At 42.1% G+C, this 280,793-nt stretch overlaps 1 protein-coding gene, 136 non-coding genes and 1 pseudogene across 141 annotated transcripts; 108 read left to right on the forward strand and 30 right to left on the reverse strand.

Moving 5' to 3' along the window:
- Positions 1–45,595: 45,595 nt before the first annotated feature.
- On the forward strand, positions 45,596–201,671 carry LOC129190320 (uncharacterized; annotated as a pseudogene).
- trnal-cag (transfer RNA leucine (anticodon CAG)) lies at positions 61,729–61,810 on the reverse strand. Its single transcript has one exon. It is a non-coding gene; the product is annotated as a tRNA-Leu (tRNA).
- trnat-ugu (transfer RNA threonine (anticodon UGU)) lies at positions 62,720–62,793 on the forward strand. Its single transcript has one exon. It is a non-coding gene; the product is annotated as a tRNA-Thr (tRNA).
- trnag-gcc (transfer RNA glycine (anticodon GCC)) lies at positions 63,709–63,779 on the forward strand. Its single transcript has one exon. It is a non-coding gene; the product is annotated as a tRNA-Gly (tRNA).
- trnal-cag (transfer RNA leucine (anticodon CAG)) lies at positions 64,593–64,674 on the reverse strand. Its single transcript has one exon. It is a non-coding gene; the product is annotated as a tRNA-Leu (tRNA).
- Positions 65,584–65,657, forward strand: trnat-ugu (transfer RNA threonine (anticodon UGU)). The gene has a single exon. It is a non-coding gene; the product is annotated as a tRNA-Thr (tRNA).
- Positions 66,573–66,643, forward strand: trnag-gcc (transfer RNA glycine (anticodon GCC)). The gene has a single exon. It is a non-coding gene; the product is annotated as a tRNA-Gly (tRNA).
- trnal-cag (transfer RNA leucine (anticodon CAG)) lies at positions 67,457–67,538 on the reverse strand. Its single transcript has one exon. It is a non-coding gene; the product is annotated as a tRNA-Leu (tRNA).
- trnat-ugu (transfer RNA threonine (anticodon UGU)) lies at positions 68,448–68,521 on the forward strand. The gene has a single exon. It is a non-coding gene; the product is annotated as a tRNA-Thr (tRNA).
- On the forward strand, positions 69,437–69,507 carry trnag-gcc (transfer RNA glycine (anticodon GCC)). Its single transcript has one exon. It is a non-coding gene; the product is annotated as a tRNA-Gly (tRNA).
- Positions 70,321–70,402, reverse strand: trnal-cag (transfer RNA leucine (anticodon CAG)). The gene has a single exon. It is a non-coding gene; the product is annotated as a tRNA-Leu (tRNA).
- On the forward strand, positions 71,312–71,385 carry trnat-ugu (transfer RNA threonine (anticodon UGU)). The gene has a single exon. It is a non-coding gene; the product is annotated as a tRNA-Thr (tRNA).
- trnag-gcc (transfer RNA glycine (anticodon GCC)) lies at positions 72,301–72,371 on the forward strand. The gene has a single exon. It is a non-coding gene; the product is annotated as a tRNA-Gly (tRNA).
- Positions 73,185–73,266, reverse strand: trnal-cag (transfer RNA leucine (anticodon CAG)). The gene has a single exon. It is a non-coding gene; the product is annotated as a tRNA-Leu (tRNA).
- Positions 74,176–74,249, forward strand: trnat-ugu (transfer RNA threonine (anticodon UGU)). Its single transcript has one exon. It is a non-coding gene; the product is annotated as a tRNA-Thr (tRNA).
- trnal-cag (transfer RNA leucine (anticodon CAG)) lies at positions 76,049–76,130 on the reverse strand. Its single transcript has one exon. It is a non-coding gene; the product is annotated as a tRNA-Leu (tRNA).
- On the forward strand, positions 77,040–77,113 carry trnat-ugu (transfer RNA threonine (anticodon UGU)). Its single transcript has one exon. It is a non-coding gene; the product is annotated as a tRNA-Thr (tRNA).
- trnag-gcc (transfer RNA glycine (anticodon GCC)) lies at positions 78,029–78,099 on the forward strand. The gene has a single exon. It is a non-coding gene; the product is annotated as a tRNA-Gly (tRNA).
- On the reverse strand, positions 78,913–78,994 carry trnal-cag (transfer RNA leucine (anticodon CAG)). The gene has a single exon. It is a non-coding gene; the product is annotated as a tRNA-Leu (tRNA).
- Positions 79,904–79,977, forward strand: trnat-ugu (transfer RNA threonine (anticodon UGU)). The gene has a single exon. It is a non-coding gene; the product is annotated as a tRNA-Thr (tRNA).
- Positions 80,893–80,963, forward strand: trnag-gcc (transfer RNA glycine (anticodon GCC)). Its single transcript has one exon. It is a non-coding gene; the product is annotated as a tRNA-Gly (tRNA).
- Positions 81,777–81,858, reverse strand: trnal-cag (transfer RNA leucine (anticodon CAG)). Its single transcript has one exon. It is a non-coding gene; the product is annotated as a tRNA-Leu (tRNA).
- Positions 82,768–82,841, forward strand: trnat-ugu (transfer RNA threonine (anticodon UGU)). Its single transcript has one exon. It is a non-coding gene; the product is annotated as a tRNA-Thr (tRNA).
- trnag-gcc (transfer RNA glycine (anticodon GCC)) lies at positions 83,757–83,827 on the forward strand. Its single transcript has one exon. It is a non-coding gene; the product is annotated as a tRNA-Gly (tRNA).
- trnal-cag (transfer RNA leucine (anticodon CAG)) lies at positions 84,641–84,722 on the reverse strand. Its single transcript has one exon. It is a non-coding gene; the product is annotated as a tRNA-Leu (tRNA).
- Positions 85,632–85,705, forward strand: trnat-ugu (transfer RNA threonine (anticodon UGU)). The gene has a single exon. It is a non-coding gene; the product is annotated as a tRNA-Thr (tRNA).
- trnag-gcc (transfer RNA glycine (anticodon GCC)) lies at positions 86,621–86,691 on the forward strand. Its single transcript has one exon. It is a non-coding gene; the product is annotated as a tRNA-Gly (tRNA).
- On the reverse strand, positions 87,505–87,586 carry trnal-cag (transfer RNA leucine (anticodon CAG)). The gene has a single exon. It is a non-coding gene; the product is annotated as a tRNA-Leu (tRNA).
- On the forward strand, positions 88,496–88,569 carry trnat-ugu (transfer RNA threonine (anticodon UGU)). The gene has a single exon. It is a non-coding gene; the product is annotated as a tRNA-Thr (tRNA).
- Positions 89,485–89,555, forward strand: trnag-gcc (transfer RNA glycine (anticodon GCC)). The gene has a single exon. It is a non-coding gene; the product is annotated as a tRNA-Gly (tRNA).
- trnal-cag (transfer RNA leucine (anticodon CAG)) lies at positions 90,369–90,450 on the reverse strand. Its single transcript has one exon. It is a non-coding gene; the product is annotated as a tRNA-Leu (tRNA).
- Positions 91,360–91,433, forward strand: trnat-ugu (transfer RNA threonine (anticodon UGU)). Its single transcript has one exon. It is a non-coding gene; the product is annotated as a tRNA-Thr (tRNA).
- Positions 92,349–92,419, forward strand: trnag-gcc (transfer RNA glycine (anticodon GCC)). The gene has a single exon. It is a non-coding gene; the product is annotated as a tRNA-Gly (tRNA).
- Positions 93,233–93,314, reverse strand: trnal-cag (transfer RNA leucine (anticodon CAG)). The gene has a single exon. It is a non-coding gene; the product is annotated as a tRNA-Leu (tRNA).
- trnat-ugu (transfer RNA threonine (anticodon UGU)) lies at positions 94,224–94,297 on the forward strand. Its single transcript has one exon. It is a non-coding gene; the product is annotated as a tRNA-Thr (tRNA).
- Positions 95,213–95,283, forward strand: trnag-gcc (transfer RNA glycine (anticodon GCC)). Its single transcript has one exon. It is a non-coding gene; the product is annotated as a tRNA-Gly (tRNA).
- On the reverse strand, positions 96,097–96,178 carry trnal-cag (transfer RNA leucine (anticodon CAG)). The gene has a single exon. It is a non-coding gene; the product is annotated as a tRNA-Leu (tRNA).
- trnat-ugu (transfer RNA threonine (anticodon UGU)) lies at positions 97,088–97,161 on the forward strand. The gene has a single exon. It is a non-coding gene; the product is annotated as a tRNA-Thr (tRNA).
- trnag-gcc (transfer RNA glycine (anticodon GCC)) lies at positions 98,077–98,147 on the forward strand. The gene has a single exon. It is a non-coding gene; the product is annotated as a tRNA-Gly (tRNA).
- trnal-cag (transfer RNA leucine (anticodon CAG)) lies at positions 98,961–99,042 on the reverse strand. Its single transcript has one exon. It is a non-coding gene; the product is annotated as a tRNA-Leu (tRNA).
- Positions 99,952–100,025, forward strand: trnat-ugu (transfer RNA threonine (anticodon UGU)). The gene has a single exon. It is a non-coding gene; the product is annotated as a tRNA-Thr (tRNA).
- Positions 100,941–101,011, forward strand: trnag-gcc (transfer RNA glycine (anticodon GCC)). Its single transcript has one exon. It is a non-coding gene; the product is annotated as a tRNA-Gly (tRNA).
- trnal-cag (transfer RNA leucine (anticodon CAG)) lies at positions 101,825–101,906 on the reverse strand. The gene has a single exon. It is a non-coding gene; the product is annotated as a tRNA-Leu (tRNA).
- On the forward strand, positions 102,816–102,889 carry trnat-ugu (transfer RNA threonine (anticodon UGU)). The gene has a single exon. It is a non-coding gene; the product is annotated as a tRNA-Thr (tRNA).
- Positions 103,805–103,875, forward strand: trnag-gcc (transfer RNA glycine (anticodon GCC)). Its single transcript has one exon. It is a non-coding gene; the product is annotated as a tRNA-Gly (tRNA).
- Positions 104,689–104,770, reverse strand: trnal-cag (transfer RNA leucine (anticodon CAG)). Its single transcript has one exon. It is a non-coding gene; the product is annotated as a tRNA-Leu (tRNA).
- trnat-ugu (transfer RNA threonine (anticodon UGU)) lies at positions 105,680–105,753 on the forward strand. Its single transcript has one exon. It is a non-coding gene; the product is annotated as a tRNA-Thr (tRNA).
- Positions 106,669–106,739, forward strand: trnag-gcc (transfer RNA glycine (anticodon GCC)). The gene has a single exon. It is a non-coding gene; the product is annotated as a tRNA-Gly (tRNA).
- trnal-cag (transfer RNA leucine (anticodon CAG)) lies at positions 107,553–107,634 on the reverse strand. The gene has a single exon. It is a non-coding gene; the product is annotated as a tRNA-Leu (tRNA).
- trnat-ugu (transfer RNA threonine (anticodon UGU)) lies at positions 108,544–108,617 on the forward strand. The gene has a single exon. It is a non-coding gene; the product is annotated as a tRNA-Thr (tRNA).
- trnag-gcc (transfer RNA glycine (anticodon GCC)) lies at positions 109,533–109,603 on the forward strand. The gene has a single exon. It is a non-coding gene; the product is annotated as a tRNA-Gly (tRNA).
- Positions 110,417–110,498, reverse strand: trnal-cag (transfer RNA leucine (anticodon CAG)). The gene has a single exon. It is a non-coding gene; the product is annotated as a tRNA-Leu (tRNA).
- Positions 111,408–111,481, forward strand: trnat-ugu (transfer RNA threonine (anticodon UGU)). Its single transcript has one exon. It is a non-coding gene; the product is annotated as a tRNA-Thr (tRNA).
- trnag-gcc (transfer RNA glycine (anticodon GCC)) lies at positions 112,397–112,467 on the forward strand. The gene has a single exon. It is a non-coding gene; the product is annotated as a tRNA-Gly (tRNA).
- trnal-cag (transfer RNA leucine (anticodon CAG)) lies at positions 113,281–113,362 on the reverse strand. Its single transcript has one exon. It is a non-coding gene; the product is annotated as a tRNA-Leu (tRNA).
- trnat-ugu (transfer RNA threonine (anticodon UGU)) lies at positions 114,272–114,345 on the forward strand. Its single transcript has one exon. It is a non-coding gene; the product is annotated as a tRNA-Thr (tRNA).
- On the forward strand, positions 115,261–115,331 carry trnag-gcc (transfer RNA glycine (anticodon GCC)). Its single transcript has one exon. It is a non-coding gene; the product is annotated as a tRNA-Gly (tRNA).
- Positions 116,145–116,226, reverse strand: trnal-cag (transfer RNA leucine (anticodon CAG)). Its single transcript has one exon. It is a non-coding gene; the product is annotated as a tRNA-Leu (tRNA).
- On the forward strand, positions 117,136–117,209 carry trnat-ugu (transfer RNA threonine (anticodon UGU)). The gene has a single exon. It is a non-coding gene; the product is annotated as a tRNA-Thr (tRNA).
- trnag-gcc (transfer RNA glycine (anticodon GCC)) lies at positions 118,125–118,195 on the forward strand. The gene has a single exon. It is a non-coding gene; the product is annotated as a tRNA-Gly (tRNA).
- On the reverse strand, positions 119,009–119,090 carry trnal-cag (transfer RNA leucine (anticodon CAG)). The gene has a single exon. It is a non-coding gene; the product is annotated as a tRNA-Leu (tRNA).
- trnat-ugu (transfer RNA threonine (anticodon UGU)) lies at positions 120,000–120,073 on the forward strand. The gene has a single exon. It is a non-coding gene; the product is annotated as a tRNA-Thr (tRNA).
- trnag-gcc (transfer RNA glycine (anticodon GCC)) lies at positions 120,989–121,059 on the forward strand. Its single transcript has one exon. It is a non-coding gene; the product is annotated as a tRNA-Gly (tRNA).
- trnal-cag (transfer RNA leucine (anticodon CAG)) lies at positions 121,873–121,954 on the reverse strand. The gene has a single exon. It is a non-coding gene; the product is annotated as a tRNA-Leu (tRNA).
- trnat-ugu (transfer RNA threonine (anticodon UGU)) lies at positions 122,864–122,937 on the forward strand. Its single transcript has one exon. It is a non-coding gene; the product is annotated as a tRNA-Thr (tRNA).
- trnag-gcc (transfer RNA glycine (anticodon GCC)) lies at positions 123,853–123,923 on the forward strand. The gene has a single exon. It is a non-coding gene; the product is annotated as a tRNA-Gly (tRNA).
- trnal-cag (transfer RNA leucine (anticodon CAG)) lies at positions 124,737–124,818 on the reverse strand. The gene has a single exon. It is a non-coding gene; the product is annotated as a tRNA-Leu (tRNA).
- On the forward strand, positions 125,728–125,801 carry trnat-ugu (transfer RNA threonine (anticodon UGU)). Its single transcript has one exon. It is a non-coding gene; the product is annotated as a tRNA-Thr (tRNA).
- On the forward strand, positions 126,717–126,787 carry trnag-gcc (transfer RNA glycine (anticodon GCC)). Its single transcript has one exon. It is a non-coding gene; the product is annotated as a tRNA-Gly (tRNA).
- Positions 127,601–127,682, reverse strand: trnal-cag (transfer RNA leucine (anticodon CAG)). The gene has a single exon. It is a non-coding gene; the product is annotated as a tRNA-Leu (tRNA).
- Positions 128,592–128,665, forward strand: trnat-ugu (transfer RNA threonine (anticodon UGU)). The gene has a single exon. It is a non-coding gene; the product is annotated as a tRNA-Thr (tRNA).
- trnag-gcc (transfer RNA glycine (anticodon GCC)) lies at positions 129,581–129,651 on the forward strand. The gene has a single exon. It is a non-coding gene; the product is annotated as a tRNA-Gly (tRNA).
- On the reverse strand, positions 130,465–130,546 carry trnal-cag (transfer RNA leucine (anticodon CAG)). The gene has a single exon. It is a non-coding gene; the product is annotated as a tRNA-Leu (tRNA).
- On the forward strand, positions 131,456–131,529 carry trnat-ugu (transfer RNA threonine (anticodon UGU)). Its single transcript has one exon. It is a non-coding gene; the product is annotated as a tRNA-Thr (tRNA).
- trnag-gcc (transfer RNA glycine (anticodon GCC)) lies at positions 132,445–132,515 on the forward strand. Its single transcript has one exon. It is a non-coding gene; the product is annotated as a tRNA-Gly (tRNA).
- trnal-cag (transfer RNA leucine (anticodon CAG)) lies at positions 133,329–133,410 on the reverse strand. Its single transcript has one exon. It is a non-coding gene; the product is annotated as a tRNA-Leu (tRNA).
- trnat-ugu (transfer RNA threonine (anticodon UGU)) lies at positions 134,320–134,393 on the forward strand. Its single transcript has one exon. It is a non-coding gene; the product is annotated as a tRNA-Thr (tRNA).
- trnag-gcc (transfer RNA glycine (anticodon GCC)) lies at positions 135,309–135,379 on the forward strand. The gene has a single exon. It is a non-coding gene; the product is annotated as a tRNA-Gly (tRNA).
- Positions 136,193–136,274, reverse strand: trnal-cag (transfer RNA leucine (anticodon CAG)). The gene has a single exon. It is a non-coding gene; the product is annotated as a tRNA-Leu (tRNA).
- Positions 137,184–137,257, forward strand: trnat-ugu (transfer RNA threonine (anticodon UGU)). Its single transcript has one exon. It is a non-coding gene; the product is annotated as a tRNA-Thr (tRNA).
- Positions 138,173–138,243, forward strand: trnag-gcc (transfer RNA glycine (anticodon GCC)). Its single transcript has one exon. It is a non-coding gene; the product is annotated as a tRNA-Gly (tRNA).
- Positions 139,057–139,138, reverse strand: trnal-cag (transfer RNA leucine (anticodon CAG)). Its single transcript has one exon. It is a non-coding gene; the product is annotated as a tRNA-Leu (tRNA).
- Positions 140,048–140,121, forward strand: trnat-ugu (transfer RNA threonine (anticodon UGU)). Its single transcript has one exon. It is a non-coding gene; the product is annotated as a tRNA-Thr (tRNA).
- trnag-gcc (transfer RNA glycine (anticodon GCC)) lies at positions 141,037–141,107 on the forward strand. The gene has a single exon. It is a non-coding gene; the product is annotated as a tRNA-Gly (tRNA).
- On the reverse strand, positions 141,918–141,999 carry trnal-cag (transfer RNA leucine (anticodon CAG)). Its single transcript has one exon. It is a non-coding gene; the product is annotated as a tRNA-Leu (tRNA).
- LOC129190449 (U5 spliceosomal RNA) lies at positions 157,304–157,417 on the forward strand. The gene has a single exon (XR_008573023.1). It is a non-coding gene; the product is annotated as a U5 spliceosomal RNA (small nuclear RNA).
- LOC129190434 (U5 spliceosomal RNA) lies at positions 158,346–158,459 on the forward strand. Its single transcript, XR_008573009.1, has one exon. It is a non-coding gene; the product is annotated as a U5 spliceosomal RNA (small nuclear RNA).
- On the forward strand, positions 159,140–159,253 carry LOC129190425 (U5 spliceosomal RNA). The gene has a single exon (XR_008573000.1). It is a non-coding gene; the product is annotated as a U5 spliceosomal RNA (small nuclear RNA).
- On the forward strand, positions 160,430–160,543 carry LOC129190436 (U5 spliceosomal RNA). The gene has a single exon (XR_008573011.1). It is a non-coding gene; the product is annotated as a U5 spliceosomal RNA (small nuclear RNA).
- On the forward strand, positions 160,885–160,972 carry trnal-uag (transfer RNA leucine (anticodon UAG)). Its single transcript has one exon. It is a non-coding gene; the product is annotated as a tRNA-Leu (tRNA).
- LOC129190461 (U5 spliceosomal RNA) lies at positions 161,109–161,222 on the forward strand. Its single transcript, XR_008573034.1, has one exon. It is a non-coding gene; the product is annotated as a U5 spliceosomal RNA (small nuclear RNA).
- LOC129190435 (U5 spliceosomal RNA) lies at positions 162,150–162,263 on the forward strand. The gene has a single exon (XR_008573010.1). It is a non-coding gene; the product is annotated as a U5 spliceosomal RNA (small nuclear RNA).
- Positions 162,937–163,050, forward strand: LOC129190448 (U5 spliceosomal RNA). The gene has a single exon (XR_008573022.1). It is a non-coding gene; the product is annotated as a U5 spliceosomal RNA (small nuclear RNA).
- Positions 163,400–163,481, forward strand: trnal-uag (transfer RNA leucine (anticodon UAG)). Its single transcript has one exon. It is a non-coding gene; the product is annotated as a tRNA-Leu (tRNA).
- Positions 163,624–163,737, forward strand: LOC129190450 (U5 spliceosomal RNA). The gene has a single exon (XR_008573024.1). It is a non-coding gene; the product is annotated as a U5 spliceosomal RNA (small nuclear RNA).
- Positions 164,666–164,779, forward strand: LOC129190437 (U5 spliceosomal RNA). Its single transcript, XR_008573012.1, has one exon. It is a non-coding gene; the product is annotated as a U5 spliceosomal RNA (small nuclear RNA).
- Positions 165,460–165,573, forward strand: LOC129190460 (U5 spliceosomal RNA). The gene has a single exon (XR_008573033.1). It is a non-coding gene; the product is annotated as a U5 spliceosomal RNA (small nuclear RNA).
- Positions 166,477–166,590, forward strand: LOC129190451 (U5 spliceosomal RNA). Its single transcript, XR_008573025.1, has one exon. It is a non-coding gene; the product is annotated as a U5 spliceosomal RNA (small nuclear RNA).
- trnal-uag (transfer RNA leucine (anticodon UAG)) lies at positions 166,940–167,021 on the forward strand. The gene has a single exon. It is a non-coding gene; the product is annotated as a tRNA-Leu (tRNA).
- Positions 167,164–167,277, forward strand: LOC129190462 (U5 spliceosomal RNA). The gene has a single exon (XR_008573035.1). It is a non-coding gene; the product is annotated as a U5 spliceosomal RNA (small nuclear RNA).
- LOC129190438 (U5 spliceosomal RNA) lies at positions 168,205–168,318 on the forward strand. Its single transcript, XR_008573013.1, has one exon. It is a non-coding gene; the product is annotated as a U5 spliceosomal RNA (small nuclear RNA).
- On the forward strand, positions 168,999–169,112 carry LOC129190452 (U5 spliceosomal RNA). The gene has a single exon (XR_008573026.1). It is a non-coding gene; the product is annotated as a U5 spliceosomal RNA (small nuclear RNA).
- Positions 169,462–169,543, forward strand: trnal-uag (transfer RNA leucine (anticodon UAG)). The gene has a single exon. It is a non-coding gene; the product is annotated as a tRNA-Leu (tRNA).
- LOC129190473 (U5 spliceosomal RNA) lies at positions 169,686–169,799 on the forward strand. The gene has a single exon (XR_008573044.1). It is a non-coding gene; the product is annotated as a U5 spliceosomal RNA (small nuclear RNA).
- LOC129190440 (U5 spliceosomal RNA) lies at positions 170,727–170,840 on the forward strand. The gene has a single exon (XR_008573014.1). It is a non-coding gene; the product is annotated as a U5 spliceosomal RNA (small nuclear RNA).
- LOC129190426 (U5 spliceosomal RNA) lies at positions 171,514–171,627 on the forward strand. Its single transcript, XR_008573001.1, has one exon. It is a non-coding gene; the product is annotated as a U5 spliceosomal RNA (small nuclear RNA).
- trnal-uag (transfer RNA leucine (anticodon UAG)) lies at positions 171,977–172,058 on the forward strand. Its single transcript has one exon. It is a non-coding gene; the product is annotated as a tRNA-Leu (tRNA).
- LOC129190463 (U5 spliceosomal RNA) lies at positions 172,201–172,314 on the forward strand. The gene has a single exon (XR_008573036.1). It is a non-coding gene; the product is annotated as a U5 spliceosomal RNA (small nuclear RNA).
- Positions 173,243–173,356, forward strand: LOC129190441 (U5 spliceosomal RNA). The gene has a single exon (XR_008573015.1). It is a non-coding gene; the product is annotated as a U5 spliceosomal RNA (small nuclear RNA).
- On the forward strand, positions 174,012–174,125 carry LOC129190453 (U5 spliceosomal RNA). Its single transcript, XR_008573027.1, has one exon. It is a non-coding gene; the product is annotated as a U5 spliceosomal RNA (small nuclear RNA).
- Positions 174,475–174,556, forward strand: trnal-uag (transfer RNA leucine (anticodon UAG)). Its single transcript has one exon. It is a non-coding gene; the product is annotated as a tRNA-Leu (tRNA).
- On the forward strand, positions 174,699–174,812 carry LOC129190427 (U5 spliceosomal RNA). Its single transcript, XR_008573002.1, has one exon. It is a non-coding gene; the product is annotated as a U5 spliceosomal RNA (small nuclear RNA).
- LOC129190442 (U5 spliceosomal RNA) lies at positions 175,740–175,853 on the forward strand. Its single transcript, XR_008573016.1, has one exon. It is a non-coding gene; the product is annotated as a U5 spliceosomal RNA (small nuclear RNA).
- LOC129190454 (U5 spliceosomal RNA) lies at positions 176,534–176,647 on the forward strand. Its single transcript, XR_008573028.1, has one exon. It is a non-coding gene; the product is annotated as a U5 spliceosomal RNA (small nuclear RNA).
- Positions 176,997–177,078, forward strand: trnal-uag (transfer RNA leucine (anticodon UAG)). The gene has a single exon. It is a non-coding gene; the product is annotated as a tRNA-Leu (tRNA).
- Positions 177,221–177,334, forward strand: LOC129190428 (U5 spliceosomal RNA). The gene has a single exon (XR_008573003.1). It is a non-coding gene; the product is annotated as a U5 spliceosomal RNA (small nuclear RNA).
- On the forward strand, positions 178,262–178,375 carry LOC129190443 (U5 spliceosomal RNA). The gene has a single exon (XR_008573017.1). It is a non-coding gene; the product is annotated as a U5 spliceosomal RNA (small nuclear RNA).
- Positions 179,049–179,162, forward strand: LOC129190456 (U5 spliceosomal RNA). The gene has a single exon (XR_008573029.1). It is a non-coding gene; the product is annotated as a U5 spliceosomal RNA (small nuclear RNA).
- Positions 179,512–179,593, forward strand: trnal-uag (transfer RNA leucine (anticodon UAG)). Its single transcript has one exon. It is a non-coding gene; the product is annotated as a tRNA-Leu (tRNA).
- Positions 179,736–179,849, forward strand: LOC129190464 (U5 spliceosomal RNA). Its single transcript, XR_008573037.1, has one exon. It is a non-coding gene; the product is annotated as a U5 spliceosomal RNA (small nuclear RNA).
- Positions 180,778–180,891, forward strand: LOC129190444 (U5 spliceosomal RNA). Its single transcript, XR_008573018.1, has one exon. It is a non-coding gene; the product is annotated as a U5 spliceosomal RNA (small nuclear RNA).
- Positions 181,547–181,660, forward strand: LOC129190457 (U5 spliceosomal RNA). The gene has a single exon (XR_008573030.1). It is a non-coding gene; the product is annotated as a U5 spliceosomal RNA (small nuclear RNA).
- On the forward strand, positions 182,010–182,091 carry trnal-uag (transfer RNA leucine (anticodon UAG)). Its single transcript has one exon. It is a non-coding gene; the product is annotated as a tRNA-Leu (tRNA).
- On the forward strand, positions 182,234–182,347 carry LOC129190465 (U5 spliceosomal RNA). Its single transcript, XR_008573038.1, has one exon. It is a non-coding gene; the product is annotated as a U5 spliceosomal RNA (small nuclear RNA).
- Positions 183,275–183,388, forward strand: LOC129190445 (U5 spliceosomal RNA). Its single transcript, XR_008573019.1, has one exon. It is a non-coding gene; the product is annotated as a U5 spliceosomal RNA (small nuclear RNA).
- Positions 184,069–184,182, forward strand: LOC129190458 (U5 spliceosomal RNA). Its single transcript, XR_008573031.1, has one exon. It is a non-coding gene; the product is annotated as a U5 spliceosomal RNA (small nuclear RNA).
- trnal-uag (transfer RNA leucine (anticodon UAG)) lies at positions 184,532–184,613 on the forward strand. Its single transcript has one exon. It is a non-coding gene; the product is annotated as a tRNA-Leu (tRNA).
- On the forward strand, positions 184,756–184,869 carry LOC129190429 (U5 spliceosomal RNA). Its single transcript, XR_008573004.1, has one exon. It is a non-coding gene; the product is annotated as a U5 spliceosomal RNA (small nuclear RNA).
- On the forward strand, positions 185,797–185,910 carry LOC129190446 (U5 spliceosomal RNA). The gene has a single exon (XR_008573020.1). It is a non-coding gene; the product is annotated as a U5 spliceosomal RNA (small nuclear RNA).
- On the forward strand, positions 186,584–186,697 carry LOC129190430 (U5 spliceosomal RNA). Its single transcript, XR_008573005.1, has one exon. It is a non-coding gene; the product is annotated as a U5 spliceosomal RNA (small nuclear RNA).
- On the forward strand, positions 187,047–187,128 carry trnal-uag (transfer RNA leucine (anticodon UAG)). The gene has a single exon. It is a non-coding gene; the product is annotated as a tRNA-Leu (tRNA).
- Positions 187,271–187,384, forward strand: LOC129190431 (U5 spliceosomal RNA). The gene has a single exon (XR_008573006.1). It is a non-coding gene; the product is annotated as a U5 spliceosomal RNA (small nuclear RNA).
- Positions 188,312–188,425, forward strand: LOC129190447 (U5 spliceosomal RNA). Its single transcript, XR_008573021.1, has one exon. It is a non-coding gene; the product is annotated as a U5 spliceosomal RNA (small nuclear RNA).
- LOC129190432 (U5 spliceosomal RNA) lies at positions 189,106–189,219 on the forward strand. The gene has a single exon (XR_008573007.1). It is a non-coding gene; the product is annotated as a U5 spliceosomal RNA (small nuclear RNA).
- Positions 189,569–189,650, forward strand: trnal-uag (transfer RNA leucine (anticodon UAG)). Its single transcript has one exon. It is a non-coding gene; the product is annotated as a tRNA-Leu (tRNA).
- Positions 189,793–189,906, forward strand: LOC129190433 (U5 spliceosomal RNA). Its single transcript, XR_008573008.1, has one exon. It is a non-coding gene; the product is annotated as a U5 spliceosomal RNA (small nuclear RNA).
- Positions 190,835–190,948, forward strand: LOC129190459 (U5 spliceosomal RNA). Its single transcript, XR_008573032.1, has one exon. It is a non-coding gene; the product is annotated as a U5 spliceosomal RNA (small nuclear RNA).
- Positions 201,672–253,943: 52,272 nt separating the features above from the next.
- irf2b (interferon regulatory factor 2b) lies at positions 253,944–276,510 on the reverse strand. 5 transcript variants are annotated; one of them, XR_008572813.1, is made up of 10 exons: positions 276,301–276,510; positions 270,204–270,298; positions 267,380–267,479; positions 265,374–265,550; positions 265,084–265,130; positions 264,218–264,326; positions 263,123–263,275; positions 261,902–261,939; positions 260,613–260,698; positions 259,536–259,683 (listed from the first exon to the last, which is right to left on the reverse strand). XR_008572813.1 is itself a non-coding variant. In XM_054791241.1 (9 exons), exons 2-9 carry the CDS (start codon positions 270,288–270,290, stop codon positions 259,414–259,416), a joined length of 969 nt encoding a protein of 322 aa, XP_054647216.1. In that variant the 5' UTR covers positions 270,291–270,298; positions 276,301–276,510; the 3' UTR covers positions 253,944–259,413. The 5 variants fall into 5 exon arrangements, 3 of the variants coding, with proteins under 3 accessions (XP_054647216.1, XP_054647215.1, XP_054647214.1); XR_008572812.1 differs by having other exon boundaries at positions 260,613–260,725; XM_054791241.1 differs by lacking the exon at positions 260,613–260,698 and having other exon boundaries at positions 253,944–259,683; positions 265,386–265,550.
- Positions 276,511–280,793: the final 4,283 nt, after the last annotated feature.

Here is a 280,793-nt window from a genome sequence, read left to right on the forward strand (position 1 = left end):
GACTGGACCAGCTATACACCCTTGCCCGGGTACTGGAGGGTGCATGGGAGTTTGCCTAAAAGGTCTACATGTGCTTTGTGGACTTGGAAAAGGCATTCGACCGAGTCCCTTGCGGTGACCTGTGAGGGGGGGTGCTCCGGGAGTATGGGATTGATGGCATGCTACTACGTACCATTCGGTCCTTGTACAACCGGAGCAGGAGCCTGGCTAGCATTGCCAGCAGTAAGTCGAGCCTCTTTCCGGTGAACGTTGGCCTCCGCAAAAGCAGCCTTTTTCTGTTCATAATGGACAAAATTTCTCGGCGCAGCCAAGGCGTCCAGTTCAGATGGAATCCAGTTCGAGGAACTCACACAAAACCCATCACATTTTAGTCATCAAAGAGTTTAGTTTTCGTCATGAACAAAAGGTTCACCAACAAAATAATTTTGTCATTGTCATCATTGACGAAAACAACCCTGCTTTTGTGTCTGTCTGCCTTGGGGTCCAAACATACTGCTGCACCACCTTCTGGCAGATTTTATGCCAGGAATGAACTCTTTCAAATCAGCCATACTTCCATTTGCTACTGCTCATCCTGCTCAGGCTTGCAGGAAACTGGAGCCTATTCCACTTTATTTAGCGAGAGTAGGTGTACAGTATATGCTGGACAGACTGCCAGACAGTCACGGGGCACGTATAAACAACCATGATTACTCACCTTCACTCCTCCACTCCTGGCAGCCTTGCCACTGGATGGATTGTGTTTGATTTTGGAGATTCCATTACAATGCAAATAAACGTTAGTATGTAGATGCTTCCCTAAAATGATAAATAGGCGATCATTTGTCAACTGTAGCGTGAGTGTACATGCAGTAATAGCAAAAGTGAAATGTGCGCTATTGTAGAAAAACCCGATAACAGTCACACATGAGGTCGGTGACATTTTGCTGCAGACAAGATGCCGAAGCACCATCTGTAGCAGTTATTGACATTTTCGTGATGTATGAACTATCCTTTTTTTCTTGCTAACTCCCAAGCAAAGTCACTGACATGGCAAAGAAAGGATAGCACCAGGAGCACACAGGGCACGACAGAGTAAATCAATCTAAGGCCATGTCGACACGAAGAAAACGCACATTTGCCCCCTCTCCATCCACGTTTGAAAACTATTTCAGTCCACGCAAATACGCATTCATAGGTTGTCATGTGAATGCCAAAGTAATTGTGGAGCTGCAGCCTGGACTCTGAAGCCAATTTCAGCCAATCTGCAGTGTCGATGACGTCATTTCTGTGCACGCACAACAATAAACAAGGCGATTCACAGGAGAAGATGCTGTACACGTGGACTCCTAGCGTAATAGCGCTACTTTTCAGTAGTTTATTTCACATTTGTCAGCAAAATGTGTTGAATATAAAATTGCAAATGTAAGAAACTGTTTTTTTCAAATGTGGCAGGTGTTGATGATCACTACCGTGCTGTGAAGTGTAGTTCATTTTGTCAGTCAAGACAGGCTATATAACAGTGAAGCTTTCAATGTGCGGGTGAAGAAGCAATCACAATGTAATTGCCATGCCAACATTCTCAAGCCGTTCTTCCAAAATAACATGCTTGACAAAGTTTTCCCACCAGCTAGAGGCCCAATCGGGTTTGTCCCAAGTTGCCGTCGTTGCGTCGGGATGTTTTAGTCTTTTTAGTTGTTTTAGCAAAACAGCAACAGCAGCGTCCTCCATAATGGCGCCATTGTTTGTCAATGTAAAGCGAAAGTAGGTGTATGTTTACTCTTAAACACACAAGTAATTTCAGTATGCCTAAATCCAGCTATGTAATATATGCCATTGCACACATGAAATTAAACTTGTCTAATGCGGAAATGACGGCACATAATTGTTATGTCGTCTTTCGACAACAAGCCAAAAGCTGCTGCTGATATTGGAGGACAAAAAGTACGTTGTTGGAATTGGTAACTGTGTCTCAGACTAAATAGCTATGACCTGTGGGGTTCCCCAGGGGTCAATTCTGGGACTCCTATTGTTCGATCTGTAAAATGCTTCCTTTCGGCCTGCTAATACACAGCTGCAGTGTGTCCTACCACAACTATGCGGACGACACTCAGATCTACGTGTCACTGACAGCAGGTGAACATGGTCCTGCAGATTTACTTTGTCACTACATCAAATAGGTCAGTGTGTGGATGCAAAACAACTTTCTCCAGTTAAACTCAGACAAAACTGAAATCATTGTCTGTGGCCCACAGAAACAAATAGAAAGTGTTATTTGTCACTTTGTGACTCTTTCTCTAAAACCTAATCATCGGGTTAGAAACGTAGCTGTAATAATGGACTCAGATCTGAACTTTAACTGCCACATTAAATCAATAACATCAGCAGCTTTTAACCACCTAAAAAACATTGTCGAAGTTAAGGAAATAGTGTCTAAGACGGGTTTAGACTATTTGCTTTGTCTACAGCAGGCTAGACTACTGTAACTTCTCACCGGGCTCTCTCAACAAGCTGTAAAACAGCTGCAATACAGTACATCCACAATGCTGCTGCTCGAGTCCTGACTAGAACCAGAAAATATGATCATATTAGTCCAGTACTCAGATCTCTGCACTGGCTTCCTGTCTCTCAGAGAATAGACTTTAAAACAGCTCTGCTTGTGTACTCCCAGTCTTTCCATGGTCTTGTGCCAAAGTACATCTCAAACATGCTAGAGCCACATGAACCATCTCGGGCTCTGAGAGTGGTCAAGGAGTGGGCTCTTGTGGGTGCCCAGAGTCAGGACTAAACACGGTGAGGTTGCATTTCAGTTTTATGCTGCCAAATCTGGAACAGTCTCCCAGAAAATGTGCGACAAACCTCAAATTTAGCAATGTTCAAATCCAGGCTTATAACCATTCTATTCAACTGCGCATATCACAACTGAAAGTATTTTATCTGCACTCTTTAATTTGAATTCATTTTTACATTTTTCGTTTTACGGAATGACTTTATGAACTGATTTTACCCTTCTTTTCTGTAAAGCACTTTAAATGAGCTTGTAAATACTATTGCTATTACTGTTACTACTGTGATTACTTGTAATTATCTGCTAACGACACTGCTAATGACGCTGCTGCTAACAATCAGCAAAACACTAGCTAGCTAGCTAGCTGATGACACACAAACCCATCTCAACTATTTACAAACATTAGACAACTAAATATAAATGAAAATGCGCAAAACTAAAAGCGAAAAGTCGCATCCAGGTAAGAGTTTTTGTTAGTCTTTAGGAAGATTGGTATTCACAGTCAGCTTTTGTTTCCTGATGCTCATCATCCTCACCTTTCCAGCTTGCTTGTGTGTGTAACCCCCCCCACCCTTTCTGCCTATTGACAACAGATATGGCCCCACACATTCTGACCAATCCCGTGAGGCCTTAACAGAACAAAATGACAACTCATTTTGTTCTCAGAAATCCCATTACTAGCAATTCGTAGACTTCTTAAGCAGAGCGTGTGGATTTTGCTGGTTCACTGGGTTCCATTGTGTTTGATTCTAGTTGTATTATTGCGTCACCTCTCACTACTCCTGTGTCCTCATTGCAGTGCTTTTTGTTACTTTTTATGCACCGTTGCTTTTGTTTGCCTTTTTGCCTTCACTCCAATGGCTGCAAGTATCTTCACCTGCTTCTGCAGCATTAAAAGACTCTTTTAATTTGAACAAAGCTTCACCTCCTTGCATCATGGGGTCACGCAATATGCCACACTGTAACAATAATGCTATTTTCATTTAAGTACTGTAAGACAATAGGTAATATCGTACAAAAGGAGCTGCAATTTCATCGTCAGTGTTGTGCGTAATGAAAAATGTGGCACTGAATCCATTTAGTCGGAAGAAAAAAGGTGCTATCTGCCTTGGTGTCTGAAACAAATAAACCATATCACAATCCTCACAAACATATGAATTAGATCTGACACCATGGAAGCACAGGGGCTAATGATTAACATTAAAATACAATGAAAAAAGTGAAACGGGATAAGAGTGCAGGGAAGAAAAGAGCGACGCAAAGAGATCAATCCATGTGCCAGTGGTGATGGGGCATCAAAAAGGAAGAGTGTATAATAATCCAAGGGGATACAGGAATAAGTGAAAGGCGTGAAAGAGATAAGAGGACAGCACTGCAGGCAGGACAGAAGATTCTTGAAGCACAGCAGGACTCATCTCCCCTCATTCCAGTTCACTGACTCTGCGAGAAAGCGTGAACAAGACAAGTGAATACGAACTCATGAGGCATTTCCTAATATACTTCATAGATTCTCTTAAAAAGTACTAAAAATTGATACAATTAAAACGCTACCATTCAGTTAAGGCGCAATGGTAAGTCAAATGGAATGTAGTTAATATGATAATAGCACTGTGGAACCTTGGTTATCATCATTAATCCGTTATTGAAGGTCCAACTCTAACCGAAACCTACTCTAACCAAATCTATTTTTTGCCTAAGAAATAGTGTCAATCCAGTTCATCCTCTATAGAAAGCCAACATATTAACACAAAATACTTTAGTTTTACATGTAGAAAACAATTCAAAATCCATATAAATGATGAATGAAAAGGATAAAAGAACACGTAACATCGTCACTTGGTTACATTTGCGCTATTCAACATGACTGAAAAGGAGCAGGAAGAAGCGCAGATAATATATAAGCTGACACCCATGTCTATTACTGATAATTCATTCACACCGTGGCATTTACTTGTTGACAATATTTAATTGCCTTACATTTTGCCATTTCAATTTTGCTCACTTCCTGTGTAAAGACAAAAAGGAAGGTTTTGAAAAGATACGATATCAATAAGCAAATATTGTAGTTAAAAAAAAATAACAGACATGTGCAGTGTTAGGGAAAAGGAATAAATAAAAATGTTAAAAATAAAACATAATATGTAATTAGAGTAGTAAGATATTAATCATTTGCTAATAATAAATAAGTTAAAAGACAATAGAAAATAAATACGTTAGTAAAAGTGGAGATATTAAATTAAAAAGAGGTGAATAAAAAAAAATTGAGGAGAAAATGTGTAAATACTGACGTAAAAATTTTGACTGAATCACACAAACAATTTCAATTTAAACAAGTCATTTCTGAATTTAAAGGGATGCAACTTTCATTTTCATGCAACTGAAAGGTGAAAGTAATTGTTTTAAATCATTCTTGGCCAGGTATCCTCGGTGTTATGACCAGAACAGAATTGGACAGAGTAGGCATGTGTAAGTTCGGCGGTGGTAACATTCAGGTTTCACAGCGACAAAGACGACAGCAGCAGCCCACCAGATTAGTGACAAATCATTGAAGATGTATTCTCAAGGCACTGAATCAATCACAACTGGACTGCTCGGGTTGTCTTAGAAGATGCTCATCCAAGCAGGCTTCATCAGTCTGACAAGTTAGGACAGTCCTAGTGTGAGAGGAGGATCCAAAGTATTTATAATCTAAAGGTAGAGGCACGCCCAAATAAGAATGGTTTCACTCTTTGGTGGTGCAAAACGCCAGTCGTTATGATACAGAAAAGTGAGAAGAGTGAGAAGAGTGCCTGCCGACGACAGTTGTTCGGGTGGAATCACCCTAGTTAGTATTCCACAATGTGGAACCAATGTGGCTGTGCCTTGTTTATTTGATAGAGGCTAAAAGAATGAATCTTTTAGGAAGGGATGAAAGGACAGCAATGACAGACTTCCCCTTCCGTTCAAAGATGATGTCTCAACTTTAACATACGTAGCCTCCCTCACTCCCCTTTAAAACCCATCCATCCATTTTCTATTCCGCTTATCCTCATTATGGCCGCGAGGCCCTTTAAAAGCATCTGTCTTAAATCATTGCATTCCTCACTACACTAGACAGCATACATATAATCACTCTTTTCTTTCTCATCCACCTTGCTTTTGTTCTTTCTGGAAAAACATGCACTTTTTAAAAGCTGGAGTAATCACAGGTGGTGACATCCCTGATGTCCACAATGTGACATCGCTGATGCTCTTCCTCTTTGGCCTGTGGGCTGGTGGAAACACTATTAGCTCTATTTTGTAGGGTTCTGATAAAAACTCAGTTTGTGTTTCAGTAGGTGGGGTGAGTCAAAAATTAGGTATTGCTCAGAGTGTGTGTGTGTTTTCTGTAAATCTCAACATGGAGGCCCCTGTTGCCTCTAAAAAGCCAACTTATTGTCTTTGACATCCTCACGTGCAATGTTCCCTTGAAGCAACTACTTAAAACACAATGACAAAAATTGTTCAGCCAATCGTAAGATCTTGTTGGTACGCATTTACATATGCAGCCAATCAATTCATGAACAGCTACAACGCAAATTATTGAGGTCGCGGGAGAACCAGATATCAGCAGGGAGAAAAGAACAACCACGAAAACACTCAATTGCCTCCAATACGGCTGTTTAATTACCCCCAATTAATCCCGCATATTATACTCCCTCCCCCCCGAACTAAACATATTAAAACACTCCACACTGCCGCAAATTCCCACCCGCCAACAAAAGCAATCATCCCCAAAAAAACTCAATAGCGTACAACCCCTCCAAAACTCACTTTATTCCACCCCAAATGTCCCCAAAGTCACAAAAATAAGGCAAGGCAATGTACACTTCAAGCATATGAAGTGAGAGCTGCAGTTCCAAGCATCCACTCGATTAATCCACCTGGCGTCGATCCATTACTCAACGGGCGAAAGGTAATCCAGTCGGAAAGGTAGAAACATGAGTGCATTAATTAGTTGTTTAAAAGTTTGACTCTGTGGCATAAATGCCGGCTCGCAGGATCCCAGGTGACTCTTTTCTTCTCCGATGCGAAGCGCCTGCCTATCTTAAATACAGAATACTGACAGAATGTTTTCTTCCACCTGAGTCATAGTAGGACACGCTTAAGGACGTCTCTAAACTCCGCTATGGACTTTTGTGGCCATGACAACATTATGTAGCACATGCCGCAGTTTTGCAGGTTAGCGTATAGCGAAATAAATGCTGCTTGCTAACCTGTATTATGACGTAACGAGTGGGCAGCGCCACATCCACTCACCAAGCCACAGCAAAAAAAGGGTTCTGTCAGGTGGACTGGCTGTCGGAGCTGCTCTGAAAAACATGCTGCAAAGCCAAAGTAGCAAGCGAGTTTTCAGAATAAAAAGTGTGGATTGAATGTGTGGTGTTAACTGTGCATCTAGTACCGGTGTGCTTTTATTTTGATGGTCGGAATTACCGGATACAGGATGTGTTATGCCGAATTTGCCCATGTGTTGTCGAAGGGACCGGAAGATGGTTGTTTTTTTTCCATCCGTCCGTCCGTCCGTCCGTCCGTCCGTCCGTCTGTCCGTCCATCCATCCATCCATCCATCCATCCATCCATCCATCCATCCATCCATCCATCTTCTACCGCTTATCCGAGATCGGGTTGCGGTCATTTAGACAGAAGTAGAACATATAAAGCAAATATAGCATAAATTTTAAGTACATTTCCTGGATGAAATAGTATCACAACTGCAAAACAGACAGGAAATAAGGGAATTAAATTAAAGTATTCAATAGTATAACAAAAGTATAACAAAATAAATGGTAAACAGGAAAAGAAATAGAAAAATAAATTATAAACTTGGAGTTTCCTACAAGATTCAGATCATTAATTGTCTTGCCTGAGGTTGACAATAAAGAAAGCGACATTATGAAATACACCTTGCCATCCGTTGGACCCACACATATACAAAATACGACAGAAAGTCCTCAGGTTTTGGCACTCACAGGGGTCCAAGGAATGCTCATATTGTTTGTGTGTATGCTCCGAGACTTGAAAAAGTAGGGAAGGCATTGCTCACTCGTGAATTTGATGTTTTTGTGTACTGAGTTCATGTGCTTGGTGAAGGCTAACACTTCTTGGTTTCTGTTTTTTCCCCATGTGTCACCCACATATCTATAAAGTGACTTATGCCTTCCTTTCCATGTCCTCCAAATAAAAGATGGCCACAATGATGGCCACAATGTTGAAGATCTTCAACAAACTCCCTTTTTGACTCATCATCTGATGACAGAAACACCATCGAGGTGTCAGTAGACTCATGAACAGCCAGGGAACTGCATTCTTCATTTTTTCTTCTATAACACAGCTGCTTAACTAGATCACCAGCCACTACTTCAGTATGTCTGGTTGCTGTGGAATCTGAGGGGAGGATTTGCTTAATTTTACCTCTCATTTCCTTTTTTTGTTTGCCTTCAAACGTTGTGTCCATCACTTATGTATTAAAAAATGTGTTCATCGGGACCCCCGATGAATGTTTAGGGGGTTTTGTCAACCTCCCGGACGAGAAAAGTGTAGTTTTAGCAACTTGAAATAATGCAATTTCGCGACATCCTAAAAAAACAGCACTAAAAAACAGCACTAAAAAACACTAAAACAAAAGCACTAAAACGCGACAGCACTAAAAAAACGGGCGAAAATTGAGCCATCTGAAAAGTGACGTTTTTTCACTTATGGAATTGTTATTGATGCTTGTGTTTCACACGGACGTCTTGAAGTGACAAAACGAAGTTGAGAGTTGACTTCTACCGATGCGAATGTCTGTGTACCTTGATAAATAAAAAGGCTCAGTGAGCAAGGGTAATGCTTTATCCGTCCAGTCAGGAGACAAAACGAACTGAAACAACTTCAGTCATGCATTCGTTCATTCTTTCTGCATCTGAGAATGGCCGCCTATTGATGGATCCTAGTGTATAATTACTCCACTTTGGAAGAAGAATGATTCAAATAACTCATTAAGAGCCCAGAATTATTATTATTGGGTGCAGAATTTGCTGTAAAGTCTGACAGCTGCAGGAAGGAACGACCTCTCCTTCAGTCATTTGTGGTAAAGAGATATGTTAGGTTAATTGGTGACTCTAAATTGTCCATAGGTATGAATGTGAGTGTGAATGGTTGTTTGTCTATATGTGCCCTGTGATTGGCTGACGACCAGTCCAGGGTGTACCCCGCCTGTCGCCCGAAGTCAGCTGGGATAGGCTCCAGCATACCCCCGCGACCCTAATGAGGATGAAGCGGCATAGAAAATGGATGGATGGATGGAGATATGTTAATAAAGGAACTGTTGAGCTACTGTACATCATGGTGTACTGTAGTGGGTAGGATTCGTTATCCCTCAGATTTGCCACCATCCTCTTCTCCCCCACCACCTTTACTGAGACCACAATCTCTCCACAATGGCAGAGCTTTCCAGAGTCCAACAGGGAGTACATGCAAATTCCAGACACAGAGCTCTGAGCTGAGATTAAAAATTAGAACCACCTGCCCGTATCATATTATGCTGAACAAATGGCAACATAAAGTACAGGATGTACCCATCTGACAGAAATGTGTGAGACACAATGTTTCCTCTGAGGACGTGCTTGAAATATGTCAGCTTTTCTGAAGGACGACTATTCTACTATTGATTATGAAAATTGAAATCTGATTTAATATACTGCACGTCATGTCATAAGATCATAAGAGATGTCGACTAACCTCAGTTGTGACGTAATATATTAGTGTATTATCAGCTTGTGTGCGGATATGCATGTGAGTGCGCGCGCACACACACAAAGGCTGCACTAAGAGGGTTAATAGAATGTTTTGTTGACAGACAAGGGTGCTGTTTATTCTGATAGAAAGGGCAGTCAGGTGAATCTGATAGACAGACAACTTAATGGGGAAGTTGTGAAAAAGTCAACTGAAGTGCATTCATACAAAGTTCCCTGCATGAGAGATAGAAGTCGAAACAAAAATTAACACAGGCAATTTTCAAGCAAATGCAATGTCTGCCTCAGCAGACGATGTGGTATCGAAGAAGTGCATTCATAAGTACAAAGCATGTTACTGTCACTGAACTATGACTAAACACTTTTGAGCAACCCTTTTGTTTCCGTTGGTTGTATCATACAGTGGGGAAAATACTGATTTGGTCCCTTTTTGATTTTGTAAATTGACCTCGTTACAAAAACACGAACAGGCCATCATTTTATAGTGAGTTAATTTTAACGGTGATGGACAGAATATCAACCAAAAAAATCGCCGCAATAAATAAATAAATAAAGAAAAGGTTATAAATTCATTTGTATTTGGATGAATAAAAATGTGTGCCATCAAGACATTATTTAGGATCTGTAATTAATGTATGTAATTAATCTCTCTTTTTGAATCATGCCTGAAAATTGCTGAGATAACCCCTTCACCTTGAGGCATTTTCATTTAAATTCATTATATTATTGTGGCAGACCAAAAGATTGATATATAACCAAAAAAGTGGCTTTATAAAGTCAGTTTTGTCGTCCTTGCCATTTATATCCCGCTGTGTTTGGGACTAGCGCCAAGTGCTGCCTGCAAATTTCAGGTTCGACCACTAGAGGGAAATATTGCTAAGTTATTTGTCAATCGGCAAGTAAATAGTAAATAAAAATACAATTAAATATCAGGTCCATATAAAGCGCTGAAGTTAACACATCAGAAAACAGCAACAACAATTTTCTGAGCAATACAGTTACTGAACACTGAACTTGTTTTTGTTGTTTCAGATAATCCAAAATAAATAAAACAGACCCATCAATCATCAGCGCCCTAAATTAGCGCATCAAAAATAACATTTTTCATCATCACAAAATAAATTGCTGAAACATGACATCTTTTACACGATTTGGCCAGAGAGGCTAAATAGTCTCATAAGGTATGGAGGTTGCCGAGGAGGCCAAGTACTTGCATGCAAGGGCTGACAGCTTTTTATGTGCTCCCGGGTGAGCATATCACCAATGCAGAAGACAGTCATCAAAACTGAAGCTGGGCTCTGTTCTGTAGTGCTGCAGCTCTCCAGGCTCCATTCCATCTTCTTCTCAAGAAAAATGTTATTTTTTTGAAGCACTTTGTGCGTCATTTCTTATGTGTGAAAAGTGATATCTACATAAAGTTTGATTTGATCAATTGTGAAGTCATTAGTCCCAGCTTATCCTTGTAGAATTGCGTGTTCCCTCTTTTCTCTTGGAAAACATTTCAAATCCTTGAAACACGGATCCAATGCCGTGGCTGCCTTGAACCATGTCTCGTTCAAGATTCAAGGTTCAAGATTCAAGATTCAAGATTCAAGATTCAAGAGAGTTTTATTGTCATGTGCATGGTAAAACAGCAGTTATACCATGCAATGAAAATCTTATTCTGTTCATTCTCCCAAGAAAAGAAAGAAAACACAAGAAAGAATAAGAACATAAGAAACATAAACAAAAAAGCAGCAACAAAAAGAAGAGACATTCATACAAATAAATATACAAATAAATTAGTAATAAATAAATAAAGTGCTATGAGTGTGTGTTGCGTGCGGCGTGTGTGAGTGCTTCGTTGAGAAGCCTGATGGCCTGTGGGTAAAAGCTGTTTGCCAGCCTTGTGGTCCTGGACTTCAAACTCCTGTAGCGTCTGCCTGACGGTAGGAGTGTGAATAATGAGTGTTGTGGATGTGTGCTGTCCTTGATGAGGTTGTGTGTTCTTCGTAGGACTCTAGTTTTATAAATGTCTTGCAGTGAGGGGAGGGCTGCCCTAACAATGTTCTGTGAGGTCTTGATCACCCGCTGGAGTGCCTTCCTATCACGTGTTGTACAGTTACCGTACCAAACAGTGATGGAGGCGGTAAGGACACTTTCGATAGTGCATCTGTAGAAGCAACTCAGGATTGTGGTGGACATGCCAAATTTCCTCAGTCTTCTCAGGAAGTACAGTCTCCTTTGGGACTTCTTCATAATTTGTTGGGTGTTGTGAGACCAGGTGAGGTCCTCACTGATGTGTGTGCCAAGGAACTTGAAGGTTTTCACCCTCTCCACCTCAGTCTCATCAATAAACAGGGGTCTATGCGGCTCCTTTTCCCTTGTTCTTGGGTCGATGATCATCTCTTTAGTCTTATCTGTATTGAGAAGGAAATTGTTATCACGACACCAAGCTATGAGGTCCGCCACCTCTCTTCTGTATGACGTTTCAACACCACCAGTGATCAGTCCGATGACTGTAGTGTCATCCGCAAATTTAATGATGCTGGTGTTGTTCTGGGAGGCCACGCAATCGTAGGTGAAGAGCGTGTAGAGGAGCGGACTCAGCACACACCCCTGTGGGGTCCCAGTGCTCACAATTGTTGAGCTGGATGTGCGATTGTGGACTCTGACTGACTGGGGCCTGCCTGTTAGAAAGTTAAACACCCAGTTACAGAGGGAGGGAGACAGGCCAAGTGTGAGGAGCTTATCTGTGAGTTTGTGGGGGCTGACTGTATTAAAAGCAGAGCTATAGTCTATAAATAGCATTCTAACATATGTGTCCTGGCCCTGTAGGTGAGAAAGGGCTGTGTGGATGGCAGTGTTGACTGCATCATCCGTTGGCATCAGCTCGCCCTGCTGCCAGGTCCCTCAGGAAGGCATTTTTTTTACTTCACCACGTAGGCTGCATCATCAACAGTGATGTTCATGACATGGTCCAGATGGGGGAAAAGCAGGCAGAGCAGTGCTACTTGTTGCTGGTCAAGTACTGTGATAATCGCAGGGCTTTGTTTGAAATGGCCAACAATCTTGCGGCACTTGGCTACTACACAAACCCACTGCTATGGAAGCAGACCATGATGGTCTTCTGGAGATAGGATGCACTCATATGGAAGAGCTCTCATAGCAGCCAAAATGTTTGCTGCACTGTCTGTACAGATGGTGGACTACTTGTTTTCAATTCCCCAGTTATTTGCCACCTTGAGGAACAGTTTTTTGCATTTATCAGATAAGTGGGTGGTTTCTGTGTTCATGAAGAGCAGTACAAATGAGTTCTACTCGCCATCAATTAAGTGCCCACCCCCAAATACATGTGGTTGTCAGGTGAGGTCCAGTGATCTGTGGTTATAGCAGCGCTTCTCAAATAGTGTGGCGGGCACCCCTGGGGGGGGCGTGGTGAACTGTCGGGGGGGGCTTAAGAGGCAGGGAGGACTTTCAATATTACTGCAGACCTGCCAACATGTATGAATTTGCCGTACTCAGCATGCAATTTGACTCTTGAATATTTTTGTATGCGTCACTGCTCTCCATTTTGTTGCATTTCGCTGGTTTCAGTCTGTACAGTATAGATAAATACAGTAAATAGATATTATCAGTTTTCCAATAGTATTCCAAATCGGGGGGGGGGGGGTTGCAAAAACATTTCTGTCCCCCATTGGGGGCATGACAGAAAATAATTGAGAACCACTGGGTTATATAGCAGCACAGTTGGGTGAACCCGCCACCAAAATCTTAAGTTGGTTTTCTTTTTTGCTGATTTTGGTTGTCACTGTTGTCCTGCATGTTGGCTTGTATGATGAGTCATTGGGAGCCGTTCGCAACACCTCTGGTAACCTCTCATTTTCTACTGTTTATCATCCTGCAGTTCATCGCTATCCACTTGGCAAGAACAGCCTGTCGGTTGCAGACTGGCAGTGTTTGCGTGAAAATACAAATTAAGATTAAATAAAAAGCATTTGGTGTTTGACGATAATTGTTGACACTATGCATGTGTTTCCTCGTTTCAGCTCCATAATGGAAACATTTGCATACGCTGCCTCTCCCCCACACAAGCACCAACTGCTTGTCCTCCCTCTCTTATCTCCATCTAAATAAATGCACACTTTGCTGGAGAGGTATTATCAAGCTCATCTTGAGCAGCACACACACAACAGCACTTTTATCTGCTTTATCTCCATATTTTTGTTTCAGTGTTTAGACGATGACAACAATGACAGCCCTTTCTTATTTATTTATTTTGCTTTCCAAAAAAGTTATGTAAATGCCATGTGTAGGCATAAAAATAGTGAAAAATAGGACATACTTGGCAGCTAACAAGGGCTCTGGGGACACAGAGTGTGGGGATTGTTAATAAAATGCCTCTTGATTTTTTTCACTCCTTGGACCAAATGAGACTGTCTCTTCATTGGACCACACAACAAGCCAAGTTTGACATAAAGTGAACTGCAGATGAAGGGGAAATTGTAAGCTGATGGCTTTCTATGTCTGGGTCAGCAAATTGTTTTGCCGTAGGGAGCGGAACGGTAAGAAGGGCAAATTCTGCTTAGAATGAAGTTTTTACTGATGCTGACCATTTATTTCAAAGTTTTGTTGTTGTTCTTCTTGGAAAAGGGCAAAGGGCTAGGAGAGAGCTCGTGTAAAGTGCAAAAAGAGCTAGTGTGTGTGTGTATTTGTGTGTGTAAGTGGCAGTGGCAGGCGGTGCATTTGGGACATGAGCCGTGGGGACTTAACAGGCCATAGTTTGTTTTTTTTTCGCCAGTCACTGTGAGGGCCAGTATTGTTTTAAAAAGATAACAAAAATAATATACAATATATTGCCATACACTGCCATTCACAGTGACTGGGATTTGACTGGGCACCAGTGTCGTTACCCAGTGGGCCATCCAGTGACCATTGACTACAATACCATGATTTATAAAGCACGAAACCCACTTTTTATCTTCTGAACGATACGTCTGACTTTCATTTCTGCTAGTAATTTCAAGCATTAGTAACTTCCACTGGTTATCACCAAGGCTTGTAAAGTTGGCGCTCAGCCAGATGTAATGAGCGTATATAGAATGGCATGGTGATACGGGGTTCAGACAAATCCAAACTTCTACGCTGCAATAGCATCTGGAGCAATTCAGAATTAGGGCTTGAAATGATTATACATTTGAAATTAATCACAGTTTTCAAATTAAACAATCATGATTAATCACCATTTGCAACTATGTGTGAAATATGGCCAATTGTTACTGTATTTTATGAACAGAAAGTTAAACAAGACACAATTACAGTATATATATATTTATACTAGGGCTGCAAAAGTTAACACATTAATAACGACTTAACAGAAATTCCCTTTATCCCTTTAACGGCAGTTGTTTTTTTTTTCCATGCGCGATTTACGTGCACATGTCCTGTTTGACGCTCGGCCCACACCATAGTTTGAGGAAACGCAGTGGTGTGGCAGTTGATGTGCAGCCACAAGCAGGAACAAATATTGAACAGAAATGGACAAAGAAAAGGGTATTTTGAATGGTAAGTTTAGCTTCAAAGTGTTATGTTCTGTGTGCTGCGATGCTGCCCTCTCTCTGGGATCCTCGTTCCAGGGCAAGCCGAAGCCTAACACTCAGCCCAGGAAGATGGTTCTTTTGACAGGAATCAGTCTAAAAGATACCACACATATCTGAATGTACAACATGTAGAATTTGGAAAACTGTCCATCACTCACATGTCATTCTCTTCAAGCAAATAATCTCATAAAACATCAATTTTGAGTAACATTACAAATAAAGGTTTGTAAAAACACCCAACAAGTGAAATGAAAACAGGGTATTAGAAAAATAAATATTGACAACTTACAAAAAAATAGAGTGCTCAAGAACAACCAGTAGTTTACAAAACCAGGACTGCGCCTATACACTGTAGGGTACTTCACTACTTCACTACCAAACACTCCTTTACAGTAGGGATGAGCGAGTACACCACAATCTGTATCTGTATCTGTATCTGTATCTGTTCACCCATCTAAATGATCTGTATCCATATCTGTACTCGGAATGGGCGGGGCTTAAATTTGTACATTATTTTAAGTCTGAAATTGACATGGGTTGATCAAAAGTTGCTATATTTATTGTTCATAGTTCAACTATATGTGTACTGTGTATGTGTGTAAGTGATCTGTAAAACGTATTAGCTTTTAGTATCAACTCTTCTACAACTTCCCTTTTTTTTCTTAGTTACTTTATGCTTTGTTGTTTTATTTTTCCAATTTTATATTAGATTTTGTTTCTACAATGTGCCGTTCACAGGCCCATAAAACAATGTGGTCCACAAATGGCCCACGGGCTGCACTTTGGACATCCCTGGTTTACATATTTCACAGGGAGCGGAGAGTGTTAACAAATGAGTGTGTCCATGCTGTGTTTTCATAGCACTATCACTAATTAACCCCCGTTATATGCAAAGCCCGGATTCAGGCTTCCACAGCGGTGCACACACACCGGTTTGAGGCGGTGCGCTCCAGCAGCAAGCCTCTCGTGAGGATTACACAGTAAATGCATGACGAAAGAAACACTTAATCGCTTCCTCTGTTAATGCACGCCGCATGGGAATTCAGAGCGAAGTTACGATGCATACAAACGTCACATACATACACATGTGCATACATACTTGCGTCACAGAGAGCAGGCATCTTTCCTGCAACGCAGTATCCATCTGATAACATAGCTAGTTAGCTGCAAGTGTATCTTCTGTGGCTGAGATGACATTGCACATCACCACGAGAACAAAGAAAAAGTTGTAGGAGACTTGTAGATTTATTTACAGATGAAAATTCAACTCTAGTTTGATTCAATCGGTATGGACTTATTTCAGGAGCAAAATTGAAAAACGTACTCGCACGAGTGCTCCCTTATGCGAGCGGAATGCTCCACTGTACAGCCCTGACAGAGCGTGAAGAGTGAATACATAATGAGGATTTTCCATCATCACGATTACAGATAGTGACGAGCTGTATTCATTTCATGCTCGTACTCGGGGAAAAATTCATTATCCGTAACAGTGACCGCCTCATCCCTACTTTACACACACACACAAACACTCCTTTACACACACTTTACCACAATTTTCTTAGTCTGGCAACTTCAACGATGTGCATCTATTTGTGTAGTTGTCTGTAATGGGTCAGTGGTTTGGTTTTCGGTAGGGAAGTTTGTTGTTTTTCATTTATTATTGTTATTGTTGATTTTCATTTATTGTGTGATAAATTAATTTATGTATTGTTGCGAGACAACACATAGGACCTGAAATCTGATTGGACACTACTGGAAGCAGTGCAATCAAGAGATACACTAATAAATGAACATGATGGGAACTAAATGAACTGTTGGGAATCAATTAATATAATTTCATGAAAAAAATACGAGAATTTAAGTTGTGAATGTAGATCAGCACTTCTGATAGTGGTTAAGCCAGCAGAGAAGGCTTTGCTGGCCCTGACTACACACCGATGGTAAGCAGTTAGAACCCAAAAGCAGATGCAGATCATGTTGCTCTTCTAATACAAGTGTTTAAACAATTTAAAAACATACAATAAAGATGCACTAAAAAGGCTGTCCAAAAGGTAAAAAAAAATAACCCTGAGCACGACTACGTATTACTCCGCATACGTATTCTTCCGCCGCACGCATGTAACTAGTTATCTTTTTTTCTTTTTTCATAGTATTAATTATTTGCTCAACATATTGGATAATTTGGTGTGTGAGGAACACACCAGGGTAATGAGCCAGCCTGTATTGCTTTTGAGTTTCCCTTTTCATTTTCATTAGATTTATTGGAAATGTTTTACTACTACAAACATTTTTTAAGAGATGCAGGAACTAGACATGCAATTTTGTGTTGTTGTTTTTTTAATACCCTTTACGTTGTTTGAGTCCCGATAGAGTCCTTGTGGCTCCAACAGTTAAACCGTGTTGGAGCCCCTTAGTGCTAATGTAGTTACTATTATTAGTACTGAGAAGAGGAATGTTGAAAACTGAAGACAAAACTGGCCTGCATGTTGCTATGTGCAGTGTTATTGTTTCACACAGCACAATAACTTGTTTCCTGAGGCAGACTGACCTGTCAAATCTCTAGCTTACAGACAGACCATGTGACAAATGAACTGAAATACCTAATTGGAGGTGAGTTAGAAGGTGGGAAAATGTGACTATCAAGGAGAGAGACGAGAGAGACAGAGGACTAATGGGAATGTAATATCCGGCTGATAAATCTTAGTGACTGTCAGGTGCTCAAGTCATCTGATAACATGACAGTTAAGACAGCTTCCTCCCTGTCCCAATGCTAATTATAGACACATATAATCAACTCACAGTCATTGTGAACACGTGTTATAGTTCATCTCCAGTGGTAAAAGGTTTGTTGTATTTTAATGTTTTTGAACTGTAATAATTTAAAAATGTTTTTGCAAGGATGCGTGACTTTTGAATCTTCGGTTCTGCACTGAACACCATCACCCTTGAATTGCTCTCCCCTAACCTCCGTCAGCACAATGTTTTCAGAGAGCACAAGTAAGAGCGAAACACATCGAAGACTGTGGAGATGATTGTGGACTTCAGGAGACATGCTACACTACTGCTACCTCTCACACCATCTGACCATAACAACACATTTTTGTATTATCACTGGTGCAGTAGATACAAACAATTATGGTTGAAAGTAAAATGGCTGCTGTAGCACCCACAAGGCAATTCTGCAATTGCTTTATCTGAAAATGATCATGACTCTACTGTAAACCACGGGTCGGAAACCTTTTTGGCTAAGAGAGCCACAAAAGCCACATATTATAAAATGTATTTCCGTGAGAGCCATGTAGTATTTTTTTAACACTGAGTACAAATAATTGCGTGCATTTTTAAGCAAGACCAACAATTTTATAATAAGTATTCTTTTTAATAATACTTGTTATACTGCAGCTAACCAATAATAAATAAAATACTTCTTACCGTTAATGCGACTTGTTGTGCTGCATGGTTTTGCAGCCTCTGCATCCCACCTTGACTGGGTAAATGTCTTCCAGCCAGCCTCCCGGCACTCGGCAGCCAGCTTTGTGTACTTGGCCTTTGTGCGCTCCAAAACAGCCTTAATCCCTTCCTCCTGTGGAATTGGCAGTTCGATAAGGTGCACTGCTCTTGCATTTGTGGACCAAACAACAATATCAGGACATAGGGATGTGGTGGTGATCTCTGTGTAGAATCAAAGTTGCCTGACGAGGTCTACCCTCATATCCCACTCCTGGTCAGGCCAAAACAGTCTTTGTATCTCTCTTGACTTGGTGTATCTTCGTTCCCACCTTCCATGACAAAGTTGCTGTGGTTCCCTACTCGTGGTGACTTTTTGTTGTCCTGTCGAAACCTCTCCAGCACCTCGGCTAGCTTTCTCAGGACCTGGTCGTGGCGCCATCTATAGCTCCCTTGAGAGAGCGCGGTATTACTGCTTGACAGGAAGTGCTGGAGGCTTGCATTGTGGGCGTTGCAGAGGTAACAGCCTTCCTTGTTTTGTTTGTAGGTGGCAGGGATGAGGAAGCTTAACCGTGCCTGTGAAATCTTCCACAGTTCTGACCAACTAAATTTTCGGTTGACAATTCCCTCCCAATTTGCCAAGCTTCCTTGTTGACTCTGTGACACAACATTGACTTCATAGCGCTCTTCCTCCATCCTCGTCGCCTCCATCTCCTTCCTCTTGCGGTTGGCTTTGGACCAGAAGTGAAGCACTTCTGCCCATCCTAGTCCTGCTCTTCCTGTCTGGACTCTTCCAATGATCTCCTGGTGTTGCAGCCTACTGACAGCTGGGTCAACTTTGTTTTGAGTGTTCCACTTTCGGCCCAAAGGAACCTTGGCGTTGCTTACCAACTGGTCAGTGGACTCTACTTGTTCGAGAACCAGCCTTGTCTTCTCCTGCATGAAGCCCTGCCTGATGGACTGCAGTGGTAGTAGTGGTAGTCGATAGTATGTGCTTTCTGAAGAGGCCTGTTTCGGAGAATCACCGTGGCAGCCCCAACCACTTTTGGATGAACTGGCTTTTCTGTGCATCTTACTTGCGGTGGATGAGAAGAGCTCACTCATTTTCAGCAGCCACATCAACCTTCTGTAGAGAGTGAACTGGTAGCAGCTGCTGGGTGTATTAAGGTAGGAATAAAATTATAAAACATTGTCAGACTCTGTGCTTCCGTTAATGCATTATTTTTGACAATCCTAAAATACTGTATACACTGATACAAATTATGTTGCAGGAATGTAAATATGCTGAACAAGCAAGCTCATATACTGTATACGTAAGGGTTACATACGGTGCACATGAACACTCACCATGCAAGGTCTGCGAGAAAGTGTTCAATACTTTCATTTGCCTAAACTGTGTGTGTGTTGGGTATTCGATTACTCTGAAAGCTCCCCTCTATTTGATTCATTGGAGTTGTATATTTTACTGGCAGGCCATTTTGAAAAATATTGTAGTTGTTAAAAAAGTCATTATGGGCCCGTCTGTTGTCACGCCAACACACATTTTCATTGACACTTCTTACAGAATACAGACATACAGACATGCAAATGCATATACTCCGGGCTCTGATCTTGTTTACCACATACCCTGAAAGCTTTTAACATTAATGTAAACTTCCATCCATTAAGGAGCGATGGAGTTTATTGCTACCTCAATGGTGTTTATCTCCTTTAACTTGGCAGCCAAACGTAAGCCAACACATGTTTTCCTATCTGTCTTCAATTGAACTTGTTTTTTTTCCCTGCTCTTTTATTTTTATTTTAAGTACTCTTATGCACTGTGTAGCCTCGGAAAATACATATTTATTAAAGTATACTTATACATATGTACTTGTGGTATTTTGTTTTTGTTTTTTGTTTGAAGAAAGATTTCTTGAGGAACATTATCAGCTCTGTGTTGTAGGGTTCTAACGCCCAGTATGTGTTGCGGTGGGTGGTGTGAATCAAAAAGTAGGTATCGGTCAGTGTGTGTGAGTTTTCTCGTTTTTTTCGTTTGTAACGAGTATCTGCATTTTTGCCGAATACGAGCATGAAACGAGTACATGTTGTCATTATCCTGAATGGTGGTGAAAGAAAATCCTCATTATGTATTCACTCTTCGAGCTCTGTGATTGGCCAGTCACACACAGCGACCGGCCCGTCCCGAGACACACTGTGCAGGTTGGAGCCACAGAGGAGTTGATCGGTGCCTCATTCACGTACACGGTGCAATTGGCAAGTTGAAAACGGCTCGTGTGGCGTTGCCGACTGCCTACACTTTATTAGGTTTTCCTCAGCTCGCCTCTATTTCCGTTTGTCTCTAAAGTTACTTGGTAAAATAGTTTCGTAAAGTACGCGGTGCATTTGACAAGAGCGCGGTGCAGGCTTGTGTTGCGTCAGTCACTTATGCAACTCAGTTGGGGTAGCATGACCGCTTTTTTCCTTTAAATGTATTTTTGTCTTATTCCATGAAGTCATCATAAAACAGGCGTGCTACCTACAATATAAGAATTTTCAGTTGGTAGTACAGACAGTGTTAACACCAACTTCACACAGATCATTAAAAAAATAATGACATAATAAAGTCTTACAGATGACTTACACACATACACAGTACACATATAGTGGAATAATAAACAATATATGCAGCAACTTCTGATCAATCCATGTCAATTTCAGATGATACCAATTTCATTTGATACCCCGGCCACTCCAAGTACAGATACGGATACAAATAATTTAGATGAGTGAACAGGTGAACAGATACAGATACAGATAGTGGTGTACTGGCTCATACTTAGTAAACATCAACATGGAGGCACCTGTTGTCGGCAATGTGGATGTTACAGTCCGAAAAAGCCAATTCATTGTCTTTGACATCCTCATGAGTGAACTTGATGTTTTTGTCCACTGGGTTAATGTGCTCAGTGAAGGCTAGCACTTATTGGCTTCTAATTTTGACCCATGTGTCATCCACATATCTGTACCAGTTCCCTTAAAGAAGTTCAGAGCGTTCCCTTCCATGTCCTCCATGTAGAGGTTGGCCATTATAGGAGATGCTGGTGACCCCATAGCACAACGTGCTTTTGTCTGTAAAAAGTTCCCATGATTTGATAATATGTGATATTGAGGCAAAGTTCCAGCAAATGACAGATTTGTTCTGGGGCGAATCTGTATAAATCTGTCTTGGAGGGCGTGGTGACGTCGAAGAGGGATGTGATGTCGAATGAAACCATAGTTTTATTTTTGCCCAGTTTTAAGGGTCTGATTTTCTTGTCCATTGAGTTTTGGACGTGATGTGATCTTTTGCCCACCAGGGATGCTAAGATGTTGGCCACATATTTGGGTTATACTTGGGCAATATTGTAAGTTACAGAAGTAATGCTGCTGACAGTGGGTCTGAGGGGAACCCCTTCTTTGTCTATTTTTGGAAGACCATAAATGTCAGGGATGGTCTCTGACATTGGGTATAATCGGTAATAAAGTGCACGGCTAATGGTTTCTGACTTCTGCAATGTGTGCAGGTGCTCTATGATTTTCTTCTTATACCCACTGGTTAGGTCTCCTTTTAATCCTTCATATGTGTTGGAATCATTGAGAATTGTAAGTAGCTTGTCATGGTAGTCTGCTGTCTCCTGGCAGGATTGTGATGTTTTACTTTGCTCAGCGGTGTCACAGCTTTTCTTTCCTCAAGGGTGAAGTTAGAAGGGGGAGAATTGGCATTAGTGAGAGCTGCAAACACTTTTAACCTAATTAGTTCCCCTTCGGTTTCATTTAGGTTATTTTTCCTAATAGCTGATTCTGTCACAGTGATCAAATCAACTTTGGAACTTGCTGTGGTATCATCGTAAAATTCAATTCTTTAACCAAAACTTCCTTGTCGGTTGGGTAAGATTTCTACCAGACAAGTTCCTTACCAATCCACTGTGTAGTTTCTAACTGGTTGAGTTCCCAGTTTTTCGCTGCCAGGTGAGCAATTGTGATGCAGAACTGCTGTGTTTGCAGTTGTAATTTCTGAATCTTTCTTGTTTGTCTTGCTTTGGCTTTGCTGTGTTGAACAAGTTGGGCTTTGTTGTTGAAATTAATTGCCTTTTCACAAACTTCCTCTGGCAAAAATGTTAATAATTTGAGGAGTATTTTGTCTAATTTTTACCTAGACAACTTTTCTCCCACATACAATGATGTCCTTTCATCCCTTATACAAATAACAAGGCATAGCCAGCTTGGTTCAGGTAGGTCCATGACCACCATTACATCTGAATAGGATGCTCATGGAGGTGATTCCACCCAAACAACCACCGTTGGTGGACAGAGGCCACACTCCATTGGATGTTAACGATCGTCATTTCACACCACTGAAGAGCCAAAAATTCATGTCTGGACTGGTCTCCTCCTTTAGAGGATAAATAGATTGGATCTTGCACCAAGCGCTTAGATTAGAGCTGTCCTATCTAGTCTGACTAGTGTGTGTCCCACCTAGTATTTGAGCATGAACTAATGAAGACTGCTTGGTTCAGAGGTGAAACGTCTTCTAAGACAACCTGAACAGTCCAAATGAATGCCCTGAGAATACAATGACCTGGATGAATGAGAATATTCACAGGCATATTTCTTGCGAACCATTGCACTTAAGAGGATAGTTTGAGCTTTTTTACATGAACTTGTATGACATCCCCATCGGCAGTGTAGTGCATCAATGGTGACTTACAGCCCGCTTGGTCCCGTGAGTCCAGCTCTGGTCGGATTTTGGTGTGATGAGGAATGTAGTTCCGATAAGTTGCTGGGACCACTTAAGTAAAGAGTTTGGCTTCTCAAAACAATATGCGTTCAAATGAGTAATATATTTGCATCTCAAAATGAGTCCTCGCAAAAACTCTGACTTCACAAATCGCTCTCTGTTACTTACTCTCAGTTTGTATCAATGTGCGCTATTGCCTGTCCATTGTTGTGTGTGTGATGAAGATGGCTGTGGTAAAGATCTTGTTTACGCATATGTTCCACAGCAGATGAAGATGCTAGCACATTATTTACAATAACATTAGTACAGTAGTATCCATTGCTTCATTCTTATATACAATATATTAGAGATGTTAGATATTGGCTTTCCTACCGTTATCCGATGTGCCGATATGTCAACACCCGCAACACACACACACACACACACACACACATGCACACATTTAAACCATGAGATTGTTATCGGCCAATTTCACTCGTGGATGACCGCTATCAGAATTGGCAGTATAAAAGCCTGATTTATTTTTACAAATCTAACTAATTGTTTAAAGAGGAAGAATGCAATTTAACAACAACAGAAATGGAGTCCATAGGCTCTTCTATCCTGTTGATGTGAAATGTCTGGTGTGGGAGTGTGGATCCATAACAGAGCAGCTATGATGAAGCCACTGAGGAAGATCTATTGGAAAAGAGAAAACAGGCAATTAGAAAAGAAAATGGGGAAAAATGTCTGGTGGGGAGAAAAAGAGTGTTATTGATAACCAAACCATAAGGTGTACTATTTATTGTATATTGCTTTTGAAAAGCAACGTCCAGTTTTAAAATATGAGGGATGGGAAATTGAAATTGTATGGTTGAAGTGAAGAGATGCTTGTGGCTTGCTGGGTGAAACTTTACTGGCAAGAAGCTGATATGATTGAGTTGTTCAACCAAAGGCTGGCATGTGTTTTGTGCAGATTTGTTGACAAAAAGGGAGATTTAATGGAACCCTAATTACATTTGGGAAGGGTAAATCACAAACAGAAGGTTATTGTACAAACTTTTGTTTATTTATGCGAGAGAATAACTACCACTGGGATCCAGCCGGTGAGAAGTCCCTGTTGTTGTATTGCTGGACTGCTGAGTTGATTGATGGCATGTGAGTTGTATAGTGGCTGTTCACTCACACAGAGGAGATAACAGAGAAAACAAGGTCAACCAAGGCAAAGTTAAGTGTTCATAGTTGAGGGCTTGACAATAACAGTGTTTCCTATAAGACATGACATAATCGTACAGTAAAGGGCATTTTTGGAACAATCAAATGCTCTGGAATGAACATAAAAAGTGTGCATGAACTAACAAGCTATTTGTGCACATGTGGTATAATATCATTCATAGCCATGTCTTGCTCATACTGTTAACATTCCTCAAAAGGCATACATAGACATCAGCATACAGCTCACATCCTTGAGCATAAAGGTTGGGTCAGCCCTGAGGGCAGCATGGGAATGGAATGGAATGCCTATGAAATGTACCCAGTCGAAAATACCTGCTTTTGCATGTGCATTTTTGTTGTTTTCAATTTTAAGTTAATCTGGCGATGCTAATACATACAAATATATATATATAATCCTGCCCTGTCATTTATCTTTCTTTTAATAAAATACAGTAAAAATGGGCATATTTCAGACAGGATAATGGTAATGATTTAATTTATTTTGAACATGCATACAAGTTACATTGGACTACATCCCATAGTACAATTCACTGTCCAAAAAGGAGTAGGAAAAAGCAAAGCTTATTTAATCCTACCCCCCCGACCCCCCCACATCTGTTTCAAATCAATTGCAATACATTTGTTCACTTCCTGTACTCCAAATGCACTCTTTGCTAGTTTAAAATTCATAATAAAATGATAAAGTAATATGATAACATGATGATGTAATATAAGGTAGCATATTGTGACATGGTGATTAATCATGATTAATTCATTTGAAAACCATTTGACAGCCCTAATACTATATAAACTCCTGATCAAAATCTTGAGAACAGTTTAAAAATTCCTAGAATTTGCATTTTGCACATTTGGATCTTAATGAGGTTTTAAGTAGAGCTACAATATGCAAAAGCAGGAAGGGGGAGTGAGACAAAAAACATTTTGAAAAAGTAATTTATTGAAAACAACAATTAAACTGAAATAGGCTGTTTATCAGCTGATCAAAAGTTTAAGATCAAAAAAACCCAAAAAACTCTCCAAACCAGAACAAAAAATGTTCTCAGTAGGACTCAGTAATGAGTAGCTCCACCGTTCTTGTTAATCACTTCAAAAATTGGTTTGGACATGCTTGATGCGAGTGTTTCCAGGAGGCTAGTGGGAACATTGCTCCAAGTGGTGAAGATGGCTTCACAAAGGGCATCAACTGTCTGGAACTGATGGTCATTTTATAAACTTCCCTTGCCATCCATCCCCAAATGATCTCTATGGGATTTAAATCAGAGGAACATGCAGGATGATCCAAAAGAGTGATGTTATTCTCCTTAGTCAAGTGAGCATTGTGAACTGCAGCGTTGTCCTGAAAAACCCAGCTGTTACCACACAGACGAGGGCCATCAGTCATGAGGGATGCCCAGCGCAACATCTGCACGTAAGCATCCACCGTTTGACGACCCTGCACCACCTGAAGCTCCAGTGTTCCACTGAATGAAAAAGCACCCCAGATCATGATGGTCCCCCCTCCACTGTGCCAGGTAGAAAACATCTCAGGTGGGATTTCCTTGTCATGCCAATAACGTTGGAAGCCATCTGGACCGTCATGGTTACATTTTTTCTCATCAGAGAATAAAACTTTTTTCCACCTTTCAATGTCCCATGTTTGATGCTCCCTGGCAAAGTCTAAACGGGCAGTTTTGTGGTGTTGAAGGAGATGCGGTCTTTGAATTTGTTTTTTGTTTTTTAAACCCCTTTCCCGCAGATGCTGTCTGATGGTTATTGCGCTGCAGTCGGCAGCATTAAGGGCCTTAATTTGGGTCGAAGACCGCCCTGTGTCTTGATGGACAGCCAATCGGATCCTCTGGCTCAGCGCAGGTGTGCTTTTTTTGGGTCTACAACTTGAATTTTTGTTCCATAATGCTCAAGATCTCTCAAAAACATTTTGAATGACTGTCTTACTGCACCCAACCTCAGCAACAATGGCACGCTGCCAGAGGCCTTGCTTATGCAGGTCGACAATCCGACCACGTTCAAATAGAGAAAGCTTCTTAGCTTTAGCCATCAGGAGGGCATGGCAGTGTGAATGCCTGACAGAAAATGAAAATTTGGAGCAGATTTTGGCTTTTATAGCCTGTGGTCTTAAACCTTTTTATTAGGTGATAAACAGCCTATTTCAGTTTTTTTGTTTTTGTTTAAATTACAAGTTCCAAGTGCTTTTTGTCTCACTCCCCGTTCTTGCTTTTGCATATTGTAGCTCTACTTAAAACCTCATTAAGATCCAAATGTGCAAAATGCAAATTGTAGCAAATTTTCCCCTGCTCCTAAGAATTTGATCAGGAGAGTATATAAACTGGTGAGGAAGGCACTGAGCTGGACAGCCTGACATATGTGGCAGAGCAAAGGACACTGAGCAGGCTCCTTTCCATCATGGACAACCAGCATCATCTAATGCACAGCATCATCTCCCAACAGAAGAGCAGTTTCAGATTACTGAAACAGACTACTATCACTGTCCTGCTCAACAGAAAGACTAAGCAGACCAATCCTCCCTCATGCCAAGCAACTTTTCAAAACAACAGAGGGGGAGCGATAAAAACACACACAGGACTGGATTTATTAAGTTGTTATATATTATTATTATCATTATTATTATTATTATTAGGGATGCTCCGATCAGGTTTTTATGCTGCCAATACTGATACCGATCATCCATGAATGAAATCGGAATTTTTATCTTTGGTTGTAGATATAGTATCTCATTGCCGGGCCAAGTGTCCTGGTTTTCAGTAATCAAAATATGGTCACCCTAACCTAAATTATACTTACATTAACTCCTAAGTCACTCACACTGTACACAGACCACATTAAGGACAAATGAAATACAGTAATACAAATATGAACTATAATACTTAAATGTAATTAGTACAAAAGAAACAAAGTTTTTATGTTCCTTTTCACTTCCATGGTGATGGCTTTTCTTTTCCACCGTAAGAGTCTTACGCTTGGGAGACATAATGAAGTGCAGAAAGTTAATAAGTGCTGCTATTGTAGTATCTGGTACTTTAATGAGACTGCATTGTCTGACATGTATAATTCCGTGTGTTCCAGGAATGTGTGAGGCACTAATGGCGAGAGTTCCTCCAGCAGCCTGAGCAGTAAACAAAAGTACTGTATATCAGTTTGGACTGTTACACATGCCAGTAAATCAGGCGCAATAAAACCTCACATGCACACATATAGGGTGACTCCCGCAGAGAGGGTTTCACCATATGATCTTGGTGAGACCCCTGTGCATCCTTTACACTTTCCCGATGTGGGCAATGTTTGGGAAAAGACCCAGAGCCTCAAAGATGCTAGACTGATTGGCGCCATGATTCCATAGACGTGTCATTGGTCAACGTCAAAGCAACATGTGTTTTGACCATGTAAGGAAAGAGCCCAACCTCGAGACAAAAGTTGACGTAATGGTTCGCAAAACCTATAAGTCTGACCGCTGGCCTAGCCTTCTCACAGGGCGGCCGGCCTGTTATGATGTTTGCTGGTTGTCATAGAGTTTTCTTTGGTCAACCGGTTAGGCTCATCAGATCTGCTTCTTCAGTACAACATCACTATCCTCGAGTTTGGAAAGATGGAAGGCGTGAATACACGTCACTATTCGCTCTGTGTAGCTTCAAATGAGGCACACACTGTGTGCATCCGAGACGAGTTTACACTGCATCCTTGCAGCACATATTCATCCGCTGCTCATGCTGAAACTAGTTCTCGAGGAAGTCTAGTTTATGCACAAAAACTAAGTAGGGTTTTAATTAATTTATCGGAGTGCGTACTCAACCGCGAAGCCCTGAAGCTTGGAATGCTGTAAGCCGAGGACCACTTTCAAGTATTTGGAAGGGAAAGAACCCTAAATATCTGATCCAGAAAGTTGCGAAAATTGACAGCAAAGGTCATGAGGGTGTATGTTTTCAATTTGTTGTTTTTGCTTCACCTTGCTACACATTGTTCTGTTTGACTCTTTAATTTGAATAGTTTGTCATTTTAGTGCAGCTTTCTGTGATTACCTAATTAATTAGAGCGCCCCCTCTTGGTATTCTGAACATTTTTCTCTTTGAAGTATTTGCACAGAATTTCCCACTACAGGCCTAAGTTTGCAGCTCTGTAGATTTATATCAAGTCTTTTAAGCGTGCATAGCGGTTGACAACTTAACAGCAGCACCTGACAAGACATCAGTCAGTCCCTGATGCTCTCTTTTTGTTTACTCCTCTCCCCGAGCCTGCCTTTGTTTCCCCTCCTGTCTTTCTGCCTCTTCAGTTGCCTCTTGAGTGATTTCCGCCATATATTTGTAGAATGCACACTTGCACACAAGCCAGTGTGCACACACATACTTCTTGGCAAGATTTTTCTGAGTGACAGAATATTAGGAAAGTGTATGATGGAAAAATGGAGCAGAAGTGGAGAGCGAAAGAGAGTGACCTTGGATGAGTTTAAACAGTTCTTGAAAAAGTCATTTGAAAATTTAATGATTGCAAAAAGGATAAAGGATGCAGAAATGCCAACTTGGGTGAATTTCCCATTGCAGTTCTGCAGTTTAAATCAAGGTATGTTGGTACAATTTGTCCCTCAAAAAAAAAAAAAAAAAGGTTCGAGGGCTGGTAGTTGTAATTGTTGCACGGGGGAAAAAAATACAGTTGGGTTGAATAAATATGTGACTTGACAAATCGAGGAAAAAATGTTAAATTAATTATATTGCCACAACATTACATAATTAGTAATATAGTAAATTGTCTTTGTACTCACAAAGCCAGAAAAATAATATAAAAATGAATTATGCGTGTGTCTCAGATTTGTAAACAGGATTTTTCATGCTTGACACTCAAGGACATGCATGAACTTGGACGAGGACTTACTTATTTATCACTTGTTTGACATATTTAGTTCATTATGAAATACACCATTTTTATATTTATTACATTTTAACTATTACTTTCTTTATTTTTTTATTATATATACTTTTTTCAATTTTATTAATTTAATTATTTAAAATTACATGCAAACATATTTATTTGTTCATATAACGCACACAAAACAATGAACAACTTCATGTCTCCTTCGTACTCACTGACATGATGAGGCGTTCAAGCGCACTGCGTAACTCTGAGTTTTAGGCTTTCAGACGCCACTGTAGTCATGCTGTTTTTAATTTTTATTGACATACCCCATGACACTATGCGTACCCCGGGAGGTAACGTATACCGCACTTTGGGAACCTAGGGACTAGGACATAGGATAAGAAACTGCAGGAATACTACCATGTGAGCAACTAAGGCGAGAGGGGCTGCAGTATGTGCAGGGAATGTTATATATATATACAGTATATATATATAAGAAACAACTACTAGCTCGGTGTTCCAATTTGTGCAAGTGAAACCTACGATTGCAACTGCATAGAAATTGTTAATTCGGCCCCAATAAAATAACTTGCATTCATGGCTGTCACTCACAGCTGTTGGTATTCATGTGTTTGTCCGTGGCACGTATATATACACAAAAGCAGCTTCAGAGAGGCGATCAACGATTTACATTCATGTCACACATTCAATGATAGCCAACGTTATAGCTAAACTTTGCCAAATTGTTGTCAACAACAAACACGAGTAGTTTCGGTTTGCATGTGCTTTGTGGACTTGCAAAAAGGCATTCGACCATGTCCCTCTTGGTGGCCTGTGGGGGGTGCTCTGGGACTAAAAGCAGAGTAGGAGCCAGGTTCGTGTTGCCAGCAGGAAGTTGGGCCTGTTCCCGATGAACATTGGCCTCCGCCAATGGCTGCCCTTGGCTGTCACCAATTCTGCTCATAACTTTTACGGACAGAATTTGTAGGAACAGCCAAGGCGTCCAGTTTGGGGGCCTTAGGATCTCATCTCTGCTGTTTGCAGAGGATGTGGCCTTGATGGCCATCATCAGGCTGTGACCTCCAGCGTTTACTGGGGCAGTTTGCAGGTGAGTGTGAAACGTTTGGCATGAGACTCAGCACCTCCAAATCTGATGCTATGGTTCACAGTAGGAAAAGGGAGGATTGCGCCCTTCTGGCTAACAAAACGTTAGCTCAGCTAGAGTCATGTCATTCTCCGATTGAGCCTCAAAGAAGCTTGCATATAGGGTCCTTTTTACATTTATTTTACCACCATAGAGTGTGTGCTTTCTGTGTCAGTGAATAAAAGAGATGGACCAGAAACAGAAACAGATGGAGCTTTGCTAACTTGTCTAACAGGATGTCAGCCTCTGCAAAAACGGCTACAAACTCCTCAAAAAACTGTAATGCCCGTGCGTATGGTAAAGGAAGACATAGTCGCAAATCCAATCGCTTTATTAACAATTGGCAAACACGGGGATGCTCTGATCGGCATATGTCAATGAATGCCCTTCTATGTCGATCACGAAAAACGATCACCTGTGGCTCATAGTATTGCAGCCTGTAGAGATCCCTTTGTGCAGTGTAGTGTCCTGCTCAGATGTCTTGGGTCGTGTCCCCCTCCACCTTTCCGTCAGGCAAACCCAACATGTCTGCCGTGTGGAACTTCCATGCCATTTGAGGGAGTGATGTAAAGTCTGCATTCTGCAACAAATGCCACAAAAAATATCTTGCGGGTGTAGCACGATAAATCTATTGTTCAAAAAATGGAGGGAACACTAAAATAACCTAGAGCTGAATGAATGAAATATTCTTATTAAATACTATTATTATTGTGACACATATAATATTCTGCACCACGCTTTGATCTATTTACTATTGTGTGAATGCTGGCAAGTATAATATTCTGCACCACTTTTCATCTATATATTGTGTGAATGCTGATATAAATGTTGCACCATTTTTTTTCTACACTCAATAAAAATATAAACGCAACACTTTTGTTTTTGCTCCCATTTTTTATGAGATGAACTCAAAGATCTAAAACTTTTTCCACATACACAATATCACCATTTCTCTCAAATATTGTTCACAAATCTGTCTAAATCTGTGATAGTGAACACTTCTCCTTTCCTGAGATAATCCATCCCACCTCACAGGTGTGCCATAATAAGATGCTGATTAGATACCATGATTAGTGCACAGGTGTGCCTTAGACTGCCCGCAGTAAAAGGCCAAATAATGCCAAATAAACATCTGGCACGTTGGAGAGGTGTTCTCTTCACGGATGAATCCCGGTTTACACTGTTCAGTGCAGATGGCAGACAGCGTGTGCCCTCTCCCCCCCCAATAAAACAAAACTGCAAATTTCAGAGTGGCCTTTTATTGTGGGCAGTCTAAGGCATTACTGCTACAAGTGAACGTTATGGATATACGTAGGCATCTTACCAACGAGTTTATCCGCAATCAGAATAATAAAGATGAAAGTTGCATTCCGTGTGTCACTGAAGACATCTGTTCACCACTTACATTGCCGCACAAGCACAACAGCGAATCCGGGGGAAGCTTAATGTCTGCTGGCTGATGTCATATGACATCTACAAAGACATGTGGGACACATGCAATCGACCGGCAGCTCGCAATCGATGTAATGGGCACCCCTGGTCTTGACTTTGCTTTCCCACCTTGTTTCAGTCCACATCTTCCAAGTGATATTCATATATTTTTTCAAGACAGTCCATTTTTTTGTGTGGGCTGAAAACAAGATGTCCAGCTTTTGCTAAACGCCAAAGTAACTTCGGCAACTATATTTAAGGGCATGAGCCACACAAAGCACAAACAGTGCTCTAGTACTGAATTTTAGGAACGTAGTCTGAACTCCCTTGTTTCTTCATGTATGTTGGTCCTATTGATGTATGCCTGATCTCTGCAGTCTGAAAAAGAAACTTGGGATCCGAAATACTGGCCTATGGACTCTTCTGCTTCTAAAAACCCTCTGAAGTGTTCTTTTATTTGTGACTTGTGACCAATCGAATCATGACAGACATCTTGTTCGATATGGCTGATGTCTGGACTGCAATCTAAAGTGATGGGAAAAAAACATTGACTGTTTGATGTCATTCACCATCACCAAATGATCTTGATGCTCATTAAATCTATAAGTTCACTTTGTGTTTGTGGTGACCATGGCAGCTGGTGTGGATGGAGATTCTTTTTTGTGATGGGATCAAACTGTGCCATCAGTTCTACTTCTTTCAGAAAATTCCCATTTGAAGGTGCGAACAGTATGTCTCCTAAGTGCAAAAAGGTACATCCCCTGCTTGTCAATTGTGGTCCCTTTTTTGATCCTCACTGCCAGTTCTTTCCAGTTATTCAGGCAATGAATATGTCTGGACGGCTCTCATGTGTGATGAGCAAAAAAAATGACATGTTTCCAGTCATTCAGTCCAGAGCTTGATAAATTAATTTTCCTTGTGGAAAATAACTTGCAACAAAAGCAAAACAGACTCTCTGAGTAAACCAAACAACTATATATAGTGGGGATAGTTTCCCCACTAAGAGTTGTCTTTTTGAAGTATTAGGGGTGGCAACTTCTTCCATCACCTCATTCCTCGGAAAAGCAAATTTAGGCACTACCTTTCTTTGTCTTTTGTCAATCAGAAACATTCTAATTCTGTCCGTCAGACCTGAAGGCCAGGTTGGCGGGTCGGTGGATAGTGGTTCATTCTCAGGATGTCAGGTGGTCCTACTCCAGGCATTTCTGCTAGAGCAGTGGTGTCCAAAGTGCGCCCTGCGGGCCATTTGCGGCCCACAGCTGTTTTTTTTTATTGGCCAGCAGCGCATTCTAAAACTATCTTTTAACAAGAAAACTGAAAAAAAACAGTAAAAAAATTGAAAAATCAGCAGTAATTTCACAAAAATAAAGTCAATATATTAAAAGAAGAAAGTTGTAATTTCATGAAATTATTATTATTTTACAATAATAATTTTGTATTATTATAGGAGGAAAAATAAAATCATTTTAGTAACATAAAGTTTAAATATTAAAGAAAGATATTATTTTTAAAGTCGTAATATTATGAAAAATAAAGTCAAAATATTTGATTAAAAAGTTGTATTCTAACGAGAAAAAAGTCTAAATTGTACATGAATAAACTCATTGAGAAAAAAATATCATTTTAGTGGCATAGAATTGAAATATTGAAGAAAAAAAATAAGATTTTTTTTTAAGTCTTCACATTATGAGAAATAAACAAAACAAAAATAACATTTTTGGAAAATTAGGTTGGGGAAAAAGTTTATTATTATTTAGTATCATGGGAATAAAGTCAAAATATTATGGGATTAAAGTCATAATATTATGAGAAGTACAAAGGAGAACAAAATTATTCAAGAAGAAAGCAAAAAAAAAAAAAACAAACAGAAAACATGTGGAAAAAGGAGCAAAGTTCCAAATTTCCAACTAATAATAAGCTTTTTCACCTACATTACAAGCGGAGATGCAGTTTTTTCTTGAGCCTTTCATTTTTCAGCATGTGGCCCTCAGTGGAAAAAGTTTGGACACCCCTACGCGAGAGAGACAAAGCACATGTGTATTTGTCACAGCATCACACACAAATAACACACATACAGTTTTTATCCTTAATGATAGTCGCAACAGTTGAGCGGTCGAGACCAAAAAGCGGACAATATTGGTAGGTGTGTCTCCTTTCTCTGACATTTTTATGATGTTCATTTTCACTTCCATGGTGATGGCTTTCCTTTTCTTTTGCGCACTGCCGCTTGGGAGACATAATAAAGTGCAAAAAATTAACTAAGTAACATTATTCTTCCTTAATGTAGCTGCACAGGCACACACTGCATTCTTGTGCTGCAATAACTAGTTCTCAAGTGTGTCTCGTGCTTACTGATAACAGAAAAGATGACCAGCCATGCTTAATTGAACACCTCAAACCTCACCATATTATGCCTAGCTACCACTTCATTGTGGATAAAACTATACCCCACATGCTTAAAGAAGTAAATGGCTCATTTTTTTCAATACCTACTGTTGTTGATTATTGTTCTCTGTGTGAGTAATATTACTCGATCAAGCCTTTTCTAACATTCCACACTACAAAATAAGTAATAAAAGTATGTATGATTTATGCTGATATCGGATTGATATTGGTATCAGCAGATGTTCAAGGCTGCAATATCAGTAATGGATTGGAAATGAAGAAGTTGCATCAGGATACCCCCATATTTGGTATTGTAATTAAAGGCTTGCTATGGCCACAGAGGATTTTTCCTATTTTAAAGTGGGCCACAGCGTACTGAAGTATGGAAATGACGGCGCTGGATTCAAATTAGACGGTGCCCTCTTATAGCCTGAGTTACTTTAATTATTCTCTAATACCATTCAAAGCCCGGTTTTACTGCTCTGCTGAAAAGTATTTCAGAGATATTCTAAGCAATATCTTTTGATAAAAGCAAGAAATCTCCATTCATGTCGTTTTGGTGATCTTGGCACAACATTTAAGCCAGCTGTTCACATTTTTTGTAAGGAGTGATGAGTCGACTGTCTCACATAACACAAGACCTGGTGTGCTTACCACGACACAAATAGACAGCATTAGAAGCATTATTTTCATCTGCTACTTTTATTATGTTTGATGCAAGGTAAGCTTTCACTGCTGTTTGATCGAATTGTTTTCAACAATTTCATGTCTTAATGCAACACACTGTGCAAACGCACAAAATTGGAGAAAATTCACCATTATTCACATTGATCTGCGTAACATTGTGCACACGTACTGAGTGGGTATGTGGTCATATTCATTGCTTGACCCCCACCGGCTCACTAGAAGTGACGCGGACTGCCTCTAGGTTTAGGTCAATACTGTAAGGCACATCATTTGCCTAACTCAAATATTTACAGTTCCATCCTGGCGAAGAAATAAGAAATCAAGGAAGCTAATGTTGTGAAAAGAGTAAATGCTTGTCAGATATTATTGTTACAGCTAAAGATTCAGTCTAATAGCTTCTCATAGAAGGCCTTCTTGACACACATACGCACATAGCAGAATCAGTACATATGGCTAGGGATGCCCGATATTGGATTTTTCCCAATAATGAAAACCGATATTTTAAAAATACTGTGTAGATGAACATTTTAATGTTCACATGGCCAGGATGACACCACAGTTTGTTCACATACAGTGCAAGCCCACCTCCTTTGCACATTCACAGGCTCTTTGGTTCCTGGCCGCTTTGACTGTACTGAATCGGCTAGCTCCTCATATTAGCCTCTGGGAGGCTACCTCTTAGCCATTAAATTTGAAGGTCTCGAGGTTCTTGCCAGCTCGTCGATCTTCCTCAGTATTGAATTCACGTTTCCCATGATAATAGAAGGTACCGAAGGCTTGAATCGCTGCTTCCTCGCAAGCCGCTTGACTTTCATCTTAGCTCCGGTGTGACCGCCTCGATACCAATGGGTAGTCAGGGAATCACACCGATGCCGGACGTTGCTCTCATGGCAAGTAAAAATGTGCTTGAATAAACAAACAGAGCTACTTGAAAGACAGCCACTCGTGGCGGCAGTGTTAATTCCACGACATACATACACTATATAGATGAATAGGCGCTTTATTGCTCTCCAAGAGAAATTCACATTTCCAGCAGCTCTGCAAAAACGGTCTCCCGTATTTGCCGGCGTGCAAAAGATGACTCCATCAAACCGCCTCTCAATTGTGTAAACAAACGTGGGTGGTTAGTAACAAACTAGCTTGCTCCTTCCATCGTGGTGGGCAAGTGTGGCCGTGGCCCACCCCACTGGCCATCTAGACATTTAAGCTATCAACTTATTGCCACTCCATGTCAGTAATGGTCCCACCTTGGCCACCCCAATGAAACGTTTCTGGCTCCATAACTGCTGCTGCACTAAAAGTGCTAGGCCTACGTGAAAATTATGACACTTGATTTTCTTCCCTGGACTTTTTGATGATCAATGTAAATGTAAACAGCAACTCTGTTGACTTTTAAAACAAATGTCACAGCCTAAGCCTAACGGCAAGTATTTCTCCGATATTTTACAATTTTTTACAATGTTGTTTACAGAAGCTGTGTCCACAACCACAGGACATATGTCATGTTGGTATGAACTGATATCGGTATGGAAAATTGAGAGTTGGACAATATCGGCATATCAGTTATCGGCAAAAAAGCCAATATCGGACATCCCAATATATGAAAAATACTGGGAGACACACAATAGTGGCACTGTTCGCACCCACACAAGCTTAACTCTCACTTCTACACAAACTTAACCTTCACTTTCTATAGGGGCGCAGCAACTGCTATATAGACTCTGTGTACGTTCATTCTGGGCTCTTCATCTACCTTCCTTGTCGATGCAGAGTCCAGTGCTGTAACCAAATATCCATCCATGTTCTTACGCCTATCCGAGGTCGGGTCGCGGGGGAAGCAGCCTAATCAGGGAAGCGCAGACTTTCCGCTCCCTGGCTACTTCGTCCAGCTCCTCCTGGCGGATCCCAAGTCGTTCCCAGGCTAGTTGAGAGACATAGTCTCTCCAACGTGTCCTGGGTCTTCCCCGAGGCCTCCTACTGGTCAGAAGTGCCCTGAACACCTCCCCAGGGAGCCGTCTGTGAAACATCCTAACCAGATGCCTGAGCAACCTCATCTGGCTCCTCTCAATGTGGAAGAACAGCGGTTCAACTCCAAGTTTCTGCCAGATGACAGTGCTTCTCACCTTATCTCTAAGGGCCCAGCCACCTACCACCCAGAAAACCCATTTCGGCCGCTTGTACCCGCAATCTTGTCCTTTCGGTCACTACCCGAAGTTCATGACCATAGATGAGGGTAGGAACATAGATCAACCAGTAAATTGACAGCTTTGCCTTATGGCTCAGCTCCCTCTTCACCAGAACGGACCGATGGAGTGTCCGCATCACTGCAGACGCCACACCAATCCGCCTTTCCATCTCGCGTTCCATCCTTCCCTTACTTGTGAACAAGACGTCGAGGTACTTAAACTCCTCCACTTGGGGCAGGATCTAATCCTCGACCCAGAGATGTGCCACTCCACCGTTTTCTGGGTGAGAACCATGGACTCGGACTTCGAGGTGCTGATTCTCATCCCAGTCGCTTTAAACTCGGCTGCGAACCAGTGAGAGTTGAAGCTCACTGCTCGATGAAGCCAGCATCTGCAAAAAGCAGAGACCCAATCCCGCGGCCACCAAACTGGAAACCTGCAAAGTCAGAATCAGAAGTCAGAATCGGTGACAAAGGGCAGACCTGGTGGAGTCCAACCCTTATTGCAAGCAATGCGAACCAAACTCACAGGGAACAGCCTGAATTACGTGGTCCGGTGCCCCATATTGCCAGAGTATTTCCATACTATGTACCAGTACTATGGTCAAATGCCTTCTCCAACTCCACAAAACACGTATAGACTTGTTGGGAAAACTCCCATGCACCCTCAAGGACCCTGCAGAGAGTGTACAGTTGGTCCACAGTTCCACGACCAGAACGAAAAACACAATGCTCTTCCTGAATCTGAGATTCAACTATCCGGCAGATCCTCCTCTCCTGAACCCCTGAATAGACCTTACCAGGAAGGCTGAGAAGTGTGATCTCATAATGGTCGGAACACACCCTTCGGTCCCCCTTCTTTAAAAGGGGGACCGAAGGGTGTGTTCCACCCCGTGTGTTCCACCCCGTCAGCCAATCCAGTGGCAATGCCACCGATGTCCATGCGATGTTGCAGAGTCGGGTCAAGCACCTTTGCATCCACTCCTTTTTGACAACCTGGACAACCTCAGCCCCAGAGATAACAAAGCACACCATGGAAGACGTTTCGGTGGGATCGAAGAGGTCTTTCAAGTACTCCTTCCACCGTTTCACAACACCTAGAATTGAGGTCAGCAGCACACCATCTCCACCATACACGATTGGTACCGCACGGCCAGTGGCCTCTGGAGTCCAATAGGCTAAAAAGGCCCAATAAAACGCCTTCTTCAGCTTGACGGCATCCCTCACTACTGGTGTCCATCAACGGGTTTCTGGGATTACTGCCAAGAGAGGCACCGACCATTTTACGGTCACAGCTGCGATCATCCACCTCGACAATGGCGGTATGGAACATGGCCCATTTTGACGCAATGTCCGCTGCCTCCCTCAGAACATGGTTGAAGCTCTCCCGGAGGTAATAGTTGAAAATCCTTCTGACAGGGGCCAGAACACCACTCGGTTCAAATCGGGGGGCTGTTCCTCCCAATCACGCCTTTCTAGGTCTCACTGTTGCTGCCATTGTGAGCATTGAAGTCCCCCAGCAGAACAAGGAAATCACTTTCCAGTACTCCCTCTCAGGACTCCAGAAAGGGCAGGTATTCTGAAGTGCTGTTTGGTGCAAAAGCGCAAACCATCCGAAGGCGGAAGTAAACTAACCTGTCTTTCACCGGGTTCAACTCCAACATACAGACCCTGAGCCAGGGAACAACAAGAATTGCCACCCCTGACCGTCACTTCTCAGGTTCCTTGCCCACCAGAGAGGTGACATTCCACATAGCAAGAGATAGCTTCTGCAGCCAAGGATCGGACCGCCAATGCTCCCGCCTTTGCCCGCCTCCCAGCTCCCTCTGCACCCGACCCCTCTGGCTACCTTTGGCCCGCTTTTGGGTCACCACTCATGGGAGGGGAGACCCATGTTACGTCTTTGGGCTATGCTTGGCTGGACCCAATGGGTGCAGCCCGGCCACCAGATGCTTGCCATTGTGTCCCACCTCCAGGCCTGGCTCCAAAGACGGACCCCGGTCACCGCCGTCCGGGCGAAGGAAAATTAAGTGCATTATTTTTACTCTTCATTGGGGTCTGTTGAGCCACTCTTTGTCTGGTCTCTCCCCTAGGACCTGTTTGTCATGGGTGACCCTACCAGGGGCATGAAAGCCCTCCGAAAACTTAACTTCTAGGATCATTGATACACGCAAACTCCTCCACTATGATAAGGTGCTCTGCTCAGGAAGGAGCCAACATAACCAAATTTTATTGCTCTTATTTTTTAATACAATGTACAAAAAACTTCTAAAATGTGTGATCATTGACTACTTCTCCAATAGCAGCGCCATCCCAAGAACCGGGAAGAAAAGCTTAAGAAAAAAAGTAGCTTTTACAAGGTTTAACACAACAAAGATAACAAACGATGGAAGATGTTGAGGAGCTGTTGTTGGTGTGGATCCTCTCCCCTCTCTCCCCTCGCTTACCCTCCCCCCTCTCCATTCCTCGCCATCTGCCAATAAAGGTAAAAGTGATGTTAAATGTTCATTTCTTCATTTCATTCCTCATTTATAATTATTTGGCATTGTTTTCTGCATGTAAAACAATAATTATTCTCTACAAAATGTTTTTTGTTCATATTATTGTATGTTTGTTAATTGGATTTACATTATTTCTTATGCAAAAAATTGCTTCGGCTTTCGTACGTTTCAGTTTTTGTCTGACCTTTGTGAACAGATTTGAGTTTTGAGCGAGCCATCCAACCATCTCTTTAACATTTTGAAAACAAATATATGGAGTGCCTCAAAAAGAAAACCAAGATGGTTTGAAAATGAAATATAGATAAGGGTGTATAGGTGGAAAATGAATGTGGAGGAAAGATTGTCTATAAATTCGACTTTTCCAAAGAGCGTGATTTTAAAATACATACAATCTCTTAGTCTCCTCCTGTATAGACCATGTGTTGGTGGTGCTGGAAACTGTGGATCCATTGTCCTGTCACTTTAATACAAACACTTTGTGCCTGTTTGAGTGCATTTGAACTACACAAGAACAAATGAGCTTGCCACTGGAAGAAAGCCATAACTAGCACACAAGGGACACGCAGATAAAACACACACTCCAATTCTATTTATGCCTCTCTCGTGTGTATTAGGGTGTAATCATGGGACTTTACGGCATAATCACTTGGCCCTAATAAAGCAAAACGTCTCGTGGGAGATTCACACTGAAACACTTCCCTTTCACACACACCTGCACGATCTGTTTAGCGTTCATCATTATCACCAATTTATATGTCAGCATTTTTTTCTCTAAATAAAATAACAGGGCGAGTAAAGCTGGAGATGTTTTCCTCCAATGTGAAATAAATTAATAATTCAGGTGAAATTAATTTTTGCTCAGCACTGTAACCAGAATGTGGTCTTTCTTGCATGACAGTACATACTCATCCAGATCAGTCCTTTTATAAGTTTCAAGCAAATAAATTAAACGTAATTTAAATCTGCAGCTTGAAGGAGGAATAAATGTGAGCTTGTCTGCGTGTGCGCGTGTCTCAGCACGACACTGACGTTTTGAAGTTTCTCGACTGTGATATCCAAACTTCCACGGCTTTTCCCAAGATATTAGGATTTTAAAAAGAAGCTCTTTGAAACCTATTTTAGATGGAACCAAAGTCTTCAGAAATGTCTTCAGGGGACTGTGAACTCTGTGTTTGTGTACGACACAGAGAGAAGGAGATAAATTGGGAGAGTTCCCTCAGTATCCAACGTTTCTGTCACTGGCGTAGTTCACAGCAATTTCATTATTTTCAGATCTGATAGATGTGAGTATTTGCTGAAAACAGACTTAGAACTACTTTATTCACTCATTTTTGTTGTTGCATGCATGTGTAAAAATAGGGTGAGGTACTGCTGTCATGGCTATTTCTTCACATGAGCCTTGTTCCTGGCTCTATGCACTGCATTGCTATGGGAGAAGTAGTCAATGATCATACAAATCAAAAGGTTTTCAAATTGTATTGAAAACATGAATACATTTGGTTACAGCACTGGACTCTTATCATCAATGAGCAAGATCAAAGAAAAGCCCAGAATGAAAATACATGGAGTCTACATAGCTATATATATAGCAGTTGCCGCGCCCCTCTAGAAAGTGATGGTTAGATTTGTGTAAAAAGAGTTAAGCTACTTTCGGGCTTGTTCATTCCAGATCATTCCTCTGTTCTGCACCATGAGAGTTCACCTGTTGATGAACAATATGTTTTCTAGTACAGTGTTTCCCGACCTTTATGAGCCAAGGTACATATTTTACACAAGACAAATCTCACAGCACGCCACCAAACAAAAATGTTGTATGGATAGCATAACAGGTGCATGCACAAGTTAATCACGTTCCTTCTGCCATCTAGTTCAAGAGCGTTTAATTGTTTAGTTTTAGTACGTCTCGCTAGTCTTTTTGCAACCCATTCCTTTGCCCATTCCTACCTTTATTTTTGATATTATGCTGACCATTTAATGCATGGTTCGTATTCCCAAACACCATCATATACTCCATGACTGACACTGCACCATTCATCCACCCAGTAAGGCAATGACAGCTCAGATTGCTTGGTCATATCCTCCGACTGCCTGATTATGAACCTGCTAGAAGACATAGTCTGTACATTCCAAGAAGAGCCCTTGGCGACCGTGCACTTCATATTTTACCTACATCCAACATCTAATCTGGTATTATGAAAATGTGTTGCGTGAAAATCAGATTGCCGTCCCAGCTTCAGAGTGTGGTGTGACCATGTGCTGCGGCCCATTAAAAAACGAGCAGCAGGCTGCCAATGGCCCGCAGACCGCATTTTGGTCATCCTTGGTCGAAAGGAAGAGTGATGAAACTTGTTCTACTAAAAACTGTAACTGCTAAGCATTGATGCACTGACTGCATATTAAATTATGACTTATTGAATGATTTGAATTTTACATAAAAAAGTGCTTTTGTGCTTTAGTTCCTCAAAGCATGCAGCTTGTCAGTGTTATGCGCTACCAGTGTCACTGCTGCTACTACAGCAACCGCTACTGCAGGGTAGAGAAGTGACACGCATGCTCATAAAACACGACATCACATGTTACCATGTGTTTACAGAAGTAAACAAACCATGATTTGTGGTCTCCTTAGTGTGTTTGTGTCAATTTCAACATTTTTGTGCAACCGGAGCCAGCATTTCAATTGAATTATGAAGATTTAGGCCATGTCCACACAAACGTAGATATTTTCAAAAATTCTCAATTCCCCCACATCGGTGTCAAAAAAATCTCCATCCACACCGTGGCATTTTTAAACTATTTCTGTCCACACAAATACCCATTCACAGTCTGTCATGCGCGTGCCAAAGTAATGCCGGCGCTGCAGCCATGGACTGTTAAGGCAATTTTAGCAGACCAGAAGTGTCAGTGATCGGTGATCATCATATCATGACACCCGTAATAAACACTGAAAAAACAGAATTCAGTAGTGTTGAATTTCCCCTTGTGGGACTGATAAAGGCATATCTTATCTTATCTTAACCCAGGGGTGTCCCACTTTTGCAGCCTGAGAGCTACTTTTAAAATGACCAAGTCCCAAAGAACTCATACGATAAACATAGAGACTATATATATTTAGTATATATAGAAGTAAGTATTAATGTACATTGTACATATATATCAGGGGTGTACGCACTTTTTCAGCATGCAAGTTACAAATATAAATGATCTACCGCTTAAGGCCCTGTCACATCTTGACAATTTAGCCAGCTTACACCAACGTATGAAAAATTTGGCCAATACGCTGGCATACATCGAATAAGTTATGGGTAAGTTTTGTATAAATTAAGAGCACACTGAAGCACGCCAGCATACGTCGCAGTACATCCAAGTTGCCCAAAAATTTTGTGCATGCACAAAACTTTGACGTATGTCAACGTATGATTCATACGTCCCGCATACGCGGGCAATAAGTTATGCAATCGTTGACGCACAAGTTACGCACAAGTTGTAATACGTCAGCATACTTTGAGACAAAACTGTATCCTCTTGGCTCTCTTCTTGGCAAGGATTGGCTGAGAGGAGATAGAGACCGCTGGGGAAGCAGCTTCCGATACCATTGACGATGCCTGAGAGGTGTTAGAACCTGCGTCATCGCCATCAGAGTGAGAGTGGGTGGGGGAGGCTGTGGGTGGTGATGGATCCCTCCGTCACTGCCCTGATACTTCTTGGCAGCGGTCTTCAAAATGTTCTTCGGTGTGATGGTTGACACTGCAACGTCAAGTGAGGTTATGATTTGAGTCATCAAGTGGCAGCCTTTTTATTGGCTACGGCACGTGATCATCGGCCATAGGCTGCCGCGCGGTTTGCATGAGTTAGACTGGCGTTGGGCATAAGTTTTGAACGCTGGCAACACGCTACGCATTCGTTGGTATAAATTGTCTATAAGTTATAGAAACGTTCTATATAAGTTACTAATACGTCATGTATACGTCGAACTCGTTATGAATACGCTATGTATATGCCCAAAATTGAAAAAAACGTCCACAGTTCAACATATGCCATCAAAATAATCACGTTGGGCATGCGCTGGCTAAATCGTCAAGGTGTGACAGGGCCTTAATATAAAAAAGGAAAACATATAATATATCTATAAAATGTAACCAGCAAACTTTGAAACTCACTATACTAAATATTAGCAATTAGTTTTTCACATCCACAATTCAAAAGTTTACAGGCCATCAGGTAGTTGATATAATTCAATAATTCACAGTTCAATTCAATGTGGCAGTACATATAATTTCACATACGGTGGTGTGAAAACGTGTTTGCCCTCTTCCTGATTTCTTATTTTTTTGTTTAAAAATGTTTCAGGTTATCAAATAATGTTATAATATTAGTCGATAACAACACAACTGAACACAAAATGCAGTTTTTAAATGAAACTTTTTATTATTTAGGGAGAAAAAAATACAAACCTACATGGCCCTGTATGAAAAAGTGATTTCTCACTTGCCTCAGTTAGGGTCAGTGTTCATGACTCCACCATACGAAAGACACTGGACAAAAACGGCTGGCCTGGCAGAGTTCCAAGACGAAAAACACAAAATTACATAACTCGCCGCTAACTTTTGTTACAGACATAGCAATCTTACCGCTGAGTTAATTTATTTATTATTTAATTTTATTTTTAAACTGAATAATAAAGGGCATGCGTGGGTTTTCTCCTGGTATTCTCGTTTCCTCCCAAATTCCAAAAACATGCATGTTAGGTTAATTGGCGACTCTAAAATGTCCATAGGTTTGAATGTGAGCATGAATGGTTGTTTGTCTATATGTATCCAGCCTCTCGCCCGAAGTCAGTTGGGATAGGCTCCAGCATAGCCGTGACGCTAATGAGGAAGGCCAAACAATTTTCCTGCTCTCTAATAGTTATACCTGGCATGTTTTGATGTGTCCTGATAGCTATCGCCAGTGGCTATATCGCCATAGTTAAGAATAGTGAAGACAAGGGGTGACCTTGTTTATGTCCTCTTTAAATACAAATGACCTAGAAATATTAGACTTTTGTCTTAACTTCAGCATATGTTAATTACATTTTTTTTCCAGCAGCTCTGCAAAAGTGTCATAATAATCACTTTAAAATAAAACAAGGCAAGATAGGAGAGATAAGACAAATAAGAAAATTGAATAAGAATAAAAACATAAATACAGAACAGATCACTTCAAATTCAATAATACATAATAAGTTAATAAGTCCAGTCCTGTGTGTGTTTTTATTGCTCCCCCTCTGTTGTGTTGAAACATTGCATGATGATCTGCTTAGTCTATCAGTGGAGAAGGACAGTGATAGTAATCTGCCACTGAAACTGCTCTTCTGTTTGGAGATGATGCTGTGCTTTGGATGATGCTGGTCGTCCATGATGGAAAGTAGCCTCCTCAATGTCCTTTACTCTGCCACAGAGGTCAGGCTGTACAGATCAGTGCCAATGACAGAGCCTGCCTTCCTCACCAATTTGTCCAGGCATGTGGCGTCCCCAGCACACTACTGCATACACTACCACAGTCTGGTAGAAGACCTGTAGCAGATTCTTGCATACGTTGAAGGATGCCAGCCATCTAAGGTAGTACAGACGGCCCTGCCCTTTCCTGCACAGAGCATCAATGTTGGCAGTCCAGTCCAGTTTATCATCCAGATGCACTCCCAGGTATTTATGGGTGTGAACCACCTCCACATGGTTACCTTTAATGCGAACAGGTTCTGGTTGTGCCCTGTTTCCCCTAAAGTCCACCACCATTTCCCTGGTCTTGGTGGTATTGAGGTGCAGATGGTTTGCGTCGCACCAGTTGACAAAGTCCCGGATCAGTTTTCTCTACTCATCTTCCAGTCCATTCCTTATACATCCCTCGATGGCCGTGTCGTCCGCGTACTTCTGTACCTGGCAGCGCTCAGAGTTGTACTGCAAGTCGGACGTGCACAGGGTAAACAGAACAGGAGCGAGCAGAATCCCCTGCTGTGTTTTAAGTCCACATTTATAAGACTAATTGGACAAACATTTATTGTTTGTTTTTCTGGTTTTGGTTGAATGACTAAACTTCCTGTTTGTTCAGGACATTTCCTGTTTGCACATCCTGTCCTAGTTGTTATTTTTGTTGTTGTTTTTTTTTTAGAAAGTTTATGAAAATATCTTGGTTTTCATTGAGCCATTAAATTGACCGGCATTGGGGCTTGCCGTGTTGAAGTGCCCACAGTTCAAATTTTTAAAGTACTTGCGGCTTTAGAGGCCACATTTTTCCCCAAAATATTTTTTACATTCCAAAACTTTGTGCTTTGTGCATTTGTGCTCAGGTTCTTATGTTCTGTTTTTGGAACGATTTTCATGCTGGTTTTTAAACGTTTTTGAACGTTCTTCCTTGTGTCTTTGGTTATCGATAGTATTTTGTAATATAACAATTTTGTATCCATACAGAGGAGGCATCCTTTAATTGTATTGATCATCATCAAACTCTGAGTATATCAAATTATCTCAATCCAACGATGGTCACCCTAGGTTTTGGTAGCAAAGTACAGAAGTTTTACATGCAGAAGACAAATTTAAATACATATGCATAATGATGAAACAGATCAATGAACAATTCAGGTTATTTTTTCCTTTATTGAAGACATGATTGCTGACAAAATTTAATAGCGTTTCTCACCTGAAATATCTGCTTATTTTTTCTTTTAATCACAGCTGAAAAATAACCAATGGAGCCAAATAAAGTTGCAAGTGCCAGCATCTGTATTTGATAAAAAAAAAGATGAGAAACACTATTAAATGAAACTTGTAAGAAACATGCAAGAAACATTGTGCAACTTTTCGTAAAGGTAAAAATGATGGTCAGTGAAGAAAATCCTAAAGTCACCTTTCAGTTCAGACACAAAGGTGTACAGCATGTTGAAAATGTCCTCTACAGTTGTCCTTGTTTCCAGAGCTTTACAGAACAGCATGTTCTCCATAACTGCCTCTTCATAAATCTGGACATGCGCCAGGCCAGCTACATCTATTGACTCATCCAGCTGTACTGCATAAAATTCACTGGCTCGTATGCTCATACAAAACAATTCACCATGTACGATGCTTGCAGCCCGCTCTTATTCAAGCTATTTAGCACTTACTGGTGGTCAGACCCCTTAATTGTCACTCCAAAATGTTACTTACTTGCTTAAGACTCATGCCAGCATGGCGTTGAGTCCACTAGGGTGACCAGACAGTGCCCCATAAAAGAGCACTGACAAGACGGCAGCATTGTAGACAGGAGATGTCATGCCATCTCTATAGTGGTCTCCAGAGTCTTTTCATGACACCAGCAGCCAGTCGTTACCGTCTGTTCACCTCGGGCAGTATAGCTCCGGTGTGACTTCTGAGCACAGGTAAACAAACAGTCCATGTCAGTTAGTTTGTCGTCACCAATCCTGACTCCAGGGGAGCTTGGGCACACTGTCGTCATCAGAACGTGTTTAACACAGTTAACAGGTTGGGTGCAGCCACGCAATGCTGGCAGACCCTGGCGCAATGGGGTTGTTGACACAACCATAGCTCTCTGTACCATAAGACAGCATCCTAAAGAGTCTGATTGTCTTTGGTGGAAGGGCGAGGGTGTGGAAGATGTTTGATAGTGTGGCTCGGCCCGTTTCAAAGGAGATCGATGAAGGTGATGAGCATGTGTCAGTCCTTGTGGTATTCACTTGCCTGATAGCTGAGGTGTGGTCGGTGGTTTATGTGGTGGGCATGAATCCTGCCTGCTGGGGGCAGCGTCTTGACCTGACTGTGGGCAGAGACTGACTCAGGAGAATCCTGGTGAAGAGCTTTCCCGGGATGGACAGCGATTCCCCAGTGGTTATTACACACAAGATAATCTCCCTTTGTCTTCCAGAACGAGATGATAATGATGTCGAAGGGCAGTCAGGTTTCAATCTATATCACTAGTGGGTGTCATGACAAAGGGGGACTTCACTGTGCAGGGATGCCTTATGCTGGCTAGCCAGACGATGGGGCTGCCATCTTTTTACTGAAGTCTGTGTGGGTTCTCGGGCTCACCCCAACGACATGAGGATACTCTCTTGATGCTCCTCTGCTTGAGACCGTTGGCATCAAGTGTTGCAGTTCCTCCGCCCCGTCAAAGACTGATCATTGGCCACTGTGCACAATGGTAATGAGGAAGCATCCTTGTCACCGGCCCATACTTTGGCCAGTGGGTCAACACAGTTTCCCTGGGTGTGTCTGGTGCTGTAACCTATGTGCCATATGTGAGAGCTAAGCATTGCGCGTGGACCAGAGTAGCTAAGCAACCTGAGCAAGGCCTAGTTCGACCGCCTCACTACCAGGGTCCTACCACTGCACAAAAGTCCCCATACACAGTCCAAAAAGCTTCATTTTTATTATTTTTGAAATGATGATTGTTGTGTTAATGTCTGCGCAGCAGGGAGGGTTTCCTGGAGTCCTGCAACAGAACTTTTGCACAAAAAACAAACACACTTTAGCTGAGTAACTCCACCAGTACAAATAGAACCCCAAAGCAATGTAGCTCCCGCCATATTTGCGCTTTTTCAATGAGATTGTTTCGCTGTCTGAGACTACTTGAGGAGGTGCTGCATCTGACTCACCTTTGCTGTACATGGCCATGCTTGCAACTCGGCTAGCGCATGAGTAGCATGTGACTAACATCCTGGTCCACTGTACACTTTGAATATAGCGTGTTTCTTTCGCTGGCAGGTAACTCTTCAACTGTGGTTGCACTGGTGGTAGCAGTCGATGTGGAAGGACATTTTATCTTTTTAAACCACTGATTAATTTCCACAGATGTCACTCAATTAACGAGCTTCACTAAGTCTATGCAAGAGTAGGGCAACTTCCTGTGCAATGAATTAGCTTAACACTAGAGGGTAGCATTTACATGGGTGTAAGTTGTGGCATGCAAGAACAGTTCTATTGTGGCCATTAGGGATGAGCGAGTACAACACTCTCTGTATCTGTTCACCCATAAAATTATACGCATATGTACTCGGAGTGGGTGGGGCATAACCCAGGAGTGGGTATGGTGTAAGCGGAAATGGGTGGGTCTTTATTATTTATTATTTTAAGTCTGAAATTGACATGGATTGATCAGAAGTTGCTATATTTATTGTTGATTATTCAGCTATGTGTGTACTGTGTATGTGTGTAAGACTTTATTATTTCATTATTTTTTTAATAATCTGTGTGAAGTTGGCGATTTATGCAAACATCCAGTGATGGCAGAGAGGGAAATAATCTGTCAGCCTTGTTCACTGTATTTTTCTCAAAAGCACCGCGTTCAGTACTACAAGCAAAGTTTTCCAACTTTATATCACCAAGCCAAATTATCCGCAAGCAGACGAAAAAAAAACCTGACAGTGACTGATGCACAAGCCGCATACAGCTGTCTTGTGAAATGCACCGCGGACGTTACGAAACAAGTTTAAGAATGCAACGTGCATACTGCAATGTATTGAGAGAGGTGTAATATTTTGCCACGCTTATGTATATCATGTACAGCACGGGTCACCAATGTTTTTCCTTGTGAGAGCTACTTTTACAAAATGAAAATGGCCAAGAGCTACTCATTTTTGTAACATTTCTTTATTTTAAACCCAAACAAAGCGAATATGCTTGTTTTACCAGAACATGAACAAAATGCTGGTGTCCACAACTCACATTTTGTATTTCAGAATGCATTTCTTTCTACTGTTCTTTCATTATTAACTGAAAACCTGAATGAAAAGCAGGCTTCGGGCACCTCATGTGGTCGTGGGGGACTACCTGGTGCCCGCGGGCACCACGTTGGTGACCCCTGATGTACAGTATTATGATAGCCATCTAGGCAGAATGTTTGATGCAACTGTGCAGGTGTACCTAATGGTGTGGCCAGTCAATGCATGTTACTGTTATCACTGTCTGTTACTGAAAATTAACAAAATTCTTATGTTGTAGGTAGTTTTAGGTAGCCTGTTTTATGATGACTTCATGGAATAAGACAAAAATACATTTCAAGGAAAAAAAGCGGTCATGCTGCCCCAATTGAGTTGCATCACTGACTGACGCAACACAAGCCTGCACAGCTCTGTCTTGTCAAATGCACCGCGTACTTTACGAAACAAGTTCACCAAGTAACTATAAAGACCCTGACGGAAAGGACAAAATAATATCTACTACTGCAATGATAATACTGCATTGAAACAGTAGTAGTAATGAAATTATTAACTATGATAGTACTACCATCACTGTAATAAAACCAACAACACAGTAACACCCTGGTTAAGTCAGTGAGTAATGTGGGGAAGTACGTATGTACTGTGAGTGTGCATATGTACGTGTGTACAGGTATCTCTGTATGTGTGCAAGTGCTCATATATATAAAGGTGCAAGAATGTGTGAGCGTGTAGTTGAGGCCAGAGGTGATACCCCAAGCACCCCCAACACCGGAGCCCCACCGGAGGCAGCGTCCACAGCTCCACCCTCAAACCGCCAAACACCACGGACTGGCCACACGCCCCATGGCAGACCGGACCGCCACCAGAACAAGGGGACCGTGCCCACACGGCACACACACACACAACCACGGCTGGCAATGGAGCCACACCACAGCAACTACAAAAGAACCGGACCCCACACAGAGCGGAGCACGGCCACACCCACGAAGCAAGCAAGCCAGAAGCGCCAAGGAGGGACAGAGAAGCAAACACCGCACGACAGGACCCACAAGAGGAGCAGCCCATCACCAGCAAAAATGTAAAAACCTGTAGAAATTTTGAAAATATAAAGTCCAAAAACATGTTTGCCCAGAATTTCCCAAGGCTCTGGATGACGGGTGCCCAAAGTGTGGCTAGGGGGCCATTTTTATCCATGGCACATTCTGAATATATAAAAAGTAAACTTTTTTAAAAAAAGCAAAAATGTGTCACGCTCTGCTGTGACATCTTGGACTCATCTCATGTTGCGGTATTTGTAGTACACCCCTTTTGTATGTATGGTTACTGCTTCGTTGTTTTATGTTTCCCTCAGATGCTGGTTCTCCTGAGATGGGCGGAGCTGTCGGATGAACACAGCTGCATTCCATCTGCTCCTCTATTTAATCCCCGCACCTGCTTCTGGAAGGTGTGGGATTATTCCTTGGTTTGGATTCTACCGACTACGCTCCTTGTCTCCTTGTCTCCTTGTCTCCTTGTCTCCTTGTCTCCTTGTCTCCCTCGATGTTTCTGTACCTTTTTAGTTCCTTTTGCCTTCCTGCCTGCTCATCCTGCAGCCCGCCTGTATCTCAGGTAGTTTTTGTTTCATTTTTGGACTTTGTTCTGTCCCTTTTACAGCGGTGCATTCGGACTCTAGTTTGCACCGTCGTTTTTTGTTCCTCTTATTTTTGCTGCATTGTTCCAAAATAAAGACCCTTTCTTGCCTGGAGTTGTCTCGCCGCTGCATCAGGGATCCTACACCAGACTTCCACACACCAGACGTGACAAAATTGGAAAATAAGCAGTAATTTTACAAAAAGAATGTCAAAGTATTAAGAGAAAAAGTTGTTCTCTAACAAGAAAACGTCAGAATTTTACAAGAATAGCAGAAATAGAAGACTACTGTAGAGGAAAAAAATAACATCACTTTAGTAGCATAAAGTTGAAATATTTTTCAAAAGATTTTTTTTTTAAGTCGTAATATGAGAAACAATCAAAACAAAATAGCTGTAATGTTTGGAAAATTTCATTGGGGGGAAAAGTTAAAATATTATTGGAATAAAGTTAAAAGAACGAAATTCATATTAATAATTTGTTTTTTTCACAAAGCCGAGATGCTGTTTTTCCTTTGTATATACTACTTAGCATAGCTACATGTGGTGGTTTACAAAATATCCAAGTGGCCCTTGCTGGAAAAAGTCTGGACACCCCTGGTCTAGCCAAATAGTATAAGCCGCATCCACTAAACTTAGAGGAAAAAACAGAATTGCTCTTACACACTGTAAGCCACACTGGTGTATAAGCCGCAAATTTCCACGTTATAAAATTGCATATTGTGGCACGCACAAGCCGGTGAGTCAGGTACAAGTTGAAAACGGCTCGTGTGGCGTTGCCCAGTGCCTCCACTTTATTAGGTTTATTAGGCGTCCCACCCACGAGTCTGGAAGTCAGTTGGAAAACTTTGCTTGTAGTACTGAACGAGATGCTTTTGAGAAAAATGCCGTGACCAAAGCTCACAGATTTTTTCCCTGTTTGACATCATTGGATGTTTGCATGAATCACCAACTTATATTATAACTTTTCCACCAACCAAATTTTCCAAAATTGACAGCTATTTTGTTTTGATTGTTTCTCATAATATTATGAGTTTAAAAAAAAAATCAACTTTATGCTACTAAAATGATGTTTTTTTTTCCTCTATTCTTCAATTTCTGCTATTCTTCAAGCTTGTTGTGAGTGCACTAATAGCTCCTGATTGGCTCCTGCCAAAGAAAAACTATCATTTCCTCAATGACTCGTGAGTGGCACACTCTTAAACAATTTGTAGTACTGTAGTTCTGAAGTAAAGGAGCTGTCACAAGATGTACAAACCACAGGGTTCAAAGTTTAAGAAAAAAGTAGCGGCATGTATACCGGAATTTACAGTACATATTTTCTGCAGACTTTTATCATGTGCAGAGTCTCAGAAGAGTTTTCAGGGGTTGTGACTATTGATTAATCTTGTGTGTGTGTGTGTGTGTGTATGTGTGTGTTCAAATGCTTTGTTAGTTAAATGGTGCTATCTATCTTCATTGAGTGCTATCAGGGCCACAGTAGAACGACCCTTTATCAGCCATGTACATGTCCATCTGTCCCTGTCAGTGGGAGCGCTCAGAAGAGAGACATACAGAGGATGAGCGTCAGCTTAATTTGCCTTGTCCAGGTGGGCTATTTGTCATGTGTCTGTCTTTGTCTGCACTTCTAGTCTTGCACTAAGAGAGAACCGACAAAATCAAAAGAGTGTATGTATGTTGGTGCGCTCCAGTGAAAACTGTGTTGGTGGGTTTTTTTTTTCAGGAGAAATTTTAAAAATCAGCTTTGTTGGAGATGAAAATTCTCCGCAACCTAATAAGGTCACAAGGACCACTTTATCAGGTAAATTTCACCTCCTCTTACATGTTGGTTAATCTCAAATTATGAGAAGAGAAATAAGACTCACAAACTAGTAGAATGTTAACAAAATGTATTATAAATATGCCAGACAGAATAGAATCGCAAACACAGGATCCTGGGCAAAATGTCTCTTCTAATGTCCTCCTGTGGCCTCACGACGAGAAACAGAGAGGTTTTCAGGAACTATTTTTGACTGCAATGCTTTTTGTAGATTGCCTCAGACAGGGAGGGCTTGGGTGTGTGTGTGTGTGTGTGTGAGCTGGACCAAGAGCATTCCAATGACTGAGCGACTGCAGAGCCTGAGACCTTTGTCAAGTGACCTAGGTACAACACCCTAGTAGACCGCTAGAGGTCGCCAAAGTATGTTACAGTAGTAATACCAGTAATGTCCACCAGAGGAAGACATAGCAAAGATTCAACCTTTGTAACAGTCATGTAGCATGACCAGTCTAGTATGCTCAGTATATCTATCACTTGAAGTACACTGTAAGTGACCATACACCACACAAGTTAGTTAGTAACTCAATGTTCTAGGAACATGTGCATTTCTAGGGAAACGCACGCACATACATAATTGCACTACACCACATTAGGGACTCTTGCAATGAACTATTGCTAAGCTTACGCACTTATATGTGCACTTATAATCAGCACTATTCAGAAACATGATTGGTTAGAAGCATATTGTCCAATGGTCTTAAGAATGTCAATGTATAACAACTGTTTGATGTCTAAAGGCTGTATGTATAATAAGTGAAAATGTTGGTATAAAAATAAGTACTTATTATGTGAAAGGTCTAAGATGAAAATGAGCTCCTAGCAGAAGTATGGCCAGTAAAGGGTTAAGAAGTTCAGCAGTGTTTGCCAGAGAGGTCACACAGTGATGGCACAACAGCGACTAAGGCTGGAATCTAATCTCGTCCTCATCTAAGGACATCCGAGGAGAGGTTCATCGAAGGACAACCAAGGAGAAGTTCATCTTGGGTCATCCGAGGAGAGTTCATCTAAGGACAGGATGATGCCATATATGGAAGTCCAAGAAGAAGTTCATTTTAGGACATCCAGAGAGAGTTCACCTGAGGACAAGATGGCGCTCAGAGCCATTGAAGGACACGAGAAGTTCAACTGAGGTGACGAGTCACAGGGAGGGATAATTCCAAATGGCTAGGGGAAGTATGGGACTTTCAGGACGGAAGGCCCCTAAGAGGGGCGAGAATGGTCAGGAAGACACTCCTCTGTGAGTCCGCAGCATAAAAGGAGTACTGCATTCAACAATCAAGGCTGGCTGCTGAGCTGGTGTAGTTGCGACCAGTTCACCGAAGCTCCAAGGCTCTCTACCACGCTCTGGGACTGCTTTAAAGATTGGACACCACGACTTCATCTGCCCATCAGAAGGTAGACTCCATCTGTCAGATGAACCTGACCCACCGGATTAAGAGGCGCTGCCGAGAGGAGAAGAACTGAGCTTGGAGGAGCACGGAGCCAGCCACAGCAGCAGTTCTTTACCCAGCCACTTTCGGGAGCTACAAAGAGCCATCAGACCTTCCAGGGGAGGCCGTTGACCTGATCACTCGCCGTCCGTTCCACCTGGATTAGGATCATCCCCAAGCAGAGAACTATTCCTTACTGGACTTTTTACCCTAACATCGGTCGTCGTTATCCGGGTAGGACTGAGGTATTGGCTTTCGGCCTTACGCTTATCACTGTCTAGAGATACGTGAGTGGAGCTTATCTAGGCTAGGCGAGTCCTTTAAGTATTTTATTCCTAATCAATGTGTTTATCTGCTTATGCCCTTGCAAATCTATCCTAATAAACCTTTTACTCTTGTAACCATCTAAGAGTTGTCACCCCGTATCTTCTGTGAAATAAAAGTGTATGCAGTGTGACCAAGACTAATTCCTTTGAGGTTGTTCCGGTAGTACCGTACATTGAGACAGGTCCCTCTGATCGCTAACAGATGAGTAAACCATCCTTTCCAATAGCAACTAACCATTTAGAGGGGGAGCAGTCGTAAAAACAGAGGGTCTGGTGTTGCAGGCAACCAAAAGCGGTTACTCTGGTTGTGCGTGGTCCGGATTAAGCGGGACTGCCTCTGCACCTCAAAGGCTGTGAATACCTGGGTTAGTTCCCCTCGCCCTTGATTTAGAGGTCTCTCAACAGAGAAGATTTAACCCTTTAAACGGAGTAGTCAGGTAGTTTGGCCTGTTTCTTGCACGAGGGAGCGAGGGTCTTGTACCCCCCTAGGTAACTAGGGTTTAAACACCTTCCTGGTCCCTGGTTCCTCAACAATGCTCTCTGCACAGATAACACAAGCAAACATTTCAGCACATTCCTGACCTTCTACCAACTAAGATTTTCCCAAGAGCCTATCAGTTGACTAACTAGGTGAATGCACCTTAACTTAGGGGCTCATATAATCTACTTGAAATAAAAAAATCAGCCAACAAGTTAATAAAACAGTAATATTAATCTACAGCTTCCAGAGAAGTATCTCGCAAAAACACACCACTAATGACTGTTCAGATTTACCACCAGAAACATAGATCTGCATTTTCACAGCCATGGTTTGTTGTATGTGTACATTTTAGTGTAATCGATATGCAAAGTGGACTTGAGAGTGTTTCTTTATGATAGACCATTGTTATGTCGAAGTTCAACAAAACTGGATTGGATCCAGATATAGAGATATAGAGATATAGAGATATAGATATAGAGATATATATAAGCAGTATAGAGACTTGTCCGTAGCTGTCCACAAAAAAATCTTCAATGTACTTCAATGTCTTCAATTTACATTCTTGGTAAGAACAATGACTAAAACCTAAGGAGGCACTGTGGGAAAGAGTAGCTCGATTAGCAGATGCAAAAAGGGTTGCTATAGCACCAGAAATGGCCAGATGAGCTACTTAACAAGCAGGAAGGCAACTGAATGGAAAACTACTACAGGGTCAGTGACGGAGGGAAGGAAGTCCACATGGAGGAGGTCCAAGAACTTGTGGCACCTTCCTGCCACAGCTGCAGTGATTATAAGGTGGAGCTGATGGAAATGCTGAAGCGCCCACCGTAAGGAGCACAGAAGTCTAAGTCAAAACAAAAACAAATGGTGGAAAGCAAAAATAATTAGGGATGCATGATTTTTTTTCAAGCCGATACCAATACCAGAGATCAAAGATGGCGCCCTTCGTGGCAGATGTATCTGTGACACTCTCCCTTTTTTTTCTATTTTTTGCTATTTTATTGTTCATTTGGGACATTCAACACACTCACGCAGTACATTACAACAGAGAGACACTTTTGAACATCGGCAGGGTTTACCATGAACTTTCATTTAGCCTCTCAGACTTTGCCTTTCTTCTGCGCCGGAAGAACGCAGCAGCCTGCGGGCCTGGTGAGCTGAATACCCGGCGAGCAAAGCATCCAAGGCGTAAACGAGGCAAGCGGGCCGGCCTGCATGCTAGGCTAAAAGCTAGAGCAACTAGGCCACGGCTACCAAGCCTGCTGCTAGCCAACGTCCGCTCCCTCGAAAACAAGATGGACGAACTAAGAGCAAGGATTACAGCTCATCGTGAGATCAGGGAATGCTGTGTCCTCACCTTCACAGAAACCTGGCTGACGGAGGATATACCGGACTCGGCGATCCAGTTGGAAACATTTGCTGCTTACCGGGGAGATTAGACTTTAGCGTCTGGTAAACACAGAGGTGGCGGCGTCTGTGTTTACGTAAACAAACGGTGGTGCACAGACGTACAGACAATGGACAAGCACTGCTCGCAGAACATTGAGCTGCTGATGGTGAAATGCAGACCTTTTTATTTGCCTCGTGAGTTTAGTACTGTGTATTTAACTGCTGTTTACATTCCACCACGAGCTAACGCCGCTAACGCACTAGGCCTCCTGCATGACATCATTGATAAACACAAGACCAAACACCCAGACGCTGTATTCATTATATCTGGCGATTTCAACCACTGTAACCTCAGGACTGTCCTCCCCAAATATTACCAGCATGTGAGCTTTTCCACAAGGGAAAATAACATCCTGGACCAAGTCTACAGCAACATGAAAGGTGCTTTGAAGGCTGTTCCAAGACCCCACTTTGAAAAGGCCGACCACATCTCTATAGTCCTTTATCCAACATACAGACAACTTCTTAAACAAGCTCCCCCAGTAAGTATAGCAGTTAAAGTGTGGAATGAAGAAACTGATCAAGTACTTCAGGACTGCTTTGGCTGCACAAACTGGGATGTGTTTAAAACTGCAGCAGGGAGGGAAGATTGTACTGTTGATTTGGATGAATACACGTCTGCTGTTACTGGCTACATTAGCACATGTATAGAGACTGTTAGCACCACCAAGTATTACAGAAAATACCCTAATCAAAAACAGTGGATGAACTGTGATGTAAGGGCTAAACTACGTGCTCGTTCGACTGCATTTGTCATGGGCACCGCTGAGGACTACAAAAAGGCCAGATATGATCTGAGAAGGTCCATACAAGAGGCCAAAAAACAGTACAGACAGAAGCTGGAGGGCTACTATTCCACCTCAGACCCTCGGCGCATGTGGGCGGGGCTCCAGCACATCACAGACTATCGACAGCGGAGTAGTGTAGCCACGTCCAGCCAAACCACACTTCCAGATGAGCTGAATGAGTTCTATGCCCGCTTTGACACCCAAACTCCTGATGAGCAGAGAGGGTGGCTGAACTTGGGGAGCACACAGGACTCACCTCTCATGGTGACATCAGCTGATGTGCGCAGGGTTCTGAACAAAACAAACCCACGAAAAGCAGCAGGCACAGACAACATCTCAGGACGTGCACTTCGGGTTTGCTCATCAGAGCTAGCTGATGTGATTGCTGACATATTTAACCTGTCGCTTGCACAAGCATCTGTACCGACCTGCTTTAAGTCCACCACCATAGTGCCCGTACCCAAGAAGAGCAACGTGACCTGCTTGAATGACTATCGCCCTTAGCACTCACTCCTATTGTAATGAAGTGCTTTGAAAGAATAGTCATGACCCACATCAAAAAGAGCATCCCGGCAGCAACTGTGGACCCTCTACAGTTTGCATATCGCCAGAACCAGTTCACGGATGATGCAGTCAACACTGCCATCCACACAGCCCTTTCTCACCTACAGGGCCAGGACACATATGTCAGAATGCTATTTATAGACTATAGCTCTGCTTTTAATACAGTCAACCCCCACAAACTCACAGATAAGCTCCTCACACTTGGCCTGTCTCCCTCCCTCTGTAACTGGGTGTTTAACTTTTTCACAGGCAGGCCCCAGTCAGTCAGAGTCCACAATCGCACATCCAGCTCAAGAATTGTGAGCACTGGGACCCCACAGGGGTGTGTGCTGAGTCCGCTCCTCTACACGCTCTTCACCTACGATTGCGTGGCCTCCCAGAACAACACCAGCATCATTAAATTTGCGGATGACACTACAGTCATCGGACTGATCACTGTTGGTGTTGAAACATCATACAGAAGAGAGGCGGCGGACCTCATAGCTTGGTGTCGTGATAACAATCTCCTTCTCAATACAGATAAGACTAAAGAGATGATCATTGACCCAAGAACAAGGGAAAAGGAGCCGCATAGACCCCTGTTTATTGATGAGACTGAGGTGGAGAGGGTGAAAACCTTCAAGTTCCTTGGCACACACATCAGCGAGGACCTCACCTGGTCTCACAACACCCAACAAATTCTGAAGAAGTCCCAAAGGAGACTGTACTTCCTGAGAAGACTGAGGAAATTTGGCATGTCCACCACAATCCTGAGTTGCTTCTACAGATGCACTATCGAAAGTGTCCTTACCGCCTCCATCACTGTTTGGTACGGTAACTGTACAACACGTGATAGGAAGGCACTCCAGCAGGTGATCAAGACCTCACAGAACATTGTTGGGGCAGCTCTCCCCTCACTGCAAGACATTTATAAAACTGGAGTCCTACGCAGAACACACAACCTCATCAAGGACAGCACACATCCACAACACTCATTATTCACACTCCTACCGTCAGGCAGACGCTACAGGAGTTTGAAGTCCAGGACCACAAGGCTGGCAAACAGCTTTTACCCACAGGCCATCAGGCTTCTCAACAAAGCACTCACACACGCCGCACGCAACACACACTCATAGCACTTTATTTATTTATTTATTTATTTGTTTATTTATTTACTTATTTATTTGGATATTTATTTGTATTAATGTCTCTTCTTTCTGTTGTTGCTTAATTTATTGGTATATATGTTTATGTTTCTTATGTACTTATTCTTATTCTTTCTTGTGTTTTCTTTCTTTTCTCTGGCATTCATCTCTTTCATCTCTGGCAAACTTTGTTGTACTTTTCAAACGCCACGGTGACAGAAACAAACCCCCGGCCCTGGGCTTCGTTGCAATGCTGGCATTTCAAGTGGTGGATAAGATTTGATGTGTTGAAGCTCAATGTTTCTCATTGCGGAATGTTTGAAGAGGATTTGGCGTTGCAGATGGTTATCAATGTGACAGTTTAATTTTTTCCTAAAGAGTGGCTTGTGTGGGCATTGGTGGTTCAGTGATAGAATTCTCGCTTAGTTCGCTTAGAATTCTCGATAGTGGGGGACCCGGGTCCGATTCCAGACCAATGCAACACTTATAGCCCAAGAATCATCAAGGACTGTGCTGACCAGCTCTGTGGAGTGTTAAGGCACTTGTTCAATCTCAGCCTGAGCCTGGAGAAAGTCCCGGCCTTGTGGGAAGACCTCCTGTGTGGTCCCGATACCAAAGACACCACGTCCCAAGGAGCCTAACCACTTCAGGCCTGTTGCCTTGACCTCTCACCTGATGAAGACCATGGAGAGGATTATCCTGCAGCACCTGCGACCCCTGGTGGGCACTCAGCTGGACCCCCTGCAGTTTGCTTACCGGCCTAGGATCGGAGTAGACGACGCAGTGATCTACCTGCTGCACAGATCACTGCTACACCTGGAGGACAGCGGGAGCGCTGTGAGGGTCATGTTTTTTTACTTCTCCAGTGCCTTTAACACTATCCAGCCGTCACTGCTCAGAGTGAAGATGGAGAGTGTGGGAGTAGACCAACAACTGACTGCATGGATTATAGACTACCTCACCAACAGACCACAGTATGTGAGGTTCTGTCACTGTGTGTCTGACATGGTACTCTGCAGCACAGGTGCCCCTCAGGGTACGGTGCTCTCCCCTTTCCTCTTCACCCTCTACACCTCGGACTTCACACACAACTCCCCACAGTGTCACATCCAGAAGTTCTCCAATGACACAGCCATCGTTGGTTGTGTTTCGGAGGGGAATGATCTGGAATACAGGACGGTCATCAGGGACTTTGTCAGCTGGAGTGAGCTTAACCAGCTGCAACTCAACACCAGCAAGACAAAGGAGATGATCATTAACTTCCAGAGGAAAACATCCCACTTCACACCGGTGAACATCCAGGGAGCGGACATAGAGTTGGTAGACAGCTACAAATTCCTGGGTGTTCACCTTACCAACAAACTGGACTGGTCCGTCAACACCCATGCCCTCTACAAGAAGGGCCAGAGTCGCCTCCACCTGCTGAGGAGACTGAGGTCCTTTGGTGTGTGCAGGACTCTCTTACGGACCTTCTATGACTCTGTGGTGGCCTCAGCCATCTTCTACGCTGTGGGCTGCTGGAGAGGGGGCAGCACGGACAGGGACAGGAGCAGGATAAATAGACTGATCAGGAGAGCGAACTCTGTCCTGGACGGTCCTTTGGACTCCGTGGAGGAAGTGGGGGAGAGAAGGATGTTGGCTAAGCTGACATCCATCATGGACAACTCCTCTCACCCGCTACATGACACTGTTGTTTCCCTGGGCAGCTCCTTCAGCAGCAGACTGTTAGGTTCCGCAGGTCCTTCATATCGACCGCTATCAGGCTCTACAACACCTGAACCATTTTGTATTTCACTATGTCTATGCATTGCATGCATTGTCTATGACTATGCATTCTTTACTTGTGAACATACTTGTGTATCTGGCTTGCTGCTGTAACAGATGAATTTCCCTGCTCTGGGATTAATAAAGTACTACTACTACCTTTCATCAGCTCATGTTGGAAAAACTCTGAATTACACCTGAAAAGCAACAGACGGGACCTCCTTGGAGTTCAGGTGGACAGAACTTGAGTAAGACCACCAACTTGCGAAAGTCTTCAACATTGGTCAAAAGCTGCCAGTAATTGTTTGGTGAGCCCAACACCGAAGCACATGACTTGAACAACCGGCTTTTACTGCAGGTTTAAATTATCTCACAGCAGGCACAATAATAATAATATAATAATAATAACTCGGGTGACCTTTGCAGCCATAACCCAAAACAAGCTGAAACTCAAATCTGATCCCCAACATCACGTTCTGTCCGCCATCCATTCTGCTCCCCTACAAGGTAAACTGTCTTAAATGGCTTATTTTCTTTGATTATATTTACTACATTGGGTAATATGAATATGACTATGAAGGTGACTATGTGGGTGTTATTTCATGTCTAGATGTCTCCAATAATGAAAAAAAACCTTTTTAGAAGATCGGAAACAGATTTTTCTGTGCCATAACTACTAAAATATTTCTTTTATTGATATTGAATGCGACTTTGCAGTTGAGTGTGGACCCAATTAATTGCAATAAACGAGGGATCACTGTATATGGTTTTCATACCACGTTGTTTTGAGACTGTTTTCGTTTTTCGTGAGAGAAGCAAGACCCCTGGATGCAATATGTCTGGTTTGTTCACTTTTCATCAGCGGTCATGTTGAAAAATACCGCGGGATTGCACCCCAAGAGTAGCTTCCTTGGCCACTTTAGTTTTCAGGTAGACACCACTTCAAGATGCAATAAGCTGTCAGAAGTGGGATTCGAACCCACGCCTCGTTAGAGACTGCAACCTGAATGCAGCGCCTTCGACCGTTCGGCCATCCTGACCCGTCAGCTGACATTATTTTTAAAGGGTATTCCAACACGCTGCTTTTTGTTTCCATTCACTCATGATGTAATTGTGAAATTTTCCAATCTGACTCAAAGGGAAACCCATTTGGTTATTATGTTATGTTAGTCACGATGAACAGCCTAGTTGGTTGACCGATAGCACCAGAGACTCTGATGTCACACTGTTTTCCTGTGTCCAAAAGAAGAAGCTGGAGCAGAAGAAGATGGATGGATGGACAACTGGACTTGTTCAGGTTGTCTGAGAAAACCTTCCGCCTCTCGTCCAAACAGGCTCCATCACTTCATGCTGAATGACTAGGTGGGACAAACACTCGTGTGACTACCTAAACTACCACTAGTCTGACGATTTGGTGCAGGATCCAAAGTATTTACAGTATCCAAAGGTAGAGGCATGTAAAGACAAGAATGGTTTCGCTCTTTTGTGGGTTCAAATGAGCGTGGTTAAGATACAATGGAGTGGGGGCACGGCCAGTCAACGACAGTCGTTTGGGTCTCGTCGTTTGGCTCTTTGAGGTGCAGGTAGACAGCTGAATCTTGACCGGACCAATTAGCCCGTCTGTCTTGTGACGTGCGCCAACAACTTGTAAAACAACAACTGCGCTTGGCAGCTGATTGTCACTGAGAGTTTCTACCAAATTAGCATACCTTGATTGACAACGAGGCAACTTGGATTGATAAACATGGTGTTCTTGTGAAATATAGGGGTCCCAGTTGAAAGCATATGCATTTGTAACAGCACCAGACAAAAATATATGCATCAATAAAAGACCAATGCTGTGTTGTTGCTGCAATTCACCTGTGGTTTGAATGGTGAACTCTATCCATACAGTTGTCCGAATTTTAGTTGTGCTTCCTTTTTAGCATTATGTTTTATCCTTCTTGGCCGGCGCTGTGGCTTAGTTGGTCAAAGTGCCTGTCTTGTAAACAGGAGATCCTGGGTTCAAACCCAGGCAGTGCCTGACTGGTTTGTTGGTGACTCTTTCAGAGCCCTTTTTCAAGCCGCCTGTTTGTGAATCCAAAACCTTGTCTTAGACTTTGATATGGTTTACAATCCTAGCGAAAAAGCAAATATCTAAACAGACCGCTTCAAACGGCTTCCAAATCAGGTTCAGAAGAAATTAGCCAGAAAAGTAAAGCTTTGTCCACTCAGTCACACAATCCTAATCATTCCTACTGCTTTTCCTCATTTGACTTTCAAAAACGAGTCATGGTGCCTTGGATTTATAGATAGCTGAAGTTATTGCCATGGATCCCGTTACGCCAGAAGGTGCTTCAATCCAAAGAATATGACATGCAAGCAGTGTCAAAAAGAGCTTTTAATGCATTTGCCGGACATAAGTATTTAAGTCTGAACCTGTGTCTCTGTAGCGCAATCGGTCAGCGAGCTCTTCAGTTAAGTTGGTCGGTGGAGCCATCCCGGGACACTCTGCGCGCCAATTTGGAATGTAGTTTTGGACTCTCGCGGACAGCCCTGGTATTCTTTCCTTGCAGTTCTTCACTGACAATTTGACCTGTTTACATCACAGACAGCAGTTTATTTCTCGGCCAGTCCCTGCAAATCATGATGTACTTGTGAATAATAGAAGTCCTGGTTGATAGCAAAGGCATTTGTAAACAAAACAGACAGGATCAACGATCAAGAAATGAAGCAATGCTTTTTTGCTGCAGTTCACTTACAGTTACCGTTCTAAGAATGAAATAGGTACAAAGATGCTGCCGTACTTCATGTATGGTTTGAACTGTGAATGTTATGCAGAGTGCCCAGACTGTAGTTTCTTCTTCCACTTTGTTGTATGTTTTGTCATTCAGAGCCCACGTTGCAGATGCTTATCCACGTGACACTTTCATTTTTTCCTAAAGGAGGCCGTGTGTAGGCATTGGTGGTTCAGTGGCAGAATTCTCGCTTGCCAAGTGGGGGACCCGGGTCCGATTCCCGGCCAATGCAAGACTTATACCTTTCATCAGCTCATGCTGGAAAACCTCTGAATTACACCTGAAAAGTAACAGACGGGACCTCCTTGGAGTTCAGGTGGACAGCACTTGAGTAAGACCACCAACTTGTGAAAGTCTTCAACATTGGTCAATAGCTGCCAGTAATTGTTTGGTGAGCCCAACACCGAAGCACCAGACTTGAACAACCGGCTTTTATTGCAGGTTTAAATTATCTCACAGCAGGCACAATAATAATAATAATATAATAATAATAACTCGGGTTACCTTTGCAGCCATAGCCCAAAACAAGCTGAAACTCAAATCTGATCCCCAACATCACTTTCTGTCCGCCATCCATTCTGCTCCCCTACAAGGTAAACTGTCTTAAATGGCTTATTTTCTTTGATTAGATCTACTACATTGGGTAATATGAATATGACTATGAAGGTGACTATGTGGGTGTTATTTCATGTCTAGATGTCTCCAATAATGAAAACAAAAACTTTTTAGAAGATCGGAAACAGATTTTTCTGTGCCATAACTACTAACATATTTCTTTTATTGATATTGAATGCGACTTTGCAGTTGAGTGTGGACCCAATTAATTGCAATAAACGAGGGATTACTGGATATGGTTTTCATACCACGTTGTTTTGAGACTGTTTTCGTTTTTCGTGAGAGAAGCAAGACCCCTGGATGCAATATGTCTGGTTTGTTCACTTTTCATCAGCGGTCATGTTGAAAAGTACCGCGGGATTGCACCCCAAGAGTAGCTTCCTTGGCCACTTTAGTTTTCAGGTAGACACCACTTCAAGATGCAATAAGCTGTCAGAAGTGGGATTCGAACCCACGCCTCGTTAGAGACTGCAACCTGAATGCAGCGCCTTCGACCGCTCGGCCATCCTGACCCGTCAGCTGACATTATTTTTAAAGGGTATTCCAACACGCTGCTTTTTGTTTCCAGTCACTCATGATGTAATTGTGTAATTTTCCAATCTGACTCAAAGGGAAACCCATTTGGTTATTATGTTATGTTAGTCACGATGAACAGCCTAGTTGGTTGACCGATAGCACCAGAGACTCTGATGTCACACTGTTTTCCTGTGTCCAAAAGAAGAAGCTGGAGCAGAAGAAGATGGATGGATGGACAACTGGACTTGTTCAGGTTGTCTGAGAAAACCTTCCGCCTCTCGTCCAAACAGGCTCCATCACTTCATGCTGAATGACTAGGTGGGACAAACACTCGTGTGACTACCTAAACTACCACTAGTCTGACGATTTGGTGCAGGATCCAAAGTATTTACAGTATCCAAAGGAAGAGGCATGTCCAGACAAGAATGGTTTCGCTCTTTTGTGGGTTCAAATGAGCGTGGTTAAGACACAATGGAGTGGGGGCACGGCCAGTCAACGACAGTCGTTTGGGTCTCGTCGTTTGGCTCTTTGAGGTGCAGGTAGACAGCTGAATCTTGACCGGACCAATTAGCCCGTCTGTCTTGTGACGTGCGCCAACAACTTGTAAAACAACAACTGCGCTTGGCAGCTGATTGTCACTGAGAGTTTCTACCAAATTAGCATACCTTGATTGACAACGAGGCAACTTGGATTGATAAACATGGTGTTCTTGTGAAATATAGGGGTCCCAGTTGAAAGCATATGCATTTGTAACAGCACCAGACAAAAATATATGCATCAATAAAAGACCAATGCTGTGTTGTTGCTGCAATTCACCTGTGGTTTGAATGGTGAACTCTATCCATACAGTTGTCCGAATTTTAGTTGTGCTTCCTTTTTAGCATTATGTTTTATCCTTCTTGGCCGGCGCTGTGGCTTAGTTGGTCAAAGTGCCTGTCTTGTAAACAGGAGATCCTGGGTTCAAACCCCAGCAGTGCCTGACTGGTTTGTTCGTGACTCTTTCAGAGCCCTTTTTCAAGCCGCCTGTTTGTGAATCCAAAACCTTGTCTTAGACTTTGATATGGTTTACAATCCTAGCGAAAAAGCAAATATCTAAACAGACCGCTTCAAGCGGCTTCCAAATCAGGTTCAGGAGAAATTAGCCAGAAAAGTAAAGCTTTGTTCACTCAGTCACACAATCCTAATCATTCCTACTGCTTTTCCTCATTTGACTTTCAAAAACGAGTCATGGTGCCTTGGATTTATAGATAGCTGAAGTTATTGCCATGGATCCCGTTACGCCAGAAGGTGCTTCAATCCAAAGAATATGACATGCAAGCAGTGTCAAAAAGAGCTTTTAATGCATTTGCCGGACATAAGTATTTAAGTCTGAACCTGTGTCTCTGTAGCGCAATCGGTCAGCGAGCTCTTCAGTTAAGTTGGTCGGTGGAGCCATCCCGGGACACTCTGCGCGCCAATTTGGAATGTAGTTTTGGACTCTCGCGGACAGCCCTGGTATTCTTTCCTTGCAGTTCTTCACTGACAATTTGACCTGTTTACATCACAGACAGCAGTTTATTTCTCGGCCAGTCCCTGCAAATCATGATGTACTTGTGAATAATAGAAGTCCTGGTTGATAGCAAAGGCATTTGTAAACAAAACAGACAGGATCAACGATCAAGAAATGAAGCAATGCTTTTTTGCTGCAGTTCACTTACAGTTACCGTTCTAAGAATGAAATAGGTACAAAGATGCTGCCGTACTTCATGTATGGTTTGAACTGTGAATGTTATGCAGAGTGCCCAGACTGTAGTTTCTTCTTCCACTTTGTTGTATGTTTTGTCATTCAGAGCCCACGTTGCAGATGCTTATCCACGTGACACTTTCATTTTTTCCTAAAGGAGGCCGTGTGTAGGCATTGGTGGTTCAGTGGCAGAATTCTCGCTTGCCAAGTGGGGGACCCGGGTCCGATTCCCGGCCAATGCAAGACTTATACCTTTCATCAGCTCATGCTGGAAAACCTCTGAATTACACCTGAAAAGTAACAGACGGGACCTCCTTGGAGTTCAGGTGGACAGCACTTGAGTAAGACCACCAACTTGTGAAAGTCTTCAACATTGGTCAATAGCTGCCAGTAATTGTTTGGTGAGCCCAACACCGAAGCACCAGACTTGAACAACCGGCTTTTATTGCAGGTTTAAATTATCTCACAGCAGGCACAATAATAATAATAATATAATAATAATAACTCGGGTTACCTTTGCAGCCATAGCCCAAAACAAGCTGAAACTCAAATCTGATCCCCAACATCACTTTCTGTCCGCCATCCATTCTGCTCCCCTACAAGGTAAACTGTCTTAAATGGCTTATTTTCTTTGATTAGATCTACTACATTGGGTAATATGAATATGACTATGAAGGTGACTATGTGGGTGTTATTTCATGTCTAGATGTCTCCAATAATGAAAACAAAAACTTTTTAGAAGATCGGAAACAGATTTTTCTGTGCCATAACTACTAACATATTTCTTTTATTGATATTGAATGCGACTTTGCAGTTGAGTGTGGACCCAATTAATTGCAATAAACGAGGGATTACTGGATATGGTTTTCATACCACGTTGTTTTGAGACTGTTTTCGTTTTTCGTGAGAGAAGCAAGACCCCTGGATGCAATATGTCTGGTTTGTTCACTTTTCATCAGCGGTCATGTTGAAAAGTACCGCGGGATTGCACCCCAAGAGTAGCTTCCTTGGCCACTTTAGTTTTCAGGTAGACACCACTTCAAGATGCAATAAGCTGTCAGAAGTGGGATTCGAACCCACGCCTCGTTAGAGACTGCAACCTGAATGCAGCGCCTTCGACCGCTCGGCCATCCTGACCCGTCAGCTGACATTATTTTTAAAGGGTATTCCAACACGCTGCTTTTTGTTTCCAGTCACTCATGATGTAATTGTGTAATTTTCCAATCTGACTCAAAGGGAAACCCATTTGGTTATTATGTTATGTTAGTCACGATGAACAGCCTAGTTGGTTGACCGATAGCACCAGAGACTCTGATGTCACACTGTTTTCCTGTGTCCAAAAGAAGAAGCTGGAGCAGAAGAAGATGGATGGATGGACAACTGGACTTGTTCAGGTTGTCTGAGAAAACCTTCCGCCTCTCGTCCAAACAGGCTCCATCACTTCATGCTGAATGACTAGGTGGGACAAACACTCGTGTGACTACCTAAACTACCACTAGTCTGACGATTTGGTGCAGGATCCAAAGTATTTACAGTATCCAAAGGAAGAGGCATGTCCAGACAAGAATGGTTTCGCTCTTTTGTGGGTTCAAATGAGCGTGGTTAAGACACAATGGAGTGGGGGCACGGCCAGTCAACGACAGTCGTTTGGGTCTCGTCGTTTGGCTCTTTGAGGTGCAGGTAGACAGCTGAATCTTGACCGGACCAATTAGCCCGTCTGTCTTGTGACGTGCGCCAACAACTTGTAAAACAACAACTGCGCTTGGCAGCTGATTGTCACTGAGAGTTTCTACCAAATTAGCATACCTTGATTGACAACGAGGCAACTTGGATTGATAAACATGGTGTTCTTGTGAAATATAGGGGTCCCAGTTGAAAGCATATGCATTTGTAACAGCACCAGACAAAAATATATGCATCAATAAAAGACCAATGCTGTGTTGTTGCTGCAATTCACCTGTGGTTTGAATGGTGAACTCTATCCATACAGTTGTCCGAATTTTAGTTGTGCTTCCTTTTTAGCATTATGTTTTATCCTTCTTGGCCGGCGCTGTGGCTTAGTTGGTCAAAGTGCCTGTCTTGTAAACAGGAGATCCTGGGTTCAAACCCCAGCAGTGCCTGACTGGTTTGTTCGTGACTCTTTCAGAGCCCTTTTTCAAGCCGCCTGTTTGTGAATCCAAAACCTTGTCTTAGACTTTGATATGGTTTACAATCCTAGCGAAAAAGCAAATATCTAAACAGACCGCTTCAAGCGGCTTCCAAATCAGGTTCAGGAGAAATTAGCCAGAAAAGTAAAGCTTTGTTCACTCAGTCACACAATCCTAATCATTCCTACTGCTTTTCCTCATTTGACTTTCAAAAACGAGTCATGGTGCCTTGGATTTATAGATAGCTGAAGTTATTGCCATGGATCCCGTTACGCCAGAAGGTGCTTCAATCCAAAGAATATGACATGCAAGCAGTGTCAAAAAGAGCTTTTAATGCATTTGCCGGACATAAGTATTTAAGTCTGAACCTGTGTCTCTGTAGCGCAATCGGTCAGCGAGCTCTTCAGTTAAGTTGGTCGGTGGAGCCATCCCGGGACACTCTGCGCGCCAATTTGGAATGTAGTTTTGGACTCTCGCGGACAGCCCTGGTATTCTTTCCTTGCAGTTCTTCACTGACAATTTGACCTGTTTACATCACAGACAGCAGTTTATTTCTCGGCCAGTCCCTGCAAATCATGATGTACTTGTGAATAATAGAAGTCCTGGTTGATAGCAAAGGCATTTGTAAACAAAACAGACAGGATCAACGATCAAGAAATGAAGCAATGCTTTTTTGCTGCAGTTCACTTACAGTTACCGTTCTAAGAATGAAATAGGTACAAAGATGCTGCCGTACTTCATGTATGGTTTGAACTGTGAATGTTATGCAGAGTGCCCAGACTGTAGTTTCTTCTTCCACTTTGTTGTATGTTTTGTCATTCAGAGCCCACGTTGCAGATGCTTATCCACGTGACACTTTCATTTTTTCCTAAAGGAGGCCGTGTGTAGGCATTGGTGGTTCAGTGGCAGAATTCTCGCTTGCCAAGTGGGGGACCCGGGTCCGATTCCCGGCCAATGCAAGACTTATACCTTTCATCAGCTCATGCTGGAAAACCTCTGAATTACACCTGAAAAGTAACAGACGGGACCTCCTTGGAGTTCAGGTGGACAGCACTTGAGTAAGACCACCAACTTGTGAAAGTCTTCAACATTGGTCAATAGCTGCCAGTAATTGTTTGGTGAGCCCAACACCGAAGCACCAGACTTGAACAACCGGCTTTTATTGCAGGTTTAAATTATCTCACAGCAGGCACAATAATAATAATAATATAATAATAATAACTCGGGTTACCTTTGCAGCCATAGCCCAAAACAAGCTGAAACTCAAATCTGATCCCCAACATCACTTTCTGTCCGCCATCCATTCTGCTCCCCTACAAGGTAAACTGTCTTAAATGGCTTATTTTCTTTGATTAGATCTACTACATTGGGTAATATGAATATGACTATGAAGGTGACTATGTGGGTGTTATTTCATGTCTAGATGTCTCCAATAATGAAAACAAAAACTTTTTAGAAGATCGGAAACAGATTTTTCTGTGCCATAACTACTAACATATTTCTTTTATTGATATTGAATGCGACTTTGCAGTTGAGTGTGGACCCAATTAATTGCAATAAACGAGGGATTACTGGATATGGTTTTCATACCACGTTGTTTTGAGACTGTTTTCGTTTTTCGTGAGAGAAGCAAGACCCCTGGATGCAATATGTCTGGTTTGTTCACTTTTCATCAGCGGTCATGTTGAAAAGTACCGCGGGATTGCACCCCAAGAGTAGCTTCCTTGGCCACTTTAGTTTTCAGGTAGACACCACTTCAAGATGCAATAAGCTGTCAGAAGTGGGATTCGAACCCACGCCTCGTTAGAGACTGCAACCTGAATGCAGCGCCTTCGACCGCTCGGCCATCCTGACCCGTCAGCTGACATTATTTTTAAAGGGTATTCCAACACGCTGCTTTTTGTTTCCAGTCACTCATGATGTAATTGTGTAATTTTCCAATCTGACTCAAAGGGAAACCCATTTGGTTATTATGTTATGTTAGTCACGATGAACAGCCTAGTTGGTTGACCGATAGCACCAGAGACTCTGATGTCACACTGTTTTCCTGTGTCCAAAAGAAGAAGCTGGAGCAGAAGAAGATGGATGGATGGACAACTGGACTTGTTCAGGTTGTCTGAGAAAACCTTCCGCCTCTCGTCCAAACAGGCTCCATCACTTCATGCTGAATGACTAGGTGGGACAAACACTCGTGTGACTACCTAAACTACCACTAGTCTGACGATTTGGTGCAGGATCCAAAGTATTTACAGTATCCAAAGGAAGAGGCATGTCCAGACAAGAATGGTTTCGCTCTTTTGTGGGTTCAAATGAGCGTGGTTAAGACACAATGGAGTGGGGGCACGGCCAGTCAACGACAGTCGTTTGGGTCTCGTCGTTTGGCTCTTTGAGGTGCAGGTAGACAGCTGAATCTTGACCGGACCAATTAGCCCGTCTGTCTTGTGACGTGCGCCAACAACTTGTAAAACAACAACTGCGCTTGGCAGCTGATTGTCACTGAGAGTTTCTACCAAATTAGCATACCTTGATTGACAACGAGGCAACTTGGATTGATAAACATGGTGTTCTTGTGAAATATAGGGGTCCCAGTTGAAAGCATATGCATTTGTAACAGCACCAGACAAAAATATATGCATCAATAAAAGACCAATGCTGTGTTGTTGCTGCAATTCACCTGTGGTTTGAATGGTGAACTCTATCCATACAGTTGTCCGAATTTTAGTTGTGCTTCCTTTTTAGCATTATGTTTTATCCTTCTTGGCCGGCGCTGTGGCTTAGTTGGTCAAAGTGCCTGTCTTGTAAACAGGAGATCCTGGGTTCAAACCCCAGCAGTGCCTGACTGGTTTGTTCGTGACTCTTTCAGAGCCCTTTTTCAAGCCGCCTGTTTGTGAATCCAAAACCTTGTCTTAGACTTTGATATGGTTTACAATCCTAGCGAAAAAGCAAATATCTAAACAGACCGCTTCAAGCGGCTTCCAAATCAGGTTCAGGAGAAATTAGCCAGAAAAGTAAAGCTTTGTTCACTCAGTCACACAATCCTAATCATTCCTACTGCTTTTCCTCATTTGACTTTCAAAAACGAGTCATGGTGCCTTGGATTTATAGATAGCTGAAGTTATTGCCATGGATCCCGTTACGCCAGAAGGTGCTTCAATCCAAAGAATATGACATGCAAGCAGTGTCAAAAAGAGCTTTTAATGCATTTGCCGGACATAAGTATTTAAGTCTGAACCTGTGTCTCTGTAGCGCAATCGGTCAGCGAGCTCTTCAGTTAAGTTGGTCGGTGGAGCCATCCCGGGACACTCTGCGCGCCAATTTGGAATGTAGTTTTGGACTCTCGCGGACAGCCCTGGTATTCTTTCCTTGCAGTTCTTCACTGACAATTTGACCTGTTTACATCACAGACAGCAGTTTATTTCTCGGCCAGTCCCTGCAAATCATGATGTACTTGTGAATAATAGAAGTCCTGGTTGATAGCAAAGGCATTTGTAAACAAAACAGACAGGATCAACGATCAAGAAATGAAGCAATGCTTTTTTGCTGCAGTTCACTTACAGTTACCGTTCTAAGAATGAAATAGGTACAAAGATGCTGCCGTACTTCATGTATGGTTTGAACTGTGAATGTTATGCAGAGTGCCCAGACTGTAGTTTCTTCTTCCACTTTGTTGTATGTTTTGTCATTCAGAGCCCACGTTGCAGATGCTTATCCACGTGACACTTTCATTTTTTCCTAAAGGAGGCCGTGTGTAGGCATTGGTGGTTCAGTGGCAGAATTCTCGCTTGCCAAGTGGGGGACCCGGGTCCGATTCCCGGCCAATGCAAGACTTATACCTTTCATCAGCTCATGCTGGAAAACCTCTGAATTACACCTGAAAAGTAACAGACGGGACCTCCTTGGAGTTCAGGTGGACAGCACTTGAGTAAGACCACCAACTTGTGAAAGTCTTCAACATTGGTCAATAGCTGCCAGTAATTGTTTGGTGAGCCCAACACCGAAGCACCAGACTTGAACAACCGGCTTTTATTGCAGGTTTAAATTATCTCACAGCAGGCACAATAATAATAATAATATAATAATAATAACTCGGGTTACCTTTGCAGCCATAGCCCAAAACAAGCTGAAACTCAAATCTGATCCCCAACATCACTTTCTGTCCGCCATCCATTCTGCTCCCCTACAAGGTAAACTGTCTTAAATGGCTTATTTTCTTTGATTAGATCTACTACATTGGGTAATATGAATATGACTATGAAGGTGACTATGTGGGTGTTATTTCATGTCTAGATGTCTCCAATAATGAAAACAAAAACTTTTTAGAAGATCGGAAACAGATTTTTCTGTGCCATAACTACTAACATATTTCTTTTATTGATATTGAATGCGACTTTGCAGTTGAGTGTGGACCCAATTAATTGCAATAAACGAGGGATTACTGGATATGGTTTTCATACCACGTTGTTTTGAGACTGTTTTCGTTTTTCGTGAGAGAAGCAAGACCCCTGGATGCAATATGTCTGGTTTGTTCACTTTTCATCAGCGGTCATGTTGAAAAGTACCGCGGGATTGCACCCCAAGAGTAGCTTCCTTGGCCACTTTAGTTTTCAGGTAGACACCACTTCAAGATGCAATAAGCTGTCAGAAGTGGGATTCGAACCCACGCCTCGTTAGAGACTGCAACCTGAATGCAGCGCCTTCGACCGCTCGGCCATCCTGACCCGTCAGCTGACATTATTTTTAAAGGGTATTCCAACACGCTGCTTTTTGTTTCCAGTCACTCATGATGTAATTGTGTAATTTTCCAATCTGACTCAAAGGGAAACCCATTTGGTTATTATGTTATGTTAGTCACGATGAACAGCCTAGTTGGTTGACCGATAGCACCAGAGACTCTGATGTCACACTGTTTTCCTGTGTCCAAAAGAAGAAGCTGGAGCAGAAGAAGATGGATGGATGGACAACTGGACTTGTTCAGGTTGTCTGAGAAAACCTTCCGCCTCTCGTCCAAACAGGCTCCATCACTTCATGCTGAATGACTAGGTGGGACAAACACTCGTGTGACTACCTAAACTACCACTAGTCTGACGATTTGGTGCAGGATCCAAAGTATTTACAGTATCCAAAGGTAGAGGCATGTCCAGACAAGAATGGTTTCGCTCTTTTGTGGGTTCAAATGAGCGTGGTTAAGACACAATGGAGTGGGGGCACGGCCAGTCAACGACAGTCGTTTGGGTCTCGTCGTTTGGCTCTTTGAGGTGCAGGTAGACAGCTGAATCTTGACCGGACCAATTAGCCCGTCTGTCTTGTGACGTGCGCCAACAACTTGTAAAACAACAACTGCGCTTGGCAGCTGATTGTCACTGAGAGTTTCTACCAAATTAGCATACCTTGATTGACAACGAGGCAACTTGGATTGATAAACATGGTGTTCTTGTGAAATATAGGGGTCCCAGTTGAAAGCATATGCATTTGTAACAGCACCAGACAAAAATATATGCATCAATAAAAGACCAATGCTGTGTTGTTGCTGCAATTCACCTGTGGTTTGAATGGTGAACTCTATCCATACAGTTGTCCGAATTTTAGTTGTGCTTCCTTTTTAGCATTATGTTTTATCCTTCTTGGCCGGCGCTGTGGCTTAGTTGGTCAAAGTGCCTGTCTTGTAAACAGGAGATCCTGGGTTCAAACCCCAGCAGTGCCTGACTGGTTTGTTCGTGACTCTTTCAGAGCCCCTTTTCAAGCCGCCTGTTTGTGAATCCAAAACCTTGTCTTAGACTTTGATATGGTTTACAATCCTAGCGAAAAAGCAAATATCTAAACAGACCGCTTCAAGCGGCTTCCAAATCAGGTTCAGGAGAAATTAGCCAGAAAAGTAAAGCTTTGTCCACTCAGTCACACAATCCTAATCATTCCTACTGCTTTTCCTCATTTGACTTTCAAAAACGAGTCATGGTGCCTTGGATTTATAGATAGCTGAAGTTATTGCCATGGATCCCGTTACGCCAGAAGGTGCTTCAATCCAAAGAATATGACATGCAAGCAGTGTCAAAAAGAGCTTTTTATGCATTTGCCGGACATAAGTATTTAAGTCTGAACCTGTGTCTCTGTAGCGCAATCGGTCAGCGAGCTCTTCAGTTAAGTTGGTCGGTGGAGCCATCCCGGGACACTCTGCGCGCCAATTTGGAATGTAGTTTTGGACTCTCGCGGACAGCCCTGGTATTCTTTCCTTGCAGTTCTTCACTGACAATTTGACCTGTTTACATCACAGACAGCAGTTTATTTCTCGGCCAGTCCCTGCAAATCATGATGTACTTGTGAATAATAGAAGTCCTGGTTGATAGCAAAGGCATTTGTAAACAAAACAGACAGGATCAACGATCAAGAAATGAAGCAATGCTTTTTTGCTGCAGTTCACTTACAGTTACCGTTCTAAGAATGAAATAGGTACAAAGATGCTGCCGTACTTCATGTATGGTTTGAACTGTGAATGTTATGCAGAGTGCCCAGACTGTAGTTTCTTCTTCCACTTTGTTGTATGTTTTGTCATTCAGAGCCCACGTTGCAGATGCTTATCCACGTGACACTTTCATTTTTTCCTAAAGGAGGCCGTGTGTAGGCATTGGTGGTTCAGTGGCAGAATTCTCGCTTGCCAAGTGGGGGACCCGGGTCCCATTCCCGGCCAATGCAAGACTTATACCTTTCATCAGCTCATGCTGGAAAACCTCTGAATTACACCTGAAAAGTAACAGACGGGACCTCCTTGGAGTTCAGGTGGACAGCACTTGAGTAAGACCACCAACTTGTGAAAGTCTTCAACATTGGTCAATAGCTGCCAGTAATTGTTTGGTGAGCCCAACACCGAAGCACCAGACTTGAACAACCGGCTTTTATTGCAGGTTTAAATTATCTCACAGCAGGCACAATAATAATAATAATATAATAATAATAACTCGGGTTACCTTTGCAGCCATAGCCCAAAACAAGCTGAAACTCAAATCTGATCCCCAACATCACTTTCTGTCCGCCATCCATTCTGCTCCCCTACAAGGTAAACTGTCTTAAATGGCTTATTTTCTTTGATTAGATCTACTACATTGGGTAATATGAATATGACTATGAAGGTGACTATGTGGGTGTTATTTCATGTCTAGATGTCTCCAATAATGAAAACAAAAACTTTTTAGAAGATCGGAAACAGATTTTTCTGTGCCATAACTACTAACATATTTCTTTTATTGATATTGAATGCGACTTTGCAGTTGAGTGTGGACCCAATTAATTGCAATAAACGAGGGATTACTGGATATGGTTTTCATACCACATTGTTTTGAGAGTGTTTTCGTTTTTCGTGAGAGAAGCAAGACCCCTGGATGCAATATGTCTGGTTTGTTCACTTTTCATCAGCGGTCATGTTGAAAAGTACCGCGGGATTGCACCCCAAGAGTAGCTTCCTTGGCCACTTTAGTTTTCAGGTAGACACCACTTCAAGATGCAATAAGCTGTCAGAAGTGGGATTCGAACCCACGCCTCGTTAGAGACTGCAACCTGAATGCAGCGCCTTCGACCGCTCGGCCATCCTGACCCGTCAGCTGACATTATTTTTAAAGGGTATTCCAACACGCTGCTTTTTGTTTCCAGTCACTCATGATGTAATTGTGTAATTTTCCAATCTGACTCAAAGGGAAACCCATTTGGTTATTATGTTATGTTAGTCACGATGAACAGCCTAGTTGGTTGACCGATAGCACCAGAGACTCTGATGTCACACTGTTTTCCTGTGTCCAAAAGAAGAAGCTGGAGCAGAAGAAGATGGATGGATGGACAACTGGACTTGTTCAGGTTGTCTGAGAAAACCTTCCGCCTCTCGTCCAAACAGGCTCCATCACTTCATGCTGAATGACTAGGTGGGACAAACACTCGTGTGACTACCTAAACTACCACTAGTCTGACGATTTGGTGCAGGATCCAAAGTATTTACAGTATCCAAAGGTAGAGGCATGTCCAGACAAGAATGGTTTCGCTCTTTTGTGGGTTCAAATGAGCGTGGTTAAGACACAATGGAGTGGGGGCACGGCCAGTCAACGACAGTCGTTTGGGTCTCGTCGTTTGGCTCTTTGAGGTGCAGGTAGACAGCTGAATCTTGACCGGACCAATTAGCCCGTCTGTCTTGTGACGTGCGCCAACAACTTGTAAAACAACAACTGCGCTTGGCAGCTGATTGTCACTGAGAGTTTCTACCAAATTAGCATACCTTGATTGACAACGAGGCAACTTGGATTGATAAACATGGTGTTCTTGTGAAATATAGGGGTCCCAGTTGAAAGCATATGCATTTGTAACAGCACCAGACAAAAATATATGCATCAATAAAAGACCAATGCTGTGTTGTTGCTGCAATTCACCTGTGGTTTGAATGGTGAACTCTATCCATACAGTTGTCCGAATTTTAGTTGTGCTTCCTTTTTAGCATTATGTTTTATCCTTCTTGGCCGGCGCTGTGGCTTAGTTGGTCAAAGTGCCTGTCTTGTAAACAGGAGATCCTGGGTTCAAACCCCAGCAGTGCCTGACTGGTTTGTTCGTGACTCTTTCAGAGCCCCTTTTCAAGCCGCCTGTTTGTGAATCCAAAACCTTGTCTTAGACTTTGATATGGTTTACAATCCTAGCGAAAAAGCAAATATCTAAACAGACCGCTTCAAGCGGCTTCCAAATCAGGTTCAGGAGAAATTAGCCAGAAAAGTAAAGCTTTGTCCACTCAGTCACACAATCCTAATCATTCCTACTGCTTTTCCTCATTTGACTTTCAAAAACGAGTCATGGTGCCTTGGATTTATAGATAGCTGAAGTTATTGCCATGGATCCCGTTACGCCAGAAGGTGCTTCAATCCAAAGAATATGACATGCAAGCAGTGTCAAAAAGAGCTTTTTATGCATTTGCCGGACATAATTATTTAAGTCTGAACCTGTGTCTCTGTAGCGCAATCGGTCAGCGAGCTCTTCAGTTAAGTTGGTCGGTGGAGCCATCCCGGGACACTCTGCGCGCCAATTTGGAATGTAGTTTTGGACTCTCGCGGACAGCCCTGGTATTCTTTCCTTGCAGTTCTTCACTGACAATTTGACCTGTTTACATCACAGACAGCAGTTTATTTCTCGGCCAGTCCCTGCAAATCATGATGTACTTGTGAATAATAGAAGTCCTGGTTGATAGCAAAGGCATTTGTAAACAAAACAGACAGGATCAACGATCAAGAAATGAAGCAATGCTTTTTTGCTGCAGTTCACTTACAGTTACCGTTCTAAGAATGAAATAGGTACAAAGATGCTGCCGTACTTCATGTATGGTTTGAACTGTGAATGTTATGCAGAGTGCCCAGACTGTAGTTTCTTCTTCCACTTTGTTGTATGTTTTGTCATTCAGAGCCCACGTTGCAGATGCTTATCCACGTGACACTTTCATTTTTTCCTAAAGGAGGCCGTGTGTAGGCATTGGTGGTTCAGTGGCAGAATTCTCGCTTGCCAAGTGGGGGACCCGGGTCCGATTCCCGGCCAATGCAAGACTTATACCTTTCATCAGCTCATGCTGGAAAACCTCTGAATTACACCTGAAAAGTAACAGACGGGACCTCCTTGGAGTTCAGGTGGACAGCACTTGAGTAAGACCACCAACTTGTGAAAGTCTTCAACATTGGTCAATAGCTGCCAGTAATTGTTTGGTGAGCCCAACACCGAAGCACCAGACTTGAACAACCGGCTTTTATTGCAGGTTTAAATTATCTCACAGCAGGCACAATAATAATAATAATATAATAATAATAACTCGGGTTACCTTTGCAGCCATAGCCCAAAACAAGCTGAAACTCAAATCTGATCCCCAACATCACTTTCTGTCCGCCATCCATTCTGCTCCCCTACAAGGTAAACTGTCTTAAATGGCTTATTTTCTTTGATTAGATCTACTACATTGGGTAATATGAATATGACTATGAAGGTGACTATGTGGGTGTTATTTCATGTCTAGATGTCTCCAATAATGAAAACAAAAACTTTTTAGAAGATCGGAAACAGATTTTTCTGTGCCATAACTACTAACATATTTCTTTTATTGATATTGAATGCGACTTTGCAGTTGAGTGTGGACCCAATTAATTGCAATAAACGAGGGATTACTGGATATGGTTTTCATACCACATTGTTTTGAGAGTGTTTTCGTTTTTCGTGAGAGAAGCAAGACCCCTGGATGCAATATGTCTGGTTTGTTCACTTTTCATCAGCGGTCATGTTGAAAAGTACCGCGGGATTGCACCCCAAGAGTAGCTTCCTTGGCCACTTTAGTTTTCAGGTAGACACCACTTCAAGATGCAATAAGCTGTCAGAAGTGGGATTCGAACCCACGCCTCGTTAGAGACTGCAACCTGAATGCAGCGCCTTCGACCGCTCGGCCATCCTGACCCGTCAGCTGACATTATTTTTAAAGGGTATTCCAACACGCTGCTTTTTGTTTCCAGTCACTCATGATGTAATTGTGTAATTTTCCAATCTGACTCAAAGGGAAACCCATTTGGTTATTATGTTATGTTAGTCACGATGAACAGCCTAGTTGGTTGACCGATAGCACCAGAGACTCTGATGTCACACTGTTTTCCTGTGTCCAAAAGAAGAAGCTGGAGCAGAAGAAGATGGATGGATGGACAACTGGACTTGTTCAGGTTGTCTGAGAAAACCTTCCGCCTCTCGTCCAAACAGGCTCCATCACTTCATGCTGAATGACTAGGTGGGACAAACACTCGTGTGACTACCTAAACTACCACTAGTCTGACGATTTGGTGCAGGATCCAAAGTATTTACAGTATCCAAAGGTAGAGGCATGTCCAGACAAGAATGGTTTCGCTCTTTTGTGGGTTCAAATGAGCGTGGTTAAGACACAATGGAGTGGGGGCACGGCCAGTCAACGACAGTCGTTTGGGTCTCGTCGTTTGGCTCTTTGAGGTGCAGGTAGACAGCTGAATCTTGACCGGACCAATTAGCCCGTCTGTCTTGTGACGTGCGCCAACAACTTGTAAAACAACAACTGCGCTTGGCAGCTGATTGTCACTGAGAGTTTCTACCAAATTAGCATACCTTGATTGACAACGAGGCAACTTGGATTGATAAACATGGTGTTCTTGTGAAATATAGGGGTCCCAGTTGAAAGCATATGCATTTGTAACAGCACCAGACAAAAATATATGCATCAATAAAAGACCAATGCTGTGTTGTTGCTGCAATTCACCTGTGGTTTGAATGGTGAACTCTATCCATACAGTTGTCCGAATTTTAGTTGTGCTTCCTTTTTAGCATTATGTTTTATCCTTCTTGGCCGGCGCTGTGGCTTAGTTGGTCAAAGTGCCTGTCTTGTAAACAGGAGATCCTGGGTTCAAACCCCAGCAGTGCCTGACTGGTTTGTTCGTGACTCTTTCAGAGCCCCTTTTCAAGCCGCCTGTTTGTGAATCCAAAACCTTGTCTTAGACTTTGATATGGTTTACAATCCTAGCGAAAAAGCAAATATCTAAACAGACCGCTTCAAGCGGCTTCCAAATCAGGTTCAGGAGAAATTAGCCAGAAAAGTAAAGCTTTGTCCACTCAGTCACACAATCCTAATCATTCCTACTGCTTTTCCTCATTTGACTTTCAAAAACGAGTCATGGTGCCTTGGATTTATAGATAGCTGAAGTTATTGCCATGGATCCCGTTACGCCAGAAGGTGCTTCAATCCAAAGAATATGACATGCAAGCAGTGTCAAAAAGAGCTTTTTATGCATTTGCCGGACATAATTATTTAAGTCTGAACCTGTGTCTCTGTAGCGCAATCGGTCAGCGAGCTCTTCAGTTAAGTTGGTCGGTGGAGCCATCCCGGGACACTCTGCGCGCCAATTTGGAATGTAGTTTTGGACTCTCGCGGACAGCCCTGGTATTCTTTCCTTGCAGTTCTTCACTGACAATTTGACCTGTTTACATCACAGACAGCAGTTTATTTCTCGGCCAGTCCCTGCAAATCATGATGTACTTGTGAATAATAGAAGTCCTGGTTGATAGCAAAGGCATTTGTAAACAAAACAGACAGGATCAACGATCAAGAAATGAAGCAATGCTTTTTTGCTGCAGTTCACTTACAGTTACCGTTCTAAGAATGAAATAGGTACAAAGATGCTGCCGTACTTCATGTATGGTTTGAACTGTGAATGTTATGCAGAGTGCCCAGACTGTAGTTTCTTCTTCCACTTTGTTGTATGTTTTGTCATTCAGAGCCCACGTTGCAGATGCTTATCCACGTGACACTTTCATTTTTTCCTAAAGGAGGCCGTGTGTAGGCATTGGTGGTTCAGTGGCAGAATTCTCGCTTGCCAAGTGGGGGACCCGGGTCCGATTCCCGGCCAATGCAAGACTTATACCTTTCATCAGCTCATGCTGGAAAACCTCTGAATTACACCTGAAAAGTAACAGACGGGACCTCCTTGGAGTTCAGGTGGACAGCACTTGAGTAAGACCACCAACTTGTGAAAGTCTTCAACATTGGTCAATAGCTGCCAGTAATTGTTTGGTGAGCCCAACACCGAAGCACCAGACTTGAACAACCGGCTTTTATTGCAGGTTTAAATTATCTCACAGCAGGCACAATAATAATAATAATATAATAATAATAACTCGGGTTACCTTTGCAGCCATAGCCCAAAACAAGCTGAAACTCAAATCTGATCCCCAACATCACTTTCTGTCCGCCATCCATTCTGCTCCCCTACAAGGTAAACTGTCTTAAATGGCTTATTTTCTTTGATTAGATCTACTACATTGGGTAATATGAATATGACTATGAAGGTGACTATGTGGGTGTTATTTCATGTCTAGATGTCTCCAATAATGAAAACAAAAACTTTTTAGAAGATCGGAAACAGATTTTTCTGTGCCATAACTACTAACATATTTCTTTTATTGATATTGAATGCGACTTTGCAGTTGAGTGTGGACCCAATTAATTGCAATAAACGAGGGATTACTGGATATGGTTTTCATACCACATTGTTTTGAGAGTGTTTTCGTTTTTCGTGAGAGAAGCAAGACCCCTGGATGCAATATGTCTGGTTTGTTCACTTTTCATCAGCGGTCATGTTGAAAAGTACCGCGGGATTGCACCCCAAGAGTAGCTTCCTTGGCCACTTTAGTTTTCAGGTAGACACCACTTCAAGATGCAATAAGCTGTCAGAAGTGGGATTCGAACCCACGCCTCGTTAGAGACTGCAACCTGAATGCAGCGCCTTCGACCGCTCGGCCATCCTGACCCGTCAGCTGACATTATTTTTAAAGGGTATTCCAACACGCTGCTTTTTGTTTCCAGTCACTCATGATGTAATTGTGTAATTTTCCAATCTGACTCAAAGGGAAACCCATTTGGTTATTATGTTATGTTAGTCACGATGAACAGCCTAGTTGGTTGACCGATAGCACCAGAGACTCTGATGTCACACTGTTTTCCTGTGTCCAAAAGAAGAAGCTGGAGCAGAAGAAGATGGATGGATGGACAACTGGACTTGTTCAGGTTGTCTGAGAAAACCTTCCGCCTCTCGTCCAAACAGGCTCCATCACTTCATGCTGAATGACTAGGTGGGACAAACACTCGTGTGACTACCTAAACTACCACTAGTCTGACGATTTGGTGCAGGATCCAAAGTATTTACAGTATCCAAAGGTAGAGGCATGTCCAGACAAGAATGGTTTCGCTCTTTTGTGGGTTCAAATGAGCGTGGTTAAGACACAATGGAGTGGGGGCACGGCCAGTCAACGACAGTCGTTTGGGTCTCGTCGTTTGGCTCTTTGAGGTGCAGGTAGACAGCTGAATCTTGACCGGACCAATTAGCCCGTCTGTCTTGTGACGTGCGCCAACAACTTGTAAAACAACAACTGCGCTTGGCAGCTGATTGTCACTGAGAGTTTCTACCAAATTAGCATACCTTGATTGACAACGAGGCAACTTGGATTGATAAACATGGTGTTCTTGTGAAATATAGGGGTCCCAGTTGAAAGCATATGCATTTGTAACAGCACCAGACAAAAATATATGCATCAATAAAAGACCAATGCTGTGTTGTTGCTGCAATTCACCTGTGGTTTGAATGGTGAACTCTATCCATACAGTTGTCCGAATTTTAGTTGTGCTTCCTTTTTAGCATTATGTTTTATCCTTCTTGGCCGGCGCTGTGGCTTAGTTGGTCAAAGTGCCTGTCTTGTAAACAGGAGATCCTGGGTTCAAACCCCAGCAGTGCCTGACTGGTTTGTTCGTGACTCTTTCAGAGCCCCTTTTCAAGCCGCCTGTTTGTGAATCCAAAACCTTGTCTTAGACTTTGATATGGTTTACAATCCTAGCGAAAAAGCAAATATCTAAACAGACCGCTTCAAGCGGCTTCCAAATCAGGTTCAGGAGAAATTAGCCAGAAAAGTAAAGCTTTGTCCACTCAGTCACACAATCCTAATCATTCCTACTGCTTTTCCTCATTTGACTTTCAAAAACGAGTCATGGTGCCTTGGATTTATAGATAGCTGAAGTTATTGCCATGGATCCCGTTACGCCAGAAGGTGCTTCAATCCAAAGAATATGACATGCAAGCAGTGTCAAAAAGAGCTTTTTATGCATTTGCCGGACATAATTATTTAAGTCTGAACCTGTGTCTCTGTAGCGCAATCGGTCAGCGAGCTCTTCAGTTAAGTTGGTCGGTGGAGCCATCCCGGGACACTCTGCGCGCCAATTTGGAATGTAGTTTTGGACTCTCGCGGACAGCCCTGGTATTCTTTCCTTGCAGTTCTTCACTGACAATTTGACCTGTTTACATCACAGACAGCAGTTTATTTCTCGGCCAGTCCCTGCAAATCATGATGTACTTGTGAATAATAGAAGTCCTGGTTGATAGCAAAGGCATTTGTAAACAAAACAGACAGGATCAACGATCAAGAAATGAAGCAATGCTTTTTTGCTGCAGTTCACTTACAGTTACCGTTCTAAGAATGAAATAGGTACAAAGATGCTGCCGTACTTCATGTATGGTTTGAACTGTGAATGTTATGCAGAGTGCCCAGACTGTAGTTTCTTCTTCCACTTTGTTGTATGTTTTGTCATTCAGAGCCCACGTTGCAGATGCTTATCCACGTGACACTTTCATTTTTTCCTAAAGGAGGCCGTGTGTAGGCATTGGTGGTTCAGTGGCAGAATTCTCGCTTGCCAAGTGGGGGACCCGGGTCCGATTCCCGGCCAATGCAAGACTTATACCTTTCATCAGCTCATGCTGGAAAACCTCTGAATTACACCTGAAAAGTAACAGACGGGACCTCCTTGGAGTTCAGGTGGACAGCACTTGAGTAAGACCACCAACTTGTGAAAGTCTTCAACATTGGTCAATAGCTGCCAGTAATTGTTTGGTGAGCCCAACACCGAAGCACCAGACTTGAACAACCGGCTTTTATTGCAGGTTTAAATTATCTCACAGCAGGCACAATAATAATAATAATATAATAATAATAACTCGGGTTACCTTTGCAGCCATAGCCCAAAACAAGCTGAAACTCAAATCTGATCCCCAACATCACTTTCTGTCCGCCATCCATTCTGCTCCCCTACAAGGTAAACTGTCTTAAATGGCTTATTTTCTTTGATTAGATCTACTACATTGGGTAATATGAATATGACTATGAAGGTGACTATGTGGGTGTTATTTCATGTCTAGATGTCTCCAATAATGAAAACAAAAACTTTTTAGAAGATCGGAAACAGATTTTTCTGTGCCATAACTACTAACATATTTCTTTTATTGATATTGAATGCGACTTTGCAGTTGAGTGTGGACCCAATTAATTGCAATAAACGAGGGATTACTGGATATGGTTTTCATACCACGTTGTTTTGAGACTGTTTTCGTTTTTCGTGAGAGAAGCAAGACCCCTGGATGCAATATGTCTGGTTTGTTCACTTTTCATCAGCGGTCATGTTGAAAAGTACCGCGGGATTGCACCCCAAGAGTAGCTTCCTTGGCCACTTTAGTTTTCAGGTAGACACCACTTCAAGATGCAATAAGCTGTCAGAAGTGGGATTCGAACCCACGCCTCGTTAGAGACTGCAACCTGAATGCAGCGCCTTCGACCGCTCGGCCATCCTGACCCGTCAGCTGACATTATTTTTAAAGGGTATTCCAACACGCTGCTTTTTGTTTCCAGTCACTCATGATGTAATTGTGTAATTTTCCAATCTGACTCAAAGGGAAACCCATTTGGTTATTATGTTATGTTAGTCACGATGAACAGCCTAGTTGGTTGACCGATAGCACCAGAGACTCTGATGTCACACTGTTTTCCTGTGTCCAAAAGAAGAAGCTGGAGCAGAAGAAGATGGATGGATGGACAACTGGACTTGTTCAGGTTGTCTGAGAAAGCCTTCCGCCTCTCGTCCAAACAGGCTCCATCACTTCATGCTGAATAACTAGGTGGGACAAACACTCGTGTGACTACCTAAACTACCACTAGTCTGACGATTTGGTGCAGGATCCAAAGTATTTACAGTATCCAAAGGTAGAGGCATGTCCAGACAAGAATGGTTTCGCTCTTTTGTGGGTTCAAATGAGCGTGGTTAAGACACAATGGAGTGGGGGCACGGCCAGTCAACGACAGTCGTTTGGGTCTCGTCGTTTGGCTCTTTGAGGTGCAGGTAGACAGCTGAATCTTGACCGGACCAATTAGCCCGTCTGTCTTGTGACGTGCGCCAACAACTTGTAAAACAACAACTGCGCTTGGCAGCTGATTGTCACTGAGAGTTTCTACCAAATTAGCATACCTTGATTGACAACGAGGCAACTTGGATTGATAAACATGGTGTTCTTGTGAAATATAGGGGTCCCAGTTGAAAGCATATGCATTTGTAACAGCACCAGACAAAAATATATGCATCAATAAAAGACCAATGCTGTGTTGTTGCTGCAATTCACCTGTGGTTTGAATGGTGAACTCTATCCATACAGTTGTCCGAATTTTAGTTGTGCTTCCTTTTTAGCATTATGTTTTATCCTTCTTGGCCGGCGCTGTGGCTTAGTTGGTCAAAGTGCCTGTCTTGTAAACAGGAGATCCTGGGTTCAAACCCCAGCAGTGCCTGACTGGTTTGTTCGTGACTCTTTCAGAGCCCCTTTTCAAGCCGCCTGTTTGTGAATCCAAAACCTTGTCTTAGACTTTGATATGGTTTACAATCCTAGCGAAAAAGCAAATATCTAAACAGACCGCTTCAAGCGGCTTCCAAATCAGGTTCAGGAGAAATTAGCCAGAAAAGTAAAGCTTTGTCCACTCAGTCACACAATCCTAATCATTCCTACTGCTTTTCCTCATTTGACTTTCAAAAACGAGTCATGGTGCCTTGGATTTATAGATAGCTGAAGTTATTGCCATGGATCCCGTTACGCCAGAAGGTGCTTCAATCCAAAGAATATGACATGCAAGCAGTGTCAAAAAGAGCTTTTTATGCATTTGCCGGACATAAGTATTTAAGTCTGAACCTGTGTCTCTGTAGCGCAATCGGTCAGCGAGCTCTTCAGTTAAGTTGGTCGGTGGAGCCATCCCGGGACACTCTGCGCGCCAATTTGGAATGTAGTTTTGGACTCTCGCGGACAGCCCTGGTATTCTTTCCTTGCAGTTCTTCACTGACAATTTGACCTGTTTACATCACAGACAGCAGTTTATTTCTCGGCCAGTCCCTGCAAATCATGATGTACTTGTGAATAATAGAAGTCCTGGTTGATAGCAAAGGCATTTGTAAACAAAACAGACAGGATCAACGATCAAGAAATGAAGCAATGCTTTTTTGCTGCAGTTCACTTACAGTTACCGTTCTAAGAATGAAATAGGTACAAAGATGCTGCCGTACTTCATGTATGGTTTGAACTGTGAATGTTATGCAGAGTGCCCAGACTGTAGTTTCTTCTTCCACTTTGTTGTATGTTTTGTCATTCAGAGCCCACGTTGCAGATGCTTATCCACGTGACACTTTCATTTTTTCCTAAAGGAGGCCGTGTGTAGGCATTGGTGGTTCAGTGGCAGAATTCTCGCTTGCCAAGTGGGGGACCCGGGTCCGATTCCCGGCCAATGCAAGACTTATACCTTTCATCAGCTCATGCTGGAAAACCTCTGAATTACACCTGAAAAGTAACAGACGGGACCTCCTTGGAGTTCAGGTGGACAGCACTTGAGTAAGACCACCAACTTGTGAAAGTCTTCAACATTGGTCAATAGCTGCCAGTAATTGTTTGGTGAGCCCAACACCGAAGCACCAGACTTGAACAACCGGCTTTTATTGCAGGTTTAAATTATCTCACAGCAGGCACAATAATAATAATAATATAATAATAATAACTCGGGTTACCTTTGCAGCCATAGCCCAAAACAAGCTGAAACTCAAATCTGATCCCCAACATCACTTTCTGTCCGCCATCCATTCTGCTCCCCTACAAGGTAAACTGTCTTAAATGGCTTATTTTCTTTGATTAGATCTACTACATTGGGTAATATGAATATGACTATGAAGGTGACTATGTGGGTGTTATTTCATGTCTAGATGTCTCCAATAATGAAAACAAAAACTTTTTAGAAGATCGGAAACAGATTTTTCTGTGCCATAACTACTAACATATTTCTTTTATTGATATTGAATGCGACTTTGCAGTTGAGTGTGGACCCAATTAATTGCAATAAACGAGGGATTACTGGATATGGTTTTCATACCACGTTGTTTTGAGACTGTTTTCGTTTTTCGTGAGAGAAGCAAGACCCCTGGATGCAATATGTCTGGTTTGTTCACTTTTCATCAGCGGTCATGTTGAAAAGTACCGCGGGATTGCACCCCAAGAGTAGCTTCCTTGGCCACTTTAGTTTTCAGGTAGACACCACTTCAAGATGCAATAAGCTGTCAGAAGTGGGATTCGAACCCACGCCTCGTTAGAGACTGCAACCTGAATGCAGCGCCTTCGACCGCTCGGCCATCCTGACCCGTCAGCTGACATTATTTTTAAAGGGTATTCCAACACGCTGCTTTTTGTTTCCAGTCACTCATGATGTAATTGTGTAATTTTCCAATCTGACTCAAAGGGAAACCCATTTGGTTATTATGTTATGTTAGTCACGATGAACAGCCTAGTTGGTTGACCGATAGCACCAGAGACTCTGATGTCACACTGTTTTCCTGTGTCCAAAAGAAGAAGCTGGAGCAGAAGAAGATGGATGGATGGACAACTGGACTTGTTCAGGTTGTCTGAGAAAGCCTTCCGCCTCTCGTCCAAACAGGCTCCATCACTTCATGCTGAATGACTAGGTGGGACAAACACTCGTGTGACTACCTAAACTACCACTAGTCTGACGATTTGGTGCAGGATCCAAAGTATTTACAGTATCCAAAGGTAGAGGCATGTCCAGACAAGAATGGTTTCGCTCTTTTGTGGGTTCAAATGAGCGTGGTTAAGACACAATGGAGTGGGGGCACGGCCAGTCAACGACAGTCGTTTGGGTCTCGTCGTTTGGCTCTTTGAGGTGCAGGTAGACAGCTGAATCTTGACCGGACCAATTAGCCCGTCTGTCTTGTGACGTGCGCCAACAACTTGTAAAACAACAACTGCGCTTGGCAGCTGATTGTCACTGAGAGTTTCTACCAAATTAGCATACCTTGATTGACAACGAGGCAACTTGGATTGATAAACATGGTGTTCTTGTGAAATATAGGGGTCCCAGTTGAAAGCATATGCATTTGTAACAGCACCAGACAAAAATATATGCATCAATAAAAGACCAATGCTGTGTTGTTGCTGCAATTCACCTGTGGTTTGAATGGTGAACTCTATCCATACAGTTGTCCGAATTTTAGTTGTGCTTCCTTTTTAGCATTATGTTTTATCCTTCTTGGCCGGCGCTGTGGCTTAGTTGGTCAAAGTGCCTGTCTTGTAAACAGGAGATCCTGGGTTCAAACCCCAGCAGTGCCTGACTGGTTTGTTCGTGACTCTTTCAGAGCCCCTTTTCAAGCCGCCTGTTTGTGAATCCAAAACCTTGTCTTAGACTTTGATATGGTTTACAATCCTAGCGAAAAAGCAAATATCTAAACAGACCGCTTCAAGCGGCTTCCAAATCAGGTTCAGGAGAAATTAGCCAGAAAAGTAAAGCTTTGTCCACTCAGTCACACAATCCTAATCATTCCTACTGCTTTTCCTCATTTGACTTTCAAAAACGAGTCATGGTGCCTTGGATTTATAGATAGCTGAAGTTATTGCCATGGATCCCGTTACGCCAGAAGGTGCTTCAATCCAAAGAATATGACATGCAAGCAGTGTCAAAAAGAGCTTTTTATGCATTTGCCGGACATAAGTATTTAAGTCTGAACCTGTGTCTCTGTAGCGCAATCGGTCAGCGAGCTCTTCAGTTAAGTTGGTCGGTGGAGCCATCCCGGGACACTCTGCGCGCCAATTTGGAATGTAGTTTTGGACTCTCGCGGACAGCCCTGGTATTCTTTCCTTGCAGTTCTTCACTGACAATTTGACCTGTTTACATCACAGACAGCAGTTTATTTCTCGGCCAGTCCCTGCAAATCATGATGTACTTGTGAATAATAGAAGTCCTGGTTGATAGCAAAGGCATTTGTAAACAAAACAGACAGGATCAACGATCAAGAAATGAAGCAATGCTTTTTTGCTGCAGTTCACTTACAGTTACCGTTCTAAGAATGAAATAGGTACAAAGATGCTGCCGTACTTCATGTATGGTTTGAACTGTGAATGTTATGCAGAGTGCCCAGACTGTAGTTTCTTCTTCCACTTTGTTGTATGTTTTGTCATTCAGAGCCCACGTTGCAGATGCTTATCCACGTGACACTTTCATTTTTTCCTAAAGGAGGCCGTGTGTAGGCATTGGTGGTTCAGTGGCAGAATTCTCGCTTGCCAAGTGGGGGACCCGGGTCCGATTCCCGGCCAATGCAAGACTTATACCTTTCATCAGCTCATGCTGGAAAACCTCTGAATTACACCTGAAAAGTAACAGACGGGACCTCCTTGGAGTTCAGGTGGACAGCACTTGAGTAAGACCACCAACTTGTGAAAGTCTTCAACATTGGTCAATAGCTGCCAGTAATTGTTTGGTGAGCCCAACACCGAAGCACCAGACTTGAACAACCGGCTTTTATTGCAGGTTTAAATTATCTCACAGCAGGCACAATAATAATAATAATATAATAATAATAACTCGGGTTACCTTTGCAGCCATAGCCCAAAACAAGCTGAAACTCAAATCTGATCCCCAACATCACTTTCTGTCCGCCATCCATTCTGCTCCCCTACAAGGTAAACTGTCTTAAATGGCTTATTTTCTTTGATTAGATCTACTACATTGGGTAATATGAATATGACTATGAAGGTGACTATGTGGGTGTTATTTCATGTCTAGATGTCTCCAATAATGAAAACAAAAACTTTTTAGAAGATCGGAAACAGATTTTTCTGTGCCATAACTACTAACATATTTCTTTTATTGATATTGAATGCGACTTTGCAGTTGAGTGTGGACCCAATTAATTGCAATAAACGAGGGATTACTGGATATGGTTTTCATACCACGTTGTTTTGAGACTGTTTTCGTTTTTCGTGAGAGAAGCAAGACCCCTGGATGCAATATGTCTGGTTTGTTCACTTTTCATCAGCGGTCATGTTGAAAAGTACCGCGGGATTGCACCCCAAGAGTAGCTTCCTTGGCCACTTTAGTTTTCAGGTAGACACCACTTCAAGATGCAATAAGCTGTCAGAAGTGGGATTCGAACCCACGCCTCGTTAGAGACTGCAACCTGAATGCAGCGCCTTCGACCGCTCGGCCATCCTGACCCGTCAGCTGACATTATTTTTAAAGGGTATTCCAACACGCTGCTTTTTGTTTCCAGTCACTCATGATGTAATTGTGTAATTTTCCAATCTGACTCAAAGGGAAACCCATTTGGTTATTATGTTATGTTAGTCACGATGAACAGCCTAGTTGGTTGACCGATAGCACCAGAGACTCTGATGTCACACTGTTTTCCTGTGTCCAAAAGAAGAAGCTGGAGCAGAAGAAGATGGATGGATGGACAACTGGACTTGTTCAGGTTGTCTGAGAAAACCTTCCGCCTCTCGTCCAAACAGGCTCCATCACTTCATGCTGAATGACTAGGTGGGACAAACACTCGTGTGACTACCTAAACTACCACTAGTCTGACGATTTGGTGCAGGATCCAAAGTATTTACAGTATCCAAAGGTAGAGGCATGTCCAGACAAGAATGGTTTCGCTCTTTTGTGGGTTCAAATGAGCGTGGTTAAGACACAATGGAGTGGGGGCACGGCCAGTCAACGACAGTCGTTTGGGTCTCGTCGTTTGGCTCTTTGAGGTGCAGGTAGACAGCTGAATCTTGACCGGACCAATTAGCCCGTCTGTCTTGTGACGTGCGCCAACAACTTGTAAAACAACAACTGCGCTTGGCAGCTGATTGTCACTGAGAGTTTCTACCAAATTAGCATACCTTGATTGACAACGAGGCAACTTGGATTGATAAACATGGTGTTCTTGTGAAATATAGGGGTCCCAGTTGAAAGCATATGCATTTGTAACAGCACCAGACAAAAATATATGCATCAATAAAAGACCAATGCTGTGTTGTTGCTGCAATTCACCTGTGGTTTGAATGGTGAACTCTATCCATACAGTTGTCCGAATTTTAGTTGTGCTTCCTTTTTAGCATTATGTTTTATCCTTCTTGGCCGGCGCTGTGGCTTAGTTGGTCAAAGTGCCTGTCTTGTAAACAGGAGATCCTGGGTTCAAACCCCAGCAGTGCCTGACTGGTTTGTTCGTGACTCTTTCAGAGCCCCTTTTCAAGCCGCCTGTTTGTGAATCCAAAACCTTGTCTTAGACTTTGATATGGTTTACAATCCTAGCGAAAAAGCAAATATCTAAACAGACCGCTTCAAGCGGCTTCCAAATCAGGTTCAGGAGAAATTAGCCAGAAAAGTAAAGCTTTGTCCACTCAGTCACACAATCCTAATCATTCCTACTGCTTTTCCTCATTTGACTTTCAAAAACGAGTCATGGTGCCTTGGATTTATAGATAGCTGAAGTTATTGCCATGGATCCCGTTACGCCAGAAGGTGCTTCAATCCAAAGAATATGACATGCAAGCAGTGTCAAAAAGAGCTTTTTATGCATTTGCCGGACATAATTATTTAAGTCTGAACCTGTGTCTCTGTAGCGCAATCGGTCAGCGAGCTCTTCAGTTAAGTTGGTCGGTGGAGCCATCCCGGGACACTCTGCGCGCCAATTTGGAATGTAGTTTTGGACTCTCGCGGACAGCCCTGGTATTCTTTCCTTGCAGTTCTTCACTGACAATTTGACCTGTTTACATCACAGACAGCAGTTTATTTCTCGGCCAGTCCCTGCAAATCATGATGTACTTGTGAATAATAGAAGTCCTGGTTGATAGCAAAGGCATTTGTAAACAAAACAGACAGGATCAACGATCAAGAAATGAAGCAATGCTTTTTTGCTGCAGTTCACTTACAGTTACCGTTCTAAGAATGAAATAGGTACAAAGATGCTGCCGTACTTCATGTATGGTTTGAACTGTGAATGTTATGCAGAGTGCCCAGACTGTAGTTTCTTCTTCCACTTTGTTGTATGTTTTGTCATTCAGAGCCCACGTTGCAGATGCTTATCCACGTGACACTTTCATTTTTTCCTAAAGGAGGCCGTGTGTAGGCATTGGTGGTTCAGTGGCAGAATTCTCGCTTGCCAAGTGGGGGACCCGGGTCCGATTCCCGGCCAATGCAAGACTTATACCTTTCATCAGCTCATGCTGGAAAACCTCTGAATTACACCTGAAAAGTAACAGACGGGACCTCCTTGGAGTTCAGGTGGACAGCACTTGAGTAAGACCACCAACTTGTGAAAGTCTTCAACATTGGTCAATAGCTGCCAGTAATTGTTTGGTGAGCCCAACACCGAAGCACCAGACTTGAACAACCGGCTTTTATTGCAGGTTTAAATTATCTCACAGCAGGCACAATAATAATAATAATATAATAATAATAACTCGGGTTACCTTTGCAGCCATAGCCCAAAACAAGCTGAAACTCAAATCTGATCCCCAACATCACTTTCTGTCCGCCATCCATTCTGCTCCCCTACAAGGTAAACTGTCTTAAATGGCTTATTTTCTTTGATTAGATCTACTACATTGGGTAATATGAATATGACTATGAAGGTGACTATGTGGGTGTTATTTCATGTCTAGATGTCTCCAATAATGAAAACAAAAACTTTTTAGAAGATCGGAAACAGATTTTTCTGTGCCATAACTACTAACATATTTCTTTTATTGATATTGAATGCGACTTTGCAGTTGAGTGTGGACCCAATTAATTGCAATAAACGAGGGATTACTGGATATGGTTTTCATACCACGTTGTTTTGAGACTGTTTTCGTTTTTCGTGAGAGAAGCAAGACCCCTGGATGCAATATGTCTGGTTTGTTCACTTTTCATCAGCGGTCATGTTGAAAAGTACCGCGGGATTGCACCCCAAGAGTAGCTTCCTTGGCCACTTTAGTTTTCAGGTAGACACCACTTCAAGATGCAATAAGCTGTCAGAAGTGGGATTCGAACCCACGCCTCGTTAGAGACTGCAACCTGAATGCAGCGCCTTCGACCGCTCGGCCATCCTGACCCGTCAGCTGACATTATTTTTAAAGGGTATTCCAACACGCTGCTTTTTGTTTCCATTCACTCGTGATGTAATTGTGTAATTTTCCAATCTGACTCAAAGGGAAACCCATTTGGTTATTATGTTATGTTAGTCACGATGAACAGCCTAGTTGGTTGACCGATAGCACCAGAGACTCTGATGTCACACTGTTTTCCTGTGTCCAAAAGAAGAAGCTGGAGCAGAAGAAGATGGATGGATGGACAACTGGACTTGTTCAGGTTGTCTGAGAAAACCTTCCGCCTCTCGTCCAAACAGGCTCCATCACTTCATGCTGAATGACTAGGTGGGACAAACACTCGTGTGACTACCTAAACTACCACTAGTCTGACGATTTGGTGCAGGATCCAAAGTATTTACAGTATCCAAAGGAAGAGGCATGTCCAGACAAGAATGGTTTCGCTCTTTTGTGGGTTCAAATGAGCGTGGTTAAGACACAATGGAGTGGGGGCACGGCCAGTCAACGACAGTCGTTTGGGTCTCGTCGTTTGGCTCTTTGAGGTGCAGGTAGACAGCTGAATCTTGACCGGACCAATTAGCCCGTCTGTCTTGTGACGTGCGCCAACAACTTGTAAAACAACAACTGCGCTTGGCAGCTGATTGTCACTGAGAGTTTCTACCAAATTAGCATACCTTGATTGACAACGAGGCAACTTGGATTGATAAACATGGTGTTCTTGTGAAATATAGGGGTCCCAGTTGAAAGCATATGCATTTGTAACAGCACCAGACAAAAATATATGCATCAATAAAAGACCAATGCTGTGTTGTTGCTGCAATTCACCTGTGGTTTGAATGGTGAACTCTATCCATACAGTTGTCCGAATTTTAGTTGTGCTTCCTTTTTAGCATTATGTTTTATCCTTCTTGGCCGGCGCTGTGGCTTAGTTGGTCAAAGTGCCTGTCTTGTAAACAGGAGATCCTGGGTTCAAACCCCAGCAGTGCCTGACTGGTTTGTTCGTGACTCTTTCAGAGCCCTTTTTCAAGCCGCCTGTTTGTGAATCCAAAACCTTGTCTTAGACTTTGATATGGTTTACAATCCTAGCGAAAAAGCAAATATCTAAACAGACCGCTTCAAGCGGCTTCCAAATCAGGTTCAGGAGAAATTAGCCAGAAAAGTAAAGCTTTGTTCACTCAGTCACACAATCCTAATCATTCCTACTGCTTTTCCTCATTTGACTTTCAAAAACGAGTCATGGTGCCTTGGATTTATAGATAGCTGAAGTTATTGCCATGGATCCCGTTACGCCAGAAGGTGCTTCAATCCAAAGAATATGACATGCAAGCAGTGTCAAAAAGAGCTTTTAACGCATTTGCCGGACATAAGTATTTAAGTCTGAACCTGTGTCTCTGTAGCGCAATCGGTCAGCGAGCTCTTCAGTTAAGTTGGTCGGTGGAGCCATCCCGGGACACTCTGCGCGCCAATTTGGAATGTAGTTTTGGACTCTCGCGGACAGCCCTGGTATTCTTTCCTTGCAGTTCTTCACTGACAATTTGACCTGTTTACATCACAGACAGCAGTTTATTTCTCGGCCAGTCCCTGCAAATCATGATGTACTTGTGAATAATAGAAGTCCTGGTTGATAGCAAAGGCATTTGTAAACAAAACAGACAGGATCAACGATCAAGAAATGAAGCAATGCTTTTTTGCTGCAGTTCACTTACAGTTACCGTTCTAAGAATGAAATAGGTACAAAGATGCTGCCGTACTTCATGTATGGTTTGAACTGTGAATGTTATGCAGAGTGCCCAGACTGTAGTTTCTTCTTCCACTTTGTTGTATGTTTTGTCATTCAGAGCCCACGTTGCAGATGCTTATCCACGTGACACTTTCATTTTTTCCTAAAGGAGGCCGTGTGTAGGCATTGGTGGTTCAGTGGCAGAATTCTCGCTTGCCAAGTGGGGGACCCGGGTCCGATTCCCGGCCAATGCAAGACTTATACCTTTCATCAGCTCATGCTGGAAAACCTCTGAATTACACCTGAAAAGTAACAGACGGGACCTCCTTGGAGTTCAGGTGGACAGCACTTGAGTAAGACCACCAACTTGTGAAAGTCTTCAACATTGGTCAATAGCTGCCAGTAATTGTTTGGTGAGCCCAACACCGAAGCACCAGACTTGAACAACCGGCTTTTATTGCAGGTTTAAATTATCTCACAGCAGGCACAATAATAATAATAATATAATAATAATAACTCGGGTTACCTTTGCAGCCATAGCCCAAAACAAGCTGAAACTCAAATCTGATCCCCAACATCACTTTCTGTCCGCCATCCATTCTGCTCCCCTACAAGGTAAACTGTCTTAAATGGCTTATTTTCTTTGATTAGATCTACTACATTGGGTAATATGAATATGACTATGAAGGTGACTATGTGGGTGTTATTTCATGTCTAGATGTCTCCAATAATGAAAACAAAAACTTTTTAGAAGATCGGAAACAGATTTTTCTGTGCCATAACTACTAACATATTTCTTTTATTGATATTGAATGCGACTTTGCAGTTGAGTGTGGACCCAATTAATTGCAATAAACGAGGGATTACTGGATATGGTTTTCATACCACATTGTTTTGAGACTGTTTTCGTTTTTCGTGAGAGAAGCAAGACCCCTGGATGCAATATGTCTGGTTTGTTCACTTTTCATCAGCGGTCATGTTGAAAAGTACCGCGGGATTGCACCCCAAGAGTAGCTTCCTTGGCCACTTTAGTTTTCAGGTAGACACCACTTCAAGATGCAATAAGCTGTCAGAAGTGGGATTCGAACCCACGCCTCGTTAGAGACTGCAACCTGAATGCAGCGCCTTCGACCGCTCGGCCATCCTGACCCGTCAGCTGACATTATTTTTAAAGGGTATTCCAACACGCTGCTTTTTGTTTCCAGTCACTCATGATGTAATTGTGTAATTTTCCAATCTGACTCAAAGGGAAACCCATTTTGTTATTATGTTATGTTAGTCACGATGAACAGCCTAGTTGGTTGACCGATAGCACCAGAGACTCTGATGTCACACTGTTTTCCTGTGTCCAAAAGAAGAAGCTGGAGCAGAAGAAGATGGATGGATGGACAACTGGACTTGTTCAGGTTGTCTGAGAAAACCTTCCGCCTCTCGTCCAAACAGGCTCCATCACTTCATGCTGAATGACTAGGTGGGACAAACACTCGTGTGACTACCTAAACTACCACTAGTCTGACGATTTGGTGCAGGATCCAAAGTATTTACAGTATCCAAAGGTAGAGGCATGTCCAGACAAGAATGGTTTCGCTCTTTTGTGGGTTCAAATGAGCGTGGTTAAGACACAATGGAGTGGGGGCACGGCCAGTCAACGACAGTCGTTTGGGTCTCGTCGTTTGGCTCTTTGAGGTGCAGGTAGACAGCTGAATCTTGACCGGACCAATTAGCCCGTCTGTCTTGTGACGTGCGCCAACAACTTGTAAAACAACAACTGCGCTTGGCAGCTGATTGTCACTGAGAGTTTCTACCAAATTAGCATACCTTGATTGACAACGAGGCAACTTGGATTGATAAACATGGTGTTCTTGTGAAATATAGGGGTCCCAGTTGAAAGCATATGCATTTGTAACAGCACCAGACAAAAATATATGCATCAATAAAAGACCAATGCTGTGTTGTTGCTGCAATTCACCTGTGGTTTGAATGGTGAACTCTATCCATACAGTTGTCCGAATTTTAGTTGTGCTTCCTTTTTAGCATTATGTTTTATCCTTCTTGGCCGGCGCTGTGGCTTAGTTGGTCAAAGTGCCTGTCTTGTAAACAGGAGATCCTGGGTTCAAACCCCAGCAGTGCCTGACTGGTTTGTTCGTGACTCTTTCAGAGCCCCTTTTCAAGCCGCCTGTTTGTGAATCCAAAACCTTGTCTTAGACTTTGATATGGTTTACAATCCTAGCGAAAAAGCAAATATCTAAACAGACCGCTTCAAGCGGCTTCCAAATCAGGTTCAGGAGAAATTAGCCAGAAAAGTAAAGCTTTGTCCACTCAGTCACACAATCCTAATCATTCCTACTGCTTTTCCTCATTTGACTTTCAAAAACGAGTCATGGTGCCTTGGATTTATAGATAGCTGAAGTTATTGCCATGGATCCCGTTACGCCAGAAGGTGCTTCAATCCAAAGAATATGACATGCAAGCAGTGTCAAAAAGAGCTTTTTATGCATTTGCCGGACATAATTATTTAAGTCTGAACCTGTGTCTCTGTAGCGCAATCGGTCAGCGAGCTCTTCAGTTAAGTTGGTCGGTGGAGCCATCCCGGGACACTCTGCGCGCCAATTTGGAATGTAGTTTTGGACTCTCGCGGACAGCCCTGGTATTCTTTCCTTGCAGTTCTTCACTGACAATTTGACCTGTTTACATCACAGACAGCAGTTTATTTCTCGGCCAGTCCCTGCAAATCATGATGTACTTGTGAATAATAGAAGTCCTGGTTGATAGCAAAGGCATTTGTAAACAAAACAGACAGGATCAACGATCAAGAAATGAAGCAATGCTTTTTTGCTGCAGTTCACTTACAGTTACCGTTCTAAGAATGAAATAGGTACAAAGATGCTGCCGTACTTCATGTATGGTTTGAACTGTGAATGTTATGCAGAGTGCCCAGACTGTAGTTTCTTCTTCCACTTTGTTGTATGTTTTGTCATTCAGAGCCCACGTTGCAGATGCTTATCCACGTGACACTTTCATTTTTTCCTAAAGGAGGCCGTGTGTAGGCATTGGTGGTTCAGTGGCAGAATTCTCGCTTGCCAAGTGGGGGACCCGGGTCCGATTCCCGGCCAATGCAAGACTTATACCTTTCATCAGCTCATGCTGGAAAACCTCTGAATTACACCTGAAAAGTAACAGACGGGACCTCCTTGGAGTTCAGGTGGACAGCACTTGAGTAAGACCACCAACTTGTGAAAGTCTTCAACATTGGTCAATAGCTGCCAGTAATTGTTTGGTGAGCCCAACACCGAAGCACCAGACTTGAACAACCGGCTTTTATTGCAGGTTTAAATTATCTCACAGCAGGCACAATAATAATAATAATATAATAATAATAACTCGGGTTACCTTTGCAGCCATAGCCCAAAACAAGCTGAAACTCAAATCTGATCCCCAACATCACTTTCTGTCCGCCATCCATTCTGCTCCCCTACAAGGTAAACTGTCTTAAATGGCTTATTTTCTTTGATTAGATCTACTACATTGGGTAATATGAATATGACTATGAAGGTGACTATGTGGGTGTTATTTCATGTCTAGATGTCTCCAATAATGAAAACAAAAACTTTTTAGAAGATCGGAAACAGATTTTTCTGTGCCATAACTACTAACATATTTCTTTTATTGATATTGAATGCGACTTTGCAGTTGAGTGTGGACCCAATTAATTGCAATAAACGAGGGATTACTGGATATGGTTTTCATACCACATTGTTTTGAGACTGTTTTCGTTTTTCGTGAGAGAAGCAAGACCCCTGGATGCAATATGTCTGGTTTGTTCACTTTTCATCAGCGGTCATGTTGAAAAGTACCGCGGGATTGCACCCCAAGAGTAGCTTCCTTGGCCACTTTAGTTTTCAGGTAGACACCACTTCAAGATGCAATAAGCTGTCAGAAGTGGGATTCGAACCCACGCCTCGTTAGAGACTGCAACCTGAATGCAGCGCCTTCGACCGCTCGGCCATCCTGACCCGTCAGCTGACATTATTTTTAAAGGGTATTCCAACACGCTGCTTTTTGTTTCCAGTCACTCATGATGTAATTGTGTAATTTTCCAATCTGACTCAAAGGGAAACCCATTTTGTTATTATGTTATGTTAGTCACGATGAACAGCCTAGTTGGTTGACCGATAGCACCAGAGACTCTGATGTCACACTGTTTTCCTGTGTCCAAAAGAAGAAGCTGGAGCAGAAGAAGATGGATGGATGGACAACTGGACTTGTTCAGGTTGTCTGAGAAAACCTTCCGCCTCTCGTCCAAACAGGCTCCATCACTTCATGCTGAATGACTAGGTGGGACAAACACTCGTGTGACTACCTAAACTACCACTAGTCTGACGATTTGGTGCAGGATCCAAAGTATTTACAGTATCCAAAGGTAGAGGCATGTCCAGACAAGAATGGTTTCGCTCTTTTGTGGGTTCAAATGAGCGTGGTTAAGACACAATGGAGTGGGGGCACGGCCAGTCAACGACAGTCGTTTGGGTCTCGTCGTTTGGCTCTTTGAGGTGCAGGTAGACAGCTGAATCTTGACCGGACCAATTAGCCCGTCTGTCTTGTGACGTGCGCCAACAACTTGTAAAACAACAACTGCGCTTGGCAGCTGATTGTCACTGAGAGTTTCTACCAAATTAGCATACCTTGATTGACAACGAGGCAACTTGGATTGATAAACATGGTGTTCTTGTGAAATATAGGGGTCCCAGTTGAAAGCATATGCATTTGTAACAGCACCAGACAAAAATATATGCATCAATAAAAGACCAATGCTGTGTTGTTGCTGCAATTCACCTGTGGTTTGAATGGTGAACTCTATCCATACAGTTGTCCGAATTTTAGTTGTGCTTCCTTTTTAGCATTATGTTTTATCCTTCTTGGCCGGCGCTGTGGCTTAGTTGGTCAAAGTGCCTGTCTTGTAAACAGGAGATCCTGGGTTCAAACCCCAGCAGTGCCTGACTGGTTTGTTCGTGACTCTTTCAGAGCCCCTTTTCAAGCCGCCTGTTTGTGAATCCAAAACCTTGTCTTAGACTTTGATATGGTTTACAATCCTAGCGAAAAAGCAAATATCTAAACAGACCGCTTCAAGCGGCTTCCAAATCAGGTTCAGGAGAAATTAGCCAGAAAAGTAAAGCTTTGTCCACTCAGTCACACAATCCTAATCATTCCTACTGCTTTTCCTCATTTGACTTTCAAAAACGAGTCATGGTGCCTTGGATTTATAGATAGCTGAAGTTATTGCCATGGATCCCGTTACGCCAGAAGGTGCTTCAATCCAAAGAATATGACATGCAAGCAGTGTCAAAAAGAGCTTTTTATGCATTTGCCGGACATAATTATTTAAGTCTGAACCTGTGTCTCTGTAGCGCAATCGGTCAGCGAGCTCTTCAGTTAAGTTGGTCGGTGGAGCCATCCCGGGACACTCTGCGCGCCAATTTGGAATGTAGTTTTGGACTCTCGCGGACAGCCCTGGTATTCTTTCCTTGCAGTTCTTCACTGACAATTTGACCTGTTTACATCACAGACAGCAGTTTATTTCTCGGCCAGTCCCTGCAAATCATGATGTACTTGTGAATAATAGAAGTCCTGGTTGATAGCAAAGGCATTTGTAAACAAAACAGACAGGATCAACGATCAAGAAATGAAGCAATGCTTTTTTGCTGCAGTTCACTTACAGTTACCGTTCTAAGAATGAAATAGGTACAAAGATGCTGCCGTACTTCATGTATGGTTTGAACTGTGAATGTTATGCAGAGTGCCCAGACTGTAGTTTCTTCTTCCACTTTGTTGTATGTTTTGTCATTCAGAGCCCACGTTGCAGATGCTTATCCACGTGACACTTTCATTTTTTCCTAAAGGAGGCCGTGTGTAGGCATTGGTGGTTCAGTGGCAGAATTCTCGCTTGCCAAGTGGGGGACCCGGGTCCGATTCCCGGCCAATGCAAGACTTATACCTTTCATCAGCTCATGCTGGAAAACCTCTGAATTACACCTGAAAAGTAACAGACGGGACCTCCTTGGAGTTCAGGTGGACAGCACTTGAGTAAGACCACCAACTTGTGAAAGTCTTCAACATTGGTCAATAGCTGCCAGTAATTGTTTGGTGAGCCCAACACCGAAGCACCAGACTTGAACAACCGGCTTTTATTGCAGGTTTAAATTATCTCACAGCAGGCACAATAATAATAATAATATAATAATAATAACTCGGGTTACCTTTGCAGCCATAGCCCAAAACAAGCTGAAACTCAAATCTGATCCCCAACATCACTTTCTGTCCGCCATCCATTCTGCTCCCCTACAAGGTAAACTGTCTTAAATGGCTTATTTTCTTTGATTAGATCTACTACATTGGGTAATATGAATATGACTATGAAGGTGACTATGTGGGTGTTATTTCATGTCTAGATGTCTCCAATAATGAAAACAAAAACTTTTTAGAAGATCGGAAACAGATTTTTCTGTGCCATAACTACTAACATATTTCTTTTATTGATATTGAATGCGACTTTGCAGTTGAGTGTGGACCCAATTAATTGCAATAAACGAGGGATTACTGGATATGGTTTTCATACCACGTTGTTTTGAGACTGTTTTCGTTTTTCGTGAGAGAAGCAAGACCCCTGGATGCAATATGTCTGGTTTGTTCACTTTTCATCAGCGGTCATGTTGAAAAGTACCGCGGGATTGCACCCCAAGAGTAGCTTCCTTGGCCACTTTAGTTTTCAGGTAGACACCACTTCAAGATGCAATAAGCTGTCAGAAGTGGGATTCGAACCCACGCCTCGTTAGAGACTGCAACCTGAATGCAGCGCCTTCGACCGCTCGGCCATCCTGACCCGTCAGCTGACATTATTTTTAAAGGGTATTCCAACACGCTGCTTTTTGTTTCCATTCACTCGTGATGTAATTGTGTAATTTTCCAATCTGACTCAAAGGGAAACCCATTTGGTTATTATGTTATGTTAGTCACGATGAACAGCCTAGTTGGTTGACCGATAGCACCAGAGACTCTGATGTCACACTGTTTTCCTGTGTCCAAAAGAAGAAGCTGGAGCAGAAGAAGATGGATGGATGGACAACTGGACTTGTTCAGGTTGTCTGAGAAAACCTTCCGCCTCTCGTCCAAACAGGCTCCATCACTTCATGCTGAATGACTAGGTGGGACAAACACTCGTGTGACTACCTAAACTACCACTAGTCTGACGATTTGGTGCAGGATCCAAAGTATTTACAGTATCCAAAGGAAGAGGCATGTCCAGACAAGAATGGTTTCGCTCTTTTGTGGGTTCAAATGAGCGTGGTTAAGACACAATGGAGTGGGGGCACGGCCAGTCAACGACAGTCGTTTGGGTCTCGTCGTTTGGCTCTTTGAGGTGCAGGTAGACAGCTGAATCTTGACCGGACCAATTAGCCCGTCTGTCTTGTGACGTGCGCCAACAACTTGTAAAACAACAACTGCGCTTGGCAGCTGATTGTCACTGAGAGTTTCTACCAAATTAGCATACCTTGATTGACAACGAGGCAACTTGGATTGATAAACATGGTGTTCTTGTGAAATATAGGGGTCCCAGTTGAAAGCATATGCATTTGTAACAGCACCAGACAAAAATATATGCATCAATAAAAGACCAATGCTGTGTTGTTGCTGCAATTCACCTGTGGTTTGAATGGTGAACTCTATCCATACAGTTGTCCGAATTTTAGTTGTGCTTCCTTTTTAGCATTATGTTTTATCCTTCTTGGCCGGCGCTGTGGCTTAGTTGGTCAAAGTGCCTGTCTTGTAAACAGGAGATCCTGGGTTCAAACCCCAGCAGTGCCTGACTGGTTTGTTCGTGACTCTTTCAGAGCCCTTTTTCAAGCCGCCTGTTTGTGAATCCAAAACCTTGTCTTAGACTTTGATATGGTTTACAATCCTAGCGAAAAAGCAAATATCTAAACAGACCGCTTCAAGCGGCTTCCAAATCAGGTTCAGGAGAAATTAGCCAGAAAAGTAAAGCTTTGTTCACTCAGTCACACAATCCTAATCATTCCTACTGCTTTTCCTCATTTGACTTTCAAAAACGAGTCATGGTGCCTTGGATTTATAGATAGCTGAAGTTATTGCCATGGATCCCGTTACGCCAGAAGGTGCTTCAATCCAAAGAATATGACATGCAAGCAGTGTCAAAAAGAGCTTTTAATGCATTTGCCGGACATAAGTATTTAAGTCTGAACCTGTGTCTCTGTAGCGCAATCGGTCAGCGAGCTCTTCAGTTAAGTTGGTCGGTGGAGCCATCCCGGGACACTCTGCGCGCCAATTTGGAATGTAGTTTTGGACTCTCGCGGTCAGCCCTGGTATTCTTTCCTTGCAGTTCTTCACTGACAATTTGACCTGTTTACATCACAGACAGCAGTTTATTTCTCGGCCAGTCCCTGCAAATCATGATGTACTTGTGAATAATAGAAGTCCTGGTTGATAGCAAAGGCATTTGTAAACAAAACAGACAGGATCAACGATCAAGAAATGAAGCAATGCTTTTTTGCTGCAGTTCACTTACAGTTACCGTTCTAAGAATGAAATAGGTACAAAGATGCTGCCGTACTTCATGTATGGTTTGAACTGTGAATGTTATGCAGAGTGCCCAGACTGTAGTTTCTTCTTCCACTTTGTTGTATGTTTTGTCATTCAGAGCCCACGTTGCAGATGCTTATCCACGTGACACTTTCATTTTTTCCTAAAGGAGGCCGTGTGTAGGCATTGGTGGTTCAGTGGCAGAATTCTCGCTTGCCAAGTGGGGGACCCGGGTCCGATTCCCGGCCAATGCAAGACTTATACCTTTCATCAGCTCATGCTGGAAAACCTCTGAATTACACCTGAAAAGTAACAGACGGGACCTCCTTGGAGTTCAGGTGGACAGCACTTGAGTAAGACCACCAACTTGTGAAAGTCTTCAACATTGGTCAATAGCTGCCAGTAATTGTTTGGTGAGCCCAACACCGAAGCACCAGACTTGAACAACCGGCTTTTATTGCAGGTTTAAATTATCTCACAGCAGGCACAATAATAATAATAATATAATAATAATAACTCGGGTTACCTTTGCAGCCATAGCCCAAAACAAGCTGAAACTCAAATCTGATCCCCAACATCACTTTCTGTCCGCCATCCATTCTGCTCCCCTACAAGGTAAACTGTCTTAAATGGCTTATTTTCTTTGATTAGATCTACTACATTGGGTAATATGAATATGACTATGAAGGTGACTATGTGGGTGTTATTTCATGTCTAGATGTCTCCAATAATGAAAACAAAAACTTTTTAGAAGATCGGAAACAGATTTTTCTGTGCCATAACTACTAACATATTTCTTTTATTGATATTGAATGCGACTTTGCAGTTGAGTGTGGACCCAATTAATTGCAATAAACGAGGGATTACTGGATATGGTTTTCATACCACGTTGTTTTGAGACTGTTTTCGTTTTTCGTGAGAGAAGCAAGACCCCTGGATGCAATATGTCTGGTTTGTTCACTTTTCATCAGCGGTCATGTTGAAAAGTACCGCGGGATTGCACCCCAAGAGTAGCTTCCTTGGCCACTTTAGTTTTCAGGTAGACACCACTTCAAGATGCAATAAGCTGTCAGAAGTGGGATTCGAACCCACGCCTCGTTAGAGACTGCAACCTGAATGCAGCGCCTTCGACCGCTCGGCCATCCTGACCCGTCAGCTGACATTATTTTTAAAGGGTATTCCAACACGCTGCTTTTTGTTTCCAGTCACTCATGATGTAATTGTGTAATTTTCCAATCTGACTCAAAGGGAAACCCATTTGGTTATTATGTTATGTTAGTCACGATGAACAGCCTAGTTGGTTGACCGATAGCACCAGAGACTCTGATGTCACACTGTTTTCCTGTGTCCAAAAGAAGAAGCTGGAGCAGAAGAAGATGGATGGATGGACAACTGGACTTGTTCAGGTTGTCTGAGAAAACCTTCCGCCTCTCGTCCAAACAGGCTCCATCACTTCATGCTGAATGACTAGGTGGGACAAACACTCGTGTGACTACCTAAACTACCACTAGTCTGACGATTTGGTGCAGGATCCAAAGTATTTACAGTATCCAAAGGTAGAGGCATGTCCAGACAAGAATGGTTTCGCTCTTTTGTGGGTTCAAATGAGCGTGGTTAAGACACAATGGAGTGGGGGCACGGCCAGTCAACGACAGTCGTTTGGGTCTCGTCGTTTGGCTCTTTGAGGTGCAGGTAGACAGCTGAATCTTGACCGGACCAATTAGCCCGTCTGTCTTGTGACGTGCGCCAACAACTTGTAAAACAACAACTGCGCTTGGCAGCTGATTGTCACTGAGAGTTTCTACCAAATTAGCATACCTTGATTGACAACGAGGCAACTTGGATTGATAAACATGGTGTTCTTGTGAAATATAGGGGTCCCAGTTGAAAGCATATGCATTTGTAACAGCACCAGACAAAAATATATGCATCAATAAAAGACCAATGCTGTGTTGTTGCTGCAATTCACCTGTGGTTTGAATGGTGAACTCTATCCATACAGTTGTCCGAATTTTAGTTGTGCTTCCTTTTTAGCATTATGTTTTATCCTTCTTGGCCGGCGCTGTGGCTTAGTTGGTCAAAGTGCCTGTCTTGTAAACAGGAGATCCTGGGTTCAAACCCCAGCAGTGCCTGACTGGTTTGTTCGTGACTCTTTCAGAGCCCCTTTTCAAGCCGCCTGTTTGTGAATCCAAAACCTTGTCTTAGACTTTGATATGGTTTACAATCCTAGCGAAAAAGCAAATATCTAAACAGACCGCTTCAAGCGGCTTCCAAATCAGGTTCAGGAGAAATTAGCCAGAAAAGTAAAGCTTTGTCCACTCAGTCACACAATCCTAATCATTCCTACTGCTTTTCCTCATTTGACTTTCAAAAACGAGTCATGGTGCCTTGGATTTATAGATAGCTGAAGTTATTGCCATGGATCCCGTTACGCCAGAAGGTGCTTCAATCCAAAGAATATGACATGCAAGCAGTGTCAAAAAGAGCTTTTTATGCATTTGCCGGACATAAGTATTTAAGTCTGAACCTGTGTCTCTGTAGCGCAATCGGTCAGCGAGCTCTTCAGTTAAGTTGGTCGGTGGAGCCATCCCGGGACACTCTGCGCGCCAATTTGGAATGTAGTTTTGGACTCTCGCGGACAGCCCTGGTATTCTTTCCTTGCAGTTCTTCACTGACAATTTGACCTGTTTACATCACAGACAGCAGTTTATTTCTCGGCCAGTCCCTGCAAATCATGATGTACTTGTGAATAATAGAAGTCCTGGTTGATAGCAAAGGCATTTGTAAACAAAACAGACAGGATCAACGATCAAGAAATGAAGCAATGCTTTTTTGCTGCAGTTCACTTACAGTTACCGTTCTAAGAATGAAATAGGTACAAAGATGCTGCCGTACTTCATGTATGGTTTGAACTGTGAATGTTATGCAGAGTGCCCAGACTGTAGTTTCTTCTTCCACTTTGTTGTATGTTTTGTCATTCAGAGCCCACGTTGCAGATGCTTATCCACGTGACACTTTCATTTTTTCCTAAAGGAGGCCGTGTGTAGGCATTGGTGGTTCAGTGGCAGAATTCTCGCTTGCCAAGTGGGGGACCCGGGTCCGATTCCCGGCCAATGCAAGACTTATACCTTTCATCAGCTCATGCTGGAAAACCTCTGAATTACACCTGAAAAGTAACAGACGGGACCTCCTTGGAGTTCAGGTGGACAGCACTTGAGTAAGACCACCAACTTGTGAAAGTCTTCAACATTGGTCAATAGCTGCCAGTAATTGTTTGGTGAGCCCAACACCGAAGCACCAGACTTGAACAACCGGCTTTTATTGCAGGTTTAAATTATCTCACAGCAGGCACAATAATAATAATAATATAATAATAATAACTCGGGTTACCTTTGCAGCCATAGCCCAAAACAAGCTGAAACTCAAATCTGATCCCCAACATCACTTTCTGTCCGCCATCCATTCTGCTCCCCTACAAGGTAAACTGTCTTAAATGGCTTATTTTCTTTGATTAGATCTACTACATTGGGTAATATGAATATGACTATGAAGGTGACTATGTGGGTGTTATTTCATGTCTAGATGTCTCCAATAATGAAAACAAAAACTTTTTAGAAGATCGGAAACAGATTTTTCTGTGCCATAACTACTAACATATTTCTTTTATTGATATTGAATGCGACTTTGCAGTTGAGTGTGGACCCAATTAATTGCAATAAACGAGGGATTACTGGATATGGTTTTCATACCACGTTGTTTTGAGACTGTTTTCGTTTTTCGTGAGAGAAGCAAGACCCCTGGATGCAATATGTCTGGTTTGTTCACTTTTCATCAGCGGTCATGTTGAAAAGTACCGCGGGATTGCACCCCAAGAGTAGCTTCCTTGGCCACTTTAGTTTTCAGGTAGACACCACTTCAAGATGCAATAAGCTGTCAGAAGTGGGATTCGAACCCACGCCTCGTTAGAGACTGCAACCTGAATGCAGCGCCTTCGACCGCTCGGCCATCCTGACCCGTCAGCTGACATTATTTTTAAAGGGTATTCCAACACGCTGCTTTTTGTTTCCAGTCACTCATGATGTAATTGTGTAATTTTCCAATCTGACTCAAAGGGAAACCCATTTGGTTATTATGTTATGTTAGTCACGATGAACAGCCTAGTTGGTTGACCGATAGCACCAGAGACTCTGATGTCACACTGTTTTCCTGTGTCCAAAAGAAGAAGCTGGAGCAGAAGAAGATGGATGGATGGACAACTGGACTTGTTCAGGTTGTCTGAGAAAACCTTCCGCCTCTCGTCCAAACAGGCTCCATCACTTCATGCTGAATGACTAGGTGGGACAAACACTCGTGTGACTACCTAAACTACCACTAGTCTGACGATTTGGTGCAGGATCCAAAGTATTTACAGTATCCAAAGGTAGAGGCATGTCCAGACAAGAATGGTTTCGCTCTTTTGTGGGTTCAAATGAGCGTGGTTAAGACACAATGGAGTGGGGGCACGGCCAGTCAACGACAGTCGTTTGGGTCTCGTCGTTTGGCTCTTTGAGGTGCAGGTAGACAGCTGAATCTTGACCGGACCAATTAGCCCGTCTGTCTTGTGACGTGCGCCAACAACTTGTAAAACAACAACTGCGCTTGGCAGCTGATTGTCACTGAGAGTTTCTACCAAATTAGCATACCTTGATTGACAACGAGGCAACTTGGATTGATAAACATGGTGTTCTTGTGAAATATAGGGGTCCCAGTTGAAAGCATATGCATTTGTAACAGCACCAGACAAAAATATATGCATCAATAAAAGACCAATGCTGTGTTGTTGCTGCAATTCACCTGTGGTTTGAATGGTGAACTCTATCCATACAGTTGTCCGAATTTTAGTTGTGCTTCCTTTTTAGCATTATGTTTTATCCTTCTTGGCCGGCGCTGTGGCTTAGTTGGTCAAAGTGCCTGTCTTGTAAACAGGAGATCCTGGGTTCAAACCCCAGCAGTGCCTGACTGGTTTGTTCGTGACTCTTTCAGAGCCCCTTTTCAAGCCGCCTGTTTGTGAATCCAAAACCTTGTCTTAGACTTTGATATGGTTTACAATCCTAGCGAAAAAGCAAATATCTAAACAGACCGCTTCAAGCGGCTTCCAAATCAGGTTCAGGAGAAATTAGCCAGAAAAGTAAAGCTTTGTCCACTCAGTCACACAATCCTAATCATTCCTACTGCTTTTCCTCATTTGACTTTCAAAAACGAGTCATGGTGCCTTGGATTTATAGATAGCTGAAGTTATTGCCATGGATCCCGTTACGCCAGAAGGTGCTTCAATCCAAAGAATATGACATGCAAGCAGTGTCAAAAAGAGCTTTTTATGCATTTGCCGGACATAAGTATTTAAGTCTGAACCTGTGTCTCTGTAGCGCAATCGGTCAGCGAGCTCTTCAGTTAAGTTGGTCGGTGGAGCCATCCCGGGACACTCTGCGCGCCAATTTGGAATGTAGTTTTGGACTCTCGCGGACAGCCCTGGTATTCTTTCCTTGCAGTTCTTCACTGACAATTTGACCTGTTTACATCACAGACAGCAGTTTATTTCTCGGCCAGTCCCTGCAAATCATGATGTACTTGTGAATAATAGAAGTCCTGGTTGATAGCAAAGGCATTTGTAAACAAAACAGACAGGATCAACGATCAAGAAATGAAGCAATGCTTTTTTGCTGCAGTTCACTTACAGTTACCGTTCTAAGAATGAAATAGGTACAAAGATGCTGCCGTACTTCATGTATGGTTTGAACTGTGAATGTTATGCAGAGTGCCCAGACTGTAGTTTCTTCTTCCACTTTGTTGTATGTTTTGTCATTCAGAGCCCACGTTGCAGATGCTTATCCACGTGACACTTTCATTTTTTCCTAAAGGAGGCCGTGTGTAGGCATTGGTGGTTCAGTGGCAGAATTCTCGCTTGCCAAGTGGGGGACCCGGGTCCGATTCCCGGCCAATGCAAGACTTATACCTTTCATCAGCTCATGCTGGAAAACCTCTGAATTACACCTGAAAAGTAACAGACGGGACCTCCTTGGAGTTCAGGTGGACAGCACTTGAGTAAGACCACCAACTTGTGAAAGTCTTCAACATTGGTCAATAGCTGCCAGTAATTGTTTGGTGAGCCCAACACCGAAGCACCAGACTTGAACAACCGGCTTTTATTGCAGGTTTAAATTATCTCACAGCAGGCACAATAATAATAATAATATAATAATAATAACTCGGGTTACCTTTGCAGCCATAGCCCAAAACAAGCTGAAACTCAAATCTGATCCCCAACATCACTTTCTGTCCGCCATCCATTCTGCTCCCCTACAAGGTAAACTGTCTTAAATGGCTTATTTTCTTTGATTAGATCTACTACATTGGGTAATATGAATATGACTATGAAGGTGACTATGTGGGTGTTATTTCATGTCTAGATGTCTCCAATAATGAAAACAAAAACTTTTTAGAAGATCGGAAACAGATTTTTCTGTGCCATAACTACTAACATATTTCTTTTATTGATATTGAATGCGACTTTGCAGTTGAGTGTGGACCCAATTAATTGCAATAAACGAGGGATTACTGGATATGGTTTTCATACCACGTTGTTTTGAGACTGTTTTCGTTTTTCGTGAGAGAAGCAAGACCCCTGGATGCAATATGTCTGGTTTGTTCACTTTTCATCAGCGGTCATGTTGAAAAGTACCGCGGGATTGCACCCCAAGAGTAGCTTCCTTGGCCACTTTAGTTTTCAGGTAGACACCACTTCAAGATGCAATAAGCTGTCAGAAGTGGGATTCGAACCCACGCCTCGTTAGAGACTGCAACCTGAATGCAGCGCCTTCGACCGCTCGGCCATCCTGACCCGTCAGCTGACATTATTTTTAAAGGGTATTCCAACACGCTGCTTTTTGTTTCCAGTCACTCATGATGTAATTGTGTAATTTTCCAATCTGACTCAAAGGGAAACCCATTTGGTTATTATGTTATGTTAGTCACGATGAACAGCCTAGTTGGTTGACCGATAGCACCAGAGACTCTGATGTCACACTGTTTTCCTGTGTCCAAAAGAAGAAGCTGGAGCAGAAGAAGATGGATGGATGGACAACTGGACTTGTTCAGGTTGTCTGAGAAAACCTTCCGCCTCTCGTCCAAACAGGCTCCATCACTTCATGCTGAATGACTAGGTGGGACAAACACTCGTGTGACTACCTAAACTACCACTAGTCTGACGATTTGGTGCAGGATCCAAAGTATTTACAGTATCCAAAGGTAGAGGCATGTCCAGACAAGAATGGTTTCGCTCTTTTGTGGGTTCAAATGAGCGTGGTTAAGACACAATGGAGTGGGGGCACGGCCAGTCAACGACAGTCGTTTGGGTCTCGTCGTTTGGCTCTTTGAGGTGCAGGTAGACAGCTGAATCTTGACCGGACCAATTAGCCCGTCTGTCTTGTGACGTGCGCCAACAACTTGTAAAACAACAACTGCGCTTGGCAGCTGATTGTCACTGAGAGTTTCTACCAAATTAGCATACCTTGATTGACAACGAGGCAACTTGGATTGATAAACATGGTGTTCTTGTGAAATATAGGGGTCCCAGTTGAAAGCATATGCATTTGTAACAGCACCAGACAAAAATATATGCATCAATAAAAGACCAATGCTGTGTTGTTGCTGCAATTCACCTGTGGTTTGAATGGTGAACTCTATCCATACAGTTGTCCGAATTTTAGTTGTGCTTCCTTTTTAGCATTATGTTTTATCCTTCTTGGCCGGCGCTGTGGCTTAGTTGGTCAAAGTGCCTGTCTTGTAAACAGGAGATCCTGGGTTCAAACCCCAGCAGTGCCTGACTGGTTTGTTCGTGACTCTTTCAGAGCCCCTTTTCAAGCCGCCTGTTTGTGAATCCAAAACCTTGTCTTAGACTTTGATATGGTTTACAATCCTAGCGAAAAAGCAAATATCTAAACAGACCGCTTCAAGCGGCTTCCAAATCAGGTTCAGGAGAAATTAGCCAGAAAAGTAAAGCTTTGTCCACTCAGTCACACAATCCTAATCATTCCTACTGCTTTTCCTCATTTGACTTTCAAAAACGAGTCATGGTGCCTTGGATTTATAGATAGCTGAAGTTATTGCCATGGATCCCGTTACGCCAGAAGGTGCTTCAATCCAAAGAATATGACATGCAAGCAGTGTCAAAAAGAGCTTTTTATGCATTTGCCGGACATAAGTATTTAAGTCTGAACCTGTGTCTCTGTAGCGCAATCGGTCAGCGAGCTCTTCAGTTAAGTTGGTCGGTGGAGCCATCCCGGGACACTCTGCGCGCCAATTTGGAATGTAGTTTTGGACTCTCGCGGACAGCCCTGGTATTCTTTCCTTGCAGTTCTTCACTGACAATTTGACCTGTTTACATCACAGACAGCAGTTTATTTCTCGGCCAGTCCCTGCAAATCATGATGTACTTGTGAATAATAGAAGTCCTGGTTGATAGCAAAGGCATTTGTAAACAAAACAGACAGGATCAACGATCAAGAAATGAAGCAATGCTTTTTTGCTGCAGTTCACTTACAGTTACCGTTCTAAGAATGAAATAGGTACAAAGATGCTGCCGTACTTCATGTATGGTTTGAACTGTGAATGTTATGCAGAGTGCCCAGACTGTAGTTTCTTCTTCCACTTTGTTGTATGTTTTGTCATTCAGAGCCCACGTTGCAGATGCTTATCCACGTGACACTTTCATTTTTTCCTAAAGGAGGCCGTGTGTAGGCATTGGTGGTTCAGTGGCAGAATTCTCGCTTGCCAAGTGGGGGACCCGGGTCCGATTCCCGGCCAATGCAAGACTTATACCTTTCATCAGCTCATGCTGGAAAACCTCTGAATTACACCTGAAAAGTAACAGACGGGACCTCCTTGGAGTTCAGGTGGACAGCACTTGAGTAAGACCACCAACTTGTGAAAGTCTTCAACATTGGTCAATAGCTGCCAGTAATTGTTTGGTGAGCCCAACACCGAAGCACCAGACTTGAACAACCGGCTTTTATTGCAGGTTTAAATTATCTCACAGCAGGCACAATAATAATAATAATATAATAATAATAACTCGGGTTACCTTTGCAGCCATAGCCCAAAACAAGCTGAAACTCAAATCTGATCCCCAACATCACTTTCTGTCCGCCATCCATTCTGCTCCCCTACAAGGTAAACTGTCTTAAATGGCTTATTTTCTTTGATTAGATCTACTACATTGGGTAATATGAATATGACTATGAAGGTGACTATGTGGGTGTTATTTCATGTCTAGATGTCTCCAATAATGAAAACAAAAACTTTTTAGAAGATCGGAAACAGATTTTTCTGTGCCATAACTACTAACATATTTCTTTTATTGATATTGAATGCGACTTTGCAGTTGAGTGTGGACCCAATTAATTGCAATAAACGAGGGATTACTGGATATGGTTTTCATACCACGTTGTTTTGAGACTGTTTTCGTTTTTCGTGAGAGAAGCAAGACCCCTGGATGCAATATGTCTGGTTTGTTCACTTTTCATCAGCGGTCATGTTGAAAAGTACCGCGGGATTGCACCCCAAGAGTAGCTTCCTTGGCCACTTTAGTTTTCAGGTAGACACCACTTCAAGATGCAATAAGCTGTCAGAAGTGGGATTCGAACCCACGCCTCGTTAGAGACTGCAACCTGAATGCAGCGCCTTCGACCGCTCGGCCATCCTGACCCGTCAGCTGACATTATTTTTAAAGGGTATTCCAACACGCTGCTTTTTGTTTCCATTCACTCGTGATGTAATTGTGTAATTTTCCAATCTGACTCAAAGGGAAACCCATTTGGTTATTATGTTATGTTAGTCACGATGAACAGCCTAGTTGGTTGACCGATAGCACCAGAGACTCTGATGTCACACTGTTTTCCTGTGTCCAAAAGAAGAAGCTGGAGCAGAAGAAGATGGATGGATGGACAACTGGACTTGTTCAGGTTGTCTGAGAAAACCTTCCGCCTCTCGTCCAAACAGGCTCCATCACTTCATGCTGAATGACTAGGTGGGACAAACACTCGTGTGACTACCTAAACTACCACTAGTCTGACGATTTGGTGCAGGATCCAAAGTATTTACAGTATCCAAAGGAAGAGGCATGTCCAGACAAGAATGGTTTCGCTCTTTTGTGGGTTCAAATGAGCGTGGTTAAGACACAATGGAGTGGGGGCACGGCCAGTCAACGACAGTCGTTTGGGTCTCGTCGTTTGGCTCTTTGAGGTGCAGGTAGACAGCTGAATCTTGACCGGACCAATTAGCCCGTCTGTCTTGTGACGTGCGCCAACAACTTGTAAAACAACAACTGCGCTTGGCAGCTGATTGTCACTGAGAGTTTCTACCAAATTAGCATACCTTGATTGACAACGAGGCAACTTGGATTGATAAACATGGTGTTCTTGTGAAATATAGGGGTCCCAGTTGAAAGCATATGCATTTGTAACAGCACCAGACAAAAATATATGCATCAATAAAAGACCAATGCTGTGTTGTTGCTGCAATTCACCTGTGGTTTGAATGGTGAACTCTATCCATACAGTTGTCCGAATTTTAGTTGTGCTTCCTTTTTAGCATTATGTTTTATCCTTCTTGGCCGGCGCTGTGGCTTAGTTGGTCAAAGTGCCTGTCTTGTAAACAGGAGATCCTGGGTTCAAACCCCAGCAGTGCCTGACTGGTTTGTTCGTGACTCTTTCAGAGCCCTTTTTCAAGCCGCCTGTTTGTGAATCCAAAACCTTGTCTTAGACTTTGATATGGTTTACAATCCTAGCGAAAAAGCAAATATCTAAACAGACCGCTTCAAGCGGCTTCCAAATCAGGTTCAGGAGAAATTAGCCAGAAAAGTAAAGCTTTGTTCACTCAGTCACACAATCCTAATCATTCCTACTGCTTTTCCTCATTTGACTTTCAAAAACGAGTCATGGTGCCTTGGATTTATAGATAGCTGAAGTTATTGCCATGGATCCCGTTACGCCAGAAGGTGCTTCAATCCAAAGAATATGACATGCAAGCAGTGTCAAAAAGAGCTTTTAATGCATTTGCCGGACATAAGTATTTAAGTCTGAACCTGTGTCTCTGTAGCGCAATCGGTCAGCGAGCTCTTCAGTTAAGTTGGTCGGTGGAGCCATCCCGGGACACTCTGCGCGCCAATTTGGAATGTAGTTTTGGACTCTCGCGGACAGCCCTGGTATTCTTTCCTTGCAGTTCTTCACTGACAATTTGACCTGTTTACATCACAGACAGCAGTTTATTTCTCGGCCAGTCCCTGCAAATCATGATGTACTTGTGAATAATAGAAGTCCTGGTTGATAGCAAAGGCATTTGTAAACAAAACAGACAGGATCAACGATCAAGAAATGAAGCAATGCTTTTTTGCTGCAGTTCACTTACAGTTACCGTTCTAAGAATGAAATAGGTACAAAGATGCTGCCGTACTTCATGTATGGTTTGAACTGTGAATGTTATGCAGAGTGCCCAGACTGTAGTTTCTTCTTCCACTTTGTTGTATGTTTTGTCATTCAGAGCCCACGTTGCAGATGCTTATCCACGTGACACTTTCATTTTTTCCTAAAGGAGGCCGTGTGTAGGCATTGGTGGTTCAGTGGCAGAATTCTCGCTTGCCAAGTGGGGGACCCGGGTCCGATTCCCGGCCAATGCAAGACTTATACCTTTCATCAGCTCATGCTGGAAAACCTCTGAATTACACCTGAAAAGTAACAGACGGGACCTCCTTGGAGTTCAGGTGGACAGCACTTGAGTAAGACCACCAACTTGTGAAAGTCTTCAACATTGGTCAATAGCTGCCAGTAATTGTTTGGTGAGCCCAACACCGAAGCACCAGACTTGAACAACCGGCTTTTATTGCAGGTTTAAATTATCTCACAGCAGGCACAATAATAATAATAATATAATAATAATAACTCGGGTTACCTTTGCAGCCATAGCCCAAAACAAGCTGAAACTCAAATCTGATCCCCAACATCACTTTCTGTCCGCCATCCATTCTGCTCCCCTACAAGGTAAACTGTCTTAAATGGCTTATTTTCTTTGATTAGATCTACTACATTGGGTAATATGAATATGACTATGAAGGTGACTATGTGGGTGTTATTTCATGTCTAGATGTCTCCAATAATGAAAACAAAAACTTTTTAGAAGATCGGAAACAGATTTTTCTGTGCCATAACTACTAACATATTTCTTTTATTGATATTGAATGCGACTTTGCAGTTGAGTGTGGACCCAATTAATTGCAATAAACGAGGGATTACTGGATATGGTTTTCATACCACGTTGTTTTGAGACTGTTTTCGTTTTTCGTGAGAGAAGCAAGACCCCTGGATGCAATATGTCTGGTTTGTTCACTTTTCATCAGCGGTCATGTTGAAAAGTACCGCGGGATTGCACCCCAAGAGTAGCTTCCTTGGCCACTTTAGTTTTCAGGTAGACACCACTTCAAGATGCAATAAGCTGTCAGAAGTGGGATTCGAACCCACGCCTCGTTAGAGACTGCAACCTGAATGCAGCGCCTTCGACCGCTCGGCCATCCTGACCCGTCAGCTGACATTATTTTTAAAGGGTATTCCAACACGCTGCTTTTTGTTTCCAGTCACTCATGATGTAATTGTGTAATTTTCCAATCTGACTCAAAGGGAAACCCATTTGGTTATTATGTTATGTTAGTCACGATGAACAGCCTAGTTGGTTGACCGATAGCACCAGAGACTCTGATGTCACACTGTTTTCCTGTGTCCAAAAGAAGAAGCTGGAGCAGAAGAAGATGGATGGATGGACAACTGGACTTGTTCAGGTTGTCTGAGAAAACCTTCCGCCTCTCGTCCAAACAGGCTCCATCACTTCATGCTGAATGACTAGGTGGGACAAACACTCGTGTGACTACCTAAACTACCACTAGTCTGACGATTTGGTGCAGGATCCAAAGTATTTACAGTATCCAAAGGTAGAGGCATGTCCAGACAAGAATGGTTTCGCTCTTTTGTGGGTTCAAATGAGCGTGGTTAAGACACAATGGAGTGGGGGCACGGCCAGTCAACGACAGTCGTTTGGGTCTCGTCGTTTGGCTCTTTGAGGTGCAGGTAGACAGCTGAATCTTGACCGGACCAATTAGCCCGTCTGTCTTGTGACGTGCGCCAACAACTTGTAAAACAACAACTGCGCTTGGCAGCTGATTGTCACTGAGAGTTTCTACCAAATTAGCATACCTTGATTGACAACGAGGCAACTTGGATTGATAAACATGGTGTTCTTGTGAAATATAGGGGTCCCAGTTGAAAGCATATGCATTTGTAACAGCACCAGACAAAAATATATGCATCAATAAAAGACCAATGCTGTGTTGTTGCTGCAATTCACCTGTGGTTTGAATGGTGAACTCTATCCATACAGTTGTCCGAATTTTAGTTGTGCTTCCTTTTTAGCATTATGTTTTATCCTTCTTGGCCGGCGCTGTGGCTTAGTTGGTCAAAGTGCCTGTCTTGTAAACAGGAGATCCTGGGTTCAAACCCCAGCAGTGCCTGACTGGTTTGTTCGTGACTCTTTCAGAGCCCCTTTTCAAGCCGCCTGTTTGTGAATCCAAAACCTTGTCTTAGACTTTGATATGGTTTACAATCCTAGCGAAAAAGCAAATATCTAAACAGACCGCTTCAAGCGGCTTCCAAATCAGGTTCAGGAGAAATTAGCCAGAAAAGTAAAGCTTTGTCCACTCAGTCACACAATCCTAATCATTCCTACTGCTTTTCCTCATTTGACTTTCAAAAACGAGTCATGGTGCCTTGGATTTATAGATAGCTGAAGTTATTGCCATGGATCCCGTTACGCCAGAAGGTGCTTCAATCCAAAGAATATGACATGCAAGCAGTGTCAAAAAGAGCTTTTTATGCATTTGCCGGACATAAGTATTTAAGTCTGAACCTGTGTCTCTGTAGCGCAATCGGTCAGCGAGCTCTTCAGTTAAGTTGGTCGGTGGAGCCATCCCGGGACACTCTGCGCGCCAATTTGGAATGTAGTTTTGGACTCTCGCGGACAGCCCTGGTATTCTTTCCTTGCAGTTCTTCACTGACAATTTGACCTGTTTACATCACAGACAGCAGTTTATTTCTCGGCCAGTCCCTGCAAATCATGATGTACTTGTGAATAATAGAAGTCCTGGTTGATAGCAAAGGCATTTGTAAACAAAACAGACAGGATCAACGATCAAGAAATGAAGCAATGCTTTTTTGCTGCAGTTCACTTACAGTTACCGTTCTAAGAATGAAATAGGTACAAAGATGCTGCCGTACTTCATGTATGGTTTGAACTGTGAATGTTATGCAGAGTGCCCAGACTGTAGTTTCTTCTTCCACTTTGTTGTATGTTTTGTCATTCAGAGCCCACGTTGCAGATGCTTATCCACGTGACACTTTCATTTTTTCCTAAAGGAGGCCGTGTGTAGGCATTGGTGGTTCAGTGGCAGAATTCTCGCTTGCCAAGTGGGGGACCCGGGTCCGATTCCCGGCCAATGCAAGACTTATACCTTTCATCAGCTCATGCTGGAAAACCTCTGAATTACACCTGAAAAGTAACAGACGGGACCTCCTTGGAGTTCAGGTGGACAGCACTTGAGTAAGACCACCAACTTGTGAAAGTCTTCAACATTGGTCAATAGCTGCCAGTAATTGTTTGGTGAGCCCAACACCGAAGCACCAGACTTGAACAACCGGCTTTTATTGCAGGTTTAAATTATCTCACAGCAGGCACAATAATAATAATAATATAATAATAATAACTCGGGTTACCTTTGCAGCCATAGCCCAAAACAAGCTGAAACTCAAATCTGATCCCCAACATCACTTTCTGTCCGCCATCCATTCTGCTCCCCTACAAGGTAAACTGTCTTAAATGGCTTATTTTCTTTGATTAGATCTACTACATTGGGTAATATGAATATGACTATGAAGGTGACTATGTGGGTGTTATTTCATGTCTAGATGTCTCCAATAATGAAAACAAAAACTTTTTAGAAGATCGGAAACAGATTTTTCTGTGCCATAACTACTAACATATTTCTTTTATTGATATTGAATGCGACTTTGCAGTTGAGTGTGGACCCAATTAATTGCAATAAACGAGGGATTACTGGATATGGTTTTCATACCACGTTGTTTTGAGACTGTTTTCGTTTTTCGTGAGAGAAGCAAGACCCCTGGATGCAATATGTCTGGTTTGTTCACTTTTCATCAGCGGTCATGTTGAAAAGTACCGCGGGATTGCACCCCAAGAGTAGCTTCCTTGGCCACTTTAGTTTTCAGGTAGACACCACTTCAAGATGCAATAAGCTGTCAGAAGTGGGATTCGAACCCACGCCTCATTAGAGACTGCAACCTGAATGCAGCGCCTTCGACCGCTCGGCCATCCTGACCCGTCAGCTGACATTATTTTTAAAGGGTATTCCAACACGCTGCTTTTTGTTTCCAGTCACTCATGATGTAATTGTGTAATTTTCCAATCTGACTCAAAGGGAAACCCATTTGGTTATTATGTTATGTTAGTCACGATGAACAGCCTAGTTGGTTGACCGATAGCACCAGAGACTCTGATGTCACACTGTTTTCCTGTGTCCAAAAGAAGAAGCTGGAGCAGAAGAAGATGGATGGATGGACAACTGGACTTGTTCAGGTTGTCTGAGAAAACCTTCCGCCTCTCGTCCAAACAGGCTCCATCACTTCATGCTGAATGACTAGGTGGGACAAACACTCGTGTGACTACCTAAACTACCACTAGTCTGACGATTTGGTGCAGGATCCAAAGTATTTACAGTATCCAAAGGTAGAGGCATGTCCAGACAAGAATGGTTTCGCTCTTTTGTGGGTTCAAATGAGCGTGGTTAAGACACAATGGAGTGGGGGCACGGCCAGTCAACGACAGTCGTTTGGGTCTCGTCGTTTGGCTCTTTGAGGTGCAGGTAGACAGCTGAATCTTGACCGGACCAATTAGCCCGTCTGTCTTGTGACGTGCGCCAACAACTTGTAAAACAACAACTGCGCTTGGCAGCTGATTGTCACTGAGAGTTTCTACCAAATTAGCATACCTTGATTGACAACGAGGCAACTTGGATTGATAAACATGGTGTTCTTGTGAAATATAGGGGTCCCAGTTGAAAGCATATGCATTTGTAACAGCACCAGACAAAAATATATGCATCAATAAAAGACCAATGCTGTGTTGTTGCTGCAATTCACCTGTGGTTTGAATGGTGAACTCTATCCATACAGTTGTCCGAATTTTAGTTGTGCTTCCTTTTTAGCATTATGTTTTATCCTTCTTGGCCGGCGCTGTGGCTTAGTTGGTCAAAGTGCCTGTCTTGTAAACAGGAGATCCTGGGTTCAAACCCCAGCAGTGCCTGACTGGTTTGTTCGTGACTCTTTCAGAGCCCCTTTTCAAGCCGCCTGTTTGTGAATCCAAAACCTTGTCTTAGACTTTGATATGGTTTACAATCCTAGCGAAAAAGCAAATATCTAAACAGACCGCTTCAAGCGGCTTCCAAATCAGGTTCAGGAGAAATTAGCCAGAAAAGTAAAGCTTTGTCCACTCAGTCACACAATCCTAATCATTCCTACTGCTTTTCCTCATTTGACTTTCAAAAACGAGTCATGGTGCCTTGGATTTATAGATAGCTGAAGTTATTGCCATGGATCCCGTTACGCCAGAAGGTGCTTCAATCCAAAGAATATGACATGCAAGCAGTGTCAAAAAGAGCTTTTTATGCATTTGCCGGACATAAGTATTTAAGTCTGAACCTGTGTCTCTGTAGCGCAATCGGTCAGCGAGCTCTTCAGTTAAGTTGGTCGGTGGAGCCATCCCGGGACACTCTGCGCGCCAATTTGGAATGTAGTTTTGGACTCTCGCGGACAGCCCTGGTATTCTTTCCTTGCAGTTCTTCACTGACAATTTGACCTGTTTACATCACAGACAGCAGTTTATTTCTCGGCCAGTCCCTGCAAATCATGATGTACTTGTGAATAATAGAAGTCCTGGTTGATAGCAAAGGCATTTGTAAACAAAACAGACAGGATCAACGATCAAGAAATGAAGCAATGCTTTTTTGCTGCAGTTCACTTACAGTTACCGTTCTAAGAATGAAATAGGTACAAAGATGCTGCCGTACTTCATGTATGGTTTGAACTGTGAATGTTATGCAGAGTGCCCAGACTGTAGTTTCTTCTTCCACTTTGTTGTATGTTTTGTCATTCAGAGCCCACGTTGCAGATGCTTATCCACGTGACACTTTCATTTTTTCCTAAAGGAGGCCGTGTGTAGGCATTGGTGGTTCAGTGGCAGAATTCTCGCTTGCCAAGTGGGGGACCCGGGTCCGATTCCCGGCCAATGCAAGACTTATACCTTTCATCAGCTCATGCTGGAAAACCTCTGAATTACACCTGAAAAGTAACAGACGGGACCTCCTTGGAGTTCAGGTGGACAGCACTTGAGTAAGACCACCAACTTGTGAAAGTCTTCAACATTGGTCAATAGCTGCCAGTAATTGTTTGGTGAGCCCAACACCGAAGCACCAGACTTGAACAACCGGCTTTTATTGCAGGTTTAAATTATCTCACAGCAGGCACAATAATAATAATAATATAATAATAATAACTCGGGTTACCTTTGCAGCCATAGCCCAAAACAAGCTGAAACTCAAATCTGATCCCCAACATCACTTTCTGTCCGCCATCCATTCTGCTCCCCTACAAGGTAAACTGTCTTAAATGGCTTATTTTCTTTGATTAGATCTACTACATTGGGTAATATGAATATGACTATGAAGGTGACTATGTGGGTGTTATTTCATGTCTAGATGTCTCCAATAATGAAAACAAAAACTTTTTAGAAGATCGGAAACAGATTTTTCTGTGCCATAACTACTAACATATTTCTTTTATTGATATTGAATGCGACTTTGCAGTTGAGTGTGGACCCAATTAATTGCAATAAACGAGGGATTACTGGATATGGTTTTCATACCACGTTGTTTTGAGACTGTTTTCGTTTTTCGTGAGAGAAGCAAGACCCCTGGATGCAATATGTCTGGTTTGTTCACTTTTCATCAGCGGTCATGTTGAAAAGTACCGCGGGATTGCACCCCAAGAGTAGCTTCCTTGGCCACTTTAGTTTTCAGGTAGACACCACTTCAAGATGCAATAAGCTGTCAGAAGTGGGATTCGAACCCACGCCTCATTAGAGACTGCAACCTGAATGCAGCGCCTTCGACCGCTCGGCCATCCTGACCCGTCAGCTGACATTATTTTTAAAGGGTATTCCAACACGCTGCTTTTTGTTTCCAGTCACTCATGATGTAATTGTGTAATTTTCCAATCTGACTCAAAGGGAAACCCATTTGGTTATTATGTTATGTTAGTCACGATGAACAGCCTAGTTGGTTGACCGATAGCACCAGAGACTCTGATGTCACACTGTTTTCCTGTGTCCAAAAGAAGAAGCTGGAGCAGAAGAAGATGGATGGATGGACAACTGGACTTGTTCAGGTTGTCTGAGAAAACCTTCCGCCTCTCGTCCAAACAGGCTCCATCACTTCATGCTGAATGACTAGGTGGGACAAACACTCGTGTGACTACCTAAACTACCACTAGTCTGACGATTTGGTGCAGGATCCAAAGTATTTACAGTATCCAAAGGTAGAGGCATGTCCAGACAAGAATGGTTTCGCTCTTTTGTGGGTTCAAATGAGCGTGGTTAAGACACAATGGAGTGGGGGCACGGCCAGTCAACGACAGTCGTTTGGGTCTCGTCGTTTGGCTCTTTGAGGTGCAGGTAGACAGCTGAATCTTGACCGGACCAATTAGCCCGTCTGTCTTGTGACGTGCGCCAACAACTTGTAAAACAACAACTGCGCTTGGCAGCTGATTGTCACTGAGAGTTTCTACCAAATTAGCATACCTTGATTGACAACGAGGCAACTTGGATTGATAAACATGGTGTTCTTGTGAAATATAGGGGTCCCAGTTGAAAGCATATGCATTTGTAACAGCACCAGACAAAAATATATGCATCAATAAAAGACCAATGCTGTGTTGTTGCTGCAATTCACCTGTGGTTTGAATGGTGAACTCTATCCATACAGTTGTCCGAATTTTAGTTGTGCTTCCTTTTTAGCATTATGTTTTATCCTTCTTGGCCGGCGCTGTGGCTTAGTTGGTCAAAGTGCCTGTCTTGTAAACAGGAGATCCTGGGTTCAAACCCCAGCAGTGCCTGACTGGTTTGTTCGTGACTCTTTCAGAGCCCCTTTTCAAGCCGCCTGTTTGTGAATCCAAAACCTTGTCTTAGACTTTGATATGGTTTACAATCCTAGCGAAAAAGCAAATATCTAAACAGACCGCTTCAAGCGGCTTCCAAATCAGGTTCAGGAGAAATTAGCCAGAAAAGTAAAGCTTTGTCCACTCAGTCACACAATCCTAATCATTCCTACTGCTTTTCCTCATTTGACTTTCAAAAACGAGTCATGGTGCCTTGGATTTATAGATAGCTGAAGTTATTGCCATGGATCCCGTTACGCCAGAAGGTGCTTCAATCCAAAGAATATGACATGCAAGCAGTGTCAAAAAGAGCTTTTTATGCATTTGCCGGACATAAGTATTTAAGTCTGAACCTGTGTCTCTGTAGCGCAATCGGTCAGCGAGCTCTTCAGTTAAGTTGGTCGGTGGAGCCATCCCGGGACACTCTGCGCGCCAATTTGGAATGTAGTTTTGGACTCTCGCGGACAGCCCTGGTATTCTTTCCTTGCAGTTCTTCACTGACAATTTGACCTGTTTACATCACAGACAGCAGTTTATTTCTCGGCCAGTCCCTGCAAATCATGATGTACTTGTGAATAATAGAAGTCCTGGTTGATAGCAAAGGCATTTGTAAACAAAACAGACAGGATCAACGATCAAGAAATGAAGCAATGCTTTTTTGCTGCAGTTCACTTACAGTTACCGTTCTAAGAATGAAATAGGTACAAAGATGCTGCCGTACTTCATGTATGGTTTGAACTGTGAATGTTATGCAGAGTGCCCAGACTGTAGTTTCTTCTTCCACTTTGTTGTATGTTTTGTCATTCAGAGCCCACGTTGCAGATGCTTATCCACGTGACACTTTCATTTTTTCCTAAAGGAGGCCGTGTGTAGGCATTGGTGGTTCAGTGGCAGAATTCTCGCTTGCCAAGTGGGGGACCCGGGTCCGATTCCCGGCCAATGCAAGACTTATACCTTTCATCAGCTCATGCTGGAAAACCTCTGAATTACACCTGAAAAGTAACAGACGGGACCTCCTTGGAGTTCAGGTGGACAGCACTTGAGTAAGACCACCAACTTGTGAAAGTCTTCAACATTGGTCAATAGCTGCCAGTAATTGTTTGGTGAGCCCAACACCGAAGCACCAGACTTGAACAACCGGCTTTTATTGCAGGTTTAAATTATCTCACAGCAGGCACAATAATAATAATAATATAATAATAATAACTCGGGTTACCTTTGCAGCCATAGCCCAAAACAAGCTGAAACTCAAATCTGATCCCCAACATCACTTTCTGTCCGCCATCCATTCTGCTCCCCTACAAGGTAAACTGTCTTAAATGGCTTATTTTCTTTGATTAGATCTACTACATTGGGTAATATGAATATGACTATGAAGGTGACTATGTGGGTGTTATTTCATGTCTAGATGTCTCCAATAATGAAAACAAAAACTTTTTAGAAGATCGGAAACAGATTTTTCTGTGCCATAACTACTAACATATTTCTTTTATTGATATTGAATGCGACTTTGCAGTTGAGTGTGGACCCAATTAATTGCAATAAACGAGGGATTACTGGATATGGTTTTCATACCACGTTGTTTTGAGACTGTTTTCGTTTTTCGTGAGAGAAGCAAGACCCCTGGATGCAATATGTCTGGTTTGTTCACTTTTCATCAGCGGTCATGTTGAAAAGTACCGCGGGATTGCACCCCAAGAGTAGCTTCCTTGGCCACTTTAGTTTTCAGGTAGACACCACTTCAAGATGCAATAAGCTGTCAGAAGTGGGATTCGAACCCACGCCTCGTTAGAGACTGCAACCTGAATGCAGCGCCTTCGACCGCTCGGCCATCCTGACCCGTCAGCTGACATTATTTTTAAAGGGTATTCCAACACGCTGCTTTTTGTTTCCATTCACTCGTGATGTAATTGTGTAATTTTCCAATCTGACTCAAAGGGAAACCCATTTGGTTATTATGTTATGTTAGTCACGATGAACAGCCTAGTTGGTTGACCGATAGCACCAGAGACTCTGATGTCACACTGTTTTCCTGTGTCCAAAAGAAGAAGCTGGAGCAGAAGAAGATGGATGGATGGACAACTGGACTTGTTCAGGTTGTCTGAGAAAACCTTCCGCCTCTCGTCCAAACAGGCTCCATCACTTCATGCTGAATGACTAGGTGGGACAAACACTCGTGTGACTACCTAAACTACCACTAGTCTGACGATTTGGTGCAGGATCCAAAGTATTTACAGTATCCAAAGGAAGAGGCATGTCCAGACAAGAATGGTTTCGCTCTTTTGTGGGTTCAAATGAGCGTGGTTAAGACACAATGGAGTGGGGGCACGGCCAGTCAACGACAGTCGTTTGGGTCTCGTCGTTTGGCTCTTTGAGGTGCAGGTAGACAGCTGAATCTTGACCGGACCAATTAGCCCGTCTGTCTTGTGACGTGCGCCAACAACTTGTAAAACAACAACTGCGCTTGGCAGCTGATTGTCACTGAGAGTTTCTACCAAATTAGCATACCTTGATTGACAACGAGGCAACTTGGATTGATAAACATGGTGTTCTTGTGAAATATAGGGGTCCCAGTTGAAAGCATATGCATTTGTAACAGCACCAGACAAAAATATATGCATCAATAAAAGACCAATGCTGTGTTGTTGCTGCAATTCACCTGTGGTTTGAATGGTGAACTCTATCCATACAGTTGTCCGAATTTTAGTTGTGCTTCCTTTTTAGCATTATGTTTTATCCTTCTTGGCCGGCGCTGTGGCTTAGTTGGTCAAAGTGCCTGTCTTGTAAACAGGAGATCCTGGGTTCAAACCCCAGCAGTGCCTGACTGGTTTGTTCGTGACTCTTTCAGAGCCCTTTTTCAAGCCGCCTGTTTGTGAATCCAAAACCTTGTCTTAGACTTTGATATGGTTTACAATCCTAGCGAAAAAGCAAATATCTAAACAGACCGCTTCAAGCGGCTTCCAAATCAGGTTCAGGAGAAATTAGCCAGAAAAGTAAAGCTTTGTTCACTCAGTCACACAATCCTAATCATTCCTACTGCTTTTCCTCATTTGACTTTCAAAAACGAGTCATGGTGCCTTGGATTTATAGATAGCTGAAGTTATTGCCATGGATCCCGTTACGCCAGAAGGTGCTTCAATCCAAAGAATATGACATGCAAGCAGTGTCAAAAAGAGCTTTTAATGCATTTGCCGGACATAAGTATTTAAGTCTGAACCTGTGTCTCTGTAGCGCAATCGGTCAGCGAGCTCTTCAGTTAAGTTGGTCGGTGGAGCCATCCCGGGACACTCTGCGCGCCAATTTGGAATGTAGTTTTGGACTCTCGCGGACAGCCCTGGTATTCTTTCCTTGCAGTTCTTCACTGACAATTTGACCTGTTTACATCACAGACAGCAGTTTATTTCTCGGCCAGTCCCTGCAAATCATGATGTACTTGTGAATAATAGAAGTCCTGGTTGATAGCAAAGGCATTTGTAAACAAAACAGACAGGATCAACGATCAAGAAATGAAGCAATGCTTTTTTGCTGCAGTTCACTTACAGTTACCGTTCTAAGAATGAAATAGGTACAAAGATGCTGCCGTACTTCATGTATGGTTTGAACTGTGAATGTTATGCAGAGTGCCCAGACTGTAGTTTCTTCTTCCACTTTGTTGTATGTTTTGTCATTCAGAGCCCACGTTGCAGATGCTTATCCACGTGACACTTTCATTTTTTCCTAAAGGAGGCCGTGTGTAGGCATTGGTGGTTCAGTGGCAGAATTCTCGCTTGCCAAGTGGGGGACCCGGGTCCGATTCCCGGCCAATGCAAGACTTATACCTTTCATCAGCTCATGCTGGAAAACCTCTGAATTACACCTGAAAAGTAACAGACGGGACCTCCTTGGAGTTCAGGTGGACAGCACTTGAGTAAGACCACCAACTTGTGAAAGTCTTCAACATTGGTCAATAGCTGCCAGTAATTGTTTGGTGAGCCCAACACCGAAGCACCAGACTTGAACAACCGGCTTTTATTGCAGGTTTAAATTATCTCACAGCAGGCACAATAATAATAATAATATAATAATAATAACTCGGGTTACCTTTGCAGCCATAGCCCAAAACAAGCTGAAACTCAAATCTGATCCCCAACATCACTTTCTGTCCGCCATCCATTCTGCTCCCCTACAAGGTAAACTGTCTTAAATGGCTTATTTTCTTTGATTAGATCTACTACATTGGGTAATATGAATATGACTATGAAGGTGACTATGTGGGTGTTATTTCATGTCTAGATGTCTCCAATAATGAAAACAAAAACTTTTTAGAAGATCGGAAACAGATTTTTCTGTGCCATAACTACTAACATATTTCTTTTATTGATATTGAATGCGACTTTGCAGTTGAGTGTGGACCCAATTAATTGCAATAAACGAGGGATTACTGGATATGGTTTTCATACCACGTTGTTTTGAGACTGTTTTCGTTTTTCGTGAGAGAAGCAAGACCCCTGGATGCAATATGTCTGGTTTGTTCACTTTTCATCAGCGGTCATGTTGAAAAGTACCGCGGGATTGCACCCCAAGAGTAGCTTCCTTGGCCACTTTAGTTTTCAGGTAGACACCACTTCAAGATGCAATAAGCTGTCAGAAGTGGGATTCGAACCCACGCCTCGTTAGAGACTGCAACCTGAATGCAGCGCCTTCGACCGCTCGGCCATCCTGACCCGTCAGCTGACATTATTTTTAAAGGGTATTCCAACACGCTGCTTTTTGTTTCCAGTCACTCATGATGTAATTGTGTAATTTTCCAATCTGACTCAAAGGGAAACCCATTTGGTTATTATGTTATGTTAGTCACGATGAACAGCCTAGTTGGTTGACCGATAGCACCAGAGACTCTGATGTCACACTGTTTTCCTGTGTCCAAAAGAAGAAGCTGGAGCAGAAGAAGATGGATGGATGGACAACTGGACTTGTTCAGGTTGTCTGAGAAAACCTTCCGCCTCTCGTCCAAACAGGCTCCATCACTTCATGCTGAATGACTAGGTGGGACAAACACTCGTGTGACTACCTAAACTACCACTAGTCTGACGATTTGGTGCAGGATCCAAAGTATTTACAGTATCCAAAGGTAGAGGCATGTCCAGACAAGAATGGTTTCGCTCTTTTGTGGGTTCAAATGAGCGTGGTTAAGACACAATGGAGTGGGGGCACGGCCAGTCAACGACAGTCGTTTGGGTCTCGTCGTTTGGCTCTTTGAGGTGCAGGTAGACAGCTGAATCTTGACCGGACCAATTAGCCCGTCTGTCTTGTGACGTGCGCCAACAACTTGTAAAACAACAACTGCGCTTGGCAGCTGATTGTCACTGAGAGTTTCTACCAAATTAGCATACCTTGATTGACAACGAGGCAACTTGGATTGATAAACATGGTGTTCTTGTGAAATATAGGGGTCCCAGTTGAAAGCATATGCATTTGTAACAGCACCAGACAAAAATATATGCATCAATAAAAGACCAATGCTGTGTTGTTGCTGCAATTCACCTGTGGTTTGAATGGTGAACTCTATCCATACAGTTGTCCGAATTTTAGTTGTGCTTCCTTTTTAGCATTATGTTTTATCCTTCTTGGCCGGCGCTGTGGCTTAGTTGGTCAAAGTGCCTGTCTTGTAAACAGGAGATCCTGGGTTCAAACCCCAGCAGTGCCTGACTGGTTTGTTCGTGACTCTTTCAGAGCCCCTTTTCAAGCCGCCTGTTTGTGAATCCAAAACCTTGTCTTAGACTTTGATATGGTTTACAATCCTAGCGAAAAAGCAAATATCTAAACAGACCGCTTCAAGCGGCTTCCAAATCAGGTTCAGGAGAAATTAGCCAGAAAAGTAAAGCTTTGTCCACTCAGTCACACAATCCTAATCATTCCTACTGCTTTTCCTCATTTGACTTTCAAAAACGAGTCATGGTGCCTTGGATTTATAGATAGCTGAAGTTATTGCCATGGATCCCGTTACGCCAGAAGGTGCTTCAATCCAAAGAATATGACATGCAAGCAGTGTCAAAAAGAGCTTTTTATGCATTTGCCGGACATAAGTATTTAAGTCTGAACCTGTGTCTCTGTAGCGCAATCGGTCAGCGAGCTCTTCAGTTAAGTTGGTCGGTGGAGCCATCCCGGGACACTCTGCGCGCCAATTTGGAATGTAGTTTTGGACTCTCGCGGACAGCCCTGGTATTCTTTCCTTGCAGTTCTTCACTGACAATTTGACCTGTTTACATCACAGACAGCAGTTTATTTCTCGGCCAGTCCCTGCAAATCATGATGTACTTGTGAATAATAGAAGTCCTGGTTGATAGCAAAGGCATTTGTAAACAAAACAGACAGGATCAACGATCAAGAAATGAAGCAATGCTTTTTTGCTGCAGTTCACTTACAGTTACCGTTCTAAGAATGAAATAGGTACAAAGATGCTGCCGTACTTCATGTATGGTTTGAACTGTGAATGTTATGCAGAGTGCCCAGACTGTAGTTTCTTCTTCCACTTTGTTGTATGTTTTGTCATTCAGAGCCCACGTTGCAGATGCTTATCCACGTGACACTTTCATTTTTTCCTAAAGGAGGCCGTGTGTAGGCATTGGTGGTTCAGTGGCAGAATTCTCGCTTGCCAAGTGGGGGACCCGGGTCCGATTCCCGGCCAATGCAAGACTTATACCTTTCATCAGCTCATGCTGGAAAACCTCTGAATTACACCTGAAAAGTAACAGACGGGACCTCCTTGGAGTTCAGGTGGACAGCACTTGAGTAAGACCACCAACTTGTGAAAGTCTTCAACATTGGTCAATAGCTGCCAGTAATTGTTTGGTGAGCCCAACACCGAAGCACCAGACTTGAACAACCGGCTTTTATTGCAGGTTTAAATTATCTCACAGCAGGCACAATAATAATAATAATATAATAATAATAACTCGGGTTACCTTTGCAGCCATAGCCCAAAACAAGCTGAAACTCAAATCTGATCCCCAACATCACTTTCTGTCCGCCATCCATTCTGCTCCCCTACAAGGTAAACTGTCTTAAATGGCTTATTTTCTTTGATTAGATCTACTACATTGGGTAATATGAATATGACTATGAAGGTGACTATGTGGGTGTTATTTCATGTCTAGATGTCTCCAATAATGAAAACAAAAACTTTTTAGAAGATCGGAAACAGATTTTTCTGTGCCATAACTACTAACATATTTCTTTTATTGATATTGAATGCGACTTTGCAGTTGAGTGTGGACCCAATTAATTGCAATAAACGAGGGATTACTGGATATGGTTTTCATACCACGTTGTTTTGAGACTGTTTTCGTTTTTCGTGAGAGAAGCAAGACCCCTGGATGCAATATGTCTGGTTTGTTCACTTTTCATCAGCGGTCATGTTGAAAAGTACCGCGGGATTGCACCCCAAGAGTAGCTTCCTTGGCCACTTTAGTTTTCAGGTAGACACCACTTCAAGATGCAATAAGCTGTCAGAAGTGGGATTCGAACCCACGCCTCGTTAGAGACTGCAACCTGAATGCAGCGCCTTCGACCGCTCGGCCATCCTGACCCGTCAGCTGACATTATTTTTAAAGGGTATTCCAACACGCTGCTTTTTGTTTCCATTCACTCGTGATGTAATTGTGTAATTTTCCAATCTGACTCAAAGGGAAACCCATTTGGTTATTATGTTATGTTAGTCACGATGAACAGCCTAGTTGGTTGACCGATAGCACCAGAGACTCTGATGTCACACTGTTTTCCTGTGTCCAAAAGAAGAAGCTGGAGCAGAAGAAGATGGATGGATGGACAACTGGACTTGTTCAGGTTGTCTGAGAAAACCTTCCGCCTCTCGTCCAAACAGGCTCCATCACTTCATGCTGAATGACTAGGTGGGACAAACACTCGTGTGACTACCTAAACTACCACTAGTCTGACGATTTGGTGCAGGATCCAAAGTATTTACAGTATCCAAAGGAAGAGGCATGTCCAGACAAGAATGGTTTCGCTCTTTTGTGGGTTCAAATGAGCGTGGTTAAGACACAATGGAGTGGGGGCACGGCCAGTCAACGACAGTCGTTTGGGTCTCGTCGTTTGGCTCTTTGAGGTGCAGGTAGACAGCTGAATCTTGACCGGACCAATTAGCCCGTCTGTCTTGTGACGTGCGCCAACAACTTGTAAAACAACAACTGCGCTTGGCAGCTGATTGTCACTGAGAGTTTCTACCAAATTAGCATACCTTGATTGACAACGAGGCAACTTGGATTGATAAACATGGTGTTCTTGTGAAATATAGGGGTCCCAGTTGAAAGCATATGCATTTGTAACAGCACCAGACAAAAATATATGCATCAATAAAAGACCAATGCTGTGTTGTTGCTGCAATTCACCTGTGGTTTGAATGGTGAACTCTATCCATACAGTTGTCCGAATTTTAGTTGTGCTTCCTTTTTAGCATTATGTTTTATCCTTCTTGGCCGGCGCTGTGGCTTAGTTGGTCAAAGTGCCTGTCTTGTAAACAGGAGATCCTGGGTTCAAACCCCAGCAGTGCCTGACTGGTTTGTTCGTGACTCTTTCAGAGCCCTTTTTCAAGCCGCCTGTTTGTGAATCCAAAACCTTGTCTTAGACTTTGATATGGTTTACAATCCTAGCGAAAAAGCAAATATCTAAACAGACCGCTTCAAGCGGCTTCCAAATCAGGTTCAGGAGAAATTAGCCAGAAAAGTAAAGCTTTGTTCACTCAGTCACACAATCCTAATCATTCCTACTGCTTTTCCTCATTTGACTTTCAAAAACGAGTCATGGTGCCTTGGATTTATAGATAGCTGAAGTTATTGCCATGGATCCCGTTACGCCAGAAGGTGCTTCAATCCAAAGAATATGACATGCAAGCAGTGTCAAAAAGAGCTTTTAATGCATTTGCCGGACATAAGTATTTAAGTCTGAACCTGTGTCTCTGTAGCGCAATCGGTCAGCGAGCTCTTCAGTTAAGTTGGTCGGTGGAGCCATCCCGGGACACTCTGCGCGCCAATTTGGAATGTAGTTTTGGACTCTCGCGGACAGCCCTGGTATTCTTTCCTTGCAGTTCTTCACTGACAATTTGACCTGTTTACATCACAGACAGCAGTTTATTTCTCGGCCAGTCCCTGCAAATCATGATGTACTTGTGAATAATAGAAGTCCTGGTTGATAGCAAAGGCATTTGTAAACAAAACAGACAGGATCAACGATCAAGAAATGAAGCAATGCTTTTTTGCTGCAGTTCACTTACAGTTACCGTTCTAAGAATGAAATAGGTACAAAGATGCTGCCGTACTTCATGTATGGTTTGAACTGTGAATGTTATGCAGAGTGCCCAGACTGTAGTTTCTTCTTCCACTTTGTTGTATGTTTTGTCATTCAGAGCCCACGTTGCAGATGCTTATCCACGTGACACTTTCATTTTTTCCTAAAGGAGGCCGTGTGTAGGCATTGGTGGTTCAGTGGCAGAATTCTCGCTTGCCAAGTGGGGGACCCGGGTCCGATTCCCGGCCAATGCAAGACTTATACCTTTCATCAGCTCATGCTGGAAAACCTCTGAATTACACCTGAAAAGTAACAGACGGGACCTCCTTGGAGTTCAGGTGGACAGCACTTGAGTAAGACCACCAACTTGTGAAAGTCTTCAACATTGGTCAATAGCTGCCAGTAATTGTTTGGTGAGCCCAACACCGAAGCACCAGACTTGAACAACCGGCTTTTATTGCAGGTTTAAATTATCTCACAGCAGGCACAATAATAATAATAATATAATAATAATAACTCGGGTTACCTTTGCAGCCATAGCCCAAAACAAGCTGAAACTCAAATCTGATCCCCAACATCACTTTCTGTCCGCCATCCATTCTGCTCCCCTACAAGGTAAACTGTCTTAAATGGCTTATTTTCTTTGATTAGATCTACTACATTGGGTAATATGAATATGACTATGAAGGTGACTATGTGGGTGTTATTTCATGTCTAGATGTCTCCAATAATGAAAACAAAAACTTTTTAGAAGATCGGAAACAGATTTTTCTGTGCCATAACTACTAACATATTTCTTTTATTGATATTGAATGCGACTTTGCAGTTGAGTGTGGACCCAATTAATTGCAATAAACGAGGGATTACTGGATATGGTTTTCATACCACGTTGTTTTGAGACTGTTTTCGTTTTTCGTGAGAGAAGCAAGACCCCTGGATGCAATATGTCTGGTTTGTTCACTTTTCATCAGCGGTCATGTTGAAAAGTACCGCGGGATTGCACCCCAAGAGTAGCTTCCTTGGCCACTTTAGTTTTCAGGTAGACACCACTTCAAGATGCAATAAGCTGTCAGAAGTGGGATTCGAACCCACGCCTCGTTAGAGACTGCAACCTGAATGCAGCGCCTTCGACCGCTCGGCCATCCTGACCCGTCAGCTGACATTATTTTTAAAGGGTATTCCAACACGCTGCTTTTTGTTTCCAGTCACTCATGATGTAATTGTGTAATTTTCCAATCTGACTCAAAGGGAAACCCATTTGGTTATTATGTTATGTTAGTCACGATGAACAGCCTAGTTGGTTGACCGATAGCACCAGAGACTCTGATGTCACACTGTTTTCCTGTGTCCAAAAGAAGAAGCTGGAGCAGAAGAAGATGGATGGATGGACAACTGGACTTGTTCAGGTTGTCTGAGAAAACCTTCCGCCTCTCGTCCAAACAGGCTCCATCACTTCATGCTGAATGACTAGGTGGGACAAACACTCGTGTGACTACCTAAACTACCACTAGTCTGACGATTTGGTGCAGGATCCAAAGTATTTACAGTATCCAAAGGTAGAGGCATGTCCAGACAAGAATGGTTTCGCTCTTTTGTGGGTTCAAATGAGCGTGGTTAAGACACAATGGAGTGGGGGCACGGCCAGTCAACGACAGTCGTTTGGGTCTCGTCGTTTGGCTCTTTGAGGTGCAGGTAGACAGCTGAATCTTGACCGGACCAATTAGCCCGTCTGTCTTGTGACGTGCGCCAACAACTTGTAAAACAACAACTGCGCTTGGCAGCTGATTGTCACTGAGAGTTTCTACCAAATTAGCATACCTTGATTGACAACGAGGCAACTTGGATTGATAAACATGGTGTTCTTGTGAAATATAGGGGTCCCAGTTGAAAGCATATGCATTTGTAACAGCACCAGACAAAAATATATGCATCAATAAAAGACCAATGCTGTGTTGTTGCTGCAATTCACCTGTGGTTTGAATGGTGAACTCTATCCATACAGTTGTCCGAATTTTAGTTGTGCTTCCTTTTTAGCATTATGTTTTATCCTTCTTGGCCGGCGCTGTGGCTTAGTTGGTCAAAGTGCCTGTCTTGTAAACAGGAGATCCTGGGTTCAAACCCCAGCAGTGCCTGACTGGTTTGTTCGTGACTCTTTCAGAGCCCCTTTTCAAGCCGCCTGTTTGTGAATCCAAAACCTTGTCTTAGACTTTGATATGGTTTACAATCCTAGCGAAAAAGCAAATATCTAAACAGACCGCTTCAAGCGGCTTCCAAATCAGGTTCAGGAGAAATTAGCCAGAAAAGTAAAGCTTTGTCCACTCAGTCACACAATCCTAATCATTCCTACTGCTTTTCCTCATTTGACTTTCAAAAACGAGTCATGGTGCCTTGGATTTATAGATAGCTGAAGTTATTGCCATGGATCCCGTTACGCCAGAAGGTGCTTCAATCCAAAGAATATGACATGCAAGCAGTGTCAAAAAGAGCTTTTTATGCATTTGCCGGACATAAGTATTTAAGTCTGAACCTGTGTCTCTGTAGCGCAATCGGTCAGCGAGCTCTTCAGTTAAGTTGGTCGGTGGAGCCATCCCGGGACACTCTGCGCGCCAATTTGGAATGTAGTTTTGGACTCTCGCGGACAGCCCTGGTATTCTTTCCTTGCAGTTCTTCACTGACAATTTGACCTGTTTACATCACAGACAGCAGTTTATTTCTCGGCCAGTCCCTGCAAATCATGATGTACTTGTGAATAATAGAAGTCCTGGTTGATAGCAAAGGCATTTGTAAACAAAACAGACAGGATCAACGATCAAGAAATGAAGCAATGCTTTTTTGCTGCAGTTCACTTACAGTTACCGTTCTAAGAATGAAATAGGTACAAAGATGCTGCCGTACTTCATGTATGGTTTGAACTGTGAATGTTATGCAGAGTGCCCAGACTGTAGTTTCTTCTTCCACTTTGTTGTATGTTTTGTCATTCAGAGCCCACGTTGCAGATGCTTATCCACGTGACACTTTCATTTTTTCCTAAAGGAGGCCGTGTGTAGGCATTGGTGGTTCAGTGGCAGAATTCTCGCTTGCCAAGTGGGGGACCCGGGTCCGATTCCCGGCCAATGCAAGACTTATACCTTTCATCAGCTCATGCTGGAAAACCTCTGAATTACACCTGAAAAGTAACAGACGGGACCTCCTTGGAGTTCAGGTGGACAGCACTTGAGTAAGACCACCAACTTGTGAAAGTCTTCAACATTGGTCAATAGCTGCCAGTAATTGTTTGGTGAGCCCAACACCGAAGCACCAGACTTGAACAACCGGCTTTTATTGCAGGTTTAAATTATCTCACAGCAGGCACAATAATAATAATAATATAATAATAATAACTCGGGTTACCTTTGCAGCCATAGCCCAAAACAAGCTGAAACTCAAATCTGATCCCCAACATCACTTTCTGTCCGCCATCCATTCTGCTCCCCTACAAGGTAAACTGTCTTAAATGGCTTATTTTCTTTGATTAGATCTACTACATTGGGTAATATGAATATGACTATGAAGGTGACTATGTGGGTGTTATTTCATGTCTAGATGTCTCCAATAATGAAAACAAAAACTTTTTAGAAGATCGGAAACAGATTTTTCTGTGCCATAACTACTAACATATTTCTTTTATTGATATTGAATGCGACTTTGCAGTTGAGTGTGGACCCAATTAATTGCAATAAACGAGGGATTACTGGATATGGTTTTCATACCACGTTGTTTTGAGACTGTTTTCGTTTTTCGTGAGAGAAGCAAGACCCCTGGATGCAATATGTCTGGTTTGTTCACTTTTCATCAGCGGTCATGTTGAAAAGTACCGCGGGATTGCACCCCAAGAGTAGCTTCCTTGGCCACTTTAGTTTTCAGGTAGACACCACTTCAAGATGCAATAAGCTGTCAGAAGTGGGATTCGAACCCACGCCTCGTTAGAGACTGCAACCTGAATGCAGCGCCTTCGACCGCTCGGCCATCCTGACCCGTCAGCTGACATTATTTTTAAAGGGTATTCCAACACGCTGCTTTTTGTTTCCAGTCACTCATGATGTAATTGTGTAATTTTCCAATCTGACTCAAAGGGAAACCCATTTGGTTATTATGTTATGTTAGTCACGATGAACAGCCTAGTTGGTTGACCGATAGCACCAGAGACTCTGATGTCACACTGTTTTCCTGTGTCCAAAAGAAGAAGCTGGAGCAGAAGAAGATGGATGGATGGACAACTGGACTTGTTCAGGTTGTCTGAGAAAACCTTCCGCCTCTCGTCCAAACAGGCTCCATCACTTCATGCTGAATGACTAGGTGGGACAAACACTCGTGTGACTACCTAAACTACCACTAGTCTGACGATTTGGTGCAGGATCCAAAGTATTTACAGTATCCAAAGGTAGAGGCATGTCCAGACAAGAATGGTTTCGCTCTTTTGTGGGTTCAAATGAGCGTGGTTAAGACACAATGGAGTGGGGGCACGGCCAGTCAACGACAGTCGTTTGGGTCTCGTCGTTTGGCTCTTTGAGGTGCAGGTAGACAGCTGAATCTTGACCGGACCAATTAGCCCGTCTGTCTTGTGACGTGCGCCAACAACTTGTAAAACAACAACTGCGCTTGGCAGCTGATTGTCACTGAGAGTTTCTACCAAATTAGCATACCTTGATTGACAACGAGGCAACTTGGATTGATAAACATGGTGTTCTTGTGAAATATAGGGGTCCCAGTTGAAAGCATATGCATTTGTAACAGCACCAGACAAAAATATATGCATCAATAAAAGACCAATGCTGTGTTGTTGCTGCAATTCACCTGTGGTTTGAATGGTGAACTCTATCCATACAGTTGTCCGAATTTTAGTTGTGCTTCCTTTTTAGCATTATGTTTTATCCTTCTTGGCCGGCGCTGTGGCTTAGTTGGTCAAAGTGCCTGTCTTGTAAACAGGAGATCCTGGGTTCAAACCCCAGCAGTGCCTGACTGGTTTGTTCGTGACTCTTTCAGAGCCCCTTTTCAAGCCGCCTGTTTGTGAATCCAAAACCTTGTCTTAGACTTTGATATGGTTTACAATCCTAGCGAAAAAGCAAATATCTAAACAGACCGCTTCAAGCGGCTTCCAAATCAGGTTCAGGAGAAATTAGCCAGAAAAGTAAAGCTTTGTCCACTCAGTCACACAATCCTAATCATTCCTACTGCTTTTCCTCATTTGACTTTCAAAAACGAGTCATGGTGCCTTGGATTTATAGATAGCTGAAGTTATTGCCATGGATCCCGTTACGCCAGAAGGTGCTTCAATCCAAAGAATATGACATGCAAGCAGTGTCAAAAAGAGCTTTTTATGCATTTGCCGGACATAAGTATTTAAGTCTGAACCTGTGTCTCTGTAGCGCAATCGGTCAGCGAGCTCTTCAGTTAAGTTGGTCGGTGGAGCCATCCCGGGACACTCTGCGCGCCAATTTGGAATGTAGTTTTGGACTCTCGCGGACAGCCCTGGTATTCTTTCCTTGCAGTTCTTCACTGACAATTTGACCTGTTTACATCACAGACAGCAGTTTATTTCTCGGCCAGTCCCTGCAAATCATGATGTACTTGTGAATAATAGAAGTCCTGGTTGATAGCAAAGGCATTTGTAAACAAAACAGACAGGATCAACGATCAAGAAATGAAGCAATGCTTTTTTGCTGCAGTTCACTTACAGTTACCGTTCTAAGAATGAAATAGGTACAAAGATGCTGCCGTACTTCATGTATGGTTTGAACTGTGAATGTTATGCAGAGTGCCCAGACTGTAGTTTCTTCTTCCACTTTGTTGTATGTTTTGTCATTCAGAGCCCACGTTGCAGATGCTTATCCACGTGACACTTTCATTTTTTCCTAAAGGAGGCCGTGTGTAGGCATTGGTGGTTCAGTGGCAGAATTCTCGCTTGCCAAGTGGGGGACCCGGGTCCGATTCCCGGCCAATGCAAGACTTATACCTTTCATCAGCTCATGCTGGAAAACCTCTGAATTACACCTGAAAAGTAACAGACGGGACCTCCTTGGAGTTCAGGTGGACAGCACTTGAGTAAGACCACCAACTTGTGAAAGTCTTCAACATTGGTCAATAGCTGCCAGTAATTGTTTGGTGAGCCCAACACCGAAGCACCAGACTTGAACAACCGGCTTTTATTGCAGGTTTAAATTATCTCACAGCAGGCACAATAATAATAATAATATAATAATAATAACTCGGGTTACCTTTGCAGCCATAGCCCAAAACAAGCTGAAACTCAAATCTGATCCCCAACATCACTTTCTGTCCGCCATCCATTCTGCTCCCCTACAAGGTAAACTGTCTTAAATGGCTTATTTTCTTTGATTAGATCTACTACATTGGGTAATATGAATATGACTATGAAGGTGACTATGTGGGTGTTATTTCATGTCTAGATGTCTCCAATAATGAAAACAAAAACTTTTTAGAAGATCGGAAACAGATTTTTCTGTGCCATAACTACTAACATATTTCTTTTATTGATATTGAATGCGACTTTGCAGTTGAGTGTGGACCCAATTAATTGCAATAAACGAGGGATTACTGGATATGGTTTTCATACCACATTGTTTTGAGAGTGTTTTCGTTTTTCGTGAGAGAAGCAAGACCCCTGGATGCAATATGTCTGGTTTGTTCACTTTTCATCAGCGGTCATGTTGAAAAGTACCGCGGGATTGCACCCCAAGAGTAGCTTCCTTGGCCACTTTAGTTTTCAGGTAGACACCACTTCAAGATGCAATAAGCTGTCAGAAGTGGGATTCGAACCCACGCCTCGTTAGAGACTGCAACCTGAATGCAGCGCCTTCGACCGCTCGGCCATCCTGACCCGTCAGCTGACATTATTTTTAAAGGGTATTCCAACACGCTGCTTTTTGTTTCCAGTCACTCATGATGTAATTGTGTAATTTTCCAATCTGACTCAAAGGGAAACCCATTTGGTTATTATGTTATGTTAGTCACGATGAACAGCCTAGTTGGTTGACCGATAGCACCAGAGACTCTGATGTCACACTGTTTTCCTGTGTCCAAAAGAAGAAGCTGGAGCAGAAGAAGATGGATGGATGGACAACTGGACTTGTTCAGGTTGTCTGAGAAAACCTTCCGCCTCTCGTCCAAACAGGCTCCATCACTTCATGCTGAATGACTAGGTGGGACAAACACTCGTGTGACTACCTAAACTACCACTAGTCTGACGATTTGGTGCAGGATCCAAAGTATTTACAGTATCCAAAGGAAGAGGCATGTCCAGACAAGAATGGTTTCGCTCTTTTGTGGGTTCAAATGAGCGTGGTTAAGACACAATGGAGTGGGGGCACGGCCAGTCAACGACAGTCGTTTGGGTCTCGTCGTTTGGCTCTTTGAGGTGCAGGTAGACAGCTGAATCTTGACCGGACCAATTAGCCCGTCTGTCTTGTGACGTGCGCCAACAACTTGTAAAACAACAACTGCGCTTGGCAGCTGATTGTCACTGAGAGTTTCGACCAAATTAGCATACCTTGATTGACAACGAGGCAACTTGGATTGATAAACATGGTGTTCTTGTGAAATATAGGGGTCCCAGTTGAAAGCATATGCATTTGTAACAGCACCAGACAAAAATATATGCATCAATAAAAGACCAATGCTGTGTTGTTGCTGCAATTCACCTGTGGTTTGAATGGTGAACTCTATCCATACAGTTGTCCGAATTTTAGTTGTGCTTCCTTTTTAGCATTATGTTTTATCCTTCTTGGCCGGCGCTGTGGCTTAGTTGGTCAAAGTGCCTGTCTTGTAAACAGGAGATCCTGGGTTCAAACCCCAGCAGTGCCTGACTGGTTTGTTCGTGACTCTTTCAGAGCCCTTTTTCAAGCCGCCTGTTTGTGAATCCAAAACCTTGTCTTAGACTTTGATATGGTTTACAATCCTAGCGAAAAAGCAAATATCTAAACAGACCGCTTCAAGCGGCTTCCAAATCAGGTTCAGGAGAAATTAGCCAGAAAAGTAAAGCTTTGTTCACTCAGTCACACAATCCTAATCATTCCTACTGCTTTTCCTCATTTGACTTTCAAAAACGAGTCATGGTGCCTTGGATTTATAGATAGCTGAAGTTATTGCCATGGATCCCGTTACGCCAGAAGGTGCTTCAATCCAAAGAATATGACATGCAAGCAGTGTCAAAAAGAGCTTTTAATGCATTTGCCGGACATAAGTATTTAAGTCTGAACCTGTGTCTCTGTAGCGCAATCGGTCAGCGAGCTCTTCAGTTAAGTTGGTCGGTGGAGCCATCCCGGGACACTCTGCGCGCCAATTTGGAATGTAGTTTTGGACTCACGTGGACAGCCCTGGTATTCTTTCCTTGCAGTTCTTCACTGACAATTTGACCTGTTTACATCACAGACAGCAGTTTATTTCTCGGCCAGTCCCTGCAAATCATGATGTACTTGTGAATAATAGAAGTCCTGGTTGATAGCAAAGGCATTTGTAAACAAAACAGACAGGATCAACGATCAAGAAATGAAGCAATGCTTTTTTGCTGCAGTTCACTTACAGTTACCGTTCTAAGAATGAAATAGGTACAAAGATGCTGCTGTACTTCATGTATGGTTTGAACTGTGAATGTTATGCAGAGTGCCCAGACTGTACTTTCTTCTTCCACTTTGTTGTATGTTTTGTCATTCAGAGCCCACGTTGCCGATGCTTATCCACGTGACACTTTCATTTTTTCCTAAAGGAGGCTGTGTGTAGGCATTGGTGGTTCAGTGGCAGAATCCTCGCTTGCCAAGTGGGGGACCCGGGTCCGATTCCCGGCCAATGCAAGACTTACACCTTTCATCAACTCAGCTTGGAAAACCTCTGAATTACACCTGAAAAGCAACAGACGGGACCTCCTTGGAGTTCAGGTGGGCAGAACTTGAGTAAGACCACCAACTTGCGAAAGTCTTCAACATTGGTCAAAAGCTGCCAGTAATTGTTTTGATGAACCCAACACCGAAGCACATGACTTGAACAACCGGCTTTTACTGCAGGTTTAAATTATCTCACAGCAGGCACAATAATAATAATATAATAATAATAACTCGGGTGACCTTTGCAGCCATAGCCCAAAACAAGCTGAAACTCAAATCTGATCCCCGACATCACTTTCTGTCCGCCATCCATTCTGCTCCCCTACAAGGTAAACTGTCTTAAATCGCTTATTTTCTTTGATTATATCTACTACATTGGGTAATATGAATATGACTATGAAGGTGACTATGTGGGTGTTATTTCATGTCTAGATGTCTCCAATAATGAAAAAAAACCTTTTTAGAAGATCGGAAACAGATTTTTCTGTGCCATAACGACTAAAATATTTCTTTTATTGATATTGAATGCGACTTTGCAGTTGAGTGTGGACCCAATTAATTGCAATAAACGAGGGATCACTGTATATGGTTTTCATACCACGTTGTTTTGAGACTGTTTTCGTTTTTCGTGAGAGAAGCAAGACCCCTGGATGCAATATGTCTGGTTTGTTCACTTTTCATCAGCGGTCATGTTGAAAAATACCGCAGGATTGCACCCCAAGAGTAGCTTCCTTGGCCACTTTAGTTTTCAGGTAGACACCACTTCAAGATGCAATAAGCTGTCAGAAGTGGGATTCGAACCCACGCCTCGTTAGAGACTGCAACCTGAATGCAGCGCCTTCGACCGCTCGGCCATCCTGACCCGTCAGCTGATGTTATTTTTAAAGGGTATTCAAACAGGCTGCTTTTTGTTCCCATTCACTCATGATGTAATTGTGAAATTTTCCAATCTGACTCAAAGGGAAACCCATTTGGTTATTATGTTATGTTAGTCAAGATGAACAGCCTAGTTGGTTGACCGATAGCACCAGAGACTCTGATGTCACACTGTTTTCTTGTGTCCAAAAGAAGAAGCTGGAGCAGAAGAAGATGGATGGATGGACAACTGGACTTGTTCAGGTTGTCTGAGAAAATCTTTGTTGTGTATCCCTGGAGCCTTTTTGTCATACCATGAGTAAAAGTAAAATTTAACACAACGGTAATGATTTTGCTGCAGCTGTGCCACAGGCTCCTTGGGGAAACTAGTTGTAGCGCACACATTCCATTTTATTGTCTGGCTTAATATGTAATGACTGAGAATATTTATTTATTATCTTGGAAATAATTTATTAAATATTTCCACCCCCCTCCACTAGAGGTACGCTTACCCCTTGTTAGGAATCAGTGGCCTATGAGTTCACTTGCAATATCTAAAATTACCATGATACTGTACATGAAATACTCAACCACCAACAGTTACAGTATATGTCATGCATTTGTGCACATCTCTGTACTTTACAAAAATGTAGCAGCAAGACCTTTGATAGCTCATTTCAAAGCGTGAAAGGCTGTTGTGGCAATTTTAGTTGCTCTTCCTATTTGCAGCGTGATTTCTCATTCAGTTTGACGCAAACAGCATTTGACTGCCTGTAAGCACCTTGCAGGATTACAGATTGAGAAATGTACCTGTATTTTGTTGTGCTGTCCTTGAACTGTGAATTTTATGCATGTAAGTGACCCAATCGTAGTTGCTTCTTCCACTTTGTTGCATGGTTTGTCATACACAACCCACATTGCAAATAGTCTTCCACTCCACAATGTCGTTTATCCTTTTGTGTCTGCTTCTCAAACTTTGTTGTTTCAGTAGTAGAATTCTTGCTGGCCACATGGGATTCCTGGTCAATGTGATATGTCTGCTTGTTATACGTTTCATCAGAGGTCATGTTGAAAAAGTTCAAAGACCGTTCTCGTAAGAACCGCAAGAACCCTGGATTACACCGGAAAAGAAGCCGCCAAGACCACCTTAGACTCAAGGTGGACCCTACTTGAAGATGATTGTTTGACCTGATGCAAATTACTCATGATAAATGCTGTTGACTCCACTCAGAGTAAAGACAGGATGTTAAAATTCCAATGGTTTGCAGGCGCTGTGGCTTATTTATTGTGAAAGTGCCTGTCTTGTAAACAGTATATCCTTTTTAGCGTGTTTTATCATTCACTTTGATGCAAAGAGCATTCGGCTCCCTGCAAGCATCCGGAAGGATTACAGATTGAGTTTATGTGTGCATTGAATTGTTAAATTTCAGTTGCGCTTGGTCTTTGCAGTGTTTTATCCTTCAGTCTGCTCATCACGGGTATTAGTGGTTCAGATTGATAATTCTTGCTTGCTCCCCAGAAGACTGGGTCCGATTCCAGGCCAATGCAGTGTCCCTTTTAATACATTTGAGAAAAGCAAGCCCCCTGGACTACACCCGAAAAATAGCCACCTCAGACTTTCGATAGATACAACTTGGGTCAGTCAGTCACTTCTGTCAAAAGTGGGATTCAAACCCATACCTGATTAGAGACTGCAATCTGTCCCGACAACCTACGGTTTTAAAAATTTGATTGCAACACTCTGTTTCTTTTGTCCAGGCCAGTCCGTGTACATCATGTTGTCCTTTTTAACAACAGGTATTTGTAACAACAGTAGACATTTACATATAAGGTTCAAACCCTGTCCAAAGCACATAAAAAGTGTTAAAATATATTAATCGATGTGGAAGCATACAAAAAAACATCACCAAACGTCTTTCTCTTTGTTTCGTCCTCTTCGTCTTCTCTCTTTGCTCTCTTTCTGCCTTCCCCTCTCCTTCCCTTTATTCCCCATCTTTGACAGATTCTTTAGCGGCATAGGTGACGTGGTCAACATTGCAGTTGGAACTGAGCCAAAAATAGCAAGGCAAGGTCAGATAAATTTCATCTTGTGGACATGACAAAGTTGCAAAAGCATCATCAGTAATTTGCATCATGTCAAATAAGGCATGAAATAAATCCTGCAAATTTCGTTGAAATGATCAGTGATGAACAGCAACCACAGGCTGTAATCCCTGTAAGTGATATTGCCACTCAGGTGCTTTTAATAGATATTAAACACTGATGTATGTGGCTTTAAAGTCACTACTACACTACTACAGGAGACTCCAATATTTTCCAAGTGAGTAGACATCCAAGATGCACCTCCACTCTTTCCTCTTCTTGCCTCCCTTGTGATGTGCTCCCCCGCATTCACTTCCCTACGCATTGCCACTCTTCTTTCTTTCTTTTCCGATTCAGTTGCTCAGGCTGGGCGTTAAAATACGGTCTTGTTTCTTCTCACATATACAGTAAATAAACACATCTTCAAGCGAGCACACACCCACAAGTCCAAGTCTTCAGTGCAACCATGGGCATTATACAGTGCCACATTATTCCACATTAAAAATGCATGATCAAATTTCCTTGCCTGTCATTCAAAAAGGGAGCATCACACACTGGTGGTTTACATTGCACTAAGACGAATAGCCTAGAATTGCACGTAATTGTTAAGTAAATGGCACCAAGTCCCAAAACGTACATTGTACATATACATCGGGGCGCAAACACTTTTTCAGCATGCAAGTTACAAGTCAAAATGATCTATCTCATAATATAAAACAGAAAAACATATACCATATATAAAATCTACCAGGTAAACTTTGAAACTAATAGACTCAATACTAGTGAATAATATTTCACGTTCACAGTTTCAAAGTTCACAGGTAATTACAATAGTTTATGGGTGATTCTCCTGAAAGGGGTACCAGTGACGGTGCCATCACTTTGAGGGGCATGACGCACAGACTACAGTGCTTTGAAGCCATAGCCCTATAAAAATATACTGGAAACACATTGAATAAACAGGGGCAACAGTGTTGAGTGAGGAAACGGACTCACGACGAGCTCGTCAAACCACTGGAAATTGCAGGAGGTCACTATATATAACAGTATAACAATATAACAGTTTGACTCACTAACACTCAAAAGCTATAGCTAATACATAGACTAAAAAGTACCAATACAAGTTTAAAATGAAAACAACAACTATTTTAAAGTTTTCCCGGCAAAGCATTTCATTGGCCAGCAGCAGCCATGAGTGGCGGGCCACCACATGAACTTTGTAGTAGATTTTACTTGGTATTCTCAAAATGTGCTACTGATTCATTCACCCATCTTCTATGCCGCTTATCCTTACTAGGGTCGCAGGTATGCTGCAGCCTACCCTCGGGCGAGACTGGTCGCCAGTCAATCGCAGGGCAAACAACCATTCACACTCACATTCATACCTATGGACAATTTAGAGTCTCCAATTAACATAACATGCATGTTTTTAAATGTGGGAGGAAACCGGAGTACCCGGAGAAAACCCACGCACGCACTGGGAGAACATGCAAACTCCACATAGAGATGCCCAATGGAGATTTGAACCCAGATCTTCCAGATCTCCTGACTACGTGGCCAACATGCTAACCACTAGTCCACCGTACTGAGCCTACTTAAGTAAATGTTACAAAAGTATCATCATTCAAATGTACATAACAAAAACAATATACAAAACTTACTACCTAATACTAAGGAATCACATTAATATTACAAAGATTATTTTAATAACTACGGTTTTCTCACATGGTTTACATTTAACTAAAGTAACTTTTTCTGTGACCAAAAAAATATTTTTTTCCAGTGTAGGCATCTTACTGCTTTATCCGTAATAGGAATAACAAAGATGAAAGTTCCATTTCCGTGCTTTCCGTGTTCCTTATTGAGTCATCTGTTCACCATGTAATCTTTGCTGCAACAAGGAGCAACAGCGAATCAGGAGGGGAGTTTAATGTCAGCTGACTGATGTCATATAACATCTACAAAGTGATGTCTATGACGTGATTGACCCACACTACCTTGAGATTGACGTAGTGCAGGGCTGTCAAACTCCTTTTCACCATGGTCCACATGTTATGGTTACCTTCAGAGGGCCACTTGTAACTAAGAAAACACATTAATATATAATCGCCTCATGATATTATGACACAATTGATTTTTATCATTTTCACTTTGTAAGCGCAAATTTGAGTATACTATTGTATAATTGTATTAATAAAAAATAATTAATTATTATATAAGTGTTTCATGAATAAAGAAAGAATTTTAAATTGAATTTGACAATAAAAAAAATAACTTTTCGGTCAAAATTGATGACAAAAAAATATGTTTTACTTTATATAATATAAATATGTTAAAATCAGTAAAGTATTTCTGAAGATGGAATTTTTGAATTTTAACAGATCTTGAATAGTGTTCCATTGTTTCTGTTTCTTAGTTTAGTTTAGTTTTGGTGAGTTTTCCTGCCCTTTGTCCTCCCTACTTGGCAAAGGACCTTCTAATGGTCCTATTCCACCCAATTTTTGCACTTGTTTAAGTCAGTCCTCACATTTCTTATATGTTTCCTGCAATGAAGCAGGCTGTCTTGCAACAACTTTTCTAAGTGCCTTTTGAATCTCACTACCACAACTTCCTTGTTCAAAATTAGACCTCCAAATCTTCTTCTCGGCTAATGTAACACACGGACAATCTCACAAACACACAGGATTTTCAAAAAAATCACACAAGACATGACACAAAAAGTAAAACAGACACACAGAATTTAATCGAGTTTTACCGATGGTACATAGGCTCCAGCGGGGATTCCTCGCCTCAAAAACTCAAACAAAACAGACACACCCTTGGTGGTATGGATACACCTTTAAGCGGCTTTCCTTACCAAGTAGTACAAAACCACAAAATCACACTCAACAGTCATGACGGCACTTCTTCGTCGCAACTGTACGCAAACTGATGGCATATCTACTGTACCTCCTGTAGGATGACTTTTTATTCTTTTCTTATTTTAAAAAAGGGGCCGGGGGTTATTCCTGCTGATACTAAGGCAAAATTTGTTAAGAGTGTTTTTGGCTTTCTTTTCTTGTCAATTCCAGCAGTCTGCCCCACAACGGGACAGGCAGAAATTAGATCTTTTAAAAGACAGGTTTTCTGCTTACCTTGTTATTTTTGGGCCCACTTAAATTGCTGGAAGGGTCGAGTGTTGAAGGCAGATTGAGCAGGAAGCACAATATCCGGCTCAAAGGACTAATTGAAAGTTTTTGTGGCTTTCGGTTCGTTATCTTTAATGCTTCCAAATAAGTCTAGGAAACGATAGCTCAATTTGAACAGTTCAATATACCAGGAAGAATGATACACAGCTGCGGGGACTTGTCTTCTACACGGGATTCAGGATCAAGTCTGAGGCACTTCCGGTCAGATGTTCCTTTACCTAGCTTAGCTTTCTCAAAAGCGACTGACGACAAATCTAGCGACTTTACTGACGTGACTAGGAAGTTTTATAGTATAGTGAAAGCACTTATTGTTCTGCATTTTGTGTTCTCACTGAGCAGCGGCGGGTGCTGTTGACAGGTCTACCCAAAGGCAGTCACAAGCCATGATGTGGAGCTTTATGCATCAAAAGTGCAAGTTAATTGCTATTACATATATTCACCAGTAGAGTGTGCTACTCACAAACCACATCTGTCATGTTAATGTGAGCCTTAGAATAAACACAGCATCATCTGTTATTTGCTGTTCAATTGTACTAATTTAAAAAAGTTCTCAATTGCCAAAGTGTGATGGGAAAACTTTGAGAGGTGCTTGGCAAGATAAAATACTAGTTATTTTATTTTGATGAAATGGACAATTTTAAATTAACAAAACAAGAATCAAGTTTATTTGTAGTTTTAAATGTAATTGAGGTGTTTTTACGCACTTTTTTTGTCTTTCCTACGAGATTGTGCTTTTTTCCTACAGCATTTACATCATATGCAAATGATCAGCAAATTAGATGATGACAACATCTAGCGACTTCTAGGACAGCCAATAGCTACTTTCTTACTTAAATGTTGGCAACAGTGCCATCACCACCTCCTGCTCCGACCATTGTTTGCGATCAGAAGTCAGTTTTTTTCTCACATAAACCTTTTGAGTTGTCCCAGTTCCATCAATCCATCTTATCTTCCGCTTATCCGAAGTCGGGTTGTGGGGGCAGCAACCTAAGCAGGCAAGTCCGGTCTTCCCTCTCCCAGCTACTTCGGCCAGCTCCTCCCCGCAGATCACGAGACGTTCCCAGGCCAGTTGGGAGACATAGTCTCTCCATCGTGTCCTGGGTCTTCCCCAAGGCCTCCTAAGGTTAGATGTACCCTGAAAACCTCCCCTTTGAGGCGTCCGGGCGACATCCTTACCAGATGCCCAAGCCACCTTATCTGGCTCTTCTCAATGTGGAGGAGCAGCGGTTCTACTCCAAGCTTCTCCTGGCTGGGCTCTCCCAGCCACCCTACGGAGAAAACTCATTTGTACCTGCGATCTTCTCCTTTCGGTCACTACCCAAAGCACATAACCATACGTGAGGATTGGAAGGTAGATCGACCGGTAAAGTGAGAGCTTTGCCTTTCGGCTTGGCTCCCTCGTCACCACAACGGACAGATGCAGAGTCCGCATCATTGCAGACGCCGCACCAATCCGTCTGTCGATCTCGCATTCAAACAAGATCCCGAGGTACTTAAACTCCTTCACTTGGGGCAGGATCTCATCCCCGACTTGGAGATGACAGTCCACCCTTTTCCGAGCGAGAACCATGGACTCGGACTTGGAGGTTCTAATTCGCATCCCAGCCACTTCACACTCAACTGTGAACCGATCCAGTGAGAGTTGAAGGTCACGGCTTGATGAAGCCAGCAGGACTACATTATCTGCCAAAAGCAGAGACTCAATCCTGTAGCCACTAAATCGGAACCCCTCAATGCCCTGGCTGCGCCGAGAAATTCTGTCCATAAACGTAATGAACACAATCGGTGACAAAGGGCAGCACTGGCGAAGTCCAACCCACACTGGAAACGGGTCCGACTTTTTGCCGGTAATGCGAACCAAACTCTGACACCGGTCATACAGGGAACGAACCGCCTGAATTAAGTGGTCCAATGCCCCATATTCCCGGAGTACTCCCTACAGAATTCCTCAAGGAACACAGTTGAATGACTTCTGCAAGTCCACTCTGCCGCCTGCAGAGTCTGTCTCGGGAGAGGTGTTCTCTGTGTGTGACTGGCCAATCACAGAGCATGAAGAGTGAATACATAAAGAGGATTTTCTTTCATCACGATTACGGATAATGACGAGATGTACTCGTTTAATGCTCGTACTCTGCAAAAATGCATTATCTGTAACGGATCATCCTTACTGAATAACTTTTTAATTCAGAGGAAGATGATGCTTACCGGTTTTCATATGACTATATTTGTTCTTACAGCTTTATGCCAGTTGAGGCATTCATGCCAACTTCTAGCCAGTGAGTTTGTTGTTAATATGTGCTATCGATGCTATAATCAAACTACTGAATAACTTCTTAATTCACAGGAAGATAATACTTACTGGTTTTCATATGAATATATTTGTGACAGCTCTACGCCTGTTGAGGCATTCATGCCAACTTCTTTGATTTTTCAGTATGGAAAAGGTTTGGGCACCCCTGGCGTAAAGTATTGTGAGTATCTGACATTACATAATCACTCCTGTTTGTACTGTCACCATATGGTACCTCCAACAGTGAAGAGATGGTGATCATGAGGCAGGTTTTGAAACATATGCAAGAAAATACATGCATGTTGAAGTTCCTACTCAAGAGACAGCCTCTACCGGGGACCGGGGGGGTTCGTACATCATAGCGATCTAATTTATCTTATTTATTATGTATTGTGTAAAACTAAGACACGAATAACATCAATTTAAAAGCACAAAATGAATGCCGACCCACCATCCACCAGTTCAAGTTCCAGCCAAGTTTTTCCAGAGAGATTATTACATCGCTGTTTGACGTGTGTGGTAAAAGACTAGAATTAACTTTAGACAAATGTGCACATTAGCACTCAATAAGTCATCAAAACTTACCTTTATGCATTCCCACATAGTATCAGCATTTGAGACCAAATATGAGGTGAAAGAAAAATGGTAAAAATACAGTAGTAGTCTATCTGTGCGGCATGAGATAAAGTTAGCACACGCACAATGGACATGAGACGGATGTAACAGAGAGTATCTGACCACTTTTCAAAATAAAACATGAAAAAAAATGAAATAATGGAAATTATTTTTTCTTTCTGTGCGGCCCGGTACCAAATGACCCACAGGGGTTGGGGACCACTGATCTACAGTATCCACAATATGGGGGGAAACAGACATCGCTGCCACCTACAACATGTCACGATGTGTTTGCTATGCAATTTTTTACTCATCTTATGAGGAGGCATTTTCAACTTTTACCTCATTGTCTAATTTAGGAGTTGTGTTTATTTCTCCAATTGTGAAATGCTCATTGTCTTAATTCAGAAGATGCAGTTGTTATGTAATTGCAATCTGATCTGCAATAAGAGGGTCTGCATGCATTGTTTGTTAGGTTATGTTGTTTTGTTTGTAATTGCAATTACATAAAAACTACATCTTTTGAATTAAAACAACAAGGTAAGTATTGAAACCATTTCAGCATCGGAGAAAAATTGCTTCTTGTTCACAAGACGTGACTTGTTCACAAGACGATGTGTTTGCTATGAGATTTTTTACTGATCTTATGCTGAGACGTTTTCAACTTTTACCTCTTTGTCTAATTTAGGAGTTGTTTGCTATGCAAGTGTTTACTTCTCCTGAAATATATGCTTCTGACGACGATCATTTGTATACAGTAGCCATTTGTGTATTTGAATTTAAAGGTCTGTGTGATACAGTATAGAGTACCTGACAACATGGATATCGGACAACCACCTAAGGCTGTTCATTGACTGTTCTATCTCCATTTAATGTTCCATATAAGCCGAGCCACACTGCAGCGGTGGCACAACTGTATTGTATATCATCTTGGGGTCTGTCAGACCTTCTGCGCCATATGTCTTGAAAACCTTTATGGAGCAATAAAAGTATCTGACATGCAGGTGATGTCCCATCACCTTCATATTTAACTTTGGGTTGGCCACAGGACAAACATTTCTTTGTATGAGTTTTTTTTTTTTTTTTTTTTTTACCAAGGAGGTGGTTGCTGCAGAGACTGCCAAAGCTGCTGTGTTTGTTGCAGCTTCTCTGGGCTGGTATTGAGTGACGAGGATGTGTTAAGTGCAGCTCAAGCCACGCGCAGTACCACCTGAAGACCGGCCACACCCTTGCAAAGCCACTGCAGTTTTACACATACAAGTATTAGCCCCAGACTTGGCAAGTTTGAGTCTGAGGATAATTTCTGTAAACCTGCGGCATCCCCATGCATCTGTTCACCCTCGGCCGAATCCCGCTGAAGCTCTAGAAAACAACTGTACCTCTGTGGTGGTGTAGCAGCCCTGAGCTATGCTGACGACGGCCGTGGATCACAGCTCAGCAGCCTCTTGGCCAAAAGCACTACTAACCCGCACCATCCTTATGCGTCTGAGCCCCGCAGTTTAACCTCTGCTGAATCCTGAGATTGAAGCTGAATCTTCCAGCCGAAGCTGCTAAACGGCAGGCCAGGGTGCAGCTGCTCTAGGGTCTGTTAGCATCGAGTCATGCTGAGTCCCACAAGACTCGGAAAAGCTGCATGGAGAGTGTTTAAGAAACAAAATTCTCAAGCAGGCCCTTTCTCAGCACATGGAGCACGTAATTAACATAAGAATAATAAAATTCTCACCAGAAATAAAATTCAAATATAATTTTACTTCACGATAAATGTAATATTTATCCATTTAAGTCACACTTGTCTAACCGTAGATCGACTGTTCCGCCGCAATTCTGATTGAGAGTTCACTCCCTTCTCGTAAATGGGACCTACACTTTCGGTCAGCAACTGGATTTGTATTTGTGTTGCAAGGATTTGTAAAAATGTGTATATGTGTTTTGTGTATATGTGTATTTGTTTTGTAAATTTGTAGAAGTGTTTTGTGTATTTGTAAAAGTGCTTAGTTTTTCATTTGTTTTGCACCTCTGGGCAACCATAAGATGGAGAGGAGAGGGAGAGGAGAGCGAGCAAGTGAGAAAGGAGAAACAAGGATGGAAACACTGCTATAGTAGAGAAAAAACGAGAGGACAGAGTGAAAGGCAGTTATAAAAAAGGTAAAGAGACAAAGTAAAAGGTGCATATACTTCATACAAACGTATATGGACAGGATTCTTTTCAACAGGATTAGAGATGTTACACTTTACCTTTACCTTGACAGCAGCTGATTAATGACACGTCACCGTACACCGGTAACACTTCTGAAGGCCAGCAGTATTGCAGTTGAAACATGTCAAGGTAAAGAACAACATCTCTAATCATATTATCTGTTGACAATATGAACCCTTCACATATATGAAGTTAGAAGACATAGCGAACATTACTGAATTTAGTAATACACACCTGTTCATCATGAACTTTGCAAATGGCTGCCAAGACATCAGCTGTCTTGCTGGTTTTGGGAGACTTTTGTCTGAATAGTGTCGTCAGACGGGTGGTGTGCATGTCGACCTCGGTATAGAAGGAATTCGGCAGGTTTTTATTGGTTATCTGCTGAAATTCAGCATGTACCTGCAATAAAAAAACATGTTTGTCATAATTCCAGTACTAACAAAATAAAATGTTCTGATTTGGATTACCTCAGATGGCAACTGAAGTGCAGGCCAAAGCTCCAGCAAGTTTTTCCACAGGTGCTTCCGAAACCAGGATGTTTTGTCTTCGGAGGGCAACGGTAATTTGTATTAGTTTGCCAACTATGGTCAGGTTCCTTTCTACTTTTTTCACTTCCTCCACAGTTTTTTCTCTTTGTTAGAAGGAAATAATATTTTTGAAGCGCCACGAGAATAACATACCGTAAAAACAAAAAAACAAAAGTATAATATGAAGAGAAAACTTAGGAACTGTTACTAATTCCAGTCTATGTGAAACAGTCACAGCCATGATGCAAAACAACAGGCTTGGATGAGTCAAAGGGTTTATATAAAAAGCGCTTTTGAATGAGGCTACACGTTCCTCGTGGTAACAAAAGTGCACCAACTCTTCACCGGGGCTGATTGGGCAGGACAGTGTCCGTACCCGCAACTCCCCGCAGACAGATGCTGCAGTGTCAATAATCTTCATCCACACACTCCACGAGCTTTGTTTCTCTCCAGTGGTGGTTCTTGCTCAAATTACTCCCTCTTGGCCCTCGTTCCTGGCAAGTGGAGCATCCCTCATTTTACGCACAGGTACCTGTCTTGTGGAACCGTGTGTCTGGGCATCTTGTTTTATGCACAACCTCTTTATCTGTTGACTGTTCCTCGCATTTATGACTGGACGGAATTCAAGCAGGCTCGCTCGGTCACCTGTCCTATGCTTACACAGTATTTAGTTAAATTATGACAATGAGCACAACGTGCATGCCAAAAACCACATTTTACGCATAAGCCAGCATCTATTCAACCTTTTCCACTCACAACTAACCTGAGCCTTGTGACTTGACTGTCACTGTGTTGCACTGACATAGCCAACTTTAGCTGGTTGTGAGTGATTGGACCAACTAGAATGGATTGCTGGCTGATGACTTATGCGTAAAACCAGCTGTTCAATGGACTCCACAAAGTGACACATTTGGAATAATAGAGAAGCAAAGCTCAAGGAGCGGTGCGAGTGAAGACAGCGACACTGTTGCACCTGCCTGTGGAGTGTTGTGGCTCGGAGCATGGACAGCGTCCTGCCCAGTCAGCCCTGGTGAAGAGCTGGGGCACTATACAGCGACGGTAACTGCGGTTAAGTGCTGCGATAAAGTGTAGCCTACTAGATTCAACATTGGTAATAATGTACACACGCGTGGGGCATTGTTTTAAAGATCAACATTATTAAGTGCGACATCTTTTGTATGCTTTTATTCAAAGTTGACTTTAAGCAGATTGTTTACAGTCCTGCCCGCGGCCACGTAAGAAAACAGTGTGACATCAGAGTCTCTGGTGCTATCGGTCAACATGACTAACATAACATAATAACCAAATGGGTTTCCCTTTGAGTCAGATTGGAACATTTCACAATTACATCATGTGTGAATGGAAACATAAAGCAGCGTGTTTGAATACCCTTTAAAAATAATGTCAACTGACAGGTCAGGATGGCCGAGCGGTCGACGGCGCTGCATTCACGTTGCAGTCTCTAACGAGGCGTGGGTTCTCCCACTTCTGACAGCTTATTGCATCTTGAAGTGGTGTCTACCTGAAAACTAAAATGGCCAAGGAAGCTACTCTTGGGGTGCAATCCCGCGGTACTTTTCAACATGACCGCTGATGAAAAGTGAACAAACCAGACATATTGCATCCAGGGGTCTTGCTTCTCTCACGAAAAACGAAAACAGTCTTTGCACTCCAACGTGGTATGAAAACCATATCCAGTAATCCCTCGTTTATTGCAATTAATGGGTCCACACTCAACTGCAAAGTCGCATTCAATATCAATAAAAGAAATATGTTAGTAGTTATGGCACAGAAAAATCTGTTTCCGATCTTCTAAATAGTTTTTTTTTTCATTATTAGAGACATCTAGACATGAAATAACACCCACATAGTCACCTTCATAGTCATATTCATATTACCCGATGTAGTAGATATAATCAAAGAAAATTTGCCATTTAAGACAGTTTACCTTGTAGGGGAGCAGAATGGATGGCGGACAGAAAGTGATGTTGGGGATCGGAGTTGAGTTTCAGCTTGTTTTGGGCTATGGCTGCAAAGGTAACCGAGTTATTATTATTATTATGACATTATTATTATTGTGCCTGCTGTGAGATAATTTAAACCTGCAATAAAAGCCGGTTGTTCAAGTCTGGTGCTTCGGTGTTGGGCTCACCAAACAATTACTGGCAGCTATTGACCAATGTTGAACACTTTCACAAGTTGGTGGTCTTTAGTCTTGAACATAAGGTTTTTATAGTCTCAACTTAAAATTACTCAAATTATTAAATTATTAAATTATTAAATTATTAAATTGATACAAAATTTAATTATTGAATTGATACAAAATTTAATTATTGAATTGATACAAAATTTAATTATTAAAATTGCTAATTTAATATGATTTTCCTACTTTATTCTCATAGCACTTCAAAAATAGTTCAAAGTCTAGTCCTTCTACAGTTTATATGAAGTCAGAATAATTATAATTTAATCACTCAGCCTGACCAACCATACGACATGCTTTTCCAATTCTTTTCCAAATTTATAATGATAAACTTTTGTAGTTTTACTCAAAGTAGTTTCAGTAGTACTTTTACCAGAATCAATTTTCGATATGTATTTATACTTACATTTACCCCAAAAATGCTCTTGGGAAGAAGAAAAATTAGCTAGCAGTGGCACAGTTAGCATGAGGACTGGGGGGAAATCAAAGCATGCGGTAAATCAAACTCTGCTTTGAAATATCGATGAGAGAAAAGCAACGCGCTTCGAATAAAGTGACGTGCTTCGAACATTCATAGCGAAACTTAAAAACTGCTCGGAAAGTGTGTGCGTTTTGAAGATGTTACCTGATTCAATCTTAAGATGTCGGTTTGCCTTGGCCGCGCCGATGGTAGAGCCGAGGAAGTGCAAGAGCACAATATGCGCATGCATGGAGATTGAACCCAGAAGGGTCAAGGAAGAATATGTCCAAGGATGACCCCAGCCTGAATGTCCTCATATATCACAGCTATCAGGGGCACCGCCTCGACATGTTGTTGTGGCATGTCTGAAATGTCTGAAATACTGCCCAACCGCAGGAGCAGCTGTTAGCGTGGTAGTGTGGCCGAGTGGTCAAAGGCGCTGGCTTAAGGCTCCAGTCTCATTTCAGGCGTGGGTTCAAATACCATCAAGACCTCACAGCAATCCTATCAAATAACCAACACTTTGGGCATTCCAGTGTCACCCCTTCCAACAAACATACAGTATAATGGTTGATGTACAGTATTAGCCGGCTTAGGAAACACAAAGTCCCCTGTGGTTTCAGTCCATTTTACAACTCCAAATTAAACCTCAAACCACCATTCCGATTCAATGATGGGTTCTGTTTTTTGACAAAAATAGCTTCCTTTACTCCTTTTTCAAACCATCTGTTTTCTTTGGCCAAAATCTTTACCTCGCTGTCCTCAAAAAAGTGATTGGTAGCGTTAAGGTGTAGATGCACTGCTGATTGAGGACCACTAGAATTGTCCCTGCGATGTTGATAAAGCCTTTTTTGGAGCATTTGCTTAGTTTCCCCATTGTAGTGCTCTTTGCATTCCTCATCTTTACAGTGGATGGAATAGACCACATTGCTTTGTTTCTGGTTTGGAGCCTTGTCTTTAGGATGCACTAATTTTTGTCTCAGGGTATTTACTGGTTTGAAATAGGTAGGAATTTTGTGTTGCCATAAGATCTTCTGGAGTTTTTCGGAGACCCCCCGCTAGGGCTAAGGGACTACCACTCCTCTCCTTTTTGCTTCTGTGGGCTTTTGGGTTTCTTTCCCTACTCTCTTCTTTTGACATTTGTTAAAAGCCCACCGCGGGTACCCACAGGTTGAGAGCGCTCTCTGGACATGTTGTGTCTCCTTTTTCTTTCCCTCAGCACTAGTTGGTATTTGTTCCGATCTATGTTGGAGGGTCCTAATAACCCCTAGTTTATGTTGTAGTGGATGGTTTGATTCAAAAAGCAGGTATTAGTCAGTGTGTGTGGCCTTTCTAAAGACCTCTGTAAGTAGCTGTCTGTCCTCTCCTATAATTACCTTGCAGTCTAAGAAGGCTCATGCCCAACCGCAGGAGTGGGTGTTAGCGTGGTAGTGTGGCCGAGTGGTCAAAGAGGCTGGATTTAGGCTCCAGTCTCATTTAAGGCGTGGGTTCAAATCCCACCACTGCCATCAACACCTCACAGCAATCCTCTAAAACAGCCACTGCTTTTGGCATTCCAGTGTCACCCCTTCCAAAAAACATACAGTATAATGGTTGATGTACAGTATTAGCCGGCTTCGGAAAGCGGAAGTCCCCTGTGGTTTCAGTCCATTTTACAACTTCCACCACACGTCAGATTCACAGTGACACCTTGACTGTCAGGGGTATAAGCAAACAACTGTTTGGTTGCCTTTGGCCACATCACTAGCGCTCGTGTTTCTCTTCAGTTCGTACAAATCTTTCGCCTTTTACTAAAGATTTCCGTGGGGAGGAACAACATGAGTATTCATCCAATTTTTGCTGCTCTGCTTTTAGCAGAGTGCTTGTGAATGTTGAAGATAAAAAGCAAATGTCTGAAACATTTTCAGGAAACAGTTCAAGGTTCTGAGTTTGCTGTTTGAAACTCTTTTGCAGCACAAAACCCCTTTGGTAAAAGCGGCTGTTGGTTACATGGAAGATATCATCCGGGAGCCATATGATTTGTGCAAGGATGACACGCAATTTCTTGAAGCGTATCCAAATTTTACCACAACCTCTTGATGGAAATTCTTACTTCACCAGAGTTTGTTGTTGTTTGGAGTGTTTCAGTGGTTGAAAATCCCCTTTCTTGCTTCTTACATCTCATAAAGCCATTCCAAGTCTGTCTTATGTACAATGAGCCATTCCAGAGAGCAAATAAGGGTCGGGCTGTTGAACGGGGACAGCCTTTTCGTTTGCCTTGGAGTTACAGCGTTCGCTCGTGGGGACACCCTGAATGTCAGGGATATCATGAAATGCCCATTTTTTGTCTTGTCTTCCCCATGTACAGCAATTTCGCCTTTTGCTGAAGGTTTCTTGTTGAAACCCCCAGCCTGAATGTCCTCATATATCACAGTTATCAGGGGCATCGCCTCGACGTGTTGTTGTGTCATGTCTGAATTGTTTGAAATACTGCCCAACCGCAGTGTGGCCAAGTGGTCAATGGTGCTGGACGTACGCTCTAGTGTCATTTGAGGCATGGGTTCAAATCCCACCACTGCCATCAAGACCTCAAAGCAATCCTCTGACAACCACCACAACTTTGGCATTCCGGTGTCACCCCTTCCAAAGAACATATAATGCTTGACATATTAGCCGGCTGAGGGAACTGGAAGTTGAGTGTGGTTTCAGTCCTTTTCACAACTTCCACCATACGTCAGATTCACAGTGACACCTTGACTGTCAGGGGTATGAGCAAACAACTGTTTGGTTGCCTTTGGCCACGTCGCTAGCGCTCGTGTTTCTCTTCAGATCGAACAAATCTTTCGCCTTTTACTAAAGATTTCCGTGGGGAGGAACAACATGAGTATGCAACCAATTTTTGCTGCTCTGCTCTTAGCAGAGTGCTTGTGAATCTTGAAGATAAGAAGCAAACATCTGAAACGTTTTCAGGAAACAGATAGTTCAAGTGCCTGAGTTTGCTGTTTGACACTGTTTTGCAGCACAAAACCCCTTTGGTAAAAGCAGCTGTTGGTTACAGGGAAGATATCATCCGGGAGCCATATGATTTGTGCAAGGATGACATGCAATTTCTTGAAGCGTATCCAAATTTTACCACAACCTCTTGATGGAAATTCTTACTTCACCAGAGTTTGTTGTTGTTTGGAATGTTTCAGTGGTTGAAAATCCCCTTTCTTGCTTCTTACATCTCATAAAGCCATTCCAAGTCTGTCTTATGAACAATGTGCCATTCCAGAGAGCAAATCAGGGTCGGGCTGTAGAACAGCAAGTGGTCAATGGTGCTGGACGTATGCTCCAGTGTCATTTGAGGCATGGGTTAAAATCCCACCACTGCCATCAAGACCTCAAAGCAATCCTCTGTCAACCACCACCACTTTGGCATTCCGGTGTCACCCCTTCCAAAGAACATATAATGGTTGACGTATTAGCCAGCTTCGGAAAGCGGAAGTCCCGTGTGGTTTCAGTCCATTTTACAACTTCCACCACACATCAGATTCACAGTGACACCTTGACTGTCAGGGGTATAAGCAAACAACTGTTTGGTTGCCTTTGGCCACATCACTAGCGCTCGTGTTTCTCTTCAGTTCGTACAAATCTTTCGCCTTTTACTAAAGATTTCCGTGGGGAGGAACAACATGAGTATTCAACCAATTTTTGCTGCTCTGCTTTTAGCAGAGTGCTTGTGAATGTTGAAGATAAAAAGCAAAAGTCTGGAACGTTTTCAGGAAACAGATAGTTCAAGTGCCTGAGTTTGCTGTTTGACACTGTTTTGCAGCACAAAACCCCTTTGGTAAAAGCAGCTGTTGCTTACATGGAAGATATCATCCGGGAGCCATATGAATGCTCTGTTTTGTTTTGCCCATTTTTTGTCTTGTCTTACCCATGTGCAGCAATTTCGCCTTTTGCTGAAGGTTTCTTGTTGAAACCCCCAGCCTGAATGTTTTCATATATCACAGTTATCAGGGGCATCGCCTCGACGTGTTGTTGTGTCATGTCTGAATTGTTTGAAATACTGCCCAACCGCAGTGTGGCCAAGTGGTCAAAGCAGCTGTTGGTTACAGGGAAGATATCATCCGGGAGCCATATGATTTGTGCAAGGATGACATGCAATTTCTTGAAGCGTATCCAAATTTTACCACAACCTCTTGATGGAAATTCTTACTTCACCAGAGTTTGTTGTTGTTTGGAATGTTTCAGTGGTTGAAAATCCCCTTTCTTGCTTCTTACATCTCATAAAACCATTCCAAGTCTGTCTTATGAACAATGTGCCATTCCAGAGAGCAAATAAGGGTCGGGCTGTTGAACGGGGACAGCCTTTTCGTTTGCCTTGGAGTTACAGCGTTCGCTCGTGGGGACACCCTGAATGTCAGGGGTATCATGAAATGCCCATTTTTTGTCTTGTCTTCCCCATGTACAGCAATTTCGCCTTTTGCTGAAGGTTTCTTGTTGAAACCCCCAGCCTGAATGTCCTCATATATCACAGTTATCAGGGGCATCGCCTCGACGTGTTGTTGTGTCATGTCTGAATTGTTTGAAATACTGCCCAACCGCAGTGTGGCCAAGTGGTCAATGGTGCTGGATGTATGCTCCAGTGTCATTTGAGGCATGGGTTCAAATCCCACCACTGCCATCAAGTCCTCAAAGCAATCCTCTGACAACCACCACCACTTTGGCATTCCGGTGTCACCCCTTCCAAAGAACATATAATGTCGTATTAGCCGGCTTCGGAAAGCGGAAGTCCCGTGTGGTTTCAGTCCATTTTACAACTTCCACCACACATCAGATTCACAGTGACACCTTGACTGTCAGGGGTATAAGCAAACAACTGTTTGGTTGCCTTTGGCCACATCACTAGCGCTCGTGTTTCTCTTCAGTTCGTACAAATCTTTCGCCTTTTACTAAAGATTTCCGTGGGGAGGAACAACATGAGTATTCAACCAATTTTTGCTGCTCTGCTTTTAGCAGAGTGCTTGTGAATGTTGAAGATAAAAAGCAAAAGTCTGGAACGTTTTCAGGAAACAGGTAGTTCAAGTGCCTGAGTTTGCTGTTTGACACTGTTTTGCAGCACAAAACCCCTTTGGTAAAAGCAGCTGTTGCTTACATGGAAGATATCATCCGGGAGCCATATGAATGCTCTGTTTTGTCTTGTCTTCCCCATGTGCAGAAATTTCGCCTTTTGCTGAAGGTTTCTTGTTGAAACCCCCAGCCTGAATGTTTTCATATATCACAGCTATCAGGGGCACCGCCTCGACATGTTGTTGTGTCACGTCTGAAATATTTGAAATACTGCCCAAACCGCAGGAGTGGGTGTTAGTGTGGCCGAGTGGTCGAAGGCGCTGGATTTAGGCTCCAGTCTCATTTGAGGCGTGGGTTCAAATCCCACCACTGCCATCAACACCTCACAGCAATCCTGTGTGCAATGTGTGGTTTCAGTCCATTTTACAACTTCTACCACACATCAGATTCACAGTGACACCTTGACTGTCAGGGGTATAAGCAAACAACTGTTTGGTTGCCTTTGGCCACATCACTAGCGCTCGTGTTTCTCTTCAGTTTGTACAAATCTTTCGCCTTTTACTAAAGATTTCCGTGGGGAGGAACAACATGAGTATTCAACCAATTTTTGCTGCTCTGCTTTTAGCAGAGTGCTTGTGAATGTTGAAGATAAAAAGCAAATGTCTGAAACATTTTCAGGAAACAGTTCAAGGTTCTGAGTTTGCTGTTTGAAACTCTTTTGCAGCACAAAACCCCTTTGGTAAAAGCGGCTGTTGGTTACATGGAAGATATCATCCGGGAGCCATATGATTTGTGCAAGGATGACACGCAATTTCTTGAAGCGTATCCAAATTTTACCACAACCTCTTGATGGAAATTCTTACTTCACCAGAGTTTGTTGTTGTTTGGAATGTTTCAGTGGTTGAAAATCCCCTTTCTTGCTTCTTACATCTCATAAAGCCATTCCAAGTCTGTCTTATGTACAATGAGCCATTCCAGAGAGCAAATAAGGGTCGGGCTGTTGAACGGGGACAGCCTTTTCGTTTGCCTTGGAGTTACAGCGTTCGCTCGTGGGGACACCCTGAATGTCAGGGGTATCATGAAATGCCCATTTTTTGTCTTGTCTTCCCCATGTACAGCAATTTCGCCTTTTGCTGAAGGTTTCTTGTTGAAACCCCCAGCCTGAATGTCCTCATATATCACAGTTATCGGGGCATCGCCTCGACGTGTTGTTGTGTCATGTCTGAATTGTTTGAAATACTGCCTAACCGCAGTGTGGCCAAGTGGTCAATGGTGCTGGACGTACGCTCTAGTGTCATTTGAGGCATGGGTTCAAATCCCACCACTGCCATCAAGACCTCAAAGCAATCCTCTGACAACCACCACCACTTTGGCATTCCGGTGTCACCCCTTCCAAAGAACATATAATGGTTGACGTATTAGCCGGCTGAGGGAACTGGAAGTTGAGTGTGGTTTCAGTCCTTTTTACAACTTCCACCATACGTCAGATTCACAGTGACACCTTGACTGTCAGGGGTATGAGCAAACAACTGTTTGGTTGCCTTTGGCCACGTCGCTAGCGCTCGTGTTTCTCTTCAGATCGAACAAATCTTTCGCCTTTTACTAAAGATTTCCGTGGGGAGGAACAACATGAGTATGCAACCAATTTTTGCTGCTCTGCTCTTAGCAGAGTGCTTGTGAATGTTGAAGATAAGAAGCAAACGTCTGAAACGTTTTCAGGAAACAGATAGTTCAAGTGCCTGAGTTTGCTGTTTGACACTGTTTTGCAGCACAAAACCCCTTTGGTAAAAGCAGCTGTTGGTTACAGGGAAGATATCATCCGGGAGCCATATGATTTGTGCAAGGATGACATGCAATTTCTTGAAGCGTATCCAAATTTTACCACAACCTCTTGATGGAAATTCTTACTTCACCAGAGTTTGTTGTTGTTTGGAATGTTTCAGTGGTTGAAAATCCCCTTTCTTGCTTCTTACATCTCATAAAGCCATTCCAAGTCTGTCTTATGAACAATGAGCCATTCCAGAGAGCAAATCAGGGTCGGGCTGTAGAACAGCAAGTGGTCAATGGTGCTGGACGTATGCTCCAGTGTCATTTGAGGCATGGGTTAAAATCCCACCACTGCCATCAAGACCTCAAAGCAATCCTCTGACAACCACCACCACTTTAGCATTCCGGTGTCACAAAGAACATATAATGGTTGACGTATTAGCCGGCTTCGGAAAGCGGAAGTCCCGTGTGGTTTCAGTCCATTTTACAACTTCCACCACACATCAGATTCACAGTGACACCTTGACTGTCAGGGGTATAAGCAAACAACTGTTTGGTTGCCTTTGGCCACATCACTAGCGCTCGTGTTTCTCTTCAGTTCGTACAAATCTTTCGCCTTTTACTAAAGATTTCCGTGGGGAGGAACAACATGAGTATTCAACCAATTTTTGCTGCTCTGCTTTTAGCAGAGTGCTTGTGAATGTTGAAGATAAAAAGCAAAAGTCTGGAACGTTTTCAGGAAACAGGTAGTTCAAGTGCCTGAGTTTGCTGTTTGACACTGTTTTGCAGCACAAAACCCCTTTGGTAAAAGCAGCTGTTGCTTACATGGAAGATATCATCCGGGAGCCATATGAATGCTCTGTTTTGTCTTGTCTTCCCCATGTGCAGAAATTTCGCCTTTTGCTGAAGGTTTCTTGTTGAAACCCCCAGCCTGAATGTTTTCATATATCACAGCTATCAGGGGCACCGCCTCGACATGTTGTTGTGTCACGTCTGAAATATTTGAAATACTGCCCAAACCGCAGGAGTGGGTGTTAGCGTGGTAGTGTGGCCGAGTGGTCGAAGGCGCTGGATTTAGGCTCCAGTCTCATTTGAGGCGTGGGTTCAAATCCCACCACTGCCATCAACACCTCACAGCAATCCTGTGTGCAATGTGTGGTTTCAGTCCATTTTACAACTTCCACCACACGTCAGATTCACAGTGACACCTTGACTGTCAGGGGTATAAGCAAACAACTGTTTGGTTGCCTTTGGCCACATCACTAGCGCTCGTGTTTCTCTTCAGTTCGTACAAATCTTTCGCCTTTTACTAAAGATTTCCGTGGGGAGGAACAACATGAGTATTCATCCAATTTTTGCTGCTCTGCTTTTAGCAGAGTGCTTGTGAATGTTGAAGATAAAAAGCAAATGTCTGAAACATTTTCAGGAAACAGTTCAAGGTTCTGAGTTTGCTGTTTGAAACTCTTTTGCAGCACAAAACCCCTTTGGTAAAAGCGGCTGTTGGTTACATGGAAGATATCATCCGGGAGCCATATGATTTGTGCAAGGATGACACGCAATTTCTTGAAGCGTATCCAAATTTTACCACAACCTCTTGATGGAAATTCTTACTTCACCAGAGTTTGTTGTTGTTTGGAGTGTTTCAGTGGTTGAAAATCCCCTTTCTTGCTTCTTACATCTCATAAAGCCATTCCAAGTCTGTCTTATGTACAATGAGCCATTCCAGAGAGCAAATAAGGGTCGGGCTGTTGAACGGGGACAGCCTTTTCGTTTGCCTTGGAGTTACAGCGTTCGCTCGTGGGGACACCCTGAATGTCAGGGATATCATGAAATGCCCATTTTTTGTCTTGTCTTCCCCATGTACAGCAATTTCGCCTTTTGCTGAAGGTTTCTTGTTGAAACCCCCAGCCTGAATGTCCTCATATATCACAGTTATCAGGGGCATCGCCTCGACGTGTTGTTGTGTCATGTCTGAATTGTTTGAAATACTGCCCAACCGCAGTGTGGCCAAGTGGTCAATGGTGCTGGACGTACGCTCTAGTGTCATTTGAGGCATGGGTTCAAATCCCACCACTGCCATCAAGACCTCAAAGCAATCCTCTGACAACCACCACAACTTTGGCATTCCGGTGTCACCCCTTCCAAAGAACATATAATGCTTGACATATTAGCCGGCTGAGGGAACTGGAAGTTGAGTGTGGTTTCAGTCCTTTTCACAACTTCCACCATACGTCAGATTCACAGTGACACCTTGACTGTCAGGGGTATGAGCAAACAACTGTTTGGTTGCCTTTGGCCATGTCGCTAGCGCTCGTGTTTCTCTTCAGATCGAACAAATCTTTCGCCTTTTACTAAAGATTTCCGTGGGGAGGAACAACATGAGTATGCAACCAATTTTTGCTGCTCTGCTCTTAGCAGAGTGCTTGTGAATCTTGAAGATAAGAAGCAAACATCTGAAACGTTTTCAGGAAACAGATAGTTCAAGTGCCTGAGTTTGCTGTTTGACACTGTTTTGCAGCACAAAACCCCTTTGGTAAAAGCAGCTGTTGGTTACAGGGAAGATATCATCCGCGAGCCATATGATTTGTGCAAGGATGACATGGAATTTCTTGAAGCGTATCCAAATTTTACCACAACCTCTTGATGGAAATTCTTACTTCACCAGAGTTTGTTGTTGTTTGGAATGTTTCAGTGGTTGAAAATCCCCTTTCTTGCTTCTTACATCTCATAAAGCCATTCCAAGTCTGTCTTATGAACAATGTGCCATTCCAGAGAGCAAATCAGGGTCGGGCTGTAGAACAGCAAGTGGTCAATGGTGCTGGACGTATGCTCCAGTGTCATTTGAGGCATGGGTTAAAATCCCACCACTGCCATCAAGACCTCAAAGCAATCCTCTGTCAACCACCACCACTTTGGCATTCCGGTGTCACCCCTTCCAAAGAACATATAATGGTTGACGTATTAGCCGGCTTCGGAAAGCGGAAGTCCCGTGTGGTTTCAGTCCATTTTACAACTTCCACCACACATCAGATTCACAGTGACACCTTGACTGTCAGGGGTATAAGCAAACAACTGTTTGGTTGCCTTTGGCCACATCACTAGCGCTCGTGTTTCTCTTCAGTTCGTACAAATCTTTCGCCTTTTACTAAAGATTTCCGTGGGGAGGAACAACATGAGTATTCAACCAATTTTTGCTGCTCTGCTTTTAGCAGAGTGCTTGTGAATGTTGAAGATAAAAAGCAAAAGTCTGGAACGTTTTCAGGAAACAGATAGTTCAAGTGCCTGAGTTTGCTGTTTGACACTGTTTTGCAGCACAAAACCCCTTTGGTAAAAGCAGCTGTTGCTTACATGGAAGATATCATCCGGGAGCCATATGAATGCTCTGTTTTGTTTTGCCCATTTTTTGTCTTGTCTTACCCATGTGCAGCAATTTCGCCTTTTGCTGAAGGTTTCTTGTTGAAACCCCCAGCCTGAATGTTTTCATATATCACAGTTATCAGGGGCATCGCCTCGACGTGTTGTTGTGTCATGTCTGAATTGTTTGAAATACTGCCCAACCGCAGTGTGGCCAAGTGGTCAAAGCAGCTGTTGGTTACAGGGAAGATATCATCCGGGAGCCATATGATTTGTGCAAGGATGACATGCAATTTCTTGAAGCGTATCCAAATTTTACCACAACCTCTTGATGGAAATTCTTACTTCACCAGAGTTTGTTGTTGTTTGGAATGTTTCAGTGGTTGAAAATCCCCTTTCTTCCAAGTCTGTCTTATGAACAATGAGCCATTCCAGAGAGCAAATCAGGGTCGGGCTGTAGAACAGCAAGTGGTCAATGGTGCTGGACGTATGCTCCAGTGTCATTTGAGGCATGGGTTAAAATCCCACCACTGCCATCAAGACCTCAAAGCAATCCTCTGACAACCACCACCACTTTGGCATTCCGGTGTCACCCCTTCCAAAGAACATATAATGGTTGACGTATTAGCCGGCTTCGGAAAGCGGAAGTCCCGTGTGGTTTCAGTCCATTTTACAACTTCCACCACACATCAGATTCACAGTGACACCTTGACTGTCAGGGGTATAAGCAAACAACTGTTTGGTTGCCTTTGGCCACATCACTAGCGCTCGTGTTTCTCTTCAGTTCGTACAAATCTTTCGCCTTTTACTAAAGATTTCCGTGGGGAGGAACAACATGAGTATGCAACCAATTTTTGCTGCTCTGCTTTTAGCAGAGTGCTTGTGAATGTTGAAGATAAAAAGCAAAAGTCTGGAACGTTTTCAGGAAACAGGTAGTTCAAGTGCCTGAGTTTGCTGTTTGACACTGTTTTGCAGCACAAAACCCCTTTGGTAAAAGCAGCTGTTGCTTACATGGAAGATATCATCCGGGAGCCATATGAATGCTCTGGTTTGTCTTGTCTTCCCCATGTGCAGCAATTTCGCCTTTTGCTGAAGGTTTCTTGTTGAAACCCCCAGCCTGAATGTTTTCATATATCACAGCTATCAGGGGCACCGCCTCGACATGTTGTTGTGTCACGTCTGAAATATTTGAAATACTGCCCAAACCGCAGGAGTGGGTGTTAGCGTGGTAGTGTGGCCGAGTGGTCGAAGGCGCTGGATTTAGGCTCCAGTCTCATTTGAGGCGTGGGTTCAAATCCCACCACTGCCATCAACACCTCACAGCAATCCTGTGTGCAATGTGTGGTTTCAGTCCATTTTACAACTTCTACCACACATCAGATTCACAGTGACACCTTGACTGTCAGGGGTATAAGCAAACAACTGTTTGGTTGCCTTTGGCCACATCACTAGCGCTCGTGTTTCTCTTCAGTTCGTACAAATCTTTCGCCTTTTACTAAAGATTTCCTCGGGGAGGAACAACATGAGTATTCAACCAATTTTTGCTGCTCTGCTTTTAGCAGAGTGCTTGTGAATGTTGAAGATAAAAAGCAAATGTCTGAAACATTTTCAGGAAACAGTTCAAGGTTCTGAGTTTGCTGTTTGAAACTCTTTTGCAGCACAAAACCCCTTTGGTAAAAGCGGCTGTTGGTTACATGGAAGATATCATCCGGGAGCCATATGATTTGTGCAAGGATGACACGCAATTTCTTGAAGCGTATCCAAATTTTACCACAACCTCTTGATGGAAATTCTTACTTCACCAGAGTTTGTTGTTGTTTGGAGTGTTTCAGTGGTTGAAAATCCCCTTTCTTGCTTCTTACATCTCATAAAGCCATTCCAAGTCTGTCTTATGTACAATGAGCCATTCCAGAGAGCAAATAAGGGTCGGGCTGTTGAACGGGGACAGCCTTTTCGTTTGCCTTGGAGTTACAGCGTTCGCTCGTGGGGACACCCTGAATGTCAGGGGTATCATGAAATGCCCATTTTTTGTCTTGTCTTCCCCATGTACAGCAATTTCGCCTTTTGCTGAAGGTTTCTTGTTGAAACCCCCAGCCTGAATGTCCTCATATATCACAGTTATCGGGGCATCGCCTCGACGTGTTGTTGTGTCATGTCTGAATTGTTTGAAATACTGCCCAACCGCAGTGTGGCCAAGTGGTCAATGGTGCTGGACGTACGCTCTAGTGTCATTTGAGGCATGGGTTCAAATCCCACCACTGCCATCAAGACCTCAAAGCAATCCTCTGACAACCACCACCACTTTGGCATTCCGGTGTCACCCCTTCCAAAGAACATATAATGGTTGACGTATTAGCCGGCTGAGGGAACTGGAAGTTGAGTGTGGTTTCAGTCCTTTTTACAACTTCCACCATACGTCAGATTCACAGTGACACCTTGACTGTCAGGGGTATGAGCAAACAACTGTTTGGTTGCCTTTGGCCACGTCGCTAGCGCTCGTGTTTCTCTTCAGATCGAACAAATCTTTCGCCTTTTACTAAAGATTTCCGTGGGGAGGAACAACATGAGTATGCAACCAATTTTTGCTGCTCTGCTCTTAGCAGAGTGCTTGTGAATGTTGAAGATAAGAAGCAAACGTCTGAAACGTTTTCAGGAAACAGATAGTTCAAGTGCCTGAGTTTGCTGTTTGACACTGTTTTGCAGCACAAAACCCCTTTGGTAAAAGCAGCTGTTGGTTACAGGGAAGATATCATCCGGGAGCCATATGATTTGTGCAAGGATGACATGCAATTTCTTGAAGCGTATCCAAATTTTACCACAACCTCTTGATGGAAATTCTTACTTCACCAGAGTTTGTTGTTGTTTGGAATGTTTCAGTGGTTGAAAATCCCCTTTCTTGCTTCTTACATCTCATAAAGCCATTCCAAGTCTGTCTTATGAACAATGAGCCATTCCAGAGAGCAAATCAGGGTCGGGCTGTAGAACAGCAAGTGGTCAATGGTGCTGGACGTATGCTCCAGTGTCATTTGAGGCATGGGTTAAAATCCCACCACTGCCATCAAGACCTCAAAGCAATCCTCTGACAACCACCACCACTTTGGCATTCCGGTGTCACCCCTTCCAAAGAACATATAATGGTTGACGTATTAGCCGGCTTCGGAAAGCGGAAGTCCCGTGTGGTTTCAGTCCATTTTACAACTTCCACCACACATCAGATTCACAGTGACACCTTGACTGTCAGGGGTATAAGCAAACAACTGTTTGGTTGCCTTTGGCCACATCACTAGCGCTCGTGTTTCTCTTCAGTTCGTACAAATCTTTCGCCTTTTACTAAAGATTTCCGTGGGGAGGAACAACATGAGTATGCAACCAATTTTTGCTGCTCTGCTTTTAGCAGAGTGCTTGTGAATGTTGAAGATAAAAAGCAAAAGTCTGGAACGTTTTCAGGAAACAGGTAGTTCAAGTGCCTGAGTTTGCTGTTTGACACTGTTTTGCAGCACAAAACCCCTTTGGTAAAAGCAGCTGTTGCTTACATGGAAGATATCATCCGGGAGCCATATGAATGCTCTGGTTTGTCTTGTCTTCCCCATGTGCAGCAATTTCGCCTTTTGCTAAGGGTTTCTTGTTGAAACCCCCAGCCTGAATGTTTTCATATATCACAGCTATCAGGGGCACCGCCTCGACATGTTGTTGTGTCACGTCTGAAATATTTGAAATACTGCCCAAACCGCAGGAGTGGGTGTTAGCGTGGTAGTGTGGCCGAGTGGTCGAAGGCGCTGGATTTAGGCTCCAGTCTCATTTGAGGCGTGGGTTCAAATCCCACCACTGCCATCAACACCTCACAGCAATCCTGTGTGCAATGTGTGGTTTCAGTCCATTTTACAACTTCTACCACACATCAGATTCACAGTGACACCTTGACTGTCAGGGGTATAAGCAAACAACTGTTTGGTTGCCTTTGGCCACATCACTAGCGCTCGTGTTTCTCTTCAGTTCGTACAAATCTTTCGCCTTTTACTAAAGATTTCCGTGGGGAGGAACAACATGAGTATTCAACCAATTTTTGCTGCTCTGCTTTTAGCAGAGTGCTTGTGAATGTTGAAGATAAAAAGCAAATGTCTGAAACATTTTCAGGAAACAGTTCAAGGTTCTGAGTTTGCTGTTTGAAACTCTTTTGCAGCACAAAACCCCTTTGGTAAAAGCGGCTGTTGGTTACATGGAAGATATCATCCGGGAGCCATATGATTTGTGCAAGGATGACACGCAATTTCTTGAAGCGTATCCAAACTTTACCACAACCTCTTGATGGAAATTCTTACTTCACCAGAGTTTGTTGTTGTTTGGAGTGTTTCAGTGGTTGAAAATCCCCTTTCTTGCTTCTTACATCTCATAAAGCCATTCCAAGTCTGTCTTATGTACAATGAGCCATTCCAGAGAGCAAATAAGGGTCGGGCTGTTGAACGGGGACAGCCTTTTCGTTTGCCTTGGAGTTACAGCGTTCGCTCGTGGGGACACCCTGAATGTCAGGGGTATCATGAAATGCCCATTTTTTGTCTTGTCTTCCCCATGTACAGCAATTTCGCCTTTTGCTGAAGGTTTCTTGTTGAAACCCCCAGCCTGAATGTCCTCATATATCACAGTTATCGGGGCATCGCCTCGACGTGTTGTTGTGTCATGTCTGAATTGTTTGAAATACTGCCCAACCGCAGTGTGGCCAAGTGGTCAATGGTGCTGGACGTACGCTCTAGTGTCATTTGTGGCATGGGTTCAAATCCCACCACTGCCATCAAGACCTCAAAGCAATCCTCTGACAACCACCACCACTTTGGCATTCCGGTGTCACCCCTTCCAAAGAACATATAATGGTTGACGTATTAGCCGGCTGAGGGAACTGGAAGTTGAGTGTGGTTTCAGTCCTTTTTACAACTTCCACCATACGTCAGATTCACAGTGACACCTTGACTGTCAGGGGTATGAGCAAACAACTGTTTGGTTGCCTTTGGCCACGTCGCTAGCGCTCGTGTTTCTCTTCAGATCGAACAAATCTTTCGCCTTTTACTAAAGATTTCCGTGGGGAGGAACAACATGAGTATGCAACCAATTTTTGCTGCTCTGCTCTTAGCAGAGTGCTTGTGAATGTTGAAGATAAGAAGCAAACGTCTGAAACGTTTTCAGGAAACAGATAGTTCAAGTGCCTGAGTTTGCTGTTTGACACTGTTTTGCAGCACAAAACCCCTTTGGTAAAAGCAGCTGTTGGTTACAGGGAAGATATCATCCGGGAGCCATATGATTTGTGCAAGGATGACATGCAATTTCTTGAAGCGTATCCAAATTTTACCACAACCTCTTGATGGAAATTCTTACTTCACCAGAGTTTGTTGTTGTTTGGAATGTTTCAGTGGTTGAAAATCCCCTTTCTTGCTTCTTACATCTCATAAAGCCATTCCAAGTCTGTCTTATGAACAATGAGCCATTCCAGAGAGCAAATCAGGGTCGGGCTGTAGAACAGCAAGTGGTCAATGGTGCTGGACGTATGCTCCAGTGTCATTTGAGGCATGGGTTAAAATCCCACCACTGCCATCAAGACCTCAAAGCAATCCTCTGACAACCACCACCACTTTAGCATTCCGGTGTCACAAAGAACATATAATGGTTGACGTATTAGCCGGCTTCGGAAAGCGGAAGTCCCGTGTGGTTTCAGTCCATTTTACAACTTCCACCACACATCAGATTCACAGTGACACCTTGACTGTCAGGGGTATAAGCAAACAACTGTTTGGTTGCCTTTGGCCACATCACTAGCGCTCGTGTTTCTCTTCAGTTCGTACAAATCTTTCGCCTTTTACTAAAGATTTCCGTGGGGAGGAACAACATGAGTATTCAACCAATTTTTGCTGCTCTGCTTTTAGCAGAGTGCTTGTGAATGTTGAAGATAAAAAGCAAAAGTCTGGAACGTTTTCAGGAAACAGGTAGTTCAAGTGCCTGAGTTTGCTGTTTGACACTGTTTTGCAGCACAAAACCCCTTTGGTAAAAGCAGCTGTTGCTTACATGGAAGATATCATCCGGGAGCCATATGAATGCTCTGGTTTGTCTTGTCTTCCCCATGTGCAGCAATTTCGCCTTTTGCTGAAGGTTTCTTGTTGAAACCCCCAGCCTGAATGTTTTCATATATCACAGCTATCAGGGGCACCGCCTCGACATGTTGTTGTGTCACGTCTGAAATATTTGAAATACTGCCCAAACCGCAGGAGTGGGTGTTAGCGTGGTAGTGTGGCCGAGTGGTCGAAGGCGCTGGATTTAGGCTCCAGTCTCATTTGAGGCGTGGGTTCAAATCCCACCACTGCCATCAACACCTCACAGCAATCCTGTGTGCAATGTGTGGTTTCAGTCCATTTTACAACTTCTACCACACATCAGATTCACAGTGACACCTTGACTGTCAGGGGTATAAGCAAACAACTGTTTGGTTGCCTTTGGCCACATCACTAGCGCTCGTGTTTCTCTTCAGTTCGTACAAATCTTTCGCCTTTTACTAAAGATTTCCTCGGGGAGGAACAACATGAGTATTCAACCAATTTTTGCTGCTCTGCTTTTAGCAGAGTGCTTGTGAATGTTGAAGATAAAAAGCAAATGTCTGAAACATTTTCAGGAAACAGTTCAAGGTTCTGAGTTTGCTGTTTGAAACTCTTTTGCAGCACAAAACCCCTTTGGTAAAAGCGGCTGTTGGTTACATGGAAGATATCATCCGGGAGCCATATGATTTGTGCAAGGATGACACGCAATTTCTTGAAGCGTATCCAAATTTTACCACAACCTCTTGATGGAAATTCTTACTTCACCAGAGTTTGTTGTTGTTTGGAGTGTTTCAGTGGTTGAAAATCCCCTTTCTTGCTTCTTACATCTCATAAAGCCATTCCAAGTCTGTCTTATGTACAATGAGCCATTCCAGAGAGCAAATAAGGGTCGGGCTGTTGAACGGGGACAGCCTTTTCGTTTGCCTTGGAGTTACAGCGTTCGCTCGTGGGGACACCCTGAATGTCAGGGGTATCATGAAATGCCCATTTTTTGTCTTGTCTTCCCCATGTACAGCAATTTCGCCTTTTGCTGAAGGTTTCTTGTTGAAACCCCCAGCCTGAATGTCCTCATATATCACAGTTATCGGGGCATCGCCTCGACGTGTTGTTGTGTCATGTCTGAATTGTTTGAAATACTGCCCAACCGCAGTGTGGCCAAGTGGTCAATGGTGCTGGACGTACGCTCTAGTGTCATTTGAGGCATGGGTTCAAATCCCACCACTGCCATCAAGACCTCAAAGCAATCCTCTGACAACCACCACCACTTTGGCATTCCGGTGTCACCCCTTCCAAAGAACATATAATGGTTGACGTATTAGCCGGCTGAGGGAACTGGAAGTTGAGTGTGGTTTCAGTCCTTTTTACAACTCCCACCATACGTCAGATTCACAGTGACACCTTGACTGTCAGGGGTATGAGCAAACAACTGTTTGGTTGCCTTTGGCCACGTTCGCTAGCGCTCGTGTTTCTCTTCAGATCGAACAAATCTTTCGCCTTTTACTAAAGATTTCCGTGGGGAGGAACAACATGAGTATGCAACCAATTTTTGCTGCTCTGCTCTTAGCAGAGTGCTTGTGAATGTTGAAGATAAGAAGCAAACGTCTGAAACGTTTTCAGGAAACAGATAGTTCAAGTGCCTGAGTTTGCTGTTTGACACTGTTTTGCAGCACAAAACCCCTTTGGTAAAAGCAGCTGTTGGTTACAGGGAAGATATCATCCGGGAGCCATATGATTTGTGCAAGGATGACATGCAATTTCTTGAAGCGTATCCAAATTTTACCACAACCTCTTGATGGAAATTCTTACTTCACCAGAGTTTGTTGTTGTTTGGAATGTTTCAGTGGTTGAAAATCCCCTTTCTTCCAAGTCTGTCTTATGAACAATGAGCCATTCCAGAGAGCAAATCAGGGTCGGGCTGTAGAACAGCAAGTGGTCAATGGTGCTGGACGTATGCTCCAGTGTCATTTGAGGCATGGGTTAAAATCCCACCACTGCCATCAAGACCTCAAAGCAATCCTCTGACAACCACCACCACTTTGGCATTCCGGTGTCACCCCTTCCAAAGAACATATAATGGTTGACGTATTAGCCGGCTTCGGAAAGCAGAAGTCCCGTGTGGTTTCAGTCCATTTTACAACTTCCACCACACATCAGATTCACAGTGACACCTTGACTGTCAGGGGTATAAGCAAACAACTGTTTGGTTGCCTTTGGCCACATCACTAGCGCTCGTGTTTCTCTTCAGTTCGTACAAATCTTTCGCCTTTTACTAAAGATTTCCGTGGGGAGGAACAACATGAGTATGCAACCAATTTTTGCTGCTCTGCTTTTAGCAGAGTGCTTGTGAATGTTGAAGATAAAAAGCAAAAGTCTGGAACGTTTTCAGGAAACAGGTAGTTCAAGTGCCTGAGTTTGCTGTTTGACACTGTTTTGCAGCACAAAACCCCTTTGGTAAAAGCAGCTGTTGCTTACATGGAAGATATCATCCGGGAGCCATATGAATGCTCTGGTTTGTCTTGTCTTCCCCATGTGCAGCAATTTCGCCTTTTGCTAAGGGTTTCTTGTTGAAACCCCCAGCCTGAATGTTTTCATATATCACAGCTATCAGGGGCACCGCCTCGACATGTTGTTGTGTCACGTCTGAAATATTTGAAATACTGCCCAAACCGCAGGAGTGGGTGTTAGCGTGGTAGTGTGGCCGAGTGGTCGAAGGCGCTGGATTTAGGCTCCAGTCTCATTTGAGGCGTGGGTTCAAATCCCACCACTGCCATCAACACCTCACAGCAATCCTGTGTGCAATGTGTGGTTTCAGTCCATTTTACAACTTCTACCACACATCAGATTCACAGTGACACCTTGACTGTCAGGGGTATAAGCAAACAACTGTTTGGTTGCCTTTGGCCACATCACTAGCGCTCGTGTTTCTCTTCAGTTCGTACAAATCTTTCGCCTTTTACTAAAGATTTCCGTGGGGAGGAACAACATGAGTATTCAACCAATTTTTGCTGCTCTGCTTTTAGCAGAGTGCTTGTGAATGTTGAAGATAAAAAGCAAATGTCTGAAACATTTTCAGGAAACAGTTCAAGGTTCTGAGTTTGCTGTTTGAAACTCTTTTGCAGCACAAAACCCCTTTGGTAATAGCGGCTGTTGGTTACATGGAAGATATCATCCGGGAGCCATATGATTTGTGCAAGGATGACACGCAATTTCTTGAAGCGTATCCAAATTTTACCACAACCTCTTGATGGAAATTCTTACTTCACCAGAGTTTGTTGTTGTTTGGAGTGTTTCAGTGGTTGAAAATCCCCTTTCTTGCTTCTTACATCTCATAAAGCCATTCCAAGTCTGTCTTATGTACAATGAGCCATTCCAGAGAGCAAATAAGGGTCGGGCTGTTGAACGGGGACAGCCTTTTCGTTTGCCTTGGAGTTACAGCGTTCGCTCGTGGGGACACCCTGAATGTCAGGGGTATCATGAAATGCCCATTTTTTGTCTTGTCTTCCCCATGTACAGCAAATTCGCCTTTTGCTGAAGGTTTCTTGTTGAAACCCCCAGCCTGAATGTCCTCATATATCACAGTTATCGGGGCATCGCCTCGACGTGTTGTTGTGTCATGTCTGAATTGTTTGAAATACTGCCCAACCGCAGTGTGGCCAAGTGGTCAATGGTGCTGGACGTACGCTCTAGTGTCATTTGAGGCATGGGTTCAAATCCCACCACTGCCATCAAGACCTCAAAGCAATCCTCTGACAACCACCACCACTTTGGCATTCCGGTGTCACCCCTTCCAAAGAACATATAATGGTTGACGTATTAGCCGGCTGAGGGAACTGGAAGTTGAGTGTGGTTTCAGTCCTTTTTACAACTTCCACCATACGTCAGATTCACAGTGACACCTTGACTGTCAGGGGTATGAGCAAACAACTGTTTGGTTGCCTTTGGCCACGTCGCTAGCGCTCGTGTTTCTCTTCAGATCGAACAAATCTTTCGCCTTTTACTAAAGATTTCCGTGGGGAGGAACAACATGAGTATGCAACCAATTTTTGCTGCTCTGCTCTTAGCAGAGTGCTTGTGAATGTTGAAGATAAGAAGCAAACGTCTGAAACGTTTTCAGGAAACAGATAGTTCAAGTGCCTGAGTTTGCTGTTTGACACTGTTTTGCAGCACAAAACCCCTTTGGTAAAAGCAGCTGTTGGTTACAGGGAAGATATCATCCGGGAGCCATATGATTTGTGCAAGGATGACATGCAATTTCTTGAAGCGTATCCAAATTTTACCACAACCTCTTGATGGAAATTCTTACTTCACCAGAGTTTGTTGTTGTTTGGAATGTTTCAGTGGTTGAAAATCCCCTTTCTTGCTTCTTACATCTCATAAAGCCATTCCAAGTCTGTCTTATGAACAATGAGCCATTCCAGAGAGCAAATCAGGGTCGGGCTGTAGAACAGCAAGTGGTCAATGGTGCTGGACGTATGCTCCAGTGTCATTTGAGGCATGGGTTAAAATCCCACCACTGCCATCAAGACCTCAAAGCAATCCTCTGACAACCACCACCACTTTGGCATTCCGGTGTCACCCCTTCCAAAGAACATATAATGGTTGACGTATTAGCCGGCTTCGGAAAGCGGAAGTCCCGTGTGGTTTCAGTCCATTTTACAACTTCCACCACACATCAGATTCACAGTGACACCTTGACTGTCAGGGGTATAAGCAAACAACTGTTTGGTTGCCTTTGGCCACATCACTAGCGCTCGTGTTTCTCTTCAGTTCGTACAAATCTTTCGCCTTTTACTAAAGATTTCCGTGGGGAGGAACAACATGAGTATGCAACCAATTTTTGCTGCTCTGCTTTTAGCAGAGTGCTTGTGAATGTTGAAGATAAAAAGCAAAAGTCTGGAACGTTTTCAGGAAACAGGTAGTTCAAGTGCCTGAGTTTGCTGTTTGACACTGTTTTGCAGCACAAAACCCCTTTGGTAAAAGCAGCTGTTGCTTACATGGAAGATATCATCCGGGAGCCATATGAATGCTCTGGTTTGTCTTGTCTTCCCCATGTGCAGCAATTTCGCCTTTTGCTAAGGGTTTCTTGTTGAAACCCCCAGCCTGAATGTTTTCATATATCACAGCTATCAGGGGCACCGCCTCGACATGTTGTTGTGTCACGTCTGAAATATTTGAAATACTGCCCAAACCGCAGGAGTGGGTGTTAGCGTGGTAGTGTGGCCGAGTGGTCGAAGGCGCTGGATTTAGGCTCCAGTCTCATTTGAGGCGTGGGTTCAAATCCCACCACTGCCATCAACACCTCACAGCAATCCTGTGTGCAATGTGTGGTTTCAGTCCATTTTACAACTTCTACCACACATCAGATTCACAGTGACACCTTGACTGTCAGGGGTATAAGCAAACAACTGTTTGGTTGCCTTTGGCCACATCACTAGCGCTCGTGTTTCTCTTCAGTTCGTACAAATCTTTCGCCTTTTACTAAAGATTTCCGTGGGGAGGAACAACATGAGTATTCAACCAATTTTTGCTGCTCTGCTTTTAGCAGAGTGCTTGTGAATGTTGAAGATAAAAAGCAAATGTCTGAAACATTTTCAGGAAACAGTTCAAGGTTCTGAGTTTGCTGTTTGAAACTCTTTTGCAGCACAAAACCCCTTTGGTAAAAGCGGCTGTTGGTTACATGGAAGATATCATCCGGGAGCCATATGATTTGTGCAAGGATGACACGCAATTTCTTGAAGCGTATCCAAACTTTACCACAACCTCTTGATGGAAATTCTTACTTCACCAGAGTTTGTTGTTGTTTGGAGTGTTTCAGTGGTTGAAAATCCCCTTTCTTGCTTCTTACATCTCATAAAGCCATTCCAAGTCTGTCTTATGTACAATGAGCCATTCCAGAGAGCAAATAAGGGTCGGGCTGTTGAACGGGGACAGCCTTTTCGTTTGCCTTGGAGTTACAGCGTTCGCTCGTGGGGACACCCTGAATGTCAGGGGTATCATGAAATGCCCATTTTTTGTCTTGTCTTCCCCATGTACAGCAATTTCGCCTTTTGCTGAAGGTTTCTTGTTGAAACCCCCAGCCTGAATGTCCTCATATATCACAGTTATCGGGGCATCGCCTCGACGTGTTGTTGTGTCATGTCTGAATTGTTTGAAATACTGCCCAACCGCAGTGTGGCCAAGTGGTCAATGGTGCTGGACGTACGCTCTAGTGTCATTTGTGGCATGGGTTCAAATCCCACCACTGCCATCAAGACCTCAAAGCAATCCTCTGACAACCACCACCACTTTGGCATTCCGGTGTCACCCCTTCCAAAGAACATATAATGGTTGACGTATTAGCCGGCTGAGGGAACTGGAAGTTGAGTGTGGTTTCAGTCCTTTTTACAACTTCCACCATACGTCAGATTCACAGTGACACCTTGACTGTCAGGGGTATGAGCAAACAACTGTTTGGTTGCCTTTGGCCACGTCGCTAGCGCTCGTGTTTCTCTTCAGATCGAACAAATCTTTCGCCTTTTACTAAAGATTTCCGTGGGGAGGAACAACATGAGTATGCAACCAATTTTTGCTGCTCTGCTCTTAGCAGAGTGCTTGTGAATGTTGAAGATAAGAAGCAAACGTCTGAAACGTTTTCAGGAAACAGATAGTTCAAGTGCCTGAGTTTGCTGTTTGACACTGTTTTGCAGCACAAAACCCCTTTGGTAAAAGCAGCTGTTGGTTACAGGGAAGATATCATCCGGGAGCCATATGATTTGTGCAAGGATGACATGCAATTTCTTGAAGCGTATCCAAATTTTACCACAACCTCTTGATGGAAATTCTTACTTCACCAGAGTTTGTTGTTGTTTGGAATGTTTCAGTGGTTGAAAATCCCCTTTCTTGCTTCTTACATCTCATAAAGCCATTCCAAGTCTGTCTTATGAACAATGAGCCATTCCAGAGAGCAAATCAGGGTCGGGCTGTAGAACAGCAAGTGGTCAATGGTGCTGGACGTATGCTCCAGTGTCATTTGAGGCATGGGTTAAAATCCCACCACTGCCATCAAGACCTCAAAGCAATCCTCTGACAACCACCACCACTTTAGCATTCCGGTGTCACAAAGAACATATAATGGTTGACGTATTAGCCGGCTTCGGAAAGCGGAAGTCCCGTGTGGTTTCAGTCCATTTTACAACTTCCACCACACATCAGATTCACAGTGACACCTTGACTGTCAGGGGTATAAGCAAACAACTGTTTGGTTGCCTTTGGCCACATCACTAGCGCTCGTGTTTCTCTTCAGTTCGTACAAATCTTTCGCCTTTTACTAAAGATTTCCGTGGGGAGGAACAACATGAGTATGCAACCAATTTTTGCTGCTCTGCTTTTAGCAGAGTGCTTGTGAATGTTGAAGATAAAAAGCAAAAGTCTGGAACGTTTTCAGGAAACAGGTAGTTCAAGTGCCTGAGTTTGCTGTTTGACACTGTTTTGCAGCACAAAACCCCTTTGGTAAAAGCAGCTGTTGCTTACATGGAAGATATCATCCGGGAGCCATATGAATGCTCTGGTTTGTCTTGTCTTCCCCATGTGCAGCAATTTCGCCTTTTGCTGAAGGTTTCTTGTTGAAACCCCCAGCCTGAATGTTTTCATATATCACAGCTATCAGGGGCACCGCCTCGACATGTTGTTGTGTCACGTCTGAAATATTTGAAATACTGCCCAAACCGCAGGAGTGGGTGTTAGCGTGGTAGTGTGGCCGAGTGGTCGAAGGCGCTGGATTTAGGCTCCAGTCTCATTTGAGGCGTGGGTTCAAATCCCACCACTGCCATCAACACCTCACAGCAATCCTGTGTGCAATGTGTGGTTTCAGTCCATTTTACAACTTCTACCACACATCAGATTCACAGTGACACCTTGACTGTCAGGGGTATAAGCAAACAACTGTTTGGTTGCCTTTGGCCACATCACTAGCGCTCGTGTTTCTCTTCAGTTCGTACAAATCTTTCGCCTTTTACTAAAGATTTCCTCGGGGAGGAACAACATGAGTATTCAACCAATTTTTGCTGCTCTGCTTTTAGCAGAGTGCTTGTGAATGTTGAAGATAAAAAGCAAATGTCTGAAACATTTTCAGGAAACAGTTCAAGGTTCTGAGTTTGCTGTTTGAAACTCTTTTGCAGCACAAAACCCCTTTGGTAAAAGCGGCTGTTGGTTACATGGAAGATATCATCCGGGAGCCATATGATTTGTGCAAGGATGACACGCAATTTCTTGAAGCGTATCCAAATTTTACCACAACCTCTTGATGGAAATTCTTACTTCACCAGAGTTTGTTGTTGTTTGGAGTGTTTCAGTGGTTGAAAATCCCCTTTCTTGCTTCTTACATCTCATAAAGCCATTCCAAGTCTGTCTTATGTACAATGAGCCATTCCAGAGAGCAAATAAGGGTCGGGCTGTTGAACGGGGACAGCCTTTTCGTTTGCCTTGGAGTTACAGCGTTCGCTCGTGGGGACACCCTGAATGTCAGGGGTATCATGAAATGCCCATTTTTTGTCTTGTCTTCCCCATGTACAGCAATTTCGCCTTTTGCTGAAGGTTTCTTGTTGAAACCCCCAGCCTGAATGTCCTCATATATCACAGTTATCGGGGCATCGCCTCGACGTGTTGTTGTGTCATGTCTGAATTGTTTGAAATACTGCCCAACCGCAGTGTGGCCAAGTGGTCAATGGTGCTGGACGTACGCTCTAGTGTCATTTGAGGCATGGGTTCAAATCCCACCACTGCCATCAAGACCTCAAAGCAATCCTCTGACAACCACCACCACTTTGGCATTCCGGTGTCACCCCTTCCAAAGAACATATAATGGTTGACGTATTAGCCGGCTGAGGGAACTGGAAGTTGAGTGTGGTTTCAGTCCTTTTTACAACTCCCACCATACGTCAGATTCACAGTGACACCTTGACTGTCAGGGGTATGAGCAAACAACTGTTTGGTTGCCTTTGGCCACGTTCGCTAGCGCTCGTGTTTCTCTTCAGATCGAACAAATCTTTCGCCTTTTACTAAAGATTTCCGTGGGGAGGAACAACATGAGTATGCAACCAATTTTTGCTGCTCTGCTCTTAGCAGAGTGCTTGTGAATGTTGAAGATAAGAAGCAAACGTCTGAAACGTTTTCAGGAAACAGATAGTTCAAGTGCCTGAGTTTGCTGTTTGACACTGTTTTGCAGCACAAAACCCCTTTGGTAAAAGCAGCTGTTGGTTACAGGGAAGATATCATCCGGGAGCCATATGATTTGTGCAAGGATGACATGCAATTTCTTGAAGCGTATCCAAATTTTACCACAACCTCTTGATGGAAATTCTTACTTCACCAGAGTTTGTTGTTGTTTGGAATGTTTCAGTGGTTGAAAATCCCCTTTCTTCCAAGTCTGTCTTATGAACAATGAGCCATTCCAGAGAGCAAATCAGGGTCGGGCTGTAGAACAGCAAGTGGTCAATGGTGCTGGACGTATGCTCCAGTGTCATTTGAGGCATGGGTTAAAATCCCACCACTGCCATCAAGACCTCAAAGCAATCCTCTGACAACCACCACCACTTTGGCATTCCGGTGTCACCCCTTCCAAAGAACATATAATGGTTGACGTATTAGCCGGCTTCGGAAAGCGGAAGTCCCGTGTGGTTTCAGTCCATTTTACAACTTCCACCACACATCAGATTCACAGTGACACCTTGACTGTCAGGGGTATAAGCAAACAACTGTTTGGTTGCCTTTGGCCACATCACTAGCGCTCGTGTTTCTCTTCAGTTCGTACAAATCTTTCGCCTTTTACTAAAGATTTCCGTGGGGAGGAACAACATGAGTATGCAACCAATTTTTGCTGCTCTGCTTTTAGCAGAGTGCTTGTGAATGTTGAAGATAAAAAGCAAAAGTCTGGAACGTTTTCAGGAAACAGGTAGTTCAAGTGCCTGAGTTTGCTGTTTGACACTGTTTTGCAGCACAAAACCCCTTTGGTAAAAGCAGCTGTTGCTTACATGGAAGATATCATCCGGGAGCCATATGAATGCTCTGGTTTGTCTTGTCTTCCCCATGTGCAGCAATTTCGCCTTTTGCTGAAGGTTTCTTGTTGAAACCCCCAGCCTGAATGTTTTCATATATCACAGCTATCAGGGGCACCGCCTCGACATGTTGTTGTGTCACGTCTGAAATATTTGAAATACTGCCCAAACCGCAGGAGTGGGTGTTAGCGTGGTAGTGTGGCCGAGTGGTCGAAGGCGCTGGATTTAGGCTCCAGTCTCATTTGAGGCGTGGGTTCAAATCCCACCACTGCCATCAACACCTCACAGCAATCCTGTGTGCAATGTGTGGTTTCAGTCCATTTTACAACTTCTACCACACATCAGATTCACAGTGACACCTTGACTGTCAGGGGTATAAGCAAACAACTGTTTGGTTGCCTTTGGCCACATCACTAGCGCTCGTGTTTCTCTTCAGTTCGTACAAATCTTTCGCCTTTTACTAAAGATTTCCTCGGGGAGGAACAACATGAGTATTCAACCAATTTTTGCTGCTCTGCTTTTAGCAGAGTGCTTGTGAATGTTGAAGATAAAAAGCAAATGTCTGAAACATTTTCAGGAAACAGTTCAAGGTTCTGAGTTTGCTGTTTGAAACTCTTTTGCAGCACAAAACCCCTTTGGTAAAAGCGGCTGTTGGTTACATGGAAGATATCATCCGGGAGCCATATGATTTGTGCAAGGATGACACGCAATTTCTTGAAGCGTATCCAAATTTTACCACAACCTCTTGATGGAAATTCTTACTTCACCAGAGTTTGTTGTTGTTTGGAGTGTTTCAGTGGTTGAAAATCCCCTTTCTTGCTTCTTACATCTCATAAAGCCATTCCAAGTCTGTCTTATGTACAATGAGCCATTCCAGAGAGCAAATAAGGGTCGGGCTGTTGAACGGGGACAGCCTTTTCGTTTGCCTTGGAGTTACAGCGTTCGCTCGTGGGGACACCCTGAATGTCAGGGGTATCATGAAATGCCCATTTTTTGTCTTGTCTTCCCCATGTACAGCAATTTCGCCTTTTGCTGAAGGTTTCTTGTTGAAACCCCCAGCCTGAATGTCCTCATATATCACAGTTATCGGGGCATCGCCTCGACGTGTTGTTGTGTCATGTCTGAATTGTTTGAAATACTGCCCAACCGCAGTGTGGCCAAGTGGTCAATGGTGCTGGACGTACGCTCTAGTGTCATTTGAGGCATGGGTTCAAATCCCACCACTGCCATCAAGACCTCAAAGCAATCCTCTGACAACCACCACCACTTTGGCATTCCGGTGTCACCCCTTCCAAAGAACATATAATGGTTGACGTATTAGCCGGCTGAGGGAACTGGAAGTTGAGTGTGGTTTCAGTCCTTTTTACAACTTCCACCATACGTCAGATTCACAGTGACACCTTGACTGTCAGGGGTATGAGCAAACAACTGTTTGGTTGCCTTTGGCCACGTCGCTAGCGCTCGTGTTTCTCTTCAGATCGAACAAATCTTTCGCCTTTTACTAAAGATTTCCGTGGGGAGGAACAACATGAGTATGCAACCAATTTTTGCTGCTCTGCTCTTAGCAGAGTGCTTGTGAATGTTGAAGATAAGAAGCAAACGTCTGAAACGTTTTCAGGAAACAGATAGTTCAAGTGCCTGAGTTTGCTGTTTGACACTGTTTTGCAGCACAAAACCCCTTTGGTAAAAGCAGCTGTTGGTTACAGGGAAGATATCATCCGGGAGCCATATGATTTGTGCAAGGATGACATGCAATTTCTTGAAGCGTATCCAAATTTTACCACAACCTCTTGATGGAAATTCTTACTTCACCAGAGTTTGTTGTTGTTTGGAATGTTTCAGTGGTTGAAAATCCCCTTTCTTGCTTCTTACATCTCATAAAGCCATTCCAAGTCTGTCTTATGAACAATGAGCCATTCCAGAGAGCAAATCAGGGTCGGGCTGTAGAACAGCAAGTGGTCAATGGTGCTGGACGTATGCTCCAGTGTCATTTGAGGCATGGGTTAAAATCCCACCACTGCCATCAAGACCTCAAAGCAATCCTCTGACAACCACCACCACTTTGGCATTCCGGTGTCACCCCTTCCAAAGAACATATAATGGTTGACGTATTAGCCGGCTTCGGAAAGCGGAAGTCCCGTGTGGTTTCAGTCCATTTTACAACTTCCACCACACATCAGATTCACAGTGACACCTTGACTGTCAGGGGTATAAGCAAACAACTGTTTGGTTGCCTTTGGCCACATCACTAGCGCTCGTGTTTCTCTTCAGTTCGTACAAATCTTTCGCCTTTTACTAAAGATTTCCGTGGGGAGGAACAACATGAGTATGCAACCAATTTTTGCTGCTCTGCTTTTAGCAGAGTGCTTGTGAATGTTGAAGATAAAAAGCAAAAGTCTGGAACGTTTTCAGGAAACAGGTAGTTCAAGTGCCTGAGTTTGCTGTTTGACACTGTTTTGCAGCACAAAACCCCTTTGGTAAAAGCAGCTGTTGCTTACATGGAAGATATCATCCGGGAGCCATATGAATGCTCTGGTTTGTCTTGTCTTCCCCATGTGCAGCAATTTCGCCTTTTGCTAAGGGTTTCTTGTTGAAACCCCCAGCCTGAATGTTTTCATATATCACAGCTATCAGGGGCACCGCCTCGACATGTTGTTGTGTCACGTCTGAAATATTTGAAATACTGCCCAAACCGCAGGAGTGGGTGTTAGCGTGGTAGTGTGGCCGAGTGGTCGAAGGCGCTGGATTTAGGCTCCAGTCTCATTTGAGGCGTGGGTTCAAATCCCACCACTGCCATCAACACCTCACAGCAATCCTGTGTGCAATGTGTGGTTTCAGTCCATTTTACAACTTCTACCACACATCAGATTCACAGTGACACCTTGACTGTCAGGGGTATAAGCAAACAACTGTTTGGTTGCCTTTGGCCACATCACTAGCGCTCGTGTTTCTCTTCAGTTCGTACAAATCTTTCGCCTTTTACTAAAGATTTCCGTGGGGAGGAACAACATGAGTATTCAACCAATTTTTGCTGCTCTGCTTTTAGCAGAGTGCTTGTGAATGTTGAAGATAAAAAGCAAATGTCTGAAACATTTTCAGGAAACAGTTCAAGGTTCTGAGTTTGCTGTTTGAAACTCTTTTGCAGCACAAAACCCCTTTGGTAATAGCGGCTGTTGGTTACATGGAAGATATCATCCGGGAGCCATATGATTTGTGCAAGGATGACACGCAATTTCTTGAAGCGTATCCAAATTTTACCACAACCTCTTGATGGAAATTCTTACTTCACCAGAGTTTGTTGTTGTTTGGAGTGTTTCAGTGGTTGAAAATCCCCTTTCTTGCTTCTTACATCTCATAAAGCCATTCCAAGTCTGTCTTATGTACAATGAGCCATTCCAGAGAGCAAATAAGGGTCGGGCTGTTGAACGGGGACAGCCTTTTCGTTTGCCTTGGAGTTACAGCGTTCGCTCGTGGGGACACCCTGAATGTCAGAGGTATCATGAAATGCCCATTTTTTGTCTTGTCTTCCCCATGTACAGCAAATTCGCCTTTTGCTGAAGGTTTCTTGTTGAAACCCCCAGCCTGAATGTCCTCATATATCACAGTTATCGGGGCATCGCCTCGACGTGTTGTTGTGTCATGTCTGAATTGTTTGAAATACTGCCCAACCGCAGTGTGGCCAAGTGGTCAATGGTGCTGGACGTACGCTCTAGTGTCATTTGAGGCATGGGTTCAAATCCCACCACTGCCATCAAGACCTCAAAGCAATCCTCTGACAACCACCACCACTTTGGCATTCCGGTGTCACCCCTTCCAAAGAACATATAATGGTTGACGTATTAGCCGGCTGAGGGAACTGGAAGTTGAGTGTGGTTTCAGTCCTTTTTACAACTTCCACCATACGTCAGATTCACAGTGACACCTTGACTGTCAGGGGTATGAGCAAACAACTGTTTGGTTGCCTTTGGCCACGTCGCTAGCGCTCGTGTTTCTCTTCAGATCGAACAAATCTTTCGCCTTTTACTAAAGATTTCCGTGGGGAGGAACAACATGAGTATGCAACCAATTTTTGCTGCTCTGCTCTTAGCAGAGTGCTTGTGAATGTTGAAGATAAGAAGCAAACGTCTGAAACGTTTTCAGGAAACAGATAGTTCAAGTGCCTGAGTTTGCTGTTTGACACTGTTTTGCAGCACAAAACCCCTTTGGTAAAAGCAGCTGTTGGTTACAGGGAAGATATCATCCGGGAGCCATATGATTTGTGCAAGGATGACATGCAATTTCTTGAAGCGTATCCAAATTTTACCACAACCTCTTGATGGAAATTCTTACTTCACCAGAGTTTGTTGTTGTTTGGAATGTTTCAGTGGTTGAAAATCCCCTTTCTTGCTTCTTACATCTCATAAAGCCATTCCAAGTCTGTCTTATGAACAATGAGCCATTCCAGAGAGCAAATCAGGGTCGGGCTGTAGAACAGCAAGTGGTCAATGGTGCTGGACGTATGCTCCAGTGTCATTTGAGGCATGGGTTAAAATCCCACCACTGCCATCAAGACCTCAAAGCAATCCTCTGACAACCACCACCACTTTAGCATTCCGGTGTCACAAAGAACATATAATGGTTGACGTATTAGCCGGCTTCGGAAAGCGGAAGTCCCGTGTGGTTTCAGTCCATTTTACAACTTCCACCACACATCAGATTCACAGTGACACCTTGACTGTCAGGGGTATAAGCAAACAACTGTTTGGTTGCCTTTGGCCACATCACTAGCGCTCGTGTTTCTCTTCAGTTCGTACAAATCTTTCGCCTTTTACTAAAGATTTCCGTGGGGAGGAACAACATGAGTATTCAACCAATTTTTGCTGCTCTGCTTTTAGCAGAGTGCTTGTGAATGTTGAAGATAAAAAGCAAAAGTCTGGAACGTTTTCAGGAAACAGGTAGTTCAAGTGCCTGAGTTTGCTGTTTGACACTGTTTTGCAGCACAAAACCCCTTTGGTAAAAGCAGCTGTTGCTTACATGGAAGATATCATCCGGGAGCCATATGAATGCTCTGTTTTGTCTTGTCTTCCCCATGTGCAGAAATTTTGCCTTTTGCTGAAGGTTTCTTGTTGAAACCCCCAGCCTGAATGTTTTCATATATCACAGCTATCAGGGGCACCGCCTCGACATGTTGTTGTGTCACGTCTGAAATATTTGAAATACTGCCCAAACCGCAGGAGTGGGTGTTAGCGTGGTAGTGTGGCCGAGTGGTCGAAGGCGCTGGATTTAGGCTCCAGTCTCATTTGAGGCGTGGGTTCAAATCCCACCACTGCCATCAACACCTCACAGCAATCCTGTGTGCAATGTGTGGTTTCAGTCCATTTTACAACTTCTACCACACATCAGATTCACAGTGACACCTTGACTGTCAGGGGTATAAGCAAACAACTGTTTGGTTGCCTTTGGCCACATCACTAGCGCTCGTGTTTCTCTTCAGTTCGTACAAATCTTTCGCCTTTTACTAAAGATTTCCGTGGGGAGGAACAACATGAGTATTCAACCAATTTTTGCTGCTCTGCTTTTAGCAGAGTGCTTGTGAATGTTGAAGATAAAAAGCAAATGTCTGAAACATTTTCAGGAAACAGTTCAAGGTTCTGAGTTTGCTGTTTGAAACTCTTTTGCAGCACAAAACCCCTTTGGTAAAAGCGGCTGTTGGTTACATGGAAGATATCATCCGGGAGCCATATGATTTGTGCAAGGATGACACGCAATTTCTTGAAGCGTATCCAAATTTTACCACAACCTCTTGATGGAAATTCTTACTTCACCAGAGTTTGTTGTTGTTTGGAATGTTTCAGTGGTTGAAAATCCCCTTTCTTGCTTCTTACATCTCATAAAGCCATTCCAAGTCTGTCTTATGTACAATGAGCCATTCCAGAGAGCAAATAAGGGTCGGGCTGTTGAACGGGGACAGCCTTTTCGTTTGCCTTGGAGTTACAGCGTTCGCTCGTGGGGACACCCTGAATGTCAGGGGTATCATGAAATGCCCATTTTTTGTCTTGTCTTCCCCATGTACAGCAATTTCGCCTTTTGCTGAAGGTTTCTTGTTGAAACCCCCAGCCTGAATGTCCTCATATATCACAGTTATCGGGGCATCGCCTCGACGTGTTGTTGTGTCATGTCTGAATTGTTTGAAATACTGCCCAACCGCAGTGTGGCCAAGTGGTCAATGGTGCTGGACGTACGCTCTAGTGTCATTTGAGGCATGGGTTCAAATCCCACCACTGCCATCAAGACCTCAAAGCAATCCTCTGACAACCACCACCACTTTGGCATTCCGGTGTCACCCCTTCCAAAGAACATATAATGGTTGACGTATTAGCCGGCTGAGGGAACTGGAAGTTGAGTGTGGTTTCAGTCCTTTTTACAACTTCCACCATCCGTCAGATTCACAGTGACACCTTGACTGTCAGGGGTATGAGCAAACAACTGTTTGGTTGCTTTTGGCCACGTCGCTAGCGCTCGTGTTTCTCTTCAGATCGAACAAATCTTTCGCCTTTTACTAAAGATTTCCGTGGGGAGGAACAACATGAGTATGCAACCAATTTTTGCTGCTCTGCTCTTAGCAGAGTGCTTGTGAATGTTGAAGATAAGAAACAAACGTCTGAAACGTTTTCAGGAAACAGATAGTTCAAGTGCCTGAGTTTGCTGTTTGACACTATTTTGCAGCACAAAACCCCTTTGGTAAAAGCAGCTGTTGGTTACAGGGAAGATATCATCCGGGAGCCATATGATTTGTGCAAGGATGACATGCAATTTCTTGAAGCGTATCCAAATTTTACCACAACCTCTTGATGGAAATTCTTACTTCACCAGAGTTTGTTGTTGTTTGGAATGTTTCAGTGGTTGAAAATCCCCTTTCTTGCTTCTTACATCTCATAAAGCCATTCCAAGTCTGTCTTATGAACAATGAGCCATTCCAGAGAGCAAATCAGGGTCGGGCTGTAGAACAGCAAGTGGTCAATGGTGCTGGACGTATGCTCCAGTGTCATTTGAGGCATGGGTTAAAATCCCACCACTGCCATCAAGACCTCAAAGCAATCCTCTGACAACCACCACCACTTTGGCATTCCGGTGTCACCCCTTCCAAAGAACATATAATGGTTGACGTATTAGCCGGCTTCGGAAAGCGGAAGTCCCGTGTGGTTTCAGTCCATTTTACAACTTCCACCACACATCAGATTCACAGTGACACCTTGACTGTCAGGGGTATAAGCAAACAACTGTTTGGTTGCCTTTGGCCACATCACTAGCGCTCGTGTTTCTCTTCAGTTCGTACAAATCTTTCGCCTTTTACTAAAGATTTCCGTGGGGAGGAACAACATGAGTATTCAACCAATTTTTGCTGCTCTGCTTTTAGCAGAGTGCTTGTGAATGTTGAAGATAAAAAGCAAAAGTCTGGAACGTTTTCAGGAAACAGGTAGTTCAAGTGCCTGAGTTTGCTGTTTGACACTGTTTTGCAGCACAAAACCCCTTTGGTAAAAGCAGCTGTTGCTTACATGGAAGATATCATCCGGGAGCCATATGAATGCTCTGTTTTGTCTTGTCTTCCCCATGTGCAGAAATTTCGCCTTTTGCTGAAGGTTTCTTGTTGAAACCCCCAGCCTGAATGTTTTCATATATCACAGCTATCAGGGGCACCGCCTCGACATGTTGTTGTGTCACGTCTGAAATATTTGAAATACTGCCCAAACCGCAGGAGTGGGTGTTAGCGTGGTAGTGTGGCCGAGTGGTCGAAGGCGCTGGATTTAGGCTCCAGTCTCATTTGAGGCGTGGGTTCAAATCCCACCACTGCCATCAACACCTCACAGCAATCCTGTGTGCAATGTGTGGTTTCAGTCCATTTTACAACTTCTACCACACATCAAATTCACAGTGACACCTTGACTGTCAGGGGTATAAGCAAACAACTGTTTGGTTGCCTTTGGCCACATCACTAGCGCTCGTGTTTCTCTTCAGTTCGTACAAATCTTTCGCCTTTTACTAAAGATTTCCGTGGGGAGGAACAACATGAGTATTCAACCAATTTTTGCTGCTCTGCTTTTAGCAGAGTGCTTGTGAATGTTGAAGATAAAAAGCAAATGTCTGAAACATTTTCAGGAAACAGTTCAAGGTTCTGAGTTTGCTGTTTGAAACTCTTTTGCAGCACAAAACCCCTTTGGTAAAAGCGGCTGTTGGTTACATGGAAGATATCATCCGGGAGCCATATGATTTGTGCAAGGATGATACGCAATTTCTTGAAGCGTATCCAAATTTTACCACAACCTCTTGATGGAAATTCTTACTTCACCAGAGTTTGTTGTTGTTTGGAGTGTTTCAGTGGTTGAAAATCCCCTTTCTTGCTTCTTACATCTCATAAAGCCATTCCAAGTCTGTCTTATGTACAATGAGCCATTCCAGAGAGCAAATAAGGGTCGGGCTGTTGAACGGGGACAGCCTTTTCGTTTGCCTTGGAGTTACAGCGTTCGCTCGTGGGGACACCCTGAATGTCAGGGGTATCAAGAAATGCCCATTTTTTGTCTTGTCTTCCCCATGTACAGCAATTTCGCCTTTTGCTGAAGGTTTCTTGTTGAAACCCCCAGCCTGAATGTCCTCATATATCACAGTTATCAGGGGCATCGCCTCGACGTGTTGTCGTGTCATGTCTGAATTGTTTGAAATACTGCCCAACCGCAGTGTGGCCAAGTGGTCAATGGTGCTGGATGTATGCTCTAGTGTCATTTGAGGCATGGGTTCAAATCCCACCACTGCCATCAAGACCTCAAAGCAATCCTCTGACAACCACCACCACTTTGGCATTCCGGTGTCACCCCTTCCAAAGAACATATAATGGTTGACGTATTAGCCGGCTGAGGGAACTGGAAGTTGAGTGTGGTTTCAGTCCTTTTTACAACTTCCACCATAAGTCAGATTCACAGTGACACCTTGACTGTCAGGGGTATGAGCAAACAACTGTTTGGTTGCCTTTGGTCATGTCGCTAGCGCTCGTGTTTCTCTTCAGTTCGTACAAATCTTTCGCCTTTTACTAAAGATTTCCGTGGGGAGGAACAACATGAGTATGCAACCAATTTTTGCTGCTCTGCTCTTAGCAGAGTGCTTGTGAATGTTGAAGATAAGAAGCAAACGTCTGAAACGTTTTCAGGAAACCAATAGTTCAAGTGCCTGAGTTTCCTGTTTGATACTCTTTTGCAGCACAAAACCCCTTTGGTAAAAGCAGCTGTTGTTTACAAGGAAGATATCATCCGGGAGCCATATGAATGCTCTGTTTTGTTTTGCCCATTTTTTGTCTTGTCTTCCCCATGTAGAGCAATTTCGCCTTTTGCTGAAGGTTTCTTGTTGAAACCCCCAGCCTGAATGTCCTCATATATCACAGCTATCCGGGGCACCGCCTCGACATGTTTTTGTGTCATGTCTGAAATGTTTGAAATACTGCCCAACCGCAGGAGTGGGTGTTAGCGTGGTAGTGTGGCCGAGTGGTCAAAGGCGCTGGATTTAGGCTCCAGTCTCATTTGAGGCGAGGGATGGTTGGGGCGTCAGGTCAATAGGTGGATTGGCGCAGCATCTGCAGTAATGCGGTCGCTGTACCAGATCGTCGTGGTGAAGAGAGAGCTGAGCCGGAAGGCAAAGCTCTCAATTTACTGATCGACCTATGTTACCACCCTCACTTATGGTCATGAGCTTTGGGTCGTGACTGAAAGAACAAGATTGCGGATACAAGCGGCTTAAATGAGTTTCCTCCGTAGGGTAGCTGAAGCTCAGAGTAGAGCCGCTGCTCCTTCACATCGAGAGGAGCAAGTTGAGGTGGCTCGGGCATCTAGTCCGGATGCCTCCTGTACGCCTCCCTGGTGAATTGTTCCGGGCATGCCCAGCCGGGAGAAGGCCCCGGGGCAGACCTACGACATGCTGGAGGGATTATGTCTCACAGCTGGCCTGGGAACGCCTTGGTGTCCTCCCGGTGGAGCTGGTGGAGGTGGCCAGGGACCAGGAAGTCTGGGCTTCCCTACTGAGACTGCTGCCCCCGCGACCCGGACCCGGATAAGCAGAGGAAAATGGAATGGAATGGAATAGTAATTTGAAATATCTGTTATTTGAAAGTGTGGTTAATGTGCAACATTTATTAATTGTCAATCTAACTTGTTAGTAGCAGTCTGTCAGTCATTTAATGTCTGTATTGTCATTGCGTCTCTGTAAATGTGACAGCCAATCTAAAGTGTTGAGGGCGGGACTAAGAGCAAGTGCAGGTTAGACAGAGGGAGCAGGAAGCAGAGAGACATTTTCATCGGGAGAGTGCACAACGAGACATCGTTAAGTAGTAACAAATAAGTTTATCATCAAAGGTCGACTACTGGTCTATTATTAACTTCTTGTGAACTGCAAAAGGTGAATATATGCTGTAACTACTTGTTGTAGCTGTAGAAGTATGGAAATGTAATGCCCTTTAGAAATTGCTGGTTAGCCTAGCATCGCACAGGCCTTGGTATCATAATTTAGCATTGTGATGTGTATCCAGCTAACGCTAATTTGACATGATGAGTGTTTCATGGTAGCTCAGTGGAGTTTATGTGCTTAAAGGAGATGATGCTTTCCCGGTGGATGGGGCCCTACTGTTTCTGCTGTGCTGCTGTTCTGGCTGGACTGTGTTCTTGCCCTGTTGTTGCTGTATTTTGGATATGTTTCTGGGCTGGGCCTGCTGAGTGATGCTGCACTGCCTTGCCTTGCTGTTGGATGCTAAGTGTGCTAACATCAAAGAGACCATCTGAAGACTACATATCCGCACGTTATCAGGTATCCCTAACCACTCATAAGGATTTGTGAGTACCCGATTGACTTATTGTGCACGTGCTTTTATTTTGTGTTCTTCTTGAGTGAAGTGGCCATTTTGGTTTGGAGGCCTCACCGCACCCAAGCAACGACACAGGCCTGCAACTGGGTGAACTAAGTTTGAACCGTGTTTAAACTGGGAAACTAAATAGTGGTACTGTTTGGACACTTTGAGTTATTATTGTGCTTTATTTTTGCTGACTTTATTGTGACCAAGAGGTCATTTGGAAAGACTCAGAATCTTTTTGAAAGACACCACACTCCTCCGTCTGCCTGACGGAGGAGTGTGATGTGTGCTGTCCTTGATGAGGTTGTGTGCTCTTCGTAGGACTCGAGATTTATAAATGTCTTGCAGTGAGGGGAGGGCTGCCCCAACAATGTTCTGTGAGGTCTTGATCACCCGTTGGAGTGTCTTCCTATCACGTGTTGTACAGTTACCGTACCAAACAGTGATGGAGGCGGTAAGGACACTTTTGATAGTGCATCTATAGAAGCAACTCAGGATTTTGGTGGACATGCCAAATTTCCCCAGTCTTCTCAGGAAGTACAGTCTCCTTTGGGTCTTCTTCATAATTAGTTGGGTGTTATGAGACCAGGTGAGGTCCTCGCTGATGTGCGGAGCTTATTTTTGAGTTTGTGGGGGCTGACTGTGTTAAAAGCAGAGCTATAGTCTATAAATAGCATTCTGACATATGTGTCCTGGCCTTGTAGGTGAGAAAGGGCTGTGTGGATGGCAGTGTTGACTGCATCATCCGTGGACCGGTTCTGGCGATATGCAAACTGTAGAAGGACCGCAGTTGCCGGGATGCTCTTTTTGATGTGGGTCATGACTATTCCTTCAAAGCACTTCATAACAATAGGAGTGAGTGCTATAGGGCGATAGACGTTCAAGCAGGTCACGTTGCTCTTCTTGGGTACAGGCACTATGGTGGTGGACTTAAAGCAGGTCGGTACAGATGCTTGTGCAAGCGACAGGTTAAATAAAGCACATCAGCTAGCTCTGATGAGCAAACCTGAAGTGCACGTCCTGAGATGTTGTCTGGGTCTGCTGCTTTTCGTGGGTTTGTTTCGTTCAGAACCCTGCGCACATCAGCTGATGTCACCATGAGAGGTGAGTTCTGTGTGCTCCCCGAGTCCAGCCACCCTCTCTGCTCATCAGGAGTTTGGGTGTCAAAGCGGGCATAAAACTCATTCAGCTCATCTGGAAGTGTGGTTTGGCTGGATGTGGCTACGCTACTCCGCTGTCGATAGTCTGTGATGTGCTGGAGCCCCGCCCACATGCGCCGAGTGTCTGAGGTGGAATAGTAGCCCTCCAGCTTCTGTCTGTACTGTCTTTTGGCCTCTCGTATGGACCCCCTCAGGTCATATCTGGCCTTTTTGTAGTCATCAGCGGTGCCCATGACAAATGCAGTCAAACGAGCACGTAGCTTAGTCCTTACCTCACAGTTCATCCACTGTTTTTGATTAGGGTATTTTCTGTAATACTTGGTGGTGGTAACAGTCTCTATGCATGTGCTAATGTAGCCAGTAACAGCAGACGCGTATTCATCCAAATCAACAGTACAATCTTCCCTCCCCGCTGCAGTTTTAAACACATCCCAGTTTGTGCAGCCAAAGCAGTCCTGAAGTACTTGATCAGTTTCTTCCACACTTTAACAGCTGTGCTTACAGGAGGAGCTGGGATAAAGGGGGAGGGTTGGATAAAGGAATATGGAGATGTGCTCGGCCTTTCCAAAGTGGGGTCTTGGAACAGCCTTCAAAGCACCTTTCATGTTGCTGTAGACTTGATCCAGGATAGTATTTTCCCTCGTGGGAAAGCTTACTTGCTGGTAATATTTGGGGAGAACAGTCCTAAGGTTGCAGTGGTTGAAATTGCCAGATATAATGAATACAGCGTCCGGGTGTTTGGTCTCGTTTATCGATGACGTCATGCAAGAGGCCCAGTGCGTTAGCGGTGTTAGCTCGTGGTGGAATGTAGACAGCTGTTAAAAACACAGCGCTGAACTCACGAGGCAAATAAAAAGGTTTGCATTTCACTATCAGCAGCTCAATGTCCGGTGAGCAGTGCTTTTCAATCGTCTGTACGTCTATGCACCACCGTTTGTTTACGTAAACACAGACGCCGCCACCTCTGTGTTTACTAGACGCCGACGTGCGATCTCCACGGTAAGCAGCAAATGTTTCCAAGTGGATCGCCGAGTCCGGTATATCCTCCGTCAGCCAGGTTTCTGTGAAGGTGAGCACACAGCAGTCTCTGATCTCACTTTGAGCTGTAATCCTTGCTCTCAGCTCGTCCATCTTGTTTTCAAGAGAGCGAACGTTGGCTAGCAGCAGGTTTGATAGTCGCTCTAGCTTTTAGCCTAGCATGCAGGCCGCCCCTCTTGCCTCTTTTCCGCCTAGGCTGCTTTGCTCGCCGGGTATTCAGCGCACCAGAGCCGCAGGCTGCTGCGTCTTCCCGACATAGAAGAAAGCTAAAGTCGGAGAGGCTGAATGAAATTTCATGGTGAATTCTGCCGATGTTTAAAAGTGTCTCTCTGCTGTAATGTACAGCGTGAGTGCATTGAATGTTCAATGTGAACAGTAAAATAGCAATAAATAGAAAACAACGGGAGAGTGTCACAGAGACGTCTGCCACGGAGGGCGCCATCTTGCATTTTATTTGGGAAACTTTATTTGATATTTGGGACATATTTTATTTGAATTTATTATTTTCATCAGAAAGGGTCATTTTGATTTTTGGTTTACAGATTGTAAATAAATTTGTTCATCTATTACAGTATATTTAAAATACAGTTGTGGAGGTCTTTATTACAATTGAATAGAAATATACATTGCAAATTATAGTGTACAAAACACACAAACTCAAGCCCAGTCATATGGTATTAATCACTCCAGTATTTATAAATTAACTACATGACACCTGGGTTACACACAGACTAGTGCCTTGGAGACAAAAGGCTAATGCACTCTGCGATTGCTCTGTTGAAGATCTTTCAGGAGTTGTCATGTAGTGATTTACTGGTCTCTGCAAAATAACTAACAAGGACCCAACTATTGAATAAGAAAACATGCACTGCATGCCCCCTCAGCAATAAATAAATAAACAACTGTCAATCTGCGCGTAAAACTCCCAGTACTCCCGATGGCCAATCTGCCTCTGCTGTGGAGTTGGGGGTCTTTTCTTTGCATGAAATTGAGTTTGTTTACTTTACAGGTTACTAATACTTGGCATATGTCATGTGTGAGACAACTGAATCTCAATAAATAAAGTACATTTCTATACATTAGATATAAAATTGTGTTCATGTTGTTACTGTGTAGCTTTCATTGAATTCTTAAAGGTGTCCATGTCTCAAAAAGAGTTAAAACTCACTGCTGGAGAGATTTGTTCAGGTTTATTCATTTGACATCATTGCCTCCCTGTGGTTACTACTTGGCACTTCATTTGAGCTAATATGGATGTGACCTATTCATCTTGTCTACCTTTTTTGCAGTATACTCCTCATCTTCTCCAATTTTCTCTCTCACTTACCATTCCTGCTCAGCAGAATCTTGGCGTTCATGTACGCACACACAAACACACACACTTTTCACTCTGGATGTCATCATAATGCATTGAACTGCCACTGTTGGAGCAAATGCTTGTGAGAGGTCAATTATTTTCAGCCGCTCCTTAGTAGAGATCGACCAATATGGCTGTTTCAGCACCGATACAGATTATTAGTAGTTAAGGAGGCTGATAACAGAAAATTGGAGCCGATTTTTATTTGCAGTAAAAATTTAAAAATTGACATAAAAGAATCATCAAAAAACTCATCATACTTAGCCTAAAGTTGATTTCATTATTCAATTTTATATTTTACCAAGCAATAGTAGGAACCCTGTCATTCAAAACTATATTGCTACATTATAGATTAATATGACAAAAGCTTCATAAAAAGTATAATACTTGGTATCAGCGCAATAAAATGTTTTCACAACCTTGAGAAAAAGATGAATGAGAGGTTTCCCCCACAACCTCCACCTTTCCCACCTCCCTGCTTAGAAAATATTCTCGACAGCAATAATCTGATATTATTACACGCCTTGAAGAAGGAGATGTATGAGATACAAGTGCATACTGCAGCACAAACAGAGCGAGGATTTAGGTGTCTGCCAGCACAAACAATGCATGATTTTTTGCAAACAAAACAAGAAATGAAAAATCTGCAATCATACATTAAGTGTACAAATGCAGAATGACAGCATCGACATGAGGTTGCAGGTCCATAATGAAGTCAGAAATCTTATGGAGGAAAAGAGAGTACTGAGCAAGGACACCAAGGCATTAAGAGAGGAAATCGAGGAGTTGCAAGATGCAAAAGCTGCCTTGTGCACTGCTGTCAAGGAGGCTTACAACCCTATGGAAGAAAATAGAGCATTATGGAAGGATGTCAGGGTTCTACAAGATGAAATCAAGGCATTATTGGAAGATAATGCTGTCTTACGCTCTGCTCTCTTGCGCACCACTCTCGAGGAAGAGGAAGCAGCAAAGGAAAATATCACAGAGCAAATGAAAAATATTTGATGAGATGGATCAAAATGAAAGGGCTTTGAATTACACCCAGGTCAAAAGATAGGGCAGTCCAAAATAGAAGAGAACCAGATTGAATGTATTGTATGTTTTCCAACTTCCTAACGATATTTCAATATTTGCATCCCCCTATATAGCAGAAACAACACCACACCCGTCATTGTTAAGTTCATCAACAGGGAATTCAAAACTCCACTGCTGAAACAGAGAAAGAAGCTGATAGGTACAAATGTTACATGAATGAGCATCTGACTAAACCCAATGCTGACATGGCCAACAAAGCACAAGACTTGAAGCAGGGAAAGATACAAAGCACTTGGAGCACCAACGGCAAAATCTACATCAAGCAAAATGAAGGACCAGTAGAAGCAAGACTGCTTGTTGTCAAAGATATCAACAATCTGGATACATATTAAAGAATATATTTTCATTACAACAAGGCAAATGGAGGCTGTAACGTACAAGAAAGAGCTATGAAATTAGAAGGATCACATTCAATAACATTTGACTTTGATATCAACGTTGCAAGGGCCTGCTCAATAAGAAGTACTAGAATTAGGAATATCTATCTACATGCAATAACACTCATAGTACAACATGAATGACGGTAGCAAGTGGATCCGGACATCAACAAGGGGAAAAGGAAGAACCTTTTTGTTTGTTTTTTGTTTAAAAAAAACAGTAATGGTAATAGTGATGTAATAAGGATGAGGGGGTAGAATTAAATAAGTTTCTTCCTACTCTTTTTTGGGCATGTGGAATTGTGAATTGTAACATGAAGCACTCAGTGTAAACTATATGCATGTTTGAAATAAATTAAACAATAGCCAAAACATCACGGACTGTTTCCACACTGATATTACCAACAGCATTGTTTCAAGTAAAAGTTTAAATCTATCACATCTGGCCTAGCCAGTGACCTCCAGGAAAGGCTGGATGACAACCACGAAAGAGTGGTGACAACTGGAAAGACAGTGGACAGCTCGCAGAGACGGCGAACGGAGTAGGAAAGGCCAGCCCCCTGACCTACAGCTCCCGTGAGGGGGCAACCAAAATATTGCTACGAAGAACCCTACAGGAAAATACCCCCAGGGATGCCCGAGAGGCGGGGAGGATGAGCATCCCAATCGGACGGAAATTTTGGTAACGCCCCAAGCAAATGATCAACAGACTACGAGCGCAGTCTGCGTATGCGGCAAGGTCTGCAAGAACCCATAAGGTCTGAAGAGCCACCAGACTAAGATGGCCTGCCTTGGGAAGGGACAAGTGGCGCAACGCTCAGGAATGACAACTTTGGTTGAGCATGATGCAGAACCTGGTCAGACGGAGGAGGAGCCAGATCCGGAGTCGCCCCACAGTACCCGGAACCTCCAAGCAACACAATTCCCCCTACCAAGAAGGAAATCGGAACATCGTCGGGTGAAGTGGCCTGCTGCCAACAGCAAGGAATGGAACAAGCTGGATGAGGACGTAGATGAAGCCCTGGAAGCCATATCGAAGGGGGACGTTGACCAGAAACTCCAAACTATGTGCTCCTTCATAATGAACATAGGAGCGGAATGTTTTGGAGTGGAACAGAAGCAAGGAACAGGAAACCCAGCAAGGCTCAATCGGCGGGATGTCAAGATAAGCCAGCTGAGGCAAGAGCTGAAATCCTTGAGACGTCACTTTAAGGCAGCCACGGAAGAGGAGAGACCTGCTCTGTTGGAACTCACCAGCATCATAAGGAAAAAGCTCATTACGTTGAGGAGGGCTGAATGGCACCGAAGGAAGGGAACGGAACGGGCTCGGAAGCGGAGTGCCTTTATTGGAAACCCCTTTGCCTTCATGAACAAGCTACTGGGCCAGAAGCGAAGTGACCACCTCGCTTGCCCCATAGGAGAGATTGACAACTATCTCAACGGCACCTTCTGTGACGCCACAAGAAACCAAGAGCTTGGCCCTTGCAAGGCCCTGGTGACACCTCCAGAACCAGTGTTCCAATTCAACAGTGATGAGCCGACGCTGTCACAGGTAAGGGAAGCTGTCAGAACTGCAAGATCTTGTTCGGTTCCCGGTCCGAGTGGTGTACCTTACAAGGTCTGTAAGCACTGTCCACGGCTCCTCAAACGTCTCTGGAAGATCTCGAAGGTGATCTGGCGAAGAGGGAAAGTCTCCGCCCAGTGGAGACATGCCGAAGGTGTCTGGATCCCAAAGGAAGAGAACTCTAGCAACATCGAGCAGTTTCGTATAATCTCGCTGCTCGACTTTGAGAGCAAGATTTTCTTTAAGATCGTGTCCAAACGACTAACAGAGTTCCTCTTGAAGAATGCCTACATAGACACCTCAGTCCAGAAGGGGGGAGTTCCAGGAGTGCCTGGGTGCTTAGAGCATACAGGAGTGGTGACGCAGTTGATCCGGGAGGCAAGGGAAGGCAAAGGAGACTTGGCAACTGTCTGGCTTGACCTAACCAACGCCTATGGATCCATCCCACACAAGCTTGTCGAGACAGCATTGACAAGATACCACATTCCTGGGAAGATCTGCAACCTCATCATGGACTATTATGACGATTTCAGCGCAAGAGTCTCCTCCAATAAAGTAACATCTGGCTGGCACCGCCTGGAGAAGGGGATAATCACCGGCTGTACAATCTCGGTGTCATTATTCTCCTTGTCCATGAACATGATTGTCAAGTCCGCGGAGGTTGAATGCAGAGGTCCAAAATCAAGACCAGGGACCTGGCAGCCCCCCATAAGGGCCTTTATGGACGACTTGACAGTGATGACTACATCTGTTCCTGGGTGCAGGTGGCTCCTTCAGGGGCTTGAACAGCTCATCTCCTGGGCAAAGATGAGCTTCAAGCCAGCAAAATCCAGGTCTCTGGTCCTGAGGAAGGGTAAGGTGGCTGATCATTTCCACTTTGCACTTGGAGGGACCAAGATTCCAACGGTGACCGAAAAACCTGTCAAGAGCTTGGGCAAAATCTTTGACAGCTCCCTGAAAGATGCAGCAGCTGTGCTGCAGACGAAGAGCGACCTGACTTCTTGGCTCACAGCCATAGACAAATCGGGTCTCCCAGGAAAATTTAAGGCCTGGATGTACCAGCACGGTGTCCTGCCCAGGATACTCTGGCCCCTGTTAGTCTATGAGGTACCAATAACAACTGTAGAAGCACTAGAGAAGACCATCAGCCAGTTTCTCAGGAGATGGCTGGGGCTCCCTCGGTCCCTGAGCAGCATCGCCTTATATGGCCATTCCACCAAGCTGCACCTCCCCCTCAGTGGACTTTCAGAGGAGTTCAAGGTCACCCATCCAGAGAGGTGTTGATGTACAGGGACTCCACAGACATCAAGGTGGCATCGGCAGGGATTGTGGTTAAAACTGGAAGGAAGTGGCAGGCACAAGAAGCCGTGGGCAGGGCAGAGGTGCGGCTGAGACACAAGACCTTGGTGGGAACCGTGGCAATGGGTAGGGCAGGCCTTGGCAGCTTTCCCAGGCCACGGTACGACCAGGTTCGCGGCAATAAGAAGCGCCGACTTGTCCAAAATGAGATCCGGGCAGAGGTGGAGGTACAACGCTGCTGCAGGATGGTTGGCATGTCCTGGCAGGGGGCATGGACAAGGTGGGAGCATGTGGAACCACGCAAACTATCCTGGGCAGAGCTCTGGAGAGCGGAACCTTTGCGGACAAAGTTCCTCATACAGTCAGTGTATGACGTCCTTCCAAGTCCAGCTAATCTGCACACCTGGGGCCTGGCAGACACCCCAGAGTGCAAGCTTTGCCAGAGGAGGGGAACCTTGGAGCACATCCTGAGCTGTTGCCCAAAGGCTCTATGGGAGGGGCAGTATCGCTGGCGCCACGACCAAGTTTTAAAAGCCTTGGCGGATTACATCTGCGCTGCAAATACAGTACAGCAAGTCCCAGGTCACCCCAAAGCAATCAATCACATTCATCAGAGCAGGGCAGAGGGTAAGCCACCAGCTCAACACCGCAGGAGGGCTTCTCACCACCACTCGTGACTGGCAGCTCCAAGTGAACCCGGGAAGGCAACTAAAGTTCCCAGCAGACATTGCTACCACCTCGCTCCGGCCAGACATGGTGCTAACATCGGAGTCAACTACGCAGGTGGTGCTATTGGAGCTGACAGTCCCCTGGGAAGACCGGGTCGACGAAGCCAATGAGCGTAAGAGGGCCAAATACTCTGAGCTCATTATGGAGTGCCGGAGCAAAGGCTGGAAAGCCTGCTGTGAACCAGTCGAAATTGGTTGCAGAGGTTTCGCAGGCCACTCACTACAGCAAGTGTTCAAACTCCTTGGAGTTAGAGGACTGCAGTCAAAGAAAGCCACCAAGAACATCCTTGAGGCCGCAGAAAAGGCATCCCGGTGGCTGTGGATCCGTAGGGGGATCCGTGGTGCGCTACTTGGACACAAGCCGGGGTCTGATCAATCCCGGTTGGGTCGCCCGGGCGAGGGTGTCTGATGATTAAAGACCCGAAACACCCAATGACCCCGGGTTTATCACTGATGACGTGTACAAGTATAACCGTGAGGTGTATTTAAATCTATCAAGTGATTCACAGATATATCGGGAGGTACTACGAGCTAGCAAAGCTGCCGCTTGTATTTACTCTGCTCTTAATGTTACGTTATTTTAGTAGTTGTGAGCTGTCGAGTTTTTGATGTGATTTTCACTCAAACACACACTATTCTCCACATTGCTAATACATAGTCTGTTGAGCATTTAGAGCCAGACCGGCGAACTAATGTTATGGCTATTTATTTTAAAGCAAGCTACTGGTTGTGGTTAAGGAGGAAAGATAGTAGATGGGGTCAGACACCCCAATAGGGTCAGATGCAGGGAGTGGTAGGGAGACGTCCCAAGATACCACTTGCCCTCGCACCTGGAGATGTACTGGCTAGGGGGCAAAACATCAGTGAAAGGTGGCACCAGCTGACGACCCTGCATCTGACCCAAAGTGCACTGGAGGAGGTGCGACAGGCAAAATGTCCAGCCGGAAATGCCATCTCAACCTGTATATACTATTGGTAAGCTAACCAGCCTCCAACTTGTCGTACTTCCCTCCAATAAAGCAAGTGAATTGAGTTTTTTACGTGGTCTCCCTCAATCACACACATGCTTTAACTATTACAAACTGCTTGATTGTCGATATTACTAGCAGCCTTCTTTCGAGTACTTCACAGACTTGGAAGTACTTGCTGCTCACTGTAACGTTAGCAGTAGTTGTGAGATGTAGAGTGGGGCTGTGCATGCTTGGCATATGTAATTTTAGTACAATAAACCGCATTTTCATACTGTTTTTCATTGTTTTTCACTTTTCTCATTTTCATGAGGTTTGTCAACTCCCTGAAAAATAAATAAGGCACAAGGCCAGACCGGATTTTTTTTTTTTTTTTTTTTTGGGGGGGGGGGGTGTTGAGAGGTGGAGGGAGTCTCTGAAACAAATTTTGTGGTATTTGACACAAATCTGAATGTTATTTTATGCATGTTTTAGAGTAATATAGATAAATGGAAAATTAATTGTTCAATTATTTATTTTTTTAGTTCAAAATAACACAATTAACAGAATAAAATAATAATTAAATTGATTTCTTATAGAAATCTGTCCTACTCATTAACAGTATTCAGTGTCCAAGTTTATGATAGTGCACTTTGAGAAAAAGGAAGAAGAGGTGAGCTATTTGTGTTTTATATGACTGGCAATATTTAAATTGTACTTTATTTCAAAGGGAGATCTCCACAGTGTGTCATTCCCTAGAAGCATCATGTCTGAATTGAACAGCAATAAAAACGTTAAGAGTTGAAGCAAATATGTTTTGGTGATCTACTCATCAGCTGGCGAGCTACTGCTAGCTTTTGGAGACCTCTGTGATAGTGTCACAATCATAACACCACTTGTTTGTTAAACAGCTGAGACACACAACTAGCGTTTTGAGCATTGAGTATTTCTTGGCTCTACTGCAAATTCACAGCTTCTCCCAGAGGAAAATTTTATTGCTCAAAGCGTTCTCTTCTACTGCTCAAAAGACAATTTTGAGATTCTCATCTCAGCCTCATTTTAGTTTCTCTTTTGTCTCAAAATGTTTCTCAGTTATTTCCCTTAAAAATGGCTAAGGAAAAATAAGATGTGACATACACCCAGAGGAATTTTTCGTTGCTCAAAGCTTGCTCCTCTCCAGCTCAGGAGAGATTCTCATCTCAGCCTCATTTTAGTTTCTCTTTTGTCTAAAAATGTTTCTCATTTATTTCTCCTAAAAATGCCTTAGGAGAAATAAAGTGAGACGTGCGCCCAGAGAACATTTTTACTGCTCAAAGTTTGCTCCTCTCCTGCTCAGGGGAGATTTTTTTCTCTGTCTTATTTTAGTGTGTATTTAAATGTATGCACTTTAAAATACAAATATTTAATTTAAAATTCAGATGTAATCAACTCCATTACTAACTATTCTATCAGTATTTAGTGGAATGCTGTTCCTTACCTCTTACAGGTAATGGTTCAGTGAAGATAATTCACTAGTTTTTCATAAAAAAAATACATGTTCAAATTTTTTTTATTGTTCACAAGGCATTGTAGGCCAATACATCAATCATGTTATCAAAGATGACCAATGGCCAGCGTGCAGTCATTCGCTTGGTGCTGTAGGACACTGTTACTTTGTCCAAATTGGCTACCCCCCCTTTGATGGCATTGCAGGTTCATGCTTCTGGTCCTCTCTTGTGTTGATTTCTTCATTTTTGTGCAGAGTGCTCATGAGCGCAACATTTTTTTCCCTTTTTGGGGTAATCAGACACTAGGGCTTTGGTGTCTGTGAAGGCAAACATTGAAGATTGAGGGGTCCTGTTCTTGTACTAGGGAGCAGGGAGTTCAGCCGTGTTCTTTCGGACAGTTGCGGCCATTATGAGCTTTTTTCTTTAGAAGCTCCTCACCCAAGTTGTAGTTTGTGAAAAAATTGTCACTGATTATGTTGTTCCCCCTGAGACCCTGTGCCATGTCGAGCACGACCATTGTGCCCTGATTGTTCTCTTCTTTCCAGTGTAAATCTGCATGTTCAATGCATAACTGGTGTTTCCATCACATGCTGCCCAGATTTTTATCCCATATTTATCTGGTTTGGAAGGCATGTATTGCCTAAATGGGCAGCGACCTCTGAATGCCACCAGCCTTTCATCCACTGTGATATTGGGGCCTGGGTTATAGAGTAGTGGAAGTTGCTCTACCCACTTGTCCCACACTGTCCTAATAGCTGCCAGCTTGTCTCTCTCCCATCTACCAGCCCCTGTCTCTTGATTATCAAATCGGATTAGTCTGGAAAAATGTGAAAAGTCTCCAGACATTGTGGCTCGAAATATAGCCCTGCCTGTCTCTGCATCCCACAGACTGGCTGTCGATTCATCCTCCGACTTATAGACCCCAGCTCAGGATGAGGAGCCCCAAATACGCATCCAAATGTGTTTTGAAAAGTTCCTTCTACTTCTTCTCAAAAACATGCCTCCCTTCTAGATTAATCATTTCCAGAATTATTTTTTGTATTGAATTAGGCATAACCAGCTCAAAAGCTGACTTTGTGTCTGTAACACGAGTCACTACCATCCTTGTGGTCCCTGGCACTGTCTTTATTATATTTTCTGCAGACAGTTTTGCCTGATGCATATTTGGGGATGAAGACCACTGTATTCCACCATTGTTTAAAAATGAATACTGAATGACTGCTTGGAGGAATAGAAATATAAATTCCGTCATCTGGTTCAAAATCAGAATCATTAGAATCAGAATTAAAATAAAAAAATTTAATTAAAAAATGTGTCACAGTTGCAAAGAAAGAAAAAGTCTCACATTTCTGACACAGTTTTACCTCCATTTTGACTGCTGGGTTAAATTGACCCGAACAGTATCTATGTGATATAAGCAGGCAGAGGGTGGTTGCAAATATGTGAGATGAACCATTTTCATTTTATATGTTGATTACACAAATTAAGGCAAGCAGAAGAAGTTTCATACTGAAAAAATACTTGTAACTATTTTTCCTAGATCTTCAAACTTTAAAACGGGTCAGTTTGACCCGAAACATAAAAGGAGGGTTAAGTAGCCTCAAATATTTCTCCGGTTCACACAGTTGCTTACATTCCGCGCAGAGAGTAATATCAGCAATTATAATAGATTCAGTCAAATTCTGGCTGATATTTCAGTTGAATTTGTTACTTACTTACAAAAGGTATAGGTGGACTGTCCAACAACATAGTGGCATAAGTTAGCTTTACGCTATCATGTCTGTTTATTTATGTACAGTGTAATCTTGGTTAGCATTCGCCCCACTTAGCATTTTTTGGTTAACATGAAGAATTGACATCACCATATAAATATTAAGTTAGCATATAAATGTTTTAAGTTTAATTTTCCTCTAAGATCATATTTCTCCTCTCTGATTGAGAAATACTGTATGAGGTTTTTGGGTAAGAAGTTATTACTAACTTTATGCATTATTCTAACGGTTTATTAATTGTATTTACTAGTATTGTGACATTTTGAGTCTCATAACAAGCTCAGAAGTAGCATTTTTTTTAAAACTTTCATTCCTCACAGGAAAAATGTCCCCTCTAAAAACAAGTTTAAAAGAACTTAATGCAAAATATTTTTGCTTTTAATTAACAAAAACATCTGCCGATGGAACAAGTCACAATTGCCTTAGTAGGATTTCTTGAAGTAAGACATGCGTTAAAACATAAATGTGATCTTAAAATTAGCCAAGAAAACTCACTCTTATTTATATTTACTAGTATTGTGAAGTTTTGTGTCTCACAACAAAGTTAGACTATATTTTCGTAGTTTGAGCATAAAAAACACCTGTCTATGTCTTTCTAAATACTGTTTTTAACATTAGGTTACTACATATTGTTTGTATTTCAATATGTTTTGACTAATAATAGACCATAGTCTACCACCAAACAGCCATCATTTATTAATTAATTGCTGAATACCGCGATATTGGGAGGGACGACTGTATAGACATCTTTTCCTAAATCCTACGCCTTCTTCTGATCATCTGATCACAGCAATCACTAATACATTTGTTCACTTCTTGTGTTCATTATACACTCTTCACAAAAAGCTACAGACATACTGGCCCACGGGCAAAACCCCAGGACGAGGCATCAGATGATCGTAATTGGCGCCCAGGACGGAGCTTCCTTTCTCACCTCTGCCTTTGTTCATCGCTCTGCCTGGCGGGCCAGCAATATGTGGTCCAGCTGGCATTGGTCATTTGAGACATTTATAGAGGCTATGCAAGGGTTTTAAAATTAGAAATACTCATGCTCTTCCAGTGCGTCAATGAGCACCAATCACTAGAATCTATGACTCTTAAAGTCAATTGCTTAATATTTGGCCTTGTCAACAGCACATGACCCACAAACATCAGTTAAGTGTGCGTATAGAGATCCTACTCAACTGTAGCAACAAAGATGATCTACCATTGCAGAAAGCCTCTCAGGAAATCGAGGATTTCCTCACTCTCAAAGTGCATTATGGGTCAGCGTACAAAGCTTTTGCATGCAGGATAATCCTGTCAAAATGTCTCTACATGTGCATTTTCCTGGTGGAGCCGTGACAACACACAAAGCAGGCCATAATTTATCCCCACTCGAGAGTTATGGCTCTTGCAGCCTGCAATGATCCTCTTGGAATGCGTACTTGCATACTTGATATTGCTACTTAAACGTAAATCATCTCCCATTCTCATTTCATAATTATGGTTTATGTTCATATTGGGAGTTGTAGAGATGTACAAGTCATGTACAAGTCATTCAAAACTCGCAAGTTTTTACTGAACTGGGACTCAAAAGTGCTCATCTCTGTTAACTTGAGTTCCGTTCCTAGACTGTGATGTAAGTCGGGTTTTAGTATAAGTAGGAACTTATTCCTAAATAATACCAAACTGAACATCATACAAGTAGTCACTCACACTATACACAGAACATTTGAAGGACATAAAATACAGTAATAAAACGCTGAAATACAGTGGACACGATGTGGCAGAGAGATCAGCACAGACACCACCTGCCTGTTTTGCCATGAGTTATTTCTTGAATTCAATAGTGCTTCTCGCTTTAATAATACAAAATGGAGCGAAAGAAGCTTGCAAGTGCCAGCATTTTGATAAAGACCGTGAGAAACACTTTTGAATTCAATAAATAACTCATGACAAAACAGGAAGGTGGTGTCTGAGGACGACGGTGCTGCCACATCATGTCTATGGAAACAGTCACGTCTTCAATGAAGGTAAAAGTAATGTTTAATGTTAATTTATTCCTTTCATTCGTCATTTACAGTGGTGTGAAACAATATTCGCCCCCTTCCTGACTTCTCATTTTTTTGCACGTTGTTTGAGATCATCAACCAAATCAACCAAATTGAAATAGTCAATGACAACACAACTGAACACAAAATGCAGTTTTTAAATGAAAGTTTTTATTATTAAGAAAGAAAAAAATCCAAACCTACATGGCCATGCGTGAAAAAGTGACTGCCCCTGCTGTTAAAACATAACTTAAAGTCCCGGTCCCAACCCGCCGTACTTACCAGTACGTGCTGTCTACTTGCAAAAACGTGGGCAAAATTCAGGGATCCGTATGTGGTCAGTACGGATTTAGGAGCACGCAGACACGACTTAGCACTTTAGGATGTTTCCCGCCCTTTCCCCTCAAATAAATGCCCTCCCCCCCACCAAAGGCCCAACAGAAATGGGCAGAGGAAGGTGAGAGGGCCAGAGAGGAAGAGGAGAGGAGGAGTGAAGAAGCTCATGCGCCTGCCACTTGAAGCTGCTCTTGCAGCATCAGAAACCAGAGTCTCTGCGGTGGAATGGGCAGCATCTTGAGGCAGCAGCAGCACGGACTTCTGGAGAACGTCGGAAGGTCGTCCTATATAGCCCCCCCCCCCCGACAAACTCACGTTCATCACACTTGCACACACTTACAACATGCGAGGACACCGTAAGTGAGCAGTAGGGGTGAGCGAGTACATCACTATCTGTATCTGTGTCTGTTAACCCATCTAAATGGTCTGTGTCCGTATTTGTACTTGGAATGGGCGGGGGACAAACCGGAAGTGGGTGTGGTTTAACTGGAAATGGGTGGGGCTTAGGGAAATACAGGGAAATAATCTGTCAGCCTACATAAGTAGTTACCCAATGAGGATTTTCCTTCATCACGATTACAGATAATGACGAAGTGTACTCGTTTCATGCTCGTACTCGCCAAAAATGCATTACCCATAATGGATACTCGTCTAAAACAAGTATCCGGCTCATCCCTAGTGAGCAAGCACGTTGTAAGCATGTACAACTCACTTACCACGTGCGTAACGTACGATGCACGCAATCGCTCTTGGCCAGGCGTGGCGTGCGGGCCCTGTACTTGAGCAACCATGTGAGTGACGTGCGCTGACATACTCCTCCCTGCTCTTGCCACTGCAGGCCTCACTTGCCGCAATTAAAGTCAGTCATGACTCTACCATAAGAAAGACACTAGGCAAAAACGGTCTGCTGAACATTCAGGCTCATCTCAGTTTTGCCAGAAAACTTCTTGATAATCCCCAAGACTTTTGGGAAAATACCCTATGGTCTGATGAGACGAAAGTAAAAGTAAAAGTAAGGCCGTTGTTCAGAAAAAGAACATCACGCCAACAGTAAAATATGGTGGTGGTAGTGTGATGGTCTGGGGATTTTTTTGCTGCTTCAGGACCTGGAAGACTTATTGTGTGATAAATGGAACCATGAATTCTGCATTCTACCAAAACATCCTGAAGGAGAGTGTCCGGCCATCTGTTGGTGACCTCAAGCTGAAACCAACTCGAGTTCTGTAGCAGGACAATGATCCAAAATACACCAGCAAGTCCACCTCTGAAGAAAAACTAAATGAAGGCTTTGGAGTGACCTCGTCAAAGTCCTGAACTGAATCCTACTGAGATGCTGTGGCATAACCTTAAAAAGGCGGTTCGTGCTGGAAAACCCTCCATTGTGGCTGAATTACAACAATTCTACAAAGATGAGTGGGCCAAACAAAATTCCTCCACAGCGCTGTAGGAGACTCATTGGAAGTTATCGCATCGGATTGATTGCAGTTGTTGCTGCTAAGGTGGCCCAACCAGTTATTAGGTTTAGGGGGCAATCACTTTTTCACACAGGGCCATGTAGGTTTGGATTTGTTTTTCTCCCTTAATAAGAAAAAGTTTCACTAAGAAACTGCATTTTGTGTTCAGTTGTGTTGTCACTGACTAATATTTGAATTTGTTTGATATTCTGAAACATTTAAGTGAGACAAACAAGCAAATAAAATGACAAATCAGGAAGGGGGTACTTTTTACACCACTCTATATGGACATACAGTACAAAAGAGGCCTGGGTTGCATTTGAAAAATGGGAATTGTACTGTTCACACTGACATGAAAAAATCAGATACTGGTCGCATATGAATTGAACTGCAGTGTGAACATAGCCTTTGTGAAACAAATACAGTTAAAAAAAAAGTTTAACAGAAAGCGGGCTACTAAAAAAAGTCTTGGTCAGTACAAATGTAAATGTGGCATCCTGCATGCACTGGAGTAGATGTTGAGTAGATGAATATGAGGGAATATAAAAGGGCAATATGATGAGCCATCACTATCATATGCATTCAAATAGGATCATTTCACACTGAATGAGCCATAACTTATGGCGAGGGAGATGATTTCTCTGTGTTGTCATGTCTTCTTTAACAAAATGCACTTGTAGAGACATTTTGACACGATTACCTTGCATGCAAAAGCTTTGTATTCTGACCCATAATGCACTTTCAGAGGGGGAACTGCCAGATTTACTGAGAAGCTTCCTGCAGTGGAGGAACATCTTTGCTGCTCCTGTTGAATTTAATCTCTCCCTACAAAACTAAAAGTTGTGTGAGCTAGTCTACTCACTAAGTGTTTGTTCATATTAGATCAGACCTGGGCAAAATGGGTCGGATTTGGCCCCGGCCTGAGTTTGACACGTGCACTAGCGGTTGTCGAGTCAAAGAAAGTTGCAAGTGAACGCATTTAAATAAAGAAGGTGACAAACGGCACTGAATTCAAGAAAGAACTCATCACAAAGTAGGGAGATGCAGAGCCCCGCTGCTCCCTCTCCTACCCCCCTCCCTCTCCGCTCATCGTGATCCTCGCAAACAAGATCCTTCAACCAAGGTAATTTATAATTACTTAGCATTGTTTTCTGCATGTAAAGCAATTTGTATTCTTTATAAAGTGTATTTTTTCTTAATATTTTGGGTGTCTGAAACTGATTAATTGGATGTATATTTCCATTTTCATACATTTCCATTTTGTCTGAGCTTTTGAAACAGGTTACTTAAAAAAATCAAGGTACCACTGTATTTTATTACTTGTATTTCATTTAGTAAAAAAAATAATAATAATAATTTAAATTAAAACTCAAAAACTTGAATTTCAATCAATTACAGAAAATATCTTAAAATGTGACAGAGGATTTCATTAGATGGGTTTCGGCAGGTTAAGGTCTTAAATTGGCAATTTTTGCTGAACTGACGAAAAGGAAAAGGAGCAGCATTATCAGGGTGGAAATAGTGAAGGGGTGAACCTAATTGCTTTTGGGAGAGATATATTATTATGACTTGTCTTCATCATAAATTCATGTAACGCTAAAAGAAGCTGTGTTCGGTTAAGTCCAAAAGTATTTGGACTATGACAGACTACGATAAGTTTTCTGATTTGATTGTGACATAGCCACCATAATGAGTACGAGATAAGAAATCATGATGAAAGTTATGAGTTCGCTTTTATTTCATATCCATATGTATAAAAACAAAAGGGTCAAATTTGTGTTGCTGCCCAAACACGTCTGGACCTAACTGGCAAATAACAGCTAATTGCAATAAGAACATGAGCATGCTGTGTTACTCACACTATAGCCATATGACCACTCCACACGTTGACTCCGTTATTTGTTGTTTCTGGAAAGCCATATGTGTCCATGTAGGAGTGTGATGCTTTAATGAGCTCTACTTCCTACCACAGCAGGTCAAACAGATGGTGGCCGGGATGTGGAAAGACCAGAAAGGTGTTGATGCAAACAATACTGTACTTTTAACAGAACAGCTGTGGAAACTAGCAGTAGATCAAGAAAGGTAATCACAAGAATTAAAATTTCCTGTAGTCACACTCACATTGGTTTTATGTGTGAACTGACTGTGAGATGGTCAAATCTGTTTGTGTATGATCCGAGGTATACATTTGGAAAATGCGGGTGCTGCATAATAGGTGGCGTAGCGTGACGAGGCTGCCTCACAGACGCTCCTGTTCAACGCACATGGAAAAAGTGCAGACTTCTAACCGCCTGTGAGTCTTTGAATGGTGAAAATCGGTCGGGTAAAACCAAATTTTACGATCAATAATGTTCACTGTGATTTTGTCAATGTGGCGGTGCAGGAAGACAGCCGCTTTCAAAGCAGAAGTAAACGGCCATTGAAACTTGACACCACGTTCCTATTGGTGGAATAAAGCTCATCATCAATCAATCAAAGCATGAATAACCATCTGGTTGAAGAGGGAGAGTGTGACAGGTGAGCCAACAGTGCCATCAAGTGGCCAACTGACTCAAAGACGCACATAATTGGCTTTTAAAGGCTAACACAGGCCTGACCTTTCCCTCTGGATGTCCAGGGATGCTATACAGTGATGCCTCGTTTATCGTAGTTAATTGGTTTCAGACCAGACCGCAATTTCACCAAGCAGGATTCCTTATTAAAAAATTTTATATTTTCGTAGTTAGAGCATAGAAACCTGTTTACGACCTTTTAAATACAGATTTTAACATTTTTAGAGCCCTCTAGACATGAAATAACACCCCTATAGTCACCTTTATACTCCTATCCTATTACACAATATACGGTAGTATAATAAGAGACATAATAATTTAAAAAAAGACATAATATAGACTCACACACAGCATTGGGAGAGTTCCTTGTTTCTTTTTTTACTTCCAGGACTTTGCGGTGGATAATGTAACATTACTGACACCTAGTGGACAGTAGGGTTGGGCATCGTTTGAATTTTAACAATTCTGATTCCAATACCAATTGCTTGTTTCGGTACATTTCGTTTAGATTAAGATGCTTTTAAGAGGCAGGTTCATAAAAGTTTGCATGGTTTAAATGAGGGAGCTAACCAGGATTCTTTGTGAATGGAATGTCTGAAGTTCTCCATGAATCTTTTAATGAGATGAACTTTTTTATCAACTTTACTATGAATTTCTTACAGGCCTATTTTCAACCAGTATATAAATATCAAAGCATTCACCTTGAATATAAATGTTATGAAGTTTCTTTTTACAGAACTACACTTTCAAAAGGTGTAAGCTATACAGCAGGGGTCACCAAGGTTTTTCCTTGTGAGAGCTACTTTTACAAAATGAAAATGGCCAAGAGCTACTCATTTTTGTAACATTTCTTTTCAGAGCTTATTTTAAACCCAAACAAAGCGAATATGCTTGTTTTACCAGAACATGAACAAAATGCTGGTGTTCACAACTCACATTTTGTATTTCAGAATGCATTTCTTTCTACTCTTCTTTCATTATTAACTGAAAACCTGAATGAAAAGCAGGCTTGCGGGCACCTCATGTGGTCGTGGGGGGCTACCTGGTGCCCGCGGGCACCACGTTGGTGACCCCTGCTATACAGGATATACCAACGTACTTTTATTTGATGGCCGGAAGTGTGCTGTGTGAGTTGAGAAGGTCCCTGACTGTCGCTAACAGAGATGTACTGTGCAAATACATAAACTTGCCTAGCAGTAGCCGTAGCTCCCGTCCCTTATTTACACCAAATTTCCACATCAGCTAGCTTCCTGAAACCCTCAGATACATTGGCTTGAGACAGACGTCATTATTTTTAGACTTCTTTGATACTGACTGCTTAGAGCACGAGTGTCAAACTCAAGGCCCGCGGGCCAAATGTGGCCCGCCACGTCATTTTATGTGGCCCGCGAGAGCAATAAAATAGGTCAAAAGCGTGCTTTGATCAAAAACTACATTTCCCACAATGCCTATCGACTACAATATGAAGTGACGGCTCACCGCCACTAAACGGCAGTGTCTCCACATCAATGCCAAGTTGAATTGACAAATAAATACTGATCCCAAAATGTCCAGGGAGAGAAAAGTTGATGCGGATGGAAGATCGTTTCAAGAAAGATGGGAAGGGGGGTACTTGTTTGTGCTTCAAGGAGAAAGACCGGTATGTCTTTTGTGTTACGAAGCGGTGTTGGTTGTTAAAGAGTACAATCTGCGTCGGCATTTTGACACTAAACACGGAGCTAAGTACGCCAAAGCTAGCCTTTGAGAAAAGCAACAAATTGCCCAAGAATTAAAAGGCAAACTGTGGTCGCAGCAAAGTGTGGTCACGAAATCCACAGCCAAAAACAATGCGGCAGTGGAAGCTAGCTTTATTGTGGCTGAAGAAATTGCCCACGCTTCCAAGTGTTTTTCAGAGGGAGCGTTTTTTGAAGCAATGCATGCTGAAGGTCTGTGAGCAGGTGTGTCCCGACCAATTACAGACTTTAAAAAATATCATAAATATATTTTTAGGTTAGTTACTAACCTAAAAACGTGACCAATATAGTTGTAAACGGAGTCAACTTTTATTTTGTCATTTTTAGCTGTTGCAATTATTTAGTATTTGCAGGTTTTATGTTTGCATTCAGACAAATTATTGTAGTCAAACCATCAGTTGGATGCAAGACTGTGTGCAGCCTTTTTTTTTGTATAAAATGCTACATCTGTCATACATGTTTTTAGCAGCTCACAATTGTTGATTCTACAGTAATTAAGCCCATTTTAACTTTGACAAAATGTGTTTTATGTTATTTTTCTTAATTCACTTGGATAGTTTGATCCTTGTTTGATGGAGTAGTGTGGGTTTCATGACAAATTCAAATGATTTACAGTATGTTATAACACAGCAACAAGTAAAGATTTTTTTTCTATGCAACCGTAATGTTTGTCACTTGAATAAGTCATACATTTAGAGTTATTTAACATTAAAGAGTTGTTACGTTTATTTTGCATTACATTTGATTACATTTAGTTTTATTTATAAGTTACATCTGGCCTCTAGAGGACAGCCATTATGTCGATGTGGCCCTAAGTGAAAATGAGTTTGACACCCCTAGCTTAGAGGAAGTCTGACGTAACGCATCAAAGACGAGGTAGTCTGTACACCATGAATGTGTGAACATTAATCATGTTGGTCATGTACCCTCCTTTGCATGATATCATTGTGTTGCAAATGTTGCACTGATAAACACTGAATATAAGCCAAACTTTTTAGCCGCTACTTCTTTGCTGGTGCTTGCTGGCTTCTTCTTCATCGGTGTTCGTGGAGAAGTGGAGAAGTGGGCATCGAAAATAGGCAACAAAATAAAAACATTTGAACAATCCCGGGAGAATCGGAATGTTAGTCCCGGATCCCATCGATGCTCGAGACTCAATGCCCAAACCTAGTGGCCAGTGTATATCAACGTGTCTTTGAATGCGTCTTTTAAAATGCCTTATATTTGTATCTTGTTTTATTTCACCATTTTTATGTTCGAAAATGCTTAATTTCGGCCAAAAGTATATAGTGTCCATCCATTCATTTTCAATGCCGCTTATCCTCATTAGGGTCACAGTTATGCCGAGGCCTATCCCAGCTGACTTCGGGCGAGAGGCAGGGTACACCCTGGACTGGTCGCCAGCCAATCGCAAGGCACATACAGTATTGAAAAGCAACCATTCACACTCACATTCATACCTATGGACAATTTAGAGTCGCCATTTAACATTCAAGTGAGGGCCACATACTGACAAATGAAAGGATGCAAGGGCCTTTGATATTTTGTAAAGCAACACAGGTAGATATGCTAAGAAGTTCTATATATTTTAAGAAAAATCTGCAAGCAATCTCAGCAAGCCTATTATTAGTATGAATTTAATTAGGATAAGCGGCATAGAAAATTGATGGATGGATAGTATGAACTTCAATTTTTGCACTTTTTTTGCATTTTTGATGTTGTTTCTTAAAAAATGATACTAATATTTCAACTTTTTTCTTAAATAATCTTGGTAATTTTTTTCGCAATATTATGACTTTATTCCCATAATATTTTGTCTTTATTTCCATAATATTATATTTGATCTTTTCTGTAATATTTGAACTCCAAGATCATGATATATATTATATATATTAACATCATATAACGAGTTTATTCTCATAAAATTACAGCTGTTTTTTTTTCATATCTGCTGTTTTTGTCTTTTAATTTTTCAAATATTTCAACTTTCTTCTTGTAAATTTCCTTGTTGTAATGTTATAAGCTTATTGTCATAATATTTTGACGTAATATTATAACATTTTCCCAAACCAAATTTTTTCAAAAATGACAACTTTATCTGTTGTTTTTCTTTAATATTTCAACCAAAATGCTACTATAATGACATTATAATATTAATTAACATTAAATTATTAATAGTAATTAATAATCATATTAATATAAATTGTTAATTATAATGTTTCCTCTCATATTACGTTAATCTTGTAAACTTTTTCTCTGAATATTTTGACTTTGTTCTTGTAAAATTACTGCTGATTTTTCTTCTCAAAATGTTCTTATTAAATTATATTTTTAGAATGTGCCACGGACCAATACAAAACAGCCACAAATGGCCCCCGGGCCACACTTTGGACACGGGTGATTTACGAGAAGACCGCATCAACAATAAGTTCCATCCTGAGGAAGAAAGAAGAAATCAAGGAAGTCGACGTTGCAAAACGAGTAAAGCCTGCCTCATTGTCACATCAGAGCTTTTTAATCAAATATGGATGATGTTTTTCTATGCATGTTATTACATGTCTTTACAGTGAGTGTTGGTAATGTATTTGTTTTTCAACAGCAGCACATTTTTTGGTTTTTCCATGAGATGCCCCGAACATTGCATTGACAACAATCACGAGAGGATTCACACATTTATACACTCACACGGTCACATCATTTTGTCATTAAGTCCCACCATCTGCGTCATTGGTTTACTGTGCTGTGCTTGGAGTGTGTCCAATAAGCAAACACATGCCTAACAAGATGCAGACAACTCACACAAATGATAGTCTCTGCCTGGGTGGTTTGCGTAAATGAATACACTCAAACTGTCTCTGATCGGCAACCAGTGAAAGCCAAAATAAGTATGATTGGGGAAGGCACAGCATCATATATCATATACTGTAAATAGAACACATAAGCACATATCTTTTTAAGACTGAAAGAAGTGAATTACAGTACAGTGATGCCTTGCCGCTTTGTGCTTTGAATTTCCCGGTTTCAAAAAAAAAAAAGACATCATCACTGTTTTGTGGTGGAATACAGCCTATTATAAAAAATATATGCATACTTAAGCAAATTTTACATATTTTTCATCTAAATTAATCATTTTCAAGCATAAAAATGGCTAAATAATGTAAATTATAAATATAAGTTATTCAGAAGATGCATTTAAATTGTTGTGATGATATGTAGTATTCTACACTGGTCACTAGGTATCAGTAATGTTACATTGATGAGACAATAGTCACCGCAGGAAGTAGTGTACAGAAACAGGAAGTAAAAAAACTCTCCCACTGCTAACGTGTGAGTCTATTTTATGTCTTAGTTATGTCTTATATGTCATATTTTCTCTTATTATGTTTACTATATTGGATAATACAAGTGTAAAAGTGACTATGTGGTGTTATTTCATGTCTAGAGGGAGCTAATAATGTTTAAATATTTAATGTTCTTCAATTAATATATTATATTATTATATATTGTTATATTAATATATGTAATATATTTTAAATGTTTAATAATGAATCATGTTAAAAAATAGGTTTTCTATACTAACTACAAAAATATGCCATGTACAAATGAAATTCACTTATCACTGTTGAATTTGCAACCGATTAACCACGATAAACGAGGGATTACTGTATATCTACAGTTGTCCCTCGTTTATAGCAGTTAATTGGTTCCAAACCCGACTGCAATAAATTAATTTCCGCAATACAGAGTTCAATGTTAATAAATTAAATTTTCTTTTTAGAGCATAGAAAACCTGACTTTCTAAATACTGTTCCTAACATTATTAGAGCCCTGCAGACATGCAATAACACCCCTATAGTCACCTTTAGACTCCGATTATTCATTGTTTACACCATATTGTGCAACCTTTATGCTGCAGGGACTCCAGACAGATGCTAGCTAACAAGCAAACGCGCTAACCAGTTAGCCTCAAATTTATTTCTTCTAAACTTAAGAAGCCAAAATCGTACCACTTCCACACGGAACGGGAGGATACTTTTTTTTTTCACCACTGTCAGACATGCCATGGCTGACTTCATGGCTTCATGCAGTGTTAAAGTAGGCGATGTAATGTAAGGTAACGTCTCAATGTTTTGTGTGTTTGTATTACTTCTGCCTAGTGACCAAAATATTACATATCACTTGTATTTCAACATGTTTTGACTAATAATAGACCATAGTCTACCATAAAACAGCGCTCATTTATTCATTAATTTCTGAAAAACTGCGATATAGCGAGGAACGACTGTGTATAGGCATGCAATCTGTGCTCTAGTGGCATTTCATGCATAAAGTAATGAAGTGCACAACTTTCTGCTTCCAAGACAATAAAAGACCCCAAGGAAGGGAAATGAATGGAAGCAATCTAACAACTAAAAAAAGCCTTCACATCTGGAAGATTGCACTTCCTCGGCTATCAGCAAAGAGAAATAGGTGATAAAGGGATTTACGAGACCTGGATTCTTCTGAGTAGTTATCAAGTGGGGTAAAGCATTCCGATGGTGCACGTTGGCTGTAGTCATGAAGGAAAAGCACTGCGAGCCGGCTATTTGTAGTCTTACTGACATGAAATAACATTTTGCCTACGACAGCATGCGCTGTGTATCGCTCTGTTAATCCAGCCTGTTTTAAACCCTGGCTGTCAGATTATCGCCACCCTTAGCATTAGTGACTGCGAGACGACAACGTTTTGTGTTTGTTTAAGCCACAGCCAACCTTGTAAGGCAACTGATTTCACAAGAACAGAGCGGTATAATTATGCAAAATCCATCTTGCCAAGCTTCAAACATACAACTGCAGATGGCAGGACCGTTGGGGTCTAGGAGATAACGGCAGCGGCTATGGACTTATGGTTAAGAAAGCAAGACAGTAAGACAGAGTAGCCAAGTTTTTCTTGTATACATAAACGAACATTGGCATTTGCATCAGTATCACAACGTCAAGCTAACCCATCCATCTATGGAGCAGGGTTACGACAGGGGCCGAAGCCTATCCCAGCTTCAATATACTTTAGAGTAGTCCATGTACTAAAAAATGTCATGGCTATGCTTGTAGTATTCTTGTTTCATTTTAGCACCGTTTAGTCGTGAGGTGAAAATGCTCAATGTCCTGTGTAGAGGAAAGCCCGTCAAAGCAATCCACTCTATAAAAGCAGTCGTATCCAACAGTTTCTCAAGTACCGCCATAGTTGAAGAAGTAGCGAAAACACTGATGGCACTTAATGCTAAAAACATTGCTAACAGACAAGCAAAGCTGCTGTATGTCACATTTGTTTCAATAAAAAAATATAAGAACACCACCAACGGCTAGCATATGTCACCAAGAGTGGTTTAAGGGAGGAGACTGAACAAAAAAAATGTCTATATTTCTCACAATTATGAGTTAAACTGTATAAAAAGTTGCTTGACCCAAATAAGATCACCACAACATCATCGCCACAGCTGCCTGAAACTTGGGTAGATAGCGGCCTTAGCGCTTACGCATACACAAAAGCCGTGACCAACAATTTGATGTTGTTGTTCACTGGTAGCTAACATTAGTAGCTAAATTACCTTCTTAAAATATTATCCCAGGCTAGTCTGGAAGGATAACATTATGTTCTCCTCACGTCTCCTTTAACAGCGCATGGAATCCATGACCCTGCTAGCGTTCATTAGCACTAAACCATTCATTCATTCAAGTAGGGTGGCAGGGGTATGCTGGAGCCTATCCCAGCTGACTATCCCAACGAGAGGCGTGGTAAACCCTGGACTGGTCAACAGCCAATCGCAGGGCGGCATTCAGTCATCTTTATCCTTAATAATCATCGAAACAGTCGAGCGTTTGTGACCAAAAGAGTGGCCAATATTGGAGGGTGGTGTTCATTTTTACTTCCATGGCTTTTTTTGGTGCACTGCCACTTGGGAGACATAACGAAGCCCAAATATTTAGCTAATAAGCAATGATATTCTTCCTCAGTGTGGCTGCACAGAAACTCACTGTACTCGTCTGCCCAGCACGAGGCACACACTGCATTCTTGTGATGCACGCGGTGCGTATGTGCTGGAACTACCATACAAGTCACATTAGTCAAAACCCCGTCATAAAAAGGGAAAAACAAATATAAGTTGCATTATTTACTAAAATTTAAGACCAAGAACAGACATTTTACCTGAAAAGTTATTGAACTACACAATAGCACACAGCAGGCTGAATAGGTGTCCGCTATGTCAGTGGTCCCCAACCCCCGGGTCATTTGGTACCGGGCCGCACAGAAAGAAAAAATAACTTCCATTATTTCTTTTTTGATGTTTTATTTTGAAAAGTGGGCGGATTCTCTCTGTTACATCTGTCTCACTTGACGCATGTCCATTGTGCGTGTGCTAACTTTATCTCATGCCGCACAGATAGACTACTACTGTATTTATAGCATTTTTCTTTCACCTCATATTTGGTGTCAAATGCTGATACTATGTGGGAATGCATAAAGGTAAGTTTTGATGACTTTTTGAGTGCTAATGTGCACATTTGTCTCAAGTTAATGCATGCTAGCACACTGCCTTTTACCACACACGTCAAACAGCGATGTAATCATCTCTCTGGAAACACTTGGCTGGAACTTGAACTGGTGGATCGTGGGTCGGCATTCATTTTGTGCTTTTAATTTGATGTTATTCATGTCTTAGTTTTACACAATACATAATAAATAAGATAAATTAGATCGCTATAATGTCAAAATCAGTTTTGCTCTCGCTGGCTTTTTAAAAACATATAATAGCATGCATGCTAGCGTATTGCAGCGTCGCTGGGAGCACTTCCTGTTCCCCAGCGTGCTTTGCCGTAGTGTTTTGGTGCAAATGCTCTTAAAGTTACATAGTTGTTAGTTATTGTTCTACAAAAATAGCGGCGTTGTCTTGTGCGTTGCTGTGTGATGTTTTTAGTTGTGCACCATGACTGAGACTGTTGTGTTGAGTGATGATCATCCTGATTTCAAGTGGGTTTGATAAACTGAATGAGAGCGCTGTTCTTAATTTATCTAAAGAAATAAAGCATTGTCGCTTCCTCACTGTTTTCTGAGCGTCACTGTATATTTTAGCGTGCATGCCTGCGCCCTGTAATAAGGTGCGCCTTGTGTATGTGTTAAATACAGAAATAGCACCTGTAACTGAGACTGTGCCTTTTAATACGATGCGCCTTATGGCCGTGAAAATACAGTAAGCAAGTTCACCAAGCTCCCGATGACATTCACATCACTGTTGTGTTCAATCCTTGGTTCATGTCAGTCCGTATGAATTAGCATTTAAACGTTAAATGATATATATCTATATATATATATTGATATTCAAGTCGTGACTGACTCTAAGTCGCAGCTCCACCGAAACTATGAAAAAATGTGTGACTTATAGTCCAGAAAGTACAGTCCAAAGTATAGTCCTTCCTCGAGGAAGTGTCGTGTTTAGGGACCAAAATTCAGTTTTTCACCACGAAGCGTCATAACACAGAACGAGGATCGCCTGTGCTGTGTTTTCCTATTATTATGAAATTTCTAATAAAACTGCAGTTTTAAGAATTATACATGTATTTCCTGGAAATTCGATCGTTTGTGATGGCAGTGATATGAAAACAAGTGTGGTAAACACTTCCACTCCGTGTTTTGGCTGTTGCATACAGGTAATTCTCACTGAAGAAAACCGCTCCGAGGCTGGATGATGGACATGCAGTTTTGTTCCATGCCATCTGTGCTCCCGTCATCAAGGGGCTTGCTAGCAATCAAGTGAAACCTTGCTACCCCAGAGGTAAGGTTTGTGCATTTTGCTCTCTCATGCAATACATCACTCACGTTGGAGTGGTGCCAGCACTGACGGGCTATTAGTTGCTTTGTAGTTGTCTAAATACAAGTATTTACAGTTTCACAAACACCTTTAAAATACACAGTGAGATGTATGATATCCTCAGCTTACAAGATGGCGACTTCATTCATTTATTCAGGAAACTCTTTGAAATGTTTTCTCACCTTACTAGTGTTTTCTTTCATGCATCTTTCTCTCTCCCTTGGCCATCATCTGTTTCCTTATTCCTCTGTCTTGTTGCTTTTATTGCGATTGCAGTAATCCCTCGTTCATCACGGTTAATTGGTTCCACACCCGACTGTGACAAGAGAATTTCCGCAAAGTAGAAGTCCTTATTTCCAAATGGAATATTTTTGTAGTTGGAGGATAGAAAATCTATTGGCAGCCTTCTAAATATGTTTTTTTACATTATAAGAGCCCTCTAGACATTAAATAGCACCCCTATAGTTACCTTTACACTCATATTACCCAATAGAGTAGACATAATAAGAGAAAATAAGACGTTTAAGACATAATTAAGACTGATGACGCAGATGATTGTGCGTGTTGCAACTGATAGGAGGACAGGAAGTGACGTCAGGAGTTCAGAGTTGTGTTTGACATTACAGTAACATTACTGACACCGAGTAACCTAGTAACATATCATCACAACGTCCTTGAATTCAACTTTTGAATGCCTTATATTCGTATTTTATTAAATTAAAACATTTTTATGCTTGAAAATAGACCAAAATATGTAAAAAAAAATACTTAAATAAGCTTATTTTTAGACTAATAATAGGCCATAGTCAATCAGAAAACAGTGATGCTTTATTAATTAATATATTTTGAAAAAGCGTGATACAGTGAAGACACAAAATTCAAAGCGTGACGAGGGACGCCTGTATTCATTTTCTGCTCGATGGTATTTTTATTGGAAACCAAATTATGGCACTGAGAATGGCTCCAGATATTAATTATGTTTTTTTTTTGTCTCATGCACTCTTATGTGCACTCTCACTGAAAATTTTGGTTAGCGGTGTAGCAGAAAATATCAATTGCCGAAAAAAGGCTTTACCCATTCTGTAGTAGAGATGGTCGAGTATCGACCGAGTGGTCCAAACTTGCGAGTTTTGTTTTATACTGAACCGGGACTTGTCTCTGTTAACTCGTTCACTTACCCTTCTGCTGCTAGCTAAGTTGAAAAGGAAACCAGGTAACATGGCATTAATTGTGCAACTGTTACTGTAGCTGAATTTGTATAAATTTATTTACCCCCTGGAAAAAGCAACAGATCTGCTCCCTGCCTCAAATCAACTGTCCTTTCCGCTTCCTGTTCCTGTCTGAGCTGCTCGCTCGCTAACAGCGAGCCGAGGATTCAGAGAACCAGGGAACTCGTGAAGCTGGACTCACTCACTAACAAGTGAGTCGTGAACCTGACGTGGGCTGACAGGTTGAGTGATTCGAGTAGGTGGACTTGTGCATGTGCAACTTTCTCAAGTGAATCGCAATATTGGATGTAGCAAGAGCAACAATGAGGATGCCTAATTCATGTTCATGAAATTTGTACCAACCAACTTTGTGGTATAATACTGTGGTTTGCCGCAGTGAAACCAGCCTCCAAAAACTTTGTATGAAAGTGCTTTATTGTGTTTGGTCCAGCGTTTGCTTAGTGCGTATATACAGTGCGTCCATCCGAGTCTCCGTGAGTTTTTTTTTTTTTTTGCTATGTACACTGTGACACTCAACTGTGACACAACACTCCGGAGCCGCGGGTTGCCGACCCCTGTTCTAGATCTTTCCTGAAAGCGCTGACGCTATCCTCTGTGCGCAGTCTTTGAAAAGTCTTTTTAGCCACCATCTGTCTTCTATTATAATCTTCATTGTAAATTATAAACACTGGAAGATGATCACTGATGTCATTGATTAACAGGCCACTAGTTGTGTTATTATCAAAGTCATTGGCGAATATATTATTGATAAGGGTGGCACAGTGGTCTGTTATGATGTGTGGTCTTATAATTTTAGGATATAGACTCAAACTATACATTAATTATATGAAGTCATCTATTTCCTTGTACTTCCTTGTACTACTGTGGATTCAGAAGATCAATATTGAAGTCTCCACATATAAAAATTGTTTTTTGACCAATGTCTGTGAAGGTTGTGTTAATCCAGTCCTCAAATATTCCAATCCTTGACTTTGGAGTTCTACATAAACAACTTATTAACACATTTTTGCTTTTTTCTGTCCAGATTTCAATCGTTATACATTCTACGATGTTGTCAATAACAAATGACATATTCTTCACCATTTTGTAGTTCAGATGTTTTTCCACGTACACAGCCACACCTCCTCCACTTGAATTGTTCCGGTTTATACGGGTCTTTTCATATCCTTCCAGCTTGTATGCAGCATTTGCTCTGATTTTACATGACTTCTAGCTATGAATACACTTAATCGCCCCCCAGTACTTTGAGCCTATGACAACAACAACCGGATTTGACGTAATGTGAAACCCAGCAATACAAACCTTGTAGACCTATTACAAAAGATACTGTATCCTCCAGAAGTATTGGAACTGTGAGGCCAGTTCGTTTATATTTGCTGTAGACCAGGGGTCTCAAACACAATTTTACCTGGGGGCCACTGGAGGTAGAGTCTGAGTGAGGCTGGGCTGCATCAAGTATTGGGAGTAGGGCTGGGAATCTCGGGGTAGCTCATGATACGACATGCGATACATGGCTCACGATAACAATAATATCTTGATACAGTAATAGGGTGAATCAAATAAATAAATAATTTCACAGTTTATATTTTGCTGCATTCAGCTGGGATAGGCTCCAGCTTACCCGTGACCCTAATGAAGACAAGCGGTATAGAAAATGGGTGGGATTTTTTTACCACATTTTTTAACTCTTAGTTCAGTGTAGGCTTATGTGTGCATCCTACGGGTAACATTGGCTTGCCGCAGGCCGAATAACAGTCATCTTTGAAGACAAGTCACGGGCCGCAAAATGTGACTCGGCGGGCCGCAAATGGCCCACAGGCCACGGTTTTGAGACCCCTGTTGTAGACTGAGAAGATTTGCGTTTGACATCAAAAGATGAATATGAAACCATAAATTGACATTCTCACTTCACTTCTCATTTCTAAGCTAATTATCCATCAATTTGTTAGTAAAAATACAATAATCAAATGCATGGGCAATTGTGTAATCATTTCATTAGGTCATATTCATATTTATATTCATATACAGTATATTGACAGCTACAGTAACCCTCTGAGGGCAGCCATAAGTGTGACGTGGACCTCAATAAAAACAAGTTTGACATCCCTGACTTAGAAGATAGCACCATTTGATTAAACCCACCCATTTTTCATGTGAGCAAAAGAATTGGAACATGTGACTGACATGTGTGTGTTGTTGCCCAGGTGTGACCTATTACATTACTTATTCAATCAATAAATAGCACTGAATGTCCACGCTTAGTAATATTTGGCAAATTCCAGCCTGCCTTCCTATTCTTGTTATAGTAGAAGAAAAGAGAGAGACCGCAAATCGACTTTTAAATCAAACTGCTTATAGCAGGTACGCCTGTTTTCAATAACTACCCTCTATATTTGACCATAGAGTTCACCCTACTTTGTGTGATTACACTGTAAAAAAGGACAACTTAATTTGGTAATAATTTATAATATGTGATAATAAAACACAAAATGTACAGCAAAGAGCGGGGATCTACTGTACAGCATAAGACCAGGCAGGCTTTCTTGGTGGTATATTTATTGTGTTTATTCAGTACTTGTGCACTTATCTAGATGGAGCATTTAGATGAAGCGGCATAAGGAAATGACGGGCGGTCAGAAGTGTGGCCAGGTCTGTGAGCGGTCAGAGGCATGGGCTATTTGCATACAGGGGTAAATGTTTAGCTTTACACTTGGCGAGACATTTAGATTTGACATTTGGATTTAGATGTGACATTTAGCATTTAGATTTAGTGTTTAGATATAGATTTAACATTTTGATTTAGATCTAACATTTAGATTTAGCATTAATTTGTACGTCAAACGTGAAGAAAATTAGGTCAATGCGAGAAAAGTGGGCTAAATATTCAAAATATATCAGTCAGAAAAGTGTCACAACATGTTTACATTCAGCACCCCATAATGTAAAATTCTCTTTCCAAAAACACGGAACTGTTGTTCCTCACTGAAAATGCCAGTAATGAATTCAATAAATCAAACAGGTAAGAAAAGATTTAGTGTAAGATGACTTATTGTGTGTTTACAGATTGTGGTTTATGTTCTTTAAGTGGACAGGAGTAGTGGGTACATGACTGTGAAAAGTTTGTGAACCACTACACTATGCTTTCTTTACACTGTTCTCTTTACTTGTCTTGCTGCTGTAACAAGTAAATTTCCCCGCTGTGGGATAAATAAAGTACATACAACAACAACAACAACAACTGACATAGAGATTAAATGAAATAAACAAGGCAAATTGGTATTGCATCAAAGGCGCGAAGAACATTTTTTCTGACCTAAGACTTTGCCGCACCAACACGTTTCTTGTGAATGTGCACAGTAGCCGACTTTAATATGAGGCAGTATTGGCTGCACATTGGTTATGAAACATGCAGTTGAAACCCAGCGTACCTTTTGCTGCTCCCGTGCATATTGCATGCATGTGGACAACCGGCCTGAATTAGTAGTTTGACCATCAATTTATGATTCCAATTCCAATTGGAATTTAAGTGCCAGATTAATTTTTAATAAAGGACCGTTGCTTAAATGACTTCAGTACTTGCAGAACGTTTTTGACTGGCTTTGTGGTTATTTTGTCAGATGCCAACTAGGTTGGCCCACAACTGACAGGAATGTGAGACAATAATGGTAAGGCAAGTTTATTTATACAATTTATACAATTCATACACAAGGTAATTCAAAGTGCTTTACAGAAAAAAATGGCAAATTAAATTAAAATCATTCTAAAAACTTCCCATAAAATCATTCCATAAAACATAAAACCATTTAAAAATAATGCCATCAAACATACATGTAATAATGAATTATAAGTGAAGAGTGCAGATAAAATACTTTTAGTGGACATGTGCACAGCAAAATAGAAGTTTTCAGACTGGATTTAAACATTGCCATAGCCTTTCTAACAATTTCTGAAAGACTGTTCCATAAAAATGAAATGCAGCTTTACCATGTCTGGTCCTGACTCTGGGGACCCGCAGGAGACCACTCCTGAGGTTCTCATAGCCTCAAGCAGCAGCATTCTGGATGTACTGTTTTACAGCTCGTTTAGAGAGCCTGGTGAGAAGGCCCTTACAGTAGTCTAGCCTGGTGGAGAGAAACGCATGGATTAGTCTGTCTAAATCTGGTTTAGACACTATTCCCTTGATTTTGGCAATGTTCTTAAGGTGGTAAAAAAGCTGCTGATGATATTGATTTAATGTGGCTGTTAAAGTTCAAGTCGAGTCGATTATTAACCCTAAATTTCTAACCTGATGATTAGGTTTCAGAGAGACCGTTTTCAGTTTTGTCTGAGTTTACCTGGATTAAATTGTTTTGCATCCAAACACGGATCTGTTTGATGCAATGACAAAGTAAATGTGCAGGACCCCGTTCACCTGCCATCAGTGACACGTAGATCTGAGTGTCGTCTGCATAGTTGTGGTACACATTGTAGCTGCGTATTAGCTGGCCTAATGGAAGCATGTGCAGATTGAACATTAGGGGTCTCAGGATTGACCCCTGGGGAACCGCACCGGTCATAACCATTTGGTCTGAGACACAGGTTCCAATTCCAACAAAGTACTTCCTGTCCTCCAGATAGGACTTGAGGCAGTTTCGAACAGTAGCACAGATTCCCACTCAGCTTTCTAACGTCTGTAATCACATTGGTTAACTGTGTCAAAGGCAGTGCTCAGGTCGAGCAGAACTAAAACTGAGACTTTGCCTGCATCTGTGTTCAGACGGATATCATTTGTCACCTTGATTGGAGCTGTGGTGGGGCCTAAAACCTGATTGGAAAGGATCACACATTGTTAGACAGAAGAAAGTCGGTAAGCTGTTGGTATACAACTTTTTCTAAGACTTTTCCCAAGAATGGTAGTTTTGATATGGGCCAAGAGTTGTTCAGTACTGTGGCATCAAGCCTGCTCTTGAGCAGTCCCTTTCTGTCACAAATGCTGATTTCAAAAAGAAAGAATAGTTCCAAAATTCTCAGTGACCATATAAGCCCTGGCAACTGTCCCATTTTACAGAAGTGAGGAGGAGCAGCAGCCGTTCACTCTCCTGTCCAGGACTGAAAATTGATTTCAGGGCTTACATGACACAGAAATATGTCCACGCACTTTTGCAGCACTTGAGAGCAAAGTGAAGAAGCATTTAGAGGAACAAAAACTAGTTCGTTTCCAGTTTGACCCTGCCTGTGGCCAAAAATAATGATTTTTGTCCAGCCAATATCTGTGGGGATAGAAAGTTAACTACCTCGTAATAGACCATCGTTTTTAGAGGTTTTCAGTTCTTGGGCAGATTGAACAGTAGACAGCTATGTAAATTGCTTTGACTCCCTCGAGCATCCTCATGGTTTTTTCAAGTGTTTATGGGATCAACATTGTCTCATTGTTTCCCAATGTTGTGGCATTAAATCAATTCAAAGTGGAACCTCCAACACACCTGCCAAGCTTGAACGCACACACACACAAACACACAGGCACAATTCACTTGTACTCTGCTATTTTATGATCTACACTGGTGTGAAAAGTGTTTTCCCCCTTGCTGACTTATTTTTTTTTTTTGCATGTTTGTCACACTGAACTCTTTCAATCCCAGCCATTTTTCAAAATACAATAGCTTCAGTACCGGCCATTTTAGACGATTTTGAGAGATTTTTCAAGGCACACACACAATTGTGTTCTACGGCTGTATAAACATGGAACCTGCCAAAAGAAAGATTAGACTCTCGTATTTCATCAGAAAAAAGGTTGTTTCTACCTTTTAACGTTCTTTAGTAATCTGCAGTAGAACATAGGTAAGTTTCAGGAAAATATCAGTTCCCAACAAGAAAAGGGAGAAAAACAGCTTTTTGTGAAGATACATTTCATGCATAACTTTCATCCATCCATCCATCCATTTTCTATGCCGCTTCTCCTCATTAGGGTCGCGGGGGCATGCTGGAGCCTATCCCAGCTGACTTCGGGCACTTGGACACATTTTTTTTTTCTTTTGTGACATCTCAAATATCTAAACAACTATACCACAACATAAACAACACAAAAAGTTTTATTTTTTACATACATACTTATTTACAAATATAACACCATGAACTATTCACAAGTTTCACATTTGGAACTAAACTGTGCATGCATTAAAATTTCTCTACAATGCATAACCTTCTGCACACTACACTCCTCCATGCTCTTCCACTTCCTTGTTGCTGTCGAGTGTGTTTTTACATCCAAAAGATCCATGCCGAGCTCTTGTCAAATGCACTTCTGCCACCTTGTGGCCTTTTTTATGGCCTAAGACTCCTCTAAAAGTGATTGCATCATCACCTCTTTTTGCCTGTCGGGCAAAAGGTAAATTACGTTTTTGGGATCGGACGTGCAGGTTTATAAAAAAGTATCAATACATCTTTGGTACTGAATAAGTTAAACGTTTCAGATCAGAACACAACTGAACACAAAATGCAGTTTTTCAATGAAACTTTTTATTATTAAGGAAGAAACAAATCCAAACCTAATTACATGGAAAGTACATGGAAAAATACATGGAACAGTGGTGAACCTTCCCAGGAGTGGCCAGCCAACCAAACTTACCCCAAGAGCGCAGCGATGATTCATCCAGCAGGTCACAAAAGACCCCACAACAACATCCAAAGAACTACAGGCCTCACTTGCCCCAGACATGACATTAGAAAGACAAGGGGCAAAAACGGTCCGCACGGCAGAGTTCCAAGACAAAAATCACTGCTGAACAAAAACAACATTAAGGCTCATCTCAATTTTGCCACAAAACATCTTGATGATCCCCAAGACCTTTGAGAAAATAGAATGTGGTCTGACAAGACAGAAGTTGAACTTCTTGGAAGGTGTATGTCGCATTACATCTGGAATTAAAGTAACACCACATTTCAAAAAAAGAACATTATTCCAATAGTAAAATATGGTGGTGATAGTGTAATGGTCTGGGGCTGTTTTGCTGCTTCAGGACCTGGAAGACTTGCTGTGATAAATGGAACCATTAATTGTGCTGTCTACCAAAAAATTCTGAAGGAGAATGTCTGGGCATCTCTTCGAGGCCTCAAGCTGAAACCAACTTGGGTTCTGCAGCAGGACAATGATCCAAAACACACCAGCAAGTGCATCTATGAATGGCTGCAGAAAAAAAAGAAGACTTTGGAGTGGCCTAGTCCTGACCTGAATCCTATTGAGATGCTGTAACATAACCTTAAAAAGGAAGTTCATGCTCAAAAACCCTCCAACGTGGCTGAATTACAACAATTATGCAAAGATGAGTCGACCAAAATTCTTCCACACCGCTGTAAGAGACTCATTGCAAGTTATCACAAACGCCTAATTGCAATTTTTGCTGCTCCGGGTGGCCCAACCAGTTATTAGGTTTGGGGGCAATCACTTTTTCCACACAGGACCAAGAAGATTTGGATTTATTTCTCCCTGAAAAATAAAAAGACTCATTCTAAAACTAAATGTTTTGTTCAGTTGTGTTGTCACTGACTAATATTTACATTTGTTTGATGATCTGAAACATTTCAGTGGGACAAACATCAGGAAATCAGGAAGGGGGCAAACACTTTTTCACCACTGTAGCCTATATTTTACAAACTTCCAAGTATGAATATTAGTGATAAAAGCTCACAGTTTAATAACAGCACAGGATATGTGCGCAAACATACGCATGACCAGAAGTGATTTACATGGTTTCACTAAGCAAAATCTTAATTTGTATCAGTGACTTGCGGCCAGGGGAGGCAGGTGAGGCAGAGATGAAAAATGATTGAATTAAACCAAAAAATGATGACAACTTAAAAGAAATATTAATACTTATCTATTGAAATGTATTATAAATATATTTTCTGCATGATTCCAATTGTTTTTACGATTTCCTTTAAAAAACACAGAATTTGCACATTTCCTGATCAAATACAGCGCAGAAACCTAAGTTGAGGCTGGTGCCTGTGTCTTCTCAACTTAGTGCGTAAGCCACTGAATTCACCTAGTAAGTGCATTGGATGGTTCTTGCCAGTTTGTGTTTGTCAGCATGTCAATAACATAATGTTGCAGAAACATTTAATATCCACCATGACTTTTGACAGCCTGTGTAATGTTTTTAATGTAACTGTGACGTCATTATTCTTGCTAATCCCACAATAAAATACACAGACGTGTTATACAGAAGGCACTGCAGTACTCTTCTCATCCTGAAGGATAGGGGCGTGCATGAGCTGGAATGTGCTTGTCACTGCCGTCCTTCCATAAACAGGACAAGCCAGCAGGGTTTTTTTGACAGCAGCAGCACCAGCTGGAGAGCAGAAAGTCAAATGCATTGTCACCATCCATCCATCCATTTTCTATGCCTCTTATCCTCATTAGGGTCGCGGGGGGAATGCTGGAGCCTATCCCAGCTGACTTTAGGCGAGAGGCGGGGTACACCCTGGACATACAGACAAACAACCATTCATACTCACATTCATACCTATGGACAACTTAGAGTGGCCAATTAACCTAACATGCGTGTTTTTGGAATGTTGGCGGACACCAGCAAATGCAATATGCAAACTCCACACAAAGACGCCCAAACGGAGATTCAAACCCTCGTCTTCCCAATCTCCTGACTGTGGGGCCACCATGCGGCCTTGCATTGTCACCATTAATAAAGAAAAATAAAAAAAACAAAAAGACTAACAAAAATCTTACCAACATGGCACAAAAATAGGCAAAATAGGCTCAGTGTCTCCTGTGGCATCGCTTGCTTGCTAGCTTGTAAATGACTCTTCGGTTTGTCTGCAGCAATATGTTTTAATAAGGATCCAAAAACGCTACAGTAGAGTGGAACGGCGCCAGTAAAAATAGGCACGGTCACAAGAGTGAAATACGTGTGACTGACTTAATAATTTCTTGTGTTGATCATTAAGGTTGATCATTAAAACTCAAACAAAGGTTTTAACTTTTTTTAGTGTTTAAACAAGAGAAACATGTGAGGAAATGTTATTGCCTGTCTGAGAAAAGTGTATAAAGTGTATGGTGAGGGGTTTTACAGCCTTAAAACATATAAAAAATAAACTTGGCTACTTCGCGGATTTCACTTATTGCGGGCTATTTTGGGAACCTATCCCCCGCAATAAACAAGGGAACACTGTACATTATATACAGCTGTATACATATTGACCAAGCCACAGGTTTATTGCACGTTATTACACTGTTTACTGCATTATCAATTGCATGGTTATTGTAGAGCATTTTTTGGAGCAGTTTTTATTATAGAGTCTGACATAATCCATGGAAAAGTACTGAGATGAGAAAACACTAAACAGACACACTATCAGCACAGTTACAACCAGTTTGAGTCAGTCTCTCTCATACAAACTTAACTTTCACTTTCCAGATGCACAAGCTTAAGTTTTACTTTCAAGAGGGGCATGAAAACTGCTATAGAAACTCTGTATATGTACTCTCTGGGCTTTTTTGTCAATCTTCCTCTTTGATGATACTGTGATTTGATACTTTGATGATGGACTGTAAGTCCAGCGCTGTAACCAAATATATTGCTCTAATTTCGTAATACAATTTGAAAACCTTTTAAATTGTGTGGTCATTGACTACTTCTCTGATAGCAATGCAGTCCCAAGAACCGTCAAGAAAGGTTGAAGAGAAGAAATGGCCTTTCCAGATCGATTCAGAGCCTTTGGTGGCCAACTCATTTGGGTGATAAAAATCAATGGTGAGATTGTAAAGAATGAGACATAAGATCTTCCAACAGGCACAGAGAAAACAACCAAAACCAAGACCCTTTTCCATGTATCAGTACAAAAGTGAAGGATGTAGAAAAGTTGTTGGAAAAAAATACCTGGAAAAATCAATAGAGGAAGGCATTAATGTGCATGTGAGCTCCCAGACAATCTTTTCTTGGTGTCTCATTGAAAACTAGCCTGCCAAGACCAGGGTGCTCAAGGTTGAAAGACCCTTTAAGATGGAGTATTCCATGTATTAATTGAATTCATTAATTTTATAAACTTTACGTATTAGTCACATAGTCCCCTTACATTTAAAGACAATTAATTAAACCCCATATTAAAATCTTGAATACATTTTCAGGGGTACTTGCAAACATTTTTTTAGCAAAGTAAAGAAAGAAAGCAAGGTACCCTCAGAGCGATAAATTGGCTGTTGCAATAACGAACGTGTTGGTTTGTCTCATACATATTGTTAAGCGATTTAGCCTTGTCATGTTTGCTCATCATGAACCGCTGTGGAAATGGTTTTCTGATTGTTCTTTGTCTTTAATCCCCCAAAGCTATGTAACCTAACACAGCTCTGCACCGCGCATCAGTGCCTCCCACACATGAATGAACTGCTAATTGGAGTTCAACTTTGAGAGAGAAGCAGGGGAAGGGGAAAGTTAGTCTTTTTTAAAGATCTCAGTGATCCTCAAATTTGCCGGTAGGGTCCAAGTGTAAAGGCTATTTCTTCTCTTTAGTCCTTCTTCCAGGTTCTTTCAACCACTTTGCTATCATAGAAGGAATCAATGATCACGCAATATATACACCTGTCCAAACATGCACAATGTCAGGTAACATGTCGGGTGAGTATGCTGGTCATGCACGTACTGGGATGTTTTCAGCTTCCAGGAATTGTGTACAGATCCTTGCAACATGGGGCCGTGCATAATCATGCTGCAACATGCGGTGTTGCGTGTGGATGAATGAAAACACAAAAGGGCCTCTGGCTTGTCACAGTATCTCTGCGCATTCAAAATGCCATCAGTACAGTAAAACACTGTTTTAATTATGGCATTTTGAAAATAGCGAGTATGTTTAGGATTTTCTGGATTGGTTTATACGGTATTTGAGGCGAATGTGTCACGCCCTGTGTTACTGCTTGTGGGAGTTTTTTTATTTCTCTGTTTATGTCTTAGCTCTGGTTTTCATGCCCTTATTTTGTTACAGTTCCTGATTTGTTTTGCCTAGTTTTCCACTGCTTTCACTTTCCTGTTTATGCTCACCTGGTGTTATTTGTGTTCCTGCTATTTACAGTAGTTCAGCTGGTAGCGCTTCCCTGTGTTGGAGCATTTGTTTTTGTCTCGTGCCATCTGTGTGTGTTTTTGCTACATGCTATGAATAGATACCTTTTGCTGCTCTGCAACCTTTATTAATTAAAATACTTTTACCTGCACTAGGTTCCTGTCTCTGCATCTTCGGGTCATCACCACATCGAATTGTGACAAAATGGTAATCACAGCAGATACAAACTGGTTTTTGGATCACCCCCAATACAGTTAAAGTGCACATTTTGAAGAGGCCTTTTATTGTGGCCAACCTAAAGCACACCTGTGCAATAATCATGCTGTCTAATCAGCATCTTGATATGTCACGCCAGTCAGGTGGATGAATGATGAATTCTCACTAAGACAGATTTAAACAGACTTGTGAACAATATTTGAGAGAGATAGGCCTTTTGTATACATAGAAAAAGTTTTTGAGTTCAGCTCATGAAAAATGGGAGCAAAAACAAAAGTGTTGCGCCTATAGTTTTATTGAGTTTATTTAGTTACAGCGCTGGACTCTTATCTAAACTCAAGGAAGAGCCCAGAATGGAAGTACACAAAGTCTACATAGCACTTCCCAAGCCCCTCTAGAAAGTGGAAGTTAACTTGGCGTAGAAGTGAGAGTTAAGCTTACACATCTATTGTGTGTTTCCCAGTATTGTTCCATCAGTCATATGTGAGTGTTGCGCAACTCTAGTAGTGCTCTGTGAGTGTGTGTGTCAAGAAGGCCTTCTATGAGAAGTTATTAGACTGAAAATACACTGAGCTATTAGACTAAATATATAGGTGTAACAATAACAACAGTAAAAGAGATTTTATTTCTCGATGTATTTTGTCCTTTGTCAGATGAAATGAACCCCAAAGTTGTTTGAGTAGGGTGACCATGTGTTGATTACCGAAACCCAGGACACTCCACCTGGCAATGAGATACTCACATGTTACTTGAAGTTTACTCAAAGATATCTAAAAATTTCGTTGTCCCAATTTTATGAGACAAATTCAAGGAGGGTCAGAGGATTAACTCATGCATATGTTTTGCATTTTATTTGGTTTTCTACAGCTTTTTGTGAAGACTAATTCAAAAAGCTGCTTGAATGGATGGATGCTTGCACGGCAGCCTCTCAGGGATTATGCCACATCAGAGTGTCCTAATGCCACTCAATTTAATGGCCCAATGAAAAACAATGAAAACCAGGACATTTTCATCACTTTTGTAAAGGCTATTTTTCTCTTTAGTCGTCCTTCCTGGTTCTTTGTACCACGTTGGTATCGATGAGCGCAGTCAATGGTTACACAATTTATAAGACTGTCAATTTGTAACAAAAAGAGAGTATACAGAGAGTATATCTCAATCGCCGCTAGGAGGTCCCGATTTGATATTGATAGCGGATATCGGGCCCCATATCAGCGATAAAACCAAAATCGGATTATATCGGCCTGCATCTCAAATCTCCGATATTGGCACTCTGATAGAAGCAGTCGATTCCAGACTCTGCCACAGCACGTCTATCCAGCAGGGACGGGATAGAACCTACATGACTACAGAAGTGTTTGCTCGCGTGCTAACAGTAAGTACTAAAGAACAAGAGTGATGTCAGCCGTGTGGCTGTAAGAAGACGTTGCTGCTGAGTGCAAAACTTGTCTTGCACAAGTTTCCTGAAGTGGCACAGAACTGGGAAGTTTAATATGACCAACCTCATCATGCATATGAAGCGGCATCCCACAGGAAACTCCCACGGGACGGCAAAAAGTCATTGGTTATAACAGAAAAGAGCCAGCCTTTGTTGGTGGTGAGAAATATCGGATTTAAACGCTTCATTGAGCATCTCAAAACTCTCTATATTACGCCTAGTTGCCACTACGTTGTGGATAAAACTATAGCCCACATGCATAAAGAACTAAATGAGTCACTTTGCTGAGGTTACTGACTATCGTTCTCTGTTTGAGTAATATTACTCGATCAAGCTTATTCTACTTTAAAATTTCATACCACAAAAAAAGTCCAAAAAGTATATATGACTCATACTTTTCTAACACTCTACGCGACAAAATAAATAAAAGTATGTATGATTTGTGTGGATATTGGCTCAATATCGATATCGGCTGATATTCAAGGCTACAATATCAGGATGGCAAAAGTTGCATCGGAACACCCCTAGCTGCTGCACTCCTCTAAAAAGTGAAACTTAAGATTGTGTGCCTGGAAAATGAAAGCGAAGTGTGTGTGAAAGTGACAGGAGTGACAACAATGCATCTATTGTGTGTCTCCCCGTCATTTTAAAGTTTTGCACAACTCTGATGGTGCTAGGTGAGTGTGTGTGTATTATGGAGGGTGAGTGTTTCTGAGTCCTGAAGGCCCCTAAGAAGAGAAGGTATTAGACTGACAGTGCACTGAGCTATTAGAGTAATGAACTCTAAATGATTAAAACCATGTATGAATGATTAAATACATGAAATACAGGAATAATGAGTTTGGAAAAGTTATGAATGTGGATAAAGGAACAAATGAAAGGCCATATTTTGCAATGAAATCACAAAGAAACCAATCCAAGATTATACCAACCACATCCCCAGCCCACCGACAGTTCATAAATGAGTAAACCAACCCATGTCTGGGTTTAGTGTTGTAGTTCTGAGAGGGAAAGTGGTCAAGGTGTAGCGAGAGAAAATTAGACTTATAATAGGAGTGTAACGATTCGTTTTAATAATGACTCGCATTGTATCACGATTCATGGTTGCCGATACGATTCAAGGACGATATTGGTTCATTTAGAACAGTGGTCACCAACCTTTCTGAGACCAAGATCCCTGGTCTTGGTCGTGAACCTGCACAAGATCTAAAACACACATCCAGCGAAAGCCTGCCGTGCTTAAATCCAATGCTGTCCTAGTATCGATTCAGTCGATTGATTACCTTTTAAAAAAAAAAATTAAATTGATATATGTTGTCTGGAATGGAAACTTGCTGGACACAAATCCATGTAGTTGGATCATAGGAATATAAATCGATGCATCGATGTAGTGAATGAAACGTTACAGCACTAAAATATAATAATTTAAATCCTTCAGGAACGTTTTTCTTTTTCTTTTTTTTACAGATTTGTGTTGTTCCTTATACCAAACTGTATTTTCAGTTTATTTTAAAAAACACACACAAGAATTTTGTTAAATTTCACACTTAAGTTTGTGTCCCTGGGTTTTCACTCAGTCCTGTTACCCCCACTGAAACATTTGGAATATTCTACAAGTCACATGGTCCACAGGAAGTTGCATCATTCAGATTTTCGGCAGGCCACTGGAAGGCCTAAAGTAAGTTCACATATTTTTTTTTTCTGTAAATTTGATGATATTTCAACTATGGCTGCAGTTAAAATCTCAGCACAGTCCTGGTACATACATTTTTTTGCTTACTTGTTTATTTTTCAAGTACAGTTTTTTGTTGAATTGCTGTCATGTCCTTACTGTCAACATACTATTAGCATAAATGCCAAGTGGCTATATTTCATGTATTCGCTAATTCTAAAAAAGGTAAATACACATTTTGAGTCGTCCAACATGTGTATGGTCAGATTTAGAGTTGAAAAAGAGACTGAAATTGAAGTTTATTTGGAATATATTACACTATCCACATGTCCAATTAGAACCATTGGTGGGAATAGCTTCCTTGCAGATTAAATCATAAATGGAGTCAATGACTCAAGTCTGGAGTCTTCAGTGATCCTTCTGGGACACTCTTTTGGCCACCACAACACACATACACACACACACACACGCACACACACCCACACACACACACACACACACAGTTGCCAAAGAGGCCTTAAAAAAGAGAAAGCTAAGGAGTCATCATGTTCCATACTTGGCTGCTCTGCAATGACATCGAGGACAGGAAGTTCCACAGTCCATAAATCAGCTTTTAAAAATGTGATGGAGATGCTGTTGTGGTTTGAATGCATTGGTGTATTGCACTTTAGCATAATAGGGATCATGTTACTGAGCTCACATAAGCAACCAACAAGGTCACAACTTATTTTGCAGGAGTGACATTCCACACCAACATCTAATGGTGAAAGTCCGCAAGGAATTGATATGTCGATTTTTAACACACAGCTCACCTCTCCCCCTCCAAATCCTGACCTCCGATTGGGATTAACATTTGCAATAAAAATGACTGTTGTAATTATTAGAAGAAATTCAACTCCAGAATCCTTCCTTTCTCACTTAAACAATAAACATTTAAAGTATAACATGTATAGCTTCTCACCAATAAAGAATGATAATGTAAGGTGATCCACAGAACAGGTGAATTGGAGTCATGGGGCGGAGCTACTGAACGCACCTGAGGTTGATTACCCACGCCTCCTACTTAGGCTGACCCCTGACAGCTGGTGAACGCCGGATTATTCCTCGACACCATGCTACCCATGTGTTGCATCCACTAGACCTGTTTTATATGTGTGTTCAGCAGCACCGGCCTTCAGCCAGACCTTTTTGTTTGTTGCATGTTCCATAGTGCACACTTCTAGGCACCGTTGCTTTTGGTTAGTTTCTGGACCGAATAAATTGTCTTCTAGCCTCACCTGCCCCCCTCCACGTCTGGGATCCAGCACTACAACACACCGTGACAAGTGGTAATATGCTGTCGGAGAAGGTGTTTCTCCAAACCATGTCTACATAATCCACAGTGCTTGCCTGCTGAAAGTCCAGGAACCACTTAATCATCGTATATCAACTAATGTTCACCTCGCTTTTGAAGTCGGATTGATTTATAAGTCACTTTTGTGTCTCATGTGCCTGATGTATCATGGTGTGTACAAATGTGTCAAACAGCCCGTATTTTAACAGCAAAACTTTATTTTTGTATTCACAAATGAATGAAAATAGGAAAAAAATCAGATGTGTGTATTTAATTAGTCAGTGGCTGACACAGCAGCTACAATCTTCTGGCTAGACATAATTAGTGTCCTCATGAAACAACACTGCTGTCTATAATACCACATTTCTCTGTCCACACTGTATCACATCATCATAGTTACACATTACTTACAGACACTCCAAGGCAGAAGTGTATTAGAAAGTATTTCATAACAAAAATCGCCCGACATTATTCTGTATCATTCAATTTGTGTGCCTGATGGTGTCAAAAGCGCAACTAAATGAATTACTGCAGCCTGTGAAAAAAAGTGCAACTTATAGCTCGGAAAATATGATAACTTCAAGCTTCAATCAAAACGGAGCATTATTATCTGTATAATGCCGGGTTTTGAGTCTCTTTAGAATTTGAAGGCGGTCATTCTGTTGTTTGTGGGGAATATAAATAATAATTACACAGTACGATTGAAGGAAATGGGATTTTTGAACATGTTGTGTGTGAAACGCGCTTGCTGACTGAGTGGGCGAGAGAGTCATTGTGGGTCCTGTGCATTGCTGTGACTCTTTTTGTCATACGTCTCTGTGGATCTCCAAACCTTGTGTGAGGCTTTAGGTTTAATGAGAAGAAGGCTCTTCACATTTCCCACAAGAACCGGGTTTTAATAAACACAGACTCCCATCATGAATAATGAACTGTAATGAATAAACATGAGTCATTTAGAAACATTAGGGAAGCATGAAAAAATGGGACAGAAGAAAGCAGGTGGTGACGGGAAGTGAACGTCTTGAGACTGTCTCAATAAGAGTGAGTCAGTTAAAGTTGTTATTGTCACTGTCCAATGAAAAGCGTTAACAGCAGTCCCTCAAATACGGCCTATTATTAGTCAGAAATATGCATATTTAAGCATATTTTAATTTAGGATTTTCAAGCATAAAAACGGCTATAGGAAGTAAAACACAAATAAATATAAGGCATTCAGGAAGTGAAAAAAGGACAACACGGAACTCTCCCAATGCTAACATGTGAGTCTATAGTATTATGTCTTACATGTCTTGTATTTTCTCTTATTATGTCTACCATTTTAGTTAGGGTTAGAAGTGTTTAGAAGTGTTAGTTCATGTCTAGAGCACTCTAATACTGTTTAAAAAAATTATTTAAAAGGTCATAAAAAGGTTGGTACACCCCATACCCAGAAGAATAATCTGGTGTCTGCTGTCCAGTGCCGTGAGGAATGCACTGATTGGTACATTGGGGAAACCAAGCAGCCACTGAGCCGGCGCTTGGCACATGGCACCCTTTCATTTTTCAGTGTGTGGCCCTTACTGGAAAAAGTTTGGACACCACTATCATACAGTATTTCCGAGTAAGTTCGACCAACAGACTATATATTAGCGTGACGTGAAAGTTTGAATGATTCTGATCCAAATCTTACCATATGTCTGCTGCCAGTGATTATTTCCATGATAAAAACAAGTTACCACTGGTTGACTTGTAAAAAAAAAATACATAAGCATAATAACATAATAAGCCATTGTTTAGAACAACTCTTTGAGAGATATGGCACATGCAAATTAGATCAACCTCCCTGCTTCAGCTGAAGAATATACATTTTAGGAGATGATTATCTCAGCTTTTCAGCAATATCGTGGATGCTTAATTGATCACGCCACACACTTGAACACCCTGCAGGGCTTTACAATCAGCAGGATGTCATCTTTGGAGAGATGCCTGGATAAAAGTGTTAAAAGTGTGAATATCAATGATGTGAGCTGAAGATGGAGGAGCTCCAAAATAACGAGCAAAGAAAATGATTTTGTAGGGTGACTGCAGTGTGAGGGAATAAAGGCAGCAAAGTGGTGGAGGAAGAATTGGAAGGATTTTGGTGAGGGTGTGACAAATAGAAAAAAGAAAAGAAGATTAATTTTTAAAAGTGAATGTGCTTTCACGCATCCCTAAAATAAGTTGTCAAAATATACACTTTTAGTGTACAGTAGATCCCTACTGATGTTTACTTATCAATAAGCGCTCTCAATGCAGACTCACACTCAGCAGTCCACTCTTCTCTCTTTCTCTCGTCTCTTTTATAGAGCTTACCTGTCTTTTTGGGTGGGTAGTACCCGACAGTGAGAGAGTTTAGAGGCTTGGCAATCTTGGAGTACTCCTCTACAAAATGCCTGTAATAGCCTGCAAAGCCCAAGAAACGCTTCAGCTCCTCCCTGTTCACTGAGCGCGGCCAGGATTTTAGAGGGGAACTCTTATCAGGGTCAGTAGGGACTCCTTGTACATCAACCACATGACCAAGGTACCTGCCGGATGACTTAGAAAAGTGGCACTTTTCAGGTGACAACTTTAGACCGTAGTCCTTGAGACGATGCAGCACTTTCACGAGCTTTTTTTCATGCTCTTCAAGTGATTCAGAAAAGACTATTAAATCATCCAGAAATACTTGCACCTTGCTAAGATGCAAGTCTCCAACACATCTTTCCATGTGTTGGAAAGTGCTGAGCGAGTCACTCCTTGTGGAATTCGGTTGAACTCATAAAAGCCCAAGGGGCATGTGGAAGTTGTCTTGGGTTTATTTTTTCTGACATCTCTACCTGATAATAGCCAGACTTCAGGTCCATCACAGAGAACCACCTTGCTTCACTTTTATGCATTTGGGCCACATGGTGAAGAAGTGAAGGAAAGCAGTCTGACCTCCTCAGGCCCATCACAGCTGACTCCACATTGGTGGAGCTGCAGCAAAACATTTCTGGGACAACTAGTGCTAGGGCAGACAACTGTTCCTCCACACCAGTCGGACTATCAGGGAAAGTTAGAGAAACTTCGACACAACCCAGGTAAGGCACAGGCTGACCCCCAGCACCCTCTACTTCAAGCAGATAGCAGATGGGTTGAATGGGAAATGACGCCAAGCATCTGGAATGGAAAGGCTCTGAAATCGTAGTGACTTGGGACACAGTGTCAAGAATAAGAGTCAAACGTTATGTCTCCAGCCAAGATTGTGGATACTTTATAATTGAACTCCTCTCCCACACCGTGAGCCATGACTATGGGACTGTTTTCATCAAGGCTCTCAGCTCTGGGCTGTCCCATGGCTGGAGTTGCTACAAGTTTAAAGATGGGCCTTGGGATGCTTGTTGGGTCCAGAGCTTTTCACGCCGGCCTCACAGCTCTATGTTTTTTTCTTGATAAGAGGAGGATTCGGCTCCTTGGTGCAGTTAGCTGCAATGTGGCCATCCTCTCCGCACTTGAAACAGAACCATGGTCTGGGCAACAAGGGGGTTCGGGATGCAGAGTCAAAATTTGTGACACAAGGCTCCAAATTGTCACTCTTCCATGGTACCTCCTTTGTCATGGAGGTACCAGAGACCTCATTAGGGTTTGACTCTTTCCTTTCCTTTTGCAAAAGCTGTGCCACTTGCTTATGAATTTCAGCCACCTCCGTTTCAAGCTTGGACTCTGCATCAAGTGTCTTTGGGCTTGTTTCAGCAAGTTTTTCATCAAACACAGTCATACTTAATGCTGAATGAACTTGCGCTGCAGCCTTTATGCTTCCTAAATGCTTTTTCATTCTATCGACTTTTGCTGCTCTTCGGTCTTTCTCTGTCCTGAGGAGGAGCAAAATTCAGGGAAACTGGGAGGGACGGTTTTCCGATGCTCAAGCTGAAGACCAGTAAGCAAGCTTTGATCCAAGTACCCTCTGCGGAACTGCTGGAGTAGATACTTGTGAGAGTTGACCCCTGAAACTCCCCCTCTAGAGATGGTTTTAGTTTGAAGGGTCTGGAGTCGATTAAGATATATAGAAGGCTTTTCACATGAATTTTGGCTTGAACACAGGAAAGCCACAAATAACTCTTCACCATCTTCGACTACTCCAAAGTGCGCCCACATCATAATCTACCTCGCCATTTGGTTTTGGCAGCTGCCCTGAGAATGTTCTGATCCTGCTCTGGCTGAAGCTTGATGGGGTGGCGTCGCTACGAATAAAGTGTTCAACAATGACTTTCTGCACTTGTGCACTTGATTTTTTGTGGCCTCATTACAAAGACGTGGGCAAGAGTGAGAAGCATTGGAATCTTTGTTGAGGTTCTTGGGTTTCAGGCTGTCTTTGTTCAGTAACACTGGTGTTGTGTCGATTACAGTAACAGGAGCATGATGATCAGGGCACTGAAGGTTGATTGGGTTTTGCACTTCAGGGTGTGAAGCACGTTGCATCTCTGTCTCAAGCATCTCCCAAAAACCGGCCTTACCACTGCCAGCAAGGACATTCAATTCAGTCAAGCATCTTTGGCCTAATTCTCTGCCAAGCTCTGCTTGACACATCTCACGAATGGTCCTCACATGCCATGTGATGGCCGGATCACCAGGGCTTGGCAGGTCACCAAGGCTAGAGGGATCCAGTCTTGAGATACAGTAGTTCGTTCCATTATGTACCGTATGAGGGTTCTGGCCCTTGGCTTATTGGTTCATCTGGGATTCCCACAACCCGAGCAACATCCCCATTAACCTTAAAGAAGTTTATTACCTCTTCATCAGAAGAAGCTTCATCTATACCTGTCACAAAAACGCAACTAGGCCCATGTACATCAAATCTGTTACAAAGATACATTTTTCTTGATCAATATCTAGAAGAAACTGCACTTTTACCAGCGAATCACAAAATTGGCAAGATGCTAATTTTCTAGAAGTGTGCTAGGGTGGAATCTAACTTAAATTCCTCCGGACTCCTGGCTGGCTCTCCACTTTGTGACCTCACCTTGGCGTCTTACAGACAGTGACAATATCTTTGTCTACCTTCTATAACTGTTGAAAATCCACCCCAAATCATGCACACATGAACCAACCTTGCCAGTTTAAGTGGATGTATTGTAAATAATTTGGCCTATTTAAAGCACAACCGGTCCCAGCCATGTACACCAGATAATCAATCTCAATTTCATTTACATGAAAAGAACACTGAAGTTCTGACGCAATCCACAGAAGACCTCTACAAAAACCAGCCGGAGTATTGATTGTCTGTACTAATACGTGGTTCAGCCCGACGTTGTGGCTCCCTGATCAAGTTCTGAAACTTATTGAGAGTTTTCAGCTCAAAATTCAATGGTTATCCGGCTCTAAGTTCTTTTATTCCTGGAGACTTTGACAGGTCTGCGCGGGGAACCTCCAAGTTGAGCACGAGAGGAGGAGACAAAGATCTTCGCTAGAGTGGTTGGAGCACTCTGCACTTTTTTTGTGCGCCGGAACAGCGGCTCACAGATATTTGGCTTATTTAAAGACACAGTAACACAGTATTAAACTAGGGATAACTAGAGATAAATTACCCTGGTTACGCCTGGGTTTAACGTTATTTTCTATGCACCAATAAAAATGTCTACTTGTGGCACATGCCTCACTGCTCCCCCTCCAAACCCTGCCGCTAGCGTGACATTGACCATTCTCTTCCAAAGTACTCACCACTAATGATTAATAATATCAGATGATCAATGAACAGATGCAATTGCCAATATTACCTTGTTTTAGTTTTGAGGCCCGGATTGACTGTCTAAGCTAGCGCTAACATAGCCAAACACAACTATGGTGCGGTCAAGGCCCGAAATCGCAACACTTGAGGAAAAAACACTGAAGCATAAAGCCGTAAACATGTAAAAATGTTGGGTTTTTTTAACAACCTTTATGCTGTACATCAGTGGTGTCTCAAAATATCATTTAATAAGACAATTCAAGAAACTCAAGAAAAATCAGCACTAATTTTACAAGAATGAAGTCAAAACGTTAAGAGAAAAAAGTGAAAATAATATAACAAGAAAAATAATAATGTTGTTAATGTTATGAGGAAAAATAACATCCTTTAGTAGCATGAAGTTGAACTGAAAAGAAATATATTTTTTTTAAGTTGTATTATTTTGAAAAGAAAAGAAAACGACAAATAAAGATGTCATTTTGGGGAAATCAGGTTGCAGAAAAAGTTAGAATATGACAGGAATAAAGTGAAAATATTATAAGAATGACGTCATAATATTACAAGAAGACAATTCACAAAGATTATTGAAGAAGAAAGTTGAAATATTTGGGAAAAGATTGGAAAAAAGAGCAAGGTTGATACTAATAATAGGCTTTTTCGCCAATATCACAAAGCTGAGATGCAGGTTTTTCTTTAAATATATGTAACTTCTGAGCATATCTTTACAAAATATCAAAGCGGCCATGGCATCCTTTCATTTTTCAGAATGCGTCCATCACTGGAAACCTGTATTATCACCCATTTAGAATTTATCACCCACTCATGGTGAATGGAATGTGTTTTCTTCGTGGGGGGAAATTGCCTATTTTTAGAGAAAAAAAATAAAAAGAAAAATGTGTGTGCTTTGTTTGAAGTAAATCTAAAAATAATTGGCATTTGGTCAAGTAATATGAAAATATCAAGCTGGAAAGCTGAAGTATTTAGTATTGTGTGTTCGCATTGTGATGCATCATAGGACAAGAAAGTGAAAATAATCCCTTTCCACGGGAATCATGTCAAATTGTCTGATAATGTCAAATGTTTCTTTTCCTTGTTTTTTATTCCCCCTCCCTCCACTTACTTCTCTTGCTGTATTCCACAACCAGCGGTTGCCAGGGTAACTGACATTCAGTCATACGGACATCAAGTCAATGCTTTTCTTATTGCTATTTACCTCTCTGGAAGCCTTTGTGTGTTTGTGGCCAAACTTGACCTACACTATTGTGTGAGTGGGTGTGTGTGTGTGTAACCTCAATCAACATTTGTCCATGTATGGCTTTGTTTCTATGTGAACTTTCCTTGCTAGTTTATTTCATGCAGACAACAAAGTCCTACACACATATACCCTGTACAGTAATCCCTTGCTTTTGGTAGTTAATTGGTTCCAGACCTGATCACCATATGAGAATTTCCACAAAGTAGGGTTCCTTATTTATAAATACCATAGAAAATCTGTTTAAGACCTTCCAAATGCTGGTTTTTAACATTATTAGAGCCCTCTAGACATGATATAACACCCCTGTAGTCATCTTTACACTCGTATTACCCAATATAGACGACATAATAAGAGACAATAAGACAGTTAAGACATAAATAAATCTTGTGCTCATGTGTGTCGCAGCAAATGTGTTCTTTGTAGAGGGCAGGAAGTGACGCCGGAGGTTCAGAGTTCATATAGAGTTCATACTTCATACATTTTAGTAGTATGAAGTTGAAATATTAAAGAAACAAGACGTTATTTTTTAAAATCATAATATGAGAAACAAACAAAACAACAAATAAAGTTGTCATTTTGGGAAAATTATCTTTCGGAAAAAGTTAATGTTACAAGAATAAAGTAAAACTATTATAGGAAGAAAGTCAAAATTAAGAGAAGAAAGTTGAAATAGTTGGAAAATGTAAAAAATAATAATAACAGCAGAAATGGAAAAAAAAAGCAGCTGTAATTTTATGAGAATAAACCCAAGATATTACGAGAAAAACGTTGTTTTATAACGAGAAAAAAGCTCGCAATTTTAATGGAATAAACTTGTAATACTATGAGGAAAAATAATGTAATTTTAGTAGCATAAAGATGAAATATTTTTTAAAAATCAAAAGTCGTAATATTATGAGGAAAAACCTAAACAAAATAAAGTTGTCGTTTTTGGAAAATTAGGTTGAGGAAAAAGTTGTAATATTATGACAATAAAGTCATCATATTACAAGAACAAAATGTTCAAAGATGATTTCAGAAGAAAGTTGAAATATCTTGAAAATTTTAAAAACAGCAAAAAATGGGGAAAAAAGAGCAAAGTTCATACTAATAATACACCTTTCCCACTTATGTCACAAAGCTGAGATGTAGTTTTTTTCTTGAACTATTTGCAACTTCTTAGCATAAGCATGTTAAAAAGTGGCCATTGCATCCTTTCATTTTTCAGTATGTGGCCCTCGCTGGAAAAACTTCCCAAACCCCTGCCCTGTCCGACAGACATGTACTGTACATCCCTAAAAACAGGTCTGCATCCCACTCCCTAGCACACACGCAAACACTGCCTTGTGCACACAGACGCACACAACTTCATTATCGGCGCTGTGCCACAATGTCAGCTGCAGCAACCATGGTAACAAGCAGTGAGCGAGTGTTGGGATTCACAGCCACTTCACACCAACGCATCATTAACGTCCTTTAACTCGCCCCTCTGTGACTCTGTCTATCTTTTTCCTTCTCCTTCTTCCCATGAAGGCAGCTTTGCTTCTCTCCTCACTGATGACTCAGTGTGACTGGTAACTGGCCACTTTACATGGGCTGTCTGCCTCATTAAAACATAGCTGCAACGTGGCTCTGCGGGCGTCTCTGCAGGGGTTAAATGCTGACATTTCCACATTTGTTGTATATACTTTGTACTTGAACCATTCAGTGCAGCGCTTTCATTAATGTAACGCCACTGGAAATAAACACCGGGGAATGAGTCATGGTAATTATATATAGCAATGCTGCTGCTGCTGCTATACAGTACAATGCACTCTATATGTCAAATACTTTGAACTGCTCCAAGTAGCTCCTTGAGGAAGAAGTATGTATCCTAAGTTAGCAATAGTGTGGGACACACTCAACATTTTCAATGCGATACAGTAGATCCCAGACATGCTCATCAAAGTGAGAGGACTTATTTCCAACATAAGGAAGGCAGGAAAGAGGAAGACGCGCAAGTGATTAATTAATAAACCTACAGTGCCATCTGCTGGCCGGAAGCAGTACTCACACAACTTCGAAAAATACATTAACTTATTAAATAAACGATGGCTGACTTGTTTTGTTTTGAATTAAAATTGAGCAATATTTTACTCACATCGTCCCTTGCCACATCACGCATCGTGGCGTCACTATATCACGGTTTTTCCAAAATGTATAAATTAATAAATTGTGCTCTTTCGTGGTTGAATACAGCCTATTATCATTGTAATTATAGTAATGCTATTTATTTGTGTGTTGTGTACGTAACAATAATACAATATATAACCACCGCTGACGCTGTGAAAGCTTAACATGAAAGAAGGACTACGAACAACATGCTTCCGGTCTTCACATTAAAAGCGCTGTGCTTTACATCTTGTCTGACTGCACTGAACAAAAGTCTCTGAAAAGTAGCTTCCAACAACATCACATTAAAAGCACAAAATGAATACACACTCACCATTGGTATGAGCCTGGAGTTTGTTTTCCAGAGGGAAGATGACCACATCATTTTTGGATGTGTGGGTATAACAGCAAGTGTGCTTGCATGAATTCACTTGACATTGAATAAATATGAACATGAGCACTCACACAATTAATGATGTCACCAAAACTCACCTTTATGCATTCATACTCAGCACGATGAGGTGAAAGACGAATGGGAACAAGTCTATTTGTCTATTTGTACATCTGTACTTCTGTGAAGAAGGTGTCGGACGTTTCGCTCCTCATCCGAAGAGCTTCGTCAGCGAACTAATGAGTGCTGGTAGCCTAGGCCTTAAAATACAGTAAGAGTGGGCGGAATTGGTGTGCCAACACCCTCCTCCTATTGGTTCCTTACAGACAAATTCATGGTTGTGCTATGGGCTCACCAGTCTCACCCATAGTGGCGAATCTGTACATGGAAGAGATGGAGGAACAGGCTCTCACATCCTTCTCAGGGACAAAACCAAGGCACTGGTTTAGATACGTGGATGACACCTTTGTCATCATCAAAAAACAGGAAATTCAGTCTTTCACAGATCATATCAATGCGGTGGACACCAATATCAAAATTACTCGCGAGGACACTAAAGAGAACCAACTAGCCTTCTTAGACTGCAAGGTAATTATAGGAGAGGACAGACAGCTACTTACAGAGGTCTTTAGAAAGGCCACACACACTGACCAATACCTGCTCTTTGAATCAAACCATCCACTACAACATAAACTAGGGGTTATTAGGACCCTCCAACATAGAGCGGAACAAATACCAACTAGTGCTGAGGGAAAGAAAAAGGAGACACAACATGTTCAGAGAGCGCTCTCAACCTGTGGGTACCCGCGGTGGGCTTTTAACAAATGTCAAAAGAAGAGAGTAGGGAAAGAAACCCAAAAGCCCACAGAAGCAAAAAGGAGAGGAGTGGTAGTCCGTTATGTAGCGGGGGTCTCCGAAAAACTCCAGAGGATCTTATGGCAACACAAAATTCCTACCTATTTCAAACCAGTAAATACCCTGAGACAAAAATTAGTGCATCCTAAAGACAAGGCTCCAAACCAAAAACAGCAATGTGGTCTATTCCATCCACTGTAAAGATGAGGAATGCAAAGAGCACTACATTGGGGAAACTAAGCAAATGCTCCAAAAAAGGCTTTACCAACATCGCAGGGACAATTCTAGTGGTCCTCAATCAGCAGTACATCTACACCTTAAAGCTACCAATCACTCTTTTGAGGACAGCGAGGTAAAGATTTTGGCCAAAGAAAACAGATGGTTTGAAAGAGAAGTAAAGGAAGCTATTTTTGTCAAACAACAGAACCCATCATTGAATCGGAATGGTGGTTTGAGGTTTAATTTGGACCCTGTGTTCAGCAGGTTACTGAGACCAAAACCCACAGCTCTTAGTCTTGCAAATGAGGTGAAGCCAGGGCCGAGCCAGAACAATAGACGCTAACGAGCCAGTATCAGAGTCGTTCATACCCAACTCATGGAGCGACACTTCCCTTTTATCGGAGGTGTTAATAGCAGGAGAGGATTATACCACTACTCCGCCCAGGCTTAGTGTAAGGAACCAATAGAAGGAGGGTGTTGGCACACCAATTCCGCCCACTCTTACTGTATTTAAGGCCTAGGCTACCAGCACTTATTAGTTCGCTGACGAAGCTCTTCGGATGAGGAGCGAAACGTCCGACACCTTCTTCACAGAAGTACAGATGACGTTTCAAGAAGCCTTTTCCTCGATGGACAACTCCTGTACGACTGAGAGCCTACACAGACGCAAAACATAAGCCTGTAAAAATGATGGACTTTGTAACAGTATTTTATTTTTCCAATAAAATAATAGCTTTTATTTAAATATTGTAATGCATGTAAGTAAAGTTGGATGTAGTTATTTACAAAACTATTTTGAAAAATTTGGCTTTTTTTAACCTTTTTAACCTTTTGAAAGTTTTCCACAGCCCATTTCGGCCCGGTCTAGAACAAATTAACCACGATAAACAAGGGATTACTGTCTCTCCTTTTGGGGTCTTATGAACTGCAATTTTGATATTTATTTTATATTTTTATGTTTATCATTATTATTATTATTTATAAAATATAATTTCCATTTATGCATTATTTGTATGCATGTAGTTATCATATTCCTCGTCACTTCCTTCATAAAATGCCTTAATAAATTCCTCTAAAATGCAGTTTGTACACGTGACTATATGTTTTAATATAATTATTAAAAATTACATGGTCGATAAAAATAATAAAACAACAAATACATGCGCATGGTTTGACATAAATAAATAAATAGACCGCAAATGTATGATCGTTGGAAAATGTGGGTGCCAGTCCGAGATGATTTGAGACCCCCGTCGAGCTCACAGGTGAGCTGGAGTCCACCCCATTTGTGGACTCTGGATGGTCACCTGTCAATCACAGGACACACACTGGGCGAACAAACATTCACACTCACACGTGTACAGTAATAATAATAATCTAAATAAATAATAATAATAATAACATGCATGTTTTTGGAGACTGGGCTGGTGTACCTGAAAATTCCCACCTGTATCAACCCACATCTCCTGACTGTGAGGCAGACATCCTAAGCACTATGCCACACTGCTCCCTCGTTATTGAACTATCTTAACCATTTTACCTCAGTGCACCTGACTTTCCCTTTAATTACACCAATGTATATCTTTTTCAATCGTTATTTCCTGTATTGTCCTATTGGCTGGGACAAATCAGTCCAGTGGAACACGTCTGACAGCACACTCATGTAAGTATACTGTGTACACTGTGTACTTAGTTTCTGAGGGCGCCAGTTTTGACAGTCCAGTGCTGCTGTTGTGCACTTAGCAGAAAGTTTACATTGGCCAGCTTCCTCTGCTTCTTCTGTCAAGTTTACCTGGGAATTTCAACCCTTCGATTTACTCCCTCCCCCCTCCCGCTAGGACAAGATGGCAATGACTGAGGGTGGTAAGTGTCCATCACTGCATACTCACTATTTGGTGAACACACTTATGCACTCAGAAAGGTAAGTATGAATTGAAACACAACCTGTGTACTTAGTCCTTAAGGAATTTTGCTAGTGCATTTATGTTAATCATTTATGTTAACATGTAGTTATGTAAAGACACTTGTAAAATGTAGAGTGCGGAAACAGGAAGTAGATCCAAATTAAGACTTGACTATCATATGTTTTGAAAGAAGTCATGCAGCGATCGTGTTTTGATCTGACAAATCTGAACTGACTTTGATCAAAGGTAGAAGTAGTTTAGCTAATTAGCTTCTGCTTGGACATTTAACACGGTGGCAGCTGTTGAACGCAAATGAAAAAAACAGTCACACATCATGAGTGAGTGATGCTGGGAACACCGAGGGCACGTACGATTGCAAGGATTAGTGCGTAAAGCACTTAATGTACGGTTCCAATCCTGTCTGGCGCACTGCCGCTTCCATATTGCGTGTAGTGTTCCCTCACTGTATCGCGGTTCACCTTTTGCGGATTCACTGTTTTGCGGAATTTTAGGCCGATCCTGGCCCTTTAAGAAGAATTGCGTTGTTGGAAGTGGAGTGTCTCTCTCTTCCCTCTCTCATCTATTGTTTTTGCCATCCTGATTGGCTGTAGACCATTGTCAATCAATCACCTTTGTGCCGCCCTGCCATGTCTCCTGTGTCATCGCTACCTTGCTTGCTTGCATTATTTTTCCTTTATTATGTAAGTGATTATTATATTATTCCATCCATTTTTTATGCCGCTTATCCTAATTAGTCGCGGGGTTTTGTTGGAGCCTATCCCAGCCTATCCCCTATTCCATGGAGTTGTTTTTATATTCTTACACTTTCTGCCCAAATGTCCCCGTTGTGGCCCAACAACTTAACTTCAAATCTGTTAAAATCTCTCTCTCTGTGACATACAGTCAAAAAATGATCAGAACACCCTTGTTTTTTCCGTTTATTGTTCATTTTAATGCCTGATACAACTAAAGGTACCTTTGTTTGGAGAAATATAACAATGACAACAAAAATAGCCCATAAGAGAGCAGTACAATGCTTTAGCTATTCATGTAAGAACTTAAGTGATTTTGGTTATCATCAAGAAAACCATGGAAGTTGCTAGATATCAGCTCTTAAATGAAACTCTTATGAGCTATGTTTGTTATCATCATTATATTTGGCCAAACAAATGTACCTTTAGTTGTACCAGGCATTAAAATGGATCAATAAACTGAACATACAAGCGTGGTCTCATCATTTTTTCCATGACTGTATTTTACACATGTACTTGTAAGACGGTAGTAGTCATGGTTTATTAGTTCCTGTATTTACCAGTAGTCAGGCTGCTTCCTTTCCCTAACACTAGGTGGCGGAAGTGGGTTTTCCCTGCAGTACAGACTACAGTAATGTGTTTTCCACCCTGTGCAATACAACTCATATCTTCCTGTTACATAAGTGCGGTAAAGATAAACTGCAGATGGAAATTAACCAGAAAAGCCTCTTTTATCTGACCGACTCTCCTGTTTTCTATGAAAGGACCAGAAGGGGAATTGTGTAAGCAGCCAGATAAACCGGATCTAGTATGATAAGCGCAGGGGTTTTTACCCTGATGAGTCGTTTTCTTAGGAGGTGTTGGGCCGCTGCGGCCTAAAAGACGGGGAAGGAAGTCAAGCGAGAAGAGCAACTGAAACCGAAACGGCAGTTTAGTTTCTGCTCAAACTGAAAATCTGTGGACGCATGTGTGGAAACAAAATGCGGAACCTCATTGTGCGTGCAAACGCTCCATGCATGAGGGAACTTGCAAAGTATGTTTATGGCGTAGCTGCGTCTAAGCAGCTTTTTACAGCCCTTTCTCTCAGGCCATATCAAAGTGGACTCTGAACTTTAGCAGCGCTAAAGATAAACTCAGAGCACGAAACCCCATCGTAAAAATAAGGGACCTGGAAAAAATACAAAAGAATCTTTATAGGGACTGACAGTGTAGTACGGTATACTACACCACTTGGGGGCACACAGCCCACTTTTGTTCTTTATGTTTGTAATATTCTTATTAAATACCTGGATGTGTTTTGTGTATTCATAGAGTACATGACATTCAGATTCCTCACAGGGATGTTACAACACGTTTGCTGGTGTGTGTGTGTGTGTGTTATTTTAGGAGTGGTTAAGAGCATTAACTGGAAAGTGAAATGTGTGTTTTTAAAGCACGGGCGTCCAAAGTGCAGCCCGCGGCTGTTTTTATTTAACAAGAAAGCTTAAAAAAACAAAAAGATAATCCAATCGCAAAAATGGAAAAATCAGCAGGAATTTTACACAAATAAAGTGAAATTATTAAGAGAAATAAATTGTAATCTACCCGCGACCCTAGTGAGGACAGGAAAATGGATGAAAGTTGTAATCTAACGAGAAAAAGTAGTAATTTTACAAAAAATAATGTCATAATATCATAATAACAATTTTAGTAGCATAAAGCTGAAATATTAAATGTCGCAATATGATGAAAAAACAACAAAACTTATGTTACGAGAGCAAGGTCAAAATATTATGAGAAGTCATAATTACAAGATTATATTATATTAATATCAGAAGATTATTTCAGAAAAAAGTTGAAATATTTGGAAAATTTTAAAAACAGCAAAAATGACCAAAAACAGGTGTAATTTTATGACAATGAAGTAAACAAATATTAAGAGAAAAAAGTCATATTCTAACCAGGAAAAAAGGTCCAATTTTGTAATATGAGGAAAAAATAATGTAATTTTATTAACATAGAGTTGAAATATTAAAGAAAATATTTTAAAATATATTTATTTAAGTCGTAATATTAATAAAAACTAAACTGGAAGCATTCATTTCTCTTGGAGATTAAGTACCTACCTATCTATCTATCTATCTAAAGTTGTAATTTTTGGAAAATAAGTTGAGTTACGAGAATAAAATCAAAATATTAATATAATAATATATTAATAATATAATATATTTATTAATATATTAAAAATCATAATTACGAAAAGAAAATAGTACTCTCGCGACTTTTTCTGGTCTTATTAGACAACTTACACATCGCGCCTCTTTATGAGCAGCGGGTCATCTAAAAGCACCCACAGGCGGCTCCGTCTTGCTTCTGACATAAAAAAAAAAAACAAACACAAAAAGTAGTCACAGAAGAAAGTTTGTATTTCGAAACTTTTGCTTTTCATGGTTTTTACTGGCTTTTTCTCTCCCACACAGACCATTACGCAAATGATAGGATGACTTATGGAAGTGTACCGACGGTAAGTATTCAGATTGACACACAGCCTAAGTCGAATGCAGAAGGACATTACAGTACACACACCCCTTTAGGACCAAGCTAAAAAATAGATATCTTTAATCAATACTTCAAATTCAGTACTCTTGAGCACATTACCAGCCAATGGACGTCCTTATCACAGTTATACAAAAACCACAAGGAAGAGTATTAAAAAGAGCAATAAAGAAAGTACATGGAAGAGGTTTTTTTTTGGTAAATGCAAGTCTGGAATCTCAAACCCAGTTGACTCTAGGAGAAAGTTCAATAGAGTAATGGTGATAATTACTGTATGTGCATCCAGTGTAAATTACTTGTAGGTTCAAATCATAACATATTAACTAAATGCTTAAGGGGCTGCAGAAGTGTGCTTTAGCCTCCCGGCTGCTTTCTCAGCTGACACCTTCTTATATTAAACACAGCAAAAGATCAAATCAAAAGAGCAAGCCTTATAAATACTGTACTAAAGTCTTAGCTTTCAAACGATCCCTTGTTGATCATGGTTAATTGGTCCCAGACCCGACTGTGATAATTGGATTTCCAAAAAGTGGGATTCCTTAGTTATAAATGGAATATTGTCATAGTTAGAGCATGGGGAAAAAAGTGTACAACCTTCTAAATAACTTTTTTAACATTATAAAAGCCCTCTAGACATGAAATAACATCCCTATAGTCACATTTACATGATTACACAAAATAGTAGACATAATCAGAGAAAATAAGACATATACAACATAAATAAGACTGATGGTTTACCCCAACAATAGCCCGTGTTAGGGCTATAATAATGCATTTAAAAGCCTGTTGTTCTGCCAATCAAGTCTGGTGCTTGTGTGTCTCACCGAACATTACAGTAACATTACTGACACCTAGTGACCAGTGTAGAATACTACATGTCATCGCAGCATCTTTGAATGAGTTTTCTGAATGCCTTATACAGTATTTGCATTTTACTTCATTTAGGCATTTTCTGCTTGTAAATGGTTAATTTAGGCAAAAACTGCTTAAACGTGCATATTTTATGCCCAATGCTATGTTGTATTCAACCACAAAACAGCAATGACTTATTCGTGTATTTTTGAAAAACTGTGATGGAGTGAAGCCATGAAATTTGAAGCACAACGTGGCGAGGGATTACTGCACTGAGCTTTACACTTGGCAAGACATTCAGGTTTAGATTTAGCATTTAGAGTCATGATCTACTGTACCTCAAATGTGAAGAAAACAAGCTAAATGTGAGAAAAGTGGGCTAAGTATTCCAAATTCTGAAGTACGAGTAGCTTCTGTAGTGAAGAAAAAAGTCAAGGGTATTGTGGAGAAGGTGGGAACGTCATTATCTACAATCAATATGGAGGGCTTACAGAAAACTTGGGCAAAAGCCTTCCATGTTCTGGAATCAGACTCTTTGGTCACATGACACCCATCCACATGCATGAGTGATGGAAAGTGAAAAGTAAGGGAAAGGAATGCATGCCAAAGGAACTGTCTCGCTGCTGTTTAGCGATCATGTGACTGCTGACAGAAGTAAGAATGAATTGTGGGGCATTTCAGGCTAGACGCTCTGCTCACATTCGGACAAACGATACAGAAGTGAGAAGACGGCGCTTGTGGGTAATTGACGCACTCTGAAAGCAGTTGTTTGCCGTTTGAGGCAAACAGGTGGAATATTCTTCAACAGCCTATAAAAGACAATCATGTCATGTATAGGTGGTCCTCCTTTTACAACATTTCGTGTTACAGCGTGTCATGTTATGGTATTTCGAGTTGCTGTGTTTCGTGTTACGGCATTTCGGCACTTCCATAATTTATTAAATAGAGTAATCCCTCGCGGTTGTATGCATTTCTTTGCCAAAATTAAGCATTCACAAGCATAAAAATGGCAGAAAATTAACTAAAATTGCAAATATACAAAAGGCATTCATACCACACATTCAAAGACGTTATGATATGTAGTATTCTACACTGGTCACTAGGTGTCAGTAATGTTACATTGATCAAACAATAGCCACCACAGGAAGTACAGTAAAGAACAAAAAGTAAAAGTAACAACAGGGAACTCCCCCTGCGCCAACATGTGTGAGCCTATATCATGTCTTATTTTCTCTTATTATGTCTACTATATTGGATGATACGACTGAAACGTAAATATAGGTGTGTTATTTCATGTCGAGACGGCTCTAATAATGTTAAAAACTGTATTAAGAAGGTATTACCCAGGTTTTCTATGCCCTAATTCAGAAAATACGGAAAATGCGGGAATTAATTTATAACTGTCGAGTCTGGAATGGAATTGATTAACCGCAATAAATGAGGGCTTACTGTACTGCACAAAAAGAGCAAGACAACCAGTTATGTGCGTGTGACGAAAGAATGTGTAGGCGGAAGAATACATCATCATGCGCTGTGTCGCTACACTGAGGAAGGACAATGTGACATTTATTCTTTTCAGTTAGCTTGTTTCGATTCATGTCTCCCAAGCATGAGACATACTATTTTGATGTAAATGCATCAAAGAAAAGGAAAGTGAAAGTGAAGTGAAATTTGACATCCTAAAATGCTCAGAAAGCGGGGAAACGCTGACCAACATTGGCTGCATGCCCGATCCAAGCCGCTCAAAAACATGAAGGATAAAAGTGGTATCTCTGAACATGTGAAAGGATCTGTTACTATGAAATGGACAGTGATAACTAAGCAGTCTAGTGGTGTTCCACCTTCCAAAAAGCCTGTACCTCTCTCTCCCTCCCTCAAAGACCCATTCCCTGATGAAAGCTGTTTGGAAGCCCTGAGAATCCTCCATGTGAGGATAAGGTGCTGATGACAGCATGACCTGAGTAAGCAGGCGATGAATCCTTGCAATGTTCATCTTTCCTGCATGCGTCGCCAGGAGACTAAAGAGCAGACACACAACATCAAAGGCACACGTGAACACACAATAAAGTGCAGAAGCGGCTTGCAAGAAAACAAGATATGTACATTATTAACAAAGAAACAGAATGTGGTCACGGTTGGTTCATCTGCCCTCGCATTATGTGGGTACTTTATCCTGATGTAGATGCCCACTGATGCCTTGATTGACGCTCACGAATCTTCATGTAATCGGGAGTATTTTGTAAACACAATCTTTTCTGCATGTAAAACTAGAATTATGTTTGTTCCTATTTTTTGGTGTCTGAAACAAATGACTGAATTTTGCAGAGTATAAGATCTTTTGGCAGCAACTCTTATTAGCATTCACACAATACACAATGATAAAAACTCAACTTAAACTAAAATGTTCCTTCATTAGAAGAACAAGTTCAACACAATTTTTCAAGTGTATCTTAAAACAATCGTCATGTGTTAACATGAATCCTTGAAGCGAATGTTACTGTTGTTCATACCGGCCATTAAACCTGTCTTCATCCAAATTGGCTTCCAGTGTAATTGATTAGGACTGAAGTCATGTGCATAGATTTTTATAAATGACGATTAAACAAGCCATAAACCGTGTGAGACTCTCACCAAGCTGTTAACTGTCTGCTATATACCCCCTTTAGGATTTCCGATTTTCTCAAAGCTCATTCGCAATGCAAGATGCTCACTTGCTTTATAAAAGAAAGACTGAAAACAGACATTTGACATAAGTCACGTTAATGAAGCATACTGGCAAGTATGAACAGGAGGAATGATTGCAGCTGGCCAAACCTGTTTTAGGCATATACAATCGATCCCTGCTTTTCACCGGAGTTAGGATCCAAGACCAACAGCAAATGGCAAAAAACTGTGAGTGATCGATACACGCATAAAAATGTTTATTTTTGACTCACTCCCTCCCCCCTCCGAACCCTCCTGCTAGCATGACGTTGACGTTTTCCTCCAATTTTTGGAGTAAAAGTGAGATTAAAAGTGTTTTACTTATTAGACCCCCTCTCTCTTCAATTGCCATTGTTCACTCACAACACAATCCAGGTTTAAGCCCTAAATATACGTCACACATTTATTTACAGCATCAACTGTATAGCTACTCACCGCTAATGCATGATAATGTAAGATGATCCATGAACAGATGGAATCGGAGTCACAGCACACAACTATGGTGCGTTCAAGGACCACCGAACAAAGTGGTAAATCTCAAGGGCTTGAGGAAAACACATTATCAGTGACGCATGATGACATAAACATAAAAATTGTGGGGGGGCGGGTTCAGAAGTGGTAGATGTATTACCTGTATTATCACATATTTATAAATTATTACCCACTAATGGTAAATTTGATTTTCGGTGGGAAAAGTCTATTTTCAGATATATTGTATATATATATTTTTTTTTTACCAAAATGGGGTAAATGCTAAATCTGGAATGTGCAGGGATCCACTGTATATCGCTGCTCAATTATTGTTTGTAATCACACTTGTCAATAGTTTTTCTTCCAACAAGCAGTATGAAATAACGCTTCCAGCCGCATTCAACTGAATTTGGAGCAAGTGCATAGGTTACAGCCAGAGACTTCAGAGACTTTGCTGTAGGACAGCCGTTCCAAAACTTGGGATCGGGTCCCAAAATGGGTCATTTTTTATTGGGATTGTCAAAGTGCTAAAAGTTGTTTCACTGATTGTCAAGCAAGTTTGCCATATTTACTTACTCCTGTATAAGTGCCTTTTTTTGTCTTTCAGTTTTTCCTGTTTCGCCAACTGAATTGCATGGGTCAACTGCATTTCCAATGACTGCGTGTTGGGCCGTGGCTGGGAATCGAACCAGCAACATCTGTACAATGTTTATAGACACATTTGTATCATTTTTGCTATTACTGTCACGTGTATCATATTAATGATTTCAAATGGGCTGATGCGGTTAACTCTTTAATGTCTGTGTGTGAATAACTGTCTATGAACTGAGGTCGTTTTGTTCGGAAAAGGCAGAGGTGTTTGTTTTAGCGACTGATTGGTTAATTCGGGAAGGTGCCACTTTTTGAGGAAATACGGTACTTGGCAAAGGTTTGCTTTTAACCATGACTTGTTTTTGTCATGAGAAATTGATATGTACTTAATTTAATGATTGTTATAATTATAATTCATACATTGATTTGAACACACTGCCAAGTAGCTACCCCAGCTCCAATGCAAAGTAAGCCAAAATGCACCAGAAAACGCACGCATGTGGTGTCCAAATTAGCAATGACAAATTCAAAAGGGACCATCTTTGTCATGAGGACGCAAAAAATATACAAGGAGGCAACGTGATAGTCAATTAACGGATAAGTCAAGTTGATCCCTAATAACTACTCGGTAAGAAAAACTTTGCACTCATCGTCCTGACGTTAAGAGGAGGTGACGTCTGATGTTTTCATGATGACGCTGGCCCGCATCTCGTGCGTGTGGTTGGGTATGGAGGACGTGAGAGAGTTCTGGCTGTAAGGCGTCGTCCAGCTGTCGCTGTGGTAACTGATAAGAGGGCTGGGGTCTCGTGTGGTGGTGACTCTGAAGGGCTTGCTTCCTCGAACAAAGGTGGCCATGCCGGGAAGAGAATATGGCGACACCTTGAGAACCGATTTGCTGTGGTCCCGCCTCCAGGCTGCACTGACGACACCCTATATTTCACAGTGAAGGGCAGGAAACAAAGAAAGGAGGTAAAAATAAGGTATGAATCATAAACAAAGTGGGAATCTCGGATGACATTACACTGCAAAATTGATCATTGAGCATATTGATTGTAGAGTTTCAAACTTGGCAAGCTGGGATATTTTTAAATTTCAATCGTATTCTGTGCAGGTGTCTTCTATACTGTACATTAACAACACCTTCAGTACAAGACAATTAACACCAAAACAGCTGAAGCAAGGGAGGGAGCTGAAGACTATTTGAAGGCAAACAAATGGAATATTCTCTTAACTGCATTTTTTTTTTTATCAGGTCATAGAGAGGCAGCCCTCATTTTATGATTGTTTCGGGTTATAGCGTTTCAGGTTACAGCATTTCATGTTACAGCATTTCGGGTTACGGCTTCTCGTTGGTACGGCACAGTCCCATATATTACTAATACTGTGCAAAAAGAAAAAGAGAGCTAGTTACGTGGGCGTGGCGGAACAATACGCAGTCACGTGTCGCTACACTGAGGACAGACATCACTTTTGTTCTTTTTAGTTCACTTTTTCCCTTCATTATGTCCCCAAGTGCGAGGCAGACTCTTCTGATGGCTTTACGTCAACGACATGGAACGTGAAAGTGAAAAGTGAAGTGAAATTTGACATGGCAGAATGTTCAGAAAGGGGAGAAATCAATGGTTGCACACCTGGTCCAAGCCACGACCATCATGAAGGATAAATGTGGTATCTTTGAACATGAAAGGATCTGCTCGCAACAAAGCTGTCTCTCCCTCCTTTGCAACGGCACTTCCAGTGTGCAAGACAACAACAAGGATAAAAGCAATTTCATTCATTTAATTGTTGTAGTTAATCTTTGTATTAAGTGACTTAAATTTAAACATAGGCATAGCTTAAGTTCTGACGTTCTGACTTACACTAAAACTGGACTTGCATCCGCATCGTCAGAGCGTAACTCGTACGTAGGCTGAGGACCCTCTGTATATCGCTTCATCTATTTGAACTTCCATTCATGAATTGAAGATGATGGCTTAATTATCAACGTACACAATACATAACAAGCAATGAGGACAGGGTCATTTCAGTGTTTTACACAGTTTGACAGTTACTAATCAGGCTGTAAATCAAGCACTTTATTTCAGCATGTCGTTTAAATGAAGTCATTTATGATTCCAATTAAGAAGTAATCATTCATACAGCAATTATGCGTGTATACCAGGGGTGTCCAAACTTTTTCCAGTGAGGGTCACATACTGAAAAATGAAAGGATGCAAGGCCCTCTTTCATATGCTAAGGAGTTATATTCTTCTTCTTTTTTTTAAAGTGCATCTCAGCTGAGTGATATAGGTGAAAAAGCGTATTAATGGTATGAATTTCAGTCTTTGCACTTTTTCCCCCCATTTTTGTTACTGCCCTTTTTAAAATGTTCCAAATATTTTAACTTTCTTTTCAAATAATTTTCATACATTTTTTTTCTCTTAAATATTATGACTTTTTACTTTTTGACACCAACCTAATTTTCCAAAAATTACAACTTTACTTTGTTTTGTTTGTTTCTCATAATAAGCATCCATCCATCCATCCATCTTCTATGCCGCTTATCCGCAAGGGCATGCTGGAGCCTATCCCAGCTGACTTCGGGTGAGAGGCGGGGTACAGCCTGGACTGGTCACCAGCCAATCACAGGGCACATGTAGAGAAACAACCATTCACACTCACATTCATACGTATGGACATGCATATTTTAGGAATGTGGGAGGAAGCCGGAGGTTTCTCATAATATTACAACTTTTTTTAAAAACATATTTTTTTAATACTTCAAGTCTATGCTAATTAAATGAATGTTGATTACAACTTTTTTCTCTTAATATTTCGACTTTATTGTTATAAAATAAAATCAATTTTTGCTGTTGTTGTTTTTTAGTTTTCTTTTTATATGTTATATTTTTAGAATGTGCAGCAGGCTGCAAATCCCCCCCACTGAACTTTGGACACCCCTGGTGTATACTGTATGTGTGTGTATGTGTGTGTGTGTGTGTGTGTGTGTGTGTGTGTGTGTGCAGGTACAATGAACTCCAAAGAAATACTGTCAATGTTTGACAGCAAGAGTTCCCGATGAGGCTGTCCCATGACAGTGTGTGTGTGTGCGTGTGTGTGTGTGTGTGTGCGCACGCACGCGTCTGTGTCTGTGGAACAGGAGACTCACCTGTTCGGTGTCATCAACGTCGCTGTCTGTGTCACTGGCTGTGAAAATAAAGCAAATAAATTGGACTTAACTCTTGCAATATTTTCAACTGAGCAACAGGAAAGTCTGTTGAAACAGCCCTAAAGATGAAGCTTTGTTTTGAGCAAAAGCTCACACGTTTCTGAACTGTGATTCTTAGAAACAAAGAACAGTGACAAGACGAAGGGTCCACATGTGATGTTAATTTAAGGAGGAGGAAGGATGGAATGATAACTGGAAAAAACTGAGAGAGCCAGCTCTGCCTGAATGACTGGTTAGCAGTTAGCGGGACACCTACACACACACACACACACACACACACAAGCACACTCTCTCTCTCAAGCAATAGGAAGTCTCTTCTCATCGCAAAGTCAAAGATAAGGAAAATGAAAGTGAAAAGTGAAGTGAAATTAGACATGGGGAAATCAACATTGGTTGCAACTCAGTCCAAGTCACGACCATCATGAAGGATAAAGATGGTATATTTGAACATGTGAAAGGATCAGCTCCTATGAAATGGACAGTGATAACTTCGCAGTGTAGTGATCTTCCTCCTTCCAATAAGCCTGTCTCTCCCTCTCTTTCAAAGCCCCTTACAGTTTGCAAAACACCCACCGGGATAACAGTATGGAGCTGTTTTCTTTTTTTATTGTAACTGTTTCATTTAAATTGTGTCTTATATGTGCCCCACGATTGGCTGGCGACCAGTCCAGGGTGTACACCGCCTTTCACCCAAAGTCAGCTGGGATAGGTTCCAGCATACCCCCACAACCCTAGTGAGGACAAGCGGCACACAAAATAGATGGATGGACGTCCTTTATGTGTTCTGTGTGCAGTGTGAGTGACTTAGATGCTCTTCGGTGTCATTTAGGTATAAGTTCCCACTTACACTGAAACTCAACTTAAATCGCGGTCTTAATAATGGAAACAATCCAGCCATCCTTTCATTTTTATACGGGTTGCCTGGGTGAGCTGGAGCCGATCCCAGCTGACTTGGAGCAAAAGGCAGACTACCCCCTGGACAACCAAGATAGACAACCATTCATACCCATCACAGAGGGAACAAGTATGTAAACATGACTCAGTGTGTTCTGGTGAGTGTTGAGCTTTGGATAAATAAAACACTACATGCCACTATTTACTTGTGCTGCAAAACAAAGATTTGCTTGTGCTGCAAAATGTTTGACGTGTGTGCCGTCTCACCGCTAAATGAAGACACAGGAGAGATTTGAAGAGGGTACGAGTGGGAGGAGCTAACTGTCTCCTCCTCGTTCTCAGTCGTCACTTCGATGGTCTGACAGACAAATGGCAGCTGCTCGCTTGCAATCACATGACCTTCAACACATTTAGGAATGGCTGCACATGGACACAGAGGATACATTTACTCAGATGCTTTTTTCCTCCATCAGACTTTCATCGCATTAAAAGTCGCATTAAAAAGTGACTAACTCGCATCAAACGGAGTGTATTTTAGGTGTAGCCATGTCACCACAAAAGATGGCGAAGAGGTTATATGATGAAGACAACAGTACTGGAAAAGGACGGACACCCAACATGGCAAAACACATGTCTCTGTCCTATCATAATTGTCATTTTGCGGATTGGATCCCTTTGGAGAATCTACTAGACAGTTGATCCCCGCTTTCCTTTCTTGTTACATTCCGCAACCACAAGCGAGTAATTGATACGCCCATAAAAATGTCTCGCTCGCTCGCTAGCCCCCCCATCGATTAATAATGTTTTAATTAAAACATGTAAATATCCGTGATGACCAACGACTAACTGTTTGTGTTTGGTTCATATGGATTTGGTCTGTCTGGGGCCTAACCAATTACTCGATTAATCAAAACAAGCTTCAGATTAATCAACTGAGAAAATAATCACTAGTTGGTTGCAGACCTACTCACCACTAATGAATGAGTCACGGTGTCACCAGTTAAAGCGCACAACTACGGTGCGTTTAAGGATCGCCAAACAAAGCGGGAACTCTCAAAGCTTGAGGAAAAAACATTATCGGTGAAGCATAAAGACATATGCATGAAAGAAATCTGGGATTTTAAACAGTTTTACCTGTATTATCACCTATTAAAAATTACTGATTTATGGCGAATGGGTTTTCTGCAAATGCCTGTTTTCCAAGAAAACCTAAAATTTTTTACCAGAACTTGTGGGGCCATGAACGCTGAATGGTAAAGGTGCAGGGATCCACTGTATTTGTAAAATATGCGCTGTCTGTGACGTATTACACTGAAAACTTGCGTGTGTTCAAATGTGCCTGAAGCAGCCAAGCTGCGGCACCTTTGGCTGTGTCAGGCATCTCCACTTCATCCTGTGGTTCCTCTTTGATGCCCACAATCGCTCCGACATGGAGGAGAGAAGGAGTCCTCCCAAAAGATGGAGAGGCTACCTGGCAGCAAGGGGAGCGCACAGAGATAAGGACAGAGTCGGCACACTCGACTGTGTGGGCATCAGTCACACTGACAATTGATGAATCTTGATCCACACAACATCATTCAAAATGCTTACATCCATCACAAAATCTTCGCATATTTTTGATTAATCATGATAATCAAATATTTTGGTCCAATCTCTAGCTATTTCTTACTATTGAATATGTGACTGTAAAGTGTATGCCACAAAGTAACAATATTGAATACAATATAATATTTGATATTATTAAATAATAACATATTATGTATATTATATTATTATAAATAATTATAGATATACTATTATTATAATAAAGTATATATATATATATATATTAATAATAATAGTTACTATTACTTAAATATTTTTTTATAATTAATTAATTGATTCATTATTGAGTAATGTACAAAAAAAATTTGAAAACTGAAAAATTATTATTTTTTACACCTTAAATACAGTAAATTATTTAACTATAAATGGAACTGACAATACAAAAACAAACAATTAACCACATAAACTTTACAGTTTAGACTACATAACACAATGTGGTGTTATTATTTCCCTTAATTGTATATTTCCTCAGCAGTCAGCTGGTAATAGTACCAACAGTGCAAGGTTTTTTGGACATAATAAATTGGTTCTGCCAATTAGAAAGATTGTTAAGGTAGCTGTGTGTTGTATTGTGAGCAAAACAAACACGCAATGTGGTGGGTTGCAAGCCTGTGTTTATCTACCTCTTTGTTTCCCTTGGGTCTAGCCTCTTTGTCGGGCTTCTTCTTTCCTAAATGGAAGGGAAGAGATGTTCAAAAAAAGCAAAGATGGCAAGTCCTCAGTACAAAACAAGTGGTGTTGCAGCGGAACCCCTAAAGGTCGTTAGCTCCCCGGAAAACAAGAAATTATTTCAATTGTTGCCAACGAATCAAAGGTGGATCAGTGTTTTGGAAAAGATTGTAATGACCCTTAGAGGCTCCACTGTATTAGCAAGCTGATGATGGTATGTATGAAAAAAAACAGCAGCACTCGCCTTTCTTCATACTTTTTTCTGAGGATGACAGCATCTTGTACACTCTGAAGGCATTTGTACCCTTTTTGTTGCTTTTATCTTTCACCTCCTCAATGTCAGGTAGGCTGTTCATGGCACAGCGGAAATTTGCCTTCCAAGTCTTTGGATCCTGTCGATCTTTTCCCGGTTGGTATTTACCTACACGTTCACACATGAGATATCAACATCAATCAGCAGATCACGACTATGTAACATATAGCACACCACCATGATCATTTATTTCTCCATTACTTCCTGGTTACACAAAATTCTGTCTTCAAGCGATGTGTATTACTTGGTTATGAAACAATACAATACACTGCGAGGAGATGATTTATTGTATATTGCTTGTGCTATTGGCTTTTGCTATACAGTGAAGCTGTAACACCGTCCCAACAGGAAGTTACCCAGCATGCCTTGCAATTTATACAGTAATCCCAATTTTTCGCTTCGAATTTCACTGCTTCACACTCACGGGTTTTCAAAAATATATTAATGAATCATGATGTTTTGTGGTTGATAATGGCCTGTTATTAGTTAAAACAAGCATATTTACACCGATTTACACATTTTTGCCTAAATTAAGCATTTCCAAGCATAAAAATGACTAAATTCAGTAAAAAAAAAAAAAAAAAAACAATATAAAGGCATTAAGAATATGCATTTAAAGACGTTGTGATGATATTCTACACTGGTCACTAGGTGTCAGTAATGTTACTGTAATGTTCGGTGAAAGACACAAGCAAAATATTTGATAGCTGGAACAACAGGCTTTTATTGCAGATCTGAATGATCTAATAACAGGCACAATAATTCCTAACACTGGCTACTGTTGCAGCCGTAACCCACGCCAAGCTAAATCACAACTCTGAACCCTTGACGTCACATCCTGTCCTACCCCCAACACACATGATCGTGAGTCTTTATTTCTACTATATTCGGTAATACGAGTGTCAAGGTGACTATAGGGATGTTATTTCATGTCTAGAGGGCTCTAATGATGTTATAAAACTGTATTTAGAAGGTCATAAACAGGGTTTCTATGCTCCTACAGGAAAAATATTCAATTTACAAATAAAAAATCTTACTTCGCAGATATTCACAGCCCAGTCTGGAACTAATTAACCGTGATAAACGAGGGATTACTGTTCGTGAGTAAGAAATAGTATTGGTGTATGCATGTATTAGTGTGAGTAAGAAATAGTATTGGTGTATGCATGTATTAGTGTCTAAGCATAGGTCCGTGTGGTGTGGTTACGTTGTTTGTTTCACATGTGTTACTTATTGCGTTATTGTTGGTTGCACCGTGAACAAGGGAGGCTAAACTACCTGTTGCTTTGTGTTCCAGTGTCAATTACACACTTTTTTGTTTATCGATCATAAAATAGTAATAATCATGATTTTTCAAGAACATATTAATTATTAAATCATCACTGTTTCGTGGTTGACTACAGCCTATTAATAGTACAATAAAATGCATAGTTAGGCACATTTTATGTATTTTTTGCGTGAATTAAGCATTTTCAAGCATAAAAATGGCTAAATGAAATAAAATACAAAAATAAAGCATTGAAAACACGCATTCAAAGACATTGTGATATGTAGTATTCTACACTGTCACTAGGTGTCAGTAATGTTACATTGAGGAGACATTAGCCACCACAGGAAGTACTGCATAGAAACTGTTAGTAAAAAGGAGGCAACATCAACGAACTCTCCCAATGCTAACATGTGTGAGTCCATATTATGTCTTATTTATGTCTACTAGAAAGGTTATTTTAAGTATAGAGGGCTCTAATAATTGTAAAAATCATACTTAGAAGGCCGTAAACAGGTTTTCTATGCTCTAACTATGAAAATGTTCCTGGACTAGACCCAGGATTCAACCAACCTTTCATTAATCTCCATTAGCCTAACATGCATGTTTTAACTGAGAGGAAAGCGCTTACTTGCCTAATAATTGTGCATAGAGTCTATAAAGTCGTCACCTGTATGTATAGCCCATCTCATGAAGAGGGGAGCATCTTTCTCCAAGTCCCAGCCATGCCGAGCAGCATGCATCCACGGGATCTGGAAGATTCTTTTTTCCTGTAGGTGTATGTCATTATATACTATCACTGTTGGTGGCTCTTTCAACTGCACATATGAAAGAGTTGCCATTCTAAACAGCATAATAATGTTGCCGTCAGAAGTTTAAGTGCACTAATCGTGGGACCTTAAAGATTTATTTGAATGCTTTTTCCAGGGTGGATTAATAATAAAACAACTTACCTCTTCGATGACTTTTAAAAATAAGAACTGGGTGCGCAAGTTGACATTTATTTTGGAGTTTCTCAGTCAATCAATACCCAAAACGATGATTCTCAGGATGTATTTTGGTCCATTCCTCTTTACAGATACTACCCAAATCAAGAAGGTTTCAAGGTTTCAACAAAGATTCAGTTCCCTCCACAGATTTTCTATGGAATAAAGTCCACAGGCTTTGTTGCCTTGGTTCTATGATTTGGGACACAGTCATGTTGAAGGACAATCTACGACTCGTCTTCAGTGTTCTAGCTGAGGCCAAGAACTTCTCCACCAAGATTTTACGGTACGTAGACCAGTTCATCAGCCCCTCAAAGAAGTGACGTCTTCCTGAATCCTAAGCAAAAAAGCATCCCCAAAGCAGAATGTTTCCACCTCCATGTTTGACAGTAGGGATGCTGTTATTGGACTCATATTCAGTCAAGTTGATGCCAAAGACCGCACCACATTCTCCCAAGCCCTCCCCACCAGGTGATTGACCGTTATCTTGGATTTATCAATCATGCACCCATGTAGTCCATACCATTTTTGTGCAGGTCTACAACCTTGTTGGTCTTGTTAGTCTACCCTAGTCTTGTGTAGGTCTACAATCTTGTTGGTTTTGGTAGTCCATTACAGTCTTTGTGCAGGTCTACCATCTTGTTGATGCTGTTGTAGTCCAGTCCAGTCCAGTCTTGTGTATGTCTACAATCTTCTTGATTGTGTTGTACTGCATTCCAGTCTTGTGCAGGTCTCCAATCTCGTTGGTGGTCTTGTAGTCCACTCCAGTCTTGTGCAGGTCTACAATATTGTTGATGCTCTGGTAGTTCATTCCAGTCTTGTGCAGGTCTACAATCTTGTTAATGATGATCTTGTAATTCATTACAGCCTAGGTCTACAACCTTGTTGGTGGTCTTGTAGTTCACATTTTTTAGCAAAACACTATTTTTTTATTTGTGGTATTTGTGGCCATTTTATGCTTTTAATTAGGCCTGTCAAAGTTAACGCTTTAACACGTTAATGAAAGCTTCCTTTAACAGCACTATATTTTTTACACGTGACTAATGTACGCCCTGTTTGACCCTCGGCCCACACCGTAGTTTGAGGAAACGCAGCGGTGACTGTAAAGCTACACGCGGGAGCAAGTATTGAGTAGAAATAGACAAAGAAAAGGGTATTTTAACTGGTAAATTTAGCTTCCATGCCCTGGCAGATGGCTCTTGCAACAAGACCAAAGTTAATGTATTTTGTATCTACTGTCTGATTTGTGTTCTCACGGACTACGTCGCCTGCCAGGGAGAAGTTAACTGGAGCATAGCCAGTATTTTTTAATTGTTGTTTATGCAGTGGTATCTTGGCATACTTGTCTCAACCAAGGAGTGTTTTTTAGATGCGAGCTGTCTCTTGGCTGATTTTTTGCTTTGAACTGCGAGCTAAAATTTGGGTCACAAGCTGCTATTTAACAGCAGGCATAGCCGAGGACAGCTATTTGGGGGCTTGGTTCAATGTGACCATGGCTCAAGATGAGAACGTATGTATTAGCATTAGCATTAGCAGCGCACTAGCTAGTCACAGGGAAAGATTTTTAACAAATCAGTAAAAACATACGTACATTATAGCAATCTAATTTATCTTATTTATTATGTATTGTGTAAAACTATGACAGGAACATCAAATTAAAAGCAGGAAATGATTACAGAGCCACCACCCACCAACCAGTACGAACCTGGAGTTTGTTTTTCAGAGAGGTGCACAGCACAAATATGCACATTAGCACTCAAAAAGTAATCAAATCTTACCTTTATGCATGCGCACATAGTATCAGCATTAGGGACCAAATATGAGGTGAAAGAAAAAGAATACAATAACGGCCAGTATTTCCAAAATTGATATCCCTTTACATAAAATTTGATGTAGTTATCGTTGCAGTTGCGTATCGAATCGTTTACCACAAAGAGATTTACATCCCTACTTATTATGGATAAAAACGTATTTCTAGCTGCGATTAGTAGATAAGTGTGATTAATTATTAGGTAACTATGGATTAAATGTGATTCAATATTTTAAATCAATTGACAGCCCTACTTTTAATCTCTGTAATTGGGCCGTTTACTGGTAGAAAGCCAAATGCCTACCTCACTCACGGTGCAACCAAAACTATCACAAGTAACACAAGTGGAACACACAAAGTAACTGTACCACATGAACTATACGGGTATAGAAATAAACACTTACACACTAATATACATGAAAAATAATACTATATTAGATTGGGAAGCCACACACTTCCCCAACCTCAGTTACCCAGCATGCCTAATTAGAGAAAATCCAAAATAAATTTAAACTTGTGCAGCTTATTCCTGTTTCTAAAATTCACTTAGGATGTACAGTATGTTGTATAACCATTCCACCCATTAAGAATACGAAGTACAAAAAAAATCATTAAAATTCATATGAAAACATAAACTTCTCACGGCAACTGCATTTAGTGCATCCTGAGAGAGGACCTAGGACAATAAAAGTACTTACCTTGTTCACCCATTTCAGCCCTGGTATCTGACAGGAGTTGATCTGTTCCTCCAGCCACGGCCGCATCCTCATTCTATCGACTGGCATTGTGGGCTCTGAACACGCAAACATGTAGTGTTACGCGCAACAGCTGTGACAAATACAAATTTCAATATGCACAACATGGACGATTCTCACAGCTGCCCTCATAGTAATTGATCCGTCCGCTGATACCCCCAATTACGTAAAGTATTGCTTCCCAGCATGCCTATATGTGTCTGCTTATCTGTTGGTGTTAAGTTTGCTGTATCGTGCTTATCACTTTGATCTTTTTGACCATGGCCATAGTTAGTGTTCTATGTAGTTACACCGCTTTCCTTACAATTGTGTGTCAAGTTCATTGCACGTTTGCCTGCCCAAATAAAGAACAACTTCCTTTCAAGCAGCTAAGACACCCCTGAACATCACATTTCCTACGTGAGATCGCCACAGTATAGCACAGTACCTACCAAAAAATGTCACCTGGATGAAAACTGTAGCTGTTGTCACCTGTTATCAAAGATAACGCCTTTTATTAATGTAATAATAGCATCGCAATTAACTTATTTATACACTAGTATGGACATGAACAATGTTAAAATTTCATTTTAGGTTATCAAGCATAGCGTGTTTCACCGTTTTGATTTACAGTAATCCATTGCCACTTCGCGCTTTGAATTTCACAGCTTCATGCTGTCTCGGTTTTTCAAAATTATATAGTAATTTAAAAATCATGCTGTTTTGTGGTTGAATACGGACTATGATTAGTAAAAATAATAGTGCCTAATTTGCCTAAATTAAGCATTTTCAAGCATAAAAATGGCTAAATTAAGTAAAATACTTTACAAATACAAATACATTCAGAAGACACATTCAAAGACGTTGTGATGATATGTAGTATTCTACACTGGTCACTAGGTGTCAGAAATGTTGCTGCAACGTTCGGTGAGACACACAAGCACCAGACTTGACTACCGGAACAACAGGCAATCAAATTTATTGCAGGTGAATTACAGTAGTCTCTCGCTACATTGCGGTTCGAACATCGCTCCCTCGCTCTATTGCGTTTTTTTCAAAAAATGTATTAATTAACTCATTCAGCCCCAGCCATTTTTTTAAAGACATCCCATCCAGTACTGGCCATTTTAGACAAGTTTGACTGATCTTTCAAGGCACACAGAATACTGTGGTCTATGGCTATATAAACCTGGAATGTCCCAAAAGAAAGCGTAGCCTTTCATCTTTCATCAGAAAAAAAATGTCTGTTTCCACCTTTTTCCGTTCTTTAGTAATCAGCAATAGAACATACAGTATGTAAGTGTCAGGAAAATATCAGTTCTCAACAAAAAATGGACAAAAACAGCATTTTGGGGAAAGATACATTTCAAGCATAACTTACACTTTGACATAAATATTTTTCACTTCTGTGACAGCTCAAATATCTAAACAACTATGCCACAACATAAACAACCCAAAAACGATTTTTTTAAAAGATCAAAATAACAATTTATTTACAAATAAAACAGCATGAACTATTTACAATTTTCACATTTGGATTTCTTTATGCATGCATGTGTGTGCGCATTAAAACCTCCCTACAACGGTAACTTTCTCCATGCTCTCCAACTTCCTCCTTCCTGTCTACTGTGATTCCTGCATCATCATGAGTGCTGCCGAGCTCTTATCACATGCCCTTCCGCCACCTTGTGGCCGCTTTTATGGCTTAAAATTGTTATACAGTGGTGCTGAGTTGCATCAGCACCTCTTTTTTCCTCTCGTGCAAAGAAACCTAAAAGACATATAAATACAGGTTTCAAAAAAACGTATAAAGGCATCTTTGGTATTGAATGAGTTACTAAATGATAGCTGTTTTGTGGTAATTCGGTCCTAATATAGTCAAAAAAAATCTGGCCACGAGGCATCAGTAATGTTGCACTGATGAGACATTAATGTAACATTGCATGTAGTCAGCCATGGCATGTCTGACATGATATATTCCGTGTGGAAGTGGTAAGCTTTTGGCTTCTTACTTTGTCTTTTTTCCCCCCCCACTCTGTTTGAGACACTTTCTTAAGTTTAGAATAAATAAATTGGAGGCTAACTAGTCTGTCTCTTAAGTCCTGCTGATCCCTGTATCCTGTGCTTTATGGTGCAAACAAAGAATAATAGGAGTGCAAAGGTGATTGTAGGGGTGTTATTTAATGTCTGCAGGGCTCTAATAATGATCAAAACCTGTATTTAGAAAGTCATAAACATGTTTTCTATGCTCTAACTATGAAAACAGTCCGTTTCTTAATACTGAATCCTACTTTGTGGAAATTCACTTATCGCGGGCCATATGGAACCAATTAACTGTGATAAACGAGAGACAACTGAATCTCACAACAGGCACAATAATCACTAACACGGGTTACTGCTGCAGCCGTAACCCACGCCAAGTTAAACTCAACTCTGAACCCCCGTCACTTCCTGTCCGTCCCCACACTCAGCTCCCCTAGCACCGGAACACATTTACAACAATACACACAAGTATGAGTTTTATTTACATCTTAAATGGCTTATTTTGTCTTATTATTAGAGTTTGGCATTGTTTGAATTTGAATGATTCCAGTTCTGATTCTGGTTCTTCCTTTTGATTCCGGTTCCTAATGATTCTTGATTCCGATGCTTTTAACAGACATGGCCATAAAAGTTTGCATGGTTTTAATGAGGGCACTAACTGAAGTTCTTTTTGGATAAAATGTCTGAACTTCCTTATTATTTTTTTTTAATGATATGAACTTTTTATCAACTTTACTTTGAATTTTTCACAGATCTATTTTCACAGGAATACAGTGTACTTTTGAAAAAGCTCATGACGAAACATTTCCACGTATGATGTTGTTTATGTGTTAGTGCACTAACCTGGGTGCTAAATAAGAAAGTACTTGTTTGTCTATGAGCAATGAGTTTGGGTAACTACCGTAGTATACTTTGCTGCCTTAATGTTGGTGTAAGCTATTTTTATGACACTCTTATTTTGTTAGCACAAGTAAACAGGATGTAGTGCTCTTATTTTAAAGGCCGGAAGTGTGTCGTGTGGGTTGAGAAGGTCTCTTGACTTTTGCTAAAAGAGACGCGCAGTGCACATGAATATACTTGCATCCTGCAGCCGTGTCTCCGGTCCTTTATTTACACTGAACTTCCACAACATCAGCATGCATCCTGAACCCCTCCGTTACATTGGCATGAGACAGATGTCATTTATTGTTTGACTTCCCTGATTCTGACTGCTTTGAGGAAGTCTGACGTAGCGTGTCAAAGACGGGGCACTCTGTTATTATATTATGTTACCCTGAATCTGGAGGTGTTTATTTCCATGGTTGGGCACCCTCCTATATATGATATCATTGCAAATGCTGCACTGAGCTGACCACTCTTTTTTTTTGTATGAAGTTAAGCCAAACATTCTAACCGTTTCTTCTTCTTTGCTGGTGTTCGCAGATATTTTTTCCGGTAAGCAGGCTGGGCATCAAAACTAGGAATTAATTAGGAAATAGGAAAAAACTTCAGCAATCCTGGGAGAATCAGAATGTTAGTCTGAGTTCCCATCGATGTTCGAGACTCGATGCCCAACCCCTACTCATTACATGAACTTTATTGAGCAATACGAGTGTAAAAGTGACTAAAGGGGTGTTATTTCATGTCTAGAGGGCTCTAATAATGTTAAAAAACGTATTGAGAAGGTCGTAGACAGGTTTTCTATGCTCTAACTACTAGGGGTGTACAACTTGTTCACTTCTGATACAATACCAGTATTGCAGCCTCGGCTGACAGTGATATTGAGCCGATATCAACACTACTCATATATACTTGTATTATTTATTTTGTAGTATGTAATGTTGGTAAAGCACAAATCACAGCACACTTTTATTACTAATTTTGCAGTGCGGAATGTTAGAAAAGGCATGATCAAGTGATACTACTCAAACAGAGAACAATAGCCAAAACTCACCCATTTACTTCTTTATGCACGTGGTATATGGTTTTATTCACAATGCAGTGACAGCGAGGTGTAATTTTGCGAGGTTTCGAGGTGCTCAATGAAGCATTTAAACTAGGGTCGTCAAATGATTGAACAAAATCAAATTAATTAATCATGATTAATTACCATTTGCCACTATGTGTGAAATATTTTGCTGTATTTTATGAACAGAAAGACAAATGATGGCGCACAATTATATAATTATGTAAGTATTAAGAGCTTCACATGAACTGAAAATTTAAATCAAGCTAAAAGCTAGTGAAGCTATTTGCCTAACCCTAGTCTCAGATAATAGTAGCAGAACATTTAAATCACACTTTCACCGCATTATTATGAGCCATGACGGGTTGCATTCAAAGACACCACGTAACTTAAGTTGAATTTACATGTTTTGACTGTAGATGTATTTTCTTGGATTTCCGAGCATACTTAAACGCAGCAAATTGTACTTCCACAGTAAGAGCTACGTTAGTGAGAGATAAGAATATCCTCTGTTTTTCTTGGTCTTTCTCTTTACACATAACAAAGATGTACTGTGATTTTTGGAGTGTCAGTCAATGCACCTGACAGGACCGGGACGAACTGACTAGGGATGTGTTTTTGAGTTGGAGATACATACAGTGTATATGGTGTTGAAATTGCACTGCTGTTGATGTGTTCAGGTAAGAATACAGTTATTAAAAAGCGGCAGGCTATGTCGGGATGCTAGTGTGGCTCCGTCTGCCGTCATACCAGAGAGATGGCGCTTGACACGATGTGCATGTGTTAATGAAGCTAAAAATTAAATTAGTTACCGTTGTTAACGCGCTATTTTTGACAGCCCTCGTTTCAACCCAACATCAATGACCACCAACAGGATCTCGTTCTGTTGTGTTACAGCTGATGACTTTTCGCTGTCCCGTGGGAGTTTCCCGTGTGATGCCGCTTCATATGCGTGATGAAGTTCGTCGTATTGAACTTCGCCGGTTCTGTGCTGTGTCTTTTTACTGCCACACGGCCGACATCACTCCTGCTCCTTGCTAATTTGTTAGCACGCTAGCAAACAGTGTTGTTGTGATCACTTTGGCTCTAGCCGGTCACTGCTGGATAGACATGCAAATATCAAAGTTGAGTGTGTCAATATTACAGTGCTTAACTTCTTTTTACACTCGTATGTTTGTCAAGGGTGTTAAAATTGTACTTCAGAATTGCCTGTACTGTTAATGAAAGTTTAAGGTTGCCAACCTTACCTGTACCTGATTATGTCTATTTACATTATTCACAATGTGGGGAAATTAATTTGCAAATCTGAACAAACTACCACGTTTAATTGTTCAAAATTGAACAAATCAATACAGGAAGTTTTATTCAAACATTTGTATTGTTACATTATGATCTGATCAAAGTACGTTAGGCCAAACGAGGCAGTGGCACTCCCCAAGCATGCCAACAACACTAAACAGGTAAAACTGGGTAAAACCACAGTGCAGAAACACCTAACATCTCACATGTCTCCATAAAAGATGCACATTGCAGCTGAAAGCACCGAATTAAGTTTATGGATAAACCATCAAACTTGCTTTGGACCGCCATGCCTACTTGACAAGATTGCACAATATAGGGGGCATTTGCTGTTCTTGATAAGCGGGGATATCAAATACACCCACATATGAACAACATACACACGGATCCAGGACGTTTGCGTGACTACGAATGACACCCATTATTTTCATATTGAACACGGCAATCTCACACACTTTAATGCTGACGTTTTTTTTTTTTTTTTAATACCTTGTAGTATTTGCGTAGTCTATAGCGATGCTGCTGTGAATTCTTACAGCCACTGAACGCCTCACTGGTGTCATTGTGAAACATTACGACACTGTTACAAATTAGCGTTGTCACTCTGCAGCGCGACCCAAACAAGCGGAGCCCAAAGTGAAAATAAAAGCTAAGGCGAGTAAAGAACACAGAGAGAAAGTAAAAGAAGTACTTTCGCTTACAGGGCGAGCAAGGAGCCGTCATGTCGCCCCGCTCCGGAGCTTCGGCAAGCGGAAAGTTATATGCGGAAGTTACCTGTTGACTTTGGGCAGCTTGGAGCTTCTGTCAGAATAACACGGTGACGGTGGACTATTTAACTCTGTAATTGGCTCGAAAAGGGGAAAGTGAGAGCGTTGTTCGGTTCTGTTTCTGGTCCAGAGCGAAAGCAAAACAAGAGGGGAAGTGGGGGCTGGAGCTGGAAATCCCCCTCCTACCTCTCGAGACTCTTTCGAGCCGCGGCGCGGAAGTGTGTGGCCAGTACGGTCGGCGGGCGGATCGATACAAATGTCAACAGCATGATACCAAGAGTAGGCAACGTCGGATCGATACTAGCGTGATGAGATCGATATTGATCGTTTATTTTCGTTATTGTGTCGTTCATACTTTAGGTTGTTGATGTTGTTATTAAAAAAAAACTTTTTATAAATTCATGGACACGTCATTTTATTATGTTGATACTGATACATTCTACAGTCGTACCTCGCCACTTCACAGTTCGAACATCGAACAAATTAATAAATCGTCACTGTTTTGTGGTTGACTATAACCGATTACTCAAAATATAATGGAAAATTACCTTTCATTGGATTACTTTAACACTGCATTTAGTCAGCCATAGCATGTCCGGCATGACATAGTGAAAACAAGTTCTCCTCCCATTCAGTGTGGAAGTGGTATGTTTTTGGCTTGTTGCGCAGTGTTGTAAACAAAGAATAAGAGGAGCGAAGGTGACTACAGGGTTATTATTTTATGCCGAGAGGGCTCTAATAATGTAAAAAAAAACGTATTTAGAAAGTCTGTAACTACGAAAATATTCCATTTATTAATATTGAACCCTACTTTGCGAAAATGTGCTTATCGCGGTCGGGTCTGGAACCAATTAACCGCGATGAATGAGGGACGACTGTAGATATCCCCACAAATGTGTGGATTTTTGGTCCAAAAAAATTGTCTTCATCCAAAAATAGGGCATTTTTCCACAGGAAACACATCTCAATCACCCTACGTGGGTAATCATTTACAAATATGTGATAAAAGAGGTCAAACGTACAGCGTACAGCATACACCAGGGGTGTCCGAACTTTTTCCAGCGAGGCCACATACTGAAAAATGAAAGGATGCAAGGGCCACTTTGATATTTTTTAAGTGCTAAGAAGTTATATATATCTCAGGAGAACACGTACACTGATCCAAGTCGAAAAATCAAATTGAAGGAGGTTCTGAGTAGAGCTTCAAAATGCAAAAAGAAGAAATGGGAGTGAGAAAAAAAAAATGAGTAAGAAATTTATTGCAAAAAAACATTAAAGTGAAATGGGCTGTTCATCAGCTGATCAAAAGTTCAAGAACATAGCTAAAAAAAAAAACCTGAAACCCTCCCTGCCCTAAAATAGAAATAACATGTTCAAAAAAGGACTCAGTAATGAGTAGCTGCGCTATGCTAGTTAATCACCTCAAAAATTGGTTTGTGCATGCTTGATGCCAGGATGCTAGTCGGAATTGAAACGTCCGGGTTGGTTTTCCCAGGAAGAGATCAGGCAAAGACACGTTTCAGTCTTTTAAATCTTTTCGTGAAAAATGTCTGGAAAATGTCACAAGTACAGCATGCTGGACTCCCGCTCACATTAGCAGGCAGTGATGAAAACTAGGAAGTTCCTAGGCTAAATGCTAAGCTTGAGACACGCCCACGCAGAGGTGTGTACTTCTTCCTGAGTGGGTCGCTCAGTGATTTATGCGTAGGTGTTTAACCGTTTCGAGCTTGTGTCAATCAAGGGTGCATGCATGTGCCTCTGCACAGAGAGGCCTTCAAACAGCCTGACTGCACAGGAGAGTGAGCAGGGCCATATATATCTTTTAGTATATCTACTTTATCCATTTCTATCAAATCTAACACTAGGCACACCACTAAATGTATAGAAATGTAAGCTACGACTATATTATGTGCTTTGCCAAACAACTAACAACTAACACGCTATATGTGGAAAAATAGGTGGAAAACATCTAACATAGTAAACCACTAATAATAATACTGATCAAATCACAGCAGCACTGTAAAAAAAAAAACTATAAGTGCGTATGTTATGAGTCAGTAGACGCTACGCTGTCCCTAAACTAAGCAGTCAGCATCTCCAGGGTCAGGAGGTTCAGGCACAGCAGGAACAGTCAGTTGGAGGACCTTGTCCTCAGAGAGGAGAGGATGTCCCTCTTCCAACACGGTGAGCTGGTAGGCAGGCCCTTCATCATATCATTTGACATGGTGTGCGAGTGAATGTCTTCACCACCGACCAGCCGCTCCATTTCAGCCTTAACCAGAGCCTCCTGTCCCTGTATCATAGTTTGTTTAGACCTGGTGGGGTAAAGTTCACGCAAGGTTTGCCAGAAGGCGTCTGATACAGTACTCAAACAGGTTGAATCTGCAAGAGTGGAGCTACCAGCCCTCGCCTCTATTTTGGCTAACTGCCCAGGCTCCAATTGTACGGCGAGGAGAGTGCGCGGGTTTTTGAGAAAGGCAGTTAACCACCTGTGGCCTCCATCCTGAGGGTGCGCTAAATTGTCTCTCATGAGCACCTTATCAGCACGACCATTTCTGTTATTCTCTTCGATCAAAGGCACCTGTAGGTGTCCCGAGGTCACCCCTCCTCCCGAGCGCAAGTTGTATATGAGGGCAGAGATAGCAGGCCGATTGTAAGCCTCTTCACTGCATGAAGAAATGACATCGGCAGGATAGAGGCCATAGGTCACAGTTGCCAGAAGCGGAGCGCTGGCAGATGAGAAGCGCTCAGGAGTTAACAATGTCTGGTTCCCCACTCAATCTTCATGGCGTGTTCAGATAGTTCAGCCTGTTTTTTCATAGTTACTTTCATCCGTCTCAACACCTCACTAGGGTCAGTGCCCCCATCTGTTGTCCCGTCCTCATAAAATGTACTTCTCCTGCCGTGTTTTCGTCTACGTAATTCTCACCTAATGTCATCTTCCTCCTCCTCGCCTTCAAGGTCTGACATCTGGATTCCCAGACCCTCCCTTTTCTTTCGCTGCCCCCCTCTCCCCCACCTTTCCCGCACTTGTAGCACTTTCGGTATCATTTCTTTCCCTTTCTGTGCGTGTGATGGTACATTCAATGGTCCCCCCGGTCTATTTGAATTCGGGGCAATTGGTGGACACATTTCGCCAGATCTGGATACAGTCGTGGTGTAGCAACAGTTGTGTGTTGTGGCCGCTTCCAGCGAGCCTATGACACCGTTATCCATAACGCTTTTTTCGAACTATTTGCGCTGGTGGTCCACCGCTGATGTTGGGAAGGAACGTTTCAGTTTTCGCTTCCCTAACCGGAACTGGGAGTTAATAGTCCCAGCCGGAGGACTAAGCCCTCTGTCATTCCTTCTCTCATCCATTCTCAATCACCCAGGTTGGCTGGCAGAGACGTATGGCACGCTATGTCCCGCGCTCTTCGCCCAAGTGATGGTCACGTAAAAAGCACACCACAGACACCAACCCTTATTGAATGGAGTAAGGCAGCATACTTCGCAGACAGTGGGTTTTGTTATCACCATGAGGTTTCCACACGCACGATTAAACTGTCCACTCTGCTCCAAGCACACCGTTTATTAGTACACGGGACAATAAATACACATAAATGAAACGTGGGATCCGTTTCTCAACACGGATAAGTCGCAGTGGAATCTCTTTCGTGTTCAATAAGGCCGAAATGTGAACACCTGCCCCTTTTCAACCGCCCTGCTAACAAGATGGGTCACTTTTGGCGGCTTGATCAGGGCCGCCAAGGCCTTCAAACCTTACACCCTTGGCTCAACACACACAAATACTAGTTCCACCCTTACGTCGGCCCCTAGCATAAACTCCCGGTGCACCAAATTAACTATCTTCGCCCATTCGTTGGCCTATAGTTATTAACCTATGCCATATTCCAGACATATGCTATCTTAACATAACATAAACTAGTGTGCAAGCAGTGAATGTGATAAGGTTGCCAGGCAACCTGTCTACCCCACTGGCCTCACCCCCGCCCCTGCCCAGACAGGCCTTCAAACAGCCCGACTGCACAGAAGCGAGAGCAGGGGCCAGCGCAACTCCAGAATAACTCCACAAAACTACTTTAGCTACTTCTATCAACTTTACATAACAAAACTTTATCTACCTCTATCAACAGAATGTTGATCCAGGTGGTGAAGATGGCTTCACGGAGGGCATCCACTGTCTGGAACCGATTGTTTTGTAAACTTCCCTTGCGATCCATCCCCAAGTGTTCACGGTTGGATTTCGATCAGGGGAACACACAGGATGGTCCATATTCCTCTGGGAGAAGTCCAATCCAATCCACTTTATTTAAATAGCATATTTTATAAACAGTTCCCAAAGTGCTGCACAAAAGTTGGAAAACAATAAACCACTCAAGGGCAATCCCCCAAACACCCACACAGTCTTCCAAAAAAGATAAAAGTGGTCAACTGTGTTGAAAGCAGAAGTCAGATCCAAAAGCACTAAAATGGCTGAACCACCAGAATCAGTCTTTA

Source organism: Dunckerocampus dactyliophorus, chromosome 11, assembly GCF_027744805.1.
Source record: "Dunckerocampus dactyliophorus isolate RoL2022-P2 chromosome 11, RoL_Ddac_1.1, whole genome shotgun sequence".
In the NCBI taxonomy this organism is placed as follows: domain Eukaryota; kingdom Metazoa; phylum Chordata; class Actinopteri; order Syngnathiformes; family Syngnathidae; genus Dunckerocampus; species Dunckerocampus dactyliophorus.

Bases quoted from the DNA above. Each gene is read 5' to 3' on its own strand.
- irf2b (XM_054791240.1), bottom strand. From the start codon at position 270,290: ATGCCAGTCGATAGAATGAGGATGCGGCCGTGGCTGGAGGAACAGATC. The intron at 264,327-265,083 runs GTAGATAAACAC...CCTTGCTGCCAG, and splicing joins GACCCAAGGGAAACAAAGAG to GTAGCCTCTCCATCTTTTGG. The intron at 261,940-263,122 runs GTGAGACGGCAC...TTATTTTCACAG, and splicing joins TCCTGTGTCTTCATTTAGCG to CCAGTGACACAGACAGCGAC.